Raw genomic sequence first — 288,358 nt, 5'->3', positions numbered from 1 at the left:
CAAAAACATTGTCTCCGTAAGGATCCTGAAGCATGCCTGCATGATTTAAGTTCAGAGTGTAATGATTTTTTGTAGTAATACTATTTCTTTCAACATTCTGATAAATGTAATAGGTGCAACTCAATGAAATATGAATGGAAAGAGAGATACATAAAGTGTGCACTGAACTAATTGTTACATTGCACCCAGAATTTCAATGGAATTAGAAGTTTACAGTAGAAAATATTCCAGTGAAATACTTGACCAGGATGGGCATAATAATGAGTGTTTAGATGAAGAGAGAGAGAGAGTGAAATAGATATGTTAGATTAAAATGTCCATGTGGATTAATGTGCAGCTGTCATACAAACAGCACTAAATAATAAATATATTTCACTACATTAACTTTTTTGTTTCAAAATCTGAATTAAAGTTCATGAGATCCTGAAACTCTTTGTTTCCTTCAAAATTTGGTTTGCTGCTCAAAATTAGAACACAAGGGAAACTTAATATCAAAGAATATATAACGTTTTACCTTGGTACAACTGAAGAGGCATTTTAGCAAATTTCTTTTAATGCTCATCTGATGTTTCAAAATATATGTCAACTAGTTTGCTAATAACTTCAAAGTTAGTAATGGAATTTCTTAAACTGTTATTCCATCCTTTCAGTGTGAAAATATTTTTCTCATGAGTCCTTCTTCACCCATGTTTCTGTGATACTTCAATTTCCTCCTGATCCTCTTTTGGCTTCCAGTGCCTAGATCCTACAGTCTTCCACCACAGCATGATTCTTTCAGCCTGTATCTCAGAATACACTCTTTTAATCTTAAAATGGAATAACACAAAAGTATTCTTTTATTTTCTGTGTCACAAGTAAATGAGTATGCATATCCTCTTTTTTTTTTTTTTTTTTTTTCTACTCCAATAAGCTTTAAGCTCAACTTCAGGAACAAACTGATTTTTTAAAGTGAAACAGTGTTGCAAAAAACAGGTGCACAGTGCACTCATATTTATTCTGATATATGGGTACTTGAGGGATCAGGATTTTAATGGGTGCACTTATTCACAAGAAGCATCCTTCAGCAACATTGTTTCTTCTCTAAACATTGTTCCCTATCAGAAAAGAGGCATGTCTATCTGAACTGAAATCCTGTACTTCCATTTACAAAGGCTAGATAACCATCTTGCAGTAACAGTTTCTGTTACAGGCCTCAAACACAGCAATTCAATCTCAGCAGGGTCTTCCTTGATTCACAAACTAATCAGAAGCAATTGGTAGCTCTTTTCATAGGGTCTCACCATGTCAAGCCACCTCTAGTTTTTGTACAAAATTCAGATAACTGTTCTTTTATTAATGATAATTTCAGTTGAGATGATGGATACCTATCTATCTCCTATTCAAAATTCTTCCCATGAAAAAGTTAGTTATGAGCTGAAAATGCTACCTCTCTTCAAAATATGAAACACATAGAGCCTACATGACACAGGATTATTGCCTTTAGATTCTGTGAATATGTATTTATTGTAGGACATAAGTATTTTTTTCATCATATTATTACCATAATGAGAATGCCCTTTTCTCTAACTATATGTATTTGGATCTCCTACTTTTCTTTTCAGTAGACAAACATTTGTTTTGCATTTCTCTAAATCAAGGTCTCAGCCAGAAATAATGTATGAAAAATGGAATAAAAATATGGCCTTGATAATATCCTTCATTTATGAGCAAATATAATTTATCATTTCTCTGAACGGGTTAGCAAACATCTAAAAAACAATATGATCATTCTATTGCTATGAGAATTTGATAGACTCTTGAGCATAAAAACGTTGCTATTGACCATAAGCCCAGAAGGAAGCAAAATAATCAATTACTTAATTACCACATGGTAGAGGAAAAAGCTGCATTTTCAGAACACTTCAGTCAGAGGGACACATACCAAGGTGTCCAAATGTCAATTCAAAAAGTTCTTGAGATTTTTATCTAGGCCTACCAACCAACCTTACAATTCAGGTGTTAGATTAAAATAACACGAGATCTTCTTGAGTCCTCCATTTTCCAGGTTCCTATGTTTTATAAATTTGCATATCAAAGGGAAAATAATAGCTAGGAGGAATGAAGAGTGCTAATTTCCATCAGAAAAGGAACTCTGTATTATTTATAATACATTTAAAAACAGTCCCCAACAATCAAAAGTAATCATAGACATTGTCTCCAATTTGAAATGGGTTTGCTTAGAAGAAGTATTTAATAATGTGTACTGTTCCTAGAGCAATCTGAAATACAGATGATTAGCTTGTTTCCTGGATAAGCACTCTGTACAGTTGCTGTGAAACCAGCTTCTTCCTACTCTTTCTCTGTCCATCATGAATTCTTTCCTACATAAAGTGCTACCACTTTATCCATCTGGGGAAATGTGGCATACTCTTCATCATTTTGCAGTTCAGAGTCTCTTGTCTGCTAATCTGTTTGAAACTCCTGAAGTACAGGAAGGCACCATATTTTCATTTCCCATATGTGAAAGAGTTCTCTAGTTGCATGGTTATGATGTTATGTCCTTATTCATCTGTGTTCTAAAAAAAGTAAGACCTTTTATAGCATGTTGTGAAACTATTAATCCTCTTTTTTTTGTCTTTTGTTTTTATTTTTGTTGTGTTTGTTTGTTTGTTTGTTTGTTTTCTTCTAATGGTATTATCAGAAATCCTGCTTATAGAATTTAGGAAGAAAAATCTTCAGATACTAAAAAAGCATCTAGAGTGCATTGCATCTTGAAAAAAATGTTTCAATATTAAGAAAACAACCAAAAAAGGGTTGCATTTAAATATCTCCCTGCCCATGGCAAGGGCACTGGAACTAGGTGAACTTTAAGGTCCCTTCCAACCCAAACCATTCTGTGATTCTATGATTCCATACTGAAGTAATAGAAAATTTACTAGTTTCACATCATTATTCACCTCAGAAGGTATGCACAGAAATAAATCATGCCTGTTCCAAATGGCTAAGCTATAAAGATATCCTCAATATGCCTGGAGACCACACAACTTTACACACCTCCTTCACTCCACACTTCTCACTGCCTTATACACAGCTTTACTTTGAAAACTGTGTGGGTTTAAGCATCATCTTCTGACAGAGTATCAGCGATGCTATTCTGCATCCAGTCTGCACGATTGTCCCAGATGAGGGGACGAGGTCATACCTAAGGATTCATGTCTCTCTCTTTCTGAGAATCACTCCAGAAGATTTCTCCAGGGTAAACATAAAACCACAGTGACTTTCATACAATACTTTTCTGGAGAGGCTTTCAACGTATTCTTATCCTAGTCTTAATTGATAATGGAAGATATTTTCCCATGTACAGCACCCTTCAACTGAGTGAGAACGTAAATGAGAACTATTTCCCACCATTTTAATTCTAATAGCTTATTTTCTGTGACAGGTAAATGGAAATCATCAATCCCTAACATAATGTTTTACTACTATGATACCAAGTTTAACATAAGAGATTTAGGCTTTATATAAATATTATACATATGGGGTTAATTTGGGTCTGATGCTTTAAAGTAGTCCCTAGAAGTAAAGCCCTTAGCCAAAGAAGTTCTTCCATGTAATGTGATAAAAACTGAATTTCACTCCTTTCCAAAGACAAAAGTGACACACTGTTTTTGCAATATACTGTATTAAAGGTTCTTTGTATTATGTTTCACTGGTGAAAAAGTCCAAGCTGTCTGTTAGATTCAGCCTTGTGAAAGCCGAAAAAAACTAGAAAAACTTGTATCATTGTATTTCAATATACTATTAAATTGAATCAACATTATATTTAAATATAATATTGAAAATACATATTGCAACAAAAAAAAGATTCATTTCCTGAGAAGCAGCTATCAGAAACTTTCAGGCAACAAAGAATTATGCTTATCAAATGTACATTCTCTTTTGAGATTTATTTATTTGTATTAAAAAAAATGAAAAGGATTTTTAAATATATACTTATTAATAGACTTTGAAATCTAAGTTGTTTTTACCAGAGGTTAAACATCTTCAGAACTGGACTCTGTGTAGTTTTAATTATCTGAGTGCATGAAGACAGATTCAATATTACAGAGGAAATATAATTCTTTATAAACTGATGCAGCTGTAGTATAGCAACATGAGGTTTTTAACTTCTGCTTCCATTAATCAGTCACGTAGTGTTCTGAAAATGCAAACTAATGAAAATTTCTCATAGCAAAAAAACCAAAAAAAGCATTCCATAGAAGCACTTCTTTTCATGGTCCGTTTCAGTGATTTTGGTTAGTATATACTCCGAGCAAGTTTAAAAGCTTTTAATATTTCATAACATGGAAACTAGATTTGTTATAGATGAAAAAAAGTTAAGTATTTTGAGCAAAAACATGTTTTATTTTTGTAGTCAATGAGTTGTCTTTGTCTATCAAGTAGTTAAGTCAGAAAGTAAACAAAGAACGATAAAAGTAATAGTTACCTTGCTCTATATATCAAAACTAAAATGACATTAGTCCATGATTGATCACTGTTTAGTGCTCTAAACAACTTGTAGCTTAAGTTTTGTCCAAAACTGTAAATGTGATCTTGTAAATGCCAATCTGGTGGAGTAGGAGATTTGGACATTGAAGCAAGTTTGGAATTGAAGATTTCTGTTCTTCTATTAACAGACCTTTATGCACATCTCATATTGTTCTTCTAACAATCACAACATCAGTAAAAAAATCATATATTTGGAGTTCCTAAATTATGTACTGTACAGTAAAACACGCAAAGGAAATATGATATTTGCATTCCTTGAAGCTGTAATTCCAAGAAGCTCAGTGTCAGAAGTGAAGGTGTATTCAAGGTAACTGTGAATTTTTTGTAACAAATGATTACTGTTTGTTAAACCTGCCATGCAATACTATCTCATTAACTAATGCAGAGATATCAGCATGTCTCTTCTGACCACTCTTTCTGCCAACTTTCAAGATAACAAGAACCTTTGGTTGGCCTTCGTGTTCATTTTTCAGCAAAACTCATTCAGTTCCAGATATTCTATCCTGTTAAATGTCATTCTTTAGTTATCAGACTCAATACCCATGTATGTCACTGACAGCATCAGCCATCAAACTGTAATTTACTGCATGCAGAATTGCACAGTGAAGTTGTATTTATTAGTAGAGAAAAAAAAAAAAAACACATACTGAAACAGCCAAATCAAATACAGATGGTTGGCCAACCGTACAATTAAAAGTCATAAGCATGGCAGACTTTAGTGTTTACCCTTCACTTCTGTCCACTTTGAATTTAAGAGAGTATATTAGCTAAGTAGTTGGTACAAGGTGTCTGATCTGAAAACCATTACACTTGCACATCAATATGTTCCTTCCAGACTAATTCAATACAAAATGTTACAATAATGTAATGTCAAGCATTAGGCATTTTGCAACAGAATTTATTCTGGGTACATTCTGTGATTGTACATAGACAACATATGATCCAAATATTTGGCAGGTGGAAGTAAATCTTGTGAATTATTCATGAATGGTCTGAATCCTTGAACCATTTATTATCTGCTTAGTACAACTCTGTTTAAGCACCATATATAATCATTTTTTTTTCCCGAAGAAGGCATCAAATGAAGTTTTGTGACTATAAGCAGGGGCTTGGTTACATGTCTCTTGTGTGTATAAACTTTGCATCTATAGTAAGAATATACAATCACAGTCTCATTTTTTTAAGGTAATTTCTTTTATTTTTACTGTACTGAGAGAATTTTACCTCTAAAATTATCATATTCAATGTATTAATTTTTTGTAAATAATTTTTGGGAAATTTTACAGTGAAATAGCACTGAGAAAGAAAAAGAAAAATACAAGGATGAGGTTTTGTATGTCCTTTTTATTTAGTTTATATTTTAAACAGCTTGCGTTGGTCACTGGACTAGCCTGAGACAGATCAGTGACACAAGTAACATAAAGTATTGAAGAAGTGTATTAAGTTATCTCCTAGTTACAATATTTCTCATATAAACATGTCATACATGTCATACATATCATACTTTGAGTTATAAATATCAGTGTTTCCATTTAGAATGTAGTGATTTTCTTATTGAAAATCCAGCATATATGTATGATCTGTCTATGGAATTGCATTGAGTTTATTGACAGTAAGTCAGTGTTAACATTACCATTGTCCCCAGTGATGCCAAGTTATTAAAAATGTCAGTAAAGCCCTCATTTTCTGTTTTAATATAATCAATGACCTAAATCTAGTAAGTTTCTGCACTGTATATATAATTTTATGTATATGTGTTGTAGTCATACCTCTGTTAAAGTCAGTGGCAGGTCTATTGATGACTTCAAGGGGTGTCTGAGAGACTCCATATGCATTTCAAGTAGATTAATCTTATTACTTCGATTACTTAATGTAGAGAGAACATACTGTGTTCCTCTAGATCCATTTTTTAGACACCATAGTATTATGGTAGTAATCTGGCTAAACACAGCTTAAGTGTCTGCAGAAAGCTGAAGCTGCAGAAGAGAGATGAATTTGGGAGTTTCCCAAAAGAAAAAAAAAACCAAAAACAAACTCAAAGCTATCAGATATCAAAAAACAGGGACAAAAATTATCTCAGTGACCTTACATCAAGGTCTTTGTTTATCATATTGAATGGGAAAACATCTTTGTCTCAGGGTTTTATTTCTAGGGACTATTTTAAAGCATCAGACACAAATGAACTGTTTCAATTAAGGTTAAGTTTCAGAATATTGGTGAAAAATCAAGTACCGTTTTCCTTTATGCTTTTTGGTTACCTTCTAATTTGAGAATATTGAAACAACTCTGCAGTGTGATATAAAACATGTTCTAATATCTACATTTAGTTATGATGAGCAGTAAATTGATAAATGTAGTCTACAATTAGTAAAAAGATGAATTAACATTCAACTGAGAGGCTGTCAACTTTGCAGTCTAAGGATAGAAGTAATTTTTGCCATAAGAAATAATTCTTTTGTTTGAAAAAGAGATAATGCAGTTTTTGCTTTCAAAAATATCCTAAAAACTTTTTGAAAACACATTTTAAGGTTTATTTGGAAAGTTCCTAAACAAATAAGAGCAACAAATTTGATCAAGTATTTAAATAGTGAAATAGTGAAAATCTTTGTGATTTTTACTTCCTTTCAACATTCAACAAAAATTGTCTGGCGCTCTGAACACATGAATATTAGCACTCATGCTCTAACTGATAATATCTACAATCCTATCTATATCAATGGGAAAATGTTAAACCTTTGTTAGATATGTGTAAAACTGACAGCTAAAATTCAAAAGTGGAATCATAAAGCTTACTTCTCAGACACCCTTCCCAAGCAAAATTCTCTCCATATTTTTTCATTATTCTTTTCTGCTAATATATGTGAATACACCCATATGAAATGAATACACCACCTATCACATGCATGCAATGAGTGAGACCATCCATGAAGGAAAGTTCTTATCCTTTCCTGTTCCAACTCATAAGCTGTTTTTCAGCGATGTTAAAATTCATTTTCAGTGAGACAAAATAAATAATATGTACAGATCTTATCTACATTAGTATTTTATCCAGAATAATGTGCTTTCTTAGTGAATCCTCCAATAGTTCCTACTTAGAGTACATTTGCTCACTCTGCAGTTTTATCCAAACTGGATACTTTTATGAGTAACATATCAGATATATACAAAATGCTTTATAATCTGTGACAAGGTCCAAAACAATGATTAGTCTTTCAGTTGGTATCAAATACACATTAAAAGGAAAACAAATAATTCAAGGATCATATTAAATTTAGTTTAATTTAATCAACATCTATTTCAATCCGATCCTGTTGTGCCAAATACTTTTAAGACAATAAGATTCTTTCACTCACAGAAACATGCTGACATAAAGGGCATTTGGAGAAGCAGTCTTTGACTACTGGTTTGAAAAGGCCTTTAGTGCAACCAAACTAGTACTAGAGTTTAGAGCAGGAGAGTGAACTAAGACAGAATAAAGAGCCATAAGGAAACCAGTTAGTGGTATATTACTACCTGTATCTTCACCATTTGGGAAGAAATATATGAAGGAATGGCCAAAAGTAAGTTGTTCTTTCTACTCCAAAGAAAAACAAAGGTGTGAGTTTACGAGATGTTTGTTATACATAAGAATGCATTGAATCTGTGAGGTGCTCATTTTCAGCAACATTTTCTAAGACAGGCTTCTTCAGAATACGTTTTTTTCCTTTTTTCTTTCTCCCACTATGATTTTGGAAGCAACATTCAGAAAGTAGTCAGTAAACTGAAACATCTGTCTGCACTTACAGAATATTTGCTTCACAGCTTGAAGTTTAGACTCCAGACATCTTTTCCTTTATGTGTCAACAGCATAACAAAAATTATACCTACCAATTTACATCTCTTTAACAAATAGATATACTCCTGTTGTCTACGGGAATATTCTTGGAACTATTTTAGTATTCTTGTCAAAGAAATGGATCTTCTTATAGTTTTTTCAGTGTGGAGAAAATTTTCTATAGCTTGTCTTGAAACATTGCCACTTGTTTATTATTTTCTGCTTGCTATCCTTGAGCAAACCATTAGTTTTGTAAGCCAACACAGATGTGTTGCTCTTTTGTCAGAAATGTAGACACCAAGAACAGTATAGATGGCCTTCAGAACTGGTATAGGTTGTCATAACTCAGCTAAAACACTGCACAGTTCTCACTTCACCAGTTGGGAAAAGTCTGTGGCATATATCACAGATACCTTCATTTTCAGGTTTATAAGGAAAACTGTTCTTCTAACATAAAATATGACATCATACAAATAAAGATTATACATTAATAATTGATGTGTCCATTCATGTTAGCATACTTCCCAGGCTAGTGTGGGTAGTTTTCAGAAATCCAGTGAGTGTTTTCTGATTTGATTAGGGGTTTTTGGTAAGCAACTGAAATCTTCAAAATACATACTAAAATGTTGCATAAACTCTACTGAAATTTACAGCAAATGGATATCTTTAAAAACACTGAAGAATTGATCCTACTTGAATGGGATATTTTTTTTTTTTACTTTTCTGGGATACCCAAGGCCATGGGGTGGCTGGCTATAGCACTTCAGGGAGAATACAATTAAGGCTAATTGAATAATTACAAATGCTTAATTGGGTCATTAAAAAAAAAAAAAGACTTTTAATTCTAAGCCATTCAGCACAGGTTTGCTGAATATCAGTAGAGAAATATCTACTTCTAAAACTACTTTTATAGGTTGCTAAATCTCCTTCTAAAATATATGCTTGTGATAGATCAGGTGAGTTATCCTTTAGAAGTGTCATTTTCCTCTCATTGATTATTTAAGCAACTAGGTACCATGCAGGCATCTGAAAAGGGATATATCAAGACTGTATATATAAAAAGTATATAAATATATCTTTTATCTATATAAAGATATATCTATATATATAGATACAAAAGAAAGCTTTTGCTTTCTTTTTTGAAAACTAAATATCTTTAATGCAAGCCAGTCTCTAGATTTCAAAGGTAAAACATGCTTAAGACAATACCGAAGTACTTTGTATAATGAATATATTCTTAAGAAACATTAAAATAAACATACACATAGCATTAATATAAAAATGTTAATATTAACATACAATAAACACTACCATAAAAATATTAAGAACATTAAAAAATGTTTAAACAACCATGAGGAGGCTGATGAACATCAGTGAAGAGTCTCAAGGTACTATTCTAGTAGATTCTCTGTATATCACCAATTGATTTGAGCGTATGGGTTCTCTCATGATAACTATGTTGCTTCTGGCATGTCCAGTGTAAAACTTCTGTCTACAACTGCTCGTATTTTAAATTAATTGTAATGCAATGAATAGCATTAGATTTTATTGTCAAAATTATTTACATTGAAAGCATAAACCTCGTTTCATAAACTGATGTAAGCGATTCTTTATAGGACTTTTCAGCACATGGGAGGCTGCTGTCTGTTTCTGATGAACACATTCCACACTCTGGTTGTCTCTTCGGATATTGTAGAGCAATAGAAGTTGAAACACTTACATTTTAAGAAAAGTGTTTTTCTAGCACTTAGAAATGTTAACTGTATTCTCTACTGACTTATTCTTCCTGAAAGTTTTTTGTAGCTAATAGGAAGCTGTGATTAGCAAAGATGAGATCTAAAATGTACTTTTTCTGACTTAACAGACAACACTGTTTGCTTTTCAGGTTGGTTTAGATAAGACTTAGCATATCTACCCTTTGTGCTAAATTATTTCAAAGAATAATAATTATTCACATCAGGAAGGAGGAGACTGAAAATATTTAACAATATTTATGTATGTTAAGCTTTTGAAGCAGAGATGGCCTAGATTCATTGCATAAAGATTAAAAAAGATAGGTCACCCTGCAAGATTTTGAGAGCCAGATCATCACAATTGTACTTAGAACATACAGTTACTATGCCCCCAGATCAGATGCTGTAATAAAATACTAAATATGGTGCACTCAATAAAGATATTAAATCAATCTAAGCCTAAGTAGAGAAGTTCAAGATTTGTATCTTTGAAAACTCTTGTTCTATTTTTTAAAAAGGGTACGAATTTCTAAACTGCATGCCTCTACAGTGAAGTGTGCCTTTCTGAAAGTCATGCCAACCATATATACAACATTTCTAGATGAAAAATTTCTATTACTTATTAAAGGTCCTTTATCTAAATTTAATCCTTTCTCTATTGTTTTAAATTTGAGAATGTTTTAGAGTATAGACATCATTGGAGGAACAATAAATAAATACAAACTGTGCCTAAGGCTTGTTTGCCTGAATATTTACAGGCAATTCTGATTCAATGAAAGGATTTCTATTTATACCAGCAACAGCTGAATTAGGCCATAATATGAAACAAAAATAACAGTCTCATGTGAAATGCTAAGTGGTATGGCTTTTTTTACATGAGACTGTTATTTTTGCCAATACTTTCAAATTCTTTGATTAAAGGAAATGAATTTACCTGAATAAAAGTCACTAAGTTTTGATCTTTTATGAACACATTTATGTGAAATATCCCTAATAGCAAGTAAATGAGATTAAATATAGTTACATGTGCTTATGAGTGGATTTACATAAAAATGCAAATCTACAAGCACAGAAAAATTTCCACTTTAATAAAGATATTAGATTAATTGCTATATCCTTTATAGAAGCGTTTTTGTTACTTTGATGCTGCTAAACCCTCGAGAAAACCTTTTAATTTATGGAACTAGTAATTTTTTAAAGGATCTACTTGAATCATGGCCTAGATTGAATTCACAGTAACTAAGATCATTAAAACCTTTCTGTTTTCCTATTCATTTTTAATTGAAAAATTATTTAATATTTTTTGAAAGTGCAAATTAATAGCAGGTTATTTCCATATTAATTTCAATATTAATGAAAGAGCAAAAATTAATTATACTTCTTTGTATGAAAACAAAAATTTCAAAAAATCTAAAATATAAACTAAGTTTAGTAGCTTACCTTGAGATAAACAAATGTGCACAAACCTAATCATGTACAAAAACCCATATCCACAAGTTAAAAACAAAACCAAAAGAAAACACATAAACAAAACAAAACAAAAAAGTGAGAGTTCCCAAAGCAATTCAATTACCCAGAGAAACCATGATTTTGGTGTCACAGGATCAGAATTGGAGAGGAAGATAAGACTTGTTTATTGTGTAGATGACGATTGACAGCAGAACCATTTATTTTCAGTAACATGGGAAATTAAAAACTTACCTGCAATTGACTCAGTTAATTGTTATTGTTATTAGATTATTTTTCCTAAATATAGAATAATTAATATTGGCATCAGCAGTTTATGTTTACCACTTTTAACTAATCGCTGTGGAATGTATAGTTCCCCAGTCTCCTACACAAATTTGAGTGTGGGAAGACTCAAGCAGAATTAAGGAGCTGAAGTAAAAAACCTGATCTATAACCTACCTAGATGTATATATATATATCATAGATGTATGTTTATTTGCCAAAACATGCATACATGACCGTTTATTTGCCAAAACATGCATACATGACAACTCACATGCATACATTTTGTATGAGTCTGAGTGAAGAGATGGAAAGCCATTTTGTTGTTAAATGCAGCTGTACAGGCAAAGCATGTAATCTAAACATTATTTTTCACACTATTTCTAATATTTTTGGTATTATACCGTGTCATTAAACTTTCTGGTTCTGATTCATAATTGTTTCATGCGGGTGCAACCTGATTACATATCAGAGAATGGCATTGGGGCATTATTGTATACACGTGTTGGTAATTGTATTCAACACTTTTCTTCCCTCTTAGCTCTGATATACATACATATTTATATTTTTATAATTCATGTTCATGTCCTTCCATTGTGAAGAGGTTTTCTTTGCAGTTGCAGAAGAAAAGTAGGATATCAGACCTTCAGCTCATCCTGTCGGTTATACGAATGAAGGAAGATCTTGCTACAGATCCCAAAGTTCAGATGAAGTGGATATTTTAATTTTGACAGTTGTTTTCCACTTTTGGAAAACTCTTTCCATAGAAAATCCCTCAGAATTTGAAGTGTGGGGAAAATATATTAAGGGAACATATTATTATTTTCAATCTATATTCTTCACTCAGTGCAAAACATTTTCTTGTAACTTTTCATTACCTCTGGTCTTTTCTTTTGCATCAGTGTATTCTCCTGTCCACTATTCAATATTCATAGTAACAGAACTCCCCTCTGCACCAACTTTATTATTCTTGGTGGCTTTCTGTGAGAGAGATGCTACTTCCAAGTTTAAGCTGTTACAATCAGCTAAAAGAAAGAAACCAGAGTTCTTTATTGTGATACAGAACTCTGAGACCAGCTCCTCATTTTTAACTACCAAATACTGACCAACAGAAACTACATACTTAAGTAAGAAGCAGCTTACTTCGTAAAATGAGTAGTAGCCAGCTGAGGAACACAGTGGGGCCCATGCAGATACAACAGAAGAACATTTCCCTGTGTATTTTCAGATAGAACAAATTCTGAGTTCTGCCTAGAACTGAGAATGTAAAAGGTAATTTTTGTGAGTTCTTAACCTATGACAAAATGAAAGTTACAGGGGGTATAAACTTGTATGTCAGAAACTGAAATGACTGGAAAAAAAGTTATTTGTAAACTGAGAGATTAAAAACAGTACATGGATCTAATATGTAGATTATTTATGCCAACTGGCTCTAAATACTTGATATGGTACAAATGAACTTAAAAATAAGAGGAAAAAACCTTATTTTACAGTAAGCATCTACAAGCAAAAATTAAAGAATTCCTGTTCTGGACTGATTAAGCTATTTAAAACCAGTTTTAATCTGTTGTATTTTGATTTTATTTGTTTAATCCATACTGTAAACAGATAATTTTTAATACCCATACAGTTCATCATGCTGTGCAAATGGATTTAGTAAATAGATACCCACCTCAGTGCTCAGAAGATGTAATAGGTTTTTATGTAGATGATTTGACACTATAAAATAGTACAGAATTGGATTCACATACCTATAAATCTTCAGTAACAATCAAACATGGGGTATCAGTTTTAAGTTGTGTACCTCAGAGTCGAAAAATAAGAGGGAAAAAAGAACAGTCAAGACTTCAACATAAGAGGATGTGAGAGACATAATTATTTTTTTATTTCCTCTGATGAAAATAGTTGTTCTAAAAAAACCAAGAAAAAATCTAAAGGAAAAAGAAGGAAGGGGTTGCCCAGGGAGGTGGTGGATTCTCTGCCCTTGGAGGTTTTTAAGAAGAGACTGGATGTGTCACTTAGTGCCATGGTGTAGTAACTGTGCTGGTAGTGAATCAAGGGTTGGACTTGATGATCTCAGAGGTCCTTTCCAACTCATCTGATTCTATGATTCTGTGAAGTAGTCTAATGTATAAAGAGAGACGGAAGACCTTTTGAGGAAGGACTTCAAAACAGGCTGTTCGTGTCAGAGGACAAGAATCATCCATTTTACAGAGAGCTGCAGGATCAGTAAGCTATAAATGATGACATGGACAAAGATCATAATTAACATAATGTAAAGATGTCTTATATTGTGCTTATTAAACATGTGCTGTCTCCTTAAGAATGAGAGCTGAGATATCTAAAATAGCAGTCAAGCCACTTCCAGTAGTACTTCACAGCTCCTGGACAGTGGGCCAGCAGGCAATTCCCCCGTGTTCCCACATCCAAGGATGTGGTCAGAATGGGAAATTCCATGATGCAGCTCCACAGATAACTCCCAACAGTACACATGCTATGCATAAGTCAGAGGGAATTAACTATTTGGAAATGTTTGACTTTTAGCTTCGAAGTCATACTGGGAAAGAATGAGCAGTGGTGGCAGCAATTCAAATATCAAAACTGTTCCAAAAGGCAGAACATACATGAGAGAATTAACAAGTTATAGAAGCATCTCAGTGATTCCCTGTATCCATACCATATGAAGTAACTAATTCCTATACAGAGAGAAATAGCTCAGGTCATAAAAGTAGCAGTGGTTCATGTTAGTCAGTGCTGACCATTTATCAAAGGGTGATACAAATAAATCTTTCTAAACAGGAATCAGATTTTAATTTCTTCTGTATGAATGTTCCTCTATAGATATAATACTCTTTTGAGTTATAAAGCTACAAGATAGATGGCTGTCTTAACATTATCAAAGCCTGTACAGAATTATTGCAACTCCAGATAAGGACATGTAATATAAAGACATATATCAAAATGTTCGTGTCTACTTTTGAATGAACAAGTCTAGTCAATATAGTCAACATATTCCTCTAATTAGCCAGAACTATTTAACTAATCACCCACCAGATCAGGACTGGTTGCCCAAACACAGGGACCTAGTGCCAGTAGAGACACTGAGTGGGCAATAGGTCTTCTGGAATGGTAGCTGATGGTCAGGTGGGATACCCTAGCATATTTCAGGTGACTCCAAATGCCAAAGTCTCAAGGATTGATTCAGGCGTTAGAGGAGCATTTTTGGAAACTGAATTGCTTCCCAAGTTACACAGACTGTACTGAGATGTGCAACAATTGTAATGGAGTTTAGATATCACAAAGAAGTTTCAGACAGTTAGAAATATAAATGTGAGTAATTTAATCTTGAACTGTATTCAAAGTAGATGTGATTCACCTGTCTAAAAACAAACTTGCAGTGCCATTTCAGTATCCTGTCTACCTTCCAGTTGCTTCTTCAGAGAGAAATTTATTTGATTAGGACTTATGTCACATCTGTCATTGTCTCATGGCTCTCAGATACCTATAAGTGTATTGAAGTGTACCAGATATTTAGGAAACAGATGCCAGCGTACCTCTGTATCTTTAACCCCATATATGAATATAGAAGAAAAAAACAAATACAAGGAAACACAAGTTACTCTAGAGTAAACTCTGGTAACAAATATATATAAATAAGAAATGTAAAATAGTGTAAAATAGTGGTTTGGGTACCACTATGTTAGGTATCCTAGTAGTTTCAGGAGGTTCTCTAGAAGGATTTGCAAAGTTCCTGGTGTGTTTCCTGCTCTCAAATAAAAGGAGATGTTCTGCTGTAAATCATAATATTTAAACAGTATATATATATTTTTAAATGTTACAGAATAAAGAATCTGATATTAATAATAGAGGTTGGTATAAAACTGGATATGTTATTTCATTTAGAATGTCACTGTTTTGAGATTTTTGTGTTTAAAGTTCTTGCAAACTGTTAGGATTACAATCAATGATGTATAAAAGCACACAGTGAAAGGCAGTGTTATGAGCTCCTAAAAAATACAGACACTATTGTTAGTAGATAAATTATGCATGCTCAATGATACTCTACATCTGTTGATTTGCCAAATAGCTAATTAAAATGCTTTAAAGCCATTATGCTGTTTTAGGCACATTTTGTGATTTCATAAAATGTCATTTATCTGGTGAGAACTATCCTTGTTTGAAAATTCATTTCACAAAGCGACAAGGACATAGTTTCTGCATGCAAATGAATCTCTCAGGAAAGGTACCTCAATCTAGTTTGACCAATACTGAACAAGAGACAACATTTTACCTCTACCTACAGTAAATACTATTACAACAAGGAAAATTCCAATGATATATTCAATGTGGTCTAAGAAAAAAAATAAAAGAAAAAAAGCAAACAAAAAAGGCATTTGTTTATCTTCACCTAGGACCCTGTATTTTTCAGATGATGGGAAATTCAGTTATGTTGTGCAACATTATCTACACTCAGAAAAAAAAAAAAGAAAGAAGAAAAAACCCCACAAACAATAAACTTAAACAAGTTTAAAAAAAAAAAAAAGAATTTAAAGGAAAGCATTCACAATCATCTAACAAAATATAGTTTATGTTTTCAGGGAGAACAATTATATGATAATACTTTCCTTCTTGTAGTATTTTAATCTTAAAAGGTTTGCAACAACAATAACTAATTAATCTTCTAAGCAATCTTGGGAATTAAAAATTGATTTCTCCATTTCAGATATACAGAAAGAAGACTTGGAGTCAAGTAGCTTAATTTGCTGAAACCGCAGCAAACCACACAAAGATGATTTTGGCCTGAAAATATGAAGAGTCAGACTGCCAAAGGTTGTAGAAACTATGACAAAGAAGATTGCAGTACGTAAAAAATAAGCATCTAGTTCTGATAGGGCATTTAACTATACAGAAGTAGAAACCTGTAGAGAAAAGTTGGAATGAGATTCAAAAAATGAAAAGCGAGAAGCTGCAAATAGGAACAGTCAGACGCAAACAGTCAGGAAAAAGGGAATGTCTGACATTGACTGCCTGAATCCTATTCCTGCAAAGAGCAGCTGCCTCATTTTTCAAAACAGCCTCTTGATTACAGAATTTGGCAGAGAAGTGGAAACCTGAGTAAACCTTTGTCTGAAGAGATTTGAACTGATGGCCAGCACTGGTGGTCTAATGTAAGAGAAAACTAGAATAAAATTCAGCTTCCTCTTAGCTGATATACAGTGCTCTGCAACCAGAAATGCAAAATTCATAGGAGTTGAAAGTGAATAATAATAGACATTATGATACTGTAGTCCAATGAGGATGATTTTTTTGTTGTCAGGGTAGCTTAACTAGCTTCTATGAAGTTGAAATTGTGGTACTCGAAATAGTCCTAACCTGGAGAGCTCTGATTACAAAATTCATGTTTAGAAGTAGATTGAAGACAAAACTTTCACTTATATGTGACTGATTTACAAATTACAAAATTGCCCTTGGCTGAGAGAGCTGTTCAGTGTTTGACCCATAGGGTTTTAGTTACAAATGAAAATATCTAATTTTAGAATTTTGTATATATATATATATATATGTACCTATGCATGTCCTAAATATCCAGGCTTCTAAGAAATTAGTAGATGCTTAGTTAACAAAAACAATTAGGTCACTCCCAAATCAACTCCTATACCTCCACTCAGCTCCTGAAAGGCATACATCTATTCCCAAATACAGCTCAGTAACAGCTCAGTTAAGGTATTAATACAGTTCTGGTAGGAATCACACAGAACGTATGTAAGAATATAGGAGAACAAGCGGAATGACAGCTGTAAGACAGTTGAGATACCAAAAGTCACCTCAAATGCTATTAGTAGGCCCACATAATCAAGTCTCTGATGATTAGTGAGATTAATGGTTATTTTTAGAAAGTTGGACCTTGTTGACTATACTGATTAGATTCTACTGGCTAACAGAAGCATAGTCACGTAGAATGACATCAAAGCCTGCTGGGAAACATTTTTTTAGGCAATAAAATTCCACCCTAATGGTCACATTAACTAAAAAAACTGAGTGTGTAAAGAAATTTTGGGCAAAATATACTTAACAATTCAGTTTAGTTTCTGTGACTACAGTTTGTCACCTGCACTGCCTTATGGATCTGAACATTAGCTTTATCAAAAGACCAGTAGCAAATTGTTGCTAGGGAAAACTGCTGAGCAGTTTGGTTTCAACTCATTTCATGGAGTTTAAATCCAATCAGGATTGATTCACCCATTTATTAATGTCATGTAATTAACTGGCAATCAATGAACTATATATTAAGAATCAATTTCATTAATACAGTGGGTAATCAGCAGTACTTTCACTTACAAAATGCTAATAAACACCTATTGTTTGCTAAACACACTTCTACAACTAATCCCAGAAGATTACAGTCTAACACAGACACACATTTGTATGCGATCCCTACCAATGTGGGTTACACATACCCCCACCCCAGAGTGTGGATGCAGGTTTCCCACGTGCAGACCCTCCTGTGGAGGTGTGGGTGCTCCAGCGGAGTGTGCGTCCTTGCGACTGCCTGTGCCCAGCTAAAGGAAAGCCGTGGGCAGGAACAAAACACGGCTCCACGTGCGTCCTGAGAAGTGTGCATCATGCTGCTCCTGTGCTGTGGGTCAATGCCTGGGTGAAGCCTGTTCCTGCATCCAACCAGGAGGTGCTGGGCCTGGCCCAGGAAGAATACAAATGCCACAAGGTGACACCTGGCAGGGTCACTGCTTCTAGTCCCACTCCAAGGTTTCCCACCCCACCGTTTCAAAATTTTCAGGTTTGCTTTCAGATTTGCTCTCTAATTCCCTAGTTAACATTTATTATGACTGGGTTGGATTGAGTTTGACAGTCTGCCAAGTGTCCAGCCTCACTTCTTCAGCAAAGGGAGAAAATAAAGTGGAAAAGCTCCTGGATTGAGATAAAGACAGAGAGATGACTTACCAAATTACTGTCATACATGACAGACATGGTTTGAGGAAAAATTAAAATTGACTTGGATGTTGAGAAGCAAAGACAAAATTACAACAATGCCTTCCTCCATTCTCATGTTCTCCAGGCTCAAACTGACTCCTTCATTCCTTACTTCTCTATCTCCTTCCCACTCCCCAAGTAGCACAGGGGGGTGGGGGAATGACTGGAATATGGTTAGCCCATAAATTTCTCTCTTCCACCTCCCTTTTTTCCCTGCTCAATTATGGGCTCTTCATGGGCTGCAGTTTCCTTCCAGGAATATCCATCCACCTCCTTAAGTGTCAGGTTCTCAGTGCGTGCCAGTGTAGATGCCTGCTGAGGCACCTGGGGCACCTTCTCTCTTTTCTCATTCTCCTGGTTCAAGGGCTGTTTCTTTCAGCTGTGTTTCATGATATGGGGATGTTTTGGTTTTTTGTTTCTCACTCCTCTGCTCCTCACTCCTCTGCTCTCTGATATTTCCTGTGCTTTCTTAAGTGCTGCTGGCACTTGGATACAGACAACACAGACAAGAGAAACAAAAGCTGATGGTCACTTTTTTATGTTAAAAATGATAAATTGAGGTGATCAGGGTAATTTTTCACTCTTAAGACAACCAGTTTGGGACAAACAGCCCAAAAAAAGAGTGTTTTGGATATACATAAACCATTTACCTCCGCAACATAACAGTTATTGCCATCCGTGAAATTTTTCAAGGGTGGACCATGCAAGCAGTCTCATATTAAGTCAGTGACAAAAACCATGACAGAACTTCTGAAGGTTCAGTCTTGGCTACTCGGTATCACTAAAGCTGTATCAATTTGCTTGTGTTGGTAAGATGATATAATCAGCTATATCCTGCTGTTGCACTGCAAGGACAGGTTGTAAGCTAAAAACACATTTTAATGTTTTCACAGTATGTCTGAGTTAATGCAATGGAAACTTACCCTTAGGTCATTTCAATTAGAAATGGCAGTGAATACGTAGCAAACACAAGATGAAAAAACTGCCTTAATGTGATTTAAAAATATATAATTCCAAAATACAGAATTAGAACTACAAAAATAGAAAGTACAGGAATTCACACTTTTATACTCATTGAATCACACAAAAGTTTATCTGTCAAATTAAACCTATAAACCCAAAAATTCAAAATACATCTCTAAGCAGAATCATATTTACCATCTGTTTCTTACTTATTTTCCTTAATTTTGAAAATTCTTCTCTTGAGGTCAATCTGGTAATTTTAATCAAGCATTCATACTGGCTTCTTATAAAAACAGGTCTGAAAAGGTCCTTAAGAAGTCTTATGTTTTATTCCTCTGACCCAAGGAGATATAATTCCTGACTTATATTTGTTTAATATGTTTTTAAAGACTCCTCCATTGATGGATTCCACAATCTTTCCCCAGGCAGTCTATGCCAGCACTTCATTATCATTACTGTTGCAATTTTTTTCTCAGTGTCTAACTGGAAACTTTCTTGCTGAATTTAATTTTTAGCACTTCTCTATAAAATCATAGAATAATTTGGATTGGAAGAGACCTTAAAAATCATCTAGTTCCAACCCCCTGCCATGGGCAGACATGCCACCCACTGGAGCACATTGCCCAAAGCTCCCTCTAGCATATTACTCAATAGCAGCAATATTCTGATGTATCAGCCATAATATTTGTTTAAAATATTCACAATATTTATTTAAAATATAAGACTTAATCATCCCAGGAACATTTATATATAAGTCAAATTCTAGTATTTTTTATCTGCTTGTGTCCCATCTTCTATCATCCAGTTCCTGTGTCCCTCTACACCAAATCCTGACTCTCCATTTCTTGAGACTGCCATGATTTTACCAGGTCTGTATTTCTCTACACTGTGTCACTGCATTAGAATCGTAGAATCATAGAGTCACAAAATCATAGAGTCACAGAACGGCCTGGGTTGGAAGGGACCTTAAACATCGCCTGGTTCTAATTGTCCCTGCCATGAACAGGGACACCATTCACTAGACCAGGTTGCTCAGAGCCCCATCCGACCTGGCCTTGAACACTGACAGGGATGGGACATCCACAGTTTCTCAACACCTCAACACCCTCACAGTAAAGAATCTAAAAAGCTAAACCTGTGTTCAATTTGAAGCCTGTCACTACATGACCTTGTAAAAAGTCCCTCTGCATCCTTCTTGTAAGCTTTTCTTAAGGTACTGAAAGGCTGCAATTAGGTCACCCTGAAGCCTTCTCTTCCCTAGGCTGAACGAACCCAGTTCTCTCAGCCTTTCCCCATAGAAGAGGTGTTCCATCCCTCTAATAATTTTTTGGCCCTCCTCTGCTCCAACAGGTTCATGTCCTTGTTATGTGGGGGGCTGCAGAACTGAACTCTACTATAGGCATGATAAACAGGTTGTCCTCATTTTTGCACCAGTCATTTATCTTATGATGATTATTGTATGCTCTTACTCTGAAGGTCTTCAGACTAAAATCCTAAAATCATTTCAGTCATGGACCTGTATGATCACCATTTCATTGTTTCATGACAGGTTCATTTTAATGATGCAAGATCACAGATGCCCAGGATAACTCCTGATTCTTTTATGGACAAAGCTATCAAGCTAATTTTCCCTGTCCCTGTCTTTATGGAAGCAATTATCCCAAACTGTACTACACTATTTAAATTGAATTCAACCGATCTTTACATACATTTATTCAATTTTTAAAATTGTGTTGCATTCCAGTGATATTCCTATATGGTGTCAGCCCACTCCAGTACTGACAGGTCAGAGACTGATTCTACATTCCAGGACAAACTCCCCATGTATTCTGTGTTCACCTTTCAAATAAAGAAGAACAACAAATTGTTTTGAAATCTCATTTCAGTATATGCCAGAAAGTATTAGCTACCAAAAGTCGTACACTTATTATCACATAAGACAAGTTTTAGTGATAGTCCTCTATTAATTCCAAATCACTTGTGTTAAAGACCTGAGAATTAATGTCAGTATTTAACAGGTATAGGAAGCAAATGAAAAATATATAAATCTCATACTAAGTGAAACCCTCTGACTATGTTTTTACTGTCGCCTAAATGACTGTGGAGAAAAAAAGACTCCAAGTCAAAGTAGGTAGGAGATAAGATAAGGATACAAAGGCTTTAATGAGCCCCCAGGCTTTCTGGAATACCCCCAACATGCGCTCCCGAATACAGATATCCACAGTTTTTATAATGATTTTCACCCAATCCCCATCCAGCCACCACCCAGGTTCTGCCCCCGCCACGCCTCTTGGGAATTGGATCTGGGGGCGTTTTGGGACCCCCTCTTCCTGATCTTCATCTTCCTCAGAGCACGTAATGTCCTTGGAGGCCTTCCAGAATTCTAGGCCTGAAGGTTGTTGCATCTATGGCTATATCTTCTTCCATAGGGTTAGGATGTTCCCTATAATTCTACCTTGAGAAAGAGACTAAACAGACTAATGGAATTTAGGGGAATTGATATGGGAATGGGTAACAGGGGTTTGAGCTGGTGTGTTAAGGGTAAAGGGATAATATGCTGCTACTCTAAAATCTACATTTACTACATAACTACTTCTAAGATCTACAAAAATTAAAAAAAAAAATCAAAACATCAAAACTCCAAGGTATCATTACCAATAACATTATTTTAGTCTATTTTCATTTATTAAAAAGAATGAAAAGAGGAATATAGCAAACTATAGGCAAAGTTGGTTAATGAAGATTTCCTTTTTTGATAAAAATTCCATGATGTTGCCCTGTTTTTCCCAGAAATAAAAAAAAAAAAGCCTAAACCCTATCAATGATGTCAAAACAGTTTCAGTTGCGGTTCCTTTTTAACTATACATTTTTAGATGACATAGTACAATCCTGAGTTTTCTGTATTGAGCAGAATGTAACTTGCATTAGTTTTAATGAGAATGAAAGCAATTACTTGTACTGCTGGAACAGCTCATTAAACTTCTTTTTCCCTTTTTTTTTTTTTCCCTTTTTTTAACCACAGAATTGAATGGTGTACCATTGGAACAATTAAGGCATGGGTGAATTATAGGCATTTATCTGAAACCTCCTTGTACAGACAGATATAACAGGTCATTCTCTCATTTTTCTTTTCTGTCCATGCTAATACCTCCTACATCTGTTCAAGCACTGACTTGATTAACTTAACTAACTGAAACTTTTTTAAGGCCTCAGTAGTTTCTGTATAACAGATATGACACAATATATTTGATCTGTTATTCTTATATTCATTCTAATTATGTACTTATTCCTTTTTTATCTCTGCATAAGTCCTACTAGAGTTATACTGGCATGCCACACAGACAGAGGTTTGATGACTTACAACTTAAAAAAGCTGTTCAAGTGTGTTTTCAGTGTGTCAGATATGTCATGAGTTTAGTTTGCCCACTGTGAATAACAAAACATTAAAAAAATTATGGCATCAAGCAGGCTCATAATACTTACAGTTCCACTTATTTGGTATAAATAGATGATAATATTTGTATGTTGATTTCTCCTGGATGTATATGGGTTCCAGGAATGGAAGACAGTTACATTAAAATGCTAATGGTATTCTTGACATGGAGGAGATCTTTAAATTAATAGTATCTGCATTTTAATAGTAGACATCAGTCAGTTCTTCCCATGAATGTGGAAAGTTTTCTGCCAAACTACTTTGTTGTCAATAAGGCAGGGAATTTATTATGTACTATAATCTCACCCTACAATTCTTGCTTAGAAAACTCAAAAGTTGTTCAGAGCTGCCTACACTAGCATGATAATCAGTCTCACCTCAGGCTTATACATCACCTGTCTGTATAGACATAAACATTCTGTTCACACATGCTGGTAGTATTTTACTTTATCTTGTATACCCACAAAACATGATTGTGTAAATTTGCTAGTGCCATTATCTGTGCAAATTAATCCAGTAATAGGCAAAATTCCAAAATCTAAGCTAGAATCACAGAATTGCAGTGATTAGAGCTTCATACTTCTCCAGAAAGAGTATACTATTGCTAATAGAGTGCTTTCCACCACTTCAGAAAAAAAAAGGTTTCTTTTAGGTCCTACATCATGTTAATATTTTCATTAAAGACACAGACAGTGGGATTGAGGGCACTCTCAGCAAATCTGCAGAAGACACCAAGCTGAGTTGTATGGTTGACACTTTGGAGGGAAGGGACCTTGACAGCATTGAGAGGAGGGTCTGTGCAAACCTCATGAAGTTCAACAAGGTCAAGTGTAAGGTCGTACATGTAAGTCTGTGCAATCCCAAGCATAAATACAGGCTGGGGAGAGAATGGATTGAGGGAAGCTCTGAGAAGGACTTGGGGATGCTGCTTGACAGGAAACAAAACATGATTCGGCAATGCACGTTTGCAGCTTGGAAAGCCAACCACGACCTGGGCTGGATCAAAAGAAGCATGGCCAGCAGGTTGAAGAGAGTGATTCTTCACCTCTACTCTGCTCTGGTGAGACTCCACCTTGATTACTGTGTCCAGTTCTGGAGTGCTCAGTGCAAGAAAGACATGGACCAGTTGGAGTAGGTCTAGAGGAGAGCCACAAAAATGATCAGAGGGCTGGAGCACCTCTCCTACAAGGAAAGGCTGAGAGAGTTGGGGTTATTCAGACTGGGGAAGAGAAGACTAGTAACTCTCATGGTAGTCCTGACAAAACTAACTTGACTTAGTGCAAGATCTATCAGATGTTTGTGAACTCCAAAGTGCAGTTAACAGAAGTTTATTGTCTTCTCATTTAACCTTATCTGATGATGAATCATCCTTTTTTAGGAAATATATTGCAAGCTTAAATTTCTTTGACTTTAAATTCAGACTTTTCCGATCTTTTGTGAACAGATACAAAATTACCAGAGGAATTTTCTAAGGCCTATTAAGTAGGGTAAATAGGTCACACTGTTAAAGTATCACATAATACATAATCCCATTGTGCATACTGGACTGTATTTAGAGGTTTCTATACTGTTTCTATTTAGAGGTTTTCCAGGATTTTCCCATTCATTTCAATGAACTAGCACAAGAAGCAGGGGCAGGCCCCTGTAGGCTGTCAATTCAAGTACTGCAGAAGGAAAAGTAAGGCCTATTTCTCTGCCCAGCACTTTTTTCTCTTTTTATAAGTATTTAATTAGTGTTTGATACCACAGCACTTTACTCAGTATGAGGAAGATATCTCTAAAGAGTATTAAACTTCTGAGCTACTATTTTTCAAGGCAGACTTCCCCTAAAAGTTCTTATATAGACAGCTTTGCATGTGGCTGCATTAAAATAATTATCTTAGATTGTAACCAGATGATTCAAACCATACTTTTAATGATAATGTATTCTATTTGATGTTTAGTATCCCACTTGTTTAGCATTAAAAGAAATATTTTCTATCATCACCTATAATTTTTATTACAATTACATTTAACTGTTCTAAAGAAGATTTCTCCCTAGAGTACTGCTACTTCTAACAATAATTGATTTTTTGTTTAGGTAATTGATGTTTTCCCAGTTAACAATTGGACTTTGTGATTTTTCCTGTGTGTTTGGAGAGGCATAACTGTGCTTTTACCTCTATACACTCAAACCAATATTATCACCAGGTCAGACGCAAAGTACTAATGATTTTAAGTGAGATTACAGAAGATTTACAGGGTATAAAATAGAATATCAAAATTAAATACAATTTTTCAGGAGCTATTGAAAAGTTTACAATTATAAAGGCACTTACTAAGAAGCTACATCTCTAAAATATAGGATGACTGCTAGGGCCCTGAGGGCACTGCTAGGACTTAATGCTCCTGCTCACTGTCCTGAGGCTCCCTCCCCCTGCCTACAACCCAGAATCCCATGTCAGCCGCCCCAAGCCATCAGTCATTGCCACATTGACACCACAGCAGAGCTGATTTCCAGTCTCCCACAGCCCTGCCCTGCTTGGCTATAGGCCATGCTGAGCCGGGTACATTTATGGTCCCACTTCCTGGCCCAGCCTTGGCTTATCCCCATCTCTGGGAAAGCACAAGTGACCCTGGCTGCCCTGGTCCTGCCTATATAACTATAATACAAGTTCTAGTTAGAAATTATGCCTGCAAGATTCCATATCTTAAAGCTCCAGGCACAGACATTTCTTTATGAAAGGAGGAAGCCTTTTGCCATTCAATACTTGGTTAACTATTGTCAGCAGCAGAGTGATAGACAGTGACAAGCAGGAGGCATCAGTATCATCAATGAAGAATGGGAAGGGAAAAAAACAACAATTTACTGAAACCAGCCTCAGATGGTAGCTAAGCCCCACATAGTCAATGGTTCGCTTCCCTGCAGTGGGATGGGGGAAAGACTCTGAAGTGTAAAAGAGAGAAAATTTTTGGGGTGACATTAAGACAGTTTAATAGGTAAAGCAAAAGCTGTGCATGCAAGCAAATCAAAACAAGGAGTTAATTCACCACTCCTCATGGGTGGGCAGGTGTTCAGCCATCCTCAGGAAAGCAAGGCTGTTTTAGGTGCAGTGGTTCCTTGGGAAAACAAACACCATAATACTGAACAAGTCCCTTCCTCATTCTTATCCACAGCTTTTCTTACTGAGTTGGATATCACAGAGTATGGGATACCCTTTTGGTCAGCTGAGGTCAGCTTTCCCAGCTGTGTCCCCTCCCAAATTCTTGCCCACCCCCATCCTAATTGCGGGCAGGGCAGCATGAGAAACAGAAAAGGCCTTGATGTTCTGCAAGTACTGCTCAGCAAAACCTTAAAAATCCCTACTCTGTACACACTGTTTTCACCACAGATCCAAAATATAGCATTGCAAAAGCTACTATGAAGAAAAATAGTTATCCTAGCCAAAACCAGTAAACTGTTTAAAAAGCAATGGATCTCAATTACTTTTCAAATAAAATGAAAACCCTACATCTGCCCAATAGATATATCTTTATTTAGTTAATATGCAGGTCAGAACAATCTACTACAAAGTCTCACAGAAATCATAAATAAAAGCTACTTTATTCTCACTGAAATTATATACTGATTTATTAATAGCAACTGTACCTGAACTTGTGTTCTTTAACAAAAGGGAAAAACTTACTCTATTCATCTCTTGGAATATCAAGAGAATGAAACATAGATGCAGGAACTGACAACTGCTGAAAACTACAGCTTTAAATTTTTTCTGCCTTTGGTTTAGAATAAGGAGAAAAACCACCATTCCTCCCTACCATTAGCTGGAATCTAATCAGTGTGGTATTTAACTGATTTATATTCAGGTTTCTTCTTTAGGGCCAAGTATTCTCCCAACGTGTGAATTGTCTTTTCCAGTTTTGGTCGGGGGAGATGGGCATTAGGATGTACAAACATGCCCTTACTACTTCCAAACTCAAAGAATCAAATAGTTATATCTTCTTTGAAATGAAGAGCCATCAGTGGCAATATCATTAGTAAAATAACCCTTGCACAGTTTCATTTAAGAAAACTCTTCCACTTTAGTCCCCTTGAAAACCGTACCAAGTTCAAAAGACATGCCTATGTAGGCAATATAGCCATGTCTTTGGCATGTTTTAATATATAAAATCCACTCAGATTCACAGAAGATAAATAAAATATGGAACACTGTGAGTATTACTGTGTGTAGGCACAGTTCCACTCAGATTTCTAACAGAAAACAAACTGGGTGGGTAAAATGCCCTGCATTCTTTCAGTGCCTGCACGTAAGTTATCTATTTGATATAATAAAAAAAAAAATAATTCTTTAATTGGTGACTCAGAAAAGCTCTTCAAAATTCTTATTATAGTTAGGTAAATCCTCATTATATTTGTTTCCCAGATATATCCAAATATTAACATTTCTGGCATGTTTACATTTAAAGAGACCTTGAAAATGGACTTCCTACAGGCAAACATATCATTCTCTAAACATCACTATTTTGATGCTTTTGTGTCCTCATATAAGTTTTTAAGCATAAACGTTTAGGAAAAAGTCAAATGAGTGCATGCTCAGAATTCTATGGAGGAGACTAGTGATCAGATTCATCATAAGTAGTGCATCACTTGCAATAGCTCAAAAAAAGGTGTGAGATATAAATATGTATCGCTACCAAGAAATGCACTTGTAAAGCATAATGGGACAGGAACATTTCACAGTTTTGACTGTGTATTTGGGAAATGAAAATGAGAAAGTTTAAAAAAAAAAAAAAAGAAAAAGTAGAAGAGAAACAGAGTGGTGACAGAATCAAATACAGATTTGACACTGAATAAGCTCCAGGTGTGTAGACTTAAGAAGAAGATTTTGGGTTTATGGAACTGTTCCTCATAATGAAACAAAGAATCATTGTGTTTTTTCTTAAGAACAATGCAGAACACTGTAGATTTAACTAGGTGCATTCATACCTTAGAGGTATGGTCCTGAAGTCCAGGTGAAGTCTTCCTGTGGAAAAATTCCCTCAGCTAATCATGAAATAAGACTTGGTAAACTGCAATCAGGAATCATCAGGTTTCAGTTCATGACCCAAAATATGCAGAAGCCCTCCTCTTACTACCTGGCTGCAGTAAACAGAGTGTCAAGGTGCAAACTGGTTTTGAAAATATCAGATACCTGTAGACTAAGAAGATTGGTCAGGGGAGTTTCCTGGAGAAAAACTGAGGTATTTACATCTAGGTATTTAAACTCTGGTAGAATGATCTCAGCCCAGAAATAAAATTAAGACGGTATACTGTAGTAAGATTAATTTTGAATTATCTGAATAAATCCTCACAGAAATTAGTAATAGGATTTGTCAATAATTATATATCCATGAAAAATATATTTCAACTCCTCTGCTGAGATACAATGTTATTGTTTACTGTGCACTGTAATTAAGTTAAATGCAGCTGTGTTCTGTCCATGTTCCCAAATAAAATTTAATAAAAACTAGATTGAAATATGCTTTTTAGCCACAGTGATTTATGTCACATTCATTGAGTTCAGCTTATCTACAAGTAAAAACTACCAAGAGTAAATCCCTAGCTAGTTCCTATAGAATTGCCTTATTAAAATAACATGATGTCAGCTACAAAAGCATTCTTCTGTATACTTCCTTTCTAGCTGCATCTGTTGGACACAAAGTTTTCAAGTAGAATGAAATCAGAGATTTACAGACAGCCAGTAAAACTCCAATATTTAGTGTGCAATGCAAATTCCTGCAATTTAAAAACCAAATTTATTTTTCTGAAAGGCTGGGAGAGTAAGGCTATTTTTAGTTTTGTGGCTTCAGATGCCGAAGCCTGAAGTTTGATGCAGCTTTACAGCTTCTAACCCAAAATACTTATTTGTACATTGGTCATATACGTCAACTACTTAAAGTGAACTAAAGTATCTAACATAAGAACATCTTTCTAATAAATAAAATAATCTCTCACACTCAAAGACAAAGCAGAACAAAACATAATGTATAACAAAAATCAGCAATAATAATCAACTCAGTGTATCACAGACTTCACAAAATTTTCAATTCAATATAAACCAGCTCCTTTTGTCAACAAACTAGATAAGATTATTTTACAGCAGCACAAAATGTTATACTTATTTCCACTTTGAATGGCATGCTTGGTTATGTAAATAATTATTTATTAACAACAATTAATATTAAGTAGAAATAAGACACTAGTATTAACTGTCTGTATGATATAGGGAGTTTATTGTTAGAATATTATGTTTTGTTCTAGTGCCTTTATCTTGTAATGGAAGTTAACAAATTGGATAGAGATCTGTGAGCAATAAAAATAAAAATTTAAGATTTTTACTTTTAGTTTTTCCAAGAGATGGAGGCAATTGCAATTTTATAATATCATTTTTTGCTGCTGAGTAGGTTTTTCTTAGCATAAAAAGACAAACTATAGCCAAAAAGCTGTATGCTTCTGTTTAAAAAAAAAATTCTGGACTGGAAATTGGGAAATTTTAAACAGCTGTTTAAAATGAGTCAGGAGGTCATGCAAGATTATCATAACAGCTTTCTCTGACAGTAAGACCTGCCACCCAGTGTATGAATTATCAGAGGACACATGTAGAAAATTAAACTGAAATTTAGTTTTCAACTGCTTTCAAAGACTTCAGGAAGATAAATTACTCCACGTATTCAGGGCTAAGCTTATATAAACAACATGTCCTGAGTGATAAGAATGGTATATTCACACAGTCTGGTAAATGAACCTGCTTTGCATCAAAGTAGGAATAGAGGATTTTAATTTGGTCTTGGGAGTTTAAAAACATGATTAGTTAGAGTAACAGCTAAAATTCCCAAATAGGCTTTCCTTGTTAGCCAAAGGCAAGAAGAGTTATTCAGTAAAACTGTTTATCTGTTATATTACCTATAACTGCAAAAGGGCACACATTCAGTGCTACTTTGGATGAATTTTTAGAAGACTGTGAATGTAAAGTTTCTTTCAAATAACTACTTGATGGTGATGAATTATGCCTATGATCACAGTAAAGAAACCTGATTTGTTTAGAGAATCTGAATTAAATTTTGAACACTACATTTGATACCTGCTCAATATTTCATATTATAATTTGTAGATTATTGATAGACTTTGGTCATCTTTATCTTGTACAGACTGCAAACAGCTCATTCAGATTTTCATTTTCATTGGGCCAGATCACTGGAGAAATTTATTTATGTGTCTGTGAGCATATGTAAACTCAATTTTCTCATGCTTTCACTAGAAAGGTGGTACTAACACATTGTACCAAGATGCAACATTTTTTACCATCTTTCCACTTGCTCGTATTGGGAAACGCTAAGTACCTTAGGAAAGACAGACTTATACACTGGTAAGAAACACTCTTAGGATACATTTAACCTATTTAATGATATTTAAAGCTGGATTAAAAATATTTAAAGCTGAATTAAAAAGAAATCTATTATAGATAGTTACATTTTAACATGTATTAAAATAGTCAAAGAATATAAAATACTGCCCTGGCTTGGAGGACATGTGATCTCACTATATTTGCTGGAGTTCCGTATGACATGTAAAATACTACAATATTGTACAGAATTATGAGTTTTAGTAAATGTATGTCTAAAATTCCTGCCCTTGAACTTATTGTGTCAGTCACAGTAAGTAAAGTGCATACGAAACTCGAGGGTGAGTTACAGTTTCAAATTGGGCCACACCAAGGGACTGCTGTAGCTTCACAGAGTTTTGTTTAGGTCTTTTTTTTCTTCCTCTGAGCTTACAAAAAGTATAGAAGTCACATGCAAAATTTGGAGTTAATGACAGTTTGTGACAATAAGTTTCAAAATGGAAGATATCAGCATCTGAAGATTTGATTTGTATGCACCTCTGCTAAGACACTGTGTTATAGAATAATAGAATCATTTAGGTTGAAAAAGGCCTTTGTGATCACAGAGTTCAACCTTTGACTGATCACCACCTTGTCAACTATATAGCACTAAGTGCCATGTCCAGTCATTTCTTAAATACCTCCAGAGATGGTGACTTAACCACTCTTCCTATGAAGAAATTCTTTCTGATGTCCAACCTGAACCTCCCTTGCTGCAGCTTGAGGCTGTGTCCTCTTGTTTTGTCCCTAGCTCCCTGGGAGAAAAGACCAACCCCCACCTGGCTACAACCTCCTTTCAGATATCACTTTCTCCTTGTAGAAAGTGATAAGTCTCCTCCCCTGAGCCTCTTTTTCTCCAGGCTAAACAACCCCAGCTCCTGCAGCCACTCCTCACATGATTTACTCTCTAGACCTTTCATCAGCTTCATTGCTGGACTTCAGCAAAGCCTTTGACACTGTCTCCCACAGGATACTCCTGGAAAAGCTGGCAGCCCATGGTTTGGGCAGGGGCATTCTCTGCTGGGTTAAGAAGTGACTTAACCCAGGCCTTAAGTGACTTAACCCAGGAGGGCCAGGCCCAGAGAGTGCTGGTGAATGGGGCTGCATCCAGCTGGCGGCCGGTCACCAGTGGTGTCCTCCAGGTGTCAGTCTGTTCACTGGGCCCAGTCCTGTTTAACATCTTTATTGATGATTTGGATGAGGGGATTGAGTCCACCATTAGTAAATTTTCAGATGATACCAAGCTGGGGGGGAGTGTCGATCAGCTGGAAGGCAGGAGGACTCTCCAGAGAGACCTGGATAAGCTGGAGAGTTGGGCTCTCTCTCCAACAGGATGAGTGAGGTTCAACAAGGCCAAGTGCCGGGTCCTGCACTTTGGCCACAACAACCCCCTGCAGCAGTGTGGCCAGGTGGGTAAGAAGGTCAGTGGCATCCTGACTTGTATGAGGAATGCTGTGGCCAGCAGGAGCAGGGAAGTGATTCTTGTCCTGTGCTCAGTGCTGGGGAGGCCACCCCTGGAGTGCTGTGTCCAGTTCTGGACCCCTCAGTTCAGGAAGGACATTGAGGGGCTGGAGCAGGTCCAGAGAAGAGCAACCAGGCTGGGGAAGGGACTCGAGCACAAGTCCTGTGAGGAGAGGCTGAGGGAGCTGGGGTTGTTTAGCCTGGAGAAGAGAAGGCTCAGGGGAGATGTCATCACTCTCTACAACTCCCTGAGAGGAGGTTGTAGCCAGGTGGGGGTTGGTCTCTTTTCCCAGGCAGCTATCAGTAAGACAAGAGGACATGGTCTCTAGCTATGCCAGGGGAGGTTTAAGTTGGATATTAGGAAGAAGTTCTTTACAGAAAGAGTAACCAAGCATTGGAATGGGCTGCCCAGGGAGGTGGTGGATTCTCCGTCCCTGTAGGTATTTAAGAAGAGACTGGATGAGGCACTTAGTGCCATAGTCTAGTAACTGTGGTGGTAGTGGATCAAGGGTTGGACTTGATGATCTCAGAAATCCTTTCCAACACATCTGATTCTATGATTCTATGATTGCCCTTCTCTGGACCTGCTCCAGCACCTCAATGTCTTTCTTGTAGTGAGGGACCCAGAACTGGACATAGGATTTGAGGTGGAGCCTCACTAATATCAATTACACTTCCCTAGTCCTGCAGACCACACTGTTTCTGATACAGCCCAGGATGGTGTTGGCCTGCACACACTGCTGGCTCATGTTCAGTCACTGCTGACCAGCACCCCTGGGCCCTTTTCTGCTGCACAGCTTTCCAGCCCCTTTGCTCCCAGCCTGTCGTGCTGCCTGTCGTGTGGCCAAAGGGACCAAAGTATGACTATAACAGGAAGGAAAATAATAGGATTTTTTACATTAAGAATTACTGGGTACTCCTGAACATTTTGGTAATATTGTTTTGTTTATATGACAGTTTATCTCACAGGATGAACTAGTTTAAAATTCTAATCAATAGCTGAAAAATTTTAGTTTGCTTCCTCAGTGAAAATTTGCAACTACAATACATACAGCAGGATTCTTCAAGAAAGGATTAAAAAAAAATTTCCTGACAGAAGTCTTGATACTGGTTTGGGTTTCTCTTGATTAAAATAATGAAATACTTGATTTAAATATTTAAGTTAATTAAAACTGGATTAGGTTCAGTACTGAAGTAGTGAAATTAAGATTAAAGTTATATAAATTCTGGCATTGTTGTGCCACTGTTAAATCTTACAAACAGTTGTGAATATACACAAGTGCATACATGTTTGTAATTCAGTTTGTAATCTCCGACATTTACTTTTACAAGATATTTGGAAATAATTTAGAGAACAGCCTTTAGGCCCAGCAGTATCATACATTTGCACAATAAGCAAGACACATTCTAGGTTAATTTCAGTTATTTTCTAGGTTGAGACTTAGAGGGATTTTTTAATTAAACATTTATGGGAGCTAAAAAACAAACAAAACCACAAAAAACCAACCAACAAAACAAACAAACAAGCAAAACAAACAAACAAAACCAAAACCAAACAAACAAAAAAAAAAAAAAGGAAATTATCACTGGTTCTGATTTAATCTGTGATAGTTTACTATATATGCTTCCAGCAAGGAATGTCCTGAAATGTAAATTTCAAATCTTTTCCTCAAATAGTGTTTCAAAATGCCTTAGCTCAACAGTAAGATTTTACTTCCTGCTGACATAGAAACAGAGTCCACAATATTTCAGAACTATTCAGATATTGTTTCCAAGAGAAATTTTTCATCACAAATAAAAATGGTTCATTTATTTTAATAAATATGAGAAAGCTCTTTCATTAAGCAAATACAAAAATCTAAGAAATCTGGTTAATTTGTGAACAAGTTTATCTGGATGGAGTTTCTCCTTAAAAATTAGAAATAAATATCTTGTTCTCCATCATTATAAGTGACTTCCTTATCCATTTAGCTAAATATTACTATATTTTATCTTTTTTCATTTGAACTAACCACCTCTTCCCTTTCTGTCCCTTGTTTTTCTGTCCCTTTTATGTTTCCTTGTTTTTCTCTTATCATAATCATTCTTTTCACATTTCCTTCTGGACTGAAAATACTTGTTAAAAATGATAAATACTGACAAACAGTTCTAAGTTCATAAAAAGTAATATTTTCTTTAACATCCCAATCATCAAAGTGTTCTTAAAATAAGAACTCCTTTTATTGAATTTCCTATGCAGAATCTTGGTTTTATAAGTTTACATTATCACTAAGTAATACCTCATCCACTTGAACAAATTTTTGTTCCATAGAAATTCTGGAATCCTAAGAGTGAATCTGAAATTGTCAATCTTGAAAACCCTGTAGAGTATATGCAGAACTTTGGAAGTCAGTCAAATATCATATAAATGTTTTCATCATTCTCCATCCAATTATTCTACTTAGGATTAGCTGTCAGGACTAGAGTTTCAGAAAAAATATTGATTATTTGTCAGATTATGCTAATATGGTCAATGTTATGGCAGATAAATATTTGTACGGCCAAATAATACTTGACAGCAAATACGTGTGTATTGTTAAAGACATAAATGTCAACAAATCCATTTTGATGATCAGCATGGAATTTTACAGATCATTAAGATCCACCTTTCCCTAATGGTCACTGGAACATAAAATACAGAACATGACCAAATTATCATTTTCTTATTTGGGCTGATATGAAGCCAAAAAAATCATCCATAGCTCAAAGATGAGGAAGCACAATATTTAAAAGGGAAAGTGAGTGAACACTGTGGGGTTTTTTTTGTTTTGGTTTGGTTTTGGTTTGGTTTGGTTTGGTTTGGTTGGTTTGTTTGTTTGTTTGTTTTGGCAGACCTTCAAGGAACTACATTAACAATTATATATTTAAAAATATTAAAATATATATTTATAAATATATATATAAATATATATTAAAATATCTATTTAAAAATATTAAAACAATCCTTCCTTCCTATTTTTTCCATGGGTTCCCTATTAAGGCTATTATTTTAAAAATATTTCTTTAAGAGCACTGTACAATATTGTTTCTCTTTCATACCTTACAGTAAACATACCTTTCTTCCTGTGTGTTTTGTACACAGTGAGGCAAGAACCAGTGCCACAAGTATATATTGACTACCATGTAAGTATTTATTCATTATCAGTTACTGTAAAAGAGCATTATGTAGACTTAATGATGTATGATTGATAACATAGACTATACCTATTTTTGCAATAGGAAATATAGCTTTTTACATATGAAGATATGAAACCAGCCAAATTCACAGGAGTGGACTAAAAACCCTATGTGTCCTAGGCTTCAAAAGTCCCAGCAAACAAAAATATTAAAAATTAAAATATTACCTGTGTAGTCTTTGATATTTGACCCAGGACTCTTAAATAGTTCTATTAATGATCCAAAATACAAGATAAAGAGTTAATTATTCAGGAAGTATATTATAGCACAAAAGTAGAAAGTGCAGAACTGTGACCTTGGTGAAAACTGTGAGAAAAAATTGTCACTTTTTCTGAATAATGTGATAAATGTGAATCAACTTCTACAGCAAAGTTTGGCCCAAAAAAGATAAGGTGATCCTTGGATGTACAAACTGTAAAATGTTACCAAGACTGTCCATGTTAAATTATCTTTGGTTTTGGTAATACAATAACCATTATCAAAACACTGTGTTCTGTGCTGGTGTTCATAGTTCAGTAAGGTGGTAATATGAACAATTTCAGAGAAGAATGCAAGAACATTTAATGACTGAAAAGCATATTCAATGCTGAAAGACAATGAGCCAAATTATTTTATTCACTACGAACAGTGTATAGAGTTTGTTTTGTTCAATATCCTGCAAAGAGTTTTTAAAATACTTCTGATCATTTGCAGAAATAGAGAGAGAGATGATAGCAAAGGAAAACATTCTGAGTCCTCTATAAAGTATAGGAAATGTTGAGAAATACACAGAATCACCAATTTTTGCCCAAGAGGGTACTTTAAGGACCAATCTCTTTCAATATAATAATCATTCTTGAACTTCTAGACTTATAACAGTATTTTAACATTTATTTTTCTCTTTGTTGTTCAAAGTACTTAGGTTCTATACTCAAATAAAATGAGAAAAAGACAATGTCAGAGAACGAGATTTCCCAAAACTTATGATCTTAGCATCCTGGTCTGTTAGAAGCAAGCAGAAGCCTTAAACTTTCGTAGTTCACTTCTAGCAGAGAATGTTACTATTATATGCATCAAACCAAGTGAGGCCTTTCTCACAAATAAGTAAGGAGGTAATGGCTATCCTGCCAAAGTAATTGAAATTAAAAGCACTTCCCTTGAGCTGTTTAAAGTCCCGTGTTGTCTTCAGGACAGCTATAGTTAAGCACAACAATCTATTTTATGTGATTATATTCCTTATGGTGCAGAGGAGTTTAATAGACAGAAAAAATAACCCTCCTATTTGCTTGACCTGACCATCATGCACACAAATGAAGTATACACTTTAGATGCCCAGGTAGCATAGCCAGTTTCTCTGTGCCCTGACCTGAATGGCTTCAGCGTAGAAAGTCTAGAAGTCCCAGAATAGAGGCAAAAACATGAACTACAATCAAACTCTTTTACTAATGAGTTGTGCATTAGTATAATCTGGCCCCGGTTGTTGTCAGAAAAAAAAGTATTAAATATTTACTTTACTAATCAAATCGATTTCATCTGCCAACAGGGAAGGAAGAGTGGCAATATTTGAAAAGAAAATACAAAAGCGTATTCATCAGCATTTGCTCAAATACTCATTAGAGTTCCTGTAAGACAGTAAAAAGCTAAAAATTAAAGAAGATGAATGAAGATGCTGCTCATTAATATTCTATTAATAAAAAAATTAAAAGGGAATTTAATGAATGCAATGGTAAAAAGACCACAAAACCATGTCTCATGTTGCATTCCACTGAAAAAGAAATGCAGATAAGGTATTTAGCTATCAGCCCTAGTTGGTAATCCAGTCCAGCTTTTATGGTGTATGTGTATTGTACTTATTAATTAGAGCTGTTGAGCATGCTATACTTCCTTTGGAGAACCACACGATGATTTTCCTAACGCATGGAATATAATCGGCAGATTGCATGTAAATAGAAAAACTGCTGAAGCTCAGTATATAGGCAGTTATTTCTGGAATTTTGACCCACTCTTTCTCATGAGATAAAAATATTATAACTTTCTTCCACCTGTTCAGTGGTCAGCATTTTCTGAGGAATGGATTTATAAATGGAACTTAGTAGGCATTTTTCAGGTATGCTACTTTATACACAAAGAGAGTGAATATGGCGACAAAGCCATGATGTGGTCAGGCCATAAGACTAAGCAAAAGATGATCCCAACTGATAGATAAGGAAGATGAGAAACAGAGCAGGTGGTTTCATGAGGATTCTACCTTATACCTTGAATGAAGCCCAAAGTGATCTTCAATGAAAATGCTGGTGAAACTGAGACTGTAATAAATGCCTCTGGAATATCTAAGTGAATAGAGGTGGACACAATTATCACAACAAGATTGTCTAACAATGACATCAACTTCAAAATTATATAAAAAACCAAGCTAAAACCTTCATTACCAATTCAAAAGAATAAATATATTTTGAAAAGTATTTTTACTTTACTTCAGTCTGCTCTTTAACTTTCTTCTCAATAATATTCCTTAAAAATTGAGACACATTGGCAATATATAGATGTGTTGATCTCAAATTGATCATTATAAGTCAGGTGACTATAATACTGAATAAATAGAAACAAAAATCAGGGCAGATAAAGAGCACTATTTTTTTTCCCAGCAACTTCTGGAAGTATATAATTTCATTTTATTCACTTATGGCAATATAAACCCAGGTTAGTTATGCTTCGAAAGAAAAGCAAAATACAAATATGAAACAGCTTATTATGGAAATGTGTCTATATTTATCTAAAACCTTCAGGCTATTATAAAAGATATTATGACCTTTTGCAAATTTAACAGTTCTTCTAATAACATTTTGATTTATATGTAGTCTCACAGACCACGTTTTTCTCTTTTTTTTTCTACTTTGAAATTAAAATCACTTCTATATATTATCATCATTGAATCAACTAATAATGCTGCATATAGCCAGCTTCCTTAACCAGGTGTATATTCATTCTAGAACAACCCTACTAGGCTAGCTTTTATATTCATGACAGTATTTTCCCACAGATTTCTCTACCACTGCCACTGACCTTTTACATCTTATTCAGAGATGTCCAGTAAAAAGAATCCCAAAACCAGATAAGATAAGGAGACCTGTGACAAAAGCAACAAGCAGTATAGTCTCTTCTTTACGAATTTTACTGTCCTCATTTAATCACTATGAATATGTTTATTTGTTGAAGTTAGAAAGTAATTATAAAAAAAAGATGCTCTGTGTCAGTGTGAGTGTTTAGGAGTTCAGCTCTTGGCTCTTTTAAGATGCCTCACTGAAAACTTTAACTGACAAAAATTTGATCTTAAAAGTAAATATTTTTTACAAGATCTGTTTTTTACTAGGCCTTTTTCCTATACCTCTGCACTTTACCAGACAAAGGAAAAAAAAAAAAGTCTGACAAAATTGAGCATGAAAAAATATTAATACAGATGCCTCTCAAAATTTCTGAGGAGTAGGAGCTCACCTGAAAAAGTACAGAGATGCCTATAATTCTGACAAAACCAGAATGGGTCATATTGCTCCCTTGAAGGAAGCATAAACTTTCCCTTGTGATAAACTTTTCAACTGAGGATCTCAGAACAGATTATGAACAGAAATTATTTTAGTTTCTGCTGTTGATATTTCGACAGTCGGTGTCTGCTTCTAGAGCATAAAGCAGAGGAAAGAGCTCCTCTTTGTGCAGCAGGGTAAGCAATTTGTGTAAATAGTATCACTTGGATAACACAGGTATCTGGGTACTGGAAGGGAGATATTTAGAGCTGACCTTAAGTTACAAAATACTATAACGTTGGGAAATACTAGAATTCACAAAATCTTATATGATCATCGTCAGAGAACATTACAGTTCTGAATTTAGGTGAGGGAAAATTCAGCAGATCAGATTCAGCAAGTGTCTTAGATTTTGTCATACTGAGAACAGAAGCACCTAAATATCAAACTCCTTTGGACAGACCAAAAACCATATTCTCTTTTAAGGATTTACTAATTACAGTTTGGAATAAATTAGCTCTTCTGTAGAATTTTCCAGCTTTTGCCTTTGTAAGACATATAGATTTGACATAGAGTTCTGAGATCTAAAGGTGGTTTCTCCATGGTTGAGATTCACACACTACACAATTGTGAGTACCTACTCTGAGCATTATACATTTGGGATTCATAAAGAGAAAACTTCAGACTGTAGGAGGTGCCACATTGACAGCTTTCAAGCATCACATTCTCCAATTAAAAATAAAAGCCAGTGCTGCTGCAACTAAAAGGTATCCAAAGAATAACTTTCCTACATATTTTAGTTTCTGTGACCCATTTTATGGGAAGACAATAACACTATGTGAAGTAGATCTTTAGTACTTCTGTCATGCTGATTACTGTAATTGGAGAAATATGGCTGAGCCTTCCCTGAGGAAGAACAAGTACAACCTTAATGAGTTTCCTTAATACTGCAACTTGCTTAAATAAAATAAGAATACAATTAACTTATTCAAATAAGACTAAATCAGGATGCTATTAACTATTGTTCAGTTCACTGAAGTGTGAAATATATGCTTTTATGTTTGCTGCAAAAAACATGCACTTTTAAGGCATAGGATGGAGTAATACAACAAAGAGAGGAAAAGATAAATAATAGATAAAAATAGCTACAATCTGAGACTTACATGCATAATATAAGACATGAATGCACACGAGCAAGTGAAAAAAACCAACAGCTTTGCAATACCAAAGATAAAAAACAGGACAGAAATCCTAAGCAAGTTATTTGGTCAGCAAAGCCTCTGATACTGCCTGAAAATTAAATTGTAGACCCCTTCAAACAGAATGACATACAATTGAGTAGAAACAATCCAGTCCTACCATCCTATCCTTATGTTCACCAACATTTACCCAGATTAAGTTTAGACTTCTTTAGCAGCTGTGGTCAAGATCAGGCTCACATTCTCAGAACTAAATGATGCTGTGGTCATGGGTTTGTTATAAACAAAATGGCACAAACCACATACATATAGCTACGAGTTTATTATTAGCTCAATTAATGTTTAAACTGTCTAATAGCCCAAAGTGTTAGTTCAGTTACACTAATACTAATAATCCAAATTAACTCAAAGAAACCTCAGTAATACAACTAACAGGTTGTATTGTGGGAAAACGGAAAAAAAAAAAAACAAAGCCACTTGCTCCTGGTGCTGTGCACTCCCTTCCCTATCCCTGGCATTCTAACATTAGCCGTCTAGAAGAAGGAAGAATGAGGGCAGGCTGCAATGAGCTGTGAGCACCCTGATGGCTTTGGTGGGAAGAGGATTTGCCTCTAGGGGCTTCATCCTGCTCTTTGCCAGGACAAATACGGGGATGATAATTCCTTCCAGTTCAGGCTTGTGGTTTGTTTGAGTTTGGTTTTGTATGTTTCTGTGTCACAGTTCGCTTGCTTCTCCCACACTGGCAGCCGTAGCCTGGCACTCTGCCCCTGTGCCACCTGCCCCACCCTGCCCCAAGGGCTGTGGTTTGTCAGGCAGTGACAGACTGAGGGGTGTCCCCAATGGGGCCACTCCCAGAGCTCAAGCTAGAGAAGGAGAGGCAGTAGTCACTGGCACCAGCACAGGGGTTAAACCTGCAACACCCAGCCCAGACCATGTCAAGGTGGAGTCCTTGCACTGTCAGTGTACAGCTGGGGACCTTATGCATACAGTGGCAAAAGTCTTATTTTCTGGGCTACAGTGGCTCAGACCACTCACATTCAGCTTATTGGCAAAGCTCGAGTTTGAACTGTTTGCCTTAATTTCTCAGCCTAATTTTACTTTCTATAAAAAGAGTTGTCCACCTCCATCCTGCCACCTGAATGAGAATTGGCACAGAAACAATACCAAGAAGTCTTAGCTGGAGGACAAGCTTGACTTTTAAGCTATCATGACATTATAAACACATAGTTAGAAACCCATCATCCAAAGGACACAAAAAAACATTAGGTACTGGTTAAAGAAAAAATGGTGATGCACCTGTGAGGACACCTGTGGCATGTAACCTGAAACTGGATACATTTTTCAAATAACTCATGGTGGATTACAGTCATAATAATTACAAGTATATAGCCTATGACAAATCAGAAAATTGTAGTTTTAAACAGATAAGTTTTAACATAAGTGTTATGAAGTTTTTGGTTGAATTTTAAAAGGACCTGTCGTAAAGCTGAAGAGTCATGAAGTTCTAATAGAAAGTACTTAAAAAAGGATTTTTACTAGAGGACATCTAGTAATTATTTCTCTAACAAGAGTGAGAAGCCACTGTGTGGTGTTTAACATCCTTTTTTCCTTTTTTTTTTCCTCATCTGACTGATCAGAACTATCAGATGCTCAAGAGATACAAATTTTTTATAAACAAAGTGCTTTACTGCTATAATCAAATATGCAAGAGATGAATCTATAGATTGAAGGATTATAAACTACAAATCAATAAAGACTGTAAACCAGTGATGTGATTGGTGTGTAAACCATATATTTTTTTAAGGTATGTGGATGGAGGCCTGATTAGTAAATAATGGGTTCTACTGTGAACCAGTCTCCAAGTGGAAAAAAGAATATTTGCATGGAAGTTAGCAGGGAGATTTAAACTAGTTTTGAAGGGAGAAGGGACTAAAATCAGGCTTGCTACAGATAAGCCTGGTGGCAGCACATCAGTGTTTGAGAGAGAGCGTTCTAGCAAGGTCCTTTGGTCTGCTGTCTCAGTGGAGGTAGGGGATGTAGATCCATGCAGCAGTAAAGATGCAAGGGTTATTAGTGTGGTAGGAAAGCACAAGAGTGCTTGAGAATGATCACATAGGAATTAGGGCTTGTCCCCCTCCAAAGTGGGGATGGTGGGGTCACTAGCCCAACTGAAGTGCATCTACACCAATGCCATCTACACACAGCATAGCCAACAAACATGAGGAGCTGGAAGCCACCGAACAGCAGGAAAACTATGACATAATTGGCATCATGACAACATGGTGGGATGACTCACAACTGGAGCACTGCAACGGATAGCTATAAACAACCTTTCAGAAATAGGCAAGGAGGAAGAGGAGGAGGGGTAGCCCTGTATGTTAAGTAGTGCTGTATGTTAGTGATTGTCTGGGGTTGAGTGATGGTGATGACAAGACTGAGTGTTTATGGGTAAGAATCAGGGGATAAAGCCAATAAGGAAAATATGGTGGGAGTATGTTATAGACCACCCAACCAGGAAAATAAATTCCTGACACAGCTGGTGAGTAAAGGGAAGGTGCCCTATTGGACATAGTTTGCGAAGAGAGGACTGGTGGTTGGAGCCTGTCTTGGGTATACTGATCATGACATGATAGACTAGGGTCAGCAGGACTGTCACTTTAGACTTCTGAAGGGCAGGCTTTGGCCTGTTTAGGAGACTGGTAGACAGAGTTCTTTGGGAGGAAGTCCTGAGGGGCAAAGAAGTCTGGATATTTTTCAAGAAAACAATCTTAAAGGCAGGCCATCCCTGTATGCAGAAACTCAAGCTGGTGGCGAAGAAGACTGGCTTGGCTGAACAGAGAACTTTTGCTGGAACTCCAGGGAAAAAAGGAGAGTTTATGATATTTTGAAGAAGGGACAGGTAACTCAGGAGGACTAGAAGGGTATTGTGAGGTTATGCAGGAAAAAATTAGAAGCAGCAAAGCCCAACTAGACATTTTATGTGGCTACTGCAATAAAAGACAATAAAAAAATGTTTCTATAAGTACATCAACAACAAAAGAAGGGCTAAGGAGAATCTCCATCCTTTACAGGATGCAGGCAGAGACATAGTGTCAAAGGTATAAAGAGACAGTGATGAACGGAAGGGTGAGGTACTTAATGCCCTCTTTGCTTTAGTCTATAATAGCCAGACCAGTTCTCCAGGCACCCAGCTCCCTGAGCTGGAAGACAGGGAGGGGAATGAAGCCCCCATAATGCAAACAGAAATGTCAGTGACCTGCTATACCTCTCAGACACACACAAGTGTCTGGGGTAGGTGATGCCCAAACATTTCTGGGAAGTAGGGCATTGTTACATGTAGCAGTTGCTTTCAAAGACAAGTGCCTTAATAATGAAAGCACCATCACATCCTCCTTTCTCCCTCTTTGGACAATTTGGGTCCTGGCTACTAACCTCTTGCCTGACCCCACTTCTCTGTCTGTAGAAACCTGTAGTGGGAAAGCTGGAGAGGCACTTTCCATGCTTATGGGGCACTGCTCAGCAACACCAACACGTTGGTGTGTTATCAACTTGACCCTAGCTATGAATACAAAGCACAGCACTACATGGTCTGCAACAGGGAAAGTTAACTCTATCCCAAAAAGATCTGATACAGTGGACACAGTAATTATTTGCTTCTTCCTTGCTATAGGAATCACTCTGTAACCCAAGAAATCAGAGAAATCCAGCAAGTCGAACACTGCTTTTGCAATTCATTCTGAATTCCTGGCACTTTGATTCATTTGAGTATTTTTTAAAGAAGTCTAACTAAAGTCCTTTTAAAATCAAAAAGGACACATCCAAATTAGATGTGATTATATTATACAAGGATTGTATAACTTCTAATAAACTAAGTTCATAAAGTCACAGGAAGTAAATTATGTTGCATTAATTTCTACTTACGCTTTTGTTTGATTTGGGGCTAGAAGAAAGATATGCATTCTAACTATCCTTCAGAGCTGTGGATTGCAATGCCAATTGTGTTATATGTGCATCTTTTTTTTTCTGAAGTGTGCATAGTTGCAAACATTTCAGTAATATGATTTGATTATTTTATAAAATTTCTAAGTATTTAGGGTATGTGGCATGTGGGGCAGAAGGGGGTAGCACATATCTTCAATGATCCAGACCACCTAAAGATCACAAAGATGTCTGCTGCTATCTTTCACCACCATTCCATCTTCCTGAAGTTTCACTATTTATCTTCTACCTTTTGCCAGCTTTTCAACTGAATTTGATTTTGAAATTATTCATGCTGTTATCTCACAGCTCTCTCTTCCCAAAATATGGGCTAGCTATCTGCCTGATCCATTCCCACAACCACCCTGAGGACACCCTTTCTGTCTGATTCTCCTGCTGGGCTTCATTCTGCTGTAGTCCCTCTCGCACCCCACATTCCAGGTGATTCATGGACCTCAAGAGAACAATGACTTAGTGGGCTTACAGCTACTCACAGAAAAGATGTGAGGAAACTCTAGTTACTCAGCAGAACCCTAAAGAGAGCACAGCATTTCCAGTCTGCTCTGTGGATGCTGATGAATTAATGCATTTCACAGAGAATTAGGCCAGGAAGGACCCTGGGAATTATGTCTTCTGATCTAATTCCTACCTTAAACCTGTATAAAAATCAGTGTATTACAGCATATTTATCCCCAGCGCTATCCTCTTTTTTTTTTTTTTTTTTAACCTACAGCAGCAGAGGTCTACTTGTACTTCTCATTCCAGCAGCATTTTTTTCTGTGCTTTTATAAATCTCTTGCTTTCCTGAAATGATTTCTTTTTGGTCTCTTAAACAGCAGATTTCCTTGCTGCTCTTTCTCTGAGAGAAAGGAAAGTAAGAAAAATCACATATAGAAACAGTACAGAAATTTTTTTCTGGGATTTTATCTTTGACACAAATTAATTACATCAAACCAAGTATCTCTTTGTGTTCTACTTTGTTGATGTTGATGTTACTGATGCACACAAATGCTGTAGACCTGAGGAAACTTTCTTCTTCAATCTACTATTTCAGTCTGAAACCTGTTCTTGGTGCCTGAAACTTTTCTTTGCAATTGTTTTTGTTTGGCTATGGCATCTGCCAGAACAACCTTCACTAGGTCCACTAGTAGATAATGCTAATTTATCAATATCAATGAGCATGGGAAATTAAGAGGAACTTTCACTACAGCAAGAGAAATTAATTAAAGAGAAGCTCAAGAGTTTCCGTCTCCATAGTTAGCTTTCCTGCAAGTTTGTTGTATAACTTTGGTGAGACACACAATGTGCTTGACTTTCTTTCTTTGTTAAAAAAACAAAAACAAAAACAACTTTATATTCACAGGGGATTTTGAATGACGATTTATTTCCCTGTTTCCAATGTGGAGCAGCATAGGACATATCACTGTGATGGCTACTTGTTATAATGCATGTATAGAATTAACCTCTTTGCAACAACAACATTAATATCTCATCTAGCAAAAGAGTGGATGTATTAAAATGTATTAATCAGTAAATTATATAATGACATTTTTCATTTTAATAACTTCATTAAAAATAAAAAAGTTTATAACTTTTAAAAGCCTTCTAAAATGTTTTCCATGTTTAATCTTTACTCAAAGGCACAAAATACTAGTAAGACACCAAGTCAAAAATGTCAGCAAGCTGAGAGACTAAAGAAATCAGAAAAAGAATTTGTCTAAAAATACTCTTAGAGGTTGAAAAAATAGAAATAAAGACAGACTTGGCAAGAATGGAAATAAGTCTTTGCACAAAAAAATAATAACTGCTTTTTTTTTTGGTCATTTATTCTCCTAAGAAAACAAGGATAAAAAGAATTGGGTTTGCTATATAATGGGGGTGGAAAGTTATGAGGATAAGCCAGGTAGTAATGATAATATGCCTCTAAGCTGCCTGAAGATATCCCCAAAAACTTTGTATCAGATTTTAATAAGGAGAAACACATAGCAAAAACAAGTGGGTGATTGAATTCATATACATTCATATTTTTAAAAATATATTTCAGTAAAGGAACCTGAAAATCTCCATCCTGGAGCACTGTAAGAATTGAGACACAGAATCACAGGTTTAGCAAGCAATGATCTTTAATGTGTCTGCTGAACCAGGCCTAGTGCTGTGTGATTTAGAATAGGATACATGCCGCTTACATTTAAGAAACATCAGACAATTAAGTTTGCCTTTAGTAATAAAACAGACTAGATATGGCCTGAAGTCCACTGCTTTTAACAAAAAGGGTTGAGGGATGGCATTTGCTGATTGGTCAGGGCAATGTGTTTTCCAGTTGTGTATGGCAGGAATACGGAGTCCACCCTTGGCAGCAGTTTTTGAGATAGAAATGTCAGTGCAAGAGTGTATATGTAAATCAAACTGAGATGAGGTTTGGCCTAAATTGATGGAATCAAAAAGGAAGTTGACCAGCAGCCATGTAAAATATTAAAAAAGGAATTAGAAAGAGGTACAAAATATTCAACACAAAAACAAATATGAAAGGAACAAATTTGTAAAAGGTGGGAGAGGAGGCCTTGGAGTAGGATGAGGATCATCCTGGTCGGGTACTACAGGGCATCACCTGTGGTGTCCCCAGCCCTACTTGGACCAGACTCAGCATTTTCTTTGGAACACAGAACAGCTTGCAACTTGACAGTGACCTACAGCACAGGAACAGTGCGGGGTCACCTCTCCTTTGAGTTTGTGTGGGTCTACATGGGGGTCCTGCCAACAGCTGGTGCCTTACTGGGGTGCCAGGAGTGGCAGGATGTAGTGAACCCACATCTCCACAGAAGGATCTGCATGTGGTGTACCCTCACATACAGACTACAGGGGTTATATTTCAGCCAGTATGTGTGTGCAGCTGTGTGGATGTGATTGTAATTTTCAGGGATGAGTTGTAGAAGTATTGTTATAAAGCTGTAGGCAACTGTTAACATTCTGTGTCAAGTATTGTGGTGTATCTTTTGTACTGCTATTATTGGGTTTTAACATATAATTCACTTATTGACAGTTTATTGCATGTCATTAATATATAAACAAATTCCTTCTATGTTGATTGGATTAAACTACATGAACTGAGCAGTCTTCACATTAAAGAAGCAAATTTAGGAAAAAAAAGATCATAGAATCATAGCTGTTTTTAATCACAGCTCACTTGCCTCTCCCACTACAGCCTGGCAGTGGCCCACAGCCCCTTGCCCACAAAGGGCTATTGTTTGGCAGGCAATGGCTGGTGATGGGGTGGAGAGGAGTTTTTGTCCCCAGTGGGGCTATCCCCAGAGTTGAAGATGGAGCAGGGTAGGCAGCAGTCTCTGGCCTTGGCACAGTGTTTAAACCACTGACACAGAGCTCCAGCCACGGTGAGGCTGAAACCTAGAACTACCAGGTCAAGGTCATGATTTTTTAATTGGTAATGGCAAAAACATAGGTCCTAGCTATGGATCCCCTGAAAAAATGGCCATGGAGTGATGCAATACAGCTTTCTTTTTTATTTTCTTGGCATAAAATTTCAGTATGTATTGAAAAAAAATTCTGATATGTTACATTTGGGGGAAGAATTTGGTTTAGCTGAGAAAAGCAACAATAAAAATGGAATAGAAGTAAACATTGGACACTACAATGTCTTTCATTTAGGAATAATGAGAAGAAATTCTTCAAGAAGTTGTAGTCTCATTAGCTGAAAACTGCTGAGAAATAGAAAAGTTTGCATATATTAGTCATTGAAAGCCTACAGGATGCCAGTGTGACATAATAAAAGTAGAAAAATGATCCTACAGTTTCCCAGACTATGTTTTTCTTACTGAATTAAGGAATTATTAATTTCACAGTATGTAGCATGGATCAGGAGCCCCTGGTGGTCTAATGGAAAGGCGCTGCGCTGTCACCGCGGAGACCCGGGTTCGATTCCCGGTCAGGGCCACTCCCGGGTAGGTGGGGCTCGTTAGCCCTTAAAGGCAACCCACCTACGTCCTAAGGACCTCACTGCCACCGTCCAAGCTCGCTTGGCCCCGGCAGATGAACCTTAGGATTAAAGGGTGGGCTCAGTTCCGCGCACACTGTGTCTCACCTAAAAAATCCAATGCGCAGGCTGGAAGGTGGAAAGACCTTCCCCGGATCTTCGCTCGCGAAGACTGGCCATTATTATTATTAGCATGGATCTTTTCTGTAATACTATTCACATTTTTTGACCCATCAAGTAGCTTGTGAAGATTTCTGCAGATTGGAAAGGGGGCAAGAACATCTCACAGCTGCAGTGATCAAGAAATGAGCCCAAGATGTTGACTCCATAAAGTTCCTTTAAAATTGCCTTTGAATGTAAATGAAAACAATTGAATACCCATGTGTGCAGGGAGGTGGCTGTTGCAAAACTCCCTAAAAGGTAGCGGACTCTTTCATCCCCAATCAGATGGGCTAACTCCAGGGAAGAAACACTCAATGACAAACACAAGACTAAGAGCCTCTCATCTCCCACCTGAAAGCAATAATCACTACTGCTTACTTCCAATGAATACCTGAGAGAGTAGGTTTTTTGCTCTAGTCTGTGTGCAATTAAAGGCCACCTGTGGGTGTGCAGGAGTTGTTTGCAGCTGTTTTCTTCAGCTGAAACCACTGCTTATTACCTTCCAGTTGATAGATATTGTTGCAGCCAGCCATCAACATTAAATTCCACGTGGCTGTAGCAAGGCTGATTATATTAGTGGTCAGCAATCACGAACTGAAAGAAAAGATTAATAAAACCTTCTAAAATAAGATACCACGGGATTGTTTGTCTTATCCTCTACACTTGGTATGGAGCAATGAATCATAGAATAGTTTAGGTTTGGAAGGGACCTTAAAGATCTTCTATTTCTAGTCCACTCCCACGGTCAGGGACACATTACATTTAAACATTGCTTCAAGCCCCATCCCACCTGAATGCTTCAGGAATGAGATATTCACAACTTCTCTCAGCAACCTACACCTTACCACTCTCGTAATAAAAGAATTTCTTCCTAATATCTAGTCTAAACCTACCATCTTTCAGTTTGAGGGCATTCCTCCTTGTCCAAGCGCTACATGCCATCCCTCTCCAGCTTTCTTGTAGGCCCCCTTTAGGTACTGGAACTCTGCTAAAGGTCTCCCTGGAGCCTTCTCCTCTCCACACTGAACAATTCCAACTGTCTCTGCCAGTGTTCAAAGAAGAGGTGCTCCAGCCCTCTGATAATTTTTGTGGCCCTCCTCTGGATTTGCTCCCACAGGTCTGTGTCCTTCTTATATTGGGGCTGGATGCAGCACTGCAGATGGGGATCTCACAATAGTGGAGTAGAGGGGAGAATCACCTCCATTCAACCTGCTGGCCATGCTTCTTTTAACACAGTCCAGGATACATTTGACTTTCTGGGCTGCAAATGCACATCGGCTGGTCATGTTGCGTTTGTCATCAACCAACACCCTCAGGTCCTTCTCCTCAGGGCTGCTCTCCATTCTCTGCCCAGCCTGTCTGTGCTTGGGATTGCCCCCACACAACTTGGTATCATCATCAAACTTGCTGAGGGTGCACTCAATCCCACTGTCCATGTTACTAACAAAGATGTTAAACAGTGCTGGTCCCAGTAAGGACCCTGAACAATACTGCCTTCTCATTGATATTTTGTAGACCATGAATGGCATGGTATTGTGTTAATTAACAGCTGCGTAAACAGATGGTTAAAGAACAACAGTTCTTTAAACAGTCCTTAATCATAGCTTTTGTAATTATTCACCATTCTGTCTGTGGTGTTGGTGTTTATAAACACAATTCCCAGCTTGGCACAGAGGAGTCTACCACACAGCACAGCATAATCAGCACCTCAGACATATCAGGATTTCTTGTTAGCAAGTGGAAGTATAGGAAAAGCTCTTGAGCTCAGACCTCAGTCAAATATACATTCTAGGAACACTTTTTGTTGAAAAGAAGTAAAAAAAGCTAAGATAAGATTACTATTTGCAAATGCACAAGGACACCAAGGAGTAAATTCATGCTGGCAAATTAACAAGTAGGTATAAACTCACCAAGAGGAAACTTATACAGGAAATCAAACGAAGGCTTCTAATCACCAGCAAGTGAGGTCTGAAGAAGTCGTAGGCATAAAATAAGCTTATTTAAAGTGATGTTTATATATCACATAACTGACTATGACAGGAGAAATCTGGATTTCATAATTTAAGAAATTATTTCAAATTATATGTTGACTATACATGGGATTTTTAGATATGATCTTTATGGTGTCAAAAGCTACAGTATGTCTTGTTATTTCTCTATGAGATCTAGGGGTCAGTTTCTGTTATTGCTGCAATGCTCAGTCACCTGCTTGGGGTTTAGGCACTTTGGGCCCTGCCAGCAAGCCTTTAACCATGTAGGTAACTTTAAGTTTTATGTGCATCAGCATCTATGGGTTAGACAGCACCTCAGTGGGAAATCTTCCTGAAATGGTAAGGTATGATTTGGGTGATAAAGTCCTTCGGTGGCTTTAATCCAAAATCCTTTTGCAATTTGCTCTGAGTTATGAGAGTGGGGAAAAAATTCAATTCATGTTGCAAAAGTGATCCAAGGGCTGTCATGCTTCTGAGAACAAAGCCAGAGTAAAACCACCCTCAGTTCAAAAACTTGACATGGGAAAAATCCTAGCTGATAATTTTTTGAGTGGATTAGAGAGGATTAAAGAAGAGAGAGCAGTAGAATAAAAATAAGAAGATAAGAAATTTTTCTCCAGTCACTTCTGAGCATGGTAAATTGGTACCTCTAAGATTCTCACAATGCCAAATGAAACACTTTCCTTTTTGACACTTCACAATCCAAATGTCCAGACTGAGCAGCACTTGCAAACTATTCTTGTTCTGCACTTAGGGCTCAAAAGAAGCAACAGAAAGTAAGCTCAGTACTGACATTTAAAGATTTTTTTAAATGACTGCTAGTCCGCTTTTTCTGGTATTGTGGTTTACTTATCTTCTTGGGGTTTTTTTCTGTGTATAATTTAACTAATAAAATCTTTATATGGTGTTGATGCCATATGATTTTATTTCAACTGTAGAGAATTTTCTGTCATTTTAAAATCATTTATCAAAACCATTAAGAAATGTTGCCCTTGCATTCACCATAACTTGGTAACTGATGGAAAATTCAGCTCGTGATCTTACTGATATTCTTTATTTTTCTTTCTTTGTGTATATGTGTCAAGCTACTTAGTATCTTTGAATCATTTTTCTCACTTTTTGTGTATGTGTGAGTTGTGTGTTTGTTTGTATTAACTGACACATATATCTCCAACAAAAAACATATTGACTACTCTTTTTTTTTTTTTTTTTTTTTTTTTTTTTTTTGGCTATGTAAACATTTTTTTTCCATTCTGGATCTGGGTATTATTTTCTTACACTAAAACTAGTGGAGACCTGGGCTTTGCATTAGATGAGAGAAAAAAAATAAGGATGTATAAAAAAAGGATGTGGAAGTTAGGTAACATATATGAAGTTTAATATTGGTTGGAAGATGTAAAGAAATGTTTTTTATTTGTCTGTGGGGATGCATATTGGTAGTTACTGCAAATTTTCTCTATTCAGTTACCCAAGAAAAAGCTTTGGCTTCTTAATCAGCCAACAGTACTTATCTTGAAATGAAAGTAAGACTTCAGTCTTTTTTGCACGAAGCCTGTATAGATATGTCACATGAGGGATATTAAATGGGAACACTGTTCAACTGCTTCTGTTTCTACACAGGTTCCAAACTCAACTTTGTCAGATCTTGTCTCTTCCTATAGACTGGCAAATTGTTTTGCATCATTGTTAGATAGTAGGTTCTCACAGCTGACTCAAAATCAATATAGTAGATCACTCTCTGGTGAAGGTAGATTTGCACTAATTGAAGGGGAAGCCCAGATATTGCTCTGCTGACTCTGCTGTCATCAGAGTAACCTCTGACAGAGGAGCCATAGTAAGTAAAAGTAAAAGAGAAAATACAGCTTCCAGTTATTTATTGAGGATAAAAGTAATCAGACTCCCTTGATAGCTAGGAGTATGTTCAGAAATTTTTATTGTGCTCTTTGAGGCAAAGTAAACACACATTTCTGCTTAAATACATATTTTAAAAAAATTAATAAAGAATATTTCAGATGAAATCTTAGTACCATAAGCAGTTCTCTAAGGTGTCTGCAAAATTATGTCACAAGCCAATTCCTTATGTAGTCTTACACCAGCATCAATCCTGTGACTGTTAACATAGGGTGCCTCAGCTGGGCATTGTTCCATCTGCCATCACCACACCTGCTGCCTAGAAGTGGTCCCCAGGTGACTGCATTCCAGGATGGTTATAAGACAATGTTGTGACCATTTCTTTTCACCGAGAGAAACTTCACGCCCTTATAGGAAGCTGTGTTGTCTCTGGCTTTCGTGCTTCCAGCCAGATGTTTTCTTGGCCACAAGTCACCTGTGCTGAGTAGTTATGATTTTAATTTCCCTTTCAGGTAGCTGAAGGCACTCCCCCTCAGCTGCTTCTGTTTTTAAAATGAGGATGACTCTAAATCTAGATAGTGTCTGATATTAGCCTCATCTGATAATCAGTAGGGACTGCACACAGGTGGAATGGATGAAACTCATTTTGTGTCATGAAGAACATAATTGCACACAGGCAACCTGATTCTGAATTGGGGCTTTATTTGTGGTAGAGCAGGTCCCTTGCTGTGGTATATTGCAAATCAGTCATTGACAATGGCCAGGAGCAGAAACCTAGGCAGAGCTTATAAGAGGTAGGAAAGTAAATTGTGATATTTCCTGAAATAACTGTTTTAAAACTGCAGTTAGATTCCCCCTATTATAGGTAGGCAACTTAGAGGTGCCTTAATGAAGGGTGTCCTATATCCTTATTCTTTCTGTTTCTATTAGAAAGGACTTTGAAAACACTCAGTGTTATATTGCAGTACTCTGTCTTTAAACCCGATGCAATTCTATTAAGAGCAGCAATGAGCGTTTGTGAGCATTTCCTATGGAAAACAAACAAACAAACAAAAAACACCTATGACCCAATACCAAAACAAAACAAATAGGAAACACACTATAGGAAATCAGAAGAGCAAAATCTGAAAACTTGGAGCAGTTAAGTGAAGCATTAGGTTCAGGTTTTGTATTCATAAGAAAATAGAATTATTAGGATTTAAATAAAATTTTCAAATGTGCTTTTGTAACATACGCACATTTATATTGTGCCTACTTTGCAGTGGTATCATTATACTAGAAGGAACAGAAACAGATTTTAAATAGGAAAATAAGCCTTTTGTTTTCTTTTTTTCTGCTTGGTTGAGAACTTATATTTTGCTAAAATTCACCCAGTGAATTCACATACATTTTAACTTTAATCTTAATCACAATAAGGTATGTTTCAGACAGGGATAAATAACAGGGTTCTATCTAACAATCCATCCGTCTGAGTTTGTATCCTAAAGTCCTTAAAAAAGTATCTGAAAGCCATCTTTTTCCATACTCACTTCAGTGCAATATCAGTAATATCTGTAATTTTGATTCATTTTGCTAGATGGTTGGGAATAAAGACCTTATTAGATACTCTACTCATAAAACTGTTGAATACTGTTTGTACTTAGGCAGCTGACAGATAATGCATAAGTATTTTTCATCATCCATCTACATAGGTTCACACATTGGCAGTCTTCACCACAGTATTTGAGTGCCTCCATAATGTCTGATCACTATTTACTATATTAGATTACTAATTGTGAGTGACTGTAGATTGGATTCCAACCTCTCTCCTTTTTTGGATTTTTTTTATTTTTGCAGCTCTAATTGTTCTTAACTTACCTTCACTGTAATATGCTCCTGCTATTGGACTGATGAAAGTTTTGATTACTCCCATGCATTTCTAACAAAGTGCTAAAAATGTTGTTTTGCATAAATAGAATCTCTGGAGACATACTGTCCTATAAGGACAGTAGATAGTTAAAATTAAAATTAAAAAAAGGCAAGAAGAAAAAAGTACATTTTAAAAATTAGTTTTATATTTTAAAAAATAGTTTATTAATAAAATACATTATTAGGACAGAATTATCCTTTCTTCAGAAGATGGCAGCTATATTTATTAAAACATTATATATGACAGTATTAACACAATATTTCAAAAGTCTTTTCAGGTTTTAATTGGATATTTTTTACATTTTGTAACAAAATTTTGTAACGAAGGACTGAAATTAAATGAAAAATATATTAAACATTCAACCTGAAGTACCCCACCTTAGTCTTCACCTTCCATACTAAGTTTCATTGTGCCAATCTATTTATATAGCAACAGGAAGTAGTAAAAGAGATTTCTGCCTTTAAATGAAGATATCCTTTGGGAGGGAAATGATACTTCAAACTATTGCTTTAGTGTAAGAGTACTGCATACTGCTGCAGCAAGTTGAGAGAAGAAAGTATGACAATGAGGAAATAATAATGCAGTTTTGCCACAGTGTTTGTCAAGGGAAATGTAAAACAAATAAGCATATACAATCAACATCCATCAAATAATGAGACTGTCATATGAGTTTTGGGTCTGGGTTGAAATATCTTGAGCAGAAGGTTAAGGTTTTATTCACAAAAGGGAACATTCACTGTTGTTTGGGGTTTTTTAAATAATATGCAGAGTTACTCCTGTAACTCTGTAATACTCCTATTGGTATTTACCCGAGTAAATCCTCCTCTCAGAAAAATAGTGCTACTTTCATGGGTAGGCTTTGGATAGTGTATGAGTTTAATTACCAGACTCTTTATATTTTATTGCTATATTTGCCAATAGTTCCACAGTAACTTGCTTGAGCAGGAAGATTGGACCAAATGATCCACTGTGGTCCCATCCAGCCTTACCCATTCTGGGACTCTGTGATTTTACTGACATAAATTTTAATAAAAATTCCTCTAAAATGCCTTCTTGGTCATTTAATTATGTAAAAGGCCTATGATTTCATGAGTTTAGTGATTATTTATTTTCTGTGTTCCTGGATTGTTCCAATACTAATCTTCTTTTCTTCTTCCTCCCCCCTCCTCCTCCCTTCTCTTATCATCCATTACAAAATCCACCTTGTGATACAATAATGAAAGTAAGCTCTAAATAGCAGAACAACCATCCCATACCCCAAAACCTGAACTCTTTCTTACAGACTTTTTTTCCTTAGCTTAACATCTGGTTCTAAAATTCAAGTGAGATTCACCAGACAATCTTTCTTTCCATTTCACCAGCACTAACTCTGACTGACCCTCCAGAATTAGAATGAACTTGCCACTACAGGAGTGATACATTCATTCATGCACAGTCTTTCTCTCCCTTGTTATTGGTTATGTGTCCCGAGACCAACTCCCAGTTATCCAAGTAGCTTTTCAGCTTTAAAAACCACTAGCTACTCCGCTCTCATAATTCAAGATATTCTTTCCCCACCCATATCCAGTTGCAACTCATACCCCCGCCCCTGACAGTATTTCTCACCACTGGTTTCCCCAGCATGATGCTTTGCCTAATCTTCTACTTAAGAATGAGTAGAGTCAGCATCTTACTTTGGGACTGGTCCTCAGAAGAGTGTATACCTCATTCTTGTGTCCATCATGCCATACAAGAGCCAACAGCTCACTAGGCATTGCTTTGGTGATGCAACTGTTTTTTCAAATGTATTATAGCAGTCCAATGACTTGTGTATTTTCCTAAATCCTTCTCAAAAAAAACCCTATCCTGGCTATATAGTGGGAAAAGGTGAAGAAGTTGAGTAGTAGAGACTTGCCCCTTGGTGAGAATAGCCTTATGAATGAATAATTACATAGGGTTATTTTAGATATTAATAAAATTGAATATTAAGATTTATGAATGCATCATCAATAGCATTGGTACTTTAAAAGTGACTGAGTAACCCTTGAAAATAACTTCTTTTCAAAAGTCAAAGACTGAAATATTTACAACGTATACAAACTTTACTTTGCTTGTTTTAAATACTATAAGCAATTTTGAATCCTTATTTTAATAATGGTATCATCAGTAACATGGACTGGTGCTTTCATTCAGAAAAAAAACAACAAACCAACACAGTGTTCTCCAGTAATTATTTCCCTATGCATTACCTGAGCGAGATGTCTGTTATACACTTTCTGCAGGGTACATTCTGTACTCACTTTACAGCAATTCTGCTTGAGACTGATAATTCAGAGTCTCTGCAACATGATTCCTAAATAGTACACTTGAAGAGAGAAGCTGATAAGCATGTCAAAGTTTTCTAAGAGCATGATAGTTATAGCATCCGTTAGTTGTCCTGAGATTATTTTTGATCATTACGCATGTACAAAAAATACTGTACTTTTGGAAGGCAGTTAGAATGGGAGTAGTTTATAATGTCACCCAAAATAGAAAAGCATTACATAGCTCTACAATCACACACACAAAAAAGACCATTTTAAGCTTTCAACTGAAGACGCGTTTTCCCAGGTGGTCAATTGCACTTGTCATCTGTTATTTTGGAAAATGCACAGAATTTAATAGATGAGGTATATCAAACTAACTACATTAGGAATGTACCAGCTGTCAATATGGCTTCAGCCCAACAACATCTTTTGGGAAAAGCAAATTCCAAAATGAAGACAGTATACTATTAGTCTGATAGAATGATTATAAGTTTTGCCATCTGTTGCATATTTCACTATTAATTATGATTTGTATCAACATATATTTTCTAAAGTCCACATTTTCTTTTATATACAAGCAACAGCAAAGCAGAATGGCAACACATTGTCTCAAATAATGAAGTACCAATACTGGAGCTAAATCAGATAAACTTCACCCTGGTTTAATAAGGCAGGTATCTATGGTACTAATTACAGTAAACGGATCTACAAATATCAGCGACAGTACAGAAAAACAAACCAGAATTATACATCTTTGCTTGAAAAACTTACTGATTTTGCTTTTCAAAGCTATCCAATTGTGCACTTGTATACTATTTATGTTTAACATTTCAAAGTCCATCAGTCGAATTCAGGAACCTATTTAATCAAACATAAATGTAAAAGCTCCAACAATTTCAAAATGTTCCACAGCTAAATCCAAACTAGAGAGGAATTTCTTGCATGTAAAATTAAATGCCTAGTCAATGCATGAAGCATCATACAGTGTTTAAAGTTATATCAGAAAAAAAAAAAAAAAGAAAAATTTAATTAGGTTTGTGTCTTGTGGGTTGTTTGATTTTGACTGTGTTTGTTTTTTCTGTTGTTGTTGGGGTTTTTTGTGGGTTTTCTTGTTTTGGTTTTGGTTTGGGTTTTGTGGGGTTTTTTTTATTTACATTTTTTTCTGTACCCCATAACCGTAGGGGTTTTTACTTGTTCTTTTGTTTCATTCTTTCTTCCTTTAATTCTTTCAACATGATCACCATCCGTTTCCAAGTGAAAGACCTGATTCTAGTCCGAACCACTATTCTTTAATTTTGACTTTTTGCCTATAACATTAATAGGCAAATTAAGAGGGTTGTGGGTCCATCGCATTTATTTAGAAATGAGATGAGACTCATGGATACAACTTCATGGTCAGACTAGTGATTGATAACATTTTTTACACTGAAAGCATAAGTCCAAGATTTTTGAAAGTCCTACAAATATGGTGTTATTTAAATTGTTTCATTCTTCTCACCTTAAACTAACATTTTGCTTTACCTGACACTAAGCCATCACTCATGTCAGCTTCAAGCAAAGTGACCAAGCAGGGTTTACAGGAAAAGGAAAAACTATAAAAAACAGATACTTGGTATTACTGCCTAAGCCGTAAGCTGCACTCAGACAGTATTTCATTTTTCAAAAGCTTCTTGTACTTTGTCTTCCTTGTATTGAAGAAAATGCTATAATTTTCGTTTCTTCCCCTGCTATTCCTGTAACTTCATTAACTGATTAACAAAGGGAAAATAAAACAGAACTCTGCAAAGCCTAATATGAGACTGCCTTCACTATGAGCAGGAAATTACTATAGTCATTTTCACTATAGGAAATGACTGTCCAGTATTCAGAAGTCTCTGGAAAACCCGAGAAATAAGGATTTCTCCTTATGAGAAGAAGCCACCTTATTGTAGTAAGTTCATTCTTTCTCAACCTGGAAGCCATATCAATACTTTACTGCTCAGATCATTCAAGATATTTGATGATACCTACATTAGTATAGAGATTTTTTGTTGGACTTTTTTGATAGATTTTTTTTGTTTGTTTTGTGTTTTCTTTTTTCATTGTTTGACAGTCAGCACAACAAGTGTTATCTTTTAGGACAAGAGTTATTAATCTAACAACTAATGCTTGCCAAACTAGGAGCCAGATGAAAAACTGGCTTTCAATGCACTGAAGAAAAAACAATGTCCTTTTCAACTCATATGATGAACAGTGAATATACTGACACTAATAGCTCTTTGAGCATTTGCTGTTACAAGAACTCTTCAGAAGTTGGTATCTTATCCATTAATAGCACAGCTAACTTTCCCAACTGGTCTTTATGATACTTAAGAAATTCCATAAGAAGTATAAAATTCTATAGGAAGTATATTTATATATAATTTCCTTCATGTTTATAAAGAATTTGATTGACAGAGCAAATTTACAGGAGTGTGTTTTTTCTTGATTTTGTTTAAGGATCTGTTTCTGGACTGTCATTAAGAAAGATCATGTTTTATAATTACAGATTAGGCTACCACTGTGTCTGAATGGATGTGGAGAGAGACAATTATGAATGCACAGCAGATTTTTGTCAAGCAAAGTTACCTAGACATAATTCAAATGAATTGCCAAGGTTATGGCATTGCTGGCAAACAACCAAAAACCCCTGCCTTTGCTCAGTACTATAAAACTATGTTATAGCATTAATTATTAAACTACAGCATTAGGCAAAAGCCCATATATGGATATTTTTATTTTAGAGAAGACACATTTACAACAGATCTTAAATAATTCTGCATTCTGGTAACAATTCAAACATTCTAGACAATATTCTACATGAGCTGGACAACTACTAATATGCTTGGCTTTTCTAGGACATTTTGTGTTTCCCATTGATTAGTGAAACATCATATTTTTCTTTTTAATTATCAAGGCCTTTATATTAATGTTTCAATTCTTGGTCATTATTGGAACTACCAATCAACTGAGATTCATATTCTGGCAAAAGCCTTCTTTTCCCTTTCTTCTCACAAGCTCTGGAGTTCAAAGAGCTAGATCAATCATATTTTCAAGCCAATTACATTACTCTGGTTCTTTTGGATGACCTTAACATATTTCTGAAAATGAAAATATGTCAGCTGCTAGGAACTGAATCCATATTCCAAGCTTAATGACAGCACCTACCTCTATCTCACTTTTTATCCTTTGGTCCAATAGCAGCTCTGGTAATGTTTATTGTCTTCCGCTTTTTGTAAAGCAGCTCCTCCTATTTGTGTTTATTGAAGTTAGCGAAAAGTCCATTTATCTGTTTAATATTTTCGATCTCTCTCTTCAGTCTTGAAGTAAGGTACAGGTCCCTTTTCTTACAGGACATACTAGGTTATGAAGGATATGGGAATGGAACATTGTTTCACAACCACAGATTTTGGCACAAGATGGTATGCTTAATATCCACTACAAAATACCTGACTTAGATCTGTCACTTTTCAGATTTTCAGTTAATTCATCATCTTTTCCTCCATTTCTACTGTATAAGCAAAAGTTCTATTTCTAGCTCATCAATATTTTTTTGCAGGCTATTTTCTATAGGAAATGATAAAATTAATCCATCTGATTTTGTACTGTTGATATTTCTGTATAGCAGTGCCTTCAGCAGTCATTGACATTCTTTTTTGCTATGTGTAGGCAAAGAAGCACTACAGGAGCACGGATATCACCACTACCTGTAAAAGACTTTTGTAGTGCTGATTAGGAGAGTTGCCTCCCTAATCAGTCTAGAAGGCTACCATCCAAATAGGAGCATTGAGACTTGTAACATTTCTTTGTCTGTTCATGTAAGAAATTTACTTCATTTTTATTTTTAAACTGTCCTTTGCCTTAGAATCATAGAATACTTTGTGTTGGAAAGGACCTTTAAAGGTCACCTAGTCCAATCCCCTCTGAAATAAGCACAGGCATCTTCAACTCAGTCAGATTGCTCCATCCAATTTAACCTTGAATATTTCTATGGATAAGGCATCTACTCCCTCTCTGGGCAACATGTTCCAGTGTTTCACCACCCTCACTGTAAAAAGTTGTCATCTTTATACCTAGTCTAAATCTGCCCTTCTTCAGTTTAAAACCATTAACCCTTCTTCTGTTGAAACAGGCCTTTGTAAAACATCTGTCCTCATCTTTCTTATAAGCCCCCTTAAATACTGAAAGGCTTCAGTAACTTCTTCCTGAAGCCTCCTCTTCTCCAGACTGAACAACGCACAGCTCTCTCAGCTTTTCCTCATAGGAGAGGTGCTCCAACCCTCTGATCATCTTGGTGGCCCTTCTCTGGACTTACTCTGTAAGTCTTGTCCTTCTTATGTAGGGGCCCTAAGACCTGGAAGCTATACTCCAGGTGGGATGTCACAAGAACAGAATAGAGAGGGATAATCCCCTCTCTTGACATACTGGGCATTCCTCTTTTGATGTAGCCCAGGATGTGGTTGTCCTTCAGGGCTGCAAGTGCACACAGTGGCTCACATCTAGTTTTTCATCCACCAGAACCCCCACGTCCCTCTCCACAGTGCTGCTCCCAATGAATTCTTCTCCCATTTTCTACTCGTGTCTGGGTTTTCCTGACCCCTGTGCACAACCTTGCACTTGGCCTTATTGAACCTTATTAGGTGCTTGTGGGCCCACTTCTCAAGCCTGTACAGGTCCCTCTGGATGGATCCCATCCCTCAGGTGTGTCAACTGTGCCTTTCCCTGCTTCCACTGCCTGTGCATTTGCTTCTTACCCTTTAGTTTGACCAGCAGTTCCCTACTCAGCATGCTTTCCTTTCCTGATTTCTTACACATGGGATCTAAGAGCTCTTGTGTTCTATGGAAAGATCTACAAGCTCTGTTCTGCTCCCCTGTCCTTGAGGACAGTTTTCCAGAGGGTCCTACTGACTAACTCTTCAGAAGAGTTGAAATGTTGCTTTCTTAAAATTCAGGGTACTTTTTTCTTTGCCTGACCCATATCCCTCAGGACTGCAAACTCCACTGCATCACAGCCTGTCTTCAGTCTTGACGCCACTGATGAGCACACTCGCCCTGGTGACCAGTAAGTCCAGCAACTCATTTCCTCTGGTAGGTCTCTTGAGCCTTAAACCTTAGTTTAAGAAGTTATCCTCAGTGCATTGCAGGAATTTCCTGGATTTCCTACAATTCACCGTGCTACTTTCCCAGCAAATGTCAGGGTGGTTGAAGTCCCCGAATAGGACAAGAGCCTGCAATTATGACATCTCCTGTAGTCAGAGTAAGAAGGCCTCGTCAGTAGGCTCCCTTCAATCAGATGTCCTGTAGTAGATGCTAATCACAAGGTTCCCTTTGTTGCCTCAGTCTCCAGTTCTTACCCACAGGCTTTTGACCTGCTTTTGGCTGTTCTTTAGAAACAACTCTTCACACTCCACCCAGTTCTTGATGTAGAGAGCAACACCTCTGCCTTCCTTTACTGTGTCTTATTTAGATATTTTTATTTCATCCCTGTAATGAAGTGAATTCTGTAATATTATGTCATCTATAAGATTTTAGGGAAGGCTTGAAAACAAAACCCAAGCAAATGTGTAAATGTAAGATAGATTAGTAATTTAGTTCTTTGAAATATTAATAATAAATACGTTTATACTGCATGTTCTTGTAATAATTATCTTGCATTTTCTTCCATTTTTCAAATTCATTGTGAGAAGCTGATAGAGAATATCCCATGAGAAAAATAAAACACATTTCTGCACCAGTCCACAAAAGACATCCTAGTGTACATACCGACGCTCCTCCCACTAATGACTTTATTCTCCCCCAGTTTGCTGGGAGATCCAGAGAACTTCACACCAGCAAACCCACTAGTTACACTCTCTGATATTATACCTGAATGATATTCCCTATTCACATATGCCATCCTATGCTCTATCCCAACAAACTAGGAGTAGTACTGGCCTAGCCGTCTCTGTACTAGTTCTACTCATAAGCCCCTTCCTGCACAAATGCAAACAATGCACAATAGCCTTCTGCCCTCTCTCCCAACTCCTGCTTGGAATCCTAGTCAGTCTTCTTATGCTAACATGAGTGGTCAGCCAGACAATAGAAGATCCTTTAATCATTATCAGCCAACTAGCCTCTCTTGCTTTCTTCACCAGCCTCCTAATACTCTTCTCCATTACTGAAGTCCTAGAAAACAAAATACTCAATTACCAAAAAGACTCTAATGATTTATAAAAAACCACTGATCTTGTAAAGTGAAGAGTAAAGACTACACCTCTTAGAGTTTCAGAAAACATTACAAAGACACCTCAGAAAAAAAAGAGACTGAAACCTCTATCTGTAACACTCCAGCCCCAGAGCAACAAGCTCAGCCAGGAGTATTACTTTTAAAAATATAGGGTTCTTTAATACCTTGAGATAAAGAGAAAAAACACACACTTTTCCTCATGAGGTACTTTTACTGATAATTTAGGGGAGAAAATAAGAGAACTTGGCAAAATTTCAAAAATATACCATACAATCAAAACAAAGAATTCTACCAAAGCACTAACCCAGCACATGAAAACCCTCACAGCTTAGCAAGATCTAATCCTGACAGCTTTAGGATCCCCAAAAATCAAGAAAAGAGTAAAGCAAGAGAAGAGCAAAAAGCAAGATGAGAGAAGAAGGAGAAGGAGACAGACTATTATAAAGCTTCCATCAGATCCTTGCAGAAGCCCAGCTCTCGCATGTCGAGATGGCAGGGCCGTGACCACATGGAGAGCATATGCCATTGGTTCTATCCACCCTGGTCCTTGTGGCCTCACCCAAGCCAGAACATGGGGGTTACTGGTCATTCTGGGGCTCCAGGTAGGGAACAGTTCTCACTGTCCCTGCCAATCTGAAGCTGGGGCTCCAGGAGGTGTGGTGTATTGAAGAATTCCTAGGCTGCCTTTGACTGGCAGCTACTCTGGGGCTTCCCCATGTAGGCTCCAGGGGCCTGCCATGTGGGATACAACACCACCTCATTCCCATAAGGTTCAACCCATCCTTTCCCCCTCCACACACACCCACATCCAAACTGGTTCTGACCCACCAATAGTTTTACTGATCCAATGTCTCACATCAGCTCCAAAAGCTGGTATTTTGCATTAAAGTATTCTCTGATCTTCCCACTAAACTTCCCAAATTGCCCCATGAGATAGTCCCTGTACAAACTCTAAGACAATAATAATGTCAGCAACAGCCCCCACCCCACCCAAAGCATCCCAACCCCATAGGAATAAAACATAGCTACACCACAAAATCTAACCAAACCTGCCCGCTCCATCAACAGTAGCTGCTCCAAACTTCCAACAATCAGCAAAATCCCAAATATTCGCCCCACACGCACTAAAACAAGACCTTTACCATACCCTACAACATGTAGCCTAGCCTCTAGAAAAGAATCAGCCACTAAAGAGACAGAATAAACAAAAATTAAGAATATTCCACCCAAAAAGCCCATAAACAGCATTAACAACACAAAGGAAAGCCCCAAACTTAACAACCACTTACATCCAGCAACAGATGCCATCACCAAGCCAACTACCTCATAATACAATGAAGGATTAGACAGAATTGCTAACCTCCCCAAACAAAGCACAACCCTAAAAAAAAATACAAATTGAATGATAGTGCTTCTCTTTTGGCTTTTATTCAAGGTCTATGTCCTGAAAAAACATTGTGAAAAAGTCTAACTTGAATGAACTGTCAGAATTAACTTCCCTACAATTCATTTCCTGCCTCCCACAGTTCTATCCAGCCAAAAGGTATATCCAGTAGCAGGCACAGCCATGCTACTTTTAAATGCATGACTCCCAAAAGGGAAAGAATTTTATGCATGGCTGCCACTGTATTTGGCTGTGAATCAGGGGCCTGGGTTCCCTGGATTGAACTAGGGAAGATTTATGTGTCTCAGAGTAGGGTCAAAAACAGTCAGCATGATGAACAAGCATCTGGTAAAGTAACTCCAAAAACAAACTGTTGCAGAACTTCCATTCTAATCCAGAATTTGGGCTGAAGTTTGGGCAGCTACCTCTTCTATTTCAGGATCTGCTTTTAAAACATAGTGCTGGTGCAGTTTTACATTTTCATACAATAGATGGCAGAAGTTTTTCTGCAGGGATTGTTTACCTGGGCTCAAAGATATTTTCAAGATGTGAATACCTGGCTACCGAGGAAGAAGCCTGAGCTGAATGCTGCCAGTGCACAGGAAACACAACTTCTTAGTCAAAAACCAGAAGGCTGCAAGACAAATGCAGAATCTGGAAATAAGGCATCTTTCAACTGAGCTAGTTCCTGAGCTAATCAGCTTATATTAAGATGCTTCTTAGGATTACTGTCCTTGCCCTGAGGATTTGAGCTGATCACTGTGTAGTGACTCACCTTAAACAAAGACAGAGACAGAGATTGATCTCTCCCATCTCCCCTCTTCAAGCAACAGCCTTAGAGTTAATAAACCTGTATGGAAAATATGAACTTGAATGCTTTACATGAAAGCTACAGGAAAATATACACCCAGACTTTCTGAATGAACATTTTCTCCCACAATAGAAATTTACATGTTCTTTATTTGAGGTACAAAGCAAGCTGTATACTAAGTACTGCACCATAATATAATATAGTTCCTCAGAAAATTGCAAGTTCCTCAGAAAATCTTCCTAGATAAATATATTTTCACACCAGTTTCAGCCCTTTCCTAAGTTCCTCAGGGACAAATTCAGATGGAGTCAACATTTCACCAAAACCATACCATGTGGCTTTAACTAGTGATCCAGAGTAATGAAAAAGTGAAAATGAAAGGGCCCACCTACCCCAATCACTCTATCAGCCTTAGTGTGCTGTGTAGTTCTTTATTTTTTTGTCCATACCCCTGTCATGCTTTAACCCCAACCAGCAACCAAGCATTACATAGCCATTTGCTCAAGCTCTCGCAAGCAGAATGGGGGAGAGAATACGAAGAGTAAAAGCTAGAAAACCTGTACATTGAGATAAAGATTGTTTTTAGAGAAAGGAAAAGGTGTGCATGCAAACAAAGCAAAACAAGGAATTAGCTCACTGCTTCCCATGGACGGGTAGGAGTTCAGCCATCTCCAGGAGAGCAGAGCCCCTTCACACATAATGGTTACTTGCGAAGACAAACACCATCACTCCAAAAGTCCCCTCTTCCTCTTTCTTCCCTCCGCTTTATATACTGAGCAGGATGACCTAGGGTGTGGAATATTTCTTTAATCACTTTAGGTCACCTGTCCCGGCTGTGTCTTCTCCCAGTCTCCCATGCAGCTCCAACTTCCTTACCAGCCCCATACTGTTATGAAAATTAACTCTACCCCAGTCAAAACCAGCACACTCCCCCATGAAGGACAATACAGCTTCATATACTGGCTGCAATCCTTTACCATCACCATGGCCTTATGACTCCACACCATTGTTCCCTCCCTGCCTTTGCTAAGCAAGAGGTCAGTGAAAGTCCTTTCAACCAGGCTCTCTCCTCTTAGAGACACCTGCCTCTGGGATTTAACTTCAGAAATGATAAATATGCTGTTGAACCAGAGGCTGGGACAAAGCCTGCTATTTAATGTCTAAATAGTATTTTGATGTCCTGATATTTATCTCCATGCTGTCTGTCTTTAAAACAGAATGACTCCATACTATTTCCTCTCTGATTTCTAAAACACAGGCTGTTATCCAAATTGAATGCTAAAAAGCTAACCAGCCCAATGGATCCTGAATCTTCTAACGGAAATTTTATGTAATTTCAGTAGTTTCTACATATTTGCCTAAATATGTTTAGAAATAAATTTTGCAAATGAATATAAAAGCCACTAATTGTGGCTATTTGCAGAAGCTTCTATTTGTAGAATTTGCTATTTCTAGAACTCCCGCTATATGCAACCTTCTGATCAGGAGTTAAAATTGCCAAGCTACTTTAAATGTGAAGTCACATATTACTCATTTAAATAATGACAATGCCTACAAGATAATTACAATATTCTTAGCCTTTTCTTGAAATAGATATGTACAACTACTTAAAATTCTGTCTTTAGCAAAAGATTTTTATTTTAAGCTTGTTTACACTTTTAACAAATTGCTGTGGCATTATTTACATGTTTTCTTTGTATATGATGTGATTTATCAATTCCTGGAAACTTCTGTGTGATAAAGATCTTACAGATATCATCAGTATATCAGATATTGAAATTATAAAGGTGTTCACCATACCTAAATAAAGTCTCTGGTGTAGATGATAGGAGCTGGAATAGAACTGTCAGAGCCAAATTTATGAAAGTTCTTCATGGGGAAGTGAATATACGCTTTAAATATATAATAAACCTTCCTTACAGATGGAGAAAAAAGAAAAAGCTGCTGCTGCTGCTGCAGTGACTGAGCAAAAAAGTTGCTGCTTTTGTCATCTCTTAGAACCAGCAGTTGTGATGGGAATGGCATCACCAGTACTGTCACAATCAGCAGTACTGATAAATCTGTGGAACTGGAAGGAGGCATGAGAATTTTCAGAGGGAAAAAGCTTATTTAAAAATTAATAAGCCTTTCCACTGCTGAAAAAAGAAGTTTAATGCCTACGATGCTGCATGAAGGAGGCTATTATGAAACACAAAGGTTAAATTTAGTTTAAACTTGCTTGAGTTTAAAAGACGAGAAGCATGTGATTTTCCAGATGAAATAAAATAGCCTAATTTAAATGTTCCTTTCTTGTACTTCTTTGGCTATAACTGTAATGGTTTAGGGATATAACAACAAAGAGTTTGAAGGAACAGAAACACATTTTACTAAACCAGTGCTTGTTTGAAAACAACAAAAAAACAACTGTCAACCACACAAGCCTTTCAGGTCTGATCTTTTAGGACAAGTTAAGAAACAAGGACAATATTATGGGCATGAACAGCCCACATAAAATGGAAAATTAAATATAGTCTATGGAATTAATTACTAAATGTTTTTTCACGTTTTTTATGAGATCCTTCTTTATACTGACATGTATCTTTACATACAGAAAAAAATGCAAGAATAATGTGAATATAAGTATCTAATATTTATGTACAGATGTCCTTCAGAAATGAAATTATTGCAGAACTGGCAAAAGAAATGTTAGTGGTTTTTTAATGTGAAATAAGACAAAGTTCTATCATTTTTCTCTTGAATGTTTTGTTAAAGTCAGATAATTATTTATTAAGCTTGTCATCTGCTTAATTTTTCTTGTCAAGTGAGCCATCAGCAGCAGTTGTCACTGCAGAGCAGTTGCAAGTAGTGATATCAGTTATTCAGAAGTAAGAGCAGCTCTCAGTTTTGCAGGACTTTTGAAGTCTTACTTTCCCCATTAGTGCATGCACTGCAGTTTGGGATTCTTTGTCCTAACCCATGCAATCCTAGTTTTGCCTATAATATCCCTCATTAACCAGCATGTGATACCTTTCTAGAATTATGTTTGGTACTATACATGGACTTGATATACGAGTAGTGCTATTCATACTTTTTCTACCTTTTTGTCAAGGTCAAGCTTCCTTTTAGCATTCCAGATACTTTTTGAACTCATAATCCATCTGTCTAGTCATTTAGCTGCCTTTCCAAGATTTTTTTCTTGCTGCTTACCAGCGCACTGTTTGAATGCATCATGAGGGTATTTATAAATGATGCATAAATCCCAGTTTTTTCCTTAGCAATATGAGGGCAAATTTACATTTAAATGCACATAGGTGCAATTACAGCTATGAAAAAAAAAAGGGCTGTGACTTAAATAATGTTCCAATGAGGAGGAAGATTTGCATTTAATTGCTTCAATTTTGCACCTATTTGGGCAATTTTACAGATATTGACAATTACAGAAACCCAGAAATTTATCTGCCTAAACAAATATAATGGAAATTGTGTGTTTTATTAGGTTTGGGGGTTTTTTGTTTGTTTATTTTTGGTGGTAGTGGTTGTTGTTGTTGTTGTCCTGGCACTGAATTTACATTTACAGATATTGCAAAATTATTTTTATTTTCATCATTTGCAAATGTAGGGCCAGAGGACACTAGTAGGTTTTTACCACCCTGAGCAGTCTTACGAGGGAACATATCCCTGAGCTACATCATAGGCGTGACTGTGCTCAACCTTGTTATGGCTACTCTCATACACACACACACACATACTAAAAAAAAATAAAATTCAAGAAATGTCACACTGATTTGTTAATTAGTCACTTATTGGAAAGTAAAAAACAAACAAGCAAAGAGATTTCAGCGTCTTTTCAATCAAGTCACTCATAGTATTAATTTTAAAATAAATGCTGAGACAAAAGGGTGTCTTTTTTCTTATTCACATTTCCAGGAAGTTAATGTTATACCAGATGATATAAACCACAACAAAAATATGATGGTATCACTAAGTAACACAAAATTAAGTTACTTATTCATGATTACAAAGAACTGGCAGGTCACAGAAATATTCTGGCACACAGAGATTGATCAAAGCAAAGGAAATTTGACATAGACTATTGCCAGTGCAAATACAATGATGTACCTTACAATCGTTTCAAGGTCTTGTGCAAGCTGTTCTAGTTGATATTGCTGTGTACAGGAGGTTGCACTAGGTAGTTTCCAGAGGTCCTTCCAAATTCCTTCTTTCTGTGATTCGAAAGTTTTATAAATAAATTCCTCATCCTTTTGACTCTTCCAAAAATGCTAGCCTTTGGCTACCCTAGTTTCACTTTCACCTCTGCACGTACCATGATGGAAAAGCACATGTACATCTCTATGTTTCAGTTTCTCATACCAAACATATCTAAAGATCTCTCCCCACATCACAGCCTCATATTCATGTTAGCTCCCTACAGCTGATGTGCTGCTTGCTTGTTTTGTGGCCCCATCCCTCACATATTATCTCACATTCAGGACCCAAACATGCAATCTTATTTTTACTCAAAAAGTAGTGTTGAATAAAACCCCAAAAAACTAATGTATGAAATGAATACAAAAATGTTTGGCACATAATCTCAGTAGAGATTTTTATCTCAAGATCCAACATTTTTATTTATTTCTTACTTGAATCATAGGTAGAGTGAGTTTTGTATTTCTTCAATGCAAATTCACAGAAAAAGAACAGAAACCAAAGATACAACTTCTGTCTCAGGATTTCCCTGAGCTACACATCACTAGTAGCTCAAATTCCATACTAGAAATGGGTCACAAAAAGTCTTCCTTGTTCTTGTAAATCTGTGAAGTTTTGTGGGTTTTTTGCTAATGTATATATTTATATCTCACTGTGTTTATATATGTACATCCCTCTTTATATGGATGTAATAATATAGATTCTACTGTTAACACAATGCTGCCAGGGGCTTACCCTAGTAGCATTAAAAGGAAACACCTACAGGAACGTACAGTCAGAGACAATAAAAAAATCTGCTCCCTAAATTCCCAATTTCTTATATCTATTTTCATTCATTTTTTTTTAATAATTTCCCCAACATCATTTTATTTCTTCTAAAGTGGTGAAGATTTTGTCACCCTTGTGAAGTGCTTTTATATTTACAAATCACGATATCAACTATTATAAAAAAAAGTAAACTATGCATGTCTGTAGGTTAGATACCAGGGAAAGGTTTTTCACCCAGAGGTTGTTGAGCACCAAGCCTGTCTGAGTTCAAGAGGCATTTGGGCAAAGCTCTCAGGCACATGGTGGAACTCTTGGCATGTCCGGTGCAGGAACAGGAGCTGGACTCAATGATCCTGGTAGGTCCCTTCCAACTTGGCATATTATATGATTCTACAATTCTATGAAAATCTTATGTCTAGAGATAGCACAATTGTTTATGGGATCATACTCACTTGATCCATCACTTTAGATACCCCAGTTAAAATGGAAGCATGCAGTAAATTTGTCCCATTCATGGAATATATGGTTAGAAGATTTTTTGCAAATAATAGATTCAACCTCTGAGTATAGGACTAATTTTACTCAACTTCTTCTGAGTCAAATGCTTGTATTCTTAGTGCAGAGAAGAGAAGGCAGCTCTTTCAAATGCATAATCCACCTGATTTTAAACATTTGCTCTTGGATGGGAAGAATAACATGGCAAAAGTACCAGCTTTTCTCTCTTGAGTGTGAAGAGTCTGGCCAACTAATTGAAATGTAGGTGTGTACCTTGTAGGTTTTTTTCATCTGTTCAGGTAATAATTTAAATACCAAAGTAGAAACAGAAGTGAAATTAGATAAAAAATATTTTGTAGGTATTTGCTATTTATTATTGTACCCTCTGCTCTTCCTTAAAGGCTGTAGAACTCACTGATTCCCAGTAGAGATGATTATACCACCCTAGTACTACCTAATACCGAATACTCCTATGGAATTACATGAGATACTGCAGGTGAATAATATAAGTAAAGATCCATTCAGTTTTTACAGGAACAAGGTTTGCGGTACAAATGTGAGTGACTGATTCATGGGACTGTCTGTGTCTCAGTTTTATGTGACCTCCCAAATTCACCAGTAAAGAATGCCTTAAGGATGAGATTTGGACTCTCTAATGAAAAGAATTTCTGATAGGAAAACATCATTAGTAATTTGTACACACTAGAAAAATAAAACATGCTTCTAGCTGGAATAACCAGTGTTTCTTTATGACTGAAAGCAGCAAAAATGTTTAAGCATCTCAATACTTACTCATATAGTTAAACCTGAAAATGTAGGAGACCCAAGACTGTGATTAGACATCTTAGGTTCCTATATTTGTATGATTCTAAATATGCCTTAGATAGCTCATCTTGACTTCACAATATTTAAATAAGCAGCTGTTAAGAATGGTTTTGTACATCCTATACACAAAGGATCGTGATTTATTCCTGTTAAAGCCTTATTTCAAATTGTTGAAGTCACAATGATCTGATGTCTCAGGATTGTTCATTTTCATATTCTGTTGTTAGCATATAATAAGATTTTAACAACTTCCTTAGTTTAATTTTAAATTTGAATATTCATGGCCTGTATTATAAATTCTAATCAGAATGATGACTATTGATACTTGTTCACATCCTCACATGACAATTTTCAGTGTTTGCTTTCATACTGCTTGTGGGACTGAGTGTCCTCTCATTTCATGCTCTAGCTCCACATGTTCTATCATTAAACACCTGACACTTTCCATTTATGGTACAGAGAAAGAAGGTACCAGACCTGTGACTGTGAATTTCATGTGTTCTCAGAGTCAAGTGTCCAAGTTCTACGTTCATCAACTTTCAGATGCCGAAGTAATACACCATACATTTATGGCACATGAAAAGAGTCATTCTTTGAAACATTCACCATGCTAAGGGTGAATGTTTCAAATATAGAGGACAGGCAAAGTAGACAACTGTTAATCTCTGTATTCATGGTGGCTACACCAAGAGTCCATTTGACCCTTTTGGGTCCTTGAAGTACTCTTTCTTTAGGTACTTGGTTGGTTAACACCAGAGGAATTGCTAACTGTCCTGGTCCTGCCCAAATAGAGCATACTGTTGGAGGAGATAAGGCTCCTGTAGTGCAAACAAGGAAGAGACTGAGAAAGGCAGTGTTGGTTGTTCCTCATGAAAGGGCACACACAGTTGTGGGATGGTCTTTGCTCAAGCACCTGGGTGTACTTGGTGGGTAATGCAGAAGAATGAGAGATCCAGTGTCTACTTCCTGGAGACTTTCTTTCCTTGGGATGAAATAACCAATGATGTGAGTTGTATGTTGTAGGAAGTGATGTAGTAGAAACTACCTGAACTGATGGAAAGTGAGCTTTGCAAGGAATTGGGTGAGTGCAGTGATGATCCAAATCAAGCTGGTGCTGGTACACAACAATCAAACGTTGTTTCCCTTGTTGATACATGTACTGAGGCTCTACTTCCCAGGAAGTGGCTGTACATAACCTGCTGATGGGAAGTAATGAATAAATTGCATTTTGTTTTGGTTTGTTTTGTTTATGTGTATAACCTTTGCTTTCTTTGCTTAAACTGCCTTTATTTTAGCCCACAAGTTTTTTGTCTTATTTCTCCCCCTGTCTGTGATAAAGCAGCCCAGTGGACACACGGCAGCCAGCCAAGATCAGTGCACCACATTTACTTAAAAACAAGAAAAACACAATGAAACTGAACATAGACACAGAATGAAACTAAGATTTGATGGTATTTTTAATTATAAAATTCAGTTTAAATTTATTCTTAATATAAAAGTCAAAGATATTTTAGGTGGTGGAGGAATATCTAGATGTGCAATGGCTAACATGAAAGAGGATGAGTAAGACTAAAGTTATCCTTGCACTGACTGCAGCGATAAAATTTGCACTGACTCCTGTGGGATAAGAATTTTGTGCTGGTTTGTTTTTTTAAGTTGCCCCCAAATAAGTATTGGTTTCTCCAGAAATCACCATTTCTGAATACTTTTGTATATTCATAAAATAGATTGATATTTAATCTTTGGGGGAAAAGCATCTGTTAACATTTTCTGCAAAGCATTAGTGAAAAGTATGCCCCAATTAAAGTCAGAAGTTTTTTAGAGGATGCACTGGAGTCGCCACAGATATTTTCAAGAGATGAGAAATCTCAGCAGGTGGAAAATGTTTGTTTTGTAATTAACATTAGGTAGTTATCATTAAGGGAGTGATTTTTTATTTTTAAAGCTGACAATTGTGCTTCTATATTTCCATTTAAATTTTCTACTGGGAAAAAAAAAATTGAAGGCCAAAAATGGATGGTTAGATAAATAAAGATTGGTTTCTCATCAAGTGATACTGTATGTCTGAAATGTCCTCTTTTTTTTTTATACCATGGCCCATCCTATGTTGCTTCTTGTTCTCATTCCCCTCCATTATTTGTTCTCTACACAAGGACTTGCTCCATTTCTACCAGTCTGTTACCAAACATTAAAATAAGCTTATTCTAGTAGAGTGTGAAAAAACATCCAAAGATAGCATATCAAAATTCCCAAACACTGTTACACGTTAACAGAAGATGAAATTTAAAAAATCATTTCTCCCTCAGCAGCTCCAGGCAACCAAAAATACTGTAACACGTTTCTGTATCTTCATTAGCATCAAGTATGGTTGCATTTTCTGAGATTCAGATAATTCCTCAAGACATTGTTTAAGCAATTATGAGAATTTTTTTGAGTTTTGACAGATATTCATGGACATGAGTTTTTTTTTTTTTCTTTTCTTTTTAGCCAGTGTATTACTCAACGGTGGTGTTATTCTGCTATATCAACAGTAATATTTGTTTAAAATATTTACAATATTTAGTTTAAATGTAAGAATTAATCCTTTGAGGAACAGAGTCATAGAATATTCTTAACTGGAAGGGAACCACAAGGGTTATCGAGTCCAGCTCTAAAATGATTGGCCCATAGAGGGATGGAACCCACAGCCTTGGCATTATTAGCAGCAGGGTCTAACCAACTGAGCTAATTTCAGGGTCCAGCATTTATATATATTTATGTAAAATTGTATTGTTATTTCAAAGAATCAATTTCTACCAGATCTGTATTTCTCTACACTATGTCATTGCATTAGAGTCATGAATCATAGAAGTACAGAATGGCTTGGGTTGGAAGAGACATTAAAGATCACCTAGTTCCAAACCCCCTGCTGTAAACAGGGACACCTTTCACTGGAACAGGTTGCTCAGACCTCCATCCAACCTGTCCTTGAAAAATTCCAGGGACAGGGTACTCTCAGCTTCTCTGGGAAAACTCTGTCAGTGCCTTACCACTCTCATATAAAAAAATTTCTTCCTAATGTCTAACCTAAACCTACTCTCTTTCAGTTTGAAACCATTTCCGCTTGTGCTATCTTACACAACCTTATGAAAAGTCTTTCTCCATCATTCTTGTAGACTCTCTTCATGTACTGGAAGGCTGCAATTAGGTCACCCTGAAGCCTTCTCCTCTCCAAGCTTAACAAACACAATTCTGTCAGCCTTTCCTCATAGGAGAGTTGCTCCATCCCTCTAATCGTCTTGGTGCTCCTCCTCTGGACTCACTCCCAACAGGTCGATGTCATTCCTGTGCTGAGGACTCCAGAGCTGGATGCAGCATTCCAGGTGGGATCTCACCAGAGCGGAGTAAAAGGGGCATAATCACCTCCCTTGACTTGCTGGCCACACTTTTTGTTTTTATGCAGCCCAGGATACAGTTGGCTTTTTGGACTGTAAGTGCACCTTGCCAGCTCAGGTCCAGCCTCTCATCCACCAGCACACCCAAGTCCTTTACAGCAGAGCTGCTCTCAGTCTCTTCATCCTTCGCCCTGTATTGATATCAGGGCTTTCCCTGACCCAGGTGCAACACCTTGCACTTTGTCTTGTAAATCCTCATGAGATTCTCATGGGCCCATATCCCAAGCTATCTCATTTTACATAGGATAACTGCTTGTTATTACTACCTATAAAAAATTGTGGTTGGTCCACAAAAATACAAGAAAAGTAATTCAAACGAGCCACAGACAATTGGCATCTGGTCAATTGGAGAAACTGTTAAATTAAGTCATGGATAAATCAAATAAAGCTTGTTTTTAGGTGTTTTTAGAGTTTGCTTTTAAAGTATTCTCACAAAAATACCATCCTTGAAGGACTTTCACCTGGTTTCACAACCAGATAATGTAAATGTGCTAAAGATTGCAGTCATGACTTCTAAGACAGACCAATTTTCCTTTTATGGATGATGGGAGCAAAACAGGGAATCCTGAGTGGATTAGGGAAAGTAGTTGTGCCTTTAAAGGGACAACTCATATGATCTACAAAGTTGACTAAAATGAACAGAAATTTATATAGAAAATACAAAACAGTTATCATTCAATTTACATAGAAAATGTGCATCTAAATTAGGACAAAACTGCTCGTGTTTATCAAACTCAGCTATGAATAATTCTGTACCTGGTTTTTGTGAGGTGGTGGGTTTTTTTACACTCTGTCTCTACAGTCCTTTCTGGATTGGAGTTTTAACATCATGTCCAAGATGTTCTTACACTGATCATCTCTCAACTATGTATTAGTAAATAGGTCCTCATTCAAGTTTTTTTTAAATTAAAGTTATGCATCTAGCCTCCCTTTTGTTAGTATTAATATAAATATCCCAGGAAGCTCAAATAAGATTTGGCTAAAAGAGGGTTTATATCTTTGGGTGACAGTATAGCAGAAGATTATTAAATATCTGCTTTCCCTTTTCACTCTGCTTTTTTCCCTATCTTTTCTTGCTTAAGATATCTATCCCAACCCATAAAGTAACTACTTAAAATGGTAATGTCCAAAAAAAAAAATCATTGTTTGAAATAAAAAAGTTCCTCTAAGACTGTTTCTTTAACTAAACTTAATTTTTTTTATGCATAACTTTTTCAGGTCCTGAGACTTTTTACTGGGAAAACAGCCCAACCTGATTTGCAGCATGCTCAGTTTTTTTCTAGCACCTCAGCCTTTCAAGAGACTGATAATTTTTGATCTCATATCTCAGCATTTGCAGAACAATGCTGTTAGCGGATTGGAGCTAGAAGGATTCTTTTCATAGCCAGAAGCTACATGACCCATCACTTCATATTTTTCTTTTACTTTGTGATAGTTTTTGTTTTTCTTGTTTTAAACACATATGGGGCTTCCTTTGACTTAATTTTATGCTTTCAGACAGGCAGAAATATAAAACTGAGCAAAAAAGGTCACAGATAATATTCATTAAAATTTAATAGAGGCATTTTCTCAACTCTTCACAGGAGATTTTTATAACCATAAACAAGGCAATCTTCAATAAGAAGTCTTCCACTCTCCTTGAATTTCTTCCCATGGTAATATATGAAATTATAGAATGTTTAATAATTATCTGGTAGTGGAAAAGATATGCTTTGGGATTTTTTGGGGGTTTTTTTGCTGGTTTTGTATATGTTAAGATGCAGGTTGCAGCTAATTAAGCTTGTTAGTCACTCCTCCCTTATAGCATTACAATATTTTTATATAAAAACTCTGAGGAATGTTTTTCAAAATTAAAATGAAACAGAGAAATTAAACATGTAGATTTGCCAAATGTAATTAAAATAACAAAAGATTCAGAAACCAAATAATGAAAGACAGCTTTTAACACTGTGGTTTTAACAAGTTAACACCATCAAGTCATTTGGGTAATATTTTATTTAAATAAATGTACTTTACATCTTAAAATAGTAACAGTTTTTTATATGAGAGTTTATAATGAAATATAAACCAAATTTTTTTCAATTTGCAATTACTGCATGTTAGTTGAATAAATAGTACTAAACAGAGAAGCATAAAGTTGGACCATATAGTATCACATATCACTATAGAAGTTAAAATGAAAATTTTAAAAGAAATCACCTTAGTATTTTCTGTATGCATATAAAAATGCAAAAGGAATGAGTAGAACAAGGGGAGATGGCAAAGTTAAGAATTTATCCACTCTGTAAAGGGAGGGACATGTATTCTTTGACGAAATCAAAATGAATATCTGTTTACTTTATTTAATCTACCTTTTTCCCAGACAGTCATTTGCACCTTATTGCTGAGTAAGGCATATACATGACTAGTTCTTGAAAAGTTAAAAGATGCTAACTTTCATCTTATATTTCTGATTGAATCTAAGCTGCAAGTTTAGAAGAAAAACTTCTGGAGACTGCTGCAGGCCTGGTGGAGATAAAGAAAGAAGAACTGCATCATCTATGTAAAATAAGAAAATAATACAAGTCATTAAACAGCTGTGATAGAAATAAAACAAGAAATACCTCATAACACTTCTACTTATATGTTGTTCAGCTTCAATTTCTATGTAAATTATAAGAAACCTACATCAGGTAGTTACAGATGTGGAAACATGCATCATTGAAGAGCCTGTGAGGAATGAAAATTATAATATACCTGATGAGTTTCAACCTCCAAAGCCTTCATTTATTGGACCTTAAAACTTACCATAGACAAAGCCCAGTCTGTATGACCATCTTAAATTAAATATTTTGTATGATGTGGTGAGCTGACACTGGCTGGACAGCAGGTGCCCATCAAAACTACTCCATTGCTGCCCTCCTCAGCTGGTCAGGGGAGAGAAAATAAAACAAAAGAGATAAATGCAGGGAGAGATCACTCACCAGTTACCACCATAGGCAAAACAGACTTAACTTGGGGAAGTTAATTTATTACCAAGCAAATCAAAGTAGGATTATGAGAAATAAAATAAATGTTTAAAACATTTCTTCTCCCCTTGCACACCTTCTTCCTGGGCTTAACTTCACTCCTTAATTCTCTACCCCTTTGTCACCAGCTACACAGGGAAAGAGGGGATGTGGGTTGAGGGCAGTTCAGCATACATTGTCTCTACCACTTCTTCTTCCTCAGGCGGAGGGCTCCTCATACTCTTTCCCTGTTCCAGTGTGGAATATCTTCTGTGGGAAACAGTTCTCCATGACCTTCTCCAAAGTGAGTCCTTGCCACAGACTCGAATTCCTCATGAACTGCTCCAGTATGGGTCCCCCATGGGGTCACAGGTCCTGCCAGCAAACCTTCTCCAGTGTGGGCTCCTCTCTGCATAGATCTACAGGTCCTGCCAGAATCCTGCTCCAACATGGAGCACGGAATGTCTGCTTTGACATCTGGAGGACCTCCTCCCCTCCTTCTTTACTGGCCTTGGTGTCTGCAGAGTTGTTCACTCCACAAATTCTCTCCTCTCTTCTATTGCTGCAATTGGTCCTGTGAAACATTTTTTCCGCTTCTAAATTATGTTATCCTGGAGGCATTACTGCCATCACTGGTGAGCTCAGCCTTGGCCAGAGGTGGATCTCTATTGGAGCTGTCTGGCACTGGCTCCATTGGATGTGGGGAAAACTTCTAGAATCTTTTCACGGAGGCCATCCCTGCATACCCCTACTACCAAAACTTTGCCAGGCCAACTCAATACATATAATCTCAGTATTACCAGGTGTACTAAAACAGTCTTTTCAGACAATAGACACACTGTTTATTTTTGAATGCTGTTGCTCATGAACCAGTCATTGCTCCATTGGCTTCCAAAAGAACTGACAAACAGATCTTAGCTCAGTTATCAATTTTTTTTTCAGGGATTTCATTCTTCAACATATGTATTCTTTAAAATATTTTGTATGTGTGACATTTATCCAAATTCTTAATGAAACTACCCATCTAAATTTTTGTTACATGGACTTTGATCCTTTATCTGGAGGCTTTGATGAAATTCCTGATTGACTGCTTTTGAATTAAGTTATCTGAGTTGTATAAATAAAAGTACATTAAAAAATAGAAATTCTCTAGATGTTTTGAGGACATAAGTGAGAAATTAATCTTTACTATCTTGTGAAATATTTTGACTGAAAGTGTAGAAACTCCAGACTGAGATATTCCCCATTTAGTACTGAAAAGAGAATGAAAATAATTTCAAAATGGGAAAAGAAGGCATAAAAATTAAGCAGGTATGATTTGTAATGCGACTTGTAATCAATGGAACTATCCAAAACTAAAGATAACCATGAATAAAAGGTTAAGACAAGTCAGCAGTGCAAAGTAAGATAGTAACAGTAATTAGGAACACAGTGCTCCAAAGAAAATGCATCAGAAATCAGTTCTGCTAGAGCTGTTTTTAGGATTTTGTGTTACATTTAGAATTGCTTTTATTTTTATTGTGATCTCTGTGATTCAAAACTGCAGATTTTCCATCTTAACTTCCATACCATTTTCCTCATTGCCATCACTGTAGCCTTTGCCACAACCAAACTGTGAACTGTCATGCTTTGTTCTTCCAGCAATGATAACAGTTTCAGAGAGGCTTGAATTATGTTTTACTCAACTGGCAGATAAAAATTTAGTATTTCTTCCTTTAACAACTCTTAAATTATTCATTGTGGCCTTCACAATGGTAGCAAGAAGTCTTTTCTTCTGCTGTTTTATTTGGATAGAATACCTTCAGTTTAAGCTTAAGGGTGAAGTCCTGTTTTTGTGTAGCCTAGAAGTTGCCAGAAAAAAAGTTACCATTATTGTCCTAGCTATCAGTAAAAAGCTCTCTTTTATTTTTTTTGTTTTGTGGGTTTTGTTGTTGTTGTTGTTGTTGTGTTGGTTTGTTGTTGTTGTTTTTGTTTGTTTGTTTGTTTGCTTGCTTTTTGTTGTTGTTATTTTGGTTTGGTTTGTTGTTTTGTTTTGTTTTGTTTTAATAAACATGAGCTTCTTTACTGATAAGCCTAAAAATCAGAACAGGTTCTTAGCTGGAGTGGGTTGGCCTTGGCTAGCCACCAAGTGCTTGCTAAACTCACTGCTCCATCACTCACCCTCTCCATCATGCTACAGAGAAAAAATATAACAAAAAAATTCTGTGTTGAGATAAGGACAGGGTGATCACTCAGAAATTACCATCACAGGCTTAGTAGACACAACTTCGGAAAATTAATTTAATTTATTGACAATTAAACAGAGTAGGATGATGAGAAATAACAAATCCCCAAAGCCCTTTCCTCCTACCCCTCCCTTCTTCCTGGGAAGAACTCAAGAACTGGTCTGGCAAAGGTCCTTTCCGTGGTGTACCATCTTTCAGGAATAAACTGCCTCAGTGTCATTCCCCCATGTGTTCAGAGGTCCTGCAGAAAACCTGCTCCTGCATGGGCTGAAGCTCCCTGCAGGGCACATCCACCTACTCCAGCAGGGGCTGCTACATGGCCTGCAGGATGGATATCTGCTCCATCACAGAGGGAACAACCTGCATCACTGTGTCCTCTCCACAGACTGTAGTGCCTGGAACACCTTCTCCCCTCTTTTTTCACTGACCATGTGTCTCAGTTTTGCAAGAGTATAACTTTGAAATTTCTTCAAGCAAAAAGTGTGAGGAAAAAAAACAAAAGCCAAAAAACCCAAACCAAAACAACAACAAAAAAACCCCCAGTCCTTTATTAATAAACCCAAATAAACAACAAATGGTACAACCAAAGCTTCCAAAAGAAACAAAACAAAATCCCAATTCCCCAGTGAGGAAGAAGCCCATTTCAAACCAGGGGAATTTGTTAAAACCAGTTCAGTCCAAAACTAAAATTCTTTTCCTTGCAATTAGCTCATTCAAAGATACAGACTACAATTACACAGATGTTACAAATATATTATAGTAAACAATTATTTGAGCTTCAGCAGAGAAAAAAAATTAACCAAATAAATCTGATATAATTTGAAGTAAATGTGGATTTGATTTTATCTACTTTTTTAAAGTTTATTTGAATAAATTATTTTATTACACTGTGGTGTTTCTAAATCATGAAAAAAATACCCAAAACTTGAAAAAATACTCAAATAAAAGTGGTACCAAGGTATAATTGCTCTATTGTCTCATATTTCATAGCAATTTTTTCTTAAAACCATAAGTAAGCATAGTTTAGCACCTTTTTTTTAACCATATATACACATGTACATACACACACACATTCTTTTATATACTGTGTCTTTAACATATGGATCTCTAGAATATATTTTTTCCCTAATAAAAGATTTGGGCCATGATTCTCAAATAAATGTTGATAACTTTGTGAAATAAAAAAAATAAATAATATATTATACAGTATTTACAGAATGCATATAGTGATTATCTTTTATTTTTGAAGCTATTGTTTAAAAAATAAAATTATTAGATGCTGAATATTCCTATTTTCATTTCAAAATGCATTGATTACCTCAGTGCATTTTGGAATCACTGATATTTTTTAGTAATAATGATTTCTAGTTGGTCCTTAGAACATTCTTTTCATGTGCAAAACAATTTAGTAACAGCCTAATGTACTTCCTCCTTGCAAAATAATATAACAGTGGTAGTACTTAACTTTGAAAGTGTAAAACAGAATGTTATTTCATTGCATCTCTGAAGTGTAGATTATTGGAGTGAATTACAAGATTCTTCTTAGAGTTTATGTGTAAAGAGTGACATGTCTATTAAACTTTCAATGTTATATCTAATCTTACCCCAATACTGATAAATTTGACCATAATGAAGGTTGTTATTTCCATGCACCTTTAAAAAATTAGCTTTAAATTTGAAAATATGCTTTCTTCATGGATCTAAATATAGATTTTGAAACATTTCTGTGCAGACACTGGTATTTTACTTCTACCTATGAAATGAATAAAAACCATCAGGTTCTTAAAAATGCTTGAATTCCTAAAATGTGACTACACTCTTTTATAAGTCATCCCTACTCTAAAAATCTGAGAACACTAGTGGCCACAACTATGGCTAAACAGATTCAAGTTTACATAAATTTTTTCTTTAATTGATGCTAAAACACAACTATTAAAACTCTGAAAATTTTAGAATTATAGAATATTTTAGGTTAGAGCAGATTTTCAAAGGTCATTTTTTCCAAACCTTTGCTCAAAGCTTACCCAATTAAAGCATACTGCTAAATGCTGTGTCCAGTTGAGTTATTGAATAAGTCCAAGAATGGAGACTCCTTTTGTGGGCAACCTGCTTCAGCATTTGACCACTGTCATTGTGAAAAACATTTTCCTAATATCTATCTGTAACTGTCTGTGTTTCAATTGGTCTTTGTCTCAGTCTTCTGTTTTCCAAGTTAAACAGACACGGTTCCTTCAGCCTCCTTGAACATCATTGTTTGATTATGCAGAGTTTCATAAAAACAGTTCTAAAAATATATGGGAAAAATTGTATGTAATGTTCAATATTTTTTAATCAAAATTCACATGCCTTTTATTGCATGTTGTTTTCAATTAAGTTTAAAATTATGTCTCTATTTTCAGAGCGATTCTCTAATTAATGTTCATGTTCAGAATTGTACTATCACTACCACATTACTTAATGAGGAAAAGATTTGGTATAGCACTTCATATCTTCAATGGAATGACAAAATAAGACAGTAAATGATAATTAGTTAATGTAGGTTGTTCAATCTTTTAGTAAATTTTTCTAATGAATTTTGTTATTTGGGTTTTGTGAAATCTCTTTTAATAATTCTGATACAGAATGATCCTATAATATAAGATGCGTAGAGTGAATTTTTATTAATGTTCTTAAAGCTTCTGATAATTGGTTATACATTTGAGAATAGCCTATATTGTTTGCATGCAGGAAATGCTGATTAGGACACTTACAAAACATCATTTTTCTATTGCATTGTAGAATTTGCATCACAAACTTTGTTTCATACCTACATATGTATATGAACGACTGTTTGAACTGACTACACTGAAGTCTCAAGTAAGTTTGAGAGAATAGTTCTCTGACATTTATTTTTTAAAATTTAAAGACCTCATGTTATATACTGGACATTAACATAATGCTGTTGTCTACAGAATAGAAAAAAAAATAGTCAGTCACCTGCTCATCTACTGGGCCTCACATTGTTTGGCAGTCTTTATCTCTCAATCCAAACATTAATGCTATTATTTTGACAACTTTCAGACATGAACAGCTCAGATGATACAGTTTAGTAGAAGGCCATCAACAACAAAAAAAAGAATTCTTACAGAAACAGTGTATTTTAAATGAGCTTTTGTAAATACAATTTACAATAAGATTGCCTTGCTTACTGAATGTATTTCAGCACTTTTTTTCTGTCTAAGGATCTGCTAGTTCCTCTGAAACAAAGGCACAGCCCTGCCTGAGCTATAAAAATAGGAGAAGAAACTTAACCATCATTAATACAATTTTGTAGTTGTCCCCCTACCAGGAAATCCAATGGTTTCCTGTGCTGCCTAAAAGCAGATACTCTGTAAAAACTCAGTAAAATGTTACCAATGAAAAATGCAACCAATGATATAATCCAAGTTTTATCACATTAAACCTGTTTATCAGAAGCAAATTTATAATTTTTTTTTAAAGTGTAAGAGTCGCATCATTGAATTTGGAAACTTGTTTTCCTTATTTACTTTTAATTGAAATAGTTCAGCGAGCTCATGGAAATGGCCTGGAGGATCAATAAGGTTTGCACATCTGTTAGTGTTTTTCTGTCAGTTTTTGAGAAAATCATTTTATTAAACTAATAAAGAGGCATCTAGGCTAAGTTTATCATTCAAGTTCCACCTGTACCTAATGGACATGGATGAACGGCCCTCTGGTAGAACCTATCACTTTCTAAGATGACAGAGCAAAGCCAGACAGGCTTTTTTGTGTACTCCACCATTTGCTTTCATAGGGCCAAATTCAAGGGATGTGATGATTGGATTCAGGTTTTGTTCCTAAAAGAAAAAAAAAAAAAAGGACTAGAAGTTATTGACCTTTGAAAACAACTTATAAAACACGTTTTATAAGAACTAGGTGTATCAAATTATTTAGGTTGAACCAAATATTCATTTAAGTAAAAAATTTCACTCATCTTGATGTTTTATTTTGATGACCAAGCGGAGTCATGTACACAGGTTCCATAAGCAGGATGGCATGAAGAAGTTTCTATCAGCTGTAATATCCTTTATTTCTGAAAACCTCTACACCAGATACTTTGAATATGACTTTATGATGTTATATAACAACATAAAACAAGAGATCGCAACTGCCCAAGTACAACAATTATTGGACACCAAAAGGATATGGAAAGCATTTCTAATGAGTTCATGTAGACTAGCTGGTATGAACAGCTTTTCTGTTTTCATTTGTTTCCCAGAACATTTAGTTTATTTGTGAAGAGTGTTGACTAACATTGAAATACATGGCCCAGTCTAAACTGCAGCCCCACCACCTCCTAGTGAGTCCACAGGCCAGCATCCCAACCTGTCCTTGTATTCAGAGATGTGACCAGTGTCCCAGAGCTAGGTCTGCCCTGGTGCCCCGGCAACAACATTGACAGCAACAATACCAATAATAACAGTGTAAAAAGAGAATGATTAAAAGCAAAATGGTCACTAAGCCTGACCCGGTGCTATGCAACTGCACCGGCATCACAGGACAAGAAACAAAATGGTCCCCGAACCCTTCATACACACATTTTTCCCCAAGCCCCAGACAAAGAAAAACAAAGGTGGACAAACTCTCCAGTGTAGACGAGCATTACGCAATTACTCCATTTGCTTCTTGCTACACCAGAAAAGGACAAAATGGCTGTGGGCCCTCCACACGCCACCTTTTTCCTCCACTCAAAGCCACTCCCTCTCCTTCTCGGAAGTGAGAATCCCTTACTTCCGTCCCCCAGTAGTGATGTGAGTGATACAGAATAACAATACGAAAATGCCCACACAGATCCAGGCTCTGCCCCCTCACATGCTTGACCAAAACTAGGAAAAGAAGTTAAAGATTACTTACTTGCACATGTTCTTAAATAAGCAATAATTATTTTCATCAGTAGAAGTCTTTTGTCTTCATTAATTTAACACTAAATCTTGAGTCTCCAGAGAGAATCAAATGTATTTCTAACCACAAATTCTAAAACTAGCAGAGTCAAAGAACCCCATTAATTAAAAATAGTCACCTTGACAATTTCAAAAGTAAGCATAAAACATCCTTGGAGAGTGCAAAAAAGAAGAGAACAGGATCAGTAAGCTTTGACTATTCACAAAGAGCTCCAAACCACATCAATCTGAATAATGCTTTTTACTAAACTTGAGGAGGGAAAAAAGTGCAACCAATAAGCTGGAGGGCTTCTATCATTTTATCTTTCCATTCCTGTGACCCTATAGTCTTATAAGAAGCATTCCAAATTTGGACTAAAAACAAACCCATGCAATAAAAGTACATATAATACACAGGTACAGTGAATCCAAAGACCCTATCATAAATGTATTTAAATAATTGGAGTAACTCTTGCTAAGCAGCATAGTCCTTACATTAAACTCAGTGCTGAAAGAAAAGCCATGGTTTTTATGGAACTTCAAGAAAAATCACTGACATAAATATTAGTTAATTAAAACTGTTTCCAAATCTATAAGTTTGTTTAACAAAGGGCATACAAATTCAGGAATATATCCAGTTTTACCTTTGTGTAACATGTTTTAACAATATACACCAAGACAAAGTTTGGATCAGGGTTATAAAGATGAGTTATCCAAAAAGTTGATTACTATAACACAAAGAGAAGACTACTAAGACAAGCCATTTGTACACAAAATATGCTTTAAGGAGGGGTTGCGGGGTGAGGACATTATTGTCATTGTATTTTTAGATAAATATGTTTCTGACTTAGTGCTTAGTGAAATTTTTAGCATAGCTCTGGGTCAAAAGAAGAAAGAATGCCAGCAGTCTCATAAGCAATATCTTATTAGGTAAAGATCTTACCTGAGGTTATGTAGTGTTCCAAATGACAATGTTCAACATTGATATAGGTACTTACATTTCCTACATATCATGTCTGTAAGACTCCAAGGCTTGCCTTCCTAGTGTATTGAAGGGGTTTCCCATCCAAAAGATGTAAGGCCCCAAATATCTGCCCAATGGATTTATTAAAAAGACCTTAGGTTCTTTTATTCCTTGAGGACACACAAGGGAAAATTGCTACAATGCTTTCCAGGAGGTCAAAATAGCACACTTTTACTGGCAAATTTTGGAAAATAAAGGAATTTGGCAAAAGTTTAACGAGAACATTCAATCAATATAAAGCATTTCACAAAGCACTGCTCAGCAAATTCCAACCCATCCAGTTTTAAGTTACTCAAATATCAAGAAAAGGAAATCAGGAGAAGAAGAAGTAAAGAAAGAGAGCGAGAGAAAGAGAGAATTACTACTGCCTTAAATGCCACAAAGAATCAGTTAACACAAATCCAAGAACAATAGGGCCACAACCGTGTGGAGCCCTCATGACGTTGGTTTTACTTGCTCAGGACTCCTGTGGCCAACACCCCACAGGTGGGGCTTTTGATCTGATAGCCATTTGGGATCTGGGTTAGAGGCTCCAGAGGGTGTGATGTGGGGCAGTGGTCCCACTGTACCAGGGACTAACAGCTGCACTGGAGGCTCTCAAGGAAGCAGGATACTGGGGCTGGGGCAGAGCACCATTCCACCTGGCAGAGCCTGATCTGCCCCCTTCCCCCACACACGGAGTTGTTTCAAGCCATTGAATTTCTTTCAGTCCCTCCCATGCTACATTCAAAATTATACTGTAGATAAAAAAGGACAGCCTTACATGAGTATCCATGAACTTACTGTAAAACTAATGCTTGAATTATACAATTAATGAACTAATGTCCCTTTCAGCAAAATTTACCACTGCCATACACAAGAAACCCTTTTTCCTTTATCTACCCATTTTTCTCTGATGCTATTTTCAATCTTACTCTGCCTGTCTAAGTCCTGAGGCTGATGGTACCCACCTTACTCCAAAGGGCTATAGGGGATTCCAAAGAGTAGGCAATAACAGATGTCCTTCACTGGGAGAAAACAGGTTTGATGGAGAGAGATTTCTTCCTTCTCTGGTTTTGATCTGCTTAGTGTGACTGGCATGTTTGCTAATGCAGGCTACATAGATGCTCTTTCTTCTGTGATGCACTACACAGATTTGTTAAATATTTACCATATATGGTATTCATGAAGAATACTTAACCCCCAAGATACTCAATCATTACCTAACCATTAAGCAATTATTATGACTGCTTAAACAACCTAAACTTAGCTCAGGCCAAGACAAGTCTAAACAATCCTTCAGACTTCAATGGTGGCAAAAGTCTGTACCTTTTATTAGTTATAGAGGTTATATATTTCTTGGGATACAGGACTACAATTTCAAATATTAATTAATCCTTTATTATGCTCTTTTTTGTTCATCAGAAAGCATTATGGGAAAAATGAAATACAATACTAGGTAGCCCACATCCACAGAGCATTGCTCTGAGAATTTTGTGAGATACTTTTTCATACAGATAACAGATCTTTGAAGTAGCCTTGTTTATAGCATTATTTGAGTTGATTTGGTGAATTAGGGCCATATGAAGTACTTTGAACTGAAAGTTTATCAAACTTGACCTTCCCATCAACTGTCCTTAAATTTTCAGGTTTCTGATAGCAGATACCTATGTGAACCAAAATTGAAGCTTTTGTCATAGTCTTACAGTGATGGGATCATATTTTTAGATATGCAAATACACATGAAATTTTTACTAACCAGACAGAATGATTTATCCATCCCATCTCATCTACCATGTCTTTTAATCTGTAGAATACAGTCGGAAATTAATCATTAGGGATAATAGTCTATCTTATACTGTGAACAGAAAATTTATTGGGGAAGACAGAAGTTTTGTGTTGGCATCTAGGGAATAGTCCTTTAGAACTTAATTACACTTTATTTTCCATCTCTTCCTTTTACCATTACAGTTTCAGTGCTATGATTGTAATTAGTCTTCTTTTTACTCTTGACAAATTATAGACCATATGAAATCTAATCTCCAGATCCCCACAAAAAAAATCCTATATCACTTGAAGTAAAACTTTTTCTCCTACAATTATATATAATTACATTTAAATGATTGACCTCAAAAATTTAACTCAGTCACAGAATAAAGCTGTCCTCAGAATATGAGGAATTCAAGAATAAGGAGTTTTGTGTGTTTAAAAACTTTAGATTTTTTTTTTTAATAATCTCTGGATTTTTGACCTTAATGTTTCCTGCTTTGTAAGTTACATAACCATGAGTAAATAATTTTTTTCATACTTTTATTTATCTGAATAACTAAGAGTGCTAATTTCTCTTAGGAGTTACGAAGTAACACCAATTCAAAGTCTTATTAAGGAATATCTCCTTTGCTGTGGTGTGATATTACCTTGGGAAAATTTTAAGTTTGCTTTTATAAATATATGAATGTAAAGAGAACATATAGTGATAAGCACTTGTCTTAACTCATTCATAGCCTTTTATACATCTCCCATTTCAAATCTTTTCATAGATGACAAATTTCCATATTGCAGCTGGGGATCTGTGTAAGTTCACTCTGCCATCAATAAGATGTGAAACTAGAATATGGATTTTCAGTTTCTGTACTTGCTCAACTATCCTTTTTATCTTTAGGATTGGAAAACATAGTTGGCAGAGGTCTTAAGAAAACATATTATTAATTTTATTTTTTTTTGCTAGTAGGATAGCATATCAAGAATTTTTATTCAATGAATACAAAAGTCAAACCAGGAGCTGAAAGCTAAATGTTTGGAAAGAAGCTGAGCAGAGTACTGTAAAGATAGAGTAGATATATTTAGGACTTTATTTATTAATAAAAGACATAAGCTATTTGGCTTAAAATGATGTATCAGTTATGCAAGGCATAAAGACTGCTGCGTGTCAGATATTACATCCACAGGGACCAATATAAAATGTCTGACGATGACCCCTGAGATCACTTTTAGAATTATATAAAAGACAGAAATGTGATGGTACTTCACTGGAAAGTTTTTCACCTCACCACTTTGTGATCATGAACACCAAGGGCATCTTTTTCTACCTGGAAATGATAAAAGGTTTTTCTTCTGTTTATTTGTCCAACAGTCTTTTCAAAATTCCCTGAAACTGCTTGACATCTTTAGGGATACTTTTTTTCTGGTGGTGTTTTTTTTAGGATGTAAAAAAACCCCATGAATAAGAAATGTAATTTTTGACTATCTGATGTTGTTGCAGTAGACTCTCTGTTAAAACATTCTGTGACATTTTATGATGCTTGTTATAGGCAGCACAATTGATACTCCTTTGTTTCCTTTAATAAACTCATGATAGAATAAAGCTACTGAAAGAATGATACCTAAAGTGGAAAAAAAGAAATTCAGTGGTGTACAAAACCAGTTCAATTAGTATTCCATTAATGAACATATAAAGTTACACTGAGGAGTTCCTGGCATCAGTGGATGGTTTTGTGACTATAATTTCCCATATTTTCTTCATGTAGATTAGTTGTACATTGGTCATGTAAATGGTTTAAGTGGAAATAATGAATGCTTTATAAAATCTCTCCCTAAATCCTTCAGTGAAATCTTCTATGTCTGTCTTCCATAAAGACCGTATAATTTCTCCTTATGGAGAAAGAGAGCAAAAATTCACATCATCAAAGAATAGTAGAAACTCAAAGGGGTCTATGGATACTCTCTAGTTCAACCCCTCATGCTAAAAGTAGAGTGAGCCACAGCAGCTTGCTCAAGAGCATGTTCAACCAGGTTTTGAGTATCTCCAACGACATGTTCCTGAGAAACCCCTTCAAGTGTTCAACCAATCTCACAGTAAAAAAGTACCCTCTTAATTTAAATGGACTTATGTTTCAGTTTGTGCCTATTGCCTCCTGTCCTGTCACTGGATATCACTCAGAAGAGTCTGTCTCCATTTTCTTTACCCTCCAATCAGGTATTTATACACATATCTCCATGCTTTTCTAAATCCCTACCTAATCTTAAATAAAATTTAGGAATCCTGTTGCTTGGTGTTTTTATAGGAATACCATATGGTTTATTTAAACAACTCTCTCCTACTGAGCTCAGGTAGTATTTAGAAGTGCCATGAGAAAATTATACTGGTCACAGGATTAAATACTATAGACTCTGACCCTTCATTGAAACTCTATATACTCACTGTGTATTTATGTATAATTATTTATTTTTAATTGGTAAATATTTGCTATAAGAATAATAATATATAAATATTAAGAGAAAGGGCAATTTCTGTGGAATACCTCTACCACGTAATGCTGAAAACCCCACATTCCAGGTCAAAACAACCACATTTTTTCATTCATTTTGAAAGAATTTTAATATTGAATTTTTTCTATTAAACAGATCAGCTTTAAGGAACAGTAAAGAGAAGATGATTGACAGCTTATTAAAATCCATGGGCTTTAAAAAATTTATATAATTAATTTCTGTGTTTGAGAAAGTTCAAGAATGCATAACGTTGACTATAGCCATTTGAAGGTGCCATTTCGAAAGCTTTCGTTTTGCAATACTTAGCATTTCATTTGTCTGAAGTGCAATAGACTGCTGCTGTTGAGATGCATGATGGGTTAATTTATTTAAATGTATTAGCAAGTGTATGCAAGTTTACTATATACATAAGCAGATTCTTACCTATCACCCTCTCTCCACTGAAGTTACTGCCTATTTGCATTTTAGGAATAGGAGCAGAAGGCACTCTAAGAGATGTTAAACAAACATGCTTACATTTAACCATATGCAATATCATTTTCTGTTTATTACAGAAAAATATGAGCAATATCTAATTGTTGTTCCTTCATCTTAAAACAAATAAACTATGTATTTTTCACACAAGTGCTAATTTTTTTACAGACCCTCCTCTGTCTGGCACAATCTCATGAATTAAAATGTACAGCAAGGTGTGCTAGAAATGGCTGTTTACCCTGCATTACATGCCAGATAGTCGCTAGCAAATATTTTAATTTTTTTTTTAAAGGGCATGTGGGGGAAGGGTTACCCTTTCTAGTATTCACAGAAGGTAAAGTAGGCTTTAATGAGTCACAGTAAGGAATGAATCCAACAGATTACATCCTGTCAGTAATTGCCTCCCACTTAAAAAAAGAAACACCAGCTCAGAATTTGCCACTGGCATCGTCTGCAACATTATGTTCATGAGAGAGAGAGAGCAAAACAGAGGAGCTGAGACATAATACATATATTATAGGTTAATACAAAGACCCTGCATAGCCTGCAGAAGCTTTTTGAAAGCCATTAGTTTTCAGAAAGTGGTGTGATGTAGTCACAACATGAAACTGCAGTTAACAAGCATGACCCACACATTATATTGCTTGATTCTCTGAGTAGCCTCAAGGTGGGGACCAATGTATATTTCATTACACCTGTATAATAAAGGAATAACAAAGGTATGGGAACATTAAACTAGGTCTCAAATTAACATGATACGGTCTCATTGTAAACAGATTAAAATTTTGGCTTGGCTATAATTATTTGAGCATGAAGGGGAAGTCCTGAGTACATTCAACGGGACTACATCATGATCTTCTTAAGCCAAAATAAGGTTGTATTTTTTTGAAAATAACACTGACTTTTCTCAACTACAGTTTTTGCTGCCTCCTTTCAGCCCTATCATTGGGCCCTACAGCAAGTCAAGATTAGCTATGATTGAAAACTAATCATGGGGAAAAAAATAACCAACACCAAAGATAAATGTTCTTATTCATCTGATTCCAAGTGTTGATAAAAGAATGAGAATGTGAAAGAGTCCCTTTCAGCAGAAGGCAGAGTTAATTTAGGTTAAGCCAATTGTAAACCATTAAGTAGCTTTTATACATTATTAAAAATCTAACAACTCTTCTACCTGTTTTTCCACAATACCCCGTTATTCCAGAAGAGATTTATAGGTCTCTAAGAAGTTCATAGAGGTTCAGGAAAGAGTTCGTAGATACCTGGACTAAGTTGAATGCAGAATTATCAAAGATGTCTAGATATAAATACTGAAGAGTACACCTAAAAGAAAAGGAGAAGCCTAACTCCTTAACAGGAAAAGAGATAAACCCATGTCAACATCAGACATATAAACTTTGGTAGTTATATGTCAGGAATAAAAGAAAGAAAACAAAATGGAAATATGTGTTCCCCTATTTGTCCAGTGATATAGTGATTATGATGGTTACAGAATAAAAGTAGACAACTATTTTAAAATCACCATTTGTAGAACACACATAAATTTAAGTCTCCCACATTCTAGAAAATTGCTCTACACATCAATGTTTTGGACCTACATTGTTATCAATCTTTTCTGAGGAAACTATTTTACCTGAAACATGTATTTAAAAAACTTGAGTATATGCGCTTGGTATTCTCACCCATATCTATTGGTGACAATCTTGAACACTGAGTTGTGCAGGTGGTAAGTCAATCCTCTCTCTTACTCATTCTTTTTTCCAAACAGTGAACAGAAGTGTAAACTCTGCTGGTACCAAGACCTAAGCAGTTTTTCCTTGAGGACTGTGGTCCTCAAATCCGACATGCAGATGTACTCTGCCATCTGACACTAGACAGCAAAGAATTGAACTCAGATGAATTTCTAGTCAGGGCCAACCTGTGCATAGTCAAAACAAATCCATCAATATCCATTTTTATCTGAACAGCAAATTGGTATAATTTACATAAGCAAGTATAGCGTTCACAACCATAATAAATTAACTATGCAAATTATTACATTATGTACACATAAACAACTTCATAAACAACCAACCTGTCATACAAATCTTGAGTTCCTTAGCTTTAATTGACCTGTCACAAGCCATTAAATTTGACACATAGACAGTTGCAAAATGTCATGAACTGATCAGGTCAAGAATGTCACTCTTTGCATGCCACTAATTCTCAGTGGGGTCTCAAACATGGCACTAAGGTCAGAAGGTAGAGCTTCTAAACAAAATTAAATCCATAAACAAGAATCTAAATGACCTTACAAACTTTTCCAAGAAATTCCAGAGATTCTACAAGCTTGACTAAATTTGTTTTGAGTTTTTCGTGTAACTGTCAATAACTGGAATTTCTATGTATTTAAAAAGTTGCAAAAATAAGGCTGTTTTATGGTATTATATGGATATTAAGACCTGAAATAAATATTTGCAACAATACTGATCTTATTTTTAAATCAGTATATTTACATTCTACAGACATCAAAGATAGCTTCTAAATGGCCTATTTATGTTTCCTAAGTGTATTTATTTTGTCAGTATCTCATCTGTATTTCATTTATGCATTTTTTATCCATGTTTAATTTATTTTATCTGTATTTCTGAGGAACTTGTACACGTTGAATTCCACTAGACATGATGAGGTGTATCCCAAGGTCTTAAGGGAACTGGGTGATGTACTTGCTATGTTGGTCTCCATTGTGTTCAAAAAATCGTAGCAGTCAGGCAAAGCAACCAGTGACTGGAAAAAGGGAAACATCACACCTATTTCTAAAAAGGAGGACTGCTACAGACCAGTCAGGCTCACCTCTATGCCTGGTGAGAACATGGAAAAGATCCTCCTTGAAGTTATGTCAAGGTATGTGTACGACATGAAAGTGATTAGAAACAACCAACATGGCTTCACTAAAGGTAAATCGTGCCTGACAAATCTGATCATCTTTCTGTGATGTAGTGACTGCATTGGTCATTATGCAACTGATGTCATCTACCTTGATTTCTGTAAGGCCTTTGACATGATTCCTACACAACATTCAAGTTGCCATATTGGAAGGATATGTGTTTGATGGATGGATTATTCACTGGATAAAGAAGTATCTGGATAACTGTGTCCAAAGAGTTGCAGTCTATGGCTCAAAGTCCAAATGGAGAATGTTAAAAATGGTGTTCCTCAGAGTACTGGGACTGGTACAATTTAATTGCTTAGAACTGAAGGCCTCACTTATGCAGTGAGCAGCTGGATTTACGTGAAATTTTTTTTTTTTCAAGAGTTTCCTATATGATACTTTTCTGCAAAAGTATTTGCCTGTATTAGGAGCCCCTGGTGGTCCAGTGGTAAAGGCGCCGCGCTATCACTGCCGAGACCCGGGTTCGATTCCCGGTCAGGGCCACTCCCGGGCAGGTGGGGCTCGTTAGCCCTTAAAGGCAACCCACCTACGTCCTAAGGACCTCGCTGCCACCGTCCAAGCTCGCTTGGCCCCGGCAGATGAACCTTAGGATTAAAGGGTGGGCTCAGTTCCGCGCACACTGTGTCTCACCTAAAAAATCCAATGCGCAGGCTGGAAGGTGGAAAGACCTTCCCCAGATCTTCGCTCGCGAAGACTGGCCATTATTTATTTGCCTGTATTAAATGGATTTTTTTTTTATTTCTTTACCTGCAAATTTAGATTTGAAAGATTTTTGCTTTCATGAGAGACATAAGCTGCACAATTTAGGGTGTTAAATCACCATCACATCTCATTGAAATACATATTCCTTAGGGTCTGAAAATCTTTTGTACATTTTGGGTATGTGACACTATGAAAGTCTTTAAACTACACAAAGATTATTTATCAAAGTTCTTTGTAGAGAGAGAAAACTATGTCATGAAGAAATAAGTGGCTCAGTGGAGGGAAATTCCAAATCACACAGCTGCCAGCTCTCTTCAAATGTTGCCTTGGTGCTAGCATCATTCATCAACTTCATTAATGATCAGAAGAAGACAGTGTGCAACACAATCTCAATAGATACAATATGGTTTTTTCCAGAATTCACACTTTATATTGATGACAAGATAAATGCACAGGACCTAATAAAAAAGAATAAACAAATGAAAAGGTAGCAAATCTGTTTTCAGGAATTTCAGATGTAAGATAGGAGAAAATAATCTAAGCCATACTTTCATGATGCTGAAGTTGAAACTAGTAGTTGAAACTCAAGAAAAAGAACTTAGGAACACTCTTGACAGGTCTCTGAAAACATTCCTTCAGAACACCACCACCAAAAAGTGAAATGAAAATTGTATTTCATTGAAAAATATATGAAAATAGAAACAAGGTCCACTTTTACTGCATATAAAAACTTTGAAAAGTGAGCACTATGTGCATCTCTTAGGATTTTAAGGAAGACAGAGCACATTTAGAAGAAGTACCACTACCATAGTTAGAGAGATGCAACAGATACCTTACAAGGAAAGACTAAAATGGTTGGAACTTCTCAATTTTTATAGGAGAAGGCTGAGGAATATGACAGAGTTTTGGAAAATTGTGAAATGATGGATAGGATTAAAACAAAACTGTTAATCTCTAAATCCTGCCATATTTAAACTAAATGGAATTCTCTGAAACTGGTAAAAAAATAAATAATCAATTTAAAACAGAGAAAAGAAAATTCTTCTTTCCCTGGTGAATTTATGAAATGTGGTACCACTAGGATTAAAGGAAAAAAAAAAAGAAAATAAACCCAACAGATTATTGGACAGCTATAAGGAGAAGCAGCAGGAATATCCTCAAAAAACAACTGTGCGCATTAGAGGAATACCTGGGCAAAGGAGTACATAAAGCATCTGTGCTCACATGATCTTCACCTGTAGAATATAGGCTAGTGCCAGTGTTGGAAACTATACTTTGATAAATAAGAGACACCTAGCCAAACCCAGATGGACATTTGAAGGCTAGATATCAAAATGGGTTGAAAGAGACGAAGGTGAAAGTCTCTTCTTGCTTCTCCTCCTATGACAGCCTTCAATACTTAGTTTCTTTTTTCATAGAGCCTTCAATATCAGATTATCCCCATGATATTTAAATATATTTTATATGCAGCCAAGACCATTTCTTGCAATACTTTTTATTCTTTTCTTATGCTTTTAATTTCCACCCTGCCTCCATCTTTTCACTCAGGGATAAATCAGAGAAAGGTAACAAAAAAGAAACTTATATAATAATAATAGCATAAAAGTTACCTATGTTAGTTTTCTGTTAATGACTTTCTTATGAATCAGGATGTGATTTGCTGTTGAAATCCCAACATATATATTTACATCAATCAACTCTAAAACCTCAAAATTTATTTTATGTTAGCACACACTTGAATCTGAGTTACAGCTGCTCTTTCAGATATCAGTGTGTGTTTGTTAACTTTTGTCAGATTTTGACTTTTTAGTGGAAACATCATATATTTCAGAAAATTAGTAAGGCCTAAAAATTAAAAATTTGAATTCTGTTTTTCATTTCACATAATATGGAAAGCTTAAAATGCAAACTATGACTTTGGTAGATTACAAGGATGGTGTTCAAGTAGATTACGACAAGTAATTAATAAACTTAATAACTGGTGTTGGAACATATTAGAAAAATACGGAGTGATTCCCGTTGATTTATACCTTTTGCTGACTACTGTATTGCACAATATTTTTAAGTAACTGTGTATTGTAGGACATTAAATGAATTGTGCAAAATAAAAGTCCTATAGGAACTATCCCTTGTTGAGACTGGAGGTAATGGTTTTCAGATTGTTGTTGGGTTTTGATTCTGTTATTTTTTTTGTTTTGGGTTGGGTTTTGCTCCTTGGGTTTTTTTGTTATCATTCATTATGAATCTCTTGAAAAAAAAAATTAAATTCAAACTAATCCAAAGTTTACCAGTCCTGTTCATACCAGAGCAAGTAATGCCTTTTACTTCAGAGATCATTAACATAATTTCACTGCTGGCCATAGGACTGGACTTCTCATGTCCCTTTTCAGACATATTAAAAGCCATGATACTTATATGTTAAGTATGAAATCACTCAAATCTTGTTAATAAAAACATCATTTTGCAATACCTCTTTGTATTATTCTTCAGATACAGTTTTAAGTTGATGACCAAACAGTATCCTTTATCTAGGTTACTGGGAATGCCAAGAGAGAAAGGAGTTTCAAAATTGTGTTTTAACTACTATATAAAGACTAAATAGACAGCATTTGCCAACTAATAAGCAAACTATTCCTACAGCTTTCTCCAATGTGGTGTCCAGTGTCTGGGGTTGTAGCTATTTCCTGCAGATTCTTGCTCATAAAACTTAAGAGAAGATATTTTAGGAAGTAAATGTATTGGGCTCTTTATTCAACTTCTGCAGTCATCTGTTTCTCAGTTTGTTTAAAGTACATACAGAAAAATTTAAGACATAGAGCCATTGAGCACAACTCTCTGTCTGAGTCTCTCTGCCCATCCAGCCAATTCTTTATCCACTGATGAGTCCACCCTTCAAATCCAGGTCTCTTCAATCTGAAAATGATGTGATGTGGGACCATGTCAAAGGCCTTACAGAAGACTAAGTAGATGACATCAGCCATGGTTGTCTTGTCAAATGTTGCAGTCAATCTGTCATAGAAGATCACCAGGTAGGTCAGGCATGATCTGCCCTTAGTGAAGCCACACTGGCTGTCTTGGATTACTTCTTTGTCTTGTATATACCTTATCATTACTTATATGAGGATGAGTTCCAGGACCTTCCCAGGAATTGAAGTCAGAACTTTTTTGTTTTGGCTTGGGTTTTTATCATTATTTTAAAAAACCTTTATCATTGAAGCCAGGTGAAGAACACTTTTATATAAGTAAAGGAACTCGTTGAAGTCAAACTTTCCTGAAACTTTTTGTAAAAGAGCTTTCCTATGAACTTCTTGATTTGCTGGAGTTTCACTGGGAAGGACAGTTTGCATTTCATACTCTTCTGCCTCTCCAATACTGCATTCTATCCTTTCTTTTAGCGAGGTCATGTGTCATCTTGTATATTTTACCCTTTGTGATCTTCCTCCAAAATTTTGTCACCAGAGCCTGTAAGCTCAATAGCTTCAGACTGACTTGTAGGAACAGTAGAGCACCACTCATGTTCCTTTTCACTGTAAGAGTAATTTCTTCTTGCTTTCTGAAAGACACATTGGCTCTAATCAAATTTCCTCTGGAAGCATTTATTTTTGTATAGCCTTTCATGATCTCAGTCTCTGGTATCCTTAGAATCACAGGTGGTTTTAACCACCCCAGTGGTCTTGATCAGAGTTATAAGAAAGGATTATTCTTCCACTGCCAGTCCTACAGCCACTAATTGCATGGATGCTACCATTCTCCTGAGGTTACCATTGCCTCCATCTCTGATGATATAAATGTTTTACCCGCAAATACTTTTTTTTTTAGTAATTATAGTCAAAAGTCTGTAAACAAATTTTTACCTTTTTTTTTTTTTTTAAATTCTGGTATTTTACTAAAAAAAGCATTACTGCAAATGTACAATAATTGAACAAATTTTTATTCCCTCCACTCACCTCTACAGAATATCCTGCTATAACTTAGCCCATCATTAAAATCAAGTGTGTGTACAACAGGAGAGATTGTTTTATAACATTTTATATACAAAATGAAATACCACAATACTACAAAGAATTTGTTTGATACAACTGCCAATGTAATCTTCTACTCCACAGAAACATTTTTTTGTATACAATTATTAATCAATCCTTGTTGTAATGAGTTGGTAATAAATAGGGAAATTTATGTTTATGCATCTTTAAAGTAAAACAAGTCTTCATTTCCTAGTAGATTTTATATATATATATATTTTATATATATATATATATATATTCATTTAGTCAACTCTCTAGGGTGCTAAGTACATAGACAGTCAAGACCACATCAAAATATAGATTATATCCTTCATTCATAACTCAATGGAGCATCAACATAAGTGCCAAAATCTGTGCAAGCAGGCCTCGTTGAAAGATCTAAGCCAAATTGATACTAGCTGATAGTATTGATCTGATAACTCAGCAATGACAGGTGCTCTACTGCTAAGGCTGGACATATAAATAAGGCATTGACTCATGTATATATTTTATGCAGCTATCAGCTACTGGTAATATAAATATCTAAGTTTAATTTCTTTCTAGCAGTAAATACCTGCAATTTTCAAATTCAAGTCCCTGGATAATATAGATATACATTTATCCCCCAAGAGAATCTTTCTTACTAAGTCATCTAGAAGAATCTGTAAAGAAAATGGCAAAATTTGCTCAGAAGGCACCTCCTATGTCCATTGTAATCATATGGAATCCCCTTTGCAATAATTCCATTAACATTATTAGCCCATATTATATTGGAGTAGGGAAATTGCCCTTTTCACAGTGTTATCACCAGAATCATTAGTGACTGCTTAACTTCTTTTGTCTTTTTTAGAGGAAAAAACTGTCAGAGTACATATGTATGAATATAATCACAGTTTCTATGGAATGTATTTTCTATGGCACAGCACTAAACCTTGCTACAGAACTGGTCATTTAATATGGCATTTTTTTTCTGCAAGAGGTGTTGGAGGAGGTGGAGTATTACGGAATTTCTAATATGCTTATTCCTTAGAAAAAAGGGCAAATTCTTCAGATCTGTGAAACACAATCTGAATCAACCCTTTACTGACATTAAGGAAAATAAATTTACCAAAGTTTTAAACAACATACAATATGCATCACCCTGCTTGCATCACCTACAAGAAATATATCTACAATTGTAGTTGTATCTGTAGGAAGTAATTGATTGAAAAAACTCAAAATCATCTTGGAATGAAAACAGACAAGAATAAAATAACATTAAAAAATAAAATCAATATGCAAATTAAAATCCCTGCATTTATTACAAGCTTATCCTTCCTACTTAGGGTCACAGTTTTTCTGAGAATACTGAATGACTGGTCTGCTGAACATGCTAAGGCCACAATAAGCATTAAATAAAAGTTTAGATAAAAGTAAAATTTTATTTATTCATTCATTTATTTGTTTTACTATGACATGAAGTTTAAGGACACAGAAGCTGTATTGATTAGTTCCTATCTCCTGTACGCTGTTTGATTGTGATAGTCCAACTGCTTATGAATGTCTTGGTTCTGGTCAGGACAGGGTTAATTTTTCCAGTAGCCAAGAGGGGCAGTGGTTAGGACCTGGAGGTTATCCTATACCACTTCCTGTCATTTTATGGGGATGGGAGTGGGGGTCTCTTTCAGGTCATGTAGTGTGGGGCGCAGCGGGGTAAGCACTCGCATGTGAATTGTTTGCTTCCTGTACACCCCATTATTAGTATTGTTGCTGTTATTATTAGTTTTCTTATTTCATTGCTGTTTCCAGTAAATTGTTCTTATCTCAACCCATGATCTTTCCCTTTTGTGCCTTCACATCTCTCCAGCCCTCTGCAGTGGGAAGGGGGAGGGGGGAGTAAATGAGCAGCTCATAGTTTGGAGTGTTTCAGTGGGAGTACTATAAAGGGGAACACCATTCCTAAACCATGACAGTGAACTGTGCTGAGAAAAGGAGCATGGAATAAAAGTGGTCCCAAGATGTTTTTCCCCTATTCTAGCAGCTTGTGGGTGTACTTTGTAAGTTAAATACTGCACTCTTGGGTTGAATGTTTGAGTCTATAGATGGAAGATAGGCAATATGTATATAAGAGAAGCCATTTCAGCTTTTTGAGTTTCAATGAACACTGTCAGCTGTTGATATAATTTTTGATGCTGTGAAGGTCTCCAGAGGGGTGAAGCTTCAGACCTTCAGCTCTCAGATGATGTTTCCTACAGGCTGTCTACCATGGGAAACCCCATCCTCCCCTCATTTTCCTTCTACTAAGTACGTGAAGGGGGCCTAAAAGAAAGTTGGAGACGGACTTTTTACAAGGGCATGTAGTGACAGGTCACAGGAGAATGGCTTTAAATTTGGTTTAGATTAGTTATTAGGAAGAAAATTTTTACTGTGGGGTTGGTGAGGCACTGGAACAGATTGCTCAGAGACACTGTGGATGCCCTGTCCTTGGAAGTGTTCAAGGCCAGGCTGGATGGGGCTTTGGGCAATCTGGTCTCATGGAAGGTTCCCTGCCCATGGCAGAGGGATTATGACTAGATGATTTTTACAGTCCCTTCCAACACAAATCTTTCCACATTTCTATGAATTTACTCCTGTTGGAAAAATCCATGTAAGTACTCACGCTCTCAGATTTAGGTGCCAAAGTCAGCACCAGTTTTTAGTGATGGAGCTGAAAGATTTATTTGTAGGTATTCCAGAGCTCAGTGTCACAACATTTTTTAATACATTCTTTTGTATTATGTGCCTATTTAATACTTGTTTAACAGGCTCTAGCTCCTGACATCAAATGAAAAGATAGAAGTATTGAAGTTTCATCCTGCTCCCTGTGAAATAAAATAGAAAAATGGGATGAGACACTTTGCCTTAAGGAAAAAGCCATAGAAACCCTCCCTGCGAGCTTACAGATAAAACTGTGCCTTGCACAGATCTTCCCCAGCACAGATCACTGTAGACAGTGAACTCACACGTTGTACACTTTCAATTTTCAGCTGCTTCATTTTAAAGTACCAGTTTACTCAATATCCATCTCGACATATAAGATATAATTCTGCTAAAAGGATGAAATTCTTCCTTGAGGTACTCATGTCTTGGTCACCTGTAAAAGATTGTTTACACAGCTAGTTAAAGTATCAGACTGACCTCTCTGATACTTTAAACAAATTTGTTCCATGTCCTCCCTGTAGCTTTCAGTTATTGCATTTTTTTTCTGCTCTGTATTAGTTGTTGTCTCTTCTTTGGCAGAATACACTATGATTTTGCTTCCATGACTCTATGTGTCTAAACACTGTACAGTAATTTACGTAACTTACATTTCTTTGGGTTAACATTTCAGTTTCAAGGTCATTTAACTACTAGGAACTTTCTTAATGTCAGCAACAGCCTCTACTGACAGTGCAAGTAGTATTGGCTTTTTCAACATCTTCTTAACAGTAGAAATAGCAGTGAACTTTTCTTGCCATCAGATCAAGCAAACAGACAAAGAAATACTGCCAAAGGAACCTGGACTTGTCAGTTGTCCCACTTCCCAACAGATAAATCTGTTACTTTAGTGTCCAAGCTCCAGCTGAAATTTTGTCTTGAGCCTGTCAACAGAGCAAGTCCAAAGTTCCCCTAAGATTTGTAAAGCAAATTTTCTCTCAGGAGAATCACACTTTTTTCTACCTCATCACTATTAGCTGAGAGTTTGTGGCATCAGTATAAAATGTCATTTTAGTCCAAATTCCAACCCGCACAGAAGAATTACAATTAGAACTCAAGCTTCAGACACAGAAGCTTAATTTCCCAGAACAAAATTATATGTAACTCTGGATATTAAAACGCTAAAATTTATTCAACTAAGTGATAGATTGTTTAAAACCTCAGTTTTGCAGCTACCCTTAATAAAAGCATATATGCACCTGACATCTTAGAATGTACTATCATAGTGCAGAGTCTTACAGAACAGCAGGATGTACAGTTTGGTTTAATTTAGCCTCCATAAATTTTCCCAATAATGTGAAAGAGAGAAATTCTAGCAATATAAAATACATTAAGAAAGAAATTATAATTTAATTTTGGCTGAGAAAAAAAGCAAAGAATGAAGAACACTTATAGTGAGACTTCCTTATGGATTTTAACTCTAAGATTGACAAAAGTTTTTAATCAAGAATGATCAATGCTAAAATGACTGCAGATGAACATTTATATTATACAAAACACTTAACCAAAACAGACTTTCATGATCATTTTAACTGCTTCTGGAGTACTGTAAAGACATACCCTAAGGATATAACTTCTTAGCTAGAGAAACAGAAAAACACCTGTGAATAATTGATTTTATACTTACCTTACCCATAAATGCTCTATATATCAGTATATATCAGTATATATCAGTATTTTATAACAGTATATATGTATCTGATATGACTGTGAGTGCAAAATAAATCTTTTGTTTATGCTAGATCAATTAGGACAGTATTAGAAATTATAAAACAAACAGGAATATATTTCCATCAGATAAGTATTGAGTGATGTTTTCCCCCAGCTGTTTCCTAATGAAAACAAGCTTGTTTTCATCTAAGAAAGGTAATATGTTATACTGAGGTATGCTTACTCTTCAATGTTATTCTCTCAGTCATGCAGGGGACAAAAGCAGTCATAAAAAAAGAGGACTAAATGTCCTTATTATGCATATGATTCAAAGCTATCAGAATATAGGTTGTCCAGCACATCTGATTCCACACCTGCAAGTCTGTGAACACCATTGGAAAGGATGTCCAGATGACTATACTGCATTACTGTTTTACCACCATCCTTTATGCAAGAAGATAAAACAATATTCCTATTTATTTCCTGAACCACTCCTAATTCTGAGCTGGTCAACATCCATATGAAGAAGCCATTGTTAGGGGAATGGTTGCTTCCTGGAGAATACCCCAGTTGAACTCATTCTGTTTATCTTAAACTGACTTTTGTATGAGGACAAAAATAGACAATTACTTTATGGAAATTCCTACTTCTGTGACAGCTTTGCTGATGGTAAAAAGGGGTTCTGGATATAGGATTTCAAATTCTGATGCTAAGATTGCATCAGAGCAAGAGAGGCTGCTGTCAGCACCAAGCAGTTGGGACCCTTCTGTAGCATTGTTGGTTTTTTTCTCACTCCATCTTGAACCCTACACAGGATCTTTGTGAAGCAAAAACCATGAATTAGTCACTGAGTGGACAAGACAGAAATCTCTTTCAGGTCTGAGCCAACCTTGTTCTATATCTTGTTCTGGCTTCCATATATAGGGACCAGCAGCAGTTGCCTGGAAGCATAGTTGGCAGCTCAAACACACAGACAGTTGTCAATAGTTCACATGCGTGTTTTGTATCCAATGAAAAACTTCATTTTGCTATGAATTGTTCACTTTTTCAGACTAAATCTAATGGTACATTTCATGCAAAATTGAAAGAATCTAGTTTTGTGCATCAGAACTTCTCCGTGAATCAAGACGTGTCTCTGAAAATATTGCAACTGGGATAGCCATTTGTTAACAGCTTCAAAACAAAACATAGATATAGATGCACAATGAATGCTTTGAGTGAGTGGCTTTTTCCCTTTTTCTTAGTTTTGTTTGTTTGTTTTTGATGGGTTTTGTTGGTTTTTATTTTCCTCTAAAGCTGGAGTATTTATCTTCAGTTATAAAGATGTATACAATAATAGGCTATTGTGTAAAGTTCTGTTAAACAGTTCTGGTAAATTGAGAATAAAATGTGTTAGAATGGTATATATAATTTAAAAATTTGGGAAAATACAAGAAAAAGCTAGAGCTTTTTAGAATTGCACTGTCTAGTATTTCCAGTCAAAATGAATGAAAATAATAAGTAACCACGTTCTATCTTTATTTTCTTCTTCCTTCTGTCGTTTTTTGGTATTCCTTATTATTTCTGGTTTGTGTAATAATTTCAGCACTGTCTGCTAAAGTACGTTGCTCTACATCTGTCTGAATTTCAAGTTTAATGACTATTTCTGTGCTGTCTTGATAATTTTGTGGTTTAGATAACTTTGCAGTGAAGCCTGCAAAATAGCTTAGGATTTGTGTTCAGTTGCATAAACATACTGAAAGAAATATTTTAATCAAAATAAATATCAAGACTGCCAAACCAAATAAATATCACCAACCCTACGAATAATTGCCTTTTTAATTTGTTTGTGCGGTTTCAAGAAACTCTAATCCCAGATTTACCCTTATTAAAGACCCTTCAAAAGATTGCTCTCCCTCTGACAAGACAGCTGATCAGCTCATCATAGAAAACAATCTAGTTGGTTAGGCACAATTTCCTTTGTTTTCCTTGTCCCATGCTGGCTGCCCTCATTCCAGCGTAGACAATTAATGTATTTTGGGAATACCATCCCTTCCTGGATAGTCCCTTCCAGGACTCCTTCCTGGACCTACACTACTCTCTAGTTTAATGCTTATCAGTGTCTCATTCCCCTTTCAGAAGCACAAATGTATTTGCTATACCTTATTCTAAATTCCTGCTGAAGGATGCCACGCAAGTGGTGTAATTTGAATACAGAAGAGTTGCTTCAACAGCCTGGAGTATCACAATCCAGGCACAGTTACAAGGAAAACTAGAGTTTCAAGACAGATTGATCAGGAGACACAGTGAAAAATAAATTTGTTTTGAGATGATCAAAATCATATAAAAAGAAAGATAAGACGTTAAAGTGAGTTTTGTATCACTGCACGATTTACAATATTCATGGAGGTAGCATAACCTCCAAACAGTTTTAATATTGTGCTTATGTCAAATGATAACAACTGGACCCTTAGCTTTAAGTTTCAGTCACTTAACTGAAGCATGCCCTCTACAGTTAAAGAAATATGGCTGTCTCAGATATAGAGTAGACTAATCATATTAAAGGTATTGGCAAAGTTATGTAACATGATTTCACTTAAACAGTCTATGGGACTACACAGTTTATCTGGGAGGAAGACTTTGTAAGGATATGGAAGCTTGTGAAAATACTTCTGTGAACATATGTCGACTTCAAAGCAGTCCTTTATCTGAAGACATGCTATTTTTTCTCATATCTCCTTTTCCAATCTAAATTTGCTACCTTCCAGTTCAGCAACAATTTAACTTCTATAGCAATATATATTTGAAGAGAGAAGGAAGAGAGAAAGAGAAACTTACATGTTGGAACAAGAACAGGAATTGTTAGTACGTTTATAAATCATAAAAATGATGTTATCTTAGTATTTTTTTCACCCCTATATATTCATAGTTTGAGCAAAATATCTACCCTGATCTACCTGTAAAGTTACTATTATAATAACTGACACTGGGCTGCCCTTCCATAGTTACTGCTTTTGGGGCAGGCCTCTGTTGAATAGGCAGGCAGTTATATATATTTTTCAAAATTAAAGCAGAAGTAAAAAAATCTACACACACACAAAATTGAAGAGGAAAATGTCTTAACCAGCTATTGCGAGTTAAATAAATTAGGACTAAAAATTTAATAAGGAGTTGGAGATAAGATATGAGGAGAAACTGAACTCCAGGATTCTTTCAACCACTTAGAAATATAAACAACACCAAAAAAAGCAGCTGCAGTACAAGTATAGTAACACAGAGAAGCAGAAATCATCAGGAACTTGGTTTTGTCCTCTCTTAGAAAGGACATCAAACAATTCATCATCACACTGCAGCACTAGCGAAGTTCTTGTGGAAGATTTGGGAGTGCTGACTCATGTATTCTGCTTCCAGGGGCTCCTTGGAGGACTCTGGTGTAAATACTGGTCACACCAGCTTATGTACCTCATGGTTCTCCCTTGTAAAACTTGTCAGATACAAACTGAACCAAATTCTGTTCCAGCTAACGTATTGTCAATACTTTTAGGATGTCGCATAAGTCTTGTATAAAGACATTGAAGTTTGTGACGCTCATTTTGATTTTATCTCTTTTTGTTGGTGGTTAGGTTATTGAATGTCAGCAGGAGATCTGATATATACATTACCAGAAAATAATAGCCTTTGAAAAAGATGAGAGCTTGCAGCTCTACATTTTGACAGTTTGCAACATATTCAGGAACTTCTTAACAGAACTCAGTAAGCATTGTGTGAAACCTTGAATTTTTAAAAAATTATAAAATCTTTCACAAGTTCCTCCTTCAATAAAAGAAAAAAAAAAAAAAGAAATGTCTTCTGACAAATAGATATTTCTTTCAGTCCATGCTATATGTACCATATATATAGGGACTTTTTATTTGTCTTCCTAGGCAAACTTCACAGTTTAGTGATATCACTGTTTATTTTGCTTTGAGAATTATTTCCTCCCTAGAATAAATATTGAGGTATAAAATGCTGATGTCACGATAAAGGATGAAAGAGATACAGCAGATCTGGGAAAAAATCCAGAGTGCTTCAGACTGACTTTTCTGCCAACCTCAGGCTTTTTTACCTAAAGCTCTCAGTCCTCAAAAACACAGAGTCATCTTTAGATATAATACAGATGTAATCTGCAAATATTAGACTTGGGTGATTGGAATGCCAGATGTCAGCTCCTTTCATCACGATAGAAAAAAACCCCAAATCTATCCAAAATCCATTTCTAAATGATTATGTAGCTATTTATTATCTAGAAGCACAATTTTGTAGTTGTTTGAGTTGGTCCCCCCTGGGCCCCAATACTAGATATTTGAAAGTCTTTCCCAATACTATACATATTTCAAGGAATGCATGTATGGGAAGGGAGCAGGAATACATTTTTGCAAGAACATTTTACGAAAGTGTTTTTAAGTGCAATCAGCAAAGCTACATGCAGAAAGCAGTCAGACATTTAAATTCTGCAATTAGCAACAAAAGGGATGTCAGGCAGGTGTCTCCTGAGAGAAAGAATGATTTGCTGGATTTAGTACTTTCATTGTAAGTCATGTAGCCAGAGAAAACTTTGTATTTTAAGCTAACCTAACTGACACAGAAAATAAGAAAAAGGTTGGATTGATTCGAAAGCAAGGAGTTATTTTTCTACCTTTATTGGAAAATTTAAGAGAAAAAAAGAAATCCCTACTTAACTGAAATTACGAAAATGCCCAACAAATAGAAAAAATAAATTGAGGTTCCATGAGGGGAAAAAACAAAAAAAAAAGCTGAGACAAATATGTTTCTACAGAGCACAGTTTTCTACTTTTGATTTATATCAATTTAGAGGTATTTATAGTTGTCACTACCTTTCTTCTAATGTCTTCTGCTCAGAGATTTCTAAAATCCTACCAGGAGCTCATGGAAGCACTGCTGAAATCTGTCCCAGGTTGGCTTTAGTAGTCACTCCTTGAAGTAGTAGCACTTTTTTTGTGTGCACCCAAGAACAAGACCCTTTTAGGAAGACGTTTGTTTCTTCTGGAAGATGAAAATGAATTTGTAGTCATAAAGGATTTCCTTTCTCATCCAATAGCAGATCAGGTCAGGACATTATTTTAATGCAAAACACACAGTAGCTCATAGACAGGGAACAGGGAGGAACTCAGGGTATCCTCTGCCAATGGAGGTGCCCCCATCACTCTAGTTTTTGTGTTCAGAGGGATTTCATCCATATTTGGGAGGCACCTTCTGCTGGCACAAGACTGCATGTTCTAAAATCCCATGTATGTAGTGAGTACCTGCAAGATTCAAATATATCTGTGTTCCTTGCATTTTGTGTTGACTGATTTAAGTAGCTTTAAGCATAGGCTGTTGAGACAGTTTGCAGAGAGAGTTCAGAGTTTTGCTTATCCTGAGCTGATCTACCAAAGCCACTACAATAAGCTCAGTATACAACAAACCAGTAAACAAATGTAAGAACCTAGATCAGGTTGTCTGATTGGGACAGGTATTTACTTTCTGGCATTGCTAAACCTGATATCTAGTTCATTTGGCCTCTGAATCCTTCAACCATAAAATCAAAAAATGTTTCCATCTTCCTTGCTTCAGTCACTGGTGGAAAAAACTAGTAATGGGCACATTTTAAAAGGTTTAGAGGTCTGGTTTAGTTCCACAATCAAAAATGTGCATCTTTCTTTGTACAGTGAACCTGAACATAGTAAATAAGTATTTGGAAGATGATATCTGAAGGGAAAAGATTAGATTTGTTCTTTTCTAGCTTCTTTATGAACAATAACAGAAAAATATAGGAATTTTCTTATCTTTTATTTAACTTTCAAATTAGAAAATCATGTCTTTCATAGTTAGGCAACTAGCAAACCAATGAAGCAGCAATATCATAACAGCAAGAGAGTAAAATTTGAATTGCAAAATGAAAAAGCTTCAGTCATGAAGTTAAAATGCAGATTTTTTGTTTGTTTTCATCTGCTCTTAAACAAATTTTGGAGATAAAAAACTTCAAGAAAATGTTTAGTACTCGAACTATTTATTGAAATGGATGAAACTTTAAATTTATTTTTCTGAAGTTCCTAAGAACTTCCAAGAAGAGAAGGGAATAGAAGAGATGATTTTTACTCCTGATATGTTTTAAGAATTAAAAGCTAAAAAAATTAATATCTTCTTTTAAAAGTATCAAGTTTTCCAAGTATAATACAAAGAACTTTCAAAGGAAAAGGATCTATTTACAGCTACAAACCTTTGTAATTCAATTTCCACATGCTTTATCTGCAAAATCAGATTGGAAAACTTCCCTTAACAGATTGTCATAGGACAGACTGCAGTGATCAGACAGGCCAGACAAGTATACTAGCCAGCAGCCTGGTTATACCTACCTAGCCCTTTTTACACCCCAGCCCACCTCCCATTCTTTCTCCCACCCACTGCATCCCTGCCTTTCTCCACCCTTGGCTTTCCTGAATATAAAAGTCATCCCTATTTACTTGTTTGCCACTGGTCTCAGTTTTGGTACAAGAGTACCTGACTTTGGTGTTTCTGTTGTGATTACCTAGATAATATTCTCCTTTTGGGGTATTGCTAATAATAATTCTAGTGTTATCAGATTCCCCTTCCAAAATGTTCCTACTATTCTGTTTAATTGTCTGTCAAATTTTGTCATCCCTCATAACCCCCCTGAACCATCTGTGAAATTGGCCATACCTCATGGCACTATCAGCAACTTCTGTGAGCTTCTCACCCTGCTATGCCCACCAGTTTCTTATGCCAAATACAGCAGTTTCTTTTGGTCTTTTCACTTATCTGAACCTCCAACATGAAGATATCTAAATTAGGGACCTCACCCCTAACAGCTGATGTCTGAATTGTCCATTGACTGTTTCGGTATGATAGTCTGCACTGATTATAAAAGAAATAAAATATAGACAACTCCATTTGGACACTTTCTCTGAAATTGAACTTTACCCTTTGCAACATTATCTGAAGGTCTCTAGCACACTTACCACATAGAAATTCTGAGGGAGTGAACAAAACCAAAGCCCTGTAAGGCTCCATTTGCCATATAGGTACAAAAGACCTCAAACAGATCCAATTCTGAATCAGACTATATTTATATGAACCTCAGTCCTTAGAGCCAAATTTCCATCAACCCATCTCAACCCACACTGTTCAGCTCTATATATAGAGAGTATTTTTTTTCACTTTCCTTTCTCTAACCTCTGTCTCTTGCGATCAGTTTTCTCATAATCTACTTTTTCAAATCTTAAGGTAGAACAACTCCCTGACTAAAATCTCCTTTCCTCAAGTGGGTCACAGACTTCCTTCACAGTAGTAACCTACATGTTCCTTGCTATGCCCCAGGGCACTTGAGTGCAGCTGGTAAAAAGCAGCCTGTGTTATATATATGTTATGTTATGTTATGTTATGTTACGTTATGTTACGTTATGTTACGTTAGTAAAATATTTTAGCTTCCAGAGGAGCATGGATGCACGCTAAATGCATCGGAAATGGCCTATAGTCTTGTAGCTCCAAAACTACATCCAGATATTTTTGAGACCTTCAGTTTGCACAGACTGAAAACATGAGACCTCTTTAGCAGCTTAGCAGCAGAGATGATTGAATTTCAGCACCCAGGAGTATTTCAGGTGGTGTTTAATCTACAAGTAGAACAACAGCCATATGGTCTCCAACAAGAAGTGCCTCGTCATTCTGTCTTGTTAAACTGACATGTAAAACTGCTTACACTGACCAGGAAAACCTGGAGCTTGTTACCCTCTTGTTTCAGAGTAGTCTCTAGAAGAGTAGGATGTTCAGCACCTGAACAAATCTAGAGAGACCTAAAATGACAATATAAATGTAACACAAGAAAAACACAAAAGGGAATGGGAAATTTTCTCCACATATGACAAAAATTCAAGCAATGTTCTGAAACTAATCTCCTGAAACAACAAAGAGAACCTCTGAAGATATTTTTCCCTTTCCTTGTTTAGCTGAGGTTTGTATTTCACTTAGCTCATTAGCGGAATACAAAAATGCCTTGAGCTCTAAACTTTACCAGCAATTTTTTTAGCTTTAATGCACACATTCAAAACAACGTATTGAAAATGAAAGGTGTTTCCTATTTTTCAAAGGAAGGCACAAGTATCTATGCTTAGTCAAAGGGTGTAACTGCTTAATCTAAGCAGTTACATACCTGTAACATAATTCACTTCAAATAAACAGTATAATTTAGGTTGTAAGAAATAAACAGTACAATTATCAACATCATAAGTTTGCTAACTGAAAGCCCCATACTGATGTGGTATTGGCTCCCAGTACCTAATTGAGCTTATTTTACTTTAAGCATGTGCTACATCTGTACAATAACTTGGCTTCTTGGGTCACCCCATGGCCTCTGACGTCTGAAGTGCATGTGTTTTCATGTACAAAAGGAAGACTTTTATCATTATTTAATTAGGTCCTCACACTCTGAAAACATTGTATGGTATTGGGACAGTTAACCACTACCAACAGAAGTACATAATCCTGCCAAATGTATCTCTCTCTGCTCTAATCTTTCAGCAAAGGGGATGCAACATGTATGTCTTTTTAAGCTACGTAAATACTACACTTTTGAACAGTCATCTATTTCCACATTTATTATGTAAGCTGCCATGCAAAATAAGCAATTACATCTTTGGGAACAGCACATAGACTCCAGAATAAATCTGAATCAAGTGTTCTGCAGAGTCTCTTATAGAATGCTAGACACTAGCCACATTTTAAGATATAGAGCAAGGAACCTTAGGATATGAATACCTAAAATATAAGGGTAGCCACAATACTGCGGAGTAAAACATAGATGCTTTACCTTCAGCAGTGATGACAGAAATTGTTTCTAATTATTTGTCAAATTGGCATTCGTGGTCTAGTAAAGTATTAGAATTAGTTAGTTAGTTAGTAAGTTAGTTGGAACAAGATGTACACTTCAAATAACTGGTTCTAGTCTGCTTCTGTATCAAAACCCTTTATCTAAATATATATCAGACTTTTAATTTAACAAAAAACCCCACAAATGCCTCTTAAAAATTCTATCTTAACATTTGTATCTTAAAAAGTTTAAGTACAAACCTGACAAATTTAAAAGCAATTTTTTTGTTAGACTGTACATTTACTGAAACTCATTTTCACCATCCATTTACAAAACAATCACTACATCATTTTTTTGAAATGCTGTACAATTCAGAAAAGCAATAATCCTTTTTTTAATGCAACACATAATTTTTCTGAAACACTGAAACCCATTTTTTTTCTTTAAGACTGTATGATTGACGTGGTTTAGCTTTATTTTTCGACATTTTATGGATTTTTATGTGTTATTCATATTATGTAAAATTAACATACACAGTAACAATGCTAGTCACTGAAAAAGTCTATAATCCTACATGTAGGAAAAAATATGTTGCACACGAGGTCACTACTGACAGAAAAGGCAGTGTTTACTTTTCTGCTGCATCAACAATCCAAATAAATAAGAGTAAACAGACTTCCAAAAATCTTGCACTTTTAATAGTGATAGTGTTACAAAGCTCTTTTGTGTTTGTTAGATATTTTTCCTTCCAAAATCAAGCCTATCAAAGCTCAGCTCTCTTAATACGTTTTTAATTGAAAGGGGAGAGGTAAACCCTTAACATTCTTGTTCTCGTTAAATACAAGTGATTTGCTCTGATAGTTCATTGGAAGCAGGAGGGAGAAGGCTGCCATTGTTAGCATTTTAAGGAAACTTAGAAAGTCTTTCCACTTTCCTAAATGTAGGGACTTCAGATGTGCTTCACCTTGGGAAGAATACGGAGAATTGAACTCTTTCTCTCCTATATGCTCAGGCCATACACAACATTTTAGCCTTAACCCATTTATCCTACTAATCCATCTTGCAGCTGAGCAATACTTTTTACTTCATTTTTTTTTCTGATACTATTTTCAGTGAGAAAACATTCCTTAGGTTTTAGAACTTTCATACTTATATAAATGTTATTTATTTACTTTTAAGTAGCATACATCACCCATCTAAATGTTTTGGGCAACAAAACTCAGAGTTTGTTTAGGCATATTTCTTAAGCTTTAGGTGGATGACTCAGACTCATAAGACTGATCTTAAAAGAATAGCAGAAATCTGTCAGACATTATCTAGACCTAAAGGCACTGTAGAATCTGCTGCCTGTTTCAAGTGAGAAATTCCAAAGACATCATGGCATAGAATCCAAAATATGAATGTGGATATGGATATGAAACTATATTTGTATAGACTTCAGCTTATATTCTTTATTTATATCAGAATATGTGAGATATGAAGTTGACTCGCAGGGGTTTTTTTAATAGATGAGTATAGATGAATTCTTGCAACAAGTGAAAGCAAAGCCATACAAATGCCTATTGTAATTTCTCAGATTGTAAAGAACAGATATGCCAAAATGTAGAAATAAATACTCCTAATTCAAAATTCTTCTTAATATTCAAAGCCTATCTCACCTTGTTTATTAAGCAGAAATGATTCCATGTATTCTCAGTAATTTATTGCAGTGAAGTACAGCCTGACAATACATGGGGGCACTCCTCACATAGATATTCTCTTTAAAAGCTATGTGAGTGCCTCAGTGCAGCCTATTAAGGACTTATTGTACTGCACTTTTCCCTGCAGCTGTATACCCCGTATAGTGTAAAGAAGTCTGTGAGAAGGGAACAATTTCACCATGGATGAGGTACTTAATGCCTTCTTTGCTTCAGTCTTTAACAGAAGGTCTGGTTATCCTCAGGGCAACCAGACTCTGAGCTGGTAGACAGGGATGGGAAGTAGAAGAGACCCCTTGTAATCAGGAGGTGGTAGTAGTGGCTTGCTGTGACACTCAGACATTCACAAGTCTATGGAGCTTGATGGGATTCACCCAAGGGCACTGAGACAGCTGGTGGAAGAGTTCACCAAGTCATTCTCCATCATTTATCATCACTGCTGGCTAACCAGGGAGGTCCTAGATGTGACACCCATCTACATGAATTTTCAGAAGGAGAATCTGGGGGACTACGGGCATGTCAGCCTGACCTTGGTGCTAGGGAAAGTTGTGGAACAGATCATCTTCAGTTCAATAATGTGGCACATACAGGGCAGCCAGGGTATCAGGCCCAGTCCACATGGATTTAGGAAAGGCAGGTCCAGCTTGACCAACATGATCTGCTTTTATGACCAGGTGACCCACCTAGTGGATGAGGGACAGGTTGTGGGTTTAGTCTATCTGGACTTCAGTAGAGCCTTTGATACTGTCTTCCATGGCATTCTCCTGGAGAAACTAGCAGCCCATGGCTTGGATGAATGCATTCTTTGCAGGGTTAAAAACTGACTGGATGGCCAGGCCCAGAGAATGGTGATAAATGGTGCCACATCCAGCTGGCAGATGGTCACTAGTGCAGATCCTCAGGGCTCAAAACTGAGACCAGTTCTGTTTAATATCTGTTTTGATTATCTGGATGAGGGGATTGAAACCACCTTCAGTCAGTTTGCAGGTGACACTAAGTTAGGCAGAAGTGTTGATCTGCTGGAGGGTAGGAAGGGATCTGGACAGGCTGGATCAATGGCTTGTAGGCCAACAGTATGAGGTTCAACAATGACAAGTATCACATTCTGTACTTGGGTCACAACAACCCCATGCAGTGCTAAAGGCTGGGGGAAAAGTGGACAGAAAGTGGTCCAATGGAAAAGGACCTGAGGGTGCTGGTCAACAACTAGATGAATGTGAGCCAGCAGTGTGCCTAGGTGGCCAAGAAAGCCAGTGTCATATTAGCCTCTATCAGAAATCATGGACAGCAGGACCAGGGAAGTCCCCCCTATATTTGACACTGATGAGGCCACACTTTGTGTTCTCTGTCCAGTTCTGGCCCCCTCATGACAAGAAAAACATTTAGGTGCTGGAGAAGGGCAACAAAGCTGATGAGGGATCTAGAGAATAAGTCTTATGAGAAGTGGTTAAGGGGTTAAGGGAGTTGAGGTTGTTCAGCCTGGAGAAAAGGACACTCAGGGGAGACCTTATCGCTCTCTACAACTACCTGAAAGGAGGTTGTAGCCAGGTGGGGGGTCTGTCTCTTCTCTCAGGCAACTAGTGACAGGACAAGAGGAAATGGCCACGAACTGCACCAGGGGAGGTTCAGGTTGGACACCAGGAAGAATTTCTTCACTGAAAGGGTGGTTAAGAATTGCAGTGGGCTGCCCAGGGAAGTGATAGAGTCACCATCCCTGGAAGTGTAGAAGAAACGACCAGATGTGGCACTTAGCGCTGTGGTTTATTTGGTGTGGTGGTGTTTGGTCAAAGGTTGGACTCAATGACCTTGGAGGTCTTTTCTAACCTAATGATTGTATGATTTGTTAGGTTCTTTTTCTCTGAGTTACTAAAACTTTAATTTTGTTTTGGAAAGTGTTGTGGTTTTTTGTTTGTTTTTTGTTTTTTTTTTTTTTTTTTGCGGGTGCTAAACAATGTTGGTTTTAACAGATTCTTGTATATCATGCCTTCAGCCTAATTTGGAAATTTTAACTACACAATGAAAAGTATTAAATGACTTTATAATACTCTCTTGTATATATACCATACTTAATATTCCTGGTACTTTGAAACACATTTCATTTGTCAGTCTCCTTTTCTTCCTGGCAAATATTTTCACCTAATATTTTAATGTAGTATGGATTTGATTGTCTCATATTCTTCAAAATAAGAAACAGTAACAAGATAATAATCAGGAAAATAGATGGTAAGTATAAGAGATCAGATTTATAATTTAAAAAGCATTTTAATAATGAATTTACAAAGATTAATAATTTTTTCTCTGACAGACATCACTGGGTTTGAAAGCAGCCCTTATACCATCTTCATAACTATATATAAGTGATAGAATCCTTTACCAATGCATCTCAATAGAGATAGCAAAGAGTAGACATGGCAGTCATGCTGACATCAGCACAACATCTGGGATAAATCTGTTGGTACCTGTGAAATTATACAGTTAACAATGTGAAGAGGCAACTCTCTCTAGGTAGTCCTGAGAGGAAAATATGCAAGTTGAATCTCTGGGTATTTTCCTAATTCACTCATTACTGTGTTGTAACACTGGGGACATAAAATATGCCCAATAATTTGGCATTATACATCATCCAGACGGTGTATAGCTGGGAATGACATAGATTTGGTGTCCAAAAGCACTGTCTGACTAGAAGAGAACCTGGTTTCCATTCATCAAATTCTTGAAGCATTATCTCCCACTTATGGAGTAGGTGGGTAAAGTATAAAAAAACCATGGCACAATTCCTGTGGTAGTTGTATTTTTTGTTTTATTATAAATCCATATAAATCACTTTCATCTCTCAGTGTGTCAGGAACAGGTGATAGCAAGATAGATTGCCAGCACAGCTATTTGAACTTAAAATCCAACTTTACTACAATTCAATAGGCACTATGGGAGTCACAAAAAAAAAAAAACCAAAAGTGGGAGAACAGGTATAGGAAGCTGCAACATCTTATGAATATTTGTCTACAAAATAGCATAAAATTATTAGCACACTTTTTGTTGATAAGTTATCCAAAACCATAATTTACCAACAGCATTTAATCTCTTCTTGGTTTGGAATACCTAAGATGAAGGTTATTTTGAGCTGAAATATTTTGTTTGTAGAGACATTTGTTTGTAGAAACTCATACTTGTGGGAGATTTGGGGTTTTGGTTTGTTTTTTCCCCTGTCTGGATAATAGCGTTTCAACTCCAACTGCTTGTTTATATTCTGTAAGACTGTAACTTCCATAAGCCAAGTGGTTTCAGAAACACTTCAGTCATTATTACATGTCCATAGAATAACAGAAAGACAGACCAGTTGAGGTCAGAAGCAGCCTCTGGAGATCATCTAGTCCAACTAGAGTTGCTAGTACGGGGGTACTCAAGCAGGGCCAGCTACAGCAGGTTGCTTAGGACCATGTCCAGCTGGGTTTTGAACAGCTTCAAGAATGCATGTACTACAATCTCTCTGGACAAGCTATGGTGGTTCTGTGCTCTCTAGAGAGGGAACCTTGCTTTCCCATTACTTCCACTGTATAGAGAAGATGTAATTGCAGGGATTTCAGTAGAGATATTTCTGATTTATCTTGCCACCAATTAGTGTTATTAAGTGTCCTGGTTCCAGCCCAGATTAGCAGGAGGGGTCATGACCAAGACATTATGGTATTTGATATCACATTACATCATTGCCAGGGGTGGAGATAAGGAAAAGAGCGGCATCCCTTTCCAGTGGAACTAAATGTGGTGGGGTGTGGAACCTTTTGGCCATTGTTTATTGTCTCAGGGGTCTGTGGTGAGCATTTTTGAATGTAAATATTTCTCTCTTTTATACTTTTGCTATTATTATTGTTGTTACTATTCATTTTCTTATCTCAGTGCTGTTTCCAGTAAATTGATCTCATCTCAACCTGTGATCTTATCCTTTTGTGCCTCCAATTCTCCTCTCCAGCCACCTGTGGGGAGGGTGGAAGAGGTGGGAGGAGGAGGGAGCAAGCAGCAGTGTGGTTTGAAATCTCAGTAGAAGAACTAAATTGGGGGGTACCATTCCTAAACCATGACATTAAGCCATAAATGTCCTTTACAAGTAAACAATTGCCAAGAGTTTTTTATCTACTAAATCAGAGTACCTCAAGCTAAAAAGTAAATTACTCTAAATAAAAGGGGTAGAGAGACTTCTTAAATTATTGTTCCTCCTTTTTTGTTTCCAGAAATGTCATAGGTTAAAATAGTTGTTATTTTAGTGGGGAAATAGCAAGTAGGAGAATATAGGGTAAACACAATTTCCAACATAAAAATGCCATGATTATTTTTTCTTAGTGTAATTCTAACATAATAAATGTTTGTATTTTTGTCACTTAAGTATGTAAAACAATGGCACATTAGTTTATAAATTCTCCAAAAGTTTTACAGTTTTGTGCCTTATAGTCATGATTTGCTATTTGCATTTTGAATTGTAGAATACAATTTACATATCTAGCAATACCATACGTATCTGCTGGCACTTAATGCTATTAGGGAAGCTGGCACATAGAGAGCCAATTAATATTATTAATAATTTGCTGATAATTTAACAGAGCTTGCTCACAATAACTTTTAACAAGAGTCTATCTTTGAGTAATCTGATAAATCATATGCTTAATATTAAGCATATATATGAGAGCATTTCTGTAGGTGGGTGCCACAATACCTCTGTAGTCAAACCCTGAAAGTAATTATAACTACTTTTTCCTTTTTTGTTTCAGTCTAGAAAAACAAAACCAAAACACAACTGTTTCCATTCAATATTTTTAAATGTTTTCTTTTAAACCATTTTTGTAAACTCTAGGTTCTAAGAATCATAAGGTAATGTTATTCCTTTCTGGAGAATGACTTTTTACAATTAAAATTTTTTTTCTAGTGAAAAAAGAATGTATTCTGTGAAATAACAAGTACTCAAATTACATCTGTGCATATTTAATATGGTGGATCTCAAAAAAAAAAAAAATCTCTTTAGAGAAGTTTGCACTGGTCATAGTGACCTAGGAATTTGAAAGGTATTAGATACACCTAGAAATATTAGAAGTAAATATAGAAAAGTCTGTCTCTGTTATGCTTCTGATTATATATAATTTTTGTAACTTATGTATCTAAAGAATTCAATTAGCGTAAGTTGAATTTAAAAAATCATAGATGTATTTCTTTAAAAATTTATTGTCAATTATAATGTTTTACAACCTAGGTTTTGCCCTGCAGCATGTCCTAGACATCAAAGGGTGAACTGACAATGTGAAGTGTAAGAAATCAAACCACCATTCCCGTTACCAGCAATGGCAGTTGCACTTTTAATTCCTCATTCACCACACTGAAAATTTCCCCCTCAAGAGTCATGAAAGCCGAGAAACTTACCGTGGGGGTGAGACCCTTGTAATGAACTACTTAACTAGATTTTGATACCTGGAGAGAAAAGAAAATGAATTTTCAGGAGCTGTATTTAACTGATAACATACTACTTTCCAAAAAAGGCTATACAAGGATAAGCAGCAATGTTAGAAAAATGGTGCTAGAAGCAGTGGTTGTACAGAAAGATAAAATATAAGAGATAAAAGGAACAGGTTGTTACCCTTGGGACTGGAAAGGAACATTAAATTGCTGATGGCTAAACATAAGAGCACTTATTCTTGGATCCATACTCATAGCAGGAGGGTCTCCTAAAGGAGCTTATTTGTAACAAGCCAAGAAAAAGATAGAAAACTAGGCATGTACAGCAGCCTTTAATGATGATCCACAAAGATAAGAAAGATAAAATGATTCTGCCAGTCTATTATAGGTATTTATAGGAAGGATAGGGGTAAGTGGCATTGAAGGACCTTACCTGCAAGAAAATGCATTAGGATGGCTAATAGGTACTCTGCTTTTGCAATCAAAGAGTTTGAATGGAATGCTAGTCCTATATAAGTGAAAATGCACTTTTGTTGGCAGAATTTCATCTCATAATTTCACCTCTTTCTTTTCTGTACATGCTCACTACATATTCATCCTGCACATTCTCATCTATATCAGCACAAGAACCTCTCCCTTGCAGTCACGTTTTAATGCAACACTTCTTCCTTATCACAACATTTCACTGAGTTTTACTCATTTAAAATGGTACTAGAAATATTTTTCCTTAGTCATTGATTGTCTCTTTTATTTATATTGGTTTACACAAACTATTGAGACTTATTTGTTTAAAGTTTTTTATGTACAGTCATATTAAAGTGACTATAAAAATAAGTACAGATGTTCACATGTACACATAGACTTAATTTATTAAAATATCAAAATAAATTTAAGGACCAAGACCCATGTTTAACCTAATAAAGTATGTTCTTACTTTAAATCTTGCAGATCTTGGAGTCAACGGTGAGATTTATTAAAGATCCCAGTAACCAGATTAAAGGTCATTTAAAATAAAGACTGCCTGAAATTGAAATTATGTATTCCATTAAAAAAAAATGTCAGTTTGTGAGTGTAGAAACTTCTCATTAGCTCTTGGCTCATTTTGAAGGTAGAGAAATGACTAGTACTGTACTAATTTTATTTTAAAGTTTCCTCTATAATGTACAGATTTTAGTTTTTGGAATGCTATATCTAGTGTACAATCATGATCAATAAAAAATACAGAGGTATGCCTCCCTGTTGTTTCTCATAAGGCAAGGTAGTCACATCATGTAATTTAAGACACTAATTTAGCTGTTTGGAGTCACCTACTGTCTCTATAAGAAACAAGGATTTCTTATTTTAGATACTCTTCATCACACTGTAATGAAATGCCTGAAGTGGATGATAAGAATAACCTCACTCTTTGCTTGATTCAGCCAATTTTAAAAAGTCAATGACAAAAGCATTCAATAAGATAACTATTTTGTTTCAACTACACCTGCCTTTTCTGTAACAAAGCTTACTTTCTGAATTATCCTAATTGTGTAAATATATGAAAGTATCTGTGTTGTGGTTTGGTTTGTTTGGTTTTGGGTTTTTTTTCAGTTTTTTTTTTTTCTTTTTGAAGCTCTTTTGGGTTTCTAAAGGGTAAAACCCAGCAAAACAGCATTATATGCAAGTAAACAACATCTTCTTTAAGGCTTGTTTAACAGTGACAAGATTATTTTTCCCTAAGAGTGCTCAGTTCTCCCAAGTTTCTCCAAAGATTGGTGTCTGACTTGAAGACAGAATGGATTGGTTATTTCTGGTTTTAGGTGAAGATTTCTTTTTTGTTTTGTTTTGTGTTTTTGTCGTTTTGGTTTTTCTTTGGGTTTTGTTTTTGTTTGTTTGTTTTGTGTGGTTTTGTTTGGGGTTTTGTTTGGTTTGTTTTTGGAGTTTTTTGGGGGGTTTTATTGTTTGGTTTTTTTGGGTTTTTAGTAAAATTGTGTTTCCACTGAAGTCTCATGATTTTGATCATTGATTTCACCTTCTGTGTTTCAAACGTGTTGAGCTTTACTCTCAGCTCAAGAGTCAATACTTCCAGTTGATTCCTCTGGGATCAAGATGAAGCTCAATATCTAATTCTTTCTCTGATAGCAAAATACATTACTCATACAATGGAGTTCTCATCATCAAACCGTAAAGAATTCAGCTGAGCCAAATGGGAACAAAAATGTTATTTTTTATTTTGGCACATGCTGTACAGTCAGTTCCACTATTTTTGCCACAGATACAGGAAAGAATCCCTATATGGATACAAAATAAATCATCTCTATTAGGTAATCAAGATGGGGAGCTGATGCTGTTCTTGTTTTAATCAATCCATGAAATGAAAGCGATTATAAACCACACCAGAACAATATATCCCCATGAGCCTCTTGTAATTGGGATGATCATTTAATTGGCACATTCTGCTTCCACTGGGATGTGCTATTTAAGAGGGATCTAGTTCACTCTGCAGTAACAGGACTTATTATATGATTTCCTCAGCTAATAGTACTTGTGAAGAAATATAAAAAAGAAGTATAGACTTTTCATCTTTATTTTGTCAAATACTCAAACTACAGGAGATTTACTTCTCATACTGAACTGAGAAAAAACACCCCACAACACAATTATGCGGTTGGGAAGGAATGTACATTTTTCCACTGTGTTAAAAGAATCAAAGGAAAATTCCACAGTAGCTGCACTCTTACACATTACAATCAACATAGCTGTATGGCAGAGAGATGAACAGTGAGAAACACAAAGAAAGAGTAATATAAGAGGAAAAAGGACTGAGAAATAAGTAATTTAGGATAAGTAGTGATTCTTGTGAACAGGTTTGGATTTAACTATTTATTAAGAATATAAATTTAAATTTATGGAAATAACAGGAACTATTTTAAGTATATTCCAATAATTATATCAAAGACATAATATTAGATTACTTGTTCTTGTTCTCCTATCAAGGTGGGTAAGGAGGTATTAGTATAAACAAACTCATCTGCCCATTGCAGGGGGACTAGATGACCCTTACAGGTGTCTTCCAACTCATCAGCTCCCAATTCCCAGCACAGAGATAGGTTCTTCTGTAGCTGCTGTAACTACAGGTATTCAGACTGTCTTGCAAGAAGCCTCCACCTAACAAATTAAAGAAGTAGCATACATGCATTTTTCTTCTCTCTAGCTCACAGAGTCTTTCCAGAATAAATTTAAAAAAACATAAATAAAAACCCCAAACCGTGACAACAAAAACAAAAAACAAAATTCTATTTGTGATGAAAATAAATTACAACTCATAAGGGCTGGCATTTGGCTTATACAGAAAGTAGTTTACAAATAAATGAAATAATGAAAGAGCTGTCTATATGTCCGTTATGATAACTTTTCATATTCCTTCTACTGTTTCGTTTTCAAATAGTGTTTTGTACACTTTTATTTTGACAATTTAAGAGACAACTTTATCCAGAGTTTCATGGTGAATTGAAAGAACTCCATACAGTTTATCACTGCAATCTGGAAAACCTGTTTTGAGAAGTACTACGAAAAATAGCTTAGAGGAATATTTGGTACAAAAAAGAATTTTAAAATATTCTTATTTGATTGAGTAGAAAAGTTCAAATCAACTCTGGAAGGAATAGAAACTCAGTAGAACTAATATGGTATTGTCAAAGAGAGTTGATACTTTTTTTCTAACAATTTTCTGTTCCTAATTGTCCTTAAAGCCTATTACCAGGGTATTGCCAGAGCAACACCATGTCATTTGTGGCCACTGCGTTTCAACGGCTCCTCATAAGCCAGACTGCTTGTTTCTTCCACTCTAAGGATATGCTGATAAAGAATTTCTCACACTTCTGGTAGCATCCTCTTCCCTGCCCACATTTCTAAGTCAAGGGAAAAATCCTTCACTTCTCACTTCACTTCTCATTTGTGGCTTCTACATACATACCAGTCACCCAGAGGCCTTCCACATTCCTTCTCTAACAGATGTAAAACCCATTATATGGATTTTGTATTATAGCAGTCTGGGGCTTTAGATGTCATATTATGTGGAGGTGGGTGATATCTTAGCACCTGTCTTTGTTGGATGTTATTCACATGATTTTCACCTTCTTTGTCTAATTCAGACTTAACTGCAGGGTGCACCACAAGTCTCTTTATTGCCTTGACTGTCGTTTTCACCTTTCCTCATTTCAGCTTCTCACTGCCATTTCCTTTTTGGATACATTCACTCTTGGTTTCTTTCACTTAATTTGTTCCACTACACATATGCTTTCCCAATTATCAGTCACTTTACCTGTTCCTGACATTCATTAGTAGAGAAAACATATCTATGAAGGTCAGGCTTGCAGAATCTATGCAATCTAAAATTTCCAGTAATTTAACAAGAATGCCATTTCAGAAATTTTTAAGAGCAACACAGAAGTAAATAGCATCTATGCCTAGTCAGTAGCTAAAAATCAAGCATTGGAAGCAGATTTATGAGAATAACTCTGTGTGTATGACCTTGTAAACAAAGAAATGAACAGGACCAGAAAAATATAAGATGAAGGCACAGAAACCCATCATTGTTCTGTCATGTTTGTGTTCTCAACGTTATGCTACATTTTTGTTTTCTAAATGTTTTCTTTGTCTTTCATTTAATCTTAATTTTTTTCCAGGATAATGATGACATCAGTTGCTCTTTGCAGCAAGGTAGTTTGCTTCTAGATTAATATCAGTGGCAGTATTATGAAAGAGGAGAGAAGAGGAGGGGAGAGGAGGACAGGAGAACAAAAGAGAAAAAACTGAATTGCTCATATGATTCTATAATTGGTCATATGAAATGCTGGGTTTTTCAGAGATAGTGAGTACAAAATATTTTCTTAGTTTAATAATATTAAAACTAATAATAGCTTCTATTACTTAAATCTGGTATGCCAATATTTTATTAAATAATTAAAAAATATCTTTTAAACTTAACTACTATTTCAGTTATGGTTAGTTCAGATTGACAGTAACTAAGTGGAACCACGATGCTAAATACATAGAGCTACTGATTTAGCAATGAAGTTCATGCTGATACTGGGAGGACCAATATTTTCTTTGTGTGTTTGCACCTGTTCCAAGGTATGTTGTCTTCTAGAATGCAAGTATTTTACAAGTGGAACCATGTGATGTTTGCCATTTATAAAGTCATTAATACAGATGAATACATTTACATATGTATAATAATATTTCTATACCTAGACTTTATTTAAATCCTAAATATTAAATCTATATTCTATTTTATTAGATATCTGTTATGAAGTGTTATTAACTTTAACTGAACCTCATTATTTCCTCAAAAATTGTCCACTGGGTTTATTCACTCAAACTCACTCTTCAACTATTCATGAAATTTAATTTATTTACTTATATTCTTAGCCAAAAAGTTAGCTAGATTACAGAATGTCTTAAACGTCAATCCAAAATATCTACATTTTTCAGTCAATAACTCATGTTTTTTTAAGATATGACAGAGTAACTCTCTCAGGATATACAGATTTTCTCTTTCAGATCTCTGGTGAACAGATAAACACAAAGTAACATCTTCAAAATCAGTTCCAGCCTGGCTCATTTTTAGATGCTTCCTTCATTTCTAGTTCAACCAGGCCTGAAAAAGAAATGAGTGGCCAAGAAGAAGGGTTAATGTGGCTTATTGTTTTAATAGTAAAATATCATAGTGCTGGAAGTTCTGCACATAAAAAAAAAAAAAAAGTACCTCTGTTATTAGTAACCCTTGAACATTAATTTTATAGTTGTTTTTGGGTTATAAGTAGGTTAGCAATTGAAGAATTGTATTCAATAATTGGAATCTGCCATCCCACATTATACACAAATGTACCAGTTGCGTTGCTTTTGACTGCAGATATTTCCAGAAGGGATTTAGTAGTTTTATTACATCAGAGTACTTAGGGTTCAAGTAGACACCAGCTCTCAAGCTGAAATGCATACAAGTGTGATAATTATTTGCTTCTTGATACATCTCTCCTAACCACCCTTTTGCTTCTGAAAATTGAGTGGTAGCTGAGAACTATCCTTGACTACCAAAAAAAAATCATTCCTAACTTTAAAAAAATCATGAAGAAAGATTAGGGAAGCTGTAAGTTAGGATCAGTATTGTTAAATAATAGCTGGAGTAATAAAGCCTGGTAAAAGATATATCTATATTTTAAATAAATATTGTCCTGCTAGAAGTCATGGTTTAGTATCCCTCAAATGTGAGCAAATAACAATGTTTAATTTGCTTCTCCATTGGGCCTAAGTAAGTTGAAATGACATTCCTTTAAAACAACCACCAGAGATAGAGGCCCACTTACATTCTTATCATCTCTCTCTCTCTCTCTCTATATATATATATATATACATTTGTGTACATATTTATGCTAGGTTAAAATTCAGAGTTTCATTAGGCTTTCACACCATGGAATAACAGTAAGACAGGGTCTGAATTTAATGGTCACTGAAGAACTTTGTATATGTCATTAGATATTAATTCAGAGACGTATCACTTTCACCTTCACCAACTACTGTCTCTTTCTTGCTCTTTGGCCTTGTCCCTACTATTTTTCTATCTGTAGTTCTTTTAATTACTCTTCAATGGGAAAGGACACTTCTATCCATGGCAGCTTTGGCTGAGGTCAATACACAGAGGGGAAAAGGAAGAATTAGCAATCAGAAACTCATCTCTTTTCAACACCTCTAATTTATTAAGTTCTACAAGTAAATGGTTTTTCTCACAACTCCAAAGCATGTGCTCAGAGAAAAGGGGAGAGAGAAAGTGGCACTACACTTTTTTTTTTTTTAATATTGATGTATTCACCTGACATAAATAACTAATTTCTAGAAAGGTTATTCACAGAACTGTGGACCCCTTTATCCCTTACAGAGTGCTTGTTACTAGTTTGTTAGCTAAAGCTTGTCAATGTGTGGTATTTAAAATTACTCATCTCCAACTACCTTGATGTTTTCTATCAGTTAATAAATATAAAACTGTGAGGAGTGGCTGACACACCAGAGAGCTGTGCCACTATCAAGAGGGACTTGACAGGCTGGAGAAATGGGTTGATAGGAACTACCAGAAGTTCAACAAGGGCAGATTGCATAGTCTTACAACTGAGGAGGAACAACCCCAGGCAAAAATATATGTTGGGGGCCAACTGGCTGAAAGAGCTTTTCAAAAACAGATCAAGGGATCCACAATGTGCTTTCATGCAAAAAAGGCCAGTGGTATCTTGGGGTGCATTAGGAGGATTTTTACTGGTGGTTATTAGGAGGTTGAGAGAGGTGATCCTTCCCTTCTACTCAGAACTGGTGAGGCCACACCTGGAGTGCTTTGTCCAGTTCTGGACTCCACAGCACAAGACAGATATAATAGACATACTGGACAGAATCCAACAAAGGACCATTTAGAAGACAAAGGGACTGGAACATCTCTTTATGACAAAAGGCTGAGAGAGCTGGGAGTGTTTAACCTGGAAGAAAGAAGGCTCAGAGGAAATCTTATCAATGAATATAAATACCTGAAGGAAGGATGTAAAGAAGACAGAGCCAGGTTCTTCACAATAGCACCCAGTGATAGAGGCAATGGACATGAACTGAAACAGAGAAGGTCCTGTCTGAACATCAAGCAACACTTTTTTCACTGTGAAAGTGACTGAGCACTGAAACAAATCACAGAGGGAGGATGTACAGTGTCCGTCCTTGGAGATATTCAAAATCCCATGATCCTGGGCAGCCAGCTCGAGGTGAGCCTGTTTGAGCAGGAAGGTTGGATCAGATGATTTCCAGTCGTTCCTTCCAGCCTCAACCATTCTGTGGTTTTGTGATTCTATCACTACAAGGTTCCCTGATAAATTTACTGGATTCAATATTGCTACAGTAGGGACTCAACTCTTTCCATGCATTGTATATGGAATTTCAAATATATATTTTTACCATGGTGGAAAATATGAAAGGAAGATCTGGTTTTCCATGAGTTACCATCTTCTACTTACTTATTATGGTTTTAGAAACTCATGCTTTTTTATCAGATTGACCATCTCAGAGGCAGTGGACTGGTTATGTTCTAACAAAATACATATTCAAGAGCTAAATACAAACATTTGCACTGAGGAGAACCAAATACCAACATGAAAGACTATTTTGGAAGGAGTGACTAAGAGACTTAAAAATCTCAGCATAAGCTTCTACTTTAATGTTATGAGGATTAATGAGATTCCCAGATATAGAAAAGCAGGAGTAAAATGGAAATGCTCTTACTCTGGTCATTTCGTAGCCAAGCTATTTTGCCCATTGGAAATACCATGCTGTGTTTAATTTTTATGCTCATTTTTTAAAGGAAATATGGAATATCAGAATTATTTATAAATAGTATGAAAGAAAAGATCATTGGACTGAAAAATAAACCTTATATGTCTTAAAATGTTTGACCTTACCAAAGAGAAGTTCAAGACATGACTCAATCACTAAACAAAGGGACACATGGCAAAAAAATTTTAGTGAACAGAGGTTTTTCATGGCAGATGGCAAACACATAACAAGATCCAGGGGCTGAAAACTAAAATTAGACAAATTCAACCTTGAAATAAGATGTAATTTCCTATCTGTGAGGTAATTAGATACTAAATAGAGTGCTCAGAACTTCCAGTTAAAATCTTCCTAGGAGAGATTACATTTCTTTATTGAAGAGTATTTATTCAGTTTGGGAAATAAAATGTTTGAAGTTTTATTCAGTTTGGGAAATAAAATGTTTAAATATTAAAAGGATTTGGGTCCATGGTTGTGATCACTCCCTGGTCTTCAGTTGTGTACGTTTGTACTGATGAATCAGATATTCACTGATTTGCATAAATGTAATTACTGTAAATAAATTTCCTGTTTAAAGGTTTCCACTGTCTGTAAGTTTGAGAAATAATTTTTCTCTTGATGAAAAGTTGGTCAAATAGGTCTTATTTAATGTTATTTTCTCCATACTCTTTCATATCAGAGAGAAAATATTTGCCACAGATAACTAACATATGATATTATATAGACAACCCTGTTTCTCAGAAACTAAATCTTGCTTACATACTAAGGCTAACAGTAATCAGTTGGTTAATGGATACAAAGGGATCATTTAGTCATGATCAAGAAGTCACCTGCAACAGAGAATGTGTTCATTTTGACATGTCTTGTATAAATAAAACCCTACCATAGAAAGATTCTGGGGGATTGGTGGAACCTTGATCTTTCATTTGGTTGATGTACAGCATACTGCTGATATTTTTGTTTTCTGAAAAGGAATATAAAGTAATGTGGTTGGACAAATGTGAGCACATTAGAGACCTTGGTATATAGGAGGTCACTGGGATTTGGATCAGCTTAGCTGATGCTTTGTAATGAAGTTTTATGAACTATGAACACACAGCTCAAAATTTAGACTCAGTTTGATTTACAAATTATACTGCTTGAATGGATTAAAGGTGCAAAATATAAATTAACTGAAGATTCAACATTAGGACAATGATTATATAAGTTGTGCATTGAAAGAATAAAAATACATATATTTTTGATAGAAAAATTATGCAGAAGCTACCAAAAAAAGTCTAAAGAAATGTCTAATTACACTGATTAAAATATTATTGTATTTTACTTTGTATAATATTAAAGGACAGAAACAATAATTGGGAAAAAAAAATTATAAGATAACTGCTCTAGATTAAAGGCAGGATTTTTTGAATTTGCTAAGAATTTCTTTTGAAATTAACTTTCGACTCTTTAAAAGAATTATGCCAGAAATATTTTACTCGGTTTGATCCAAAATGTAGTGATGCCTTTACAAATGTCTTATGTATTGACATTGACTTTTAATGGGTAACTATTGGTTCACCATAGTTCTAAATGATGGCAAGCATGCACTTCACAGTGTGCTAATTTTAGTTCACAAGCTTGCTGCCACTAGGCCCTCAGGCTTACTCTTCATCTGGAGTTTGAAGTGTTCTGTTAGCACTGTTACAAACAATCTGAAAAATGTAAAAAACATCAAAGCAGTCAAGTGGCTGAAAATAGAGCTGCATAAAATATCTGCTCATCTATATTATCAATGAGAGCTTTTTTTAAATGAGGGGTTTTTTCATTATATATATATAGTATTGATTTGGGGCTATTGAGGCAAAGTTGAATATTATTGTATAGGAAACAATGCAAAAGAAGAGGAAATGGTGCACATGAATTGGTACAGAACTGTATCGCTTCACAGAGTTGTGAGGTAGAAAATCTGGAATTATTCATTACAAAAAATATAGGGATTACTTCAGGTACAGGATTTAAACACAGTTAGTTCTCTAAACCGTAATTTACATACCATTTCTGTATTGCAAAAGTGAAGAGGTTAGTGGATTGTTTTATCAAGAGCTGTAAACTCCTTTTGTTCAGATCCTCTAAAGTGAGAGCAGAAGGAAATAAAAGAGTTGAAACTGAGAACTATCTAACAAATAGATTAAAAATTATGTTGAATTTAAAAGCATGGAGAAGTAGAAAAAATGTTAATTTTAACCTGGAAGCATTCAACAATATTACAATATCCTCAAGTGATGAAGATACTGTATCTCAAATGAGATATTTTCATTTTTGAGAAATAAAGAAGGAAGGAAAGTGGGTATCAAAGAATTTGTTGAAGTCCTAGATTCTCACTGACAGGTAAGTATACTATAGACAGCAGAAGGAGATTTGGCCTTGTCTTCAATTCCTCAAAAGCATTAGAAGATCAGAAATATTCTGAATTCTAAACACAAATTTTATAGCATATCTCCCAGGGTTTAAGCGTTTAGGAACTCCCACTCCTTCCTTCTCTGTCCCCATCAGAATGAGATCTTCAGTATAGTGCATTGGCAGTAATGGTTACAGAAGAGTAAAAGTTACCTCATGAAAATCAACAAGGGAGAAATGTATCTGACCTATGTGATAGACAGCCAAGAGAATGTATAAATTCTAGATATAAAAAAAAGACAACAACAACCTGTGAATGCAGGTGATAAAACCCACATCCACAGAAAGGAATGAAGAAAGGAGTGGCAAACATATCCCACTTCTGATGGAAAACAGCCAGGGAGGGGGAACACAAAGGGGTGTCACTCAGAGATGCTCAGCCTTACAGATACTTAATTCTTCCTTTCACTTTGGAAATCCCTGGTCCAGTCCTACTGAAACAAACTGCCCCTTATCTGCAGGTAAGTGTGTGAAGAAGTTTACAAGCTTCCCCACATTTATGGGATGTATCCAGGACTGACCAGTAAGGGAAGCCCTTTCAAACAAGCCAGTCACTAAGGATGAGGTTATTTCACAGTCAAGGTATAGGTTCAGCTCAAAGAGATACCACCTAACAGCTGAGCACTCAGCTGAGCTGTGTGACCTTAGGAATATAAGGAAAGGTTGTGCTTCTCCAAAGAGAAATGGTAATAGAGTTGCTCCCAGGAGAGAGCTGATAAAAGTGTGTTAGAGAACTAATAAAGCAGCGCTATGCAGAGACTTTCTGTGGTAGAAATCATCCTTAAAAAAATCCTTTTTTTGGAAGCCTGAAGTGAATCCAGTAGTGTATTCTCATTGCAATAATTTCATGAAAGCAAAATGTAGGGTGGGTCTCAAGGGCTATTCAATCATGACTTTTTTTTATGTGCACTGAAATTGTCACACTTGGTGTAAGCTCATAAAATAATGTATGCGTTTGGGAATGATGGTGTATTGTATTTGGGATATAGGTTATTTGCCTGGATCTCAGAGGGATCAGGTGGTGATTAAGGAATCCCTTGAGCACCAAAACATCTCTGACAGCTTGGAGCTTTCTCTTAAATTTTCTTTATATGCAGTGAGCAGTTTGAGCATGAATTATTCACACTGGATAAGGGAAACAACAGGAAGGATATACAAGAAAGGAGTCTTTTTATACACATGGGTTCTTGAACTGCAGAGGGAGAACTTAACCGGGAATATTATATTCATCCAGAGAGAGTTCATTATCATGAAGATGACAGATGATGGACTAAACAGGTGTGCATCCTCTTACAAAAGCAAGATGGTGTATCTGAGGTCAAATAGCTGCTGATGCTAAGCTCTACACAAAGCTCTGAGAAATTAAATTGGGCAGTGACTATACACTGCTGCAATGAGGCCTCATTTTAGCTGACTGTTTAAATTGTGTCTTCAAAAATGAGTCTTCCCAAGACAAATGCCTACTCACCCTAAGGAGTCAGTCTTATCAATGGTAGGACATATACACTTTGTCTTTCCCAATAACTGATGTCTACATTGACGTCCCTAAGGAAAACTTAACTGCTAAATACCTTTATGGACTGGGGCCCTGGAGAGTTAGCATCGTGCTTTAAATCTAAAACCCTTCTTCCTGTTTGTATGTGCATTTTGGCCAGCTATAAATTTCTTCAAGGTCTCTGATGTAATTATTTACAAAAGAGGTTTTCTGGTTAAGCAAAGATTTTTCAGCATCCTTGTAAAACCAATTTGCAAGAAATTCTTGTGTTTTTTCTTGGAAGGAAGGTAATAACATTTAAATTGTATGTTTGTCCCAGGGGTCTTAACTGTTAGAGGTTGCTGAATCTGGTACTACAAGAGAGGCAAGGTTTCCACCCCCACTATGTCTAGTTAGGAGTAGTGTGTCTAGTTAGCTGTGTGTGTGTTCCCAGTACATATACACCTGTTTGGCTGCACAGATCAACACAAAAAACACAGCACTTGCTCAAATGCAGACACCACCAACAGCCTCATGCTGTTCCCTTCTCTCAGCATAAAATCGCATTAGCAGAATATGTATACATATATATAAATATACAGAATGTGGATGCCTTCAGTAACTGGCCTTAAAGTCTCAGCAGCTGACTCCTGGGTCCACTGGTCTCCTAGCTGCACATGCAAACAGGTCCAAACAGTTTCCAGTACCTGGCTCGGACCTATGGCCACAACAGGAGCTGAACTCCAGATCCCAGGGACTCCACAGACATTGGATTGAATATCCTGGTCCCTCCAGTAGCCAGCAAGCATACCTTCTGGGCTCTCCAGCACCCTCAACAGACTTAGGGCACTTCCAATACCTATCAAGTCTCTTTTCCTGCTTGATGGGTACTCTAGTCTCCACTTTCTCTGTTATTGGTACTCCAGTTTCCCAGTGCTGATATATGGAAAAAACCACCACATCATGCATATGCCCCATGCTCTCTCCATTTGCTGGCCCCCAGACACATAACCCTTCTGACCCACAGTCCTTAGATGGCCTTGAGTCCCACCCACTCACACAGTGACACAGAAGATAAAGTCCCTCATCAAGGAAATTACTTCGAAATTGAATTTAATAAGAAGAGAGGACAGAATATGTTGCTCAGGTTCAAGGTACAGCCAGACACATGTACTGACCAGAAACTGTTAACAAATGTCCAGCCCCTTTTATTCCTTTACTTTAGTGGGCCTGTTCCTTCCAAAATGACCTTGATCCCTCCCTCTCTCCACCTGCATTTTCTCTCCTAAAGATCCCATGACTAGTCTTGTTCAATACCTCAGTGCTGTTCCCTGAACCCCTAGGCAGTGACCCACACCACCACCTCTCTCCCTGACCCCACTGCCAGTGAGGTCCCTTTGAAATCTATCTCTGCTGACTTGGCATGTGGGGTGTCCCCAGGACCCCAGGGCTGAGGTTCCCCTAGGAAAGCCCTGCAGGTCCAGGGCAGGTATTTGTATCTCTGAGTATGACACTGGGATGCCCCTGCCCACCATTGGGATCATGTTCTCCTTCATGAGTGTAAAGACAAGCCTTTTCTCAAATAACCTAATATTAACCATGATTATGGGAGCAGTGACTCATTTTTTAAGGTCCCTAATATAATGGTTCAGGAAAAAAAAAACCACTTTTTACTCTTATGGTATCTGTACTTGCTCTGGATTCAGGATAGATTATTAACTGGCATATTATAATCACCATTCCTTTGCCTGCTACATATATTTTTTTCCTAATAAGTATAGTTAATTAATTTATTACCATTCTATCTGTGGGTAGTTTTTTGAATTCCATACAGGATTTCAGAGTCCTGCAATAGAGATTTTATTTCTTTGCAACATTGAAATCCTTGAGAAACTCACTTCTGAAATTTTTCAGAACAAAATCTTCTTTTTTTCCTTCTATTATAAAGCTAAAATTGTATTTCTAGTATGGGTTTTTATTACATTATTTCTTACATTTGTTTTTCAACATTCTAGAGACTACAGCACAGACCAGAATCCAGCAAGAACTAAGATCACAAAACTAAGACTAAAAAAGGATCTTCTTAAAGCTTTTGGGAGGGTGAAATCAAATCTGAATACTCTTATTAACTGCAGAAATATATTTTTGTACAAGATGATATTTTTACACAGTCTATTCCTTCTCAATGAGGCGGATATACTTCAGCTTCAGAAATGCCTATACATATGAAAGACTGGGAATGGCACCAACTATGTCTCTGCAAAGACTCTAATGTTCCCAGAATAGAGGCTTCACTTCTGGCTGAAAGAGGATTATTGATTTATAATTTCTGAACATGGTATATACAAAGAAAAAAGTTGTATATCTTTCAGAGATTATTTAGCATTTCCATAAATTGATCTATAATATGCCCACTGGAAGACAACACTGCCATTAACTATCTCAGGAGAGCCCAACACACTGACAAAGATCACTTGAAAGCTGTGTATCAGATATAGAAAGCTCTTTCTTCCCATACGTAGGGTATGGAAAAAGTTGTGCAACATTCTCAGTACAACACTTAATTAACATTCACCTGATAAATATGTAACTCTATCAATACAGGAACTGAGAGAATAGATCAGGTTGAAGGTTCATAAACAAACATTTTGTTGAACAACAGAATAGAATCATAGTATCACTAAGGTTGAAAAAACCTTCCAAGGTCATTTAGTATAACTTTGACCAAAAGTCACCACAGCAACTGAACCATAGCATTACGTGCCATGTTCAGTCATATCTTGAACACTTCCAGGGATTATGACTTCACCACTCCCTGGGCAGCCTATTCCTATGCTTAACCAGCCTTTCAGTTTCCTCCTGATGTCCAACCTGAACCTCCTGTGGCAAAGCTTGAGGCCATTTCCTCTTGTCTTTTCACAATTTGCCTGGGAGAAGGGGCTGACCCTCCTTTTGCTACAACCTCCTTTCAGGTAGTTGTAGAGAGCAATAAGGTCTCCCCTGATTGTCCTTTTCTCAACTCCAACTCCCTCAGCATCTCCTAATAGGACTTACTCCTTAAACCCTTCAACAGGTTTATTGCCCTTTTCTGGACACACTCCAGCACCTCAATGTCTTTCTTGCAGTGAGGGTCACAGAACTGGACACAGGACTCGAGGTGTGGCCTCACCAGTGCAGAGTAGAGAGGAACAATCACTTGCCCGGTCCTGCTGGCCACACTATTGTTGATACAGGCCAGGATGCCATTGGCCTGCTTGGCCAACTGTGCACACTGCTGGCTTACGTTCAGCTGGCTGTTGATTAGCACCCCCAGGTCCTTTTCCACTGGATCACTTTCCACTTCCCCTGCTTCTAGCACTGCCTCAGGTAATTGTGGCTGAAGTGTAGGATGCAGCACTTGGTCTTGTTGAACCTCACACTCTTGGTCTCAGCTCAGCAATCTTGTCCTGTCCAGATCCCTCTGCAGAGCCTTTCTACCCTCCAGCAGGTCAGTGTTCCCACCCAACTTGGTGTCATTTGAGAAGTTACTGATGGTGCACTTGGTGTCCTTGTCCATAAAGATATTAAACAGGACTGGCCTCAATATTGAGCCTTGGGGAACTCCAGTAGTGACTGTCTGCCAGCTGGATGTGGCACCATTCACCACCACTCTCTGGACCCAGCCAGCCTGCCAGTTTTTTAAACCAGTGAATAGTGCACCTGTCCAAACAATGAGCTGCCAGCTTCTCCAGGGGAATGCTGCAGGAGACAGTATCAAAAGCTTTACTAAAGGCCAGGTAGACTACATCCCCAGTTTTTCCCTCATCCACTAGAGGCAGTATGTGTTGAGTTTCCCTGCAGATGTCTGGCAAGTTAAACTCTCCCACAAGAACAGTGACTTGCAATCATGGCAGCTGCTTATAGAATACCTCACCTGCTTCTTCATCTTCATCGGTGATTGGGTGGTCTATAACAGACTTCCATATGTATGTTGGCCTTGTAAGCCTCCAACCTGATTTTTACCTATAGGCACTGAACCTTATCATCACCATTGTCCTGGAGCTCTGAACAGTCAAAACACTCCTTCATGAATAGAGCTAGCCCCCACCTCTCTTTCCTCACCTGTCCCCTCTGAAGAGATTAGAGCCATTCATTGCAGCACTCCACTTTCTGTGATGGTGACTATGTCACAGCTTTCATGCTGAACAGCAGCTGTGAGCTCCGCCTATTTGTTACCCATAGTGCACGCATTGGTTGAAGATGCACTTCAGCTGGGCTATGGCTTTCATCCCCAACACTAGCATGCCATCCTCAGGCTCATCTCTAAAGAGCCTTGACTTATCCCCTTCCCACTCCAAACCTAGTTTAAAGCCCTCTCAATCATCCCTGCCAATTCATGGGCAGTAGTCCTTTTCCCCTGTCCTAATTTCAGCCAGAACACAGTTTAGTTTGTTTGGGGTTTTTTGCAGTAATTTAGGGGATGTGGCTGTGGGTGTGTCTAGGAGGTTATTTGATACAACCTCCCTTGCTGGAGGCAGGGGAATGTGACTCACTCTGGTTTCTGAAGAGAAGGGTATTCCTTCCAGGGAGAAAGCTTGAAGAGCAAAAATCAAGTATTATTTTATTTCACGTGTAAATGGTTTCTTTGTCTTATACTTTTTCTCATTAATATTTTTGCTGGTACTGCTTTTTCTTATCTAATTGCTATTTCCAGTAAATTGTTCTTATCCCAGCCTGTGATCCTTGCCTTTTATGCCTGCAATTCTCCTCTCTGGCCACCCCAAGGCAGAAGAGGGGATGAGGGGCTGCGAGTGAGATGTGGTTTTAGAGTCTGGGGGTGCAGGAGGCACTTATTCCTAAAAGAGGCTATTTTAGACAGATAAACCCCATCTGTCTCTGGAAGGACTGCTGCCATATAAACCACCCCATACTTGAAAAAAACTAAAATATCACTGATAACACCAGCCTTTAAGCTACATGTTGATCAGGTGGGTTCTCCTGTGCCTTTCAGCATTGTTCTGTGCTACCTAAGGCATTAAGGAAAACAGTTATGGTCACTAGTACAAACTACTTCATAGGAAGATGCAAGGAACTAAATATTAGTTATGGAATAATGTTTTACCAGGGAAGTTTAATGTAATCACCTATGAACTTGAGGTATAAAATATGAGCAAAACATTCAACATTACTCAGTTGTTTTTTTTAAAAACAAAATCAATACTCCAATTAAAAATGAATTATAATCAGGTTTATTAATTTATTTCATTGACAAGTTTAAATGGTATCTTTGTTTGTCTATCACTGGGAGAGGGTAGAGTGGAAGACCGAGTCCAGTGCAGGAATATTAATATAGATGCCTATTTCTGAGAATCCAGCAAGGGCAAGTTATACCTCCTCATCTATTAAGATCAGCAAAATCTTTGCATACAATACACTGAAATGCATTTTTTCAGATCTTAGCTATATAAAATAATGATCTGTGCAGATCTTATTAAAGATGCATCATTTCCACCAGCTGAGAGGATAAAAAGGGAGAATCATAAAAAATACTTCAGGATAAGACTTTACTCTTTTTGTAGGACCACAGAGAATCTGAACAATGCCATTACCATTTACCATTTAAGCTTTCCCTTAAATCACTCCTACTTTTCTCTCCAACATTAAAAGTGCAGTATCAATTAACAATAGATTGAATTAGAAATTGTTCTTTGTCTTCATTATCAAGCTGAGGCAACTGTTAATTTAGTTTCTATTTCTCTGTTGCCAGGCAAAGACTTTTAAAAGGCTCACAGTAAACTCTTTAAGATAATGAACCTGCAGTAGTGAAGGACCTCTTGCCTGCAGTCATGTTCATGATACTTGGAGACATAAATTCCTAAAAACTGCTTGGATTTCTTATTTTGATTGTCCCTTAGTATAACACATTCAGGATTCACCAATAAGACATTTTTATTATTTAGTAGTTGTTGCTATGGAATTACTATAGCTACTTTTTGTTCATGAACTAGTACAGGAATAGTAAAAAAAGTCCCTCGGAAAGACTCCCCCAAATAACCCAGCGACAGAGACAACTTCCATGTTGCAGGAACTAATGTGAGGAAATGTTGACTTTGTAACAGTGCTGGTAATAGATTGTCTTTTTGAATAGTATTTAATAGCTACCACCACTCTATGTTGTATCAGACTCCATGAGTTGTGCTGTGTGGGGGCACTCTGAGGAGCGCCTGTGAGTCACCTTCCTCCTGACACTTACCAAAAAAGTAGTAAGAACTAAAAAGCAGGTGTTTTCTGTTCACTACCACTTACCAATATTCATCTAATAAGCACAGACAATTGATATCCTCTTTTTTGTTAGATGTAATTCACTTGTCTTAAAAATCAACAGCACAAAGTCATCAACCAAATTAATTTTCTTACTGTATAATGATTAAGTAATAATTGCTACTTTGTGGGTTTTGAACTACTTTTTTTACTCATTACCTTTTTTTTTTTTCTTTCATTGTCAATTTGGTTCTGCTTTACAAGATGCACAAAAAATTATTCTTCTTCCAGGCTCCATCCTGTTTGTGGACAACTAGCTACTCCTGGTGAGGATTCTGGCTGGGCATGGGACTCTCAGCTAGAAGAGGAAGTGATGCATCAGCCATTTTCCTTATCACTGACAATGCAGTGAGTGGACTGTGCCATTGAATTAATCAATACATATTTAATGCTGTGTACACTTCACAGAGGGCTATTGGCAGTCTGAGCCTGAGGTGCAAGACGATGACTTGGCAGATTTCTCTTTTGCTCCCATGTTAGTCTGTCAGTCCTCTTATTCAAGAAGAGATACTAATAAATTATACTACTACTGACAGCTGCTTCTGCCTACTGCTAGGCATGTCAGACTCTGTTATATCACTGACAAATAAAAGAACTCTACAGTTTTCCAAATAGTTTCCTCCAAATAGAAACCAACCACCACCACCCACTCATCCTTCCTGAGTTCTCATCACCCTCCCCTTTGCAAATGAGGGAAGTGGGCAGAAATGCAAGGCAGTGCAATGACAGCTATGTTGAAGCAAGCCTTTTCTGAGTAATTTAGTGCTGTGGGGAAAGAGAAAATGTATCGTTCTTATAAAATGGTGGATTTTGGAACAAGACTGGCTGTCATTTAAGCCTCTGGAAGAGCATGCAGAAGTGCACATGTGCATATATGGGCATATGGCTTTGTGTATGTATGAGTCAGAGAAGAAAAGAGGGCACAACACAAACACAAGAGGAACAACACCACATTTTACAAAATGTCATTCCTCAGGAGGAAAAATACATTTAGTAAATAATTACCTCAGTGCAAAAAGAAGAAAAATCATATTTCTCTTTATGAACCTTCTCAAAGACATAATAATACATCACAAAACTGACAACTGCTTTTCTTTATTCTTTGGGCGCTTCAAACATTTTCTTCTATCCAAAAAAAAGTGAGTGGAGCAGCTAATATTTAAAGTGTCTGTTTTTTCTTGAAAACCAGCCCATATAATCCTAGCCAGGAATTCCTCAAATGCAAACATTTGTCACTGGAAAATATAGATTTGCAAACAAAAATGTGTTGTGAGAATGCTCTGGAGTCCATTAACTTCTACAAAATCAAAAAATATAATGTATCCTGCTTTACTCAATATTTCCCAAGCAGCTTTCTTGGGATGTTAGGCCTTGAGAATCAGTTTCTTCATCTCCTCTCTACAAGTGCTTTCCAGGTCCACTGTCTTTTCACAAGTCATCCTGAGAATTTTCTAGCCCAACACAAATGTGAGTGGACAGGAGGGCTGCAATTGCAGGAGATACAAGTGCAGCTGTCTGATGCTAAGGAACAGACCTACAGCAGCTGAACTGTTCTGAGGTTTTAAGATTCCTGCTGCTTCAGTGGTACTACCACATGGTGGTACTTAACTCGTAGTGCTAATTATGGTTTGATAAATACTATCTTTAATTATTAATTCCTTTTGTTTTATGAAGAAGTCTTCCCACCCCGCTTCCCTCCTCCCCCCCCCGCGCCTTCTTCCTCTTGAATTTCCTTCTGTCCTGGTATTCTTTCATTCAATAAGATGCAAAACAGATGGTTGGATTAATTTTTCTTTCCTTTCCATGACTATGTTGCTTTCACGTTCCAGATTCCTGGATTTGCTTGAGAGGAAGGTAGATATTTAAAACAGTAACATCTAGTCAATAAATTTTGTCTTGATTTTTAGTTTCACATACCCTAAAGACAATGTGATCCATCTCCTAGGAGACAGTGAGCACTAGCAAGGAAACAAAGTGTACCTGTTTGAAAGCTGGTACTAAAAAAACTATTGTACATTTTATTTATATATTAGCAGTAGCTGCAAAGATCTACCTTATTTTGTTTTCATCACCTAAAAAGAAAGGATGCCACTTCCTCTGAGAAATGATAATATCAAATGTTAGTAAATTGAATAATTTTCTTTTTTTTCCTGAATGAACATTTTGTGTTATCGAATACTCTACTGTTGTTAGTGAACAGTAATTTCCACTAAACATAAAATTCTCACATAATTTGATATTTTTAACTAAAAGCACAAAAATATATATAAAATGCAGAAAATAAAAATCAGATAGCACAGACTTTTGGGAAAAAATCTGAAATAGACATTTTTTATTAAGATGCTTTATTAAAAATGCATAGAATTGCTAATGATATTAATGCATTTTTTTTTCATTTCTTTAAAATTCTAATAGGAATCCTAAAATTATATGAGTTATACCTCATTGCTTATCTCTCTTTCTCTTTCTGTATCTGACCAGCAGATATTGGCCACAACCCTCATTGACAAGGATTTTTAAAAATCACCTATCAGGACAATATTTTGGTCTTATGATTAGGAATTAAACTAAGCTTCTATACATAAGAAATAAAGGTTTCGCTGCTTGTGAAGGAATTAACAATTGAAAAAATGCTCCCAAGTTTTATCACTGCAAAACTTAATTTAACTTTGTGGGTCATTGTTCAGTGATTTTTGTTAACTTAACAGCAGGGCAATGAATAAATATTAGAGAAAGTTATGTTTCAGACTGGGGGAAAAAAACACATTCCTTTAGTAATCAGGGAACATGCTTGGTGTGAGACAATGTGGTAGCGTTCTGTCTTGGATGGAATCAGATACGCTATGAGCAGTTAAATATTTTAGGGGGGACATTTTAATCAGAAAACACAAGCTACCTACAGAGGTTTACGCAGAGGAGATTTATTGCTATATGTATAAATTATATAATTATGTGATATGGCATCCTGTGAGGACTATGGGATGATTTCTACGCTGGTTTCCATCTACAATGCCTCATGACCTCAGAGTAAGCATTGACTAGCAATAAGCACAGTAGTCTATAGCTTTCAGAATGAACTTATCTAAATGGTTATAGAAAATGCAAAAGCACTTACAGGGGGAGTGTTAAGATTTTGCCAGTGCTTACAAGAACTAGTGACAATAGCAAAACATGAGACAGCATACATAAAAAATCTATCATAATCATTAACTTTTTAAATAGTTTGATATTTTGATTATGTAATTTTACAGTTCTGCGTAATACATTTTGAAGAATATAAAATATTTTTTTTCCTTCAACTATATAAAAGAATCTCAGACCTTGATTTAGAAATTTAGAAATAGGAAGAATAACCTATAATCATATTTTACTGGTCTGTTGTACTCATAATTTAAAATATTACTCTATTTTTAGTCTGAGATGATGTAGTTGGTACTTGTAAATCTTAAACCTTGATGCAATGCACTGTATGACTTCTCATCTAAATGCTGTATAATTTCTTTAGCACTGGTAACAATCAGAACAGGTGCCAGGTTGTGCCCAGTCTGTAGGGAGTGAATGAGCCTGTTTAGCAGGGAAATGCTTCCAGATTGCACCACGCTTCTGAGAGGTCATTAGAGAGAGAGAATCACAGCAAGAAGATGAGAGTCTGTAGCTCACATGAAGCTGAGATGCAGCTAGCAGCCAGCTAGGTTTCTTCCTAAGGACCAGAGGAAGCTGCAGAGATTTTTCTGAAACCTGCAAGGTTCCTTATTTGACTGAGGAAAGGACTTACAAGAAGAGCTGTTTACAGACTGTTTCCCTATCTGCCATTATTTAAAAATTGAAAATTCAAATATTTTTTAAAAAATAATTTTGGTGGTTTAGACGTATTTATGCATATTAGAACTTCCCTCGATATAAGTGCCAGGAAAAACTCACTCTATAGGTCTGGACAGCAGATTGTACACTAGAAAATCTTCCTTATAAGAGGCTTGTGGCAAATAAAAACCCTAATGGGATGAGCAACATATTTCTCTTTTCCAGGTTAAGATCCTTTTATCACCAAAGCATATTTTCTAATTTCTCAGTGATCTCTTGTCTATATTTGAACCTACTCCATTTTATCAACATATTACACACATAATGGACAGAAAATTGTCATGCTTATGGAAGTACAGAAGTAATTTTATTTTCCTACTGCAACTAATAGCTTCTATAAGGATTAAACTACAGTTAAAGTTTGGTTTAATTTGCTTTGCTTTTATGGTTGCAAAATAAAGTTTGATACAATTTCCAGTATGTTTCTCCAGGTATGCTAACACATTATCATCTATATAATATTAAAATAAAGAATATCCTGCAAAATTTGAAAAACCATCAAATTATTCACCAACACACTTGTAATGCATAAATCTTCTCACCAGATTCTTAAATTTCTATTACACCCTCTTACATGTATCTTCATAGAAAGTGTAATACTCATGTAGCTGAGCTCTTTCTAACCCTAAAACCCTATAAATAAAATAAACTATATAAAACTTATTTTCTTCAAAAAATCCACTATGGATGAAAGCTGGTGTTGGGTCCAAGCAGTCATGTGGCATAACTTCAAAATTCAGTAGAATTATTTGGTGTGTACTGTTCAATCTGACACCTGCTTTTCTGAACTACAAAGTACCTTTGTGAAATAAAAAAGAAAAACAAATACCAAGCCATATAACAAAGTCAATTTAGTAATTTCAAATTAGCTTTTGACATCTTTAAAAAATGGTTTCTATATCCTTCAGCAGGAGAAAAAGCTCTTTTAAGAGTGGGATGTGGCTAAAATGTACAGGTTTTTCCAGGAAGGGAAAATTTCACTTCTACCCTTTTAAACCACCTCATGGACTTCAATGCCAGATTTCACAATTAGCTCACAATGAGTCTATTATCTACTTAGCGAAAACGGTAGAGTCAAGATTTTAAGTGTTTTGTTGTGAAATAGCATTTCAAATATACAGCTTCAATTTCTCAGAGAAATATATTCTCATTTATTCAACCGCTATAAAGAGAAAAGACTTAAATGAGTCTGAAGATTTTTGGAAATGTTTTTGTATATGTTCAGAAATTTTCTTATGGTTTATATTTAGAAAAATGTAGCTCCACCTGATATTATTACAATACTTATTCTGTGCCAAACACAAATTAAAAAAAAATCCAATTGATTTTAACAGCCTAGAATCTGTTAAAACCAGGGATATTTTCTCTGTGTTTTGTTTAAGAATTCCTTTCTTGGAGTTTTAAATGCCATGATCCTTTAGACCTGTTTTCTAGGTTTTTTTTTTTAAAGTGGAATAATTTTGGATTCCGATGTTCTCAGTTATCCAAATGAATTCTTCACTTTTATAAAAGGTTTTCAGGAGAAAACTGATGCTATAAATAGGTAACCAACCAAGAGTCAATTATTTCATATATTCCATGTAGTTTTAGATTTAGCAGTACCACCAAGTGAGATCTCAATGGTGTTTGTAATGACTTGGCACCACATGCTGGGTTTGTTACTCATGCAGTCTTGATTCTTTTGCTCTCTTACTGCATAGACTTCCATGAGGCACTGAAGACAATTTAGCCTTGTTCTTTTTTAAAAAATTCTCTCCAAATGCACCTAGAATGAATAATATTTTTACTATATATTTTAATTGTGAAGCTAAGTGTGATGTTCTTGATTTTCTGCTCTCTGCAGTAGTGTATAGTAAAAAATATTTCTTTCAAACACAGAAATCCAGTTTATACAGCCATGTGTTGTTGTTTCAAATTGTTTCTTTTATGAACAAAATTCTGTTGTTTAATATTATGTGCGCTGGGAGTTATCCTAAATCATACATGATACCTTAATAAATTATCATTTTCCAACTTCCTTTTTCTCACAATAATACTGTTTATAAGTGCAAACTTCTATCTGTATTAAAACTTTTCTGTTCACAGTTTTGTCATTTCTCCATAGTTTTCAAGAGGTATGTGTATTTTTCTCCTATTGTGATGCAGATGAAGTCAGTTAAGTAAAATACAGCCCTAGAACATGTACAAGATTTATTACTTAATATTCTCTGTAGCAGCTAACCTTAGTCAGCATGAAGTATTTCCTGTTTCTAAGACAGTGAAAAAGCTTGATATAAAAAATTAGATAAAAGATAAAATAATCTCCTCTTCCTTGTTGAATACCTCTCCAGTTGTGTTATTATTGATAATTGCAGTTACTGCAGCTATCCGCTGGATGTGGAAACGGACAATACTTAAGGTCTCTTGATATCCAGCCAAAAGCCTGACTTCAGATTTGTCCTAAGGCCTACTGTCAAAAGACATAAAGAGAAATCCAAAATATCATTTACATATCTCTAATTTATTTATATTATTTACCATTTTATGTTAAGCCTTATGTTTTAGTCTTACTATATTTATCGACACAACAAGAGATTTCTTCAGGCCATTTTCTGGTTTTAGTATCCTTTTTTTCCCCCTCTGGAAAAAAAAAGTTTCTGCCTTTTTCTGACACACATCAATCATGGAACCTTGGGACTTAATTATTACGACCACTTTTGAATTTGAATTTCATTACAATATGTAAATTATTCTTGAAACTATTTTTAAATGCTAGCCTGACTGCTATATGATACAAGTTCTTGACTGTCAGATCTGAATTCAATGTGGCTTATTTACCTTACCTAACTCTCATATGCAATACGGAACTGGTCCCATCAGGGAGCATACAGTCTTTTGTGAAATAAGTTGTCCTAAAAGAAACAATGACATTTTCCACAAAGCAGACGGAATCCAGAATGCACTGGGACTCCGTGGAACTCCTCAGTGACAAGTTTACCTGCATGAGTGGCTGTATCTCACCTGTGACTGTACGGGCAAGCATAAATATTGCACAAAAGACCCTGCAATTGCTTATCTTAATATTAAATGAGCAGATCAAGTGACAACTATTTAAACATTACAGTAAATTGTAGTGAAAGCATATATCAAACAATTATGGGGCAATGTCCAGTGAGTGTGTATTGGGTCTGTGTTGCTGGGGTTTTGTAGTGGGGGAGCTACAGGAGTGAATTCTGTGACAAGCTGCTGGAAGCTTCCCCCATGTCTGGCAGAGCCAATGCCAGCCGGCTTCAGGACAGAACCACTACTGGGCAAGGCTGGGCCAATCAGATATGGTGAAACATCTCTGTGATAACATATTTAAGAAAAAAAAAAAGTTATTGGGCAGATGTAATTGATGCCAGAGAAGAGCAGAATGCAAATATGTGAGGAACAATTATGCAGACACCAGGGTCAGTGAAGGAGGGGAGGAGGTGCTCCAGGCACTAGAGCTGAGCTTCCTCTGCAGCCCATGGCACAGACCATGGCGAAGCAGGTTGTCCCCCTGCAGCCCATGGAGGAGCACAGGAGTGCAGAAATGCACCTGCAGCCTATAGAGAAGACCCACCCTGCAGAAGATGGATGCCCAAGAGAGTGGTGTGAACCTATGGGAAACCCATGCTGGAGCAGGCTCCTGACAGGGACTTGAAGACCCATGGAGAGAGGAGCCCATGCTGGAGCAGGTTTCCTGGTAGGCCTTGTGACCTGTGGGGATCTACACTGGAGCAACCTGTGCTTAAAGGACTGCATCCCACACCCCATGGAGGAGTGACCCACGTTGTAGTAATTTGTGGAGAGCTGTTGCCCATGGGATGGACTCAAACTGGAGAAGCTGGAGGAGAACTGTCTCCCACTGGAGGGATCCCACACTGAAGCAGGGGAGGGACTCATCTCCCTGAGCAGTAGCAGAAACAACCTGTGATGAACTGACCGTAACGCCCCCTCATCTCTCTGCACTGCTTTCAGGGAAGAGGCAGAGCTGGGAAGGAGGAAGGGGTGGGGGGTGGTGTTTTTAAGGTCTGTTTTCTCTTCTCATAATCCTGCTCTTATTTTTTTAGGAATAAATTCAATTAATATTCCCAATCTTAGTCTCTTTTGCCCATGACAGTATTTGGTGGGCGATCTCTCCAGTCCTTATCTAAGTCCTAATCTAAGAGATTCTCATGAATCTCTTGCTATATTTTCTCTCTCCTGTCCAGTTGTAAAAGGGAGTGATAGAGTGGCTTTGGCACGGTGCCGGGCATCCCTACTATAATCATTTTTATGCCATGATTCAGATCATGAAGAGTTTGAGGTAAGGATAGTAATTGGGAGAGGTAACAGACAAAACAAGTACTGAACAATGTAAGAGGGTGAAATGATCACGGGGAATATTTGTTATAACTGTTGTGGAGAGGCAAGGGGAGAATTTTGTGTAAATTGTGCACATTCATTTTGTGTTGTGATGATGTTATTTTGATTTTTGTGGGGGGATTTTTGTTTTGGTTTTGTTCATTGTTTTTGTTGATGTGAATGAAGGTTTTGTGATAAATGTGGATTTCCCCTCCCATGGGAAAAGGCAAACCCATTCTTTGGATTGTCTTTGCTCAAGGACCAGGGTGTACTTAGTAGGTAGTGAAGAAGGATGGGGAGACCCAGTGTGTGCCTCAAGGAGATTTAACCTTGAGGGAAAAGTGGTGTAAGTTGTATGTTGCAGGACGTAAAGTAGCAGGAATGACATGAACCAATGCAGAATGAATTTTGCAAGGAACAAGAACAATGTGACGATGACTCAAGCCAGGCCACTGTTGGTGTCCACTGATGGCTGTGCTGCTTCTCCTATTCTGAGTACCTATCCTGATGGAATGGAGCCCAAGATCTGGAGGGGTGAAAGAAGCCCATGAAAATAGGAAAATATCTATCTGTAAAAGGGAGGGGGATAGAAGTTAATGAAAATGTGTAAATCTGTATGTTAGATGGTTTAAGGATGCAGTTTAAGTTGAACATGTTGGTAAGAAGGGATTCCAGTAATGAAAAAGAAATGCAATAGAACAGTTACAATAGATATAAATTATGTAAGATCTGAATATGACACAAATGGTATGGAATAAGAGGTGGAGAGTACATTGGGTCTGGCTGAGATGGAGTTCATTTTGCCTGTAACAGCCCTCATAATGCCACTCTTTGCATGGGTAGCTAGAAGGGTGTTGATAACACACTACTTTGGCTACTGCTGAGCAGGGCTGGCACAGCATCAACACTGCATCTCAACATTTACCCCCCCTATATCAAGGGGCAGCAAGGGATGGTCAAGCGCCTGGGATGGGACACAGTTAGGACAGCTGACCGAAATTAACCAAAGGGAGATTCCATACCATATGATGTCAGCTCAGATATTAAAGGTAAGGAAAGGAGGAGGAAGGGGGGCATTCATTATTGTTTGTCTTCTGGAGCAACCACTATTGTATGCTGAAGCCCTGCTTCCCAGGAAGTCACTGAATATCCCTTGTTGATGGAAAGTAGAGAATAAACTTTTTCTTTAATCTTTGCTTATGCATCCACAAACTTTCTCTTTTACTTAAGTAAACTGCTTTATCTCAACCTACAAGCTGTTTTCCATCTTATTTTCTCTCCCATGTCCAGCTGTGAAGGGGAGTGATAGAGTGGCTTGATGGGCACCTGGGGTCTAGACAAAGTCAACCCAGCACAGAATGTTATTGATTTATTATGCAAAATCAACATAATATCAAGTAAATCAATTATAATTAGCTAATAATAAAGGAGTGAAAAACATTAAAATAATTAATATAATTTATATAATAAGCTAGTGCAAGAAAAATATTCAGAAACATATCACAATAATATAACTACAGGTAAAAGCAATTCAACTGATTTTCTTTATTTTCTGTGCAACCATCAACACAGAAGATTTTTTCCCAGATATACTGAGTGTGAAGTAATCACTACACTTACTGTTTTATCTAATGGACTTCTTATGAACTTGTTCAAGGCTTACATTGTTCTGTATCCCCACCTTGCAACTAATCTCCACATAGCCTCGCACTCCCCACTACCCTCCCACCCCAGTGGGCTGGGGAGGAGAATTCAAAAGGTAAAAGTGGGAAAACTCATGTGTTGATATAAAGCCAATTTAATAGGCAAAGCAAAAGCTTAGCACAAAAGTAAAGTAAACCCGGGAATTATTTCACCACTTTCCGTGGGTACGCAGTGTTCAGCCACCTCCAGGAAAGCAGAGCTCCATCATGCACTAACAGGGAATGAGGAAGACAAAACACCATCACTCTGAATGTCCCCTTCTTCCTTCTTCTTCCCCCACCTTTACGTGCTAAGCATGATGCCATAGGATATGTGATATGCCGTTGATCAGTTGGGATCAACTGTCCCACTGTGTCACTTCCCAGATCCTTGTGCATCCCCAGCCTACTTTCTCGCTAGGTGAGAAAAAGAAAAGATCTTGACTCTTTGAGAGCCCTATTCAGTAGTAATTAAAACATCCCTGCGTTATCAACACTGTTACCAGGAAAATTTCAAAACACAGCCCCGTGCTGGCTACCGTGGAAGAATTTACCTCGATCCCAGTCAAAAGAAGCACAGCTTACCAGAGTTAAGAGTGTTCTATTATCCATAATTCTCCTAAAAATAAATAGTATTACTAATTTGGCTAGTTGCAAATTGTAAATAAATTACTTAAAGTCCAGTTTAATGTTTATCGATATCATCAAGTTTGAACAAAATATTTCCATTTCCCTAGAAAGTTATATTTACAAGTAATTGGTAGTGTAGGATTTCTATTTTATATTCTGTTGACTTTATTGTGTTTAAGAAATAGCCGAGCACTGCAAAGACAAATCTGTTTGTGTCTCTAAGTTTGCATGTAAACTTCCAAGCAATAATTGATTTCTGTGACAGTCCATTGTTGTATGACACATTGTCTTGAAGTTCTGTTCTCTAAACTCAGACTTCTTTTGTTTGGAAATTAAATCTAAAGATTCAAGGTTTTTCTTTGTCTATTTTTTCCCCCCTGTATTAGGGCACTGTAACGATTTCACATATTGGGATTACACCCAATAGCACTGTTTTATAGCTCTGCCTGTAAGGTAATCTGGAAAGTACAACAAAAAAAAATAGTAAGAGAAATCTTTTCTTCTGAAAGTAGTTGATTTCTGTGGAGTTGCACAGAGTAAATAGTTATGAAGGTTAACCTATTCTCATGATTAAATCAAGTAATGTGGATTGACTGTAGTAATTAGAATACTCTAGATTCATTCCTGATATTACAGAGGGAATGATATGTGGAATGACAAGTATTGAGAGGCTGGAGAAGAGTGTGATGCTTTTCTCAGTACACTGTTAGTAGAATCCAGAAATATATACTTTATGAAAAACTTAACTACACACCAATGGATGCTGATGATAAAGTTGGAGTCACTCAAGCAAGCTACATCAGAAAAAAGCCATAAAATAATTTTGCTTATCAGATAGATGAAAATCTGAATACAGTAAAGAAATAAAATACATCACTACCGTGAAAGAATAGAGACTTATAGAGACTTAAATATAATATAATGGCAGATTAAAGACTAGCAGAGAAGTTTTAATAGAATGTAGTATCATTCAAACTGACAGGCACAGGGGACTTCTGATGAGTTTCTGAAGTGAGTATAAGCTTAACTTTAAACACAGGTGAGCAACATAGCAATTTCCATTCATATTTTGATGATGTGAATAAAATATGATGATCATATCTTCAGACTTCAACTGGGAAAAAGTCTTCCGTGGTCCTTTCAAACTGAGTACTTTGTCTTCCTAATCCACTTCATTCTTAATCTATATAGATGTGAATTGATTTTATATAAGTTATCCAAATAATTCATTGTACATTTCTCCAGTTTACCTATGCAGGGAAAGTTAAAACAAAATAAAAAACCAAACCACCAAACCTAACCAAAACAGGAGAGTAGTGTTATAGAAAGAATTTTAAGAGTTTCTCAAAGTTTCCTAGACCTACCTTGGCAATTCAGTACTGCTGAAGCTGCAGTACGATCTGCTGGAGAGCCTCTTCTTTGGAAGGTACTGAAAATTTGTTCATGTAGGGCTGCTTAATAAGTGAGACATAAGAGAGCTCCAGAACACTTTTTTTTTCCTAATTAAATAAGTTATGTAGCTAACAAGAAATAAATCTAATTTGTGACACGAACAGAAATTCTGTCTATGATTTGTATCTGACTTCAAAAATCCCAGTAGCCAGGATTCACTTAACACAGAGAAATGCATCCTATCAATTATGACAAATCTACCTCTCAGTGAAACTCACTACTCATCTACAAAAGTAGACATATTCTAAATTATACATACTTTTTCTTGACTAATACCATGTGAATTTTGGTTCTGACATAAATTTATTTTTTCACATGTTATTGCTAATATACTAAATGTAAAATGGTTATTTGAATCTATATGACTTTAAAGTTTCTACATTTTAGTGACATATTGCAGACAACTCTCTACTAACTCTGATTTATTTTTTGACCAGAAAAAAAATTGAAATTAACTTACTGAAGTTCTAAACTACCTTTTTTAAAAAAAAAAATTAATATGTAGTATAGATGAAAAAAAGGGACTAAATTTTATTAAGAATTATGAACTCAGCTAAAAGAAAAGGAAATTAAACATATCAAGAAGTAGCTGTCCACTTATACTTGAACCTCTTTTTTCATACAATGAATTTTTTATTATCCTTCATAAGAAAAGAAAAAGCCAACACCATAGCTTACTGAAGAAATGTGTGTATGAAATAAATTCAATTATTCTTCCATCTAAAAATATTCAAGGTAGACTTGAATGAAACTTCTTTCACATGCAATTCCCTTCAGCCAACAAATGGACAGTTAGACAGGAGGGGATTTTTTTGTTTTTGTTTTTTTGTTTTTGTTTTTGTTTTGTTTTCCTTGTTCTGCTATCCTAGGAATTCTGAGTTGAGAAAAAAAATTAAGAGAGAATTCATGCTCTATAGACAGTTCTATAGTTGAGAAATTCCTTTTAAAAATCACATTCACAAGAGTAAACATAATCCATTACAGTTCTTTTGTCAGAATGGGGTCTGAATTCTACCTTTTCTGGGAAACAGACAGGACTGCATACCTCTCTGAAGTGTGTGTACACTGAGGTATGCAGCACATTTGCACCCATGGCAAATTTGAGGAAGCAGGGGTCAGAGTGCTGTGGTAGGGCTACCATTTCTTGTGGCCACAAAGATGGGGTAGTACAGCTCACATTGTTGAAGTGCTACCATGGATGGGTATGAGTTTTGAAGGAAAGAGAGGCCAGGAGGGCAAGGAAGGAAGTTACCCTTTATGTGAGAGACCAATAAGAATGCATGGACCTTTGACCAAAACCACCTGAGGCTTAGGAGTGGGGAATAAAGGGCAAACCAGGGTCTGGGTGCCTGCTATGGACTGCCTGGGCAGAAAGAAGTGGATGAGAACTCCTTCAGACAATTGGAAGAAGTCTCACATTTGTAGGCTTTGATCCTCATGGGGCAGTAAGATCACTCTAATACCTCCTCAAAGGACAGCACACTAGGGCACAAGCAATTCAGGTTTCTAGTGTACACTAATGGCAAGTTCCTAATACAGGTGATGACAAGGGAAGATTTGCTGCTGACCCTCATGCTTACAAATGAGAAAAAACTGTTCAGGGATGTGAAGGTGAGAGGTGGTGTACATGGCAGTGACCATGAGATAGTGGAGCTGAGGATTCTGAGAGGAGGGAACATGGCAAAAAAAAGAATACAAGCCTAAATGTAAGGAGATGAACTTTGGCCTGTTCAGAGATCTGCTTGGAAGGATCTCAGTAAGAAGAATTGTTTCTCTGACTGGGTTATTGGTGTTCCCCTGCCTGCCATCATGCTTCTTGATACCAGGCGCTTGTGGAGAGCAGTCTTTAATCACATAACCTCACTCTATTTCCTTTATCATACGAAAAGTGATGCTTTTGGAAGTATATATTAACTGGCAAGAAGATGACAAACAAAAAAAGACATTAAAAGTGTCATTTTCCATGGTTCTATTAAAGAAAATTATTAATTCCTACCTCACCTAACTTCACTGCTAATCAGGTAGCCACTGCCAATATGATAACTGGTGAGATAATTTGAGTAGTGCTACCCACAATGCTCTACACCTATTTATTGTGGTAGAGACAGAAGAAATTAAAACAGATTCTTCTCTTTGCCTATCTCAGTTTTGTCTTTTTCCTCCCATCATTCTCTTACAACTGTATAATAAGAAAGGATATTTCCCTCTTATATTTCAAGCCTTTGAAAATCAGCATGACATCTTACTGCTGACATTAATATTTGTTCTAGGTTTCTGATGTTCTTATTTCCACAAGTCTTATCCAGCTGTCATGGTTTAGCTAGTTCTTGGAAGCCAGGCAGGAATTTTTTCCCTTCCCCCTGCCCCTGTGTGCAGAGCTATCAAGTAGCTATCAAGTGAGCACTTGAGAGATACAAAAAACTAGCCGGGCTGGCTGATGGCTGAAAAATTAGTCTCCTAGGAAACGGGGCAGATAAGGAGCTGCACTTTACTTTTTTCTCCCGTCTCCTGGGAAACAGGAGGAGGAGTTTTGGGGGCTGGCTGGGGCTGTAACAAGGTCGGAGGGGAAGCATGGTGCTGCTCTCTGCCCTCAGCCATTTGCTAGCTGCTTGCCCTACCTGAATTCTTCATTGGATAGGAGCTGTTGTTTTTTTTCCCTGGGAGTTTTTCCCCTCTTTTCCGTTTGTTTTTTTTCCCTGGAGGTGGTCCTTGTGCACATCAGGAGGAGAGAGAGGACTGGGTTGGGCGAATTCTGACCAGATGAAGAAACATCTCTGCATCTCCTGTGACCTAATAGCACCACCTAGTGACTGGCACAGGACATTACAGCTTCTGCATCTCCAGTGATCCAATGGCACCCCCTGTTGACTGTGGTTGGAATTGCACCAAAGGGCACAAACAGAACTGTTTACTTTTTTCCCTTTTGCCTGTTTATTGGTTTGTTTTTGAAGGGGATTATTTGTGGGTATAGGAGTATTGTTTGATTGTTTTACTTGTTTCTTTTCATTTTTTCTGCTAATACACACATAGCTATTAATAAAGGGCTGTTATTTTTTCCTTTTTCATAATTTGTTTTCCCTCAATCAGAGCCTCTTAATTTCGGATTTATAATTGTTTAGAGGGAGGATTTTGGGTCTTTTCTCATAACTCATCCTCAGCAAAGGATCCGTGTCTCATTTAAACTGGGACACCAGCCAAAGAATACATAAAGACAAATATTTGCCCTACTGAAAGGCATTTTCCATCTTCGATTTTGTCTCACTATCACTGTCTTCCCCAAGATGACAGTATAACTACTATCTGCCCTATCTTTTTCATAAACCCTGTAGAAAATCAGTGTCAGCACTTCTATGTTGTCTCCACTGTACCAGCAGTGATCACACCTATTGCATGATGCTATGGCAGATGAAGTCATTTATTGGGAGCATTGACTGCAGAACTTCTTCAATTACTGCTTCAGATGTTCGTCCGCTTCACCAGTAAAAGTGGTCTGCAGGCATCTGAAAACAAAGTGGTGTTTGCTCTCTATCAGGGTCAAGGTCAGTCCTGTTCATTTGCTGTTCTCTGCAGAACAAAGGGGAGCAGATGGTAGAAAGCTGGGAGCAGAAACTTGCTCTGAAACAACAGCCTCAACTAGGCCCTGTTGGCACATGTTCTTGTGCTCAGGAGAACCACCAGGGCCACATTGTACTTAAGGCTCTGGCAGACTATTCCATTCAAGATCCATGATTATTGCCATGTACTTTGTTGAGTTGTGTGGGGAAAAATATGTTTGAGAAATCTTGATTTTTTACTTCTTTCTGGACTGTTCCCAGGTCTTTTTTAGCTTAGCTCTGCAGATCTGTATTTTCTACTTTCCTGCCCATATAGACCTCTTTCCTACAAAACAGATCAGCCCTGTATTCCTCCCATTCACTTAGACATGCTAAAGGAAATTTATCTACTAGACAAAAGAAAAGTGTTTATTAGGAAAAAAAAAAAAAAAAAAAAAAAGAAGGCACTGCCAAGAAAACCCATATCTCATCTTCAAGGAACACTTTATTTAGAGATATTTGCATATACTTATAAATGTGCAGTGAATTAAAAATCCCCAAGGGCTGTGTAGCAAGCTGTTTAAATTCAAACTTTGTAGGAACATGTAGAGTTTGCCCATCACCTGTTATCATCTACAGTAACTCTTGTATGTTTTTCTTCTTATGCTGAATTCAAGAATACATTAATTCCACTATCTGAGGAATTTTACTTTTTTTCTAATTTGCTTTGACCTACTCTTCTCATTCTTTGATTGCATGTGTGCACTGGATAGGCAGGAATAGCCAGCAAACCTATGGCAGAGTACTGGTTGCACTGTCAACAAGAAAACTACACTGGAAAATAAAACACACATGTTTTACTTGGAGTAAGCCAAAGTTATGAGAAGGAATTCAGAATTCAACTTTGGAGGGTGGTCAGAATTTTTGAGGTCCCATTCAGTTGTTTTTCAAATCTCATCTGGTGCCATCTACATGCCTTGAGTATTTCACCTGGTGTCTGTTGCAAGTGAAGGCCTCTTAAGATTCACCATCAAAGTTATTAGCAAAAAGCTGGTTTTAATATGAATTTGTGAAGGTGTGAATTTAACGGAGTTCAGTGACAAGGTTCACTCTGTTACTACATAGGTGAAGCATAAAATAAAAATCAGAGAAGAATTTCATACTATATTTCTGGTTATTCTCTAAATGAATTACAGTACTAATATAGTTCATAAAGTAATTTTAAAATCTTTTCTTCTAAAATGCTATTTTTGTTTTGTAAATAATTCCTCAAACTCTGTTCCTGGCTCAGGTCAGGGGGTCAGCACTAGACCAGATTGCTCAAAGTTCCATCAAACCTGGCCTTGAACACTTCCACAACTTCTCTGGGCAACTTGTTCCAGTGCTGACAATAAAGAATTTCTCCTTAACATCTAATCTAAACCTACTCTCTCTCAGTTTAGTCATTCTCCCTTGTCCTGTCACTACATGTACTGGTAAAAAGTCCCTTTCCATCTTTCTTGTAGGCTCCTTTCACATGTTGGAAGGCAGAAATTAGGTCCCCCTAGAACCTTCTCTTTTCCAGGCTGAAAAAACCCAATTCTCCCAGCCTTTCTTCATAGGAGAGGTGCTCCATCAATCAATTTGGTGTCCCTCTTCTGGCCCTGAGAGCTGGACACTGTACTCCAGGTGGGATTACACCAGAGAGGAGTTGAGCAGCAGAATCCCCTCCCTTTATCTGCTGGCCATGCTTCTTTTTATGCAGCCCAGGACAATGTTGACTTTCTTGGCTGCAAGCATACATTGCCAGGTCATGTCCAGCCTTTCATCCACCAGCACACCCAAGTACTTTTTAGCAGGGTTGCTCTTGATCTCTTCATAGTAGCTGTTCAGATTTATCATATCTGTATTCTAATAACAGTGTATAGATGTAGCATAATATATTTTCCCATTCCTCATATTTCAGAAGTTGTTCTCTTTAAGGAGGTTTTCTTTCAGTACTTGAGAAAAATCTAAAACTTGACTCTAGCTGATATTATAAGATTGTACAAATTATTAAGTGGGCAATTTCTGTTCTGGATGATTCTGGTTGTTCATACTGGCATATCAAAAGTAGTATTATGTCTTTGGCTTATAGAAACATATATGTCTGGCCATTGAGTTCTGAAGAAACAACTTCAGGAAGAAAAATCTTTCCACAACAAAAAGAACCAAACCTAAGTGAATGAATGTACAGAAGGGATACGTTCTCCGAAATGAGGGCAGCAACACCCTGCTGACATTAGAGGACTAGATTTTTGACCCAAAAAAAAGGAAGTTATGATGCAAAAGGCCTGTGACGTGCTGGGTTCTAGCTACAAATTAACATAAATGTATAATGAAAATGGTGTTGAGCAAGTCAGGCCTTCAAAAAGATTAGATCAGTTTCAACTGATAGAACAGCTTTGCCCATGTTGCTTTTGCATCAGTGCTTTGATCAAATAGCCTGGTGTCACGACAGAATAAATTTTTAAATTAACTTAAAAACAGATAGAACAGCAACAATTTTTGCAAATAATACTAAAGCCCCTCATTTTTGCATCTTCCTCTAATATTGATTTCTGATCAGTTAATACCTTCATTTAATTTCCAATAACCTATTAAATCACATTGTATGCTGCATAGGTTTTATGACACATAGTTTAGCTTCATATTTATTTTTTCCTTATATACTTTTAAGAAAATAATATAACTAACACAGTATGATTTCTTTAGACTCACATTATTGTATGTGTGTAGATTGTGTAGATTTAAAATACCACTTTTATTTTAGTTTTCACTTATCAGTACTGAACTGTAGACTAGGTCAAATAAAGTTATAATGCAATTTAATTGGAAAAAAGCTTCCCTCACACCTCCTGTGACCTCAGATTAAGTTGATTTTGTTACACTCATTAAAACCTGAGTACAAATTCAGTTAAGATTATGAAGCTCTTGAAAATCCTGGATGAACATGGATGCAGTTAAACCCGTGTTTTTGTATGGGAGGAAAGGCAAATTAGTTTCTGAGTTTTTTCCTTTCATTTTTTCACCTTTGCTTTCCTTCTGTATAACGATCAAAACATGCATTTGTCCTACATTATACATGTTGGAACACAGCCCTTCTGAAAACCCCAGTTGAGATTTATAGACCGAAAACACTGAGAACCACTTCCTTCTCAGCCTTAGTAACCTCAGCAGCCCTCCCCTTGCTAAGACTTCTTAGCAAGACTTCAAAATTTTCTAGTACTTACTGAGGGCATAAGCCAGGTTCTGTGTAAAAGCCTGTAATCTCATCACAGTAACACAACTATAAACTGCTTTAAATGTTTTTTGGATTTGTTTCTGTCACACATTAATGTATCCTCAAATTCTCTTTAATTACCTGTGACTTGCCCCTGACATCCACAGAGCAGGCCCTTGATCTAGCCTTTATCTGTCACTCTAAGAAAGACTAGGGATCCACCCTCCTATCCTGAAAAGCCTACTAAAGCAGCAACCTGAAGGAAGCAGTTCCTTTCATCTCCTGCTTAAACAAGCCAAAAATTAAATAAAAAACCTACTTAAATACAGAAAATCCGACAATAGGAAAAGACTCACAAGGAAAGCAAAGGGACCAGGAAGGAGCGGTCTATAAAAAGCTTCAGGCAGACCTAGAAAACTGGCTAAGCTCCAATCCTCTGAAATAGAAAAATCAATTAGATACACCAAGCAGAGATACGATGCATCAGGGGAAAAGGGAAAAAAATCCTGTTCTACACAGAGACAGAGACAGAGACAGAGACAGAGACAGAGAGAAATAAATATGCACCCACATCTTCCTCATCAGAAGCAGGTTAAGGCAAATCCACACTAATCGCTCCAAAAACCACAATCAGATAGTTGTGGTGTCTGCATGAGTCTCAATAAAATCATGGTTCAATTTTTCAAACCCTGAAATGAAGATATTCTGGGCAGCCATCAAATGCCTGCATTCTCAAATCCACAAAAAGACAAGGTGAACTCTTTATTTGCAGAGGAGGTGGTAATAAAGATAATTAGATCAGGCACGCTAAAAAATCACCCAGCTGGATAACTTGTATATCATGCAGAATTCTGTCTAACATTTTTCCCTACTCAGAAGCTGTATAGAGCCATGTTAGAGCCATCATTGCCTGAAACTTAGACAATAAGAAAAACTTGGACAGAAACTCAGACAATAACAAAACTGTTACTGACAATATTTCCATCAGATATCAGAAAGAACTGAATGAAGAATTTGATATTAATAATTGACCCAGTGAATTTAACCCCTTTCTAAATATTTAGAAGATATGCAAAGAATAGTTCTAACAAAATATTGAATAAAGGCACGGGAAATGGAATTAAAATGTGTAACCTTAGGAGGAGCTGAGAAATAGGTCGTGTCTGCTTATGGCTGTGGTTAGTAAATTATCACAAGCTTGAGACATCTAATGCATCCCAAAACTCCTTGGGGTATAGTGAGAATCCATCTTTCAGCCAGTATAAAGTTCTGTGTAGAGATGCCACTAGTTCTTTACCAGGACCCTTTGTGGAAGATACAAATGCAGAGATTAATATGCAAACACAGCAGCTAACCTTGCTGGGCAGAACATAGTTACCTACAATCTCCCATGGTGCTAAGCAGGTCAGATGTTCCTAAGAAGCAATCTTGCTAGGTGTCAAAGCTCTGCATCAGCAAAAAACATACTGCACCAGTTGATGCAACTGTCTTCTTCACAGAGCTGTTAGAGTTTCCTGGTTTAGGCATTGTTAGTGCTATGCTCCCTCGTGGGCCCCATTGACTAGGTATGCTTCTAGCAAAGCTAAAATACACTGACAACACTGAGTTCAGCAGAAAATGCAAGTCACATTCCATTTTATTCAAAAGTAGGGAAACACATCCTTGTGGCATAGGTCTTCCTGCCTTGTGAGCAGAAGCACTTTCTGAAACAGGTTTAATAGGAGGGCAAGTCACAGTAAACAACAGTACAATTCTGCGGTATAAGCACTTTTTTTGAGAAAGAGATAGTGCATCTCACTCCCATGTAATGGATTCTGGTTTTATCTAATATTTGCCTAACTTGTAATATATGAAAAACATCTTTGGCATACAAAGAACATTCACAATTTTTAACTAGATACCCTAACATTCAGGTTTCTTTATCAAGCTTCCTCTTTCTGTCTGTGGGGGTTAACCTTGGTTGGCCATCCAGTGCCCACCAAGATGCTCTATCACTTCCCTCCATGACTGTAAAGGGGGACAAACAATATGACGAAAGACTCATAAGTCAAGATGAGACAGGCACTCAACAAACATTGTCACAGGTAAAACAGTCTCAACTTGGGAAAATTAATTTAATTTACAATAATTTAATTTATTGTCAATTAAACAGACTACAATATCAAGAAATAAAACCAAATCTTAAAAACACCTTCCCCCAGTTCTTCTTTTTCCCCAGGCTCAATTTCCCTTCCAATTTCTCTACCTTCTCCCTTGAGTGGCGGAAGTGGGCTCATGGTAATACATTGTCTCAGCAGCTCCTTGCTCCTAACATTCCTCCCCTGCTCCACACCCTCCCCAGTCCTCCATGAACTTTTCCAATGAGAGTTCTTCCTACAGGCTGCTGTTCTCCATGAACTGCTCCAGCGTGGGTTCCCTCTATGGAGTACAGTCCTACAGGAGCAGATTCCAGCATGTGTCCTCCGTGAGGTCACCGGTCTTGCCAGGAGCCTGCTCCAGCATGGGCTCTCTGCAGGATCATAACCTCCTTCAGGGTGCAACCATCTGCTTCAGCATGGTATCCTCCATGGGCTGCAGGGGCACAGCCTGTCTCGCCATGGTCTGCACCACGGGCTGCAGGGGAATCTCTGCATCTTAATATCTTCACATAAAATTAAATGGCAGCAGGAACGTGCTTTGCACTCAGTAGTGTGCAGCAAGAAAAATCAGGAAATATTTCAAGTAACACTCTACTCGACCTAACATTTCCAGTCCTCCTCATTTTCTGTTTGCACATTAATATCATACACGAGATGTACAAAAATACATATTTTTTCCAGCTTCCTGCTATTGACTTCTGTTTAAGTGGTTCTAGTGGTAACAAATGTATGATTCTCAACCATGATGATAATTTTTATCATTTACTGTATGTATCGCATAATATCTTGCAACACTTTGCAAACGATAATTACTTAAGATTAAATTCGTTGTCCTGGAAAATGCAATACTGAGTCAATTTCCTGTTTATTTTTCTTTGTTTTGCCTATATGGAGTCAAGACTCATTTATTGTATTTATAACTGAATACCTACACAACTATATGTGCAGTACTTGAATTCACTTAATTGAAATGAAAATTTTAAACCAAATATCAGTCAACTAACTCACTAAATACCTTTCAGGATAAGGCCTGACTGGGGTATAATCCACTAAAATTTTTGTCTTTGCACTTTTATTTTTTCTCAGCATCATACATTGTTTCTTTGTGGGTTTTTTTGTTTGTTTGTGCATTTTTTGTTTGGTTGGTTTGGTTTTTTCCTTTCTTTTTTTCCCCCACCCAAGCAATGGGCTTGAGTGAACTTTTTGCAGTTAATTTGAGCTAACCTGCTAGCTGTGAATAAATATTTACTGTCTGTTGTACAGAAATAGGTATACCTATGCCTGCCTATCTGTAGTTTTGTAGAATAAGACCTCACTCATAAATTTGCATCTGGCTAGAATAGTTAAAGTATGATTTTTTTTTATGACTTGCTAAGCAAGACAGAATATAAAACTTCCGCATAAGGCACCAGGATATTAGTTACTTCAGCTTCAGGCTGCAGCAACTGATGTTACTACCTTTTGTCAAATCTCTCCACCTTCCCCTCTTTCCCACACACATACACACTTCATATGGGAAAGAAAACACCCATTTTTGGTGTCTTCCAATCTTAAGCGTTAAATTTGAACAATGAATACATGATTTATCTGAGTGTTGAAGACAACTGTTTTGTGCACTCTGATCAAAATATGGGTGTAACGAGTCAAAATTTAGATCTTGTTCAAAAATGATTTACCAAAAACTCAATGCTTACAAAGATACAGGGGCACTGCACATGGGAGAACCTCCCAGTCTGCCAGCTATAGTCTCTCACTTCAATTAAGACAAATTATATATGTCAAAATGCAAATTATTTGTCAAAATACATTTGCCTTTGCCATAAAAAGAAATACACAAAGCCATAATGCCATGTTATCAGTATAAACATCCACTTAAATTAAGGATACTACTTGCCCTTTAATAACCAGTCAAAAGAAAAGTTTAGGGTAATAGAAGGTGTGTTAAGTAACAATTTGGAATTACACTGTTGAATTATTATCAGAAGTGAAGTTTTCTTTCACCAAGATTAGACTAGTAATTTTTCCTTGGTTGCTTCAGATTGAATGCTGAAGAGAGTGGAAAATTATTTTTATTTCACTGCTACCTAGTTCCACTTAGTTCCATCTCACACTCTAATTTCAACTGCTCCCTACACAAGTTTAAAAGTTTGTTTGTAATGAACAATAAAATATTCTAGAGATCTTTTTTCTACCTGCTGTATGATATAGAATGCTAATACATGACAGTATTTTAAATAAAGTCATTGGAATTTATTCATAAGCATATTTCCTGTGTATATGTAGGAGGAACTACACAGATCCATATAGCATTTCACAAATCAGACATTAGGGCACTTATCTTTGTCATAAGCATTTGTTTGGGGTTTTGTTCATCTTGTTCTCTTTTTGCACCCTTTTACATCTTCCCTCCAACTTTATGATTATTGTCCTCTTCATTGCATTACTTCTAAATAAAGTCACATCTTTCCCCAACATTTAATTTCTAAGGTCTTGTGGTCACCTTTAAAAGTAATACAGCCCAAAATAAATGCCATACTTCTCTCTAGCATTTTTATTCATTAGCAAACTTCTGCCATTATGACAGGACTGGATCTCCTTTTTGCTGTTAAGAAGGGTCTTTCAGCTGATTGGTCCAAATTCAGTTTTTCTCCTCTCTCACCTTTCCCTTTGCACAGATAGTTTGTCTAAGAGGTCACTCAACATTTTTCTGTGCCCTGCTTTGATTTGTTTAAGCTCTTTTCAGGCTCCATGTCTACTGCAGATGAACCTACTTCCTTCCTGTCTTTATTCAAATCCTTTGTATATTATCTTTATGCACTGGGAGAAATTGTCCTATATAAATCACTCTAAATAAACCAGCATATTGTTTAAATCCATTGACTGACTTCTCCTTCACTGCAATCTGTAATTTAAAGATTCCATTGATTAGTTTCCAATGTGTAACCCTATCTCCTTCTGTCCCAGACACTTTGCCCTTTTATCTTGCCTATTGCATGTTATTTGCTCTTTAGGGAACATAGTGTTAATATTCTGGTAACTCTTTTCTTCTCCATGAATGCTAAAATTGCAGTCAGTATGGAATGAAGATCTTTCATGCTGAACTCTAATGGGTTGCTGATCATCTAGGCCAGGTACGATGGGCTGATATTCTGCACTTACATTTCCCCATCTCTCCCCAGAGGAGCTATTTATTTGTTTTTCAGTTTGTCATCTACAAAAGACAGATTAGATTTGTCCTCTGTATCAAGAAACATATACAGAATAAATATATATAGATCTATATGTGCACAGTATAAATAAACTAAAATCTATAGACATCGTAAAAGAAGCCTTGTGGATATATTAAAATTCAGTTAAAATCTTTCCTTAACACCACATCTGACCCATTTTTTGGTCGGTGTCATGGCAACAAAAAGATTAAATTCTATATTGCTGTATTTCGAAGTAGAAAATAGCAGCATGTCATCCATTAATCTTCAGTTCTATAGAGAAGGATGAGATGTGTAAAATAAAAGAACTCCACTTGAGATTTCACCTCATTTCCCCCTATTTCCTGTTTGGAAAAAAAAATATTTACTAACTCCTGTCTCTTTATGAAAATATAGCAATTAAACATTTATCAAGAATGCATTTTAGAAAGAGAAACTCATCAACAAACTGGTAAACAGCCTTTTAGAGATCATTTGGATCACCTTGGATTAACCAATAGTTTATTATTAATCTAGAGATGAAATCTCAGTGTCTCATATCCTAATGAACTGCTCTAACAGATCTGTTGGACTGAATTGGGTTAAAGGGACAAAAAACCAGAAGGCATCTGTTAATTGTTTTGGAATTCTATTCTATCTTTGTAGTGGAGTTCCTGTCTTCTCACCTTTACCAAGGAACTTCTCAGCACTTTTTCTTTTGTACTTCAATATAATATTTCTCCAAAGGTACCTGGAAGGTACCTTTCTTCAGGGAAATGCCTGAAGAAGTTAATTTCCTCTAGAATTTTCATGTCAGTATTTAATACAATTATTCTGAAATCTGGCCTTTACAACCTGGCTGCATAAAAGGACTGAAGTACAAATTTCTACTTCCTCCTGTCTTAGTCACCATTAAAGATGAATGAGTTTAGTCACTGTATTCAAAAATTTAGATAATTAGTTATAATATCCTACTAAGTCTGTAAGGAAAAACAATAAAATATATCCAGCATGCTATTGGGTCAGGGAAAGCATTCCTGGAGTTACCAGCATATCACTTAACTCTTGACACTCTCACTGCTTTTCAGTACTAGTACCTCCATATAAATCACACAAGCACCAACAGCTTCAAGAAGAAACTTGAATTGCATTAGGAAAAAAGGAGGTCTTGGATTTCCTAGGGGTATTATTTTAATTTTAAAATATCATCTGTTTTATAAGGAAAAAAAAAAAAGAAAAAGAAAACGTGTCTCTATATTTTCCTTTCTGCAATAACCAACTTCAAAGAATTAAAAATGCTCCTTTTCCATTCATTGCTAGGCCAACAAGCAGTAATTTTTACTTCTTCTATTACCACTCTCCAACATTTCCCCTTATAACTCACTTAAGACTCTCTAGAGCTCAGAAGTGCCTGTTTTCCAAGCAGTGTTCAAAAAAGCAGGAAGAAAACAAACAAGAGAAAGAAAGAGAGAGAGAGAGAGAGAGAGAGAATGAGATTTATAATAGTCCCTGAGACCGAATCTAGAGTGAAACTACAATCATGTCCACCTGAGTGATTGCGGTTCAACAAAGAGCTGGTGGAAATGTTTTCTTAAATTGATTTATTTGAAGAATTGTAGTGTATCATTAGACCACTCTAGTAGTCTGTTTTGTTCAGGTTTTTGGACTGTGACTGTCTTCAGTGAGGCTTTATGTATATATCTTTATCATGCAAAATGCAGAGCATGTTTTCAGTCCTCAAAGACTTAAAACTGAAAGAGTTTTTTAACCCTTCAGTTCTGTCATCAAGATTTTTCATCTAAAATCCACTCCTGATACCTATATAAATGATGAATATGTCTTAAGAACCCAAGAAACAAGTGAAAATAGCCACTTTTCATAGGTCTTCATTTCGGTCAAACTATCAAGGGCTGTGGTATTTTAATAACTGAATGACATTTAGAGCGCAAGTTTACTTTTGCAGTGATATATGGTTATGTAATGTCTTCTCAGCTGAACCACAGTAGCCTATGGCTTCAGAACCCTTATCAAAAATCTGTCTATGAGGGTTACTACAATGTGTGTTGAGCACCAGGATGCTAAGCTTTTAAAAACATTTTATTCCCTAGGTGGAGAAAAAGAAGAAAAAAGGATAACACTTATGTTATGTGCAGAAAGATTTGTGCTTTTGTAACTGAAAGAAAAAGAAAGCAAAAGAACTCCATAAGTGAGTACATGTTAAGATGTGGTTTTAAATTCACTTTGGTAAATCTATGCCTTTTATTAAGTAATGCCGCAGGACAAAACTGAATTTATTTTACTTAATCTCTATTGGTTTACGGCCAGGGGGTTTGGGGAGTGGGGTGTTTTTGTTTCCCCCCCACTCTATTCTTCACCTTCACTCTTGTCCATCAGAGGGTGTCAGAATCTATTCTGATGACCTGTTTCCAGATGGTCCTCTGCCTGGCAGATTTGATATGCCATGTCACATAACAAGCTCATAAAACTGAAGTGGCATTCACTCCATACAATGCTTTGATTATCAACATACAAACAGGGAATGGCACAGCATCTCACTGCCAAGCACTTAGTGCACACTGGTTCTATCATCCAAGCCGAGCACAGCACAGTTTAACATTTTCAGTCTTTTTATCACATTTGTATCTGCTTGGCTTTTTTTGAGCCTAAGAACAGACATGCAAATAAATGTTTGGTATAGGAAAAAAAAAAGGAAATAGTATATTCAAAATGATGCTTCTTAAAACATGGAAACTGAGAAATTTCAAATGTTATTTCCAGTTTGATTTTCTTTTAATTTTTATTGTCTTATTTGATTATATCTACATACTCTAGTTTGAGCAGAACAGTACTATGCAATCTTTGGTAGACAGAGTTACTTTCTAAAAAAATTATTATTTTTCCAGCTGAAATTTGAATTAATATTTCAACAAACAGTATCAATAAGACAGTTCATTTTGTTGACTTTAGTTAAGCACTATCAGTAGTAGGGTGGCTACAGCAGTCTAGAATTGTTTAAGTAGTATAATTCAGTACAGATACTTTTAAAAAATGTAAGCCCATTCATTATACAAAGAAGTTATATTCTGAATTACATTCTGCTGCTGAGACAACAGCAGTTTTACACTTTTGTAGTTTTAACACAGTCAATGCTATCTTTAATGGCCTTGTCAAAGCAAGCAAGAATTAAAACAACAATGAAGAGCTGGCTTTCCCAGTAAGTATAATGCATACATAAGTTTTAATATATCTGGCCTATTGCTTTTTTTTTCCTTTGTGTGTGTGTATGTGTTGTATAGGTTTGACTTCTAAAGCAAGAAGTTCAAATGACATAGGAGTGTCCCTTTCAAGAAACACATAGATTAGTAACCTTAAAAACTTGGGTATCTGCCTACTTCTTTCTCTTTCCACCTATCTCTTTAGGCCATGAGCAATAGCTCTAAAAATAACATCTCGGTTTAGTGACTTTTTAGTGTTTCTGTCATTTTACCTTAGAAACAGACATAAATGCCTAATCTGAGGAAACGATCTACAGTTCCCATGGAATCAACAGAGAAAGAGTACTCTTGAATATTATTCAGCTCCTAGAAGGTCACCCACATCTTTCTGCCTGTGCTATGAACACAGCCACTGGGCTTCTACACTGACACATTTCAAGACAAATGCCTGAAGTTAGGGGCAATAAATCCAAGACATGAAATGTGAAAGTATAAGTGGAATTTATCCTTCTTAATCCTGTTGTAATGTGAAACACCTGAAGATGAAAAAAAAAATTCAATGTCATTGAAATTATCCCAGGTCCATGTTTATGTAACTAAGAAGATCTAATATTTATTTATTCTATCTATTTTAAGAGGAGCTTACAAGGGATGACTTCAGAGGTCAAAATTAATTAGTTGAGAATTAGGTAGAATATGAAAGAGAAAAATTTAGATTCTTGGATTCCTGCCTACTATGAATATTTTTATACTCACTTTTCTAGTTCCAGGTTCTAAATTAATTTGTTTTCTCATCTATGAAAATATGAAGGTTAATCAGAGTAATTCAATTCATATTTAAAGAATAGAAAAATAATAATTTTATGTATATACAATCCATTTTTAGGCAGATGAATCCCAAAACACTAATCATACAATTATTAATTATTTTATTTATGTTATTAGTGTTGTTATGATCACTGTTTCTTTCTCCTTCAGCACCCCTTGCTATAGCATTCAAAAATGCCATCAATGAAATTAAGACATATGGCTTTTATAGGAAGAGATCCACCAATCATTGCTTCTATAGCTCAATTAGCAGTTTGTGTATCAAGGGGATTCTCACAGAATCACAGCGAAACAACTTACAAATAAACACTTTATTTTTTTCAGGTGTAATAATGAGTGGGACAATAGGAAAAAAGAAAAAGTAGTGTATTTAATAAACTGAGAAATAATATTTAAGCAAGAAGTCAAATATTAGACTAAAACTCCAATTTCTCAGTTAAATACAAATTCTTTGGAAAAAAAAGAGAAATTTCTACTTCAGTTATTGCACAGAACAAGGTGAAAGAGCTTTGTTTGGTTAAAGTGGAAGGATTATGGTTTTCATTTAAAAATTAAGAATGGGTAGCTACACAAGAAGTGTTGTCAGCAACGTTAAGAGATTTATGCACAATGAAATCATCAAGTAAATTCAAGATCAATGTCTCATCCTAACACCTGTGTTGCTGTTATTACCATTTGAATTACTTTAATTCCAAATTTCTGAAATCTATGTTGACGTAACAAATTACATAATAAATTACTGTAATTAAAAATTAACTACCTATTTTTCCTCCTCTTCCTCTTACATAATTGGATGGACTTAAAAAGACTCATGTTTGTTACATGGCCAAAAAAGAAAAATAAAACAATACATAGCTAGCATTGCCATCTGTGTCCACCAATTTATGAGGTAATCCAGTCTTTTCCCTAAAAGTCTCCATTTGTGGATGATAGAAGGCAATCTGATGGTAACTCATTTATAAGCCAAATAAGAGCTGTGGCCTTGGCTTGAGTGCTTAGGTTCTTATTGGGAAGAAACACTATAGCTACTGCCTACAACCATGACTTACTCTATTTCTATCTACATCAGCTCTCACTTGAAAATTCAGCTGTGTAAAAAAACTGAAACAGCTTTATATCCATAAAGCACAGCTGTATGTGTGCCAATGCTGATCCACCTCTAGATTGTTCCTATTGCCAATAGCTTTTCCTAAGCTGGGTTTGGGATCAAGAGACATACTAGAAATATTGTAATGAACAATTAACACTTTGTGTTAATTCTTCTTTGTTCATCCTTAAGTTCTTACTTTAAAAGTGAATAGTTTGGGCTGACTGATATACCTACACTCCCTGTGCTGATAACTCCAGATGCAAGAACTAACTGTGGTTATTAATAAATCATTATGCATTGGGAATTTTCCCTTCACCCTATCTTTTTCTCCTCATTTCCTACAGGAACCATTTTGAACTAATGATGGTTGGTCTCAGAATTTCTCCAAAGAACACCCCACTTTATCAACTGTGTATATAAGAGGAACATTTTGTTCCTGCCAAAGATAACCATCAGCAAAATAAAAGGCTTAAGCAGGTCTACAGTAGTTTATTTGGTTGTTAGTAGGCAGGCAGCCATGCTTTAACTCTGGTTTATTATAGTTCCCACTTGACATTACCTGTCTTTAGTATGCCCCTTGTCTTGCATCAGTAATGACTGCCTTCAGATGCCTCAGGCTTTTCTTAGACTGCTTTCAACTACATTTTTTTTCCACTTCATTTTTATTTCTCTCTTTTCTAAATTTTTCATGACTTTCAAATTATCTATTGACTTTAATTACATGACTTCAGGCCTTTCAGTCTGTTTTACCTGGAAAGACTTTGTGCCTGTGTACAACTACTTTATTATAAATTATAATGTAGTGTCAGATATACCTGTCAACACAACAGTTTTTATTAACTTCACAAACAGAAAAAAGAAGTGCAGTGAGATCTAAGGCCCTGTATATAATGAGTGACTTCTACATATGGAACAAGAAATGTGAAAACCAGATACCCAAAATTTAAAAAGTCTCAAAACCTAAAGGAAGGATTTCACAATAGGATGTTCCTGTCTACAGAATATTTCACCTATGAATGTGAAATGAAAGGTAAATTACATAAAAATACTTCTGTGTTTGTAATACCTATCTAAAGAATAATAAAGTGCGATTGTGTCAAGAGGCAACCAGTAATATTTGAAAACCACATCCAACACTTTTCTTCCAAAAAAACAGGTGTGTGCATATATACATCATATATACATATACACACACAAAAAAAGCTGTGTATATAATAAAAAGAATGAATGAAAAGACCAGAGAAAGTACAGAATCATAGAATCATAGAATCAGCTGGGTTGGAAAAGACCTCTGAGATTATCCAGTCCAACCCTTGATCCAACACCACCGTTGTTACTAGGCCATGGCACTAAGTGTCACATCCAGTCTCATCTTAAAAACCTTCAGGGATAGTGAATCCACCACCTCCCTGGGCAGCCCATTCCAATGCCTGATTATTCTCCCTGTAAAAAATTTCTTCCTTATATCCAACCTAAACCTTACCTGGCACAGCTTAAGACCATGCTCTCTTGTCCTACTGCTGATTGCCTGGGAAAAGAGACCGACCCCCACCTGGCTACAACCTCATTTCAGGGAGTTGTAGAGAGTGATGTGGTCTCCCCTGAGCCTCCTCTTCTCCAGGCTAAACAACCCCAGCTCCCTCAGCCTCTCATCATAGGACTTGTGTTCAGGTCCCTTCACCAGCCTGGTTGCTCTTCTCTGGACCTGCTCCAGCATCTCAATATCCTTCCTGAACTGAGGGGCCCAGAACTGGACACAGCACTCCAGGCAGGGCCTCCCCAGCACTGAGCACAGGACAAGAATCACTTCCCTGGTCCTGCTGGCCACACCATTCCTGATACAATATATAGGTATAGAATCATACCTCTGAAGTGTACTGCTTTTAAAAAGCCCATTCTAACAACAGCGACTTTAATCAAGTGTTATAATTCAACTGCTGGGACACAATCATCACTGGATGACATCTATGTTACATATTGTCACAGATATCCTTTTGATTTTTTACATCTGTGGAGATTATATTTTTTTGTTTTGCTCAGTATCTGTGGAGAACACTTCAGATTTTGAAGTGATGAAGTCTTTGTCTGATTAGTGTTATTAGCTAATATTATGGAAAGAATGAAAATATATATAGCAAGACATTTAAGCATGTTTGTTCTACACGCTGTATTTCTTTGTTAGTAAAATACATCCCTTGCCTCAAAAGGTTATGAGCCTAAACTGTAAAACTGGATGGATACAAAGAACAGATGAGGAGAGCATAAGGTAAAAGTATGACAAATATGAGAAGCATAAGTAGCAGAGATCAGAAAACTCCAGCTGCCTAGACATAGTTACACATCATCTTTCCCCACATTTATTTGACTCTTAATTAAAAATAAGTGGCCTGATTTTCAAAAATCTTGAACACTCAGAACCTGCACTGATTTCACAGGCAGCTGTGGGTGTCAGTACATTAGGAAATTAGGCCATAAGTATTTTTATCTTTGGAAACTTCACAAGATTTATCCCTTAAATGTGAGTGACTAATGGAAAATGTTGATAGCTGTAACTTAAAGGAGTGGAATAGGGCAGGCTTCTAAAAACCGTGATGACTTTAGCATGCTATAGCTGTCTTTTGTCTCAGACCTCTCTGTTTCCTAATGTTGCATTTCTTGCCCAACACCCTTCTTACCCATTTTGATTGTGGAAAGGGTCTAATGATCCTGGGCAAAGTTCATATGGTCCTTTTCAGGGAGGTGTGGTGCTAGGCTTGGAAATTTACTTCCAAGTTGGGAATTTCAAGTAAATATCAGGTGAACTACCCAGAAATATATGAAATATCCTTAGATTTCTTTTCTTGTTTATAGCACACTTCAATAATAATAAGATATATATTACTATGGTCACACTTACTTTTATCAGTTAAAGTCTAACAAGAACTAAGGATACCAGGTTTTTGACAAAAGCTATGTGAAATGCCTATTTTCTTCTTATTATTTATTTATTTTAGGAAAGAGTTTTATAGGGTGTTAAAAATCCATTGTCATTTAACTGCAGGGAAAACTACTTACACTAGTGATAAAAATGGATATTCAGAGAGATCTGTAAAGGTGGGTAAAAATAAAGTATCTGCACTCTGGTTATCGACACACACCTGATACTGCCAAGTAAACCTTTTTATTTGAACTGAAATTATTTGTCTTCACAAAAAGATTAAGTTAATGTAGCATTTCCTAGACTCTTATAAGATTCTTGCATACCTTCAGTATGCACTTCCAGTTCACACCTTAAGTTCTGGTTACTTTTAACAAATATCTTTAGAGATGTTTAGTCAATTCCATCAAAAAAATCTTTCAAAAATGACCAATGTTGTGATTTTTTTGTGTCTGACACTTCAGATTGTGGGACCAGCTGAATTTGACTGTTTCACAATCTCATTTCAGTATTATTTATGTCCTGTATGTATTTATTTTTGGTCAAGGAGAGGCTTAATTTTTTGCAGTAACCAGGAGTGGGGCATGGCTGCAGGGACATGACCAGGACCAAGATGGTGGGAAAACTAAATTGGGAAGTACCATTCCTGAACCATGGCATTTTGTCAGGTGAGGGGGAAGAGCCATCACTGTGACAGATTAATTTGTTTTACTTCTCTCTGTTTCCTAATATTTTGTACTTAGGTATGTATGATTTCTGGAACCTCCATTTCTTAACTTACTTTTGATACTCATAATGATATGAGTGTCAAAATGAGTGGTATTGACACTCATAGTGATAATACACTTCATTCATATCACACTGTATGAGCTCAGTGATCTTCATAGATTTTTAGGCTAGGGCACCCCAGTATCAGTACAAACTGTGGGATGAAGAGACCAAGAACAGCCCCGCCAAAAAGGACTTGGGTGAGCTGGTGGATGAGAGAACTACCAAAATCCAGCCCATCCAGTCCTAAATTAACCAAAATATTAAGAAAGGAAATTAGGAGAAGATGAAGTAGTAAAGAAAGAGAGAGGAAAACCAGAAATTTAGCTACCATACCTACCAGATCCAGCATAGGTCCAACTACAGAAGTCTAGAAGATGAAGGGTTCAAAGAAGCACAGAGAGCACGTGTTGCTGTTTTTATGTGCTTTGGCTGCCCTGTGACCACAACCACTTCCCCCAGGCGGGACTTCCAGTGTGCCAGCCAATTTGAGGCTGGGTTGGGACTACAAGGTGTGGTATAGGCAGTGCTCCCCAGCTGCCTCTGACTGACAGCTGTTCCAGGGTCACCCGGTAAGGCTGCAGGGGCTGGTGTGTGTGACAGTATTACTTCACCTCCTTGAAACTCAACCTGTCCCTCCACCCCGCCCACCCACTCCCCTACACACACACTTGAGTAGGTCCAAGCCAATAATTAATATAAAAATCCAGTGTCTCACAGCCCCATCCATAGAAGTGTCGAATGCCAGGTTGAATGGGGATTGAAGAAGTTTGCAGGAGATGTGGATGATCTTTATTGTCCCTTCCAACACAGGCCATTCCATGATTTGACATTTCTATGACTTGCAAGCTTCAAATTCCTATGACTCATCTTGAAGCAACTAATCTGATGTCTGCATTACAAACAAAGCTTCTCAAGGATCCTTCATATATACTTTTTTATTTAGTAGAATTCATTGAACACTGTCAATGTTTCTGAATACTCATGCAAGTAAAACAAATAAATTAATTTCAGCTGCCCTTGAGTCCTTCTCATGTTCACTTTCCCCAAATATATGTCTTGTCATCAATTAATTTTTTTTGAAAAGAATTACGGATAACCTGTTTAAAAGTAGAAAGAGATGCATATTTAAATTTCAGCATAATGCCATGTATTTTTTATGTTTTCATGTGCATTGATTATGAAGTATCTATTTTGCCTTATTTCAGATACATAACAGTTAATTAAGCACTTTAAATAAATAATTGTTTGTTTATTGTCCTGGGAAATACAAGTGTCTTATTTCTTTGATGTTTGTAATTAAGAAAGGAGCAGGTATTTCCCAGAACTGAAAATGACAAGCACAAATTTCTGACTACAAAGTCTAATTCTGTGATGTTATTCAAAGATATAAATATGATTATGTTTAATATGAATTCTCTTGGTCTAATGGGAAATATGTTTTGCAAAGAATTTTTAACATTGACTTCAAAAGCCATTGAACTCAGGCAAATGAACAAAACTTTGGCTTTAATTATCATCAAACTTTTTACATTGTTATCTATTCAGTTATTAAACATCATAATATGCCAGTTCTCATTACATACTTGAATTTTTCCTTTTTCATCTTAATTCCAAACAGGATATGTTGAAAGGTCATGGAAACCAGCTGATCAGTATTACCAAAGGCCAATTTAATTCCTTTTACAGTCAAATGAACTTAGAAGAGGATGGTATTTAAAGCAAAAATTTGTGGTTCTCTGTCCATCCAAAATAAGTATTGACTGCTTTCCAATCAAAACATACAGAAGTCTAAACCATAATTTAAAGAATCTTTGTATAAGAGGTTATAAAATGCTTTGAACAAAATATCAGAAAACTAGAAAAAGTTACAAACATATTGATATATTTCTGTGTCATGACTTTTGAAAATAGGAATACAAGGGTCAGAAACTTTATTTTGATTCATAAATCCTCTAGACTGACTTACTATTGGAATGTCAAAGGCGGGTGGTGTGTTCATGACATTACTATAGAATTAACACTGGGTTTGCTGAATTAGAACTTTTTTGACATTTTGGTTTTCTTTGCCTCTTAATCCTTGCTCTGCCTGGGGAATTAAATGCAGATTAAAAAACTGGAGCTACTGATGGCTATTATATTACCTGGTACTTTGACCATGTTCTCAGAGCAAAATGTTAATTTAATTTAATCAAAATGAAAAAAAATATCATAGAATCGTAGAATATGGTGAGTTGGAAGGAACCCACAGGGACCATCTAGTCCAACTCCTGGAGTGTGCAGGACTGCCCAAAGAATCGTGCCATGTAGCATGACAGTGTTGTCCAAACGGTGCTTCAACTCTGGCATACTTGAAGCTGTGACCACTTCCCTGGGGAGCCTATTCCAGTGCCCAACCACACTCTGAGCGAAGAAGGTTTTTCTCATATCCAGCCTAAACCTCCTGTGACACAACTTGATGCAGTTCCCTCAGGTCCTATCACTGGTCACCAGAGAGGAGAGATCCCCTGTGCTTCCCTGCGTAAGAAAGCTGTAGACCACGATAAGGTGTCCCCTCAGTCTCCTCCCGTTTAGTCTGAACAAGCCAAGGGACCTCAGATACTCTTTGCTTCCCCTCTAGGACCTCCACTATCTTCATTGCCTTTCTTGGATGCTTTCTAATAGCTATATATCCTTCTTATATTGTGGTGCCCAGATCTGCACACAGGACTTTTAGCCATAGATGCAATATTCCTGAAAGAATGGGATTGTTCACATAAATATTAATAATTAACACTGCTGTGTATAATCAATTGTCTATGTCAGTGATTTACAGTCAAGCTGGGTGATTGAAATAACGATCTTCACTGACCATGGTTTCTCTAAATATATGATTCCTCAGTGGATATGATTGTCAGAACTCATTCTAGGTAGGTGTATTAGGTTAGGCATTAAATGTGCATTCTAGTAAAACATATATTTTTTCAAGAGTAGCTGAAATTCAACTTACAGATGTTTAGACCTACCTCAAAACAAGTTCAGGAATAGTACTTAAACTGACAGAAACTTGGACATTATGGGCCCACAGTAAACTGTGTTTTCTCCTTAAAAATTAAAATAAACAAGCAAACTAAAACCCCTAAACCAAAAAACTATATTTCATGTATTATAAAAAATATTTAGAATATTAGACTGCACTACAAAGCAGTCAGATAATGTTATCAGAGATAATTCACATATTTTTCTAGAAAGTTCCTCCAGAGACCAATTTAATTTGTCAAATTCGAGCATTACTTTTCACTGCAACAGGAAATAATCTTAGAGTTCTTGAGAATGGAGTTTTCATTTCACATTAAGATGAAAAGAAAACTGCAATAAGAAAAAGTAAAAAAAAAAAAAAGATTCTGCACATATCTTCTTTTCATTAACTAATGCTCACATAGCATTTATTTCAGACACATATAGAATTTAAGTAGATTCCAATGTGTATTTTCAAATCCACTGTTATGTTTTTCAGGAAAACTATTAGCAAAAGTTCCACACAGCCACATTCGTAAAATTCAAGTTTTATTGTTTCAACATTAGGGTAGTTTGATTGCACTCAAAGTCCAGGATTAATCCTGCCTCATTGTTTGCACTGAACTGAGTAATTTTGAAATAAAGAAAGGACCATTAAGGAAGAGAAGAATCCTTTTTTCCTGTCTCAAGCACCTTTGTAAATTGCTTGAAGGGAAGTAGGATATGTTGTCATGAGGTGTCTTGTAGTACCTGAAATTCCTCCTCTTTAAGTCTGAGTGCTATTATTTTAAAGTTCTGTTTTAAAGCCCTGCTTTGATTTATCAGCCATTATATGTTGTCATTCTTAAATATATCTTTCTAATATCATTTGCTCTATCACAGTTACACCAGTATATCTTCTCATATTCATTCACACATGTATTTCTTGAATACTGTGATTGCAGAAAGAGATAAGCAGTAGATCTACTAATTGTAGTAAGACATTTATTGAATTCTGAATATAACACAGGATATTATAAGAATAAATGCAGTGATCTGCAGTCTCCACAGTGCTTTTCTTTTATGCCACAGGCTTGCACAAGTCATTATATATTTGAATAAAAGTTAGACAATACAGGAATTGTCTATTCTATGTCTGTTTTTATTCTCCTAGTAAGAGATCAGTGAAAAGTTACTGAACAGCACCTATATGCCAGTGAGAGACAGAAAATGAAAAAGGAACATCGTAAACTATCATAATTTGGATTAATATATGGATGCAAAAAAGTGTGATACAGCATTCAAAATACTCTGGAAACATATAAGGGGATCACTTTAATATTATTTCTTTTGGTTAGATTTTCCCCCCCCTTTTCTGTTTCACTGAACTAAATGACATTGTTCTGATATTTTGTCTCATTAGTGTCACCATCAATATCCAGATCACTTTCTCAAGAAGAATAATTCTCAGTGCTACCTTTTAAATCAATGCAGGACTTCCAGAACACACTTGAATGGTGTGTATGGCATCAGCAATTGACACCTTTGGACTTCTATATCTTTAACTATGAGAATCAGAATAATATTAAAAATGTCATGGTTATTTATTCATGTTGCTCGATTAACTTTCTCCCATCATACTTGTGACAACTAGAAAATGTTTCAACTTTGATGGAAATGATGAATCATTACAAGGTGGAGAGGATCCAACAAACATGATACTATGAGTTTATATTGATTTTCTTGCATTTACTGGCTTGTGTTGCTCTACTTACTAATTTCTGTACTTTGGTCTGTATCAGACTTTCACATTTTTATTTCTTGCCATGTCCCTATTCTGCCCAGAAAATATTTTTGTGAACTATTATTCTTATATAATTCAGTGGCATTCAGATTCTTGCAGTAATTAGGGTTCCTGGTTCTTTGTTGGTGCTTGTCACATCTCTTATTACTTAAACTCTGCTTGTATTTCTCTGTAAGGCCTACAGTCAGAAAGTGAGATATTTGGCAACAAATACCATAGCCTTATTTCACAGCAGACAATAGTAGTAATCTGGCCAGCACAATCAAGAAATGTTGAGGTATTTCATGCATTCAGACCCTTTACTATCACGTCTTTAATGCTGGCTTCCCTACCACATCATATAATGAATGGCCTCCTCAGGGCTTGCTGCTTTATTTGCAAAATGTTTTCAACTGTTGAAACTTCTTTGGATTTCTATGGTTTCCATGATAACAGTCTTATTTAAAATAAGTACGATAAGAGCAATCATTATCATGCAGAACGAAGAAAAAAACCAGAATGATGGTTTAATACTCCTTGTGTTTCTTGAAGTGTTAATTCAATATGATGAAATAATTTTTGCACAACTTTTAAAATATCCAGATATGTGTATTATTGAGTCATAGAGCTAAAATACTTTACACAATTTTCCTGTATGAAAAATATTCAAGTGTTTGTTTATCAATTGTCTCATTTTCTTTTCGGATTACAAACCCTCCAGTAACTGGTTTTGTCATTTCATGGAGAATTAATATGAGGATGTTGAAAATCCTAATCAACTCAAAAGTACATTAGGGATTTTGGATTTTTCTGGCATTAATGCATACTGTAAGATACATGTAAATGTTCTAAACCACATATTGCCAGTGAACAATTGTTTTCATAGATCTGGTTACAGTAATTATTAGAGTGATTCCCACTAGTGTTGTTATAAAAGGTCAGTATTCTAGTCCCGCTAGGATGACAGTTTTTCTTTATTTTATGACCTGGCTTTTTCCCCCTGGTTTCACACATAATGTCAGCTCCTTTCACAACTAGGTGATGATCAGTGAAAAAATTCCTTAGGCAAAAAATACTAAAAAAGCTTTTCTATTGGTTTAAAATGTCTACAAAAAAAGATCATTTTCATATTTCTGTCATTTTTTCTGAATCTCCAATTTTTATAGATAAAAAGAATTAAGACAGTTGCTATTTACTGTGGAAAAATAGCTCTTGGGTATACCAAGCAGATACCTTTATTATGCTTTAACTTCTGCTTTAATGGCTATAATAAATCAGAATGGAACTGAAATAATTCTATTGACATTTGATTATCCTAAAATCGCCCCTCATTCTAAATCTCAATGGAAAAAGTATATTTTCACTTTAAATTGCCATTATACAAGTACATGTTCAAGAAATAATTGCACTGGCTCATCAATTATTCTGACAAAAAGGAACATCATATTGACTTTTTGTTGAAGGGGGGTGATTATAATAACAGAAAGAGAAAGTAGTTTTTGAATTGACATGTGAGCGCTATCACTTCAAAAGCTTTATTCTGAGACAGTCTCCTTCTCTGTGTGTTTCATGCTTTGGTATCATTAAGACATAAGAAATACTAAATGTTACTGTGTAAAGTGGGATTGAGCATGATTTAGAGTGAAACAAAGAAAACCATTCAGCATAAAACTCTTCACTTACTTTGTATGTGATGCTTTCTTGCCCACACCATACCTGTTCTCATGGTGACTGACTACTGGCAAAAAAACAATTCTGAAATAGTTTAATGTATTATTCAAGATGGGAGGTGATAAGGTGGGGGTGTAATTTTTTTCAGTGTTTTCCCACAGGTCTTTTCTGTCAATTGGAAATAAAAGAAAAACCATATGCTTTTTTTGGGGATAAGCCATATACTATTCTCAGCTCATTATAGCTGCTTATTTTGCAGCAAAGATGTCAAACTGTGCAGATATTTTTACCTCAGCAAGTGCTTTTGGCTCCCTGGAAGAATTGTAAAGCATCTGGGCTGGCAGCTTTGGTGTTGTCACTTGTATTGTCATGTAGATATACTTCTGATTAGTTCCTCTTGCTGCTGTATTTACTTTACTGTCATTTTTCTTGTTGATACCATTTTTTGTTTTACTATGACTTCTGCTCCTCCATTTTTTGATGGGGCCTTCCTTACAAATAACCCCTCAGAAAATCTGTGTGTGAAATGTTTACCTGAGCTTTTTTAATAGCCTCATGGGAACAAAACACAGGTGAAAGGATCATTTGCTTACCCAGTTTTCTTGAGAGTCATTAAGGCTGCCTTCCACTGTGCAGTGTAATGCCTCTGTGGTCACGTACTGTGCAAGAAAAATACTGGTCAATCACACTGGAAAGAAGCTCTGCCTCATATTCAGGTGGAACTTCCTGTGCATCAGTGTCTGCCTGTTGCCTCTTGTCGTATTACTAGGAACCACTGAGAAGAGCCCGTCTTCATCCCTCCTGACACCCTCCCTTTAGATACTTATTTACATTGATTAGGTCCCCTCTCAGTCCTGTCTTCTTGACTCTGAACAGACCCAGCTCCCTCTGCCTTTCCTCATAAGGGAGATGCTCCAGTCCCTTAATCATCTTTGCAACCCTCCGCTGGACACACTCCAGGACCTCCATATCATTTTGTACTGAGGAGCCCAGAACTGTATTGGATTCAGTCTACATTTCAGACTCTTTAATAAAATTATTCTCCTGAATTTTTCAAAATGACAAAAACTTTTGTGAGATAAGAAAAAAATTTCTCTGCCAGGTTAGTACCTCAGTATTTTAATAGGTAGAAAGCACTAAAGCTTTTATTAATGAAACAGAAAAATGTAATAAGAACCAAGGGCTGGAAACTGAACCCAGACAAATTCAAATGCATGAGAAAAAACAGGTTATAACAGTGAGAATAATTAACAGTTGAAATAAACAACCAACAGAAGCAGGAGATTCTCCATCACTAAATATTTTTAAAAAATTGTAATTGAGGGCCCAGTTCAGATTACGTAGGGAGGAAGGGGTTGAAAACAGAAGAATGGTGAGAAGATATTTTTAGTTATTTTTGGTTGGTTTTGCTCAAAGTGACTCTGAAACTGGGAAGTGTTAAAGTGTGGGGAAAAAGATAACTTATTGTGTTTTCCTTTGGGTTATTTTATGCCTGTTGAAAGAAGTGGAATTCTCTTCAAGAAGGTAACAGAATGCTATTAAAGACTTAAAAACATTCTTTCCCCCAGGCTTGCAGGGGAAGGGAGATAAGAGAGTTTAGAATTGTAAAAACAGAGCCTGGGGTGAATTTGTGCATATGTCAGGTCCTTGATACTAAGGCAAAGTCCAGACTGGGCTGGCCTCTTTGCCCCTGCTAAGTTTGGATCTGATAGTGTATGCAGTGATGGAACAAATCTGTTCTTCACACTTCAGCTGGTAGTCGTGGCCATCTAGTTGTTACGTGAGTATAATCGACTTGCACAGACTGCCTCCTTTTAGGCTGGTGAAGATGCCTGCCTCATGCACCCTTTCAGAACACTCAACTGATTGTTCTTTCTATAAAAAACATCAGGGCAGAAATATTACAGCTCTAGCTATGATTTCATGGAGTTGACACAAGCCTTCACGTGCTATCCTCATGAACCAATGTGATATTTAACATGAATGTGTTGCATGTTGTGTGACTTAGTTAAAACAGTACTGATGTGAAAGGTTAGTTTCACAATGCTGAGAGGAACTACTTGAACAAAATCAACAAAACTGCATGATATTCCATCCAGTTCTGATTCAGAAGACCAAAACCTGTCCCAAAGGTGGCCACTTAAACAATCGTTATTCAGTTACAGAGGGTACTGCTGGGCATGTGCGCTAATACACCAACAAGACCAGTACCCCAGAATGTGGGGAAACTTGTGCTGAACATGTGCTCTGCTTTCTGGTTTTGTTGTTGCTTTTTTTATTGCATATTTAAATTGCAAATGTCTTATATGGTGTGCATAAATAACTCCGGGACACAGAGACCAGAACTAGAGATACCTTTCTGAGTGTTTTTAGAATGAAAACAGTGTTTCCTCTTGGCCTCCTGCCTAAACACATCTCCCTCTTGCTTGAAGTAATTGGTAGGCCACCTACTGAACAACCTTTAAGTCTAACTCTGTTTTGACATGATTTCCTCTTGAGGCTTCCATTTTGCCTGGGAATTTATTCACTGTCCTCATCACACCTTGATGTATCTGAGGCCAAGTCAGCCTTCAGCATCCCTTAAACTACCTGAGCACTGCACTGTAAATCATTGTCAGCTAAGTATAGTAAGCTAGTATAGGAAGCCCCAGTAAAGAAGAGATGGTTGAATATTGCTTTTCTTTTTTGATAAATAATTACTGTTTAAAAAAACAAAACAAAGCCATGCTGAAAAGTAGAGGTGTTTAAATCATTGAAGTGAACCCCTTCAGCACCCAAAAGCTCAGAAACAGTTCAAAATCTATAAAATGAAAACTACCTTCAACAAAAGGGATGGCTCAGAGGCCCATACCTGACCTGCACTGTGCATTCCTTTAATTTTTCAAACATAGCTTGTCTTTGTTCTTCCTAATGAACATGATTACTGTAGGATGGTAGCACCCAAAGGCCCCAGTGGAAATAGTGCTGCGTGCTGTATAAACACAGATAAATGGCACGCCCAGCAGAGCTTATGATCTGAAAGGCACAAAGCGTATGAGGTGTGGCAATGGAGATATAGCTTATGAGCTAATCAAAACAGTGATGATTACAAGAGTTTTGGTAACCAAATCCTTCCTTGTTCATTTACCTTTTCTCATAGAAGTAGAGGTCAAATAGAGGAAATGCCTAGACTATGGAAGTAAATGAAAAGAGTACAAATATGAAACGGCAGTTAAAATCAACTTGCTGTCTCTGGTTCTGTTTTATCTACAGGGGCAGGTAGGCATGATACTAGAGGGAGTTTTAAGAGATTTAAAAAATAATTTAGCAACCTGCTTTTCAGATGTGAGCAGCTTCTTTCCTTAAAGTTGTGAAGGAGATGTGGGAACAGGATATCCTGAGCCTCTGAGACTGTATGTAAATATTTTCTTAAATATATAACCTATAAAACAAGAGGGTAAAAAAAATGCATCTAACCAAACCCTCAAATTCTTGGTAGGAATTTGCCACACAATTGAATAATACACACTTCTTCTATTCAAAAATTCATATACTCCAACCCAGTCTATAACTAAAATCAAAAATAAGAATTAGAACAAATGTAATATTTAATATAGAAACCTCTAGATGCCAGGAGAGATTGCCATCTCTTCTGTCTTACCATCTGGGGTCTATTATAATTCCCTTAAAGACTCCCCTTCCAGCAAATTTGTAAAACAAGTACAGCAGAAATAGGAGGGCATGGTGCACTACAATCCACCTGGCACTAAGAGGAGAAAGCTGCTTAGAGGTTGCCAGCAGAAAAAGCTTAAAGAACACTTCTTTTCAGTAGATAGGTTCCTCTGTCTATTCAAGTGGCAGAAATAATCTTGTTCTTGGTAAAAATTATAATCCCCTAGGTGGAGTTTATAATTTTTCTAAACGTATCTACACCTATCTTTTTAGTATGATAATGGTCACAATACCCTGTTCTCCCAGTGGTTGGAGTGCCTGTGCATTCAGTGCACAAGTGTTCAAGCCACTGCTGTCTCTGAAGGGATTCAAACTCACCACCTTTTTTTCCTCTAATGGAAATACTTTAAATTGTAATAAAATTGGTTACACGAGTGTGATAAAGAGACAATCTCAGTACTTACTGCCAAACCTTTTTTGCCATGCAGAGAATGCAAAGACAACATCACTATTTAGTGGGAGTGAAACTAGAACCTGGCACAGCATTTCAGGTGTCATTTCAATAGGTCATCATCCTGGCTAGGCTTTGCAAATGAAAATTTGGGAAGGACTCTACCCACACTTGCTACAAGTGCACTGATGGCTAAAAAGGCCAATGCGAGATAGACAAGTCCGGTTGCAGAAGGCACAGCAGAAAGACTCCCCAGGTGATATCGACAAGACGCGATTCTTTCTGCGTTGTCTTTTCTCCTCGAGAGTGATCCTGCGTGTGTTCTCAAAAGCAGCAGCACCGTTATAGATGGTGTGTCTCCAGGCCTCCCGATTGGAGGCCAGGGTAGACCAATGGTGGTGACCAATATGGCCAAGGCTGAGGGATTGTTTCAGGCAGTCCTTGTATCTCCTCTTTAGGGCTCCTCTCTTGAGGAAACCAGTGGCAAGTTCCCCATAGAGCACGATCTCAGGGAGTCCTGCATGCTGGAGACGTGCCCTGCCCAGCGCAGCTGTGTTCTCAGCAGCATGGCCTCAATGCTCGTGACTGCTGCCTGTTCAAGGACAGACGTGTTGGTCACACAGTCAGTCCAGTGGATGTTTAGGATTGTACGGAGGCAGCACTGATGGAAGCGTTCTAAGAGACGCAAGTGGTGGCAGTAAATGACCCATGATTCAGATCCATATAAAAGAGTAGACAGTACAATGACTTTGAGTCTCCTCCTTGGAATACCACCCCTTTTAGGTTTGAGCTTGAAGTGGAGGTTAAGTTTACAACGCACAAGTTGTAAACTTAAGTTTACAACGCACAAGATCTCTTTGGCATTCTGTACTAGGCATCACACCATATTTCAATAGGTATACTATTAAGAAATGGATGATGTAGGTTTTGAAAAATTCCCCATATCTTTCTTATACCTCAATATAAATTATGAGAACAAGATTTATTATACTAAATAGCAATAATAGCATATTAGCTATCTTGCCTAAGGTTCTGACTTTATTTGTTATTAAAAAAATATGCAGTATACTAAAGTATGTCAGTGTCTGAAGAGTAAGAAGTTGCTAAATCACACTTGCAGAGTTGGAGTAAATAAATTCCTAATCAATTTGAAAAAAAAACCCTTCAAAAATATCACATTTAAGCCTGAGGTAACATGTATTTGTCTATTTTTCAGCTTCAGTACATGAAGCTTCAGTAGTAGCAGTTCCAACCTATAATTAAATTGTCTTTAAAAGGGGTCTATTTACAGAAAAAAATAAATAAAGGAAGAATTCTACTTTCTTTTATACAAACTCCTGTGAAAATATATAGCCTATTCTGATACTTTTGAAACCTTTGTTATCATAAGTGGGCATCTAAGGTATTTCCTTCGAATCTTCCTCTCTCCATAGATACCACAGGCAGCTAACCATACGTAGGTCAACCATTAAAAATTATGTTACAGATGCAGTGAACAAGGGTTGGAGACAATAAAGAAGTTAAGGAACTTGAACATATATCATGTTAAGTGCTGGAAAGTCTGGAAGTTAGACATCCAGCTTAGGAAGTAAAATCCATAAACCTGAATTAAGAGCCTAAGGGTGGTGTTCATCAATACTTTCCTCTAGTGGCAAAACCTGCAAGAACTTTCTGCTCCCCCTTCTCTCGCTGTTATTTATTCTTAGCCTACACATCAATATGCTGTTTTGTCAGTCTCTTCTGATGCATCTGGGCAGGGTTTATTGTAAATGGGTTCACTGGATTTGGAAAAAAAAAAAAAAAAAAAAAAGAGCTTTACAACAGCAAAAACAGTAAAGAGGATTTTTATTTTTTTATCCTAATCCAGGTCACTTCAATGTTCCCATTTATAATATATCCCACAAACATTACTTCATCTGACAGGACAGTGAACTATGGTGTCAAGGAGCATGGTATTTTTACTTTCTGACCTATCAGAGAAAATATGCTCCTGAACCCACATCTGAGAATATGATTTAAAAGAGGCAGATCTATGAAGGTGTGGTCCAGTAGTCATCTGTGCTATGCCATTAAATAATAATTTCAAACTACATCTATTGCTGGATCACAAAGCACTGCAGATCATCTCGGAGCAGAGGACTTTATTTCTGTCCAGGTAATCAGAGCAGATGATATGAATTTTATGCTGACTTCATGCTGTTAACCGAGGTTTATGCTTGCTGTAAGTTGGTAGATGGCACCTGAAGCAGCATAAAAACAGAGTGGTACAGACAGGTGATATTTTATCCAGCATAAGGGCAGCAAAAAAAAAATAGTCATGTGGCTGAAGTCTTTTGATCCAGTAGTAGGTACTCTAAAACCACATTTATTATTGCATCAAAACACAACCTGTACTGGCTTGACTCAGCACTTAGCACATCCAGTCCAAAGTGTTAAACAGGGATCTGGTGACTTTTCCATGCATAGCCTGACCTAACTGTGAAGAACTTTCTTACTGTTTTCTTTATAAAAATACACATTGATGACATGCTGTCTCTCTGCTTTGCATATTAGCCTAACTGTTAAATTATTTGATTAGCAACTTGACACTGTGTGCTCCAGTTTATGCTGGCACTAAAATACTAAAACTCTTCAGCTGCATGTTTACCTGTGGCCCTAACCAAGATGCTACTGAAGATTATTTTCACAGTGGAACAATGGGTTACCAGAAACGATTCGTTTACCAGAGAGGAAAACAGATGAGATAAGATGCATCCATAGTTTAAAGATTAAAAATCTCTTAGGGGTCACTTGGGAGTTCTTGTTCTTATTCCTAACAGGCTTTGCGACTTTTAATCCAGTGATTTTTAGGAGCATAAAATAGTCTCTGAATTCCCATCTTTCCTTTTCTGTAGTGTGTGAACTGTTAGTATGCTGGTATGCAGGAGTCAGGTACTCATACTGTGCTTGTTCATTCCAGAAAAAAAAAGAAAACAAAACCCCTCTCCACCTCCTCAAGCAAAAAACCCAACCAAACAAAAAGGTACAAAACATAAAGTAAACTAAACAAACAAATTGAAAATTATAACCTAACACTATTTTATTATTATTATTATTATTATTATTATTATTGATGTGGTCCCTGAAGGACAAATGATTTACCACAGGGCAAACAGAAACAAAAAATGATCTTTTCTTAGTACAAAGAAAACTGCTTTCCCAAATTGTATTCAGGGTTCCTCTAAACACAGTAAGGGTGAATATAAACCCACATACTTCTTTTTACTGCCTAATTTCTTTCACAAAACTACAGACTAGCAGAGATAATTTAGCTAGAGCCAGAGGTAACTTCTTCCAGACCTCATTAGTATTGTTCATATTTTGAACAGCGATCATGAACAGCAATACATAGTGGTTGTTTCTCAGACAGATGATGCAAAGATAACCCTTTTCTTCAAAAGGTAATTTATGACTGCCTAGAGTCACTATGTTAGACAGCCCCACCAAGGCATTTGTAATATGATATGAAAGGTCTTTATTGACAAGATATTATAAACTTTGTTCTACCTAAAGTACTTACACTGCAAAAGTACATGGGTCTCCCTCAATGTCACAAAATGTTTACCTACCCAGTTTCTGGTACAGGGAATCACAATTAGTCCAGTTCACAGTTGAGGAATGCATATTCATATCTGTTCCTAGGACACTGAAATCCACAGCCATGAGTCAAGCACTTAAGCTCTGTGTTGTAATAATTGGGTACTCAAGAATAAATTTAAACATTAATTTTGCACTTTGAACAGTAAACAGGAAGATATGATGGAGGAGGATGGGTGGGACAGGTGATGCATATTTGGCTTTAGCATTAAGGTGAACCCCAATAACATGATAATCCTAGTAAATTCATTTATTAGCAAATAAAAGGGAAGAAAATAGAAAGGAAACTAATTTGTTTGCATGTTTGGTTTTGTTTGCAGGTTTGGGGTTTTTGTAACTTTAGGAGGTTTTTCGTAATTTGTGAATGTATGTGTAACATGATGGTAACTGCCCATCCTAGTACCTTATGCTTGTTCTAAATTGACTTGCCAAATCATTTAGTCCCCTTTATGCAAGAGAATATCAAAAGGGTTGTGAGTTGTAAGACATATAATAATATTTAGGGTTATATAGAGTTCCTAAACCCTGGACCCTCTTGTCAGAGTTTCACAATAGCTATTTCTAGTCTTCACCAGTAGGCAAACACATTACTATCTGCTGTGGGTCACAGTCTGCCATCCAAAGACCAAATGCTGCAACTGAGTCCAAAATACAATTTATCAGTAAGTTTTTAGGACTGCAGTTAGAGTTTTTTCAGTAAAAGATACCATATAGAGGCAGAATTAGTGAAAAGAGATGTAAAATCTCTTGGTTGATGTTAAGTGCAAGGAATAGCTCTGGTAAAGAAAACCTAATCCACAGTTTCTTACTTATATGGATGACTTACTAGTCACTTCTGGAGGAGCAACGTCAGGCATGGGACGTATATTAGAGTTTCATATTCTTTCAAAAAGTTTTCCAAAATGAAATCATTATGTTCTTTGTTTAATGATTTAATGTTTAAATCTTCTTGCAAGCAGAATGTTCTGACAAGGTTTTTTTCTGATAGAAAAATATCCCTTCAGGGTATGCTCACATGAAAGAGTGTATGTTCCATGTCTAGTGTTAAATTTCCTATACTGTAAAATTTATTGCATTATGTTTAGGTTTTGTAAATTAAACATACACACTGGGTAAAAATGGTATTTAATTTTCATTGATTCTCTTGTTAATTATTTGTTTGGTTTATAGTTTTTCAGTGGATAGATGGTAACTTAACCTTGTTGACATAAAACTGTCAAACTGGTTCTTAGGGCATCCATGCTCCAGATAATCTTTCCTTAATGCTTTGTTTAGGAATCATTGAGAATCATACAAAGAGTACAGGTAACCTTCCTCTTATGAAAAAGATACATTATTTCAGATGTAAAACTACAGCAGTTTAGAGTGCCTGAATTCATCTACACAGGCTAAAGACCAGTAAATTCCATGTCATAAGGATTTCTTTATATTTGGGAATGGAATAATCTGGTTTCTGCTGCCCTGTCTAGCTTAGTCTCATGTTTAATTCTAAAGGATGCTATAGTTGTATTTTCCATCTAATTTTCTAATTCTCAAATGTAATAGTCCAAATTTTTTTTTCAAGGTCTGTCATGAAACTTAGACAGCCTGTATGACACTGAGTTAATAAGTTGGACATCAAAACACATTTGTGTTCTCATATGTGCATGAAATACGTAAATACATTAGTTTTAGATTCTGTTCTCAATATGACTTCTCTGTTGCAATGAGAAGAATGGTTAAATAACAGAATTTAGTATTTTTGTGATATCAATAATTAGGGCTTATTATCACTGTAGTTTCCTGATGCTAATTTTATTGATGCATGTATTTGTTGATTCCTATAAAAGGAAAGTATAATCTAAAGCAAAAACTGAAATAAAAACTAAGACAACATCTGACATGAAGATATCAAAAGCCACAGAATGTGAAATTTTTCTGGGCAAAAATAGATTCCGATGTTTGAGGTACTCACCTTAAGATTCTACTTGTAGGCAGTGAGAAGAAATTAGTACTTTCAAGTAATTTTCATCTTATAATTACCACAGATATGTAAAGTACCTGAGGTGATTCAACTGTTTTCTGTGAGTCAAGGGTGAATGGATCAGCTGTAGATGTCATAACTGTAGACATTTAAATTTAGCTGATATGAATCACACACAAAATTAATTGAAAAAGAACCATATCTTCTATTATCTCTAGTATAAATGAGATTATGTTCACACAACAGGCTCTGAATAGATTTGCTATTCATTTAGACTACCAGGGAGAAAAAATACTAAGGAAAACATAGGAGCTCTAGAGAGAAGTTGGTACTGGAAAAAATTAATACCAGGGATTACTTTTCACAGGTGAAAAAAATGTGGGCACTGCTAAATACTGAATCAGCAAAAAAATATTTGCTTTGAGACATTTTCATTCATTTCTAATCATGATGTTGATGCAATTAATGAATCAGTCAGCACTACTGATGTTGATAAATGACCTCCTTGGCTAACAATCATCCTTTTAAGTGCCTATGGGTTGCTGACTTGGCAGAATCCCAGTGCAGAATAAGTCTTGACAACTTTTATAGAAAAGTTCCAAGAAAGTTTATGTGCCTGAGGAATATGAACATAGATAATTTTCTGTCTGTCACAAAAATGTTTTCACAAAACTCTGGAAAAAAAATCCCCAAGCTGGAATTTGATTACATAATCACAAAATCACGGATTTACACTAGCAAGCTGAAAAAAACCAGAAGACAGTAAGGAGTTGAAGACTTATCACATAGTTCTTCTAGATAGTTTCCAGAGTCTGAGCATTTCTCACCACTTGGATTTCATAGAGTAGAGCCACCTCTCACAAGTAGATGCTTTTGACATTTCCTTCAAATGAAAACCAAACAGTATTTGCTGTTGAAGTAGAATGGTAGGTGAAGCTGACATTTTTCCCACACAGCAACTGAAAGAGTAATGTTTTATTTTAGCCCATGCAAATGCTGACTTAATATCTACCCTTATCTTACTGGATTCAAACCAAATAACTCTAAAGTACTTTAGTCACCAGCTTTGACTGGTGCACTTCTTTGCACTTCCTTTGAAATTTATCTAAATCAGTTTCAAAGGAAGTAGCTTACTTTCTGAGGCTGACTTTAAGGGTTGCTTATACATTTTACCTCATAAAAGCCCTGATAAAATACCAAACACATGCAGTGAAGTGGAACCCATCAGTTCTCAGATGAACATACTGAACAACCATTAGACTTGACATCTGGGCTCATATACATCACCTCTGCTTTCAGTGCTCTCTTCTTTGTCATATACAAAGCAGAACATATTTAGGTTTTTTAATGTTGACTTAGTAGTACTACCACCTTAGAATAAGACATTTGGAGACACGGAACATGAAGGTTTGAACTCCTATCCAAAGACATAAGTTTAGCTCATGTTTCTTATCTGATCACAGGACCATAGTAAAAAAGGAAATCTCTGTGTCTTTTCTTTGAAAAGGTAGGTTTACACTTCAATCAGAAGGAAAAATATTTGCTTATCCTTCGAGAAAGAAAGAGAAATGCTTAGTTTAAAAGAGTCTGGCAGAACTTACTTTTGATACAGGCAAGTTGATCTCTAGTGTCAAGACCAAGGTATTTATATATGTACAAGCAGTATTTTTGGAACCTAAGCGACTTCAATGTGAAATTGTAAGAGCTTAGGTACCTGCTCTATCTCTAGCCTTCTACATAAATACTCTTAACATGGTTTGAAATGCTTTGACACCTTGAAATAAGTAAATTTAAATTTGAGTGACCGTATGTGGTTGTCTCTTGTTTCACTGGATGTCTGAGTGTTTATTGCTGCTCTCTTCCCATAACTTCCACTCTTCTCCTGGACCAGTTTGCTTGGGCATCTTTAGGCAGGTATGAACACACTCTGCAAGTAGAATATATACAGTCTATGATTAGAAAGCAATGAGAGCTCTTGGTGAACACACATAAATATAAATAAGATCTAATAAACTATGATTCCCCACTCTGGCATGATGCTCAGTGAGCTTTCACCTGCTGGACAGGCATCAGTGAGGAGGGAAGTGGCCACAGTTCCTAGGGATATGGAGCTGCCACCTCCATCTCATCAATGACTTCAATGGTTTGAGATCAACCCAGTAACTCCTGACTGCCTGATTCAGTGAGCCACTTCAGCTACTGCCAGGTAATGGTAAAAAAACCCAGGGCTAGGGACTAGCAGCCAAAGTTTTCAAGTTGTACTTGGTAACTGCACTTAAACAAAATATCACTTAGCAGGTATAAACACAGCAGTGCTTATTATATTGCAAGAGTTTGTATGTCCGGAGCTCAGAAGTGGCTCACTGATAAGGCATGAAAAGAACAGAAATAAAAACTGGATAGTCAGACAGTAATTTCAGTACTAGATGTTGAGGCCAAAAGAGACAGAGATCAAAAATACCATTTTTGTGATGAGCCACCACTGTGACTCTGTTTGCAAATGTGTGATTAATGTAACTTCTTGCTCCACTGGGAATTTTACTTATGAGCTTTTTTTAAAGAGAAATGCTGGTGTAGCAGTGTCATTGCTCAAAAAGGTGAGAGATCATCACCCTGTGTGTCCAGCACAGTTTGTGAAGTCATACGTCATATCTCAGGACACAACAATGAATCTCTCTTGACCTTGCAAGGGATTTGTTAACAGACTAGAACAGTTCCCAGCTGAAATGCTCTCAAATTGTGTTTGCTAACAGAGTGTGAAGAAGGTCCAATAAAGTAGTCCTCACACTCATTCCCTCTTGTTTACACGATTCTTTTTCTCTTCAAACATTCACAGTTCACTTCAAAGACGACAGTGGGGTAGACTGAGGATGTGGGTGCTCCTCCACTCCTTCTGCAAGGAAGGTATAGCCACAATCTACAAAACTTCTTATTTTTACCCACCTAATTTAATTCGTATGGTGCTCCATTAATTTTCCCACACCACAAACACTTCAGTGAGTCACTTAGACCCAGTGTATTTCTATCCCCAAAGCTGTTCATTTAATGGGAAATAATTCATTTCATTCCAGACAGCCACACCAAATGGAACTAAACTACCCAACATACTTGCTAGTGTGTCTTTCATCTCAGTGTATTGATTTTAAGGCTTGTACTGATTTCTCCCAAATTAACTTTTTATTTTTTTCGAGCTATATAAATAAATAATGTGAAGGAAAGCAAATGAAATTTTTGAGGGAAAAATCAACAGTGCAGATATGAGATCCTGAGCAAACCACTCTGCACTTTCTTCAAGGAAAAATATTTCTCTCATCTCACTTTGCTATTAGACGTGTCACTTTTACTGATTCCAATAATATTAACCTGATCAAAATTTAACAAAGACAAATAGAGAGAAATCATATACATAATACATAAAATAAAAATACATGCACTGCTCTCTGCTGGAAATCTTTTATTTTTATATGATTCTTTGATATTCTTTGAGAGGCTCTTTGCAAATGCAAAATAGATAAAGAATTTATGATCAAAACTCTAACCCTCGCCTCATGCATCTTCTGAGTTGCCCTTAAAGAACTTATTAGCAAGATTTTATCTTGAAATAGTCACTAAAATGTAAACAAACTACTCAGTATTTTGTCCAGACAGTGCTGTAAATTCCAGCTAGAAAAGAAAGGAAGAGTAAAATCAGAAATGTTCTGTGTCATGGTAGGAAAAAAATTGTCAAATGCTCTGGCAAATTTAGTCTAACCCCTTACATTTAACTCAGTGGTGGATCCAAAGTTTCTGCCATCTTATAGAACTCCAAGGTCCCTTATCTTGCCTTTTCTCATAAAAGAACCACAGTGTAAGCTGTCAGCATCCTTTTTCTCCTTCTTTGAAGTGAGTTTTGTTACTGCAGGGCAGTATGGTGCCTGACCTGAGATGGCCTGCATTGCCCTATGAAAACAAGGCTCAGTAGAGAAGTGGGTAGGCAGTTTAATAACTGTAAGTGTATCAGCAGAAGACACTGGACTGTTTGAAAGGCAAGCTCCCTCCCAACCCATCCAACCTTGTTTTTCTTCACAAAGGTATGGAGAAAAGCTGCAACCTGAGAGGGCAGGGAGAGAAGAACATTTGAAAACTTGAAGTACTTAGTGACAATTTTTGAGGGAGCAAGAGTTCAAGAAGAAAGTGGAGATAAGGAAAAAAAGGACTTGACTTCACTTGGCCAAGAATCTCTCACTTTTTATTATTTTTGTTCTCCAAATTACCTCCTTTTTTACTATCTGTTTGTATTATCTCTCAGTTCTGTCTTGTTCTGATAATTATTTCCCTGTAAAGTCTAGAGCACTTTGCAAAATAGGGTTGGATACATATTACTTTACCCTTTGGCTAACGTTCTAAAAACTTTTCTGCTTCTGGCTCCTCTTCAGGGCTAACAATCTCCATTTCCATTCTCATTTATGGGGTCATTTTCAGACTTGCAACCACATTTCTGTTTACATGGTAATACCCATTACCCTAAGTGGGATCACGACTCCTGGAGTTTGATAATTCCTATTCTAGAAACTACTGCAATTTAAAGGATAAATAATAATGAGGTGGAAAAAGGGAATGATAAAAATCTACTTGAGAAATGCAAGGTCATATCAGAACAGAGAGAAGAAAATGACCAAAGTAACAGAAAATGCAAGAAAGATGAACAAAAAAGAAAATTGAGATAGGAATTATATGGAGGAAGCTATGCAACATATTTAAGATAACGCTTTGAAAATGTGTCTTATAGAGTAAAATACTTTCTAATTAGTTTTCAAAGCAAAGAATTGCATATTCACATCTATTAATATAAAACTCCTTTCATAAAACTAAACAGCATAACCTTGAATAATTTTGATTGTTGCTCTGGAAATTGCCCCGTTCCATAAATAAAATGTCTGTCATCCAGCTTATCACACCACTTTTAAGGAAAAAATTTTTGAGTTTTATTCATCTTTTATTAACTGACACATATTTTATAAGCATGATTGCAGTATGTTGCTGAATCTGATCAATATCAAACCCCTCCCAAAATTTGAACTCCTACTGAATGCCTCCCAGTTTTTAGTCACCTTTAAGTACTGTTTAATGATAACTACAATGGAAGAAAACAAGTTATATCACCTTTCACAACTTTTATTTGTTATGATGCAGAGTTAAATTATCACGTAAGCCCCCAAAATATCTGAAATACTTCCAAAGCAAAAAGATTACTTCAGGTACGTCAGAATTGAATTTGGTAGTAAAAATCACGTTAGAATGATCAGAAAAAAAGAAACCCACATGTTAATTATTTGTGCTATTACAAGATTTAATTGGCTTCTTAGCAACACACATACTAATTCAAACTAGTAGATAGTGGATGTTTAGAGAAAAGTAGTAACAAGTAATAATAATAAGTAAGAAGTAATAATAATAAAAAAAGATCGCTTGCTCTGATCAGTTCTGGTGACATAATAATAACTGAATGAGATCTTTAAAATATTGCCTATGCAATCACTTCCTGAAAGAGAAAAGTTTTTAATTTCCTTATATATCCTGAAAGAAATAGACCTTCAGCATCTTAATCTGCACCCTTTAATTCCTTTGTCTCCTTCATATGCATTTCACGCTGGGCAGTGTGTTAGTTCTAAATGTTGATATTCAGTATCTTAGATTGACGTTCTCTGAGAACATGAATCTTCAAAGACTGTGAAAAAGACAAAAAGGATCCCATCAATGTTGTATAGCAGAATTACTAAGTGAACTACTGTGACAGTTGTCCTGGCAGTAATAAATAATTCTCCAAAAGTGCATATGGGTGAGATCTTAAACCTATGCTTTTTGCAAAGGAACAGCTAGCTAAAGCATTGTAAGGAAATGCTAACTGAAGGAAATCTTGCTACACCCTCTGAAGTTAGTTGAGTCTGTGTGATACCACTAAGTAGCCCTATGCTTATTTAAGCACAGCACAAGCAAAACAGCAGGGGAGCAGAAGCTGATACTATGAATAAATCCATCATTCCTGCAAAAAGTTATGAGAAAGTGATATTCCATCCTCTGCTAATTCTATCAACAGCTACCAGCCTCACGAGTCAGGACCCATCCTCTATTTAACAGTGTTGGAAGGGAAGTCTGCCTGCCCCTATTGTGCACTAACCCACAGAGTTGGATACCAGAGTGGAAGCAAAAGACTGAGATAATACACAAAGATAACAAATTTTGTTTATGCTCAGAAAAGCTGGTTCTATTATACATCCTGTTTCAGTTAGCAAAGCAACTGAAATCATGGTAAAAGTTCTGTCCATCCTACAAGTGACATGTCTCAGATTAAGAGATGAAAAATACCTTGCCCAAGACAAAAATGATAATTAACAATTCTAGTCAAAATATTGCAATAAGCGTTACTTACAACATTATGTGCAGGTCACTCCACCTTCAGGTATTCAGATACTAAGTAATTAATTCTTATGTCAGTCCTTCGAGCTAGGCAAATATCTCCATGCTACGTATAGGGAAAATGGTAGACAAAGAAATAGGGTATGATAAGGTAGGCATAAGAAAAAGACTGAGTTTTTTTAGTTAAAAAAGTTCCTGTCCACCTCATCTCAGAAGAGTTGATTTTCTTCAAGCACATTCATCTTTCATTACAAGTCATATGATTTAGGACTAATTCTCATGAAACTAAGATACGGAAAATGGTGGATTATTTACAAAGCCAGTGAGCACATCTGAAGTGCACAGTAATCATTTCCATTTTAGGTTAATTGAGCTCCTGAAATAGTTTTAACACAAATTAATTGTGTACAATCTATATCAGATCTTAGTGGTAAAAAAAAAGAATTAATTTCTGCTGTCTCTCCCTTTCATTATTAGACCATTTAAACCACAAATGTAGTAATGTGTTTTTTATAACGAATATGAGTATATATGTAAGCATACATAAATAAAATCATAATCATAAACAAAACACTATAAACACACATACACACACATAATCTGAATAAAAAACAAACCAATTCAGAGCTAAAAGCTGTTCATTTGCATGCATATCATACACTAGGAAATTTTCCAGAAAAGCTTGGATATTATGAGTTATGCAAGGGTATGGAGTATACAGTATGAAATTAAAAATCACACTTAATTTATATCGCACAGTTTGTTCCTCCATTATTTACCAAAGGTTATTGTGCTTTGAAGCCAAGCATATACAAAGCCAACTATTTAATTCAGGGTTAACCTGAATGATTTGATTTGAAACCTGTTGATTTGAAACTAAGAATGTATTAAAGTACAGAGTTGAAATACAACGTCTTTGTTATGTCAGCCTACAAGTGCAAAATCTCATGGGTTATTTTGTTATACCTTTCAAAACAAATTCCCAGAGTGGTTCAGTGGCTGTAGAAAGCAAAGACACTTTGGGTATCACTTTGGGAAGTGGTGTTAATACACAAAAATTACATGTACCTATGCTTTGATCTGAATCAATACTAACCTGTATAATATCTCAGCATTGTGCTATTGGTGATTATTCCCCTGCAGATAATTTATTTTGGAATAATCACAAAGAGAAACTTCTTATTCCTTGGTGTTTTGCCTAAGATATAACATATTGCTCATCTGTTGTAAGAATACTCTCGATCAGAATAACACCAAATTTATTCTTAATAATGTATCCTCTGATTCACCTGAGCAGAAGAAATCTGACACATTTATCCTACACTTGGCTAGACTTCAACTGAAAGTGAAGTGAAACTTAGGTACTCTTTATCCAACCCACAGGGGTACATTAAGTCTCAGTTAACAGATGCTAATATGTGACTTTGAGAACATTAGAAACTATTGCCCTACAGATGAAGAAATAATGACTAATTTTGCATAACAACTTTAAATACAAAGCAATAATAAATTAAATGCATAGTTTTGATTCTTATATCAAGATGCTTGCAAGTAATTTATGTAAAGATACAAATAAAGTTCACTTATATTTTTTAGTTGTATATTAAAAACAGAACCAACAAAAAAACCCCAAACTCAAAAATCTGCAGTTGCTTAGACAAAGTAAAGATTGCATTAATGAGTGCAGAATATGCAAAATTTTATTTCCACTATAATATAAGAACGTTTTATACTAGCGAACCGATGCCTTCTAATATGTTTTTCTTTGAGGAAAGAATGCCTTGTTCTCAGTGTTATAGGAATGAGAGACCAGTGTTCTGAAAGAAATTTAAGACTGTCTAGGTCTAACCATGGAAAAAATCATGTTGACTGCACTTGACTATATAGATTTGCAGAGAATGGGTGCTCAAGAGCATTACTGAGTGAGAAGATGAATGATCTGCCTACTTGCTTTAGATACATCCATGATCCATCACCGTTTTATCTGAGCACCTCACAAAACTAACAAATTTTGGTGTACAATCAGATTTGAGATACTCCAGCCACATTCATTTAACGCTGTGAAAAGGGCATATTGGTGTAGGGTCTGCAGTGGGGATATATTGTTCCAAAATTCAGAGCTGTTGCTGTTGGACTGATTTCAGTATTTGTCAGTTGTCATCACCAGCAAATGGCAATCACTTGGCATGAGTGAGTTCCATTTAACTTGTCACTAGTGGTTTTGCCACCCAATAACAGAAAAAAGAAAAAAGCAGATTCTGTCTGTGTACTGTCTTTGATACATTTTCTACTGCCAAAGTCCTGTGATCTCTTCCTATCTACCTGTAGACTTAAATCTCTTTAAGAAATATCACTACAGTGCTTTTTGGTACTTTAATTAATACTACCTATTAGGTTCTGTGACCCACAGATGTGATTTGCTGTCTACTTGATGGACAAATGTTACCTAAGGAAGCTAGCATAAATTTTTCTAATGTTGCCCTGTATCAGCACTATTTCATTAATTAAAAGTATTTGAAGGGGATGTCAATGTCCTGAAGCCTAGACAGCTACAATATTTGCTTTAAAATTTTTCTGCTATGAATAGGTGAAATGAAAGACTCATTAAACTGAAAATCTGCCAAATGACACCCAACACATTCCAGACACTGGCAAATATAAAAAGTTTCATGGAATAAGTATAGATTCTTCAGCCTTTCTAACAGTAGATTCTGATTCTCTTTGTCACTTGTGCTGATGTATTTAAGAAACAGTTAGTTTTAAGAGAATTTAATTAAGCAGTAACAAAACCAGAGGAGACTCCAGCATAAGGTTTTCAGTTCCTTCTCTAGCATACATACTTTCCCATTGACTTTAAGACATACAATAGAGGTTACAATGTACTGATTCCTAAGACCTAAGGGTATCCGAAAACCAGGTATTTAATTTCTTGACTTATTCTGTAGTTTGCTTTCATTCCAACTCAGAACAAAGTGAAGACCTATTCTAATTTCCCAAAAAGAAGACACAAAGAGTGTGAAATGGATATGCAATACCGAAGCTTAGCCAACATAGTATTCTGAGACAATAAGGAGCCTTTCACCGAAAACATGTCTTCTGAAGCAAGCAGTATGGGTTAATATTATCAGTTTGTTGAACAAGTCTTTATGTCTCCATGAACATTTTAATTATGTACGTGGTTTTGTTTCATTGTCATTTGCCAGCATGTTTGTCAAAGAAGCCACCACTTTTAAACTCCTCTGAAGAGTTTTTAAACTCTTCCAACTCCCTTCATAGTTAAAAGAATTTAATCACTTTTAAAAGCCCTTTGGTAAGTATAATGATAGCTTGCTCCTTAAATAATTGGTGTCTATATAGAAGTATGAGAACATAATGGTTTATTTTGAATTATATTTTCATATTATAGTGTCAGATTTATATTCACAGCATTCACAACATTTTTATGTGCTTTTTGCTTTTTTCTTTTTTTTTTTTGCTATTCTACATAAAAATCCTCAGATATTTTGCTGTACTTCACTCTGCTTTCTTCTGCAAATATATTCTTTGGTTGTTTTGAAACATTTTGCTAAAGCAAAATAATACTCTTATTTCACTTCATGAATCAGTGATATTAGAAGGCCTGAAAACTAATTTCATGGTGGAAAAGTATGCTATTCAGAATTGTCTCCTTTATAAAAGCTTTGTAGCTAAGCACACCTAGCAGAGCTCTCTCTTTTACTAGGAGTCGATGTAAAGCCACCATGAAGTGTTTACATGTGCTGCTCTGGCTCTCAAGCAATAGCCTTGGACAGGTTTGTTGTATACAGCCAAAGGATGCCCCAGGACAGAAAAACAAAATTCAGAAAACACGTAATCACTGTGCATTAGCTTGGCCATTTCAGAACTGTAGAAATCAAGCACAAAAGTATTTAAAAAACCATACCAAATTCATTTCAGAATATAATTTAATTTAGTTCATTGAAGTCAACACCTTAAGAAAATATTTTGAAGGCTCTTTTTATGGCTACACAAGAGAAGGTCTCCATACAGGGAGGAAGGTACAGTATATCACAGTTAACAGTGACTCAGCAGCCATTTATTTCCTATAAAAAGATGTTTTTATATATATCAATAGCATGTAAGTTATATAGATTATGATAAGGTTCATTGATTCCCTTCCCTGCATGATTATTGTTAATATGTGAAGTGGTTAACTTTTTATATGATAAATACAAAACATTTTTAAGGATGTACTTGTATTTGTAACTAATTAAGTGATAAAGAATTAATTACCTATTTTTATGATTTGTTTTTTTCTGAATGAACACACCAGCTTTGCCTATGAATGTTTCAGAAATTTACTAAGAAAAAAAATCTCATCTTAATGTATAGAGCTTTCATTTTTGAGTCTTATTTACCATCTGTTGCAGTAAGACCAGAAAAGGAGAACACAAAGAAAATAGAAAGAGATGTATTGTTTCAATGTTTCTGTTACACTTTTTAATTCACACTTAAGTGAAAGTGCCTCAGGGCTCCAAAAAGATACTATTACTATTCATTATGGTAGAAAAAAAGCATTATGTTGTCATTTTAAAGACAGATGAATGCCTAAACTGGAAGATTTATATGTCTGAGCCTTAATGATAGAGAAAAAAATGGCCCAAAGGTAGATCCACTCCCACTCCAAGTCGTATAATCTGAATAGTACATGTTGTAGCTCACAGACTCAGGATGCAGGGCCTTAAGAGGTGTAATATAAATACAGCTTTTAAAACCTGAACCTGAGGTGCATGAAAGGGAGGGGGATGGGAGAGTGTAGTTTAAACTTGCCTACACTGAGGTGTAGTCTTGTTTAGGGTAAATTCAGTGATTCAGTTATTCAGTGAGAGTAAAGCATCTAGAAAAGTACCAGTCAAACCTACAATTCTACTTATGAAAAAGCAAGTGAAGAGAAAGAATGAAAAGAGAAGATATCTACCTGCATGATGATATGAATCTAATTAAAAAAATTCCCAGAAAATATGAATGTTTGTTTTTCAGTATTCCATTTTATATACATCTTTATTCATATTTCAACAGTAACTTACAAGCCACAAGATTACCCAACTCTTGCCCCACAATCAACTTTAAGTCAAACACTGTGATCAGAAAATGTTTTAAAAATCCTATATACTCTTTTATTGGTGTTTATAGATTTATCAGCTAGCTTAGACATAAAATCTTATGTCTGAGCAATGTTTTGTTTAGGAAATGTTCATAATATTTGGAGGGGAAGAATGAGTGTTGGCCATCTTATTTAAAGAGCAGAACTTATATGTTTTATCAAACCCATAATTGATCACTTTTACATAAAGTGTTAGGATGCCTCTCAATCTTTCAATCTAGAATGGTTTTCCAGGAAAATATGGAAACATAAACACATCTACTGAAGTAATTCTATTGAATAAAAAAAAAATACCTGTAATAGCAGAGAGTCTAAAAGGCAATGAAATCAAAGGAAAAAACCTCCTGATAGATTCCTGGTAACTTTGATTAGTTTGGGGAGTAAATTATTTAAGGATATTTTAAGCTTTATAAGCAAGCAAACAACCTCTTTCTGTTCCATTGACTTAGAAACAAAACCAACCAAACAAGCACAACAAACAAGCAAACAAACAAGCTAATACAAGTATGTAAATAAGAATCCTGGTGTTGAAGTTTGAGATTTACCAAAGTAATTCTTGTTTCCCATGTTCCAACTGTAGAGACAACAATTTTTGTGTGTTCTGTGTATCTCCATGGCTTCTCTTTGACACCTCAAATGGACATGGAAGAGTTAGGTGATCTCCTTTCCAACCACCTGCATCCACAACCATGTGCACTTCTGGAAGAGGATAGAGATGCTTCTCCATCATGTGACACAATCATGGTGATGATTACATCCATTAATCTCCTCTTTTGCATTTTTGTTGCATCTGTTTATCAGTATGGCACACTCCGAGATTGGCACTAGGCCATCAAACAGAGAACGACTCTGTATGAACTGAAAGCTTTCTGCCAACATGTTTGTACACACATTTAATATTAATTGTTGTCAGTGATCCTACAGACAACTCTTGGCATTGTGGTAAATATTGAGCATCTCACTACTGAGTATATTCATCTGGGTTGATCCATACCTCTGTTCTCAGAGTTCACAAATCATTAAATAAAGTGCAATCAAGATAGCCAGTAGATGATCTTACACTTCAAAATCTGTCTCATATTTAAATAAATATATGGCAAATATTAAGCTATACTTGCCTATACCAATTTTCTTTTATTGCTTATAATTCCAATGGAAGTCACTGGCAGAAGAACCTAAAAGAACTACACTAGATCAAGACCTTTTAAAATTATACTTCTGTAATGACAAAATTCCCTAAACGAATATTTATCATGTGTGGTTATTGGGAACACAAACAAAATAACAAATGGAAAAAAAAATTTGCACAAGTGTGTAAGTTATTTTAGCAGAATAACACCTTTGGCATTATAAGTTATGTCTTCATAAAGGGCAAAGATTCTTAATTTAATTGCAAAATAATATCTGTGCAAGCAATTTTTTTCTTATATAAACCTAAATTTATGATTCAGCCTTGAAAATATGCCCCCTCCCAAGATACTTTATTCCAGTGTTCATACTGCTGAACTTTGTATGATTGATCATGTTTATATATCTTTGTTCCTGAGTTAAAATTTTGTTATAATCAATCTTCAGTGTTTTTTCTTAATTATATCAGTATCCTAACTTGGGGAGAAGGGTGAAAAGTAAAGTAAATTCTAATATGCAATTTTGTTACAGGCACAAGTTATATTTTTCAGTAAAAAGTATCCTCAGGTATAAACCAAAGAAACAAAACAGAACTAGATGAAAAAACAGGCACATGTGTTTCTACGTTTAATACTTAGGTATTTTAAATAAATGACCTACGTATTATTCCTGAGCCCTTGAGGTTGTCTTAGGCAGTATCTGAGCCCCAGAGTGATAACACGAATGATTCTGCCCTACTAAAATTTTGAAGACTGGAATCTAATGACTGTAATTATAACCAAGCAGTATTTTTCATACCCTTTAGCCAACTAGTATACTGTGATATAACAACAATGGGGAAATTAGAAAAGGCAAAAATTTTCATATTTCTATTAACAAACACAAAGAAGAGCAATAACAATGTTTTTACAGTCTGAATGTGTCCATTTTCTCTCTTATTACTGTTACATATTTACTAATGGGGGAAATGAGATAATCATTTTATCTTATTGAGAATAAATTTTTCATGGATGGAAAGTGGACTTCTTTCATCTTTTACTTTGCATAGGAACCTATTTCTTGATTAATAATTTTACCAGTTTGTCATAGTTGATCTTTGTTTTCACTTTATTTTAATGAAGACCTCAACAATGTAGATCCTAATTTGCATTGCTTCATATATAGTTAATATTTCAAAGCTGTGAAGTGCATTGACTAGTAACAGGATGTTACTTATTAAGTGACAATTTGAGAATACTGTTATCACAAATATGATTAGAAAAATATACTTTATAATGTCACTGTGTTCAATATAAACCCGTAAAATAGTCCTAGGAAAGCTGGAATTACTATTGTCCTTTGCTCATCCTCTTTGTTGCTTAGTAATGCAGAAGCTTCCTGATTCTTTTAATAAATGAACATGCCAGCTGTACTACTGTATGCAAATATAGCAGAAAAAAAGGGGAAGAAAAACAGTCAATATGCATGAATGTGTAGGAGGAGGGAATGATAATACTATGGAAATTGGCTGCATGTTCATATCAAGTGACATGGAACAAAGACCAGAAACCCTAACCTCTTTAACCTCTGGTGCTTGGAGATTAATGTGAAACAAGTGCTACATTTCTGTAGATCTGGGGACATCTGCTCTTTACATACCCTATTTGTCTCCCTCAGTCTCTGAAAGGGCAGCTGGATCTGGCTACAGTGTGCTTTTCAGTCCATATGATACTCAACAGCAGGCAAGAGTTCAAAATCATCTCATTTGATTGCATTTGTATTGCATTGCCGTGGCGCAGGAACCACAGGCACAACAGAAATGTTTGGGAGTTCTAGGTTAACTGAGGTATTTCTAAGGAGGAAAAAAAAAAAAGCTAAAAAAAATTAATTAAAATGTGGAAATATATTGCATTTTATTATTCAGGAAAAAAAGTGTATGTAGTACTAAAACCAAAGTGCATCAGTTCATCAGTGTTATCCAACACGAATGGGTCAGAAAATTGCCTCAAATTGTTTTTACTTTTCATTGATTTAAAGTGCTGAACTGACATTTCAAGTTTCTAGTGTCTTTGGGATTTAAGCACAGAAAAGCCACAGATATTAGCATATCAGTTGGGTATGTGTTTAGGTGTTTTATTGGATCAAAACCTCATGTTCTGTGGCTCAGTAGAGAAATTTCATCAGTTGCCTTTTTAAGCGTATTCAACAGTGTTATCCAGTGACAGACCTTTTTGGTGTAAGACCTATCAAAATCTTTCTTTTTGAATTACCATAAAGATGAGTTATTTTCTGTCTGTGTAAGTGTTCAGTTACTCACTGCACAGTTACGCTTCCCAGGCAGAGCAGATGGGGAACAGGTAGCATCTTGATCTTTTCATAAGGATCCCTTTCAGAATGCAAACATTTAAATTGATGGTAATTTTTTTCATACAGGGCCTCTTCTTCAAATGCTATTTTCATTTACTAGAATACTCCAGACCCCCGTCTCTGAAGAGTGTTCACAAAAGCAAACACTAATCTCTTAAGGTTAATTTTCCTGGATTTCTTCAATAAGCAAGGTAAAAAGATACATTTTCCAGACAATTCATAGTGGTTGATTTAGAGACCTCCTCTGAATCACACTTCCAAGGACCTATCCTTGTCCATGGATTACCGAGGAAGTCACGGGAAATTAGCCTCATGAGGCCAGTTAGTCTTTATGATTACTGCCTGTAGCCTTATATTTTATCTATATATCATGAATCACAGCTGAGCCAGTGTTGCCAGGTGATAAGGCTTGGACCATTAGTTCAGAAGACAGTAAAATACTTCTACTTCAGATCACTTTCTTTGTATCATTTTATGAATGAGAGCCAAAGAAACAAATACACGTCCTTTATTAAAATAAATATATACTGTGCTGCAGTTTACTCTGAAATTATAGTAATATACATTCTAATTCATATACTCACAGTCCTGCACACCCACTCAAATTATGCTAATAACGTACCAAAAGCATACAATTTTAGATCACAGCCACAATCATGAAGGCAGTAGTCTTTGCTATTACTTAAAAGGCATGAAGATTTGGATTAGAATCAAAATCTCCAAGAGGCTTATCATCTTCAGAATATGAGAAGAAAAAGTCTGAAATAATGACAAATAAAATTGTGGATCTGGAATAAGGAATACTATAGCAGGATCATAGCAGTTATTCTGTTGTTTTAAACCTAGAGAGTGTATCAAAATTATACCTATATTAAAAATGTAGCATTTTCCCACAGCTTCATCCTTAAACAGATGTAAAAAAATAACTCATTTCAAAGCTGCAATTCACAGTTGTTAAACCAAACATCCTATCTGAAATCTTCCCCCCCCAAATTATTACTGAAGAAGTTTCTGGATGGTGATTACATATGTATTATAAGAGCAGCACTTCTGTTTTCAGGAAGGTGTTCCATACGATCCAATGAAAAAGACCTCTCTGCACATAGTTTTGAATATAACTAATTAGACTACATTTTCCAAAACAAAAGCAATGTACGAATATATGAACTATAATTTATATACAGAAGAATCTACTTCTCTTAGTTAGAAAAAATAACAATGGAAAATTCCATTCTTATGTGTATAAGAGCATGATTCAACAACACATTTCTAATGTCAAGGTGCAGAGCAACCATCAGAATTTTTATTGACTGTTTTATCTTACCCTGTATTGACAGGTCTTCACTTTGAAATGCAACAAAGCAGAACCAATCACAAGAAAACAAAACACAATAAACACAGCACTTTTTTCCTCAGTCTATGTGCACCTGTATTACAGTTAGCAGTATAAATTCGTTGTCCAAACACATAACAAGTTTTATCTACCTAGTTTAATATACTTAGTTTTAATTATTGTCTTGGTCATGGGATCTTGCATTCCATCATGGGTCAGAAAAGTGATTAGCAATCTTTGACCTATGCACTAAACTTCATACTACCATGTTTGTCTTAAGGGTTTCCAAAAAAGATAGTTTCATATGAAATTAAAAAATATCCTGTCCTTAAACTTATATGTGTTGAGAACCTCAAAGCAGTTGATAAATATATGAAATGTACATTCAACCAGAATATCTATGTTTCATAGCAGTTTCAATCTAGGTATATAAACATTATATAAAAAAGCCTGACAAAAATAAACAAACAACCTTACTAGATTTGTTCCAATGTACAGGACTAATGAGAGGAAAACCAAAAAAAAGCAAAACTAAACTACCAAACAAACCTCCCTTTGGTTCTAACAAATTTTTGGAAAATACAGATTTTGGTGCCATGACACTGATAGAATATTTTTAGATGTGTTGCAGCAACAAGGCATAAATGTGAAAAGTATTTCTGATTTTTGGATACCTGCAGGTTTAATTCAGATAGCTACTGACTACAGTTAGGCAACGCTGTCAATCAGTCATGGTGCTCAGTCAGCTGATCTCTTTCTTACCCATGTAAACTCAAGAAATAAGAACCAATACACACCCTACTGTATGGTGCTGGAAATAATTTCTAATGAATTGTGCTTACAAGACACCGAAGAAATATGTACATCAGTCACCACTAGAAATAAAGTCCTTTCTTTTTTTTTTGCACAAAGCAAACAGTATCCTTTAATAAGAATGGCTACATTCACCTTGATCTTGCTGTACTCCATATATCACACAGCTACAATATCAATTTGATACCAGAAAGTATCAGCATATTAAAAAATGGTGTCTTAAAATGAATGGAGAAAATCACATTATCTGCAGGAAATGTCACAGCTCATCCTTTGTATGAGACGTTTGTGAAAAGAAAGACTGTTGTTTCTTATTTTTATGCAAAGCAAATACAAAAAAAAAAATCATGTTCTGTACAAATTGAACTAATGTGAGCAAAGTGGTTAGAAGTACATTTGCAAAGCATCCAGCTTTGTCACATTGATTAATATCCAACACCTGTGCCAAGCAGGCTGTAAAACTGTCTTTTGTTCCAGTCCAGTTGATAAGCTGATGTTAAGGATAAGAAAATAGGTGCCATCTTATTCCCTAAAAAATAGCTTTATCCATGGTCACTTGGATTGGAGTTTATTGCCTCATAGAGTGTAAAAGTTGATGTTAATGTTCCATATTATAATTCCACATGCAACTTCACAAGTGGGAGTAGTAAAAACACTTTTTCTTCATCATAATCTAACATCTTGACCTTTATTTAAGATGAAATTTACATGAATGACCTTAGAATTTTGGGATTTCTTTCTTTTCCCCACAGTTTGTGTACATATTTCAAACTAATTCATTTTCTGTTTCAAGTTATTTTGTCATAGCTGGAAACTTGATAGGAAAATTGATTTACTTAACCATAAGCAAAAGGTAAACAAATTCTTTGAAGGAATTACAATAACAAGAATTTTAAATCACAGACTATAAATATTGTAATTAAATTTAATGGTCAGTTGTGTTCATTACATCACACAATTTTGTTATAAGATTCAGAAGTTTATAAGTGATTTAAAACTAAATGAACTAGAATAAATAATTAGCTCTACAATTGGTAATGGTAATACAAACACTAATATGCTTTGCAATTAATGCAAGTATAACATTACTTTAGCTTTTAAATTATCAGAGGTATTGTCTGGTTACATGATTAACCATTTCATATTAAATTACCAATACTTCAGAAATATAGAAATTCCACCGGTGCATACAAAGAAAAGCACTGACTGCAAGAGAAAATTTAATTAAAAATAAGAGAAGGATTTTGCTTTTAATTCCTCTTTTGCAAATAAAGACTGAATGTTCCTAGGATCTGCCAAGTACTTGTAGATCTAGTTTATTTGCATTTGAATCTTTTTTTAATACCAATGAGAGAAACCTGCTGAGTCATCTCCTCTTCTGTTTGCATTTGGATTTCTGCAGAATTGAATTCTGACCCTGTAAAAAATTTCTAAGTTTAACAGAAGCAGTCACACTGATGTCAGTGGAACCCTTCATTTAGAAAGCCAAGCATCTGCATAAACATCTGTAGATTCAGAGCCGTAAAAGGTCAAAATCAATCCCTCTCTAATTTGTCAGCATTTTGCCTAGAAGGCCATCAAATACCAAGGCAAAACAACACACAAAGTGTGATGCTGAAAAAAATACAAACCAGAAAGGGGTGATTGCAGAATGTTTTAAAATCCCATACCTAAATAAATTTATATTCAGAGCAACAGAAAATTATTTTAGAATAAAGAATGTAGGCAGTAATATGCTTTACAAGTCAAACAATATTTATTTAGGCTTTATTTTAGGCATCATCATGAATTTTACAGGAGTACTGAAGCTTTTTTTCTTGATCATATGAAGTTCTTCTGTGCTGGATGATGTGAGTTTACCTGTTAGTTGCTAAAAAAACTGCATCAAAGGAAAATACTTCTGAAGATCACACCTTTTTTTTCTCCTTTGCGCTATATTGCACAGGAGTGAGACATTCTTATAAAGCACAGTGTGCTCTGATTTATGCAACTTCAGTATCAGGATATATTAAGAGTGTGTGTGAAATAGCTCTGAGTAATAAAATTTGAAATATTCTGTAAATGGTCTTAATAGCACATAAACAAACCCAATCTTTTATTTGTAAAAGGGCAACATTCATTTCAGTCTTATAACCCTTGTTTGCCTAAATTTGCATCAATAATATACAAAAGTATTACCAAATATTATATTTTATTTCTTTATTATATTTATGACACTCTGTGCTGCATTTTCAATTCAGTAAAACCTCAAGGGTGGAACTTTAAACCAAAGACAGACATTAAAGTTATTTTCCATTAATGATAATTAAATACAAAACATTGGAGGATATCAGGGTCATTAATTTCACATGACCAGTGATGGAACAGTTACCACTGTACAATTAATTAGTAATGTTGTTTTCTTAAATAGCTGTCAGCTATTGGCAGCTTCACTTGGTTGCTACATCATTTTACATCAAGTACTGACCACTTGTATGTATAGTCCTGACACCTCTGGCACCATCCTGTGCCTGTGTACTTGCAAAGCCTCTGCTATTTTACCTGCTGGCTCCTCCACTACAGTCTTGAGATGGTCCACTTTCACACACATTCTTGTTTTGGAGTCTGACTCAAGTTTCATTCTAGATACTACGGATTTCTAAACTTACTTGCATATACAGATGTAGCCCTTTCTCAATTAGTTATTATAGATATCTAATTACAGCAATATTAATGGTGATCATCAAAGCTGTTCACTTAAATTCATTTGATTCTCTTCAAGTAGCAACAGCCTTTATTAAAATACTGAATTCACAGTACCAATGAAAGAATTTATAATAATCCTGTAAGCATGAGCATTATACAATGAATACTGAAGCAAGCTGGCATTTGTAATGTTAAACAACTAATGTCCAAAAGCTGCTATTGCTCCATTCTCAAATGATTATACTGATGCTCATATCAAGCTGAAGAAATAAAAAGTATGTGACAAGCTAGTGACACTTATGCTTCACCTTATAGTCGTATAAAAAAAGTATCTCTGGGGAAAAGGGAAAAAAAAAAGGAAAATAATTTTTTTTAAAAAAGGAAAATAAACAGTAGGTTGATTTTATTTCACTTTTGCTATAGGACTACTCCAAAACATCCAGGTTAGGCATTTGTGTTATCTGACCAATCTAAAATATATTTTAAGAAATATGTGCAATAAAATCACCCAACTAAACTCAGTTTTTGTCCCTTTTTTGCATGTCCATATCACCTGTTTTGTGAAATAAGTGATCATAAACTGCATGAGCCATTAACTATTCAAAAATGTGATCCTGTCCCTCCAAGGTTAGAAAAACCCATAGATATTTACTGCAAAATTCTTGCTCTCTACAAGATGAAGCAACCTTAAGGTCAACTAGTTTCTGACTTTTGTTTTATAGGACCACTATACAGTGTATATTAGAAAATACAACCTGCTTATCATAGTTCTAGTACTACTCCCACTGAAGTAGCTGGGCATTTACCCATCAACTCCAGTGGGAGTTCAATGAGACTCTGAAAATAAATTCTATTCTATTTTCTTAATATTTCTGTCCTTAGATCAGATCATCCTCCCTGCATAATGAGAAACTGAAATACTTACAAAAGTGTAGGAGAGACACTATTGATATTGATATAGTCCTCTAATTTTCCATTAAAACTTCAACAATGTCAAGTACTTCTTGAAAAGAAGGAATTTTAACTCTTGTTTGTTTGAAGGCATTAAGCTGACTAACCAAAGATTTTATCATGTCTTTTTGCTGCTTTTCTGTTCTGTAAACAGCCGTTCTTTTTATGAGTTTGAAATTAGCTTAAAATTAAGGTACTTGCAGTATACCCTGTTAACATTAATAATTTTTAATTACAATACTGATGTAGAGAATACATTGGTTTTCATTATCCTTAGTTCATTTACTCTGATTCTGATCTCAAAGAAAACCTGGAAAGCAGTGGCCTTTCCATCTTTCCTGTCTACCAGCTTTTTATCCAGCACACCTCATTCTTTTTCTAGTTCTGCAAAAGTAGCCAGTGCAATTTTCTTCTGTTTGCACAGTTACATAAAAACAGGTTTTTACATTGTCCTCCAGCTACAAAACAGAGAATTGCCTGAGAAACAACCTGGGACCAACTGCCATTCCTCCAGGCTAACCTAGACATAGAGAGAGTGGTGCTTAGTACAGGCCCAAGTGGTGAACTGGATGCAGCTGCGCTCTTTTGAAGTATTGGCTGCAAGTAGTGTTTTTTCACTTGGTCTCACCATCAGTGAGCAGTACTGAACCCATTTTCACAGAATCACAGAATTGATAAAGGTGGAAGGGACCATGGGGGGGTCACCTAGTCCATTTTCCCGTCTTAAGCTGCGTCATCCTAGAACAAGTTGTACAGGATTGTGTCCAGGGGTTTCTTGAATATCTCCAGAGAAGGGGACTACACAACTTCTCCGGGCAACCTCTTCCAATGCTCAGACATCTACACAGTAAAAAAGTTATTCCTGATGTTCAGAGGAATCTTTCTGTATTCCATCTTCTGCCAGTTGCCTCTTGTCCTATTACTTGGAACCACCAAGAAGAGCTTGTCCTTCTGCCCTCTGCTGGACCCACTCCAGGAGCTCCATGTCTGTGTTGTACTGAGGAGACCAGAACTGGACACAGCACTCCAGATTTGCCTCACCAGGGCTGAGCAGAGGGGCAGAATCACCTGCCTTGACGTGTTGGCAATGCTATTCCTGATGCACCCCAAGATACCACGGGAGACACTGTCAAAATCCTTGCTGAAGTTGAAGTAGAAAATATCTACTGCTCTCCCCTAATCTATACGACTTTTGTCCCATTGTAGAAGGCAATGAGATTGGTTAAGCATGATTTCACTTTAATGAATCCATGTTGATTACCCTGAAATGTATTTTTTAGCACAATCTTCAAACAAGAGACAAAAAATAACCCAAAAAGAAGGAAAAAATTCCCAAAAGTATTCCAAAAAATACTTATGATTTTTATACATGGAAAGATGTCTCCAAGTGTCAAATCTGGTTCACTAAGTTTTCTGACAATACCTCTGAAGTAAGTTGTCATGCTCACTGAAGACATCATGTATCAGATACATCATCTCCAGAGTGTTAGTGAGTTTTTTAGCTGAATTAAGAAGTTCTTGTTTGGACAAGTTTCCAGAAATTCTTGGAAAATTCTATTGAAAATTCTGTCTCTTTAGTGAGAGGGACACCTTATGACATGGGACATTCGGATGTGCTGAATTGTACCCTAGCAGTTCTGCTTTAGCCTCACCAGTTATAAATGGCATGTAGGTTATCAGCTCAGGTATAAGTATCTACATCAACTGTAGTTTAATATTTTGATGCTAAGAACATATGTTCTAAATTTTACATGCCTTTGGGTACTTGTCAACTTTGGTCTCCAGAGCTGAAAAGAATCAACAAGGTCATTCACAGCCCTTGACTATGATTATGCCCATGAGGGGTAAGCTGTGAAAAAATTAATGGATTTCTAGAACTCGAAAGCATTTGCCATTTAAATTGAAAAATCTCCTTAGGAACTGAATTAGAATATTGGCATATTGAAACTTCATTGAAAATGAGAATACAGAATTTATATGTTTCATATCCTGTCAAAAACAGAACAAAATCATTTTGAAGAAAGTGATAAATGACATTACATTCTTTGCCAAAGGAGGAGGAGAAGAATCTATCTTGTGAATATAAATGTTTTAAATAAACTTTCCTGTTGGAAGTATAAGCTGGTTTTAGTCAGAGGAGTAAGATTTAATCTTGGTATTTGTGTGACAATTTACTTACAACAGTAACAAGAAAACTTACACTCCTGATATTTCAATTATGGGTGCTCTTTCCACTGAATCAATCATAGTATAATTCAGTGGTTTCAACTGTTTGGAGCAGCATTTTAATTTTTCAGATAATTGTGTTTTGCACTGCACAGGTTATCTCCCTTTTGAAAGATCTGTTTCTGAGAACTAAAGGTGCTCATAAAGCCAATATCCATAAAGCACTGTTGCCAGTCCTTCTATTTTCTTTCAGAAGAATACTTTCTTTACAAAGCATAAGAAAAAGAGGAAACATTCCATTGCATTATTTTTACTTAGCAATCTCCAGAAGAATTATGTGAGCAGTCTCCAGACAAGTTTGTGGAGAGTCATCACCTCTTTCCCTTTATGTTGCAGTTTTCACACATAACGTAATTCATTGACGTGTAGCATACATCATCATCTTTGTTTCTTTTTAATGAGATTAACATAAATGGATTTGTTCACAACTTATCAATCTCCTGTCTCTTGTCCATCATCCAAATGGAAACTAAACCTTTGCATATTTTTATATTTTGGTTGAAGCAACAACATTATTGAGACTTCAGATTTTTACCTTTAATCCTCAGTAAGTTACTTGTTTTTTTGAAAGACTGATAATCAGCCTATAAAGTCTCATTAAACCACCTCACTGTTTCCAGAAGATTGGAGATTTACTGTTGCTTTCATTAATGAACATTTTTGAGGTAGGCAAATGTATACAGCAATGTTCAGTTATGAGGAAAACTATGAAGTAAAGAGAATCTTTTGCTCATTCAAGAAATTCCCAGACAAGCTGGAGCCATATTCTAAAAATATGTTCAATGAGACAAAACTGGGGAAGACATACAGAGTAGCACATGTTTACAAGAAGAATAGAAAGAGGAATTTTCAAAATTTCATTTTGGAAACAGCAATGCTTTGGATGTGTTTTCAGGTGTAATCACTCAGCCTTCTGCAGCTGTCATCCTATGGAAAGGTGATAGTCTTAAATATAGACAATAGTGATTTAATATAATTTTTATTTCCATTGCCCTACCTCTGTCTGCTGGGCTGAGTTGAAAGCAAAAATTTTGTCCTTCCCAGTCCCAGATCCTGTTTAAATACTGTCTGTATATTTATGCTGCATATGAAAATCCAGAGGGAAAAAAGGTATCTACATAAGGAAAATGCCAATACAGTAGAACTACAGCAACATCAATACAGTAAATGATGCTATTAATAACACATTAAAAACAGTTGTTATCTTTGCTTATAAACTTTTTCAGTTAACTCACTTTTTTATGGGTCATACGTTTTGCCAACAATATCTTACCTAAAAACTGTTGTCTTATAGTGGTGTGGCATTTAATAGTTCTAACCTCATGCTTGTCACATGTTACTTTGGTAGCTGACTTGATGTCAGTCAGAGATAAATCTAAAAATAGCTTTCTCTAAACCTCAATGTCTTTTTAAAGATTGTAGTCTCTCCTTGATGCATACATATATCTGCTAAAAATGTTAATGGTGTATTATGCAATCACTGATACAGAACATAATTTGAGGACACTAAATATTGCCATATTTTATGGATAATAATAATGTCTCAAAGTGCTTAATTCTAACTTTATTTACAGGGCAGCTCTGCACTTAAGGTAGTTTGATATTATGATTCATTATTCAACTACCAAGGGAAAAATACCAGCTAACATGCTAGACTATCTACAGAAATTATCAGCCGGCTTGATTATCGTCACCTCCATCACAACCGTCCTTTAGCTATATTCTTAATTTCATAAAACTGGGTCAGGTCCTTAGCTTAAGTAAGTCTCTTACAACATAACACATTTCTCATGAGAATACAAAGGAGAGAAAAGGGAATCCAAAATATGGTTGTCATGGGTTCAAATGCCTGAATTTTTGGCAGTAGGGGGCCACAGAGATAATTTCAATTAGAAGCTACTAGAAGCTTTTGCTGTTCTATAAAAAAACCAATGATAGCCAGTTCCAGAATAGACTTCCTACTACTAGCCAATAATATTCACTTCTGTGAGAACATATTCAAGAACAGATGAAGAGAAGCCTGGTCGCAGAAGAAATTTCATCTCAGAGGAGAGCAGAGGAGAACATGAGATAGCAACGCAGACTCCAAGGTCATTGTAGCAGGAGTGGGGAGGAAGAGGCCCAGAGTCCTTCCTCCCTCTCCCCCTCCAGCAGGGGAAAGACTGAAAGCCGAGCCCCCTGCCGCCTGTGGAAGACTGCTGGGGAGCAGAGTTCCCCTTCTGCAACTCATGAAGGAACCCATGCTGGAGCACGGGAGTGCATGAGGAGGCTGTGACCCCATGGGAGGCCTAAGATGAAACAGAGTCTTCCTGGACACCTGTGGCCCATGGAGAGAGAAACCTACACTGGAGCAAGTTGTCCCCAGTAGGACTTGTGGCCCTGTGGGAGAATCCACGCTGATGCAGCTCATTCGTGACCCAAGGGACAGCAGATTATGGAATGGACCCATGCTGGAGAGGTCTATCAAGGACTGTCTCCTGTGGGGAGGGACCCCACAGGAAACAGGGGAAGGACTCAAAGTCATTACCCCCTGTAACCGTGGTGATGACCATGGTGAAGCAAGCTGTCCCCTTGCAGCCCATGGAGGAGTAATCCACAGGACAGCAGATTAGCAAGAGCTGCTGCCAAAAATGGACTTAAACACTAAACAACTATCCCCCCTTCTCTGTCCGCCTCACTGGTAGGGGAAAGAGGAAGAACATGGAGGGAAGGGGGAGTGGAAAGTAGGTGGTGTGTTTTAAGACTATTTTATTCCTTTACTCTTTAGTTCTTATTCTGTTAGCAATAATTTAGCTTTTAGTTTAAGCTTGTTAGCAATAAATTTAAGTTCTATCCATTTTGAGTCTATTTGCCTGTGAGAATTAGTTAGCAAGTGAGTCTCTCAGTTCTTATCTCTACGTAAGAATTCTCTGACTGTTTTTTTTCCCTCAGCTCAGAGAAGAACAGAAGGGGGGAGGAGGGGGGAAAGCAATTATCAGTAAGTGTTCAAAATCCAGCCAGGGTCGAAACCACGGCAACTGTAGTGTCTTATGTTGTTTCCAATCCTTCTCAAACTGCTTCTAATCTCAAAAGTTTGATTTTATGTTCAGGAATATTAGCTATGTTGAAGTCAGTGAGTCATATCTCTGCTTATATAACTGTATTGATATCAATGGAATTAAATCAGAAAAAAAAAAAAAAAAGGAATGAATAGAAGCTTCAGTATCAGTCTTGGAGCAGAATATTCATCTCCTAGTGAATCACTGTTTTTGAATTTGACCCAAGCAGTTATTTCATAAATGTACATATGCATGAAAATTTTGGAATTGCAATCATAATTCATTTTGTATTGAAATGAGTGATTCAGCAGGTGCTGTGTGTTTATTTTGCTAGGTAGAGATACATGTGTATCAATAAGTAACATAAAAATCAGAGGAAGTGCTTATAATCAATGATTTATATGACTGTCAAGGCTAAGTCCTCAATGGTATACTTAATCTCCACATACCCTGAGGAACTCCCTGTGCTTACTGTATTGTTTTCACTTCTCCAAGTTTTTTTCTTTGTATAACTGGGTCTTTCTCATGCTTTTGACAATATTCCTTTTCTTATTCATTAAACAGAAATTCCACTTAAATATTGTTTTTAAAACACATATACTGCAGGTAGCTTAGGAGAATTCCTTTGGAGGATCCATAATGTTCCTGTACATGGCTGTTTATGTCTGTGGTTGAGAGGAGTCTGAAACTGGAGAGGAATGGTGGGCCTTGTGGCCTTGTGATACACACGAGTGAGAACTAGGGAGTCCTGGCATCCAGAGCTCAGTTACTGGGCAGTAGGAAGGGATTCAAATTGCAAATGCAGATATGTATTTCCCACAAAGGGACCTTCATTCTGACCAGCTAGAAAGGGCAACAGGACTGAGGGCATTAGTGCTGTTTGTGTCTGTGTGAGTGCTGAATGTGTCACCTGTGTTTATCTGTGTATGAGCACTGTGCATATATGTGCTTGTGTGTCTATAGGGAACACTGTCCCACTACCAGCTTGACTGAGGGCATGGAGCAGTGGCAGCCTCAGCTCTATCAGACTACTGGATTCAGCTCCTGATGCTTTTATTACTGATCTTGTGCTATTTCTGTATAAGCACCTGTAACTCACATATTCCAATTCTAATTTTTTATGCATTCATCTTCAAAAGAAGTGCTGCAATTTTTGCACCTTATACCAAGTACTTTTCAGAAATAGCCATAAAGTATATCAAGAAAATTGCTTTTCATTAAATTATTTTTCCTTTAAGTAACAGTTTTAAATTGATCTCATAATTCTGAACCTCCTGTAGTTATTTACATCAATAAAATCCGAATGTGATGTGGATAATACATGGTGCTAGATCAGAATAGCAGCAGCCTTCACTTACTTTGCACAGCAGAAAACCAAAAAATATTATCTATGTATTCATAATTTGTTCAATAATTGTTAATCAAATTTACTACTTATTTTAATAGGAGCAAGGAGTTTATTTAGCTATTATAGTCTAATAGTTTTTACAAAAGAGACCTCTAGCAGCATCTGTAAATATTTATGCATCGAGTATGCACTATGGTTCAATATCAACAGGAATATGTCAAGCTTGTGTGGATATTTACTTCTGAAATATCATATTATTTTGTTAAGTTTATAGCAGTCTTGCAGTGAAAGCTGGAGTTCTTCTGAAGATACATTAAGTCAACATTAAATCATTAATATTTCCACTGATGAAGGGTATGGCCACTCCCTACATAAACTTTTCAGTGTGGTGAATTCAGTGGAATTCTCTAGGGATGGCTGCAGGGAAAAAAACAAAAAGCCAAACTCCCAAACAAATATTGATGTTGGGAGAAGAGCATACTTTTCCTTTGAATCACTCAATACAGCTCTCTGGGAAAGCAAGAAAAAGGTAAAAAACACATTCTTGAAATCTAATGTATTCAACATGTATAATAGTCCAAGTATCAATACATTTGTAATTCTAGTGCAATCTTGTTGATATAAAGAGTTTATATAGTTCCATTACGGTATAACAGAAAAAGAAAACCATGCTGTCATAACTTCTTAAGCTATACATTTGCTTTCCAATAGTCTTTCTAGCATCTGTACTCATGTCTGTAGAGCACCAACTTGTACACCTAGCACGTAAGAAATTGTGAGCAACCACTCGATCTTCTCACAGTGTTCCAGAAAGATGAAAAAGCGTAAAGTCTCTCCACCGCAATGAGGGTGTACTAAGCAAGGAGAGCTTAAAAACATAAACTGTAGTTTCTCGTGGCCAGTTAGTTCTGTGCTGATAGCAAGAACATATAAACACCTCAGGTTCATACTGCTTGCTTTTCAAAAGAACAATAGGAAAATATATTCAGCTTGTTGCGACTTAAGACAGCTCAGGAAAAATCTGATTTCTTCCCAGTCCTGGAAAGCATTTGATTAGAAGACTATATACCTGGACAACCTTACTTATTGTGAAAAATTCTGACAGAGAAAATCAGTTTCTATCGGTTCCAGAAAAATACCAAACCTTTAGGAAGAACCATTTATTTTAATCAAAAGTCTTGAAATGAAATCAACTATCTCCTCAATTATCTGTTTGTATGTTTGTTTGTTTCAGTGAAAGACATGTTTTTTTCTGAGAGACTGGCAGAGCCCTAGGCTCATAAGTCTGTCCTCTGTGCTCTTACATGTTATTAAGGTGTCTAGAAGTCTCTATCTACTTGAATAACAGAATTGCAAAAAGACAGAACTACATCCCCCCTGTGCTACTCCAGGAGGTGGGAAGAGGTAGAAGAATGGATGAAGGAATGAAGTTGAGCCTGGAAAAAGGAGGGCTGGGAAAAGCACAAGGGAAGTTCTATGGTGAATCAGGCACAGCCCTTTCCCCTTGAAGGCTCTGCAGCCCGTGGAGAATCTCCACCAGAGAAGAACAGGGTATGAGGAATGGAGCCTCAGAGAGAAATCTGTATGTCCTGACTGCAACCACCCACCACACCACCTGTTGTCTGACTGAAAGCACTGACAGTAACTTGTGGCAATAACAAGAAGGGAGAGGGGGTTGTCTTGACTGAAGCTGAGCCTGAGAAAGAAGGAGGAAAAGCTATTTCCCCTAAGTGTGTAAATGTTTGCTTCTGTTTTTTTCATTTTGCTTTGTTTGCCACTTACTTGAATCAGTAATTAAATATTTATTTTAATTGGCAATAACTTAAATAAATTGTTCCAAGTCAAATCTGGTTTGCCTGCAACAGTAACTGCAATCTCCTCCTTCATCTCACTCCCATTCTTCCTATTTTCTCCCTCTGTCCTGATTATGGGGAAGTAAGTGAGGAGCTGGATGGGCCCTTGGACGCCAGTCAATGTTAACCCACCACAGAGTAAAAGGTTTTTTAGAGGAGCTATAATTTAAAAAGCAGATGTGAAAAACTTTCTTTTTCATCCTTGCTGAAACAAATTTAGCTATAAAACACAAAGCAAATGGGAGTCTCTGCCCAAAAACATTTATGAAGCCCTCGTGGTTTTTGGATAGACTATGAGAAAGCCTTCAGGTTCAGTGAGATACTAGTGGGATACAAGAAATAATGAGAACAAAAAGCACCACAAATACATCATCAATTACTACTTTAATTATGAGCACCTGGAAGACAGACTTTACCATAAGCAGCCACAACATAAACATTGCATACATTTACCAGTGACCCAGAGCCAGTGCAGCACTTTGCTGCCCAGCTTAAGCCTCCTGTCAATCTTCACTGCGTCAAATAAAAGAAACCTGGGTTTAATTATGAAGAATATTGTCCAAATCTCCTTCATGAATAATTCTTGTCATAAATAAGTCTGCCATGTTGTATCACTCTCTGAGGACCTGGCTGAATCAAGCTACAAGAGGAAAGATTGTCATCAGAAAGACCAAATGAACAGCTCAAAAGATCAGTGAGGATGGCACTTCCCTTAGGATGCTGACATTTTGCATTTTCTTTAAGTATTCAGAGCTGAGCTTCTTGATTCCTGTTAGAACACTAGGATATCTGAGTTTTGAAGCTAAATGTGTAGTTTTCTATTCTCATTATACCTTCACTAGATAGTCTACCCCTTTCCTTTTTCCTTTTTTATTTATAGTCAATTATCTTGACAGCAACCCCCCAAAAATTATTATGTCCCATAAGACTACTCAATGACTGCTGTTGGTGCCTCATAGCTCTATTTTACCTATAAATAAAAAAAAAAAAAAGTTTATTGCAAACCTAAAATTTATTGCATTAAATAATTGTATCAATGAAACTAACTCTTTAAATCAATTCTAAGACATAGACATTTTCCTAACACTTTACTTCAGAAGTATGCTGTCTGCCTTTCTTTTTTCCAAAACACACTGTTAGAAAAATGAGTATTTTTTTCATGATTTGATAATGAAACAATGGACAAGAGAAGACCTACAGTTGTCATCTACCTGGACTTCTGAAAGGCCTCTTACACGGTCTCTCTGAATACCCTTCTGTAGATTGGAGAGATATGGATTTAATGGATGGAATATTTGTTGGATAAGGAATTGGCTGGATGGTCTCATCCAGAGGGTAGTGGTCCATGACTCTAGAAGGACACCAGTGACAAATGGCATCCCTCAGGGGTCTGTATTGGCACCAGTGTTATTTAATATCTTCATTAGTGGCATATATGAAGGGACCCTCAGCAGTTCGCAGCTGACACCAAGCTGAGTGGTGCAGCTGACACACCTGAAGGACAGGATGCCATTCAGAGGGACCTGGCCAAGTTCGAGAAGTGAGTCCCTGGGCCTCATGAGTTTCAGCAAGGCCAAGTGTAATGTGCTGCACCTGGGTTGATGCAATCCCCAGTATTGATACAGCTCATGGATAAAGGGATTGAGAGCAGTTCTGCTGAGAAGGGCTTGGGAATTATGAGGGATGAAAAGCTGGCAATGAGCAGGCAATTTGTCCTCCCAGTCCAGAAGCCAACCACATCCTAGATTTCACCACAAGAAGAGTGGCCAGCAGATAAATGGAAGTGATTCTGTCCCTCTATTCCACTCTTGTGAGACCCCACCTGGAATGTTTGTCCATTGCTGGAGCTCTTAGTACAAGAAAGACATGGACCTGTTGGAGTGGGTCCACAGAAGAGCCACAAAAATGATCAGAGTGATGGAGTACCTCACTGAGAGGCTGGGAGAGTTGTTCAACCTGGAAAAGAGAAAGCTCTAGGGAGACCTTATTTTGTCCTTTCAGTACTTAGAAGTGGCTTATAAGAAAGATAGGGACAGACTTTTTAGTAGGATGTGTAGCAATAGGACAAGAGTAATGGTTATAAACCAAAAGAGTGTAGATTTAGGCTGGATGTAAGGAAGACATTTTTTACAATGAGAATGATGAAACACTGGAACAGGTTTCCTAGAGAGGTGGTAGATGGAACATCCATTGGAAATATTCAAGATCAGATTGGATAGGGCTCTGAGCAACCTGATCTAGTTGAAGATGTCCCTGCTCATTGCAGGGGTAGTAGGACCGGATGAACTTTAAAAGTCCCTTCTAACCCAAACCATTTTATGACTCTATGAAGCAGCTCAGGAAATCCTCACCTTCCCTCAGTGTATGGTGCCTCTTACTGTACATTCACTACTCTACTCCCTGTATTACTGCTCACGTTCACAATCTTAGGAGACAGACTGAAATGAGAACTACTTGTCCAGGCTACAAGCATATATAACCACCTGTGATTGGAAGATAGCCTTCATACATTGAGATTCTGAGGACAAAGGCAGAGCACACAGATGATCTTGTCAAAAAGTATGCATTTCTAGTTTGCAAAGCAGAAATTATTTCCATTGTCTGTTATCCAAGATCCAAACCAGCAAGCTATGAATGCTAGGAAAATATGAAATATATGCCCAGACCCTGATCCTGCCAGCAGTTCTGTATCAACCTAATGCTAAAATCATGCATATTCCTATTTATTGATGGATACATTTTTTAACAGAACCAAGACCTTATGTTCCACTGCCTACATTATTTTCACACAGTGCTTTACCTCCAATAAATATTCCAATTTTAAATATTTACCATCTCCCATTTGTCTATACTAAGAATTAGTCTGATTGCATTTTTACATTACATCTATTTACAGCAATAGGCCTAATGCCAGCAGCTAAAGTGATCTGTAAAGATAAGGTTTATGGAAGAAAAAGTCTTTAAGGTTATTCCTTTTTCTCAGTACAGAAATCAAATTGTCCTCCCACTTAATATTCTTTTTAATACCCCAATGAGAGAATTACTATTAATTATGGGGTGCAGTGACAGAAACAATGTAAAATGTAAATGTGTAATACAAATCATTATTATCCATAGATCAAACTGTTAGTCGAGATTTATGTTAATCAATAGATGTGCTTTATATAGTACTTCCCAATGTAAAATTGAGCATATTGCAATATATCACAGTCTTTGCTAATTACAGGGTTTTAAAGTTTTCTTCTAATGAATTCATCTCCACAGAATGCTATCTTTATCAGTTTGGTATCCATTAGTGATGCCATTTCCCATGTGTCATGATGCTGTCCTAAGCCAAAATTTTTTGCAGTGTCTATGAGTCAGATAGACAAAATCAGTTCAAGTTAAAACCTGTCACCAGTCATTTGCCTGATAGGTTATCTATTTTTCTTGTTGATTTTTGCTCAAATTGGCTTAAAATATAAAATTCAGGATCAATCCTGAATGCATCTATCTTATCGTTGTATGTAAGTTTCAACCTACATTTTAAAACATTGGAAGTAATTAATTTTTATGTTTTTCAAATGTGAAAATGACAGACACAAAGCATGGTATATTCTTGGACTTTTTTATAACATCAGCAAAATCAGGCTGTTATTTGGGGAATTTTTCCTTTTTGTCTTCTGTAAGACTGGATTTTAGTGGTAAAAAGAAAATACCTGTCATTAGGAGCTTGTAAAACAGACTAAACAGTCTGTATAAAGAACTAAAAGGAGGTGGTATAGAAGGGATATAGTAAAAGTCTACAAACTTGTGAGTGGCACAGCAGGCATAGAAGAACTGTTTAGGTGTTCACCCTCTGTTCCACTGTCCAAGCTTGTGACCTTCACTTCAAGCTACTAGAATCCAGATTCAGACTAATCAAGTGCAACTGATTCTCCACATCACAGCAAGCAGATGTGCAGTACTCCCTGACAAAGAATGCTGTGGGTAAAAAAAAAATGCAAGTTTAAGGGGAGACTGAAAAAGTGTTTGAAATAAACTGAAGGAAAATTTAGTATGGCAAAGTGTCACCTGTCCCATTACAACTGTACCTTTTCCAAATTTATGAGGCAAGCACAATGCAAAGTCAATTGTCTTGATTTAAGTGCATTTCAAATAAATGTTCTTTATTACATCAGAACGTCACTAGCATTATGTTGTTATATAATTTAAACATGGTATTTACTAGTTCTTTTTACTCTGAAATATAGTAATTAGATACATATCACCTTCAAAAACATAAACGCTCTCAGGCTGTGACAGATGGCTTATCTTTAAAAAGTTATAATTTGCATGTTTAGCATACTGATCGTAATTTGTAGTTGACTACTTCTTTCCCTTTGAAACCTTTGACTAATTTACTATCTAATAGTTCTAAAGGAAACTCTTAGCAAAGGTTAAAAAAAGTAACCTTTCAAATCTGTAATTTTAAGGTTTTATTTCCAAATGTGAATCACCCATTTCTGCATCATCACCTTTTGAATCACTTCCAGCTGTAACAATTTTCACGTGGGTGCCTTAACTGATTTGGAGGTCAAATTTGTTTTCCCTTTTTACCTTCCACTTTTCTGTTATCCATTATTAACTGGAAGTATTTTTCCATCATTGTGTTTTCTGAAATGCATGAATATAACACTCAGATTTTTATTGATTTTAATTTGGTAGTATGTGCTTGAAACTCTTATGTTAATTAATTCAGATTCGTTGCTCAGGTTCCCTAAATTGTTTATTTCTGGTTGTTTAATTCCCTTTGCTCTACTTCCTTGTCACCAGTACTGGTCCTGCCTTTCATCAGTAGTATTCTATAGAATGGCCAGATAAAGAATTTTTGTACTGTTGAACAAAGACCTCTTTTTACAAAATCTGACCTTGTTTGACTCAGAATGGAGCTAGCCCATGTAATCATATACACAGTACAAAATGAGGGAACTCTGTAGCCTCACCCAAAATCAGTTTTACTTTCCTCTTTATATATCTGTGACCCAGTTCATATCATTCCTATTACCTCTTGGCTATAAGATTATGCTTTGTCCCATATCCAGATTCATACACTACCAATTTCCTTCTGTTTCTTAGTATGTAAAATATTGTGTTCTGGGTTTTTTTTCCTCTAGATTCCATAAACTATTTGTCTTTGTAAAATTCTTAACAAAACCATGAAAAAGCAGGCGTGGCAAAGGTCATAGTAATATTTTTCCTGAAACTTTTTATTCATGATTAGTGAGGCATAATTAGCACAGTGTCATGAAATTATCAAGATAGCTATGATCAGAATGAGTTGGGTATTTAATACATACTAAATATAATCCTCAGGTGAAACAGCAAGAGCTAGGGCTTTTGTTAACCATACCATCAGCCAAGGAACAGATTTCCTGCTATTATCCACAAATCCTAGCCTGTATTAGAATATGAAAATGGACTAAACTAGTATACACTTACTATTCACTGAAGTATTCTTGATCACAAGCAATTTATACTATACTGTTCTCCAAATCATTTTAGGAGTGGCACTTTCTGAGCTCAGAGTTGTTATTATTGTATTTCATGACCAGATTGTGATTGGTAGAAAAATGTAGCCCATCAAACAATGTCAGATGTGTCAAAAATTGATTTCCTGGAATTTTAGAAGAGTAGAGAGGCCTACTTGTGTTCTGTTAAATTCTGCAACTTCTGTCTGGGAGGCTGGAAAAGATGAAAATTACATGAGATATAGGAAAAGTCACTAATTAGAAGCAATAGACAATTCACAAGAAGATTATTCAGTAAAGGGGGAAAAGTTGTAGCATATGTGGTTGTTGGCTTCAGATTAAGTTAAAAAATGGGTGACACTCATAAGGAAAGAATCAATAGAGATGCAGATATGAATCCTAGGTTCTGGCTCACTCAAGGTATTGAACCAAAATTAATAAGCCTTGTGTAAAAAATGGTTTCTATACATTCTACAATATTATATTTGACATTGTTGCAATACATTGGGAATATATTTTGACAGCTAAGCTAGTTCAGGGTAACTATGGATGGAAAACTAAATACAATCCCCAAAACAATACTTGCTCAATAAGTGGAAACGTCTTTTACTGAGAGGAAACAAATCTACCATTCAATTTATTTATTTACTTATTTATTTACCATTTTACTTATACACTTTCACAATTCCTTCTGATAGACAATATCTAAACTCTGTCTTTAGTGACAACTTATAAGCGATTATATAAATCACACCAAAATTTTCCACTTTGTGAAATATTGATAATGATATTTCGGTCTTCTGGGAATTGTCACCTCTTCTTTTCCTAGTAAAATGTCAATCCATAGACTACTTCCAAAGAGATAGAGGCACTGTGTCCTGTCCCCAACAAAACTCACATTTATCTTGTGTCAATGCCTTTTGCTAGTGTTCAGAATAAGTCATTTACTGGTTGATCCATTCCCACTGACTACTTCCATACAGCTCCAAATATCTTCTGAGCACTTTCAACTACTGTGTTTGTGCTGAGAATAAAAGGATGAAAAATAGAATCTAGTCACATTTAATGGACAGGTTATTTATCTGAATAATAATTTTTAGCTGCCAACATTTTCTGAGCAATGGGAGGGATCACACTTGCAGACACTGATAAAGATTATCCCTTTTCATTTTCTGCTCTTTCTAAGCAGTACCTTTTCTTCCATAAGTGTTAAGGGCAAATCTCAAAACAATCCAACCAAAAGGTTTATACATCATACAACTCTGCATGATACACTCGCCTCTCTCTTTCTTTATTTATGTAGTGAATAGACTGTAAACTATCAGAATTTCTACAGCAGCCCTAAGGATGTCCTTCTGGTTAGCCAGTTTTAAGAGGATGATAAGCAGTTTACATATTCTGGACATGATTCTGAGTTTTTTACCTCCAACAATATATTCTGCAGTAATATAAGACAGAGAGGAACATAAATTGAAGTAAGAATCAGCACAACTGGTAATATCTTTTTTTCTAAGAGTATGCATACAATGCAGTGAAGCAAACAATTAACACAAAGTAGTACAGGTAGACATCTGAGCTTTAACTAGCAGAAAGCTTCATGATTAAAAATGAACCATGTTACTTAGTTTCAGATATAAGAAATGGATTTGTTAAATGAAACTTTGTTCCAATGAAGCATATGGCTTCAAGTGTACATACATATAGTCACACAAAACACGTGTGTCCAAAAGAGTCAACAATAGGTCAGCTAGTTCACCCAGCATGGAAAGATTAGCTCGTCTATTCCTATTTTCTTCAAAAATTGTTGTAGTGGATGGAGTTACTCACTTCCCTCATAGGAGACAAGTAACAATATGTTTATTGACATAAAGCAGTGATTTAAGAAATTTTAATAGTAAATGAAACAGTGGTTTAACAAGATTTGATGCCAAGGTACACTTGATTATGTACCACATAGAGGACAGCAATACAAAACTGTCAGAGAGGCTCCCCACACACTCTAAGTCATGAGATTCAGAAATATCCCTTTGCATTCTAAATTCCATTCTCAGAGAAAGGTCTATATGCAGCTTAGTCCCAGACTTGGTCAACATTTATTTTTAAAAAAACACATTCACAATTAGTCCCCCACATCACTTATCTAAGACTTTGAAGTTTAACATGCTTTTAACCTCTTAGTGTTGCAAAAATGAATCTCTCAGGCTCAAGGAGTCACCTTGAGAGGTGTCTCTGCTCAAGGGGAGATCCTGCAATGTAACCTGCTGCTGTGCAGGAGAGCCCAAGGGGACCTATTTCCACTATTTATAAAGGAAGATGGTGCCTTTACCTAGGCAGTGGAACAGCTTGCCCAGAGCAGTTGTGGATGCTCCATCAGTGGAAGTGTTCAATGCAAGGCTGGATGGGGCATTGAGCAATCTTGTCTAGTGGGAGGTGTCCCTGCCCATGACAGATGGTTTGGAACTAAATGATCTTTAAGGTTCTTTGCAATGCAAACCATTCTATGATACTATGAATGACTTATACTCATATTAACCTACCAGCAAGATGTCTGGGTCCCATTCCACACAGCTCTTGGCTACCACGTTGCCCTTCATTTCCCAAAGTCCAGAGTAACCTGGATGGAGCATCACAACTCCCATTGGTGGTGTGGCTTAAGTGAGGAGGGGGGCACGGGGATGCACAATTACACAATGTTTGCAGTGATAAAGGCTCACGCAGTTTCTCTAAGAAATGTGTTCTGATGTAAAAAAAAAAAAATCCTGACATAAATAGTGCTCACTTTTTAACCTATTTACAGGTGATGTGGAGAAAACAACTTATTACCTTTCTCTTGTCAGGAATAGTCGATATAGAAAGGCTGTTATTTTATCTTTCTTTTTTCTTCTTCTCTAGATAAAATGACCCAATTTCTTCAATAACCTAGCCAATTATTCTCCATCCTCATTTCATGAATCTGATTATTTCCACCTTGCAAATGTCCTTGTAGAATTGTATCTCTTTTTCTGCTGGTTTTCTCCATTTTGTCAAAATTACTCTGAATTGTACTTCAGTGTGCTTACAGATTCTAGAATGTTGATGTCATCTGTAAATTTAATCAGTGTACTTGCCATTCCATCAGCCAGGTTGTTAATAAAACTGCTGAACATTACTAGAGCCATCAAAGGCACCCTTAGAATTCTGCTCAGTCCATTTCTCAAGTTTCACAGTAAACCTTTAATAATTCTTCTTTTAGTACAGATTTACAATCAAGTCTTTGCTCACCTGATAGGAATCCTATGGGGAAAATATTATAGGCAGTATCAAAAGAATTGCAAAAATCAAGCTATATGGTGTCTGACCTCTCATCTGCAATTGCTACTTTTTTATTCCTTGGAAGAAAATAGCCAGAGTGTGAATAGTTGTTGACTAAGGAAAGTTGGTGACTGCCCATTTACCTGGTCATCCCTGGAATGATTAAAGATTGTGATTATTTTGGTTTTTTGCAGTCATAGGCACAATACAATGAACCAAAATATTCTTATGCTAGACATATTCTTATATCTTAACATTGTAATTTATAACACCTTTCTAACTGAATATACAGCTTCCAAGTATATACTTCAATAAATTTTTTCCAATAAGATAGGTCTCCCAATTAAAAAAAATATTTCCTTTTAATGATTTGCATTATAAATGCCTTTTCCAGTTTCTGCAACCTTACTAATCTTCCACATTTCCATAGGCAAACATTAAGTATCATCTTGTGAAGTAGCCTGTCAACATGATATGTCATATTTGACTCTTAATAGCATGTTGCTATAATTCTATAATTAGAATTTATATTGCCAGAATTATAAATGCAGCAAATTCACTTAGTTTACATATTATGTCATTATATGTCATTATCTTTGTTGGTCTGTGTATAAACCAAAGAAATAATTTTAAAAAATAAACTCTTTCAAATAATCAATATAACATACATTTCATGTACACAGACTATTCAGTTGTTCTTTTCAAAACACACTTTAGCAAAACTGAAACCTCTTTTGGAAAATCACAAGATTTTTTAAGTGCATGCTACCACAGACAACGTTAAGGTGGTTTTTAGTCCTTTAAAAACATGTTCATTTTTTTAAAAAGCAGATACATTTAGATTTATTTATGTATAATTTCTGGAGAATCAGTGTAAAAATTACATAAAAATACATTACAATGTAATTATTAGACAAAACCATTGGAACAAAGGTAATTGCTGAAAGTTGTTGATGCATTGTTTACAAGGCTAAGAGTAGCTGCGTTTCTTTAGGAATTGCTTTTCTAACAACTGTTTTTCACTTCAATAATGCAGCTTCTTTAAACTGGACTGAAGTTGTAAATCAAATTGATTAAGTCTTTCATTTGGAATGGGATAGGGAGGAGAAGGGTAAGACTAATATGGGAATTCTTTACATTATGCTTTAATAAGTCTATTTTGAGCAATAAGTGACTAAGCAAGCTAATGGTAGCCGAATAAATGGGGATTAATTTAATATACTTTACAAGAAAGGAGATAATTAAAATATTCTCTTCAGATTTATACCAAACAGCCATGCTGCATAAAACAATAAATTTCAGTATTTGATAAGAAAAATGTCATTCATCAAGTTGTTAAAGCTTTTTCAACAGATTTCACCCCTATAGAGAGAAAATTTGTGTAGCCAGAGCTCAATTGGAGTTCAAGCCGGTCAGCACTGTGAAGGACAACAGAAAGGGCTTTTTAAAAATACGTGAACAGCAAAGGAAAGATCAGAGATAACATTGATCTGTTATTTGATGAGGTCAGTTACCTTACAAGTAAGGACACAGACAAAGTAAAGAAGTTTAATGCCTTCTTCACCTCTGCCTGTGGGCCCTGGGACCCTGGAAACTCTGTGTTGGAAGACCATGACCGAGGGCATGAAAAACTCCCAGTCAGCTCCAAAATTGTTTGAGACTTGCTGCTCCAGCTCACTGCATATAAGTCTATGGAGCTGGATGGGATTCATTCCAGGGTACCGAAAGAGCAGGTTGATGTCATCGTGGGACCTCTTGTCATTATTTTTCAGTAGTCTTGGGACTCTGGAGAGCTCCCAGTTCACTGGAACTTGCTAAATGTTGTCCCAGTTTTAAGAAGTAAGACCATGGCAATTACAGGCCTATCAGTCTCTTTCAGTGGCTGGTAAAATTATGGAGAAGGTTATTCTGAGAATTCTTGAAAACCACTTGAGAAACAATACAGTCATTAGTCACAGACAGCACTGATTCATGAGGGGAAAATCCTACTTAACATACTTAATTCATTTTATAACAAAGTCACCTATTTAGCTGACCAAGGGAAGCCAGTAGGTGTGGGATTTTTCACTTTTTTACTTCAGTGAAGCTTTTGGTCCTGTCTCTCACAGTATGTTTCTGGGCAAAACGTCCAGCACACAACAAGACAAGACCATAGTATAATGGGTAAGCAGATAACTGATGGGTCAGGCTCAAAGCCACTGTAAAGAAAATTAACTCCATGCTAACCAAAACCAGTACAAATCATCAACCTCATTCAGGGAAAGCGTAAAAAAAAAAAACCCAAAAACAACAACAACAACAACAAACCACAAAAAAAAAAAAGACCAAAAAAACACTATTAGATACCCTACTATTTAGTACAAATTGAACATTTATTTGTTAAACCCTTCAGAGCACCTCACTGTAGCTTTGAGAGCAGAACCAGACCTTGAATTAAGGTCATCCAGGCACAGGGCAAAGGATTAACTAAAGACATAAAAACCTCTGCACTGGTCTGTGGCAAGTGACAGAATGTCTCAAAATTTGTAGTGGGCATGAGTCATACTGGATAGTATCCCTTAAAGTTTTCTGCATGAGATCAACTTTGAATAATAACCTAACTTAGGTTACAATAAGAAAGTTGGATTATGGCAAATTATTGGTCACTGCATTCCTCATTAAGAAAACAGCTAGTCACATCATCATCCTCAGTAAAGCTTGATTTTTTGATCAGTGTAATTCTTTCTGGTTTATTTGTATTGAGAATTTTAATGAACAAGATCTTTGTGAAACATTTTTTATTGTTCAAGCAGGTTATAAATCCATTCTAAGTAATATGAAAGTTGTCCTCTAGACTAACACAGAAACAAAAGTTCAAAGTCTCACTTTCTCATTTTCTTGAATAAGACTAGTGCAGTCTTGTTAACATAAATCATGTCCATCAACTGATTCTTCAAGATTTTCTTCCTTCTTCCTAACATTTTTTAGCCACCAGTCCCTTTCAACAATATATTTCTTATAATACCAACACAAAGACTTACAAAGAAAAATAACTAAAATCCATGTAAGTCTGAGGCATTAAGTGCCTGAGATTTCCAATACATGCTAAACTCTTTAAAAACAGCAGACATTAATAGGAGTGTTAAATCTACTGAACCTCGTCATGCATTCTGACATGCTCTAAAATTAAAGACAGGGAGAAGATAAAGAAAGACTGAGGACTATAATGACTGGAATAGACTGTGATGAAAAGCATTTTGCAAATGAGCTGACTCAGTCAGACAACTCTCATTACACAGGTTTTATTCATTGTGAGCCAAAGTATCACAATGTGTTCAAAAAATAATGCACTGGTTTAAAAAGTAACATTTCAAGCACTTTATAACTAAATATAGAGAATAGCTTGTTGATACTAAATCGTAAAGGACCAATTTTGTCATGTCTCACAGGGTATCTCTTTGAGGCATTAAATACACTCTTTAACATGCTCTTCAGAAGCCACTACAAAAAAAAAAAAAAAAATTAAAAGTCTGGAGTCACAAGAAATCTTACTCACTCCCTTCCCACTTATCAAAATATGTCATTGTCTGAGCATTACTTCGACTATTTCTATGCACCTGACAGAACAACCACCTGAAAATTAAAGTGTGTACTTAACTAGATACAGATATTTGATATTTCCAAAACTGAATATTCCTGTTCTGGTCAATAACTCCTAACTTCAAAAAAATTAATAAAAAATAAAAAATTATTAAAATTGTAAAAAAATAATAATTTGCCTGCTGTCATTTTTTCCAGATAACTAGTATTTTAATGTATGTATTTATATTTGTTGTTGTCTAATGCTTAGATTGCAGTTTTGATATAACTTTATAACATAAAAAAATATTGCATAAAATTTATTTCATACCCTTGCAGAATCACTGAATCTCTGAGATTCCAAGGTAGTTCTGGAGATTCTGTAGGCCAAAACCACCGCTTAAACAGTCAGCTGTAGCAGGTTACCTAGGGCTGTGTCCAGTTGTGATTTTAGTATCTTGTAAGTGTACAGGCTCCACAACCTTTCTGGGATGTTTGTACCAGAGTTTGACCACTGCTGCAGTAAAAAAAGTGTTTTCTTCTTGTCCTCATTCCAGCCCAGAGCAGCAGGAATGGGTTTGGCCAAGGCCTTGTGTTATTCGATACCATCTTATGTCATGGCTGGGGCAGAGGAAAGGGATTCTCTTTTTCTTGGAAGGAAGGCTTCCCTTTCTGGTGGAGCAAGCATGGCAGATGGAGCAGTGTGGTAATGCTGGTCCTGACTGGAGGAAGTGCCTGAGGTGGCATGGCTGTGGTCAAGTCAGGCTTCCACACTCTCTTTTTGTACACTCTTTGTTATCAATATTGTTATTGTTACTATTTGTTATCTCATTGCTATTTCCAGTAAATTCTTCTTATCTCAATCTGTAATTTTTTCTTTTTGTACCTCCATTTCTCAACTGCATCCTCGGAGTGGGAAGGGGAGGGGGAAAGGGGGAGGAGCATGTTAGCAGCAACTGGTTTAGGAGAGTCCCAAGGGCAGGGGGACTGCTAAGAGGGGAGTGCCGTTCCTCAACCGTGACACTTGTGTTCAGACTGAATTCCATGTGTTTCAATTTGTGCCCGTTGATGAGATCCCAGCAAACCTTCTCCAGGCTAAGCAGTTCCTCCTTTCTTTGCCTCTCTTCAATTTGAAGATGCATCAGTCCCTTATCATTTTAGCAGCCATTTGATGGGCTTACTCCAGTCCATTCACGTATCTCTTGCACTGGGGAGTCCAGACCTGGCCCAAAACCCACAGATGTGTCTCAGCAGTGCTGAGCAGAGGAGGAGGACCACATCACTCTAACTTCAGGCACAGATTACCCTTATGCAACCCAGACTGCTGCTGACCTTCTTTGCCATGACAGGCACACTGCCAGCTCATGATCAGTTTGTTGTTTACCAGGACCCCCAAGGCCTTTCCTGCACAGCTGCTTTCTAGCCAGTTGGTGTCTAATCTGTACTAGTGCCTGGGGTTATTCTCTGCAGAATTAGGACTTTGCATTTTCCTTTGTGGAATTTTGTGAGATTGCTGTTGGCCCAATTGCCCAGCCTGTTGAGGTAGATCTGCTACTCATACTTTTTTTTTTCCAATTCAGTCTCTTTTTATCTGCATAAACCTTCTCTCAACTAATAGTAATTGTATAAGAAGTGTAAAAACAAATTGATCCAGGGCAAAACCACGACATTCATATATCAATCATACCTCCCAGTTTTGTATCATCAGTTGTTTGTTATTTATTTGTTTGTTTGTTTGAGATAAACAAAATTAGATTATACTGTAGTTCTTGGATATATGAAAACCGGTGATTATAAAGATAATTGTCCTAGGCTATCATGTCATCCAAAGTCATCCTGAAAAGGACAAAAACCCTATAAAGATATGTTTAAACCAGCTTTAAATAGCATATTTGACAAACTCCTTAAAAGTAATTATCAAAAAAAGATTATATTAAGCTAAATTATGTCACATTTACATGAGTTAAAAGTGACTGATAAGCACTGGTACTCACTAGGCAGTGATAATCACTCATCTGAGCTTATCTTACAACCTGTGTGATAAAGTCTTCTAATATCTCAGTCAAAACAAAAATGTTCTATGATGTATTCCTTTTAAAAATCAGATTTAGAGAGCATTTCTAATGTACATGTCTGGAGAAACATTTGCACCCAATATTTCATTTTATTACCAAATCAGATTTTGTTATAGATCTTGTTTAAATTCTGAAAAGGTATGCCCTCATTTCAGTGTGCCAGAAGTAGAAAAAATGCATTGAAATTAATCTTTGGGGCACGTTCACTTCTCAGACACCATCTGTTAGTGAAGCTATTTGTTCAGTGTGAAAGTTTTGGGGGTTCTTGGAGGTTGTTTTGTTTTCTTTTGTTATTGTTGTGGTTCCAGTATACCTTGAATTAAATAGTTCATTTTAAACCAAATGTTTGGCTCACCTGAATTTTTTACAAGCCACATATCATGAAATACACAGACTTTTTGAATCAACATTACTTCTGTTTTAGTAATCTCTATTAGTTTGGGGTTATACTTTCAGCAGTTTTTTTAAAACAATTACTTCCAAAATTTTTGAGCAGGGAGGCATTGAAACACCATATCTTGCTAAATAATTAAGTATTTTAGTGGAAAAAAAGCATTAGGCAAAGAGAACTTTAGACACAATCTGCATAACTTCTGCTGATTTAAATATTTAGTCTTATAGAATGATCAGGCACTTTTTAATGTATTTATATATATAAATATACACAAAAATTAATAGGTTGTGTAAGTATACATTGGGTTTGGTATCTGTTGTGAACCAAACCCAGTAGGCAGGTAAGTACCAGACAGCCACTCTCTCACAGCCACTCAGTGGGATAGGGTAGAGAATCATAAGGGTAACAGTAAGAAAACTCTTGGGTTGAGGTAAAGACAGTTTAATAGGAAAAACAAAAGTCACACATACAAGAAAAGCCAAATAAGGAATTTATTCAGCACTTCCCATGGGCAGGGAGGTGTTCAGCCATTCCCTGGAAAGCAGAACTCCATCCCATGTGACGGTGACTTGGGAAGACAAATGCCATCACTCCAAATGTCCCCCCACTTCCTCCTTCCTTTCACCAGCCTTTATTGCAGCACATGACAGTTTATGACAGGGAATATCCCTTTGGTCAGTTGAGATGACCAGTCCAGGGACTCTTGCTCCCCAGATTCTTGTGTAGCCCCAGTCTGCTTGCATTTGAGTTCATGTGAGGAACAGAATAGACCTTGATGCTGTGCAAGTACTGTTCAACAACTGCTAAAACAAACATCACTATGTTTTATCAAACAACACTGTTTGATCACAAATATAAAACACAATTATAAAAGCTTTTATGAAGAAAATGAACTCTATTCCACCAAAACCAGTATAGCATTCTGAATTACATTTGTTTTGTAACCCATTATTTTCTTTCTATATTTACTATTTAATAATTACTGCAGATCAGAGTACTTTGAATTTGTAGTAATAGTGACATGGGAGCATACATTACCTAAATCCTTCAATTTCTAAAAGTAGAAATGCTTCCTGACATTCTACGTGCAGTGTTAATCTGATAATTTTAATCCTTATTAATAATTATAGGGCAATCTACTGCAACAAATATTTATGAGACAAATATCTTCCCCTTCAAGAAGAAGAAGAATTGAAATATCCTCAAAATATCAACACAGTCCTCTTCAGAGACAGCTTACTGAAATCATTATTTCTCTATGTGCAGAGGAGCCCACATAAGGGCAGATTTTCTGGTAGGAACTGTGTTGCACAGGAAGGATGAACATTGGAACTGTTCATGAAGGACAGCATCCAGTGGGAGGAACCTGATGATGCAACAGTGGAAGAATATGAACAGGGAGGAGTTCCAGAGAGGAAATGTTATGAACTGACTAACCCCATTTTCCATCCCCTTGAGTTACTTGTTTGGGTGGAGGTAGAATAGTTAGGAGTGAAGTTGAACCTGGAAAAAGCAGGGGCGGGGGTTCAGGTGAATGGTGTTTTTATTTCTCACCATCTTACTCTGTTACAAATAGCTGTCAGTAGATTAAACTTTTTTCCCTGAGTCCATTTTGACAATAGCTGGTGAATCATCTCCCTAACCTGATCCCAATTCATGAGCTTTTCCATCTTTTTTTCCCCTGTGTCTTGTTGAAAGCAGCTTGGTGGGCCCCTAGCAGCCAGCCAACCCACCACACAATCTATCTAGCTCTTAGATTTGGTGAGCAATATAGACACTTCCTAATTTCAGATCTAGAGATGAAAACAAAAGAATATTGTTAATCTGTGCTAAATAAAAGGTCTTCCCAAGTATAACTAGTAGGATGAACAGCAAGGATGCCTGTAGACCAGTCTGTCATAAGTTACCTCGTTTAGACAGGTGTTCTGAATTTGAATAATCACCGTGAATGTAACCTCCACTAACTGTATTGAGGGTTTTCTTAAATATAATTTACAGAAACTCTGATAGATAACAGTAAGATGGAACCCTTTTCCATGTTGGTATATGCTGCCTCCCAAATATATGTAGCAGTGTTTAATACACCATCTTCTATTAACACAGATGGTGTCTCCACTAATGATAAACAGAAAACTGTATTTATGTCAGACACCATATTAAATCTAATTTAGTTTAATTCAGTACTGTCTTCCCACTGCTCACTGTGAATCCATGTCATGGTTTTCTTTTGTTTATTTTTCTTCCAAAATTTATCTCATGTTTTCTTCAAGATCTACCAGAAGGAATATTTAATGAAGAAACTCTGGAGCTGCTAAAAGAATTTTATTCTTCTGGTTCAGAATAAAAGTCCTCCCTTTTTCCCATTTTTGGTTGTGATCAGCTATCCAGAAAGATTGTTCCTTCAGTTATGTGCAACTGTTTTGGTCATGCTCCAAGAATTATGCAAAAAATAAACATGAATGAAAGTGATACTTTTAATTATGTATTTAAGTGGAAAACACTGAATCAAGCCAATTTTACCTCTTCAGGTCTCAGGAATCTCAGTAATGCCCTTAGTCATCAGAAGTGTAAGCAAAATAAAATTTGTTATTTGTAGGTATTATCAATGACACTGACAATTTAACTCAAAAAGATAAGAGAAGAAAAAAAGCAAACCAAAACACAAACAACAAAAATTGAAAGAAATCAGAAAGTCAACACTTTTAGACTTGTGCAAAAGTAGGCATAACACAAAAAAAAAAAAGTCAAGATGGAAAAGACCTACCAGATTTATATAGGTATATATATATATATATATACCATGACTTTTCCTAGATTTTTCTTCTAGGTATAAATTATTATCTTTAATGGGAAAGCCTACTTTTGTCTTTGAAGACAGGTGCCCTGTCTTCATCACTGATGGTTTACTGTCAGCCTATAATTTCTGAAAAATGTCGTTAATTCTAAGAATATAATTTCTTCTCCTTTTGGTTCATTTGAAAGCTAAATCAACCCAAAGAGCACCATAACTGAGCAAAAGCAGAGACATATGAGAAGTCAGATGATGAACTTCAGTAGTAAAACTAGTAATAAAATGAAAGCAAAATCCATACTGCTTGTGGGTCTTAACAAATGGTCAATCTTTTCTGATTTTTTATTTTCACTTGAGGAAATAGGACATATTGGACAAATGCCTGTCATTATTGGTTTTGTCAGCTTCTCATCTGGTACCTCACTCTGGTGTCAAAGCTCTGCTCCACTGAGTATCCGGGATAGCACACTGGAGTCACTTTCTACAGCTAGCAGATAGGCAGGTAGCCATCAGATGCTCTCTCTGCTCAAATGGCCATCTGGCTTCTCTGTTTCCAGATTCTGGAAAACACTTAACCTTATACTTTCCTGCAGTAAACAGAAACAGTGGAACTGAGAAGCCACTGGGAATTGGGAGCTATATGTCTCAAAAAAAAGATGGTGTGGAGAAAACATAAGGACAGATATAGAGATACTAGATGAGAGGGGGCAAATATGAAAGACAAAATGACTATCCAAACAGGTAGGGGGTCCAAGATCCCATGGGAACAGTAACATAATATTTCTCTATGTATTGTTTCTTCATGTATTGTTTCTTTCCTGCTACAGAACAATTATAATGCAGATATTAGTCAAGATTTCAGATGTAAAAGTCCTTAAAGTTTTTGATATAATGCATGTAGAACATTTGAAAAACAACAATGCCCACAGGCAGAGCAGGCAACAGAAAGGATGAAAATAAAAAAAAAAAAAAATCACAGTTTTGCTATCCAATACTGGGCTCTTTGTTCCTGTATGAGCTACACTGATTCACTGCTCTCTCTGCCCAATTTCATGGTTCATTGTCCTTGCTAAAAGAAGACTGGTTCCAACTTCATTGTCCTATGCAAAAGAACAGTCCATCCTTCCAAAGATAACAAATGGCCATTAGGCCTTACTGTGAGTACAAACACTACAGACACTGGCAGGTGCACTGTTGTGGAGCAATTCAAATCTGTTACAGTTGTCCTCTAACAGGGTAGTTGTTAAATGTATATTTACTATCACTGTCAATCTCAGCTTTCTTCAGCAGATGATGAACAGACAACCTGAAAGCAAGACAACATTATTTTATAGTTTCTCCTCTATCTGTTTCTATTCTACCATTACATCTGCTACACAGTACATATTTTGGGAGAGATAATGGTTGGTGAAGAGATAAACGCTTGGTTGTTTGAGACTGCATCACCAAGACATAATCGTTATTATCGTCATAAAACAGAACAGTGTCAAGGACAGAGTGTTTGAAAGAGTTCCAGATATAACAGGAAGAATTGAAGATCTTGGATTATTTTAGGAAATACAAGAAAATAGAGAGACTACTGTTGCCTGGAAAATCCCTTTTCCTCTCTCATTCATGAAAAAACCCAGATAGACATATTGCAGGATTGAAGCATGAAAAGAAGAAATTAGAGCAGTACCTCTACTCTGTGAGAGTAAACCTGGATAAGAGGTACAGGAACTTGTCTCCACACACATGTATTCTTTCAAGGAACAATCTGTTCCTCTCCGTGCAATTTGCATAGGACTTTCCAGCATGACTAATCCCCTTTTGAAAGATACTCTGGTAGCTTCCTGTATCCTAAAACAGTTCTCAGGCAGTAGAGGATAGTATCATGTCCCCCACCTTCTCATCTGTCATCTAATATAATTAAATACATTTAAATGAAATAAGTATCATATTATTCCATGAAAAATAGAAAAATAAAAAGAAAACAGAACAATAATGTCAGGGTTGATTTTCTGTGGAGAGAGCAAAAATAAAATTCTTATCAGTAAAAATGGAACAGTTTTTCAATACCAGATTCTTACACTGAAGTATCATTTTTTATTGGCTTGAAATCTTTGGTATGCTATGATTACACAAAGTTAGTGTTATTATGTAGAAAATATAGAATAATAAAGACACTGTTTCTTCTTGACTTGAAAAGAAAATAATAGTGTTTTTAAACTCAGTGATGTTTAGATATTATCACTTGGCAACAGCTCTACACAGAAAGTGCAGTGGGTTTAATAGAATCTTCAGTAAAAAAAAAAGTTCCTGATCCTCAGCTCTGGGCAGGTATTTTTTCTGTAAAATGATCTAGTCTACGGTACATGAAAGTTGAATCTCTGGTTTCAAAAAAAAAAAAAAAAAGAACCCTAATTTATTGTGTAAATTAAGGAGAGCTAATAACCAGCTAGTTGGATTTGAGGTGGAACTTCTTGGACACGGGAATTCTTTTGCTTAGGAAATGGAATGATCTTATATGTGACCTCAGGCAAATGTTCTCCTGATAAGTTAGTGAAAGGACTTGACCTGGGATAGAGAAAGAATCACATTCATTACCCCTGTATTGTGTGTGATTAGGTAGGTTGTTACAAGACTTCAGAGGTAAAATAGAAGAAGAAAGTGTACATACCTTTCAGAGGAATATAGTTGTCCCTGGAACAATAGGGGTAGTTTTTTTAGGAAGCATCTTTGAGATGTATGCATAGTTTGAGGGGGGTGGGAATGGATGGGACAAAAATCTACACTCATAAACAGTGCCAAGACTATATTCTGACCCACAAGCCTAGAAACAGCTTACAACCATAGTGTTAAACTTCCTTACCCTCCAGATCCAGATGGCCACATGCAAATTACCTTTTGAGAATGATTCATGGACATAGCCTACTCGCAAACCATGCTCAGAATCCTTTGGGAGAATGCAAGTCACCTAAGGCGGAAACTGCACAAGAAACCAGCCTAAAAACTTATTAAGTTGCAACCCTATCCCAAGTCTTTGCACTGCTTAATTAATATAGATGAGGACTAAGCACCTACTTACCCCTCATCAATATTACACCTTTTTAAAATGTGTATGTGTAACACCTGAGACAGATTAGTTGAATAAAAAAAAAAAAAAACAATGTATCAGTGAGATTACTTTTAAAATTTTATTTTAAGTAAGAGAAATACTTTCAGTAGGAAGATATGAATAAGAAAGACCATAAAGAGAAAAGATAGATGAACCACAGCACAGAGGAAAAGTCTCAAACTTAGTGTTTCCATTAACCTTAAAAAACCCCTACACAGTAGTTCTAAAAATGAAATATTTCATGGGGTTTTTTCTCATCTCTAAGGATCAGAGAAATTATCCTAAATAGTGAGGTGTGTAATACATTGACTTGCTTTTGCATAGTGTTACAACCTAATATATTCCCTCTAAAATCAAGACCTGCACCTAAACAAAAGAAAGAGAGTAAAAATAATCCAACTCACACGAGGTAGTTTCAGACCCTGAACAGATTCAGCCCTTATCTAACAATAGAAATGAAGACTGTAAGGTAATATACAGTATGAGGAAAAGGAGCAAGTGACAGCAGTTGACAAAGTACTGAAAAAAGCTGGGAAAATGCTGCAATGTGATAGTCATTTTGAATTCGTAATTAAACTACTTATTCTGACATTTTCCTCTTTTAATTCTTTTGCAAAAAGAAGACATAATTTTCTCCATGTACTTAGATAAACAGTTCTCTAATATTAAATTTAAACTACTCTTTATTAGAGTGTACCAACTGCTTGCCTTAGAATCATTAATATATTATTATACCATCAATAAAATAACACCTAAAATATCAACTATTTTCAGCTTTGGATTCCATTTTGTGGTCTAAAAAAAGCAAAGAGACATTCCAATGCATAAACTGGAGTGGTCAAACATGAAAGTATAAGAATATAGTTATATATAGTATATATATAGTATATATATATATAGTATACTATTTTCATAGTGTATGTAATGCATACATCCCTACTGAAATAATTATATCATTAAAAGACATGCACTGTAAGTATTTCTTAAATCTATTAATATTTTGACTTGATGTATCAAGTAGAGGGACCATTGTTCAAATATAGGATCAATTAATAAAGAAATAAAAATTTCTCTAGGTTTAAAGTTTCTGTAGCGTGTGTTAACTGCTGAACGACTAAGGTAGTGGCACAAGCTCGCAAGCAGGCATAAATTACACTGACCTGCACAAGAGGAAGAAATTATTCACTTATCTGTGGATAAGGTAAAGGATAATTTAATCTACTTTATAGACAGTTTTAACTTTCTATAACAGGGGACATAGCAAACCACAGAACTTCCTGTCACCAAGTGGAAGGACTAGTAACCTATTGAGAAGACTGGGATGGGATACTTTTTAAGAATGTTTAAGAACAGATTAGATAAGTATCAGGAGGGAGTTTATATCCAGTGCTTTTGAATGAAGAAAAATAATTATTAAAACCACTCAAAGATTAAATGATCAAACAGCTCTTACTGGAAATATTTTGCACATATTTGGTAGCCTAGATTTATGGAACATGCATGAAAAATTTCTGCTGGGAAGATGTAGTGAATAGACTATTTCTTTGAAGAGGAGACATTAAAATATCTCTGCTTTTTTATCACAAAAAAGAAATGCTCAGATGGGACAAATCATCACTACAAAGTCTAGTCAGGTATATTTATTTCTCACTGGAGAAAGAGGGGATCCTATCAATGCATATAAATACATTATATTTATATTATATTATAGGAGTAAGAAGGTGAAGGCAGGTTCTTTTTCCATGGAGCTCAATGACAGAACAAGAGGCAATGGGCTTGAAGTGAAACATGAAAGGTGCTGTCTGAACATAAGGAAATATTTTTTGACTGTAATGATGATTAAAGACTGGAACGGGTTGATGAGAGAGGTTGAGTTTTCCCCCTTGGAAATATTAAAAAACTACCTGGGCATGGCCCTGGGTAAACTGCTCTAGGTGGCCCTACTGGAGCAGAAGGGTTGGATAAGATGGACCGCAGAGGTTGCTTCCAACCTCAACCATTTTGTGATTCTGTGATGTATTTCTAGGATGAAAAGCAAAAAATGTCTATAAGAAAATGAAGAATGAAAATGGTTCTCTATCAAAAAAAAAAAGTAAAAGTAAGTTTGGAATGATCTTCTATACTGGTAAGTACAAGCAAGCTACATATTAATTTAAAATAGAGTTTAACAAACTTGGGAAAGAAACCAAATATATATAAAAATAAATATAAATATAAATATATATATATTATATATATATATATAAAGGCAGTGTTCTTTGGTTTAGGAATTAAGATATCTAATATAGCAGCATCATCAAAGTAATCTTTTGGGTTTAGTCATACTTAAACTATGTTAAACCATGATTTGAGATTATAAAAGAGCAGTCATTGGTCATAGCTAGTATAGGTTCAGAAGGGGAAAGTCCTGCTTGAAAAATCTCAATTTCCTTTTATAACCAGGTCAAGGAAATACAATAGAAGAAGACCAAGCATCATTAGGTAGCATGCTGTAGAAGCAAAATAACAACAGTAATTTAAAACAGAGTTAAACAAGCTAAGGAAAGAAACTATACATATAAAAAAGAAGCATTCTTATCTTTAGAAATGAAGATATCCAATATAGCACTACAGTGTGCTGCTTTGTGCTCTTCTCTCATATTTCCTTGACCTTTAAAGACCCAGAACAATCTGTCATTATTTCTGAAAAACATACGTAATACACTAAATATACATATGTCTTACACTAAATGAGATATGTTCATTAAAAAAGAAGTATCTGTGTCCACTCTTGAAACTCAAACATGTTTCTGTTGCACCATAGCCTACTGATATTACACCATCCACACTTTTTTTTTTTTCCTGCTCAAGATTAAGACACAAAATACAGTTCTGTCTGGGTAAGTAAATTATTGAGCAATCAACATTAAAATGGTGCAAATAGTCTTATGGTTGTATACATTTCACTGGGTTTCAGTAACACAAAATTTACTCTGTGTCTATGATGTAGCAAAGCACAACTAGGCTCAATTTTAAATGGGAACTATGTCATACAGTCTTTAAGTATAAGCCATTAATGTTATTCAGCAAGTATCACAGTTTAGTGCTCAACACAATGTCTGTGAAATGCTATTATCTAATGCATATAAAGCCAATATTGACTTACAGCTCATTGAGTTCATTGATATTTGTCCATGGGTCATTAATGGCAAACATTTTACATCTACTATGATTGTGTTTAGATACATATTTATATCCAACAGTTTATTGTTGCAATTATATGAAAGATTTAAAATTACACTTACTTCAAAGAAGTCATGTTAAGGAAATTCAGTTTAAAGGTAAAGTGATACCCTCATCAACATCTTACAGCAGGAACCTGTTATTATCCAATTACTGCATCACTTCACAAAATACGAAATCCATCTTTTAATCAATACTTTGTTTATTGACTAAACAAAACTTAAAACTAACTGGACTGCTATTGAAACCCCTGGATGATGGAACATATCTTATTGGACCAGACTTTCGCATTTGTTAAAGTAACTCCACAAAAGGCTAAAGTCTACTGGTTCTCATTGGTTTCTCAAAGCCCTTTTATAAGGCAAATCAATACCCTACCATATTAGGACTTGTATGTGCATTGGTGCTATATTCCTAGTTGCAACAGACAACTCTGTAAGGAAAGCTTTAAATATTCATTTATTTATTTGATAGCATTCTGTATCACTACATCAGGAAAAGCTATTCATTACCATACAGTTACATACAAAACATAGCCCAATCTTCAACAAGGTATAAAACAGACAAAGACTATCTCCAAAGACTAATTCAGAGAAAGTGTAATGGTCCTAGGAATTGAAAACCACTTAGATATGTAGAAAGAAATAATGAAGTTATCTCAACAGTGATTTTTTTTTTTTCAGTTTCATTATCTATTTTATGAATCAACACTACTCTGCTTTACAAAGAGAGGTAAATCTAGCCTACCAACTGCCAAATCACAGCATGAAAAATATTTTATCTCAAAAGCTGTGTTTTCAAACTTTTCAAATTTTGGAAGGGTATCAATAGGTAAAGCTTTAGCAGTGAAAGGCCTCACTTTGTTACAGCAAAGAGACTAACTTAGTACAAATGGAATTGGAAGGAGAAACTTGGCCAATCCATTCATCTCCACACACAAACAAACAAAAAAAATCCAAACCAAAACAAACAAACAAAAATATATATATATATATGCTGTTGTCTATGGAACAGCCTCACAATTCTTACCATAGAGTTAATACAGGAAAGTTTGTTGCTTGAAATAAAGAAAAATTTTCTTGCCCTTTCTCTAGGTTAATAATGTTATTCTGAAAGTTTTATATTCTTGTAATTAAAAAATATGGGACCTAAATTAAATTCTCCTAAATTTTATTGCTCTACTTAGACATTTAAGCAAAATCCCTAATCTTAGCTGTACTGAATCTAACTTAGGTATACATCCTTGTGTATCTCATTCCTTTTCCTGAGGTTTATAGATAAAAATAACATTGACATTCTTCCCAGAAGAATAACAAAAATAACGAAAGTAACCCTAAGCTAAAACTTGGCTTAAAGGTTTCCAGTTCAGACAGGAGATTATTCTTTACAATCTAAACTATCATTAATATCACTCTGTTGAGTCTAGAGAAGAAAAGACGGGGAGGGGATCTTATCAATACGTATAAATATCTCAAAGGAGAGTTCCAAGAGGGTGGTGCCAGACTTTTTCCAGTGGTGCCCAGTAAAAGAATAAGGAGTAATGACCATAAACTAAAACACAAGAAGTTCCACCTCAATAGAAGGAAGAACTTCTTTACATTGATGGTGGTTGAGCAATGGAACAGGGTGCCCAGAGAGGTAATGAAATCTCCCTCTCTGGAGGTGTCCCTGTGTAACCTGCTCTAGGTGTCCCTGCCTTGGCAGGAAGCTTGGTTTAGATGACTTTCAGGGGTCCTTTTCAACCCTAACTGTGAATACATTTAAGAAGTGAATTGCTGCACTTTTTTTCATGTTTGATAACCGCATAACAGAAAGAAATAGTTATTTCAATAAGCTCTTTATATGCAAGGCCTCTTTCTATACTCTTGCATTTTCAGTGTTATAAAATCAATTACAATAATAATAAGCTAAAGTTGTCATAGTGGCCAGTAAGTACAAACACAGATCATCAGTTAAGCATTTTTTTCCTCTTGTCTATTTTTAAATGCAATTGTATTTGCTTTGAAAGCAGATAATGAGTACAATTAAACACTCAAATGAAAGTTGAAATTGAACAAAACAATTTTGAGATTGTTTAAATTTGACTCAATAGTGGTTTTTATATCTCTAGTCTAAAAGTTTTTATCATTTCTTCTCTATTGTAGATTAGATTATATATACAAAGAAAATTGTGATGATTTGTAAATATTCAAATTTATAGAGTGATATTAGCCTCTTTTTGATCACAAATTTCAAAATCTAGAACTAGATGACACAATCCTGACTAGCAAAAGAGTGAGTTAAGAAGGAACATTTTTACTTTTTTTGTCCTTATAATTAATTTGCAACAAGAGATGTGACTATATGATAATAATATAGAATAATAACCTCCAAAGTAACCATTTCCTCTTTGTGAAATAACTGATGATCTTCTTGCTAAATTGTTGAATGGTATAATTTGCCAATTATTTGTCATTTTGATTTGTCTGGTTTGTAACAGGCAGAAGCAGCTTTATTCAAATAAAGGATTTTTAATTATTAAAATAAAATAAAGATTTCATTGAATTTTTCCTTTTTCTTTTGTTCATGTAAATGAAAAGAAGAATTTTGTCATATTATCTAAAAAATGTAATACTTTTTAGGTAACAGGATAGATAATAAAGACTTCTCATACTTTGACCTCCCCAAAAGCAGGCAAAATCCAAATGTTATTTTATAAATTTTGTGTCACAAAGTGAAGTGACTCATATAGAAAATGCACTCTAAAAATAGAATGCACACTCCCACTCCTACTTACTCTATCCCAGGGGACTTGTACTAAATAATATCAAAATATCCAGTCAGCAGGATTGTTTTAACATGATTGAAATGGTAATGAGAAATATATTTAAATGATGATGGGCAGCTAACCTTAAAATCAAAAGTCAGATCACTGAAATCAACAGAGAAGTGCTAGCATGTTCTGCTGTTCCAGCATCTCAGGAAGGACACAAGACAGGTAAAACCAGTGAGGGCTTGGTTTTGTTTGTTTTGGGTGAGGATTTTTTCTTTCTTTTTTTTTTTTTTTCACATTGTCTCACTGCAATCAAATTTATGGAAAGTGCTAAAATATGGAATTGTGGTGAAATGACTGAAATCAAGACTTTCTGATTTTTTTTTTTTCCTCAGGACATGGTTTTGCACAGGTATAGTAACTACTGACACGACAACCTAGCACTTGGGGTTCCTGTCTCCCATGTGTTCTTTTTTATTGTACTCTCTCAGGAAGGAGAGTTTTCATTTACAATATATCAGGATTGGAACTAACCATGTTCTGTTTTCTGACTTCTTATTGACTTCTCCACCTTTCTGCTATTACTGGTTTCTTTAAAGTGTGTGTTAAGAATGTTTTGCTCAAGTTAGCTTTTAAAAGCTCAAATATAGAGTAGGTGCCACATGTCTAGACAGGCTATTTTCCATTGTGAAAAGATGTTGTGTGTTCTGGAATGTTTCCCTATAATCAGTCTAAACTTTCCTTTGTTCGAGATTATCCAATTTTTACGAAAACAATCTCTTCTCTTTCCTACTGTCATGTTTCTACCCTTCAATTACATGCCAGTCTTGTTTCATCGATTATACAGAGGTTCCACAGTGCAGATATTGTGTTATTATAATGTCAGAACATGTATGTACCATTCCAAACATATCTGAGATTTCTAAACTTGAGGATGTTAAAGGGGGTTGTTTGTGGGATTTTTTCCTTCTTTTGTTCTTATATATTCTCACTGCATTACAGAAAGAATAACAAATATAACTAATTATCTCTGGATAGCCTGAAATATTTTATGAACTGACTCAAAGCAAGTAAAGAGTTTAAGTAGCAAGATAAGATCTACATGATCCATTTATTTGCTTTTATTATGTTTTTGGTCAAGGTTCTGGCGACAAGCACTTTTCCCTTGAAGAACAAATATGTGCTGGAAGGAGGTAAAAAAGATGGATTCAGACTCTCCCCAGGGTTGTTCAGTGACAGGACAATACACAGTGATCAGATACTGAATTCCATTTAAGCATTAGAGAAAGAAAATACTGTGAGGGTGATCAAATACAGGAACAAATTGCCCAAACAGGTTGTGGAGGCTTCATCTGTGGAGACATGGAACAACTTATGACAGCTGACCATGATTGAGGAAGGATGTTAAACTAGATAATATCCAGGGATTCCTTCCAACCTCAGAGGTTCTGTGATTTTTCTTCCATTAATTGTCAGACTCTGCCAAACTTGTTAAACTTTAACAGTTTCATAGACTGAAGACAGCTTGATAACCCATTGTTTGAAGCATCATGTTCCCGTGTTTCAGCCTTTCTCCTCCTGACTTCACCTAATGTCTCTTCAATCATGTGTTGATAAAAACAACAGAAAATCAATCCATATCGTCCTTGCCCCCTTGCCCATATTTTTCATGCCCCTCTTGATCCTATAAACCTCTGTCAAGTTCTCCTTTACTCATATTTTGCTTATAATAAAGAGTCAAAGTTTATTTAGCTGTGGCTTAGTCATTCCTCACACAGATTGATTTCATGTGTTTCCTTTATTTCCCTTTTTCTGAAGCTTTCCATTGCAATATACTTTTCTGACATTTAGAAATCCAGCATATGCATTCATATAGTGACCCAATTCTTTATAGTCTACTATAATAGTTCTCTATTACTTCCAAATAATCCTTGACATTATGATGGTTTGCTTGTTTTCTACTGCTAATAAATACTGAACAAACGTTCATATGGAACAATTTATCTTAAAGCCCAGATTTCAGGTTGAATCACAGTGGTCAGCTCAGAGCACATAATTCTTTATGCAACGTGATAAGCTTCTTTATTCATATATTTTGTTTTAATGAATCTATTGCCCACCAATATTGTAAGGACTTTCGACGAATTCACAGACAGTCCTTGTACTTGCTATAATGAATAACACAGTAATATCAGAAAATTTGTCATTTCACTGTTGTCAAAGGTCACATCAGTATATCTTGCACAGCTTGATGTGGATCTCCCATGTGAACTCTCTCCACTATGAAAATTGATCACTTACCTATGCATACTATTTTCTATTTCTTAACCATGCAAGGACTTTCATTCTCATCTAAAGTTTTTCTGAGATTATTTCTCTGTCAAAAGTCTTTTGGCAATCTAACAATACATTTAAATGGGATTGACCCTATTAACAAACTTGTGGACTTCTTTGCAAGGTATGTAAGGCAAGAATTAATTTTCCAAAAGCCATGCTGATTTCTTCCCCTATTCTATATTCATGCACATAGCAACTGCTTCTCTTCTTCATCTACAAAATTGCCTAGTATGCATTAGTTTTGCATTTCACCTGTACATCATTGCATGTCTCATCAAACCTGTTCTCAGAGGAGCTGCATTTGTATTTGTGTAGTACATTTCCTGCCTATAACAAAAAAATTATTCTTAACTCCATAAGTGGAGCAAGCAAGCTGTAAAAGAACGACAATTAAAGTTTAATACATAACATGACATTATTAGGTGAAGTGAAACCTTAATGGAACCTTCAGGAGCCTCAATGCAGAGACATAAATGTAACTTTGATTCTGTCTAGTCAGAGATTCAAATTAAGATTTTATTACACATTCTGGTGGAGAGTTGTTTCACAAATATCTTATTGGGTTTCAGATTTCTAATAGCTTGCAATATGCAAGGTATTATTAATCTAAAGGTACATGAATCATCACCAGTATATTTGCAAACGAACATTTTCCTCTCTGATGTTAATCACAGACCATCTCTCTGGATCAATTTTGCTCCAGTCTTTTAAAGAGAAAAGCCAAGTTAATCTATACTCTACAAGGCAGAAGAAGGACAAAAGAGACACCAGCTTTGACACACAGGGTAGCATATGCTAAGTGTCCTCTGACTCATTAGAAAGGTGTTAAGCTATACATGTAATTAAATCTTGGCAGGTTCAATTTCTTACAAAATGAGAAAACAAGAATTAAGCTGTCTGGTACATTGTTGAATTTCTTATTAATAAAAACTTGCATTTTGAACATTCATTTTATGGTGGGCTATTTGGTAATCAAACCTAAGCTTTGTTAACATTCATTTACTTTTGGTTAATCAATCTTTGAACTGTTGTGCACCAAGGTCTTTATCAAGACTGAGTTCTGATTCTTTCATGTACCGTGTTAATATGCAATAAAATGAACTTTGTCTTGAATAGATGGTAATATGAAGACAAAAGACAGTATAGAGATGGAAAACTGGAGCTTAAATAAGTGAAGAGGAGAATAAACTTCTTGTGTCTTGAGCTAGCTACAAACCAAGCATCTACATGTAACACATCCCACTTAGCTTTAGTCCCACTGAAGTCATCTAAAGCAATTGTCCAGAATCCATGTAGTGCCAGTGAAGAAAGGTAAACTTACTATCTACACTACTGGTTTTCTCTGAATAGTACTTGTGGTCATTTATTTTGGGGGATAAGCTGGATGTAATAGAACTGACTTTCTGTCAGACTTTTCCTTTCACAGGAACCTAGGTTTGCCCATGCAGAAAGAAGATGAAATGGAGTCTTTGCATTTTAGACAGAGGATCGGGACACAGTTAAGGAACACTTTTAGATTTAGCTTGATAATAATCTAGATTTCAACAGTTTATATACAATCACTTGCCTGTCCATAGCTTCCTAAAGTTATTATTTCCAACCAGACTAATTCTTAACACAAATTTTCTGATTATTATATGCTCATTTGGGTTTTGGGTTTTAGTTCTTTTTCTTGTTTGTTGTGGGGGGGTGTGAGGGATTTTAAATCTTCCTGAAGAGCTTAAGGATAAGATTTACTTCCTGTTAGTTTGCATATTAGCCATTCAAAGTACCAATTGAGCACTGGAAACAGCTACCATAGTAGACATTTTAAGTTTAATACTAAAACGCACTAATGGGAAGTTACGCACTAATGGGAAGTTACTCACTTATGGCAAGTGAGTAACTTAATTACACCAAGTTACTCACTTATGGAAAGAAAAATAGTAAAAGAGTATTACAGTTAAATGTAAACTTTTTAATAATCAGGAAAAACCTCATTTAATTTGGAAAGTATTTAAAATATATCTTTTTTCTAAGTTAGACCATTTAAAAAAGAAAATGTAAAATTAATTCAAAGCTATCTAAATGTTTTGGCACTGCTTGAATGAGGCCCTGTTTTGACTTCAAGAAAAAACAACCAGGTAAGTGCTCATTAAATAAGCCTATCTTTAGAAATAATGTTTTGCACATCACAACAGAGCTATTGACTAGAATTGTCATGTGTGAAGAAAGTCAAACATTTAAATTTCTAAATGTCTGAGGAAAAATGCACATTTTAGTTCACTATGAAGCCAGAGCAATTCAATTGACTGTATATCAGAATTTGGCACTTAGTTTGGGCTTTTTCAACCCCAGTGGCACTTTTTATTTTTCATTACAATTCTGATGATAAATATAATTTAGGAAAGTAATTAATTTGCTTGTTCCCTTGCCATCTGAATCTGTCATCTGACAATGGCTCAGCATATTCATCACAAGGGGTCAAGCATGGGTAATGAAGCAGTTACAATCTCACTGGCAACTACTATGCCAGCATTGTTACTGAAATGTAATCCAATCCTCTGATTACAGTTGTCTATATTAGGGCACTAAATTTGTTCACAGCCTCTGTCTTAGCTGCATCATCATCATCATTCTCAATCCTACTACAAAGATTTTTCCTCAAATCGAGCTATGAAACTTTACTTTGTTTACATGTTGATAGAAGGTCCTTGCCTCAAAAAGCATAGAGACAATGGATAGAATGAAAAATGCTTAATCTACTCAGAGGATACTGACGCATATTCAGCTTCAACTTTCTGTCATTTCGGAACCACTCCATCTCTTAAAAATCAAAAGTATTTGCTTCTCATTTACACTTCCTGAATAAATCAGTCAGCGTTTCATTCTGCAGAAATATTAAACAGAGAAAGATAAAAGCAGGAGATATTTTTCTTTTAGTATGAGATGGTCTCATAAGATATAGATTCAGCAATGGTTTCCTCTTAGCTGAGAGCAGTGCATAAAGGTAACCTTTTTATACCCTAACCCTAATACTCTTCTGAACGCTGTTTTTTGTTGAAGCAGTTTTGAGGGATGTGCTACATTTACAGAGACTTTGTAACCTAATGGTTATAAATCTTATGTATGTACTTATATAAGAGGATTTATTAAGATTCATTTTTAAATTTAAACTTCTACCCTCCACAAATTGTGAAATTTTAAAATTAAATTCTTACACCTTCCTGTATTATTATCTTTGAGGGGAAAAGACCATTTGAAAAACAGAGACCATGTTTAGTGCCTCATCTGATATGGCATCCAACTCAACAGTTTTACTTATCCTTTTGTGAATAGTGAAATATTCATTCTCTAATATAATGTGAAAATTCTACATTACTGATGCTTCAAATAATAATTATTTTATTTTATATAATTATTTGTTTATCAGAGAAAAAGTGTATTTTATTACATATATATATGTTAAGGCATCCTAATTTGTTTACAACTAGTATATACAGATGACCAAGAGGCTCAGAGTGGCTTTTTTTGTGGTTTCAGTATCTCTTTACCTTTGCATAATATAAATAAAATATGCATCATGGAAAATAAAAAAAAAAATTACCTAATTTAGTTTCTCACTGAGTTCAGTGATGAGCTATCATTTATTTCAATGAAGGCAAAAAAGATATAAAAGAATTGTCTTTTATTAGAAGTTTATACATGTCCTGCTTCAAAATCTTACGTACTATAATCCACTACCCTCCAAAAAGCAGCATTAGGAGTTCTGGTTACCAGGCATGGCAGTGTGGTATTTCCCTGTTCTTGATGAATACGAGCCATTATTCTTTTTTTTCATGATCCTTCGACTACACTATTAGCTTCCTCAGAGAACTGAAATAACTAGTCTCCTTCAATGAAGGATTCCTAAAGGAGACAGAGTGTGAGTTTCTCTTCTTCTGGGAAACTGATTTTATAATGGTGAAGGTGTCAGACATAATTAAGATGAATGATTGTGTACCCAACTAAATGAATCTTACCGTTGTAAATTTGACATTTTTCCTATACTGTTCATGAGTCTAATAGGAAGAAATCAAATGCACATCTTCTTAGCAGGAGTCAGAAGCAGGATAAAGTACACAACACTGTTAAATAACTGCTGAAATGGAAGAAGTCTGAAGACCTCCTTCAGACATAATCCTTTCGGTCTTTTCAACAAAATTCTCGAAGGAGTAAATATTATGTTTGATGACTTAAATGTGATTCATATGACAAATTTTGGCAGATTTCCTCATTCAGTAAAGATGGAAAAAAGGTACATAGACTCTCAATCATGCTAGTAACTCATTAAAAAGTCAAAAAAGCATAATCTCATATTTGGTTCATTTTCAAGATAAGTGAATAAGACAGAAATAATGCCCACTACTATTCTTTATTTAATCTTTCTACCACCTCATCCCAGTAACCTTTAAAGTCTTTTCATAGTGATTTTTTTTTTTTTTTGGTTAAGAATTAGCAGTTAATTCAGCCAATTACAACAACTTTCTCAGTAAGCAAGTTTCCAAATGAATTTCAGATTCAAATGAAGATGATCACATACTTATTCTTTCAGGGAAAAAAAATCACTTTACCATATGACATCAATTAGCTTACAATCAATTATTTATAAGCAGTAATAATAATCTATGTGTCTCAGTGTATCGTAAAGAGGGAAGTCATCCATCTATTATAAACCACTGCCAAATTTACTGGTAAAATCTTTATTTATATTATGTATGGCTATGACAAGTCATTTCATATTAAGAAATGAGCAGCAACTATCAGTCCACAACATGTAATGGTCCAAGACAAGATAGTGTTCTCTTTTGATAATCTGATTTTTAGCAATCAAATAAAGCCTGTTACAGAAATAAGAAAGAAAACAAAGAACAAATATTATGTATTTAAAACAGAACATATGTAGTAAATTCAGATATGATAACAAATTGCAAGACAATAAAGAAAATAAAAGATAAGCAGATTCTACTATCAAAAAAAAGTATAAAAGTGATCTTAACATGATCCAAATGAAGAAGTAGAAGTCTTTACCTTAAACGTAAGATTCCTCCTGGCAAAGAGTTTGGGATGCTAATTTGATATAAAGTGTGCTTTCTTACTGCAGAAAATAGATTTCATCAATCCTAGAGCCCAAGGAGATACCATATGTCACCAGTATTCCCCTGCTTCCCACCCCTGGTAATGTGGTTAGCATAACTTATATTATTATATAAAGCAAACAGCCATTCTCTGTGGCTGAGTGGGTGATGCATTTCTTTCGTGTGAGCCAACTAGAAAAATAAAAAGTATTTCTTCTTCTACTCTGTACTGGTCTCAAGATTCCTGAGTGCCAGTCCAATTAAACCCTTCCTTACCAGCCTTGAAGGTCCTAGGCACTTTGCCAAGCAGGTGTTGTTGATGACCACAGCAAAGAACAAAGAAGCTTAACACCACACAGAATGCCATCTATGAAATCAAGCACTTGTTAGTTACTCCTAAGTGGTGATCTTGGTTAGTTAGAGGATGTCTTGGGCATACCATTAATAAAATGATAGAATTTTCAGCTGTCGGAGAAGTGAGGCCAGGAGTGAACAGAACTACCACCTTGGTTTTCTGAAGGGTAGACTCCTTGTTTAAGAGCCTGGTCAACAGAGTACCTGGGAGGCAGTCTGGAAGGTCCAGGAAAGCTGGAAATTCTTCAAGAAGAAAATCTTAAAGGTGCAGGAACAGGTCATCTCTATATTCCAAAAGATGAGCTGGTGGGATAGACTGACCTGCCGGATCAGAGAGCTTTGTCTGGAACTCGGGGAAAAAAGGAGTGTTTATGACACTTGGAAGAAGAGACAGGCAGCTCAGGAGGACTACAAGGATGCTGTGTCATTATCCAGGGAGAAAATTAGAGGGAACATAGCCCAACTAGAATTTAATCTGGCTCTGCTGTGAAAGACAATGAAAATGTTTCTATTAGCCACATCAGCAACAAAAGAAGGGTAATGAATCTCCATCCTTTTTTGGTTGCGGAGGGGGTAACATAGTGACAAAGGGTGAGGAAAAGGCAGAGGTATTTAACGCCTTCTTTGCCTCAGTCTGTGAGACCAGTTGTTCTCCAGGTATGCAGCCCCCTGAGCTGGAAAACAGGGATGGGGAACAGAAGGAATCCCCCATCATCCAAGGACAAATGGTCAGTGACTTGATACACCACTTAGACACACATAAGTTTATGGGGTCAGCTGGGATCCACCCAAGGGTATTGAAGGAGCTGGTGGAAGTGCTCACCAAGCCACTTCCAGATATTTACCAGCAGTCTTGGACTGGATGTTAGCAAATACGATGTCCATCTACAAGAAGGGTCAGAAGGAGGATCTGGGGAACTACAGACCTGTCAGCCTGACCTCAGTGCCAGGGACACTTATGGAACAGATTATCTTGAGTGCAATCACATGGTGTGTGTGACCATATAAATTTCTTGGTATGTTCGGGTTGATACACTTGCCTTTGAGACCCACCTGTTAAAATTTTAATGTAACAAATGACAATATGGTTAGTACTCTGTGAACTCTAATAGGGCTTTTTCCTGAAATTATTTTTCTTCAAGTACACAACTCATTTCCAGCATATAATTGGGAAGCATAACAATGACTTAGGCCTCAATTTGCAATGCAGTGTAATACAAACGTGAGTTATACAGACTTACATGACTCAAGTTGCAATTGGAACAAGGTAAGACAAAAGAGCATGCTGCTGTGGTCTTCTCCTCCAGGATTCAACATAGCAAAAGACATGAAAAAGTTAAAAAAAAGTAAGGTAAAAACTTTTTAAGAAATACTTTTATCAGCTGTCATCAACAAAAAAGGAAAGAGAAGAATTTGGGTCATGTTTTTAGTATATATAATTCAATATAACTTCCTCTCCCTACCTTAACACAGGGTCATTATGCTTTGCCTGCTCAGTAACCATTAGTATCTTTAGTGTTAGAGACAGAGGCAGATTTTATAAAGGTGTCTTTAGAAAGTGTGGAATTCCAGGGTACCTATTCTGATATTAAAAATTGTCTTTAAATGGTCACAGAATGACTAACACACTCAAAAGAAGTGGGTCACCACAGTCAGTACTCAGATCCCACTCTTTAAATTTTAAATGCCAAAATCTTCATTGAGCCTAATGAAACTCAAGCATCAGTTCTTAAAAAATAAACACAAAGATTAGAACAGAATAATGAGTCAGCATTCTCCAGATGACCTGTTGTACCTGCAAAGGTGTTCAGTCTCAGCCTGTAGTTCAGGGAAGTAACTGAAGTGAACCTTTTTCTCAGTGTGAGAGTCCATGACTGACACTCCACAGAGGATCATTATTTGGTATAGAATACTATATGATACTAACTTTTTCTGGATCATAGAGTTGCATTGCTTTGTGTTTTTTTAAAATATCTACCATTAGGTTGAAGCAGTCATGTCAACATCATTTTGGGCTTTGTCCAGTGATAAGGAAGAGAAGATGCATAGAGAGATTTCCTAATATAATAATTCTTTCAAGTGGATAAAGCTAAGAATGTGACTCAGATAGTAACAGCCTTTTCTGTTAAATTCAAAGGCTCTAGCTTCACTTCCTGCATGTGATCCAGCTAGGATCAGTGTTGCATTCATAAAAGTACCTCAGAATTAGCATACTGTTCAATATTGAAAGCTTTTACAGCTAAAAAACGTTGGTAGATGACAATATAAAATATTTATAATCAGCTGTCATCTTGATTTCTGTGGGACAACTCACATCAAATAGATCTTGTAAGTGTTTAGGATCAGCCCCAGGCTCTGTCTCTAAACTTTTGTTAGGCATAATCAGTGTCTCACACACAGAAACATTAAGAGGTTTTTCAACTGCTGTAATGTGTGCAGTAGCATACATTATTTTTTAATATTTTTTTCTAAAAATTATATAAAACATTACGGTGAGGTTGAAAACCTAAAGTTTAAATAAACATTGAACAGACTGCTCAAGGTTGTTATGGGATCTCCATAACTGAAGGTTATTAAGAGTAGAAAACACAATTTTACTCTGGCACCAGAGGACAGGCTACATAACTTCTTGAGGTCCTTCCAGGAGCTAATTGTGATGATTCTGACATGCCTATGCAGAGAAACAAAAAAATATGAAAGTACTTCTTGCTTCCTTGACAAGGCTGCAAACCTGCAGACTGCAGGTCTTTGAGGAGAACAATGCCCTGGGTCAGCAAGTTGTCATGAAGAAGCAAATAACTATCAGCTGTAATTCATTTGCGGGCTGCTTCCTCCTTAGAGCAGGAAATAAACAGAAAATTAATTGAAAATCTGAATTAAAACTAATTCTCTAGCCCAGTCCTGAGCTCTGGACACATACTCACTGTTAAAAGAAACTTTCGTGTTGCAACCTATCCCCTAGAAGGGGTGTTAAGGGGATTGGGGATACACTATATAATGGTTATATATGGCCTTATAAAGGATTAGAGTAGGTATTTGACTACATCTGAAATCATATTTATGGAGATGGATGATTAGGAATTAGGATATGGACAGAATGTGTCAGTATGGTTATTATATGGTGAAATGGTTTCTAAAAATGATTGGGCCATGACCAAACAGCATATGCCTAAAAGGGTTAAGGAAATAAGGACAGAAATTGAAGATGCTTTGGCAGATGTTTTTATGTACTTCTGCTCTTCAAAATAGATCAAGTGAAATCTTAGATGACTGGAGAGTAGCCAACATAATGCCATTATTTTAAAATGGTCTAAGGAGAGACAAGGAAGGTAAAGACTTACCTAACTCATTGGAATTCTCAGAGGATATGGCTGTCAACCTAGACAAAGGAGATATGCACATCATACAAACATTCAGAAAACGTTCAGCTACTGTCTTGCTTGCAAAGTCAAGAAATGAATTAAAAGCAGGCATATTAAGCAGAATGGAGTAAATCAGGTATAATAAATGCATGCTGAAAATAGAAAATAAACTTAATGAGGATGTTTTTGACCAAGTTGGCTGCTTCAAAAAAATGTATAACGAGAAGTGACACAGCTAGACTGCTAACTGCACTCCTCCTTTCAGAAAGTCTTCCCAAAGGAGGTTACTTGCTTGAGATTGACTTGTTAATGTAGCTTCTTTCAAGTCTGACATGTTTGTAATGCTGTTGTTCTACCCTCTGCTGCCAGAGCTCCCTCCAACATACTGCCCTTCTTCACTTTAAAACAGGTGAATTTTCATGTCCATGGAAACATTTTCCTGTCATTCACAGAAAATAATTACACTCTATTTGCACCATGGGGAGCTGCAGCATAAGGTTCCCACACTGTCCTGTGAGACTGAGAGGAAAAAAAATCAGTTCTGTATCTATACCCTTTCAGTCCATGACAACTTTATTGATAGTACTATGGAACAATTTTATAGGTGAGGGCTGTGCCATAGGCTGAGATCACAAATAAGTTTAACAAATAAGCATATTTAATTAAATGGTTATCTAGTAACAACCTTTTCTAGTAAGTCAAGAAAGATTTGTCTTAGTAGGAAAGCAAGAAAGGTCTCTGACGCTGATTACTCATTCCCTGAGCCATCCAATCCTATGATTATTTTAAAGATAGATGAGTAAAAAACTCCAGAGGGATATATCAAATGCTTTTGTACCTTGAGTTGGTATCATCAGCCTTCCGTAGCAAATATACTAGCAACAAAGCAAGGAATGTTATTTATTCAACATCTTCCATAACAATAATGAAGGATTGTATTAAATATTCTTAATCAGATTTGAAATTAACATGTGAATTAGTTTGGGATATTTTCTGAGGTTACTACAGTAGAAAAATGATAAGAAATATTCTTAAATAATTAAGAATAAGTAAATTTTTTTTTATTCAGTAAGTGGAGGACATCTTAAGCAATGTCTTCTTTCCCACAGATACTTTATATTTTTTAAGTTATTTCAAATATTTTATCTGACTGAGTTCTGAGAAGGTTTTATACTGGAAACATCCTTCTTGAGGATGTGCAGAAACTAGTTAGATAAACATGTTTTTATGCAGGTCTTTAACAGGCAACAGGTTATACCATAATTTGCATGTACTAGTCAACAACTGTGAATTTTAATATTTTATTTATATCAGAAACTCTAAAGAGGTCAAACTACTATATAACATATATTAATTATATTTCTGACAATAACTTGTGTGTTTTTCCATTCCATTTGAAGAAACTGTATTAGTGGCACCAGCTTTGCTAATCTGTAGAGATCATAGAATCATGGAATCATAAGATGGTTTGAGTTGAAAGGGACTTTAAGATCAGAGGAAATGTTCTCAACTTGCTATAGGGGAGGTTCAGGTTAGCTATTATGAAAAAAAATGTTCAAAAGATGTGTGGCTGGGGCAGGTGGGGATATGGTTTAGCAGTGAACACAGCGGTGTTAGGTTAACGGTTAGACTTGATGATCTTAAAGGTCTTTTCTAGCCTTAATGATTGTACGATATTATGACCTACTTCCAACCTCCCTGCCATCAGCAGGTACACCTTTCATTAGACCCAGTTGCTCAGAGCTTCATCCAACCTGGCCTTGATCACTTCTACAACTTCTCTGGGTAACCTGTTCCAGTGTCACGTCACCCTCAAAGTAAAGAATTTCTTCCTAATATCTTTAACATTTCAGTTATTCATTTGACATCCAAATAAATCAAGTCTCTGCACTAAAATTTTTTTAAGGTCTGTATTCTGAACGTTAAAAACTGACTTCTGAACTCCTGAAATAGACTGTTAAAACAATCCAAGGACAATTAATTTAAGAAAAAAAAATAAATTAATAAATAATATTTTTTTAAAAAAGAAAATACACATCTAAACTGAATATGAACAATCAGCTGCATGCAAAATAAATGTATTGGCCAAAACTTTTAAACTGGGTTGGATAAGTGTCTTGTGGGGCTATGTATGTGCTATACACGTGTAAGTACACTTGAAAGTCCCCTCCACAAAATCAGCCCATCTCCTACTTTTTTAAGGATTGCATCTCTCAGAAATTTTTTCCTGTTACCTATCTTAAACCAACAAGATATTGTGTTGTTCTGGGCATAGTTGGCAAGATGCAGACAGCAGGGGCTGCAGGGGGACTCTGTGAGGACAGGCTGGGGCTGCCCTGTGCCAGACACAGCTGGTTCCAGCCAGCTCCAACCCACCCACAGCAGGACATGGCTCAGGTGGGGGCACCTTGGGAGAAAAGGGTATATAATTAAGGGTATAAAACATCTGACAGAGGGAGGACAGAACAAGAAGTGTGAGAAGCAACCCTGTAGACACCAAGGACAGCAAAGAAAGAGCAGAAGGAGGTATCTGCAGCCTGTAGGGAAGACCATGGTGGAGCAGATATGCATACACATGGAGTACCCCACCCCAGAGAAGTTAGATATTCCTGAAGGACTGCAGACAATGGAGAGCTCAGGCTACAGTGGGGGAAAAGCCTGACGATGAAGAAGTGGTAGAGAGGAGATGTTATGGGTGGCTTGCTGTGTGTCAGTGTGGGAAAGGAAATAAAGGAGTTAGGAATGAAGGAGTGAAGTTGATCATGAGAAAAATAAAGTGTGGGGGATAATGCTGTTCTTTACTTCTCGTTATCCAAATCTATTTTTACTGACAACAAATTAAATTAAATTTCTTAAATTTGAGTCTACTTTGCGCTTGACATTAACTGATAAGTGATCTCTCCATCCTTATCCCAACTTTTTGCATCTTGTTTTCTTCCATTCCTCTTTAAGACAGTAGTTGGGTGTAGCTGGTAGCCAGTCAAGGTTGACAAACCACATACTTATGTAGATTAAAGGGATCTTCCTCTACTGATGAGAGAGAAGCAACTCTAACTACAAGAATAGGTAGAAGAAATTACTCTCTAAAGCATTTCTATCTCTTTTCATTGTCTCTAGATGGAGCTAAGATTAAAGAATCAATTTAAAAAGTCTAAGGTTAGGTGAGATGAATTCTGCTGTGGTTGGCCCAATGAGAGTCAGAAAGAAAAAGAAATTAGTAAAAACAAAAAGTGTTTAAGATTTACATGGTTAGATATGGTGTGTTTTTCCTATATCTGACAAATGTAATCAGATTAAATTAATTATGAAAAGTGTGACAGGTATTGCACTGAGAAGTGTTAAAAGAAGTAATAAATCATCAGATAAGACATCCTCAGTCAGAGAACATATGTTATAGAAAGACTTTCAGTACTTTCAGAGGTAAGAGGCCTCAGCCCCAAGCAACTGTGTTGAAATAAGAGCAGCTTGTACTGTTTCCAATGGAGTCAAATACTGGAGTTCATGTGCCAGTAAAACAGAAGATTCAGTTAAAAATAAAAAAATGCAACTACACTTCTATTTCAGTCTCTCTTTGTGATTAATTTCTCTCACTAAACACAGGTATTTTAGGAGTCTCATAGTACCACTCATGTAGTTATTTATGTATTGTCCGTCAGTGTTCCAATAGCCAAATCTAAATAAGAAAGGCCATAAGAAAAGTTATGTGGTTTTATTTTTTCCCCTTCATCCACTTAAAAGGTTTTCTCAAGGGATAGTTTTTAATACTTCCAGACCTATAGTTATGTTTGCCTGTTTCCTTCTAATGAACAGAGGTAGCCCTGTGGTTTTGTACCCAGTTTTGCCCTAAACATCAATTCCCCAGCCATGAACTTTACTAATAGGAAATCTTAACACAATAATGTTACAATACAAAAATGAATACAGTAGAACAAGTAAAAATGACTTGGTAAAGAAGCCTATGTTTCCATAGTGTAATTCATACTATTTTCAATGAAGGTCTGACTATTAAAAAAAAAAAAAAAAAAAACCTGGTCTCTTAAAAGGTTGTATTTTGGGTATTTAGCCACAAAGAGCTAAAATAAGAGCAATTTACCTTTTTTCAGCTTTTCTTCAGTGTATTAATGATATCTGTTTAAAACTTATTCCTAAACAGAAACTGTGTATACACAATACAGAAAAAAAAAGCAAAGAAAATCTTCTCTTGAGCCATAAATATATATATTGCAAATCATTAATTCCCAAATGGTAATCTTTCACTGTTGCATGCTTAAAAATGTGTCTGAACTTCAGACATGCAGTCTATAGAATTATAGCCCTTAGGAAAATATACTGACTTTTCATTTTGATAAGATATTGAATATTATAATTAAAGTAATGGCATAACCATATCATCTTTAGTGAAATGGACAGACTGGACTGAAAAAAAAAGAAATTAGAAGTCAGTAATTACCACAGAGATTTGTGTCAGGTGTTCCTTTTGTTTTGCTTTCAACTGTGAAAGAAAAAAATATATAAATACTTTTGTTGTTGAAATGCTTAAGAAGAACCAGTAACAGGACAGGATATAACATAAAAGAAGCTCTGCAAATATTTAATAGCTTATAAATTACAATGAGATATATGCTAAATAAAAGCACTTTAAAGTGTTGCTTTCATCAATTCAACATGTTGAGATTCTTTTGTTTTGAACTGTAGTAATTCTTAATACGTAGTAATCTTAGAATTTAAAGGAAGAAGTAGATGCCTAGATTCAGGGTTGTTTCTTATTTGTATATTTTCCCATCACCTTGTTCAAGTAGAATTTGAAATCTACCCTTCCAAGTTATTACTAACTTAGCTTTTTCATATTCCTGATATGAAAATTGGAAGAATTTTAGTGTTCCCATTTATTTTCTTTGAAGAATACGTATGAATTCTGGCACAGAATTGCCAAAAATTCTCCAGACAGAATGATTAGAAAGGATCCTGAATAATGATAATCTATTAACAGTGTCTGTCATCCACCCCCTTCTCAGTCCTAAAGTACAGACTTCGTATGGTGTGACTGTGTCCCTGAATGTTTTCAGTTGGAGTTTTAACTTCTTTGCTTTTTGAATGGCAGGTATAAGTGTTATTCTGCAACAAAGTAAAAGGTCCATGTGTGCCATAAAGTAATTCTGTATCCTAATAATCCATGAAGTATTAGAAGACAACATACAAGACCCCATAAGGCAATTAGGGGATCAAGGTAAGTAAGTAGCCAGCTGAGCATTATGAGTTTGGGTTTGGTTTTTTTCCCCCACCAATTATAGTAAAATAAATTGATTGAATTGATCTAATCCTTGTTTCAGGAAGCAAATAAAGCTCTATGGCAGTCACATTGAAAACAGAACTTGAGAAAGCCTGTAAGCTGTTTTGTGAGCCACTAAATATTTTTACTAATCTTGCCTCTAAAGACGTGAACCAATTCTTGTAAAGAAGTGAACCAATTCTTCCCTTATTTATACACTGAATATTTAGACTTTAAAAATTTCCTTTGAAAGCTCAAAAAGCTCACTACAGAAGCCTGCATTAAAGAAAGACTATACTTTAGGTGAAAAAACACATAGAAATCAATTTCTGTATAGACCCATTATTTCATTTGTCTAAAACGTTTAATAAGACTAGTAATGACCAACATTAAAAGTATGCTTTTATTCCTAATATTCATACCAAATAAGTACTTCTTTCATAGCTGTAAAGTACAAAACCCAAACAAGCAACCAACAAAAAACCTAACCAACCCCCTTAAACCCCAAACAGGCATAAGTATTTCTATAAGACTTAATTTTGTTCCTGAGCTTGCTTAGTCTCTAATAGCTGAGTTTCAGACAATTAAAAATGTTCATGCAGTCATTTCACTAAGGTAAGATTTTTTTCCAAAATGTATTTGATTTTCAACTTATTGCTTTTATCGCTTTCATATTTGTCTGTGCTTACCATAACATTTTTGTAAAAAGTGAGTCATTTATAGTTCGTTGTAAGTGGCTGTGCCAGTATTTTCTACAGATTGTCCTACAGATAAGATTGATCTGACTAGTAAAAAAGAAAAAAAAAAAAAAGAAATTTCACAATAATGTGGTTGCTCCGAAGAGGAGAAACGTGCAGAAACAAAGTACATAATAGTACAGAAGAGAGAGAAATCCATCTGGAGAGCTGAGAGGTTTCCCCATTAAGCCTAATAAGTTGCTTTTAAATTTAATCATAATTTTAATTAAGCTTCAAATTGAGAAATATTTTCAATAATTGCCCATATATTCAAAGAGAAAAGAGTCTACACGTTTCTTCAGCAAACCAAAGGAATCAAACCCAACTCTTTATTTTAGGGACAGTACAGAGTTGAAAGGCTAATAAGTGAAAACAAACATTAAGAACACTGGAACAAATTAAAATAAAGCCAAACCTGAAGTTTTTAACTTTAAAAGAGAAAGAGATAATTAAAATCTTTGAGAGTGTGGAGTAACAGCTCTTGATTTTGCAAGGATGTTTGGAGTTTCTTAAAGATAAATGTAATAATATTATCAAGGATCTGTATTGCAGAGAACTGGATTTTTCTTTTCCTTTTTTATCAGTTTCTATGTTCTATGTTTTTAAAAGTGGAAGGTACTAGACTAAAATTCTTCAGAGGCAAGGGGAGATTGATTGTGCTGGAAAAAAAAAATGTCCTGGGGGAAAAAGTACCGGAACTAACAAGATTTTGCCAAGTGAGAGGATCACAGCAATAGCAAGAGCAAGTCACTTGCAAACACAGGGTTTGCTGAGAGGATCAGAGAAAAGGCACTTAAGTCATAAAGGTGATAGAAAATGGGAATTTCAGTCTTGATAGCAGATGATTTTTGTAATTTCATGATGTCAGGAAGGCATTATTGAATGGAGAAACTAAAAACTTATGATCTGAGCCATTCTATGTCTGTAAATTTGATCTCGGTAAGACTTAAGCTCCTGGACTATAGAGAAAACTTTGAGGAAGATGATACATACAGGAGTACAGAAACTGGCAGAATGTGTAGCACAGGTTTGGAAAAGTAAATTAAGGAAATATTCTATTGAATATATTCATCAGGGTACAGTATTGGTCAATTAGATTTGAGAAAAAAGAAGTCAAAGAGAATCAAGCAGAAGAAAGAGAGAATTTAACCATCTAGAGAACTTAAGCAGAAGACTAGAAATATACAGGCTTTTGACAACTCTCTACAATGAATTCCAATCAAATCAGGTGCATTAAATAAGCTTCAATTGAAAGAGCCTTTTAAGAATGCATTCTGTCAACACCTCAAAATTTTTCACTGATGAAAACACCTTTTTCATTTACTTAATCTTGTTTTATATTTACTACGAAAAGAAAGGTGGAGAGGTATGTCAACAAGATAAGTAATGCATTTATGAGCAGAGCCATAAAGAAGGTCTGTAGGGGAAACTGTTGTCTCAAGTAAGTTTATAGTGCTAAAATGATTCCTTTGCTAAAATTATTCAAAATGCTAAGCAATGCATTATTAACTGTATTCTGCTGGGTGCTACATAAAAACATTCTTTTAGTAGAAATAATGTTACCCACAACACACCAGTCCATAAATTTCGACCAGCTTTGTGAATGTTTATATGATTTGGGAAACATGAATCCATGTTGCAGTGAGCGAGTAATTTTTTTCTTTTTATGGGTTTGCTAAAAAATTACTGCATGAAAAATAAATTGAATTGTGATGGCTTGATCTGATGGGATCATCAAGACACCCAAAAAAGCTATGGGAGGAGAACAAGGCCAGATTTCAGTATTTTGCAAAATCTTCTAAACATTAGAAAAAGTGAGGAAATCTCAGTCTAGGTTTTATTGGAATACCAAATACATTCAAGTTATTTGTATGATAGTTTCTTGGCTGAAAGTATGGAGCACATCTAGTTCCTTTAGGTGCTGTTTTTTTCTCCTTAGATCCTTAAAACAGAGGAAAAACTGCTGAGAGAATAAGGTATCCTTGTGGGAAATTTATTTCCTATTTGTTCTGATCCTGTCAAAATAGCTTTTTCTATCAGGACTCTTGATTTATTCTTCTGGTCTAAACAGAACAGATATGTCTAAGAGGCTCTATCCTGAAAGACAGTATTGGACAATGGATTCAAGCTAAAGCTGAATGTATTCATTATATTCCTTATATTGTAATTTTAAAGGACATAGTCCAGAATTGGAAAAAATAAAGGTATGATAGACTTGTCTTGTAGATGTTCCCAGGTAGATATGTTACCAATGAGAATTTTGAACCCACATGTTAAAATAAAACAAAACAAACAAACAAAGAAAACACACCAAAAAAAAAAAAAAAAAAAACAAACAAACAACCAGGAAGAGGAAGACTGTGCACATGATTCTATTGATTTAACCCTTTGCTTTATGTGTTCTCTATCTCTTGAGTTAAATAACAGGCATAGATTTGTTTTGAAAATACTGCTACACATTTAACATGTAGCAGCAGAGAAGAACAATACTTTGACCAATTAATGTCAGCTAGCCTGGGGGAAGATCAGTGTAAGGTGAGATCTGGGACAAGGAATTTCCTCTGCTGGGGACTTCTGATACTGAGCTTGAGTTGTTCCAGGAGTGGAAGAAAAAAGGAGAAGGAATAAGCATGTTAGATTTTTTTTTTTTAACAATCAGTCTTACTGTCCAAGGTGAAACCACCTCCAGTAGCTATGATCCTGCACCTATATATTATAACGTAAGTATTTTAAACATGTTCTGATTGAAAGCACAGGGTTCATCTCTGAAATAGTCAGGATAATCTCCTTATATATAGTGATACTCCTACTTGAAAATGGAGATAGAAATCTTAAAGCCAGTTATTTTACTCCACTAGAAAAAGACTATAGAGTGATGGACACCAATATAAGTATTTATATTTAATCATAACAGTCCCACTGCTGCGTACCTTCGAGTTCAGACAATGAAAATGTCAATTCAAACCTTTATTCAATCATATTTCTCAGTTAATACTGTGAAGAGTTATGCTCTTAATTCTAAAAATCCCTGCCTCAGCTCTTTATATAAAACAGTGTGACTTTTTTTTAGCAATTCCAGTGTGACAATTAAAAAAGAATAACTAGTAATATTTCTAATGTCTGTCAATACTGGAATGGAGTTAACAATGCAGTTGTTATAACCTTGGAATAAGCATATGCATACTGTTCCACTTAACGTACTCATATGAATATTAATAGAAGTAGTAACAAAGCTTACATATTTTTATGATATGTTGAAGTTTAATGTATTTAAAACACTACTGAAACTTGAAAAATACTTCTGTGTGTTCTTCCTTTTTCAGTTCTCTCAGTATGATACACACTGGCTTTTCTTGTAGTAGCATTTAGTTAAAACAACTCATGGTATTGTTTTTTATCCTTTTGCTTGTTCACCTGAAACACTGCTGGTGCCAGTATTGCTTCAAGCTCTTTAAAAGTAATGGTTATGGGCCAGAAGAGCAAAGACAAGGACAAAACACCATTGCTTCAGGGCTCTATTCATTTCTCTTTAATCAGGCAGAGCTGCCATTGAAATCAGTGACAGCTTTGCTTGAATAAGAAGGGCCGGATAGGGATTTCAGCACTTTGAGTGCGTTAACTTAACAATCTGCCCTACATGGCAGGAAAGGACTAGCAAAGGAAGAACAAACAGTTTCTCTCAGTTAAAAAATACTCTTTGTATCCCTTTTCTGTGGAACTGAAATTATGTAAATTTTTTTGTAGAACATGTTCTTTTCTCTCTTACTCCTCTGTAAACACATAAACGTCTCATTTAGTTGCCCATGCACTGCAACTCAGCCAAAATCCCTCCTCCCTATCCCTGTACATCTCTTTCCCCATGTCACACCAGCTTCTGTACAGGTGAGGTTTTTTTCTCATCTAAGAAAAATTCCTATCGTGGCCAAAAGAGAGCCCAAGTGCATTAACAACATGCAGCCTAAGTACTCTGATAATGTACTCCATATTTAAAAATCTTTCTTCTTAACATAAAAGTAAAAAAAAAAAAAAAAGAAATTCTAGAATATATTTTGAAGTCTGAGAATATTCCCCAGCAGACTGCTTTGAGAGCCACTGAGTCATGATATTTGAGTCACTTCTTTAGAACACTCTTAACTAGTACCCTGGGAATAAAATGCCAATGATCTATTGTCAGAAAATAAAGATAAATAGCAACTTGGTGCTCTGCTGTCTTTAATATATACACTGCTGGTATCCTTTTATTTATTCAGACATAACTGGTTTTGGTGAAAAATACAGTAACTGTAAAACACCAAGAAAGAGTCTCAAGTGTGAATTTCCATGCTGCTAAATATGTTTTCCTCATTTACTGACACAGAGTCACTTGGCGCTCCCTGGTGCAATAGCATTATAGATTATGCAATTCTTAATCAGCTGTGTAATGCACAAGCCTTTCTCACCCAATTGTATCAGTTCAATTTAGGTCATTAAAACTGCCACAAGGCAGCTTTCCTCCTCTGGCATTGACTGTCTGGAAAGACATGATTTTCTAGCAGTACAAGTCAGCAGTCACCTACTGAGAGAGCTGGTGTGGCTTTTAAAAGCTGGTTCAGCACAAGAAGAAAAAGAGAGCTGACACTAACTATAATTGTCAGAAACTCAAGTACTGTGCTTTTACACATTTGAGAAAAAAGCTGGAAAGGAGAAGGAAAAAAATATGAGAATGAGAAAAATGGAAAAAAAAAAAGTCTAACAGACACAACAGAAGAAACAAAAATAAAAAGAAAACAAATTAAAAAGAAAGTTCAAACCCTAACTCCTGATATGAAAGTATTGAAAAATAAGGCATCAAAAGACATAAGTCTGTCCATACTTTAAAGACAGTTACAAAGCTTAAAGCAATGGGCAATACTTCTCAAACAAAATGGATGTTTTAAGTTTAACACTCTATGGAATTGATCTCTGTCTATTAAAGTCATATGAATTTCTCTGCTGACCTCAGTCTATATCAGTTGCAGTCTCCAGCAGGCACAAAAGCACAGAACCAGAACAATTTGGAAAAAAAAAAAAAAAAAAGTCAGAAAGACAGATCAATAGATCAATAAATGTATGTGAAAATTGATTATTTATATACACACATACATAAATTTTCCAAGAATGCATCTGCTCTATTCACTTGCCTTTTCACTATCTTGTTTAACCAATGTATGGTGGCAAAAAGTAATTTAATGCTGTACAAATAGATAGAACCTATTTTACCAAAGAACCTACACACGATATGCTAGTGTTGTGCTTGAACGTACATCTAAAGAAACAAAGCACATGATAACATCCATGAGCGCTGGGCATGAATTCAAGCTGACATTTATTTGCCTAGGCAAGATAAAAATATTGGTAAACACAAACAGCTTATTTGGGAGGAAAAGAAAAAGGAAGAAGTGGTTACCATGGAGAGGGGAGAGGAAGAAAGATTTATGTTTGAAAATTCAGCCTCTGAAGTTAAAGTAAAAATCCTACATATCAAAGGTAGTGGATGAGTCCATAATTGGTCTGGTATTCTGGTTTTACTAACTGTACCATAATAAGCATAATAGAAAAAAAAATCTTGCAAATCAATCCACTAAAATTACTTTTTAAAACAGGAACTAGGTAAAATGAATGGTTTGTGTGATAATTGCTGTCAGTAGGCAAGTTGCCCTGCCTCAAGGCCAATAAGTAGTTTTCCAAGATGGAAAAAAGTATGAAGGTCTTGAGATTCCCTCTGAAACACAACAAACTAGAATAATGTTAATTACTAAATGCAAAATGGATCTGAAGAAAGAATGGAATTTTTTAATCTGATGCTGAGGATGTGTAATAAACAGAAATAGGAATTAAATTTTCAAATGAAAATTGAAATCAGCAGCTGTAGTGATAGGTGTTTTAGAGGAAGACCAGAAAAGGTGAAAGGTTGATTTTCAGTTTCTGGGTCATTCTCGTGTACAGGCTTGAATATATAAATATTAGCTTATTCAATACTCTGACTTTAGCACAAGGGCTTTCAGAAGAAATATGGTATGGGTATAGAGTAAAATATCTGAGAAGAAATCATTGCATTTGCAAGTGTTCTATTGTAAGCTTACATTCAAAGTTGGAAATATAGTGAAAGAGTTATATCTCAAGGAGGAAAGACACTAAAGATAAATTGATGATGGCATAATTTCTGCTGGCAAGAGAAAGATGACAATAAGAAGAATTTTCCAGTTTTCCACACTTCCAAATGTGCCATATTCTCAGTATTGTTACATGGTTTTATTTTTCTTCCATTCTAGATAATTTGGATTTTTGGTTTGGATGAGAAAAGAGAAGCAGTTCTAGCACCAAGAAGCAATTTATCTCTTTCAAATGGTGAAAGTTTCTGCCTCCATTGACCTATTTCCAAACTGTGTTTCACACTGCGCACACATCTCGTTCCAGCAAAGAACTTCAGAGGATGGTGGCTTGTTACATCAAAATGTTTATTTTCCAGAGTCAAGTTTCATTATCCAAAGGGAGACTCTGACTAGAACAGTCATACTGTGTCAGAACAAAGACACTTCTTGACTCTGTCTTATGCACTGACTCATACAAATGGTCACACTAGCAATGGTCTATTTGGTGCCGCACTTCGGTTTTCCTATATATGCCATCTTCAGCAGTGCTACACTCACTCTCTTTCCTTTTTTTACAGTTACTGTATTTGGTTTCTCCCAAGTCTCTTTTTATGCTCGTCATTTGGGACCAGAAAATATTTTAATTTTTTTTTTGTGAGATGATCTTTTGTGTGTTGCTGATTGACATGAGTAAGTACCCTGGTCACTGGCAGTCAGACTGTCACAAGTGCCCTGCTAGTCCTTCATATGTTATCTTTTTTGGTAGGGGGAGGGTAGATCATCTTTGTCCTCTTGTGCTCATTGTTTGCTCAGACCTAAGAGGAAAATCAGCAGAAACAATGATAGATGAAGGTGTCTAGGTGAATAAAACAGCACTATAACTAGGAAGATTAATCTGGTCCTGTTCTCCCTTTTTCCACATTTTGTGGCCCACCACTATGATATCCACAATTCATGTGTAATATCTTTTATCAAACTTCTATCACCTTCCAAAAGTGTTAGATCTAGGGGGTGTTTGCATCCAACTTCTATAGGAGAAAACTTCTCAAAATCTACAGTAGCTTTTTCATTCAAGAATACTGAAAGCCAACATGCAAGCAAAACTTTAAAGTTACAATTCCCTAATCCTCCAGCAGACTTGGAAACGTACAGCACCTCTTTGATGTTTGCAGACAATGTGCTTTGCTGAAGAGAATGGACTGGGGAATCCAAAGGAATTCAGTGTATTTATAAACTGTTCTCTTTGCTCTCCTATTTGTAATTCATCCTGCTTCATCTAGGGAATCAGTGAACATAGATTTCCTGCAATGGGCTAAAGAGAAAAGAAGCTTCCCAAAGATGAGATCTTTCTTTTAGAATAAAGTGCAATTGTGAGATCTGTGTACTGCGGAATCTCACAGAATCACCACGATAGCATTTTGATTGCAATAGAAAAAACAAAACAAAACAAAACAAAACAAAACAAAACAAATCAAAACAAAAAAAACCAACTAATCACAATGTAGAAACTTTTAAACCCAAACTTCAATAAGCAACTGTGTTTAATGCAAGGAGATTCTCAGGTGATGCCATTTCTCAAAGCATTCAACTACTTCAAGTCTATAAAATGACCAAGAATGTTTGTTTACAATTAGATATTTGCAATACATACATACAGAAAAATTTATCCAAAGAATGCAGTAGTATTTTGTGTAACTGATAGACTGCATTAAAATCTATGTTTCAACTTGTGCTTCTGAAAAGAACAATTAACATTTATTGTAATCAAATTTGTTGTTTCACAAAATAGCCTGAAGTTTACTTACTAAAAATCATTTCATTAGCAGGAGTTTAACAGGTGAATTCTTCACCAGTTATAGGTTGAAACATAATCAAGGAGAAATTTGGAGTGAAAGGAATTTGCTGGGATTCTAAACAGCAATAAATTTACATTATTCAGGAGGTAAAAATATTTAACCAGATGTTGTGGTTTAATCCAGTAGGCAGCTAAGCACCAGAGCTGCTCATTCACTCTCCCACAGAGTGACGGGGAAGAGAATCCAAAAGGTAAAAGTGAGAACACTCATGGGTTGAGATAAAGACAGTTTAGTAGGGAAGGTAAAAGCTGTATGCCCCAGCACAGCAAAATAAGGAAGTCATTCACCACTTCCCATGGGCAGGCAGGTGTTCAGCCATCTCCATGAAAGCAGGGCTCCATCACATGCAACTGTGAATTGGTAAGACAAATGCCATCGCTCCAAGTGTTCCCCTCCTCCTCCCTCTTCTAAGCATGACTCCACATGGTGTGGGATATCCTTTCGGTCAGTTGGGTTCAGTTGTCCTCTCTGTGTCCCTTCCAACTTCTTGTGTATCCCCAGTCTGCTCACTGGCAAGGCAGTATGAGAAGCAGAAAATACTCTGTCACTGGGTAAAACATTATTGTGTTATCAACACTGCTTTGATCACAAATCAAAAACATAGCACTCTGCAAACTACTATGAAGAAAATTAACTCTTTCCCAGCCAAAACCAGTAGAGTGGACTACAGCTTCAGCCCTTGTAGGACAATACAAAAAGGAACAGTTTAGTAGTTTTTTGCAGAAATCAATAAATAGTTTCAAGTTTCTGAAGTTTGAGTTATAAAGCAACTAATTCTATCAGATTTTGACTCATGAATAAAAGTTTTATAAAATAAATAAAAAAATACCTCTGAGACTGTATAGGAACTCTTAAAAACAAACAAGAGAAAAACCCAACCCACTAAAAATACCTCAATATGTTGTTAGAGAAAATTTAATGTTGGCCTAAATAAATAAACAAACAAACAAATAAATAAATAAATGACATGCCTTTAAAAAACTAACCTGTCTCATACTTAATGAAGAAAATCAGAACCTTATCCTGGATAAACCAGGTACCCTACGGAGCTGACCAATTTGTGACTCTCTCTCACATCTCAGTTCAGCACTGTATGAAAGAGTCAGCCATGAAAACAGTCTAAGAAAGTGCCAGATGGATGTAGCACCAACTTCTGAATTTGATCTTGAATGTTCTGAAAATTGGCCTATTTCCTATTCTGATTATAATGGATGGATATAGACCACACAGTAACTGACATTTCTAGAAGCTTATTAAATTTTTCTCTTAGTCTTTGAAATCAGGTTAGGAGACTTTGCATTGAAGAAGCAATCGTGATGATAACCTACAGAATATATAATCTATTTGGGGACTACAGGCACTTTTTTGGGGGCCGTAAGGTATGACACCCTACACAACACATGATTAAGCCAAACTGGAAAAGGCAGGTTTCTCCACAAACTCATTGTAAGCCATACAGTTCTGAATGATTATATGTAAGAGCACTAAAATAAAAAGCAAACAGCAAGCCAAGAGAAGCAATCATGTCTGCAGTACTGACAAAAAGAAGAAGTGACAGAGCTCCTTGGTAAATTTTCTGGTAAAGTATGTTTGGAAATCATTAGGTAGGAATAGTTTTGATCTTTGTTCATGCTTTATCCAAGAGGTGAAAACCTCTGGTGCAATACTGATCTTTCACAAAAAAGGTGCAACAAAGAAGTGCCCAGCTCAAACAACTTCTTTTACTAATAGAAAAATGGCAGTGATTCAAATTAAGCTAATAACTTTGGCCATGAGGAACACTTGTCTTGTTTTAATTACTCAAAAAATGTTTAACTTAAACTTTTTAAAGTTCAGAGCAGACATACAAATTTATATATGCAATATATAACCATAAAAGTTGCTGACAGTGGCATGTGCTCATTACAAATTGTAAGTCAGCAGCACTACTTTCAAAAACAGAAAACTGTGTTAATATGCAGACTTCAGCTGAAGGAATAAATCAAATAAATCAAATATTTAGCTTGATACATTTAGACATTTTTCTATCTATGCAATGTACTTTCAGATCACAGCTTCTTTGTGTTTATTAATTATTCCAATATATTCCCCAAATACCTTATGAAATAATACATTATATAAAATACAAATAAAGAATCAGAAACCAGGCATATCTGGTTCATGGTTACTCTACACATAAGAAATCTTTTGTCGAGAAAGTTGCCCCAACTGATTAATTCAATAAGAGGTTAATGGGGAAACCAGCATCAATAAGCCAGGAAAATCCCTTTTACACTTTTCTAGAATGACCAACACTTCTGAACAATGTAATTCATTGTGGACAAAGATTGTCAGCCTACTGATATTAAAGGCTAGGCTAAGAAATGAAAAAATCCACAAAACAACCAATGGATTAGAAACTGATTAAATTAATATCTGGGCACATAGAGATAATCCAGTGAAATAGATTTAATGCTTTGTATTTAAATTATCCTTCTGAAAATAATATAATTTAAAATAATATTAGAAGCATGGCAGCTGGGAAGGTAACAAAGTTAGAACTCCTATCTGTGTAATTTACTTGCATTTACAAAGCTCTCAGTCTGCACTTTACTTATAATTGGTCACTCACATTTGCTATCTAGGACATGTTAGTTCCACAGGCTTCCTGTAAAATTATCTACTGATAAGTCAAGCATTCAGAAGCTTAATGCTGTGACAGCCAGGCTTGTAATTTCAGTTTAGCATAAGGCATTGCAGACTTCTGTGTTCAGACATTTCTTGCTTTTAAGGAGACCAAAATTCAAAGCAAAGGGAAGTAATTTAAAACTGTAGATAAGAACATATGGGTAAATTTAACCTTGTGCAAACTAACCTGAAGCATCAAGAAACAGGAGATTGTCCCATCATGATACACAGTTTGAAGCAGGGTTATTTTTAAATTATTTCATTGGGATGAAAAAAATAAGCAGTGCCGAGCATTCAAGGTGGACTCAGTATGGAAGTTCAAGATTGCAACATGAAGTGTTTATAATGTAATTCCACTATTTCCATGTAAAATAACTAATGTTAATGAACTAATGAATGTCCTGCAGTCTCCTTTCTGCACCTTGCTCCTCTCCATGTAACTAAAGTATGATGAGTTAAACCTCTTTAGCAAGATTAGGTTTCATGACAGACCAAGGTCTTTCACAGAAATCAGATTCTTAAACTGTAAAGATTCTGTTATTCAATCACTGTGCCCCCCAAGAATATTTCCAGCGTATCACCTTCTACATAAGCTGATATATTTTGACTGCCTTTTCTTATTCTTATTCTAGTAATCTACATTTGTGTTTTCTCAACACCTGGAAAAATGTAAATTACCCTGTAAAAAGGGATAACAGACATTGGAAACAGGGTGGATTACAAACAAAGGATCTCTCCAATTTACATAGCTTTGATAAATGGTTTGTACTTAAAGCTATTAGTTTAATCTTTAATAATCTCCTGTTTTCTTTTACTAAAGAAAAATTTAATTTTACTGTCTCTGTGTCTTATCTACTAGTCAAATGCAGACTTAGTGTTCTCTAATAATTAAGAGGATGTAAGAGAGTGTTGAAAAATTACATATGATTCCTAATTTCATAATGCTAATTTCCTACAAGAACATTATTCTTACCAGACCTTAGTACAAATATAAAGATGCTTTTAAGCTACATTAAAATTTTAAGTGTTTATCTATTTCACTGGTAAGAGAGAAAGCTGTTTATGAGCAGACCACATTTCACTAATTAAAGCACTTGTGGATAATACAGAAAATACTTCCTTTTTGGTAAAAAGAAGTCATCTTCCTAAAAAGTTGGCTCTATTTACTGGAAAAAACCCTCAAAATATTATTGAAAAGGAAGAAAGCCAACAGTTCTGTCTGCAGACATTGTAAGGTACTAAGCATAAATCATAACAAAAGTATGTTTTGTACAGATGTTCCTGTTGGTGCACTGAAACAAATCAAAAAGAGATCTAAATAATAGTTTTCACATGGAAACAGATAATTTTTGTGTAAAGAAGCAATTAAAATACAGATTAACCAAAAGAAATTAGTTGTGACACTTTCAAAATGTTCCCCAGGTGAATGTTCTTCAGGACAAAACCTATAGCCATCATATCTTCTGAGGAGGACCCTTGATTCAGAGAAATTACTTTGAAAATGGAGGGATGAGACAGGGATGAGACATCTCTAATGAGACTTCAAGGTCTACATTTTTAATACCTTTCAAGTTTCATTTAACTGCAACTGTGACTGGCTGTCTTGGAGTAAAAAATACAGATCTAGAATCAAAGACCCCCTTTCGAGCACCATGACAGACTGAAATTGAAGATCAGCTATGAATTACACAGCCTACCTGTGACTCACAAGCTCTTTGAGAACATCCTGTGGCAAGCACTTCTGGAATTACTTCAGGAGGAAATACTAATCTCTTCTTTACACATGGACATGTTCGAGTCATCCTACATATATTTTGTGATACATCACAAACTGTATTTTGTGAGAACAGTAAGTTTGAAAACATGCCTGAAAGAGGAATGTCTTTCCCAGACCACAACCACGAGCTCTAACTGCTTTGGTTTTGTTTTCTGACTGCATGACTTTGAACCTGCAACAACATTTCTGTTACACTCTTCAGAAGATTCACCAGAAGGGTTGAAAAGGGTAGATCCACGAGTAGATAGACTTCCATGCTTAAATCAGGTATCTGTATATGGTTGCTATGTTGTCAGAATTGGTCAGTGGGTAAACAAACACACACAAAAATAATGAATTATACTTGATTCTGCAAATAATTGTGCCTGACTCCTACTCTGCTCTTTCATCTAAATTAGATCCTCCTGGTTTTTGATTTTCAAATTGAAATGCATATCTGTGTTTAAATAACAAAGTTAACATTTAAAGAGATTTACCAACATTAAATTACAAATGTGCACAACACTGCAATGCAGCAAGTTTGAGCAAGTAAAAAAAAAGGATGATTCTGGATTAAAATATATTTATGTAATAATTTGAAACTGCAACATCCTTCAGGAAGAAATACTGCTTCCTGGTACCTTAGGTTTTTTTGTGGTTTTTGTTTTTGTTTTTTTTAAAAAGGTATTTTATAGAGTATAAATCTCAAGTTTTAGACTTAAAAAATAATTTAACATTTCAGCCTTTTTTTGATTTTTAAAAAACTCTGCAGAACAGTTATAGTAATAGAGCTTTACAAGCAGTTCTTCTTCAGTTCCTATTAAAAATATATGTGAGATCAGGAACCCTCAGATATTATCAGCTTTACAGCCTGGAATAAAATAAGCCTCCACTAATCTTTTATGAAGGATCCTCTTCCATCATGCCAAGTCCCTCATGATTTCAGGAGCTTCTGAAACACATGCTACTAGTCCAAAAGGCATCACAGGCACAATGTTAAAAACAGGACCTTAAGACCTCCCTTGGGAGTCTCAGCCTTACTGGCTGTACTATATGGATCAAGAGGCTGCTCTAGTACCACGAATTTCCCTGGTGGTTTTGTGCTGCCTTAATCCAAAACTTTTTAACTGATTCTTTTCCACTTAACAATTACAAAGGTTTGACAAGCAAAAACCCCCACAATTTTTGGAAATTTTGAGAGAAAAACCCCACCCTTCTGTTCCTTGTGTGTTGGATTAGACCCAAACTAAGTCAAACAGCAGTTAAATAGACAAATCAGTTTTTATTAAAAGCAGTAACAGAGCCACTAAAAGCATTAAACGTGTACTCATGAAGTTTTTCATTGTATGTAATACTCAACCTTATTGTCAAGAGTTTTAAAAGACTTTTAACCACAAATATGCTTGTTTAAGAAACAATTCAGGACTGTAAGCTTGGAAGCAATGCATAAATTTGTTCATTTAGTTTGTTTATTTTGCAGAATCTTCTCTTTTTTTCCAAGGATTATAAGAGGGCTTATTCTTATAATGATAGCTTCAAGCATGTTGCCAGCATGTAATCCAATAGCAACTCCTTACTTGCTTAAATTTAATTAATTGAAGAAATGAAGAACCAGTAGTCCAACAATGTTTTTACCTGTACGATCCTTTTTCTTGTCTATTCTTCCATTTCATTCATTGTATTGTGTATTTTATTCTATATTTGTTTCCTGTGACTTGTGAAAGTCATACTAATCTTTTCAAGATGCAAACTGATTGACGAATGCCAAGTAACTTCTTTGACTCTTGCCTGTAAGTTGAGATGTGCCAATAACTGGAGGTTACTGCCTGTGTCAGAAGCACCGTATACTTCATTAATGCCCTCAGTATGTTGTTCTGAAAGAATCTGGGACTTCATTTTTACTTCATGTCTAGATCCCTTGATCAAAGTAGTATATTACAAACATTTTTGCTGTATGTAGCAACAGTCCATGCTTGTGACTGGACAATGGGCATAAAGGCCTGTGCAGCTGGAAGTGGAATGAAACCTCTGCATAGTAATGGAGTAACAACACTCAGGGTGCTGTTGCAAACTGAACAGTCTGAAGAAAGCTGAAAAAGTGAGCCTCCTGGTTATGAATTCATCAAGCCATTCTCTTGCCATGCCTGTGTGTCTCATATTTTTGCCTTTTATGCAGTTAAGATGCAATCTCTTCTATTCTTTGCCTCAGTCCTTTGGCACAAGTAATTACTTCTGTAGATTAAAAACTTAAGAATTGCATTTTTTCAAGGGTAAAAATCACAACCAAAACAAGAAAATAAAGCTTTGCAAACTCATTGCTCCCTAGAGTAATAACTGCAATGACACATGTACATCAAAAGAACAACTCAGTGCTGGGAATAAAGGCTTCCCTTTTCCTCTTAGTAATTTCTGCTTATGTTAACAGTAACTTACATAAAGCCTTAAGATGGAAAATACATAGTAAAAAACTGAAAGGATATTTATAAAAACTGCAACATATTAATAACACTTGCCACCATGTGAACTTGTTCACCAACGCATTCTACAAGCAACAACTGTTTGATTAAAAGAAATACAAAAGTTTCAGACAAGAATCATAAAAACTTGGAACTGTAAAAATGTGTACTTAAACACTTGTGTGGATCTGAGTCTTAATATTTATCCAGCACTCTATATGTTTAAAAAGCGCCTCAGAATTTTTTACCTAATTAATCCTCGAAACACATGTATAATTCCCACTTGATACACGGATAAACTATAGCACAAAAAAATTTTCTTTCAATATACACAGGTAGGTAGCAGGTGTAGAATTGTGACTCAAGACCTCTTTATGCTTCACCAAGTCCATATCCTCCCATGCCAACCAAATTTCTTGTAACTGAAAGATAAACTTTTAAAAGTTACAAACAACATTATGACATCTTCCCTGCTTCAGCCAATATCTAAGCACAGCAGACTTCCATGTATTTCATAATGTGTTTAATGACATGAGTTAGAAGACATATGGAGTGTTTCATTCATAACTGGGTTACCTTGGGTTTGGTTTTTGTTTTGCATTGCTTTTCTAGCACTCAACTTAAAAGCCTCCGTGTCTCTTTTTTTTTTTTTTTTTCCTCCTTTTTTTTTTTTTTTGGTGTGTGTGAACATAATTACAGCCAGGTTTTGTTATCTGGAACTTTATATTTCATATTCTGTATTACAGTCCAATTTATAGTTTCTAACAGCAAGGGGTGAGGTTTCTCAGTGACTAAATAAAGAGGTTGATAGATATGATTACTTCAGAAGACAAGAAGGAAAAGAGAGAAGTGTTTCTGGGAGTGCAATTCTGTTTGTTTCTAAACAAGGGAAATTATGAACAATAAAGCTCATCAAATGAAATATAGTTATGAATAAAATAGTTTTGATCATGTTTATGAAGAGTTTTCTCTAAGATTTAGAGCACCAGCAGAGAGAATCTCATAGCAGGAAATCAAGTTAAGTGCAGCAAAGAGAATAAGTCTTCCTTGAACAACAAATGCTAGAAACTGGAAGAGGCATTTCCAGACACCAGATTTGCCTGTACTGCAGTTCGAAGCAGAAAGCGAGACTGCGTAACACAGATATGAGGGTTACTACAGCTGTAACTAAACTGAGGTCAGTACAGGCTGCAAACTCCTACTGAATAGTAAGTAAATCATTCCCAGTGCCCTAATGTTGTATGTACGTTTTTAAAGGTCACCAAGATACGTGGCTTCAGTTCAGTACTGTTAAGTTGGTGTTACGCTGATTTTATTGCTATGACTGTAGTATGGGTATGTATATTCTGTTTGATTTTTCATGACCATATCAGCAATACTGATTTAAAGAAAGATAAGGGGTGGTCTATGTGTGACACAGCTGTGCTGACAGAAATTTTAGCAAAGATAAAGCAGTATCATCAAATTGCATTTCAGAAAGAGATCTTATTTTATTTGAAGTGGCAGAATTAACAATTATTGAGCAAAGTGCAGATTTTCTGATAGAGTTTTATCTATTTATATTAAAAGATTCCTTTGCTTGTGTCATACATTAGTGTCTTACCATGTATTTCTAGTGTAGGACTGTCCAGCAACAGCAGAGATCCTGAAGGATGAACTGAACGCAAGGAGAAAGTACCAAAACAGGGGAAAAAAGGAGTTTTGCAGTCCACTATTTCAGTCTAGACAAACTATAATCCTTGAGCAGTAACTATGAGCTTATTTAGAAGGTTATAAATGCAATCCAATAGTTATCTTAAATGGGATTAATGGTATTTCAAAACCTAATCTATGCTTAAGAAGAGTATGTTTATCCAAAGTCTCCTCTCTGACACTGACCAGTAACAAATGCCATGGGGAAGAAAAATTATATAGTACAAGTGTAAATCCCTAGTTCCCTTGTATTTACAAGTGTAAATACATAGTTCCCTCAATTTTTATTTTACAATATGGAAATCATAAAAGCCTGTGGTTAGAAACACCATTAACTAATTAAATTTTAAACTGCAAAGCTCTCTGAGCTATTAGTCTATGTATGTAACAACCTTACTTTGTAGGACTCGTCATCTAGTGCTTGCCTAACTTCTGTTATAGGTCAGATATAACATTGTGAAACACCCAAAGCACCCCAGTCTCAATGGCAGACAATCTGATACATACTCTTAGATCATATCAAACACATTCCAATAGGACAGAGCACCTCACAGAAGAAATTGTTGCTTGGCATTTCTTTAGAAAGCACACTGCCTCTGAAACCAGTAAGACTTTTGGAACATAGGACAAATTTTGCAATATTTATGTCGTGTATTTTGAAGTTGTAAGAGATTGAAGTGCTGTAGAATTGTACTTTTCCTCGTCACATATACACACACACAGGTTTGGAGTTTTTTCTTTAACTTGGCAACTCAGTAAACCAAACAAGTCAAAGAGGATACCTATTGCATTTCAGTAATAGGAATGTGGGGTTTTTTCTAAGTTAATTACACTTCATACAAACATTGATGTTAGAATATTGATCTGCATGTGCCTGTGAGTACTTTAAATTCATAGCTTATAATTTTAACAAATGTGTTAATTGGCACTTCATAACTCTAAAAGCACAAGATGTTAAATACCCGTGTAAAACAATGTTTTTCTCACCATCTGCAATCCACAAGTGAAGAGAAAAACTCTATCTTATGTCATAAGACTCTGTAAAATATTTATTAAATTAGGGACTACCTGTCTTTTTGTCAATGTTTGAGGCTACTTAAAAAAATAAAGTCTTTAGAGCTAATTTTTGATATTTTATTCAAAAATAACATAAAATATTATGTGCTCATACAAGCTGCATATTGTAAATCGTCTATCTTGTAACATACTCATACAGGAATGATTAGTTCATAGAAGCAAAAATGGTTAGATAAGGTGACCTTTCAGTTATTTATATGACTGTCCTTCTGCCACAAAAGCTAGGATTTCTTGCACTGGAAATTAACGGGGGAAACAGACCCACCTCTATTCATGTGTACTGCAGTTCAAAAAGAACTCGGTGTTCCCTGGGGCAATTTGTTGTTGTTGGCAATACGAGCTACTGCTGTTGGTACAAAGAGCAAGGTAATACAGTAACATTTTACTAGAGTCAGATAGTGTTGTGCAGTAAGAGGCTAGGGCAATTTAATGCAATGCCATTTATTCATCATGGAAGCCTGAATCTCCATCCACTGAGCTATAAACTTGCATTTTGTTGAACATAGTCTATTTCCCTACATCACTGAAGATATTAAAATCTGAAGACTAAGTTATTGATATGGAAACCTGTGGCTGAGCTCTTTACATCTATCTAGTTTTCTAGCACATATGCTTTGGAGGTCTTGGATGTTTGTTTCTTTTTCAGGCTTTATGGTATACTTAAGCCAGTCACATAGTCACTATTTATCTTATTGATGATGTAATAGAAAATATGGCTTCAATAGCCAAATGGGAGAGAAGTTTGTACATGGTATAAACTGATTTATCTTCAAAATCAGCATATTGTCACTGACCCTTCATACTTTAAGAAAATGGTCAGATATAATTTCATAAGTAAAATCTTCCCTCTCAGACTCATACTTGTATTCTACAGTGGACATATAATTGACATCACTGAATTGAAAAGTGTCATATAAATTTGTATCTAGAAACAACGAAGACAGACAGTAAAAATTTGTTCTTATACTTTATAGTAATTTAAGCTATGCAACACATGTATTGTAGTGTTATCTTTCTCTTCAACATACACTGTTACAGAGCATTATCCAAGTACTACAGAGGAAAAAAGATTAACTCAGATTTCTGCTTTTGATAGGTCTAATATACTCATGGCCACTCTATGATAAACTATAGTTACAATAAATCATATCCTGATATGGTTGACTTATAGAGCTCTTTTGTGTCTCACCAGCATTTTAGCAATACCTACTGCTTGTATAATTTTCATTGCCAATGGTACTTCTCCCTCAGGTCAACTTTTTAGCCTTTTTTTTTAAATTTACAGTAGGGAACACTTATTTAAAAACTGCCTACACAAAACAGAATCCATATCATGGTGTCTAATAGGTAATGCTTTTTACTGAAGTGGGTTTAATTCACAAAGATACCAAGGATACCAAGCTTCAGAGAATTGAAGCAGTAACACATGAATGTATGATGGAAGAACAAAATAATCCAAGATGCTTTTCCTAAGGAAAGAAGAAAGATTGTTCCCACAGTCCCAGATATGTCACAGACAATGCCATTTTGATTGTTCTCCCACTATTTCTGCTAACAGCTAGATATGATTCATTCAAAATCTGCCCACAATCTTAAATTTTAAAAATCTGGCTCAAATTCCATCTTGACAAGATCAGAGAATATACTGAAAACTAAGCCAAAACTATCATTATGACTATCTCAGATGACGCATGTGGAAGAGAGTCCTCAGATCCTAGTGGAGTCTACATTAGTTTTCTTCATGGAGAAAGTGTAGATAAGAAGAGTAGAAAAATACATACAGTGTATATCCACACTCTTTTTTTCTCCAGTTACAATTTTTTTTTTTTTATTGAAGACATTAAACTTGTTGGGTTAAATTAATTTTTGGTCTAGGACCATTAAAATCAATATGACAAAAAAAATTAATCTGATGAAAGTTTGGAAGCCTCTCTGTGTTATGCCTAAGGCTGAATCACAGTCACTTATTACAAGAGAAAACAGAGCTCCTGCATTCATCATCAGGAGTTCTTAGTTTTCATCCAACATTAAACAGAACTGTCTGTTCCCCCAAATATTGGTTAATGGGCTTTTGTTTTCACCAGGTCTTGCACGTCTGCATATCACGAGTTGATAGTTACAGCACATTGCCTAGAAGAAAGCAACATATATTCCTAAGTAATATGAGCCTTCAGAACTTATGGAAAAGAGCATTACAAAATACAAAATATATCAGCGGAACTACATCTGTTTATAAGACACAGTCTAATGTGCAGTGATATTTTCAAGGTTGACTACCAGCTGTGAGTTAAGAATGCATATTCCCTTCCTGCAACACTTTATTTGTGCAACCAGAATTCGGGGTAACTATGCTTTAAATACCTTTTTAATTGTTTATGGCAATTACAGTAATAGTGGTATTGACAAAAAGAAAAGCAAATGGAAATGTTATTATAACCAACAGGGAAGTAAAAGGGCTAGGGAGACTTTTCCTGTGCTAGTTAGTAACAATCAATTTAATATTAGTGGTCTCTGAAAAGTATTGTGACTGTACTCACCAAGTTTCTCAGCTTTCCTCTTCTTTTCTCATATATAATATACCTTCATAGGCCCTATTATAAATAATAAAAATCAAAAGTCACAGTGGTACCACCTATTGAGAGCACAGACTTCAATCCAATAACATCCAAGCTGTGAATTGGACTGCACAGTCAGCATGCCCTGCACTTTTCCTATACTAACAAAGCTTAAAGACTTTCTATTGTTAGCCTTACAGTTTCCCTGGTGTCTGAAGTTAAACACAATTCTCCAAAATTGATAATGGTGAAACTCCTGTGTTTTGTATTTGATTAGCTGAAGAAAAAATACCTGACATGTCCCTATCAATGGAATTGACACACTTTGACAGAAGGAAGAAGTATCACCAAGGGTCTCTTAAAATGAAGCGGTTGCAACTACTTTGATTAAGTTAGGCCATAAGGTGGTCATATATGCAGAGAGCATAGGGCAGGATGGAGAAAAGGCACAAAGGAGCAGGGACTCATCCCTGGGAGTTAACTCCTTCAGATGAATGAGGAAGGCTTCAGTTATGAGAAGAATGAACAGACTTGTGATTTCGAGTGGGTTTTTCAGTGGTCATGGACAAATATCCAGGATTATTGGCTCTTAGGCCTCTAGACATACTGAAATATATGACTTAATATAAATATTATAACACATGGGGTAGACTTGCTTTGTTTTCAGACCTCTAAAAATCAAAGGAGCTCTATCCCTGCAATGTATACTATAGGGTAAGACATTAATGAGTAATAAGCTAGTAAGAATTATTCAGCATTACATATTCATTCAGAAAAATAAAAATCCCAGTCATGTTCAGACATGTTTATTTGAGGCATTTCTATAGATGAAGACCTTTGGGTAGCATATTCACACATGATCAAGAAGTTAAAGCCATCTTTTCATGCTTAACTGAAAATGAATCAGTGCATGAATTCTTAATTTTACTAGTAGAATGTAATAACTCTGTAATCTTAAAATTTACAACACATAATAATGCCAACTATTTCATAATAAACATCTCAATTGGTATTATACTTTTAAAGACCAGAGAGAGATGTATTTTATAAAATTTCCTTCAGTATACAAAGAAAGATATTAATAAAGAGGGAACAAAAAAAAAAACAGTTTAAAATCAATGCCTGTCTAATTTTGTGAAACCATTGAGATCTCTCTGTACTTTGCTACCTTATGCATTAAGTCACTCTAAAAGATTGCAATGTTCTTTGAGGAGTTTCAAAGACACAGCAAAGAAGAATTAAATTATTGAGTAATGTTACTGCTTGTTCTTGTATTTATATTTATCCTCAGTGAAGTTAATTTATTGGGGGGGGTGGCAAAAAGAACCATACATCACACTAACACAAAGTCCATGAAAAATTTGTCCATCATGCTGTCACTGGACACGGTCAAGCAAGGTTTGCAACCTTTTTATCTGAATCTAACTAAAGCTGTAGGATTCAGTTACGTCAGTTTTCACCAGTTACAATATTTTTCCCTGATTATATTTATAAAAAAAAGGAAGGGGAAAAAATCATTTGTTAAAAGAAATAACCTCTTAAGCAAAACCTCCAGAATCTGATGTACTGATTCTCTTATGTTTCCCCAGATGGCAGAGTGGTGAAACAGAATGAAGAACACCCAGAGGCAGTTGCTGTGGCTTCTCTGTATAGGACTTTAGGAAGATGAAGCTTATGGTTTCATTGTCCCTAATATTGCTTTGGTTCCTTCTACATTACATGCATACAAATTCCCATGTGAAATCTGTGAAAATGAAATTTAACATAGACTGCAGTCATGACATAAGAGCTGTCAATGAAACCCCGGGTCTTAATGCAATGTGTAAAGTAAGTAGATACTCAGAATGAGATTGAAATCTCACTGCTATAGAACAGAACAGCACTGTAGAACAGACTACTGGACAATAAGATTATAACAAATCCATGATGTTTTATTTTTGCAACAAGGAGTTAATTTAAATTCAATTTCAAGTTAATTTAATTCAATTTCAACTGAATTTCCTGTGCGAAAACTGAACCTTATTTTCAGTGATGTTCTACCTATCATAGAAAAGCCCTAGAGTAGAAGCTTTGCTCCAGAGAATTTGAATTGTATTCTAAATCACGTGAATAATCACCATTATTTGTCTTCTTGGAATTACAGAGGTATTTTAAACTCCAATATTCAAAGTTGTGAAAAGAACCAAATTAAAATGAAACCAAGGGGGAAAAAAAACAACAAACAAAATGAAACCTTTGCAAAAATAGTAAAGCATACAGTTCACTCTGCCTGTAGACACACACTATTTCCTACTTTTTTTTTCCAGCAGTATTTCCATCTCTGTCATTTCATCTCAATTTGCTGTTTGTTTCAAAGACAGGGATGCTGTTCTATTCCTGCTGCAACACAAAACTCGTAGCCATATGGATTGTCCCACAGAGACCCCTACGGGCTTCTAGAAAGGCTTTGCAGCCCACACATGGTCCTTTAAAAGTATTCTGTTCCTTTCTAGACCCATAAGCCTCATAAGTAATATGAGGAGAAGACAAAAAAGTCCCAGTGCTGCTACAGATCTTACATGAATATAAACAGACTGACTTCATGAACAACCTGTTTATTAAGAGATACAGAGTCCGTAGGATCACTGCATCTGCTAATGAGTCTGAAAGCTTTCTTTTTTGCCCTCTAGTAGGGCAAAGAGGATTGTAGCAATAGTGAAAACATTTAGACGTGATGCACAAGATAATCTAGTCTGGCTGGAATTATTACATGGCACTAAGCAAAAACTATTAAAATGTGGGAAAAGGACCAACAATATACAATATATCTTGTGAAAACACTCTAGAGAATTTATACTTTTAAAAGGTTTTTTCATTAAGATAGGGTCAACTTCTATTGAAGTATTGATGTTTAGTGCATTTTTCTATCTAAGTTTTATTATGGAACATAAATTTCAAAATGCAGCATGTAAATGCAAGTGAATATTGAAATGGGTAATACAGGGAACTGCTCAGAAAGTTGGTAACTAGCTTTAGAACTTGACAGAACCTGGTACCTCTGAAGTTTAGTTGTTTCTTCCTTACCTGTGCTGTCTTACTGGTGAGATAGAATTGCTATCATCTTTTCCAGGGATTGCATACTTCTCTTACTAATTCTTTTCAGCTTTCTTCTTAAGTCAGCATTTGGCTTCTGATGTATGCAATACATTTTATCACTCTTTAATAAACTTTGGTAACAGACTGTATATGTTCTGTGTGCAATTATGCTTTTCAAAACCAACACAAATTGAATAGTGCAAAGGCTTTCACAAGTATTTCAGTAAATTATACAAAATAATACAATATTGATCTTTTATCAGTTCAAATAATAATCTACCTTTAGATTACAATTAACTTAGCTATAAAAGTCAAAGTAACAATTTTATTGTCCCAAACTGATATATAGAAGACATGTGTAAGAGATGTTGGATCAATTCTGTGGGAAGCAACAATAATCATCCATTGCCCTTCTGGACAGACACAGCACAACCATGTAAATACATATCACAGCCTCATGGTCTTTCTCGTCCTGCAGCAGTAGAAAAACCATGGGAATATTATAGGAGTACAGACTTCTCAAGGAACAGCCACTGCCTGATTCTTCCTTGACCAAATTTCTTAGTCTAAGAGAGTTTTACATCAGCACTGGCATCAAGAAATTCTGTTGCTCTAAAAGTAAATTCACCAGACCTTGAAATCCTTTTATGGATTTAGACCTACTATAAATTCAGAACATTCCGTCCAAGTTCTACATTTACTTTTAATCTAACTGTAGCACTGAAATTTTAGCTTGATACTTTTGCTGTCAAACACCTTCCAACAAAGTCCTGATTTTTTCTGCCTCACTTTATGCAGAGCACCATTCTTTTACAGCCTATGTGCAGAATTACATTAATGGGCTGTACTCACTATTATTAAGAGAATGTCCCCTTGTAGAAGTGAATGGTTAAAGAGTTTTGTCATCAAAATACTGGATAAATCACACAACAGTGTATTGTAATACTGCAAACGCTATGTATTGGGTAAACAACGTTTTATATACTTAGCTGTCATAAAATTTGCATGTCTACATGTAATTTTCTTATTGACTTGGATTTTAAACTTACACTCTTCTGTGGTCTTCTTAAGACACATGTTGAGAAGGGAATAGATAGGTAGATCTTATTATTCCACACCAGTAAACAGTTCTAAACCTAAACCAAGGCACATCTTTTAGTTTTCAATTCTGTAACACCAAATTATTCTTCATCTCTGCAATTTGAAGTCTCAGATTTCAAGTAGCACCTGCACCAAATTATTAGCTGAAAAATTGTCTCTGAATCTCACTTTGTGGCTTGAATTGTTCTCTAATTACCCTTCAGAAAGGGGTATATTCAGATTACATTTCGATTTTTTAAAAGATTGTTTTGGTCTTGTTAACAATATAAGAATGGTCTCTGAAATGCAGATATAAATGATAATTACATTGCAATATAATAGTAAAAAGCCTGTAAATATACTGCTTTGTTTCCAGAGTATAATGAGGAGATCATATAGGGATATAACATAAGATTTCAGACACTGGATCAGTAACTGAAAAAAAAAAGGATTTTTTTTTCTCATAAACATATGGTGGAATCCCATCTGGTACATCTAACCAGTCTGAGAATTATAACATGTCTGAACTGTTTTGTTACATCTTTACTAGTAGTATTGGTAAAATTTCTCTATTCTCAGTATAGCAGGTAAGTCTGAACTTATATGTGAATCATGTGAAGAATCATGCAAAATAATTTTTTCAGAGGTATGTAGGTAATGGTTTCAAAACATAATTTATACTTCTCTGTAAAAAATAAAAGATAGATGCCTGATGATACAAATCCATATGTAATTATACCAGCGAATTCTTACTACATAAGGTGAATTCTTATGCATTGATGTAAAATGCGAAAACAATTGCTGAAATTTTTTTTCTTGTTCATTCTTTATGGAGAATGGTTAACTGCAGCCAGCAGAATATCAGTTCTTCAGTTTGGCACATTATGCATTTCCATCAGAAATGAGGAAATGCGTTAGTACAGGTTTCAGGGCAGCATTACTGGGTCTTTCACCAATGAATGATAAATTGTCCCACCCATATCTCTCCTCCCTTCTAAATTTAAACACTTTAAATCCCTTCTGATATACTTTTTCTCATTAAATTGTTTAGATACAGAGATTTCTGTATTTCCACCAGCCGTACTGACACTAATACTAGCAGAGCAACAACTAATAATTTTGGATGTGTTTATGCTGTGCAAAAGGCCACCTGTAGCGAGGTCGCACTAATTGGATCAGGTAAAGGGAACAAAACGTCAGAACTGCCAGCTTGACCTCATCTCTTCTTGTTACAATTTAGTTACAACTGGGGGACACGACTGAATTCCAGCAATGAATATTCATCTCATTAGGTCATCTGAAGTATGGTAGGGGCTGCCTCCTCCCCCCGCCTGAGCCAGATTGGGGAAATGCTTTTCCAGGGTCTTTGGGATCCGCCGGAAAGGGGGTCCTTGGAGAGGAGCATTCTGGAAGCTGGGGGACAGGAGGTAGAAGTCCGAGCATGGGACGGAACTCTCTTTACCTGGCTTTGGCTGCCAGAGCACTGCAGACTCTCCGAGTCTTCGCTGGGTCCCCCAGCCGTCCCCTCGCTGGCCGGCTGAGCCCAGGCACACCATCGGACAGTCGTTTCGGTGTTTATCCCATACCGAAGTCAGGGAAACCACCGCGGTGCCGGTGGTTTTCCCGGCCCCCCACGGCGCCGTCGGCCAAAAATGAGAGCAGAACTCGTCAGCTCTCCACCACCCGCGCACCATCCCCGCCCTGCTGCTGCTGCTGCTGATGCAGGGAGCGAAGCTGCCGCGCCGCCCCAGCCTCCCGGAGCTCACACCCTGGCGAGGCTGTGCCGAGGTTGCAGGAGCTGCATCCCCTGCACCAGGCACCCACCGCCCGCTGCCCAGCCCCGGGGGCGGCAGGGAGCAAAGAGCCCTCTGCACCCACGCCGGCAGAAAACCTTTTCAGATGAAATAGCCTTCCAGATTTTGCGTTTTCCCCTTTTTGTTCCCGAGGCGTGGAGGTGCCACTTGTTTTTGGTGGATCTTTGGTTTTGTGGGTAAACCACGTTTTTTCTCCTTTTATTTTTGTAGTTACTGCTATTAGCTGCTACTAAATATTTTTTTAGCTGCTACTATGTATTTTTTTTCCACTTTTTTTCACTAGCTTCCCTAGTCATTGGATATTCACATGTAGACATCTGAATGATGCCCAAGGTGTTTGCAATGCCTGGAAAAGTTTCTCTACTAATAAGTTGCATTATACATACACTGATTTTAAAATTTGAAAAATTTCTGTGCAATTGCCTGAAATGTGTCTTTACAGGTTATAGGCATCATTACACAAATAAACTTATTCCACCACTCCTGTAGGTAAATATTTGCCACCTTTGTTTACTTTTGTAGCAGTTTGACTAATTAAAGTGAATGCTAGATTTGAAAAGCTAGACAAGCCAAAATTTCTCACTGAAAATAAAAAACAGGACAGAGGTTTTATGGGAGTTCTGCTTCACATAATTTCCTTGATGTTTCCACAGCAATGTAATTATTATTTTTGTGCGCAGTGTACACAGAACCTGGATGTATTTCATCTCTGCTATGGAAGAAAGCAATTCTTAACACACTCCATTTGTCTTGCCGACCCTAAACCACTTAAATATAAAATATTTTGTCAAATATTTAGTATTTACACTCCAGTTTGGTATCTATACTTTAATTTTATTCAGAATGTGATACCTTTTGAAAGGTACTAACTAGGAAAAAAAAAAAAGTTACCTCCTAGTTTCAACCTGAAATATTTTTTTTAGCTCTCCTAACGGTACACAGACTCATTCTGAACCTTATGCCTTTTAATTTCTTTGAGGGGGAAGGGGGTGAAGTCTGAGAGCTGAGAATTAATGGTGAATCTTCTAGCCAAGTTCCAAGTCTAGTTATTGCATTTATGTTAGATATTTTTAATCATTGAACTCATTATGAAGACCTATATAAAACTGTCTCACTGGATATATAAGGACTGAATTTTCTTTCTCTATTATCTTAGTGTTTTCGGTAAAGAAAGAAATTACATTTATTTGCCATGGTGTACCCTGTTAAATTTATGTTCATTATTACATGTATCTTAATTCATATACAATTATTAGGCAACATTTTCTGTTTCTCCAGCATAAATTGAGTTTAACTCCTCTTTGCTTCAATAGAATACTGTGATGACACAAAGAACACCATTTTGCTCAGTGACACTCTGCAGATGCTTTCAAATTTCTTCCTGTGTGAAACCAGGACATAGGCAGAACCTGCAGCCTGCATTAGAGGTGGAAAGCTTTTGTGGTTTCTCCAGGAGATAAAACTTGAGAGGTCCAGTTGAACCCATACTCCTGACTTGCTTTGAGAGTGGCACAGAGCTTAGAAGTAAGGAGACTTGACACACTAAAAATACCCAAAATATTACATGGAATATGATATGTACAAAGACTAACCTTTGGAGAGTTCTTTAGAAAAGTAGCAGGCATGTGTTTTTTTTCCAAAAGAGGTGTAATTTTTCTATTGGCCATTTTTAGTGATATAAAATGAAATTCAAATCTAATAGAAATATCAAAGCTTATTCCAAAATTGAAAAGAAGCAAGTTATAAGAAGAGAGTAAAAGGCCTTTGAATAATTGAAAAACAGCTACCTGCTCCATAGGGACCTGCCCTCTTGAGGTTTTAAAAGGGTTGTGAAAAGTGCAGCTCACGCCAACCAAAGGGAAAGACTACAAATTTGAATTGAAATATTAATTTTCTAGTAGAATATATATTATTAAATGTAAAATAAATACAAAAATAACTTACTTATTGCAAACTTCTACATTACCTTTAGGATCATCCTGGTTTTGTTGCTTATTCTGCTTATGCTGCTTGTACTCACGGGATGGTGAGAAACAAGACAAAAACTATAACACCTTAAACCCACCTTCCTTCTCCCTACCTTCCTTCTCCCCAGCCTTGTCTTCACTCATTTTACATCTCCTCTCTACCCCTGAGCAGTGCAGGGAGAATTCTACTCCTTCTTCACTAATTTTCCATTGAGATACCCCTGCCTTAGCTGTGGGTTCGGCTGTGTCCTGCAGTGGGTGGGTTGGAGCTGTCCAGAACCAGCTGTGTCCAGCACCAGGGAACCTGCACCCAGCACAGCCCTCAAAAACTTCCTCAGTTTCCTCTAATATAAAGGAGAGTGGTTTTTTCAATAGTCTCCTACTTAATAAGAACCATCTTTAGATCTGTACCTACCATCAGTGGATCTGCCAGCAATCTCACTGATTTAAGGAGGACCTAAACCTAGATATAAAGCTGTTTCATAAAAACTACTTAGGTTTTGACTAGCGTAACAAAATATTATATCCATTACAGTCACCAAAGAAATTGCATAAAACCATGCTTGTTTCCTGCAAGTGTCTCAATGGACACCTAATTTATTAAGGTCCTTTGTCCTATCAGCCAAGTCATAACTGTGATTGAGAAGATGGAGTTAGGGAGTGGTGTGAATCCCTTAGATACCTGGACTAATTGGAAAGTTCTTGTGTTTGCTGATTAATCCTAGAAATGGATCATTACATGCCAGTTTTTTATTACAACCATAAAGTATAATGTTGACCTGTCATCAGAGATGAAGAAATATTTTAAGTACAACTGGACAATCCTACTCTCCCTAGAAGTATCTTGTTCTTCTGACAAGTCTTCATTATGCTTTATGGCCTTAATTAGAGACACAATATAGAAAAATATTTCAACTGTCTCAGATACTAGACAAAAGTAATATACTCTTCCCACCAATGTGAGCTAACCTCTATATTGAAAGTGTCACTGGAGTGTATGAGAGAATACTCCTTGGACTGTCTATACGTCTATCTATTTAAACAATATAGTAAGGATTGTCACTATTTTCCTAGATGGATGCCCTGTATTGTGGAGCAATAACCAACAATATTTTTTTATGGTACATTACAAAAGAATTGCCTTAGGTGAAGCTCGTGTCTTTTATAACAGAAATCTCAAAACACTTATTAACAATAATTTGAGTACTTTGAGCCCTAAGTTTTCTTAGGGAAATACCTCCAGCTCGTGGAGACAGGTAGCTTTCAGTCAGAACAAGAAGGTGTACCATTACCAAGGTGAGCTAATCAAACCTTCCGATACAATACTCTTTCCCTTTAAAAAATAATTGGTCATTAACTGTGAATCACATTTTTGATTGTCTGGCAGTTAAGGTGAAAGTGTCCACAGGGCCAAAGAACTCTCTGCAATGAACACTTTAGCCTTTCACAGCTCTCCCTAGGCCGTACC

The 288,358-nt window shown here is 36.0% G+C and overlaps 1 long non-coding RNA gene across 2 annotated transcripts; it reads right to left on the bottom strand.

The window, feature by feature from the left end:
• Positions 1 to 187,329: 187,329 nt before the first annotated feature.
• Positions 187,330 to 284,778, bottom strand: LOC126640497 (uncharacterized). 2 transcript variants are annotated; one of them, XR_007629079.1, is made up of 8 exons: positions 284,572 to 284,778; positions 278,937 to 278,990; positions 257,230 to 257,271; positions 252,759 to 252,796; positions 250,659 to 250,718; positions 249,017 to 249,108; positions 192,111 to 192,203; positions 187,330 to 187,628 (listed from the first exon to the last, which is right to left on the bottom strand). It is a non-coding gene; the product is annotated as an uncharacterized LOC126640497 (long non-coding RNA). The 2 variants fall into 2 exon arrangements; XR_007629078.1 differs by lacking the exon at positions 249,017 to 249,108.
• Between the last annotated feature and the right edge of the window lie 3,580 nt (positions 284,779 to 288,358).

The sequence above is a fragment of the Myiozetetes cayanensis genome, unplaced genomic scaffold, assembly GCF_022539395.1.
Source record: "Myiozetetes cayanensis isolate MyiCay16 unplaced genomic scaffold, myiCay2020 scf2-11, whole genome shotgun sequence".
Classification (NCBI taxonomy): Eukaryota; Metazoa; Chordata; class Aves; order Passeriformes; family Tyrannidae; genus Myiozetetes; species Myiozetetes cayanensis.
Note: the sequence above shows the minus strand (reverse complement) of the source record. Positions and strands in the feature narration are given on the sequence as shown.